The sequence below is a fragment of the Lytechinus pictus genome, chromosome 7 (genome assembly GCF_037042905.1).
Source record: "Lytechinus pictus isolate F3 Inbred chromosome 7, Lp3.0, whole genome shotgun sequence".
Classification (NCBI taxonomy): domain Eukaryota; kingdom Metazoa; phylum Echinodermata; class Echinoidea; order Temnopleuroida; family Toxopneustidae; genus Lytechinus; species Lytechinus pictus.
In genome coordinates, this window is record NC_087251.1 from 42,716,746 (window position 1) to 43,005,103 (window position 288,358).

Below are 288,358 nucleotides of genomic sequence, written 5' to 3' on the forward strand. Positions count from 1 at the left end.
GCTTGTCCTGTGTGTGAGAATGGCCTGAAGTGGTCGGATGAGCAAAGTGGATGCATTCTCGAATAAATTAAAAAAAAAACTGTTACTATGGAGATTAGATATTCATTTAAAGAGCTCAATTGCAAAAGGGGTTAGATCCATTTCAGCTTGTTTGTAAAAGGGGTCAGATCCACAAAGGGAAATTTTTTTTTTTTTTTTGGGGGGGGGGGGAATATTAAAAAAAATATGAAGATAGATTTTTTAAAATATGAAGGTAGATTTCTTTTATACCCAATTCTATGTTCACGTTGTAGGTTATCATGAAAATTTAGTTTCGCATAAGAATATTGCAATATGGGAGAATGAAAAAAAAAGATTTTCTTGTAGTGGATCTAACTCATTTTGCAAATAAACTCTTCTGAAGAGATCGTTTGTCAAAAGGGGTTAGATCAATTTTTCATAACATTTTATTGTTTTTTTGTTGTTTCAAAACCTATTTTTTGTCGCTCTGATGATACCAAAGAATATTTGAAATTCCCATTAAAACGTGAATAAAAGTGGCCAAGAAAATCACTTTCTTAATCAAAAGGGATTGGATCCATTTCAGTTTGCTTGCAAAAGGGGTTAGATCCACAATGGTAAGTTTTTGAAAAAAAATATTCAAAAAATTGAAGACAGGTAGATTTCATTTATACTCAATTTTATGTTCACACGGCAGGGTAGTGCATCATGACAATCTAGTTTCTCATAAGAACGTTGCAATATGAGAGAATTAAAAAACAAACATGATTTTTCTCGGAATGGTCCAATAAAGGTGGTTTTAACTACTTTTGCAACCAAACTCTTCATTTGATGAATAACAGATGATTGTAGGAAACTTGTTCAAATTAATTATAAATAAATCAAATGGAGATCGAGAGGATCTGATCGAACATTCTCTGTGACTTTAAAGTGAAAAATGTCCTGGAATGAAATTTAGTCCGCTTTAGAGCGTATTTTGAAGCAACATTTTTTCATTATACAAATAATGAATGTTTATGAGTGCAATGGACAGAATACTTTATGAGGTGAAAGATGAAAAGATCCATTTAACCCCAGCGAGGCGTATAGCCGAGTTGAATGGATCATTCATTTCATCTTTCACCGAATGAAGTATTCTGTCCATTGCACGAATGAAGGAACATTCATTATTTGGTTTATATGACATTTAAAACTAGATTATTTTTTCATAGGAAATTTATCAATTTCGATGCCTATTATGATCATGCAGTGCGAGCTCGGTCTGTTGATTGTCGCATATAATTAATAATCTTTTTTTTTTTATCAAATGCATATAGCATTTCCATTTATTTGAAAGCAGGATAAAAGAGCATTGTAGATTAAATGCCTTGCTCACGGGCATAGGTGCCGCGACCTGGGATCGAACCCCGACTTTCAATGTATAGCCAGGCGCCTTAGACCACTCGGCCACCGCCACGGCCATGGTCCAAATGAATTGATCGATATCAAATAACCAATCAAATGCCAAGGATCTATCTAGGTGTCATATAATGGAATATAATAGTGATAGCGGGATCATAATAATTTCCATTGAACGATGAACGGGTGTAGTCCTAAAAGCATCGTTGGATTAAAGCGAAGTAAAGTAAATTAATAACATAATGATTTATCGATAAATAAAGTGATTCAACACCCCAAATCTAATGTCTTTTTGGTAATCATTTTGACACATTTTTTTCAACAAGAGAGAGAGAGAGAGATGGGGGAGGAGAATGAAGGATAGATTCAAATTTGATTGTTTTTATTCAATATTATTGACAGTCTATTGCGTGCTTGTAGGTATATACTTTATTTCAATTAAACTTGTACTTTTAAGCACAATAGGTCACATGAAGCAAAATAATTGGAAAAAAATAAACTTTGCAAAACTATCTCCACTTTAATCCACTCAACTGAAGAGGCGAACTTATCATTCTTGGAAATGCCTCTTTCGCAGAAGTGCCGCGAGGACATGGATGAGATTGGAATCATGCTGCAGTCACATTTCCCCTAATACGGCGGCCGTACGGAGAGTCGAGAGCAGCCCGTTTAACATTTTTTTGTACCAGCTATAGGTGGTTTGAATAAAAACGAATAAAACGGCTGTTTTCGACTCGCTGCACGGCCACCGTGAGGGAAATGTGACTGCGCCATTATAGATGCATGTAACCATGGTAGACATGGTGTGGAACCACAATAATAATAAATGTGACGTGAGTAGGTATAGAGGACTATTCATGGCGCAGATGAAACTCCCTTGAGTCATTGAGTGAATGGTATCATTGTTATACCATGCGTAGGTGAAATGATTATCGTTATGCATATAGTTTTACAAACGGAGCATTATTAGAAGGGACGGGATCATGCGGTAACCTGTAAGATACGATAGCCTTTATAATAATAAAAATTATTATTAAAAAACAAAAAACAAAAACAAACAAAGAAAGGAGAGGAACGATTATAAAGGACACGTCAAAGAAAAGAAAGAAAATAATAGTTGACCAAACGAGTTGGCGGTAATAGTCAAATATGACTGGTCGCCATTAATTTCCAACAAACAACAACATTGAACCAGGCGATAGTTATCATGATTATGAGTAGAATATTAAATATTCAGTCATTTTCGCTATACAGTGTAACTTCTTAAAGGGCCGGTCGAGTATATAGTATAACCAATGAGTAATCCTTGATTTAGATCATTTATAAGTATAAGTTTGATGCTGTCAATATCATTTTATCCATCTCCCCGTCTTCTGGTCGACTATCATGAATAGAATAATAATAATGATAATTCAATATTCTATAAAGCGCCTAAATTTCTCTAAGCGCTTTCCATTCCAAAATCTAACTACTTAGCTTATTAACTAACCTCAATTATTTACCAGGGGCCGCGGGGTGCAGGGGGGGGGGGGGCTTCAGCCGCCATTTTTTTCCAAAACCGTTTACAAAACGTAAAAATGACATTATGATTGTGATTTTTTGCATGGTCAACCCCCCCCCCCCCCCCACTTTGAAAACCGTTCCGCTGCCCCTGCTAACCATTACAATTACTAATTATAAAACAAAATAACCTTTTTTTGTTAAAGGTAAAAGTTATGATAATATCAAAGTGGTCATCATGATGTAAAAATTAATAATTATTATTTTTTGGTCAATGTAGATTGACCAAACCTGTATAGCTGCATCATCGAACATCACATCATCGAAATTTGAAGTGTTATTTTCAGAGTAGTAAGCAGGGACATGACGTATGTAGGATGAAACAAAACAATTTAGAGAGCTCTTGTATTGTATCACAAAACTCCCCTCTCTTTATATCTCGCCCACACACACACACACTCTCTCTCTCTGTCTCTATAATTATTATGTGACCATTTGGTTATTTTCGTTGAAAGAAAATTTATGAACGTGAGGTTGGTCTATTGCATAAAGTCCTAAACAAGGTATTCGTAATGCTACCGTTCATACTATTAATACATTTACTTTTGTCTGTTCTTCTCACCTAAGTACAAATGCTTTATACGACAGGGTTTACTATGTGGACTGATCAAGTATTGTTTAAAACTTAAAAAACTTTAAAAAAAACTTTAAAAAACGACAACATTATGTTATATCATGTATATTAAATAACTTAGCGTATAGATAGGGAACTTGGGGCCACTCCAAATTTCCACTGCTAAGAAAGTAAACGAAAAAAAAAAAAACGGGAAAGAGAAAGAAAATGAAAGGAAAAGGAAGAAATATGACACTAAGTTATGCACGTTATGTCGAAATCTATCACAAACCTTCCATTTCAAGAAGGTAAAACATTTTCGCTCGCTCGCTCGCAACTTTTGGGGAATTTTGTCGCATATGCCGTGTTCCTTCAAATCAGTTGCTTATTTCCGAAATTATTGGTCCTCAGAGTAAAAAAAAAAAATAATAACCAGGCTATAGATCCTATTTATCATTTAATCTAAATTCTTGTCAGCTAATTTGCCACTGTTTGGAAAAGAGGGAAGAGAACGAATAAAGAGAGAACATAGAAAGAAGATCGGAAAAGAAGATGAATGAAAGTATAGGCAAAGGAGAAAGAGAAAGGAGATAAGAAGAAAGTGTACATAAAATCCATTTCCCCATCACCTCTCCTCTCCTTTTCTTTTTTTTCTCTTTCTTTATCCGTCCTATTTTTTCCCTCTTCTTCAACCCGACGGTGATTGTGATTTGTCTACATTCTTTTTTAGTAAGGTAGCCCCCTCCGTCCTTACCTTCCTCGCATACATTCGTAATTCCGAAGCTTCGTTATTCCGAAGGTTGGGATATTCCGATGGTTCGTATTTCCGAAGGTTCGTATTTCCGAAGGTTCGTTATTCCGAAGGTTCGTTAGTCCGAAAACGAAATGAGGTTCGTAATTCCGAAGGTTCGTTAGTCCGAAAACGAAGTGAGGTTCGTAATTCCGAAGGTTCGTTAATCCGAAAAAGAAATGAGGTTCGTAATTCCGAAGGTTCGTTAGTCCGAAAACTAAATGATTAACTAACCTTATTTCGTTTTCGGACTAACGAACCTTCGGAACAACGAACCTTATTTCGTTTTCGGATTAACGAACCTTCGGAACAACAAACCTTATTTCGTTTTCGGATTAACGAACCTTCGGAAAAACGAACCTTCGGAATAACGCCACAAATGTTCGGATTAACGAACCCTTTTACGTTTTCGGATTAACGAACATCGAGGTATCGGCAATTTACGTGTTTCGGAATTACGAACCTTCGGAATAGAGAACCTTCGGAATTACGAAGTGTAACCGTTTTTCTTGAGACATTATAGGAGAAACAATTCTCTGCCAATTTTTTACTTTTCTATTTTCGACATTCATATCCTTTGAAAATCGTTTTCATATACCCCGTGAAAACTAAACTTATTTCATTATTATTTTGACATGATGTCCCCTTCTGCATTCATGAAAGATGAGCAACAAAAACGAAATTGTTAAAAGGTTATTCTATAATAAAATATTGTAGACTGGTCATCTTTCGATTAGACATATTATATAATAGCCTATTAAAGAAAATAGAATTTTGAGCTAATTTCTACCACACAAAATGATAATACATGTAATCGCCATAATATGTCGTAATATATTATCTGCTCAGTATCTTTTTCATTATTTTATAAAATTTGCCTGTAATATTATCGAAATGTAGTTAGTTAACGTCAACCCCCCCCCCCCCAAAAAAAAGGGGGTGATATCTAATATGCTTTATTGACTTTCTTAATGATAACAGTTGTGCGAAACCCGACCCGATCAGAATCGCGTGACGTCACAATATGTTGACAACATTTCTTTGACCTCATTTCGAGAATTACTATCTGTATTACGTATGATATGACTCACGAGGTTTTCTTCTTCTATTTTAGGGAGGGTGGAAATGCCAGGCACCGCGAGTTCAAAAACCAATGTGTATACCAGGGAAAATTCCTTTCCACTTCCTGTCTGGGGGAAAACCCGCCGCACCGGTTTCGTTTCAAGACTAAACAATACAAAGTCTGTGCAAACGGTGCATTGATGATTGGCAAGGCGGAACATCAACATACATAACATGGTACGTATATAGATGGCTGATTTTTAACAAAAAGAACGGGCTTTTTCATATTTTTTTTTTTACACCTAATACATAACTCACCTACCCCTAAGAATTCAGATTTTCCTTTTACTTGAAACTCAATTCGCAATGGATTCGCATAAATGTCATGAAATCACGTTTACTATAGTATAGTCAGTTTTGTTTTCATATAAAGGATTAGGATTAGGATTAGTCTCAAGATGTGAGAGGCTCGAAAATAGGCGAAAATATTCGAATATCATGGCATTATACGTGGTAATGAGGGCTTCTCACATTCAAGTTCAGACTTGCACACATCAATTGCACATCTTGACACATTTCGATAATTTGCACATATTTCACCATTTAAAATATGGCAAAGAATTATGATGCATTTTGGTAATTTTGGTAATTTACCAATAAATGTGCAATTACTGAACGTTTTTGATAATTTGCATATTTTGGGGGCGAGTGGCAGTATACGGCACAAAATGTGCAAATTACCAAAAATGTTCCGTTATTGCACATTTATTGGTAAGTTACCAAGATTACAAAAAATGCATCATAATTACAAGGCAATGGGAACGATTTTTTGGATGGGGGTGCTGGAATTTGACAAGCAAGAAAAAAGGGTTTGACTTCAAATTGAAGGCCGTTTTTGGTCCCAACGAATTTGACAAGCAAGACCCCCCCCCCCCCCAAAAAAAAAAAAGTTTCAACACAAATGTTATTTTCCATACATTTCTCCAAATTTACACACCTATACCTTTATTCCAGGGGGTATTGCCTAGGGCCATGCATAATTATATCAGTGTTTGTGCGCGCGAAGCGAGTGAACCAAATTGCCATTAGCGGGGAGATTAAATGCTATGAGACACTGAAATTCCTCCAATTTGAATATATCATATTGCGAGCGAGCAAAGTGAACGAGCTTTCAAAAGTTGCTTTCAGTTGCTGGTTTGAAATAATGGAAACAATATTTATTTCAAAGGACAAGTCCACCCCAACAAAAAGTTGATTTGAATAAAAAAAGAAGAAAAATCCAACAAGCATAACACTGAAAATTTCGTCAAAATCAGTTGTACAATAAGAAAGTTGTGCCATTTCAAAGTTTTGCTTAATTTCACAAAACAGTTATATGCACATCCTGTTCGATATGCAAATGAGGGGACTGATGACATCATCCACTCACTGTTTCTTTTGTAATTTATTATATGAAATATAAAATATTCTATTTTTCCCTCATTATCAAGTGATACGATTAATTCCTCCCTGAACCTGTGAAATTAGCATTGTTTAATACTATATGGTTCAGTCAAGTTGGTCGTTATTGTCAAATATGTAAAAATGAAATATTGTATAAAACAAACGGAATGGTGAGTGAAGGACATCATCGACTGTCTCATTTGCATGTCACTGAGTTGTGCATATCACTGTTTTGTGAAAAATAAGCGAAACTTTAAAATGTCATTACTTTCTTATTTTACATCCGATTTTGATAAAACTTTCAGCGGTATGCTAGTTTGATTTTTCTCTATTTATTCAAATCAACATTTTTCTGGGGTGGACTTGAGCTTTTAAGATGAATTTAGAGGTCGCTTATCAATAACGATAAACAGTTGGTATATTATAATGAGCAAAATATGATGAAACATTCGATAAACATTTCGCATGGTCAGAGTTGGGATGAGAATAGAAGAAAGTAGATATCGGGTGGCTGGTTACACTTCGTAATTCCGAAGGTTCGTAATTCCGAAGGTTCTTTATTCCGAAGCTTCGTAATTCCGAAACACGTAAATCGCCTATACCTCGATGTTCGTTAATCCGAAAACGTAAAAGGGTTCGTTAATCCGAACATTTGTGGCGTTATTCCGAAGGTTCGTTTTTCCGAAGGTTCGATAATCTGAAAACGAAATAAGGTTCGATGTTCCGAAGGTTCGTTGATCCGAAAACTAAATAAGGTTCGTTGTTCCGAAGGTTCGTTTGTCCGAAAACGAAATAAGGATCGTTAATCATTTCGTTTTCTGACTAACGAACCTTCGGAATTATACGAACCTCATTTCGTTTTTGGATTAACGAACCTTCGGAATTATGAACCTCATTTCGTTTTCGGACTAACGAACCTTCGGAATTACGAACCTTATTTCGTTTTCGGATTAACGAACCTTCGGAATTACGAACCTTCGGAATTACGAACCTTCGGAAATACGAACCTTCGGAATAAGCGAACCTTCGAAATAACGAAGCTTCGGAATTACGAATGTATGCGCGGGTGATTTGAGAAAATTAATTTTAACGTATCAGAGTATGATATTATTTCGCAACAGATGAGAACAGATTAAGGAATGTTGAATGGGATATAGCGCCATTGAGGGGGATTGGTGATAGAAAAGTTCTATTAGTTTTTATGAGGATAAAATTGTATTGATTGCTTTCATGCAAATAAAAGAGAAAGTATAGATATTGTAAAAAAGAATAATCCTACAAAAAGTTTATAGAGTTGTTAACATTTTGTGACAAAAAGCATTAGAAATATATATTCCATAGGTTATTACAAGTTTTGAGTGAAACGGATTATTGGGCGATATGTTTATCCAAAATATTCCAATTGTATTGATTCGCTATAATTATCAGAAATTCATTATATACCATTTACATAAACATGATAAAGCATGGGTGTGGTTTATCGAACCGTGGACATCATATTTTCAATTGGTCTAATGCCAGTTCGTTCAATTACCAACTCGTCTACTATCATTTGGTCTACCATCAGTTCCTCTACTCTCCACGTGGTCTAATTGCTATTTCGCCCACTCACAATTTCGTCCAATAACCAGTTGGTCCAAGGATTTAGTCCATATACCATTTAGTCCAATTGAAAAAGATGGGTATTAGACCAACTGGTTATCAGACGAAATGATCGTAGACGAACTGGTGATTAGACGAAGTGATTATTGGACCAAATGGTTATTGGACAAAACAGTTGTTAGACGAAATGTTGAAGGACAGAATGGCTTTAGACTATGATGGTAGGTCATGTAATGAGTGGACGAGTTGGCAATAGACGAATTGGCAATTTACTGTTAAAACCATCGCGTCCTCCCCAAAGGTGTAGAACGGACTATCCCCCCCCCCCCCAACCACCACCACCACCATTACGCCATCGGGTGTGTAGATTATTACGATCAAAGATTTGTTTAATGTAAATTACTACAAAGAGTATTTAGACTGAAAATAATCCATTCAAAATCATCATTTAACCGAGAGGAGAGTCAACATCAGTTGCATAAATTTAGTATAATAGCATGAATAGGGGAATCAAGAGGGGGTAATACTTTACTATGAAAGGGGGGGGGGTGTTACACCCACAAATGTAATAATCGCCCACAAATGTAATAACGCCCACAAATGTAATAACACTTTACCCACAAATGTAATAACGCCCACAAATGTAATAACACTTTACCCACAAATGTAATAATTTCACCCACAAATGTAATAATGCACTTTACCCACAAATGTAATAATTTTTGATCGCCCACAAATGTAATAATGACTTTACCCACAAATGTAATAAATTTGAAGGGATTTTTGGCGAATCCGTTCTAAACTAAAATCCTATAGTAATACGTTCATATAGCACAAAAGTGCAAAGTCTTTTTTCCAGACCCGGTTAATTCCAAAATTATAATATAAGTCCAAAGTCTTTTTCCAGACCCGGTTGTTTCAAAAATTATAATAAAGTCCAAAGTCTTTTTTCCAGACCCGGTTGTTTCAAAAATTATAATAAAAGAAGTCCAAAGTCTTTTTACCAGACCCGGTTATTAAAAAAGTTATAATATAAGTCCAAACTAAGATACGATAATGATATTCCAGTGGAATAAAAATGAGAATCGAGCTTAGTCTTTTCTCCAGACCCAGTTAATTAAAACTGGTGGAATAAATGTCTTTGTTGTTATTTTAACTTATACTGCGCGTATTGTAAACATATGCGCTAAGAGTAAAGTGAAAATCAAGCATAGTCTTTTCTCCAGACCCGGTAGCTAGAAACTAAATCCCTATAGTAATGCGTTCATATAGCACAAAAGTGCAAAGTCTTTTTTTCAGACCCGGTTAATTCAAAAATTATAATATAAGTCCAAAGTCTTTTTTCCAGACCCGGTTGTTTAAAAATCATAATATAAGTCCAAAGTCTTATTTCCAGACCCGGTTGTTTCAAAAATTATAATATAAGTCCAAACTAAGATTCGATAATGATATTCCAGTGGAATAAAATTAAGAATCGAGCTTAGTCTTTTCTCCAGACCCAGTTAATTAAAACTGGTGGAATAAATGTCTTTGTATATATATATATATATATATATATGCGCTAAGAGTAAATTGAGAATCAAGCATAGTCTTTTCTCCAGACCCGGTTACTTAAAACTAAAAACTAAAACCCTTTACGCACAAATGTAATAATTTCACCCACAAATGTAATAATGCACTCTACCCACAAATGTAATAATTTTTGATCGCCCACAAATGTAATAATGACTTTACCCACAAATGTTATAAATTTGAAGGGATTTTTGGCGAATCTGTTTTAAACTGAAACCCTATAGTAATGCGTTCATATAGCGCAAAGTCAGTCTTTTTTCCCCAGACCTGGTTATATAAAACATTTAAACAATCTTCCAAATAAAGATCCCAAAATCAATTCTTCTTAATGTTGAATAACATAGAAGTTTAGCGTAGTCTTTCCTCCAGACCCAAATATTTCAAATAGCAAATAAAATAATAAAAAATAATAATTATTAAAAAAAACAAAGACCCCACGATCTTGTTAATGTTGAACAAAATGTAAATATAGCATAGTCTTTCCTCCACACCCAGTTATAAAATAATCATTCAAAAACAAAACAACAACAACCGAAAACAGACGCCGCAATCTTTTCAACATTGAATAGCATCGAAATATGGTGTAGTCTTTGTTCCAACCCCGGTTATTTCAAAATAGCAAATCATAGAACAATATTAACAAAGACCCCAAAATCTCATTGATGTTGAATAACTTTAAAATATAACCTAGTCTCTCTTCATGACCCAGTTATTTTTAAATAACAAATCATAAAAAGATATATAATAATAATAAAACAAAGGCCCCACAATTTTATTGATGTTGAATAACATGGAAATATAGCGTAGTCTTCCCTCCAGACCCACTTATTTCAAAATTACAAATCATTTTTAAAGAGTCAACAAGTAACAAAGACCCCCAATACCTTATGAATTTTAAATAACATGGAAATATAGCGTCGTCTTTCATCCAGACCCATATCTTTCAAATAACAAATGATGAATAATAATAATAGATTAATAATAATAAAAAAACAAACAAATTAGGCCCACGATCCTATTTATGTTGAATAACATGGAAATATAGCGTAGTCTTTCCTCCAGACCCAGCTATAAAATTCATTAAAAACACAACAACAAAACAAACACCCTGCAATCTTATCAACATTGAATAGCATGGAAATATGGTGTAGTCTTTGCTCCAGACCCAGTTATTTCAAAATAGGAAATTATAAGAAACAATAAAAACAAACAATATTAACAAAGACCTCACAATATCATTGATGTAGAATAACGTTGTGGTTGTTGTTGTTGTTGTTATCTTGGGTTTTAAGGCGCGTATCATTCAGATATGAATATTTACGCCTATGATTAATTTGTCTTTTTTGTGGTATGTGTTATCACAGGGTTTTTTTTATAGTTTGGAAGATGCTGGGGTCTAAGTTTTAAGATTAATATTTCGCTTAATTTGTATTTTTAAGAGAACTGGGTGTGGGGTAAAGACAACACTCTAAACCCAAGCATTTTAACTGGGTTTAATTTTGAAGATTGGTCTTAGCTTTGATTTTTTTTCAATATTTGTTTATCGTTTAAATAACCGGGTCTAGATGAAAGACTAAGCATAATACTCGTGTTATTCCACAAGAATAAGGATATGACAAAGTATTATGTTTTTAAGATTGTTTAAATTATTTTATAAATGACTGGTTCTGGAATAAAGACAACGCCCTAAACATGTCTTTTTCCACATGGTCTTAATTTGGAGGATTGTTGGTTCTTAGATTCGTTGTTGGGGGTTGGGTTTTATTGCTTTTTTATTCTTGAAATAAGTGTGTCTGGAGGAAAGTCTACAATCGATCTTCATGTTATTCAAACAGTTATTAGATTATTGGGTATTCGTTTTAGAATATTTGTAAAAACTATTTCATTTTTTCAAATAATAACCAAGTCTGGAGAAAGGATGTTTGCTTTACCCATGCATTATTATAATGTTTTGTAGGGGTCTTAGTATTATAAAGACATATTTTTTTACTGGGTTAACTTTTGAAGATTGGTCTTAGCTTTGAAGTTTTTTAATTTCATTTTTTAAATAACCGGGTCTGGAGGAAAGAGTACATTTTAAAACTTGTGTTATTTCACAAGAATAAGAATATGATAAGGTCTTACGTTAGAAGATTTGTTTTCGTAATTTTTTTAATGATTAGGTCTGGAATAAAGACAACGCTCGAAACCTCTTTTTAAAACAGGTTCTTAGGTTGAAGGATTGTTTGGTCTTAGATTTTGAGTTTTTTTAATTAATATTATTAGCGTTATTTTGAGAAAAAAAATTACTGGGTCTGGCTGAAAGACTACGCTAATGGGGTCTTTATACTGTTTTTGTTGTTGTATTGTTATATTTATAATTTTGGAATAACAGGGTTTGGAGAAAAGACTAAGCTCGATTTTCATTTTTATTCCACTGGAATATCATTATGGTATTTTATTTTGGACTAAATAACCGGGTCTTGAAAAAAGCTTTTTTAATTATATTATAATTTTCGAAATAAACAGGGTCTGGAAAAAAGTCTTTAGGCTTATATTATGATTTTTGAAACTACCGGGTCTGGAAAAAAGACTTTGGACTTATATTGTAATATTTGAATTAACCGGGTCTGGAAAAAAGACTTTGCACTTTTGTGCTATATGAATGCATTACTATAGGGTTTAAGTTTTATTTTTAAATATCTGGGTCTGGAGAAAAGACTACGCTTGATTCTCAATTTACTCTTAGCGCATATATTCTCAATTTGCGCCGTATAAGTTAAAACAACAACAAAGACATCAATTCCACCAGTTTTAATTAACCGGGTCTGGAGAAAAGACTAAACTCAATTTTCATTTTTATTCCACTGGAATATCATTATCGTATCTTAGTTTGGACTTATATTATAATTTTTGAAATAACCGGGTCTGGAAAAAAGACTTTGCACTTTTGTGCTATATGAATGCATTACTATAGGGTTTTAGTTTTTAGTTTTAAATAATAGGGGTCTGGAGAAAAGACTACACTTGATTCTCAATTTACTCTTAAAGCATATATTCTCAATACGCGCCGTATAAGTTAAAACAACAACAAAGACATCAATTCCAACAGTTTTAATTAACTGGGTCTGGAGAAAAGACTAAACTCGATTTTCATTTTTATTCCTCTGGAATATCATTATCGTACTTATATTATAATTTTTTTAATAACCGGGTCTGGAAAAAAAGACTTTGGACTTATATTGTAATTTTGGAAACAACCGGGTCTGGAAAAAAAGACTTTGGACTTATATTATAATTTTTGAAACAACAGGGTCTGGAAAAAAGACTTTGGACTTATATTACAATTTTGGAATTAACCGGGTCTGGAAAAAAGACTTTGCACTTATATTATGATTTTTGAAACAACCGGGTCTGGAAAAAAAGACTTTGGACTTAAATTATAATTTTTGAAACAACAGGGTCTGGAAAACAGACTTTGGACTTATATTACAATTTTGGAATTAACCGGGTCTGGAAAAAAGACTTTGCACTTTTGTGCTATATGAACGTATTTTATATTTTAGAACGTATTTTATAGGATTTTAGTTTAGAACGGATTCGCCAAAAATCCCTTCAAATTTATTACATTTGTGGGTAAAGTCATTATTACATTTGTGGGCGATCAAAAATTATTACATTTGTGGGTAAAGTGCATTATTACATTTGTGGGTGAAATTATTACATTTGTGGGTAAAGTGTTATTACATTTGTGGGCGTTATTACATTTGTGGGTAAAGTGTTATTACATTTGTGGGCGTTATTACATTTGTGGGTGCAACAGGGGGGGAATGCAAATCTTGGATGCCCTTTGTGCCACTGGACCCTCACCTGCATGGGGTAATCTATATATGTCCACACCAGAGAAGTGTTAAACAACACCATTTTCCTTTTGGTCTAACACCAGATAGGTGTTTATACTACACCAAATAGTATCGGTTTGATTCCAAACTGGTGTGGTTTCAATACTTCTCTGCTGGTGTGGACATATATAGATTCCGGGCTGGTGTTAAATCAACACCGGAGTTTTTGCAGTGTATCAGCTAATAAAAGCTGTTTATCAGCGAGGCCGTGAACAATGCAAAAGTATACAAAATGAATTTACAAAAATAAAAACGAAAACATAACACATAAAACATGAAAAAAATAATGAAAATTAATCAAATCAAAACTGAAATTAACAATAATGCAACAGTTAAGGAACGAAATAAATCACAAATTAAAGCTCAAATTAAAAAGAAAAAAGAAAAAAATGTGGGTATAAAAATAAATCAATCTATATACTGTGGTTGGTGGGAGGGGGGGGGGGGTATAATGTTGACTTTTATTATCGGGTGGATGTGGGAATGTTACCAAACCTTTGAGAAACTGAGTAATGAGGACTGTTTCTGAAATAATTTACCTCAACTATTAGACAGTGATGAAATCAAATTGTCTAAAAAAAATCACAGGCATTATTTTATACTCTGTATTGATATTTTCTCTGTTTCATTTTTTTCAAATTTGCTTTATTTATAAATAATTACAATAACATTTGCAAATGAAACTTATATAAACAATGTATGATATTTTTCATGAGTAAAACAAATTATACTATAAAAGAAAATTATCATTCTTATTGTAAAGATCAAAATTATAATTCACATTGGAAAGATTCATAGGTCCACCATGTCCACAGCGTGTCTACATGTACACGTGGAATTTAAGATGAATTTCATTTTATTTCTATCACAAAAAATAACTCAACTACAAATCAAATATAATTGCAAATCAAGCAGTCAGGTACAGATCAATTAATGAGAATTGTACAATAGCCTATTTTTTTATAACAAAAGCTAGTACAAACTAATTTCAAATGTGTATGGAAATGAGGGGGTCCACTAAACAGCACTGCTTATAGAGCGTGTATCCCCTGGTATATCAAAGATAATTATAAATTGACGAAATTTGAGGATTCATTCACAATCATGTTCAGATATAGGCCTACGACATAATAAAAATTCGGAATATAGAATATGAAAAAGTAGAATGAGAGGAGTAAAATTGCTTTGTAAACAAAGGATGGTTTTGTTTAATAATAGACCACTCTTGAGCTATCTTCATCGTTATCAAAGGGGGTTATCCCTAATTGCTGTATACGTAGGGTGAAAAGTGGGACGTTTTAGCGACTGCCCAAACGCTTTTCATCTTTATCTTACAGATTGAAATTTTTGAACGTGTGGCACTCGCGAAGAGAACTTGAGAGTGCTGATGGGGTAAGCCCACCGTGTCGACATTCAGGTGTTTTCTTTCAATTGTGAAATGTACTCCTAAAAACTATTGAAGTGTCATTGAGTGAAAAGGGAAGTATCTCAGATTCATGGATATTATGGTAATGTGTTTTGCAGTATGGATTATTGAAAATCAAGTATGCCTATGTTTAATATAAAGTGGTTCATTCTGCCAAGTAGACAAGTAGGGGACAATTTTTCTTCTAAAATTCTGTAACAAAAAAAAAAACCTCAACATATTGGGGAAAATGTCGTCACATTGTCCTATTGTATTTTCCACTGGATAACAGGGGTAAATCATGTAAATTCTGTTAACTGTATTTTGATTGGAATTAGATGTCTTTTGATTGATACTCACGTTATTATTCCTATCCTTTTTTACCTATGTTTTTTTTTTCGGGAGGGGGTATTCCTTTTTGTGCTTTTGGTTCATTCTTAATTTTTAGTTAATTTCTTGAAAATTTCCGGGTTTACAACATTTGGGATTTAATTATGTAAAATTTTGTAAAAATTGAACTCAATGTTGTGAGAATTTTCAAATTTATGTAAAGGTAAATGAATAAGATCTGAAATAGAAGTTGATATCTGATCTGAATTCGGAGAAATACATATTGGTTAGCCCCCAGAAATTTAGTTCCCGTGATTTCTATAACGCTTATTAAGTACTCTGGGCAAGAAAATCCCGGATTTCCTAAACCTATTAAGAGGTTTTTCTTTTTTCAATGTTTCAAGGATTATTGCATCGATTCCTGTCCCCCTAACATCAGATTTAAACCAAAAATAGTATTTTAAAAGAGAAATAGAAAGTTTTATAGAGTAACCTAAAACCATTGGATTGACATTACGAGTGCGCACTTTCACATTACCGCTGGTGTCATAGCAGTTGACGTGGTTCAGGGGAAACCACAATATACTTTTGCAACCGCGTAGTTTATGGGAAAAGGATAATAGGTTGCTTTAGAGTTCAAGTATATCGAATATGATTGCAAGGAGACTGATCAATGAGGAAAGTCGGGAGGTATAGGCGTATTACTGGTAGTGATCGATGATGATGATGATGATGATGATGATGATGATGATGATAATAATGATGATGATGACACCCGTGATGACAGTGGTGGTGATGGTGGTGAATGGTGATGGTGGCGTTGGTGTTGGTAATGATAATGATGATGATGATGGTGGTGGGGATCATAGTGATGGTGATGATGATTGAAGATGATGATGATGGTGATGATGATGATGATGATGATGACAGTGGTGACGGTGGTGGTGGTGGTGGTGAATGGAGATGGTGGCGTTGGTGTTGGTAATGATGATGATGATGATGATGATAGTGATGATGATGATGATTATGATGATGATGATGATAGTGATGATGATGATGATGACAGTGGTGACGGTGGTGGTGGTGGTGGTGGTGGTGAATGGTGATGGTGGCGTTGGTAGCGTTGTGGATGTGATGATGATGATGATGATGATAGGGATGATGATGATGATGATGAAGATGTTGAAGATGTTGATGATGATGATGATGATGATGATGATGATGATAATGATGATGATATTGATGATGATAATGATGATGATGATGGTGGTGGTGATGGTGATGATAGTGATGATGATGATGATAATGATGGTGATGATGATGATGATAATGGTGATGGTGATGGTAGTGGTGGTGGTAGTGGTGGTGGTAGTGGTGGTGATGGTGGTGTTTGTGTTGGTGGTGATGATGATGATGATGATGATGATATTAATGACGACAGTGGTGGTGGTGGTGGTGGTGGCGATGGTGGTGTTGTGATGATGATGATTATCGATGATGAAGATGATGATAATGGTGATGATAATGGTGATGACAGTGGTGGTGGTGGTGGTGGTGGTGATGATAGTGATGATGATGATGATAATGATGATGATGATGATGATGATGATGATGATGATAACGGTGATGGTGATGGTAGTGGTGGTGGTAGTGGTGGTGATGGTGGTGATTGTGTTGGTGATGATGATGATGATGATGATAATAATGACGACAGTGGTGGTGGTGATGGTGGCGATGGTGGTGTTGTGATGATGATGATTATCGATGATGATGATGATGATGATGATAATGATGATGACAGTGATTGTGGAGGTGATGGTGGTGGGGATGGTGTTAGTGATGATGATGATGTGGTGGTGGTTGTGATGGTGATGATGATGATAATGGTGGTGGTGGTGGTGATGATGGAGGTGATGGCGGTGGTGGTGATGATGATGATGATGATGAAGATGACGATGATGATGTTGGTGGTGGTGATGGTGGAGGTGGATTGGGAGGATGCAGTGATGATAATGATGGTTATAAAGTGAAAATAATGAAGATGATTAATATCGTTACTATTTTATATCAATAATCATAACAAGAGGACATTTTATTTCATGATAGAATAGCAAGAACTTGTTTATGTGCTTTGCAATTATGTAACAATTTACAATTGTATATTTTATGATAGTACTGAAAATCAGGCTACATATATTAAAGAGACACAAAACATTAAAAAACAATTTAATGCTTAGCGTAGCAAATTGGAAAGTTTTCAAATAAATGTTTGATTTTTAGTCATTTCAATTCAAGAATGCTACATGGGTGTGTACATATATGTATAAATAATTTTGATTACGTTGTTTTACGTTGATAAAACTTTATGAGTGGTTATTTCATTCATTATCCGATCATAACGAATTCATAAAAGAAATGAAAGCACCACAGATTATTACAATTAGACAATTATAGGCCTATAAAGAACCACCACTCAGGATGGTTAGAATACTATCGTATTCTCTGCTTCCAGGAAATTCACTGAACTAAATTAGTTTCATATCATAATCTTAATGAAGACGGAGGCGTGATACAGCACAGTCGACATAGAGCGGGGGTTTCGGATTCCGGTGACCCGGGTTCGATTCCCACTTCGCGCGCTCGTGCCCCTTGGTAAGACATTTATCCTCACTATCCCAGGCCCCTCGGAGAGGATATTAAGCCTTCGGTCCTCTGGTTGTTTGCTTACAAGTATTCATGCTTCCATAGTAATCAGGTAAAAAAAATACCGCTATGTTCTACCATTAAGAAGTATGATCATTCGATACCATAGAGAAAAATATTTTTAAAACTGACACCGAAACCTGACAAAAAGTTTAGCTTCAGGTCCACATATTTATTCGATGCACAAACAACCTCCTATTATGTCTTTTATACATGCAGTGGCGGCACCAGGATTTTTAAACTAGGGGGAGGGGCAATAGAATATTATGGGGGCAAATACAGACACGATTTTTTTTTCCTGTTTCACAAAATTGAGCTCGAAGCGCCAGCTATAATTTTGATATAGGCCCTACTGAGACTCGTGAAGATGATATCATATAAAATGAATAATGCGAGTGCGAAGCGCGAGATGAAAATTTTTAATATCCTGAGGTGATAACTGGACGTTATTTAAGCACTTTTTAACCATTAACAGGGTGGGTATATCTAATTAAACAAATGATGCGAGAGCTTAGCACGAGCTGAAAATTATTGATATTCAGCGTTTTTTTTTTTATTATGAGCATGCAGGATGCGTATCTCTCTAAAACAAATAATAAAAACTCGAATCACGACAAGAGTCATTTGTGCATATTGAAAGCTGGATTTTAAGCCCCATTTATCCTATTGAACATTTATCTCATTCAACAGCGACTGCGAACGCAAAGCGCGAGATAAATTTTGAATTCTATATTATGACATGAAAGATTTGTGTTAGTGACTACATGTAATATTGTTGGGACCTATAACAGTGGCTGGATGTTTTGAGAAAATCTTTAAAATCAATTTGAAGAGTGAAAAATGTTGTCTAGGAGCACTTAACAGCTTTAGTAATGATGTTCAAGATACCATTTACTAGATATTTTTTCAGTTTTCAAAATTTCGGGGGGGGGGGGGTGTGGGCGGCAACAATTCTGACTAGGGGAGCAAATGCCCCCGCCCCCCCCCCCTTGGTGCCGCCACTGCTTTTATATCTTAAATCATATCGATAATATCTTTCGAGATCTATTAATAGATATAGATGACATTTTCCTTACACCAATCGATACTCACATCGATACCAAACAGATCGATAATTTAATTGTTGTTAAATTGAAACACACTTTTGGCTCAATTTCATTTTTACGACTGCGTTTGCCTTTAGTATTAATGACATCTGATAATGCTTTTTAAAACAAGCATCCATTTAATGTTCCTAATTAGTGTCGACTTTAATCGTTAAGAGCCCAAAGGGAAAATGAAGGGAGAAGAGAAATGAAGTGAGGAGAAAATGAAATCATGTGAATGAGAAGAGGAGCGTGCAGTGGTTTTGTATGAATGTTACAGAACAGGGGCGGATCTATTTTTCCCCCAAGGAAGGCTTCACTACAAAATGAAGTTCATTTTGGTACCGAGAAATCTGACAAGCAAAAAAAAAAGAATTAAAAAAAAGGTTCTGCGATGATAATGATTGGACAAACGGGTGAATGTTCGAAACAAACACAATGTTAACGAGGATGTAACTGGAAAAAAATGAAATGCCATGATTAAGCAAATTCAAATAGGATGGTTATCACGGTTATGGAAAAGAAAGAAAAGAAAAGTGTTTTTGTTATTCCAGTTTATAGTTGAAACCACAAAATGCAAGAAATAATTACTCACATATACACAAATTTGTTTTTGTTTCCCATGTTATAAGTATACGCCTATACTAACAGGCCTATTGACATTTAGACATTAAACTTAGTAAAAATAAAGTAAAACTGAGAGTGATCTGATTAAAACATGTATAGCATCCTGTATCAGGGTTTAAATGATTATAAGCTCTGTGTCAGTACTATTCTAGAAAAGGACAAAAAACGAGAGCCACACCCAAATTTTCTGACCGGCCGGTGTCAAAGAAAAAGCGGAAGGGTGGATTTATCGTAATTCGGCCTGCAAAGTGTTTATAACTTTTATTGTCTTTGTTGGTTAAATCTTCTTACAGAGAGAATAGTATTGAGGTCATTACACTCTAAAAACACTGAGTAAAATTTTACCCAGTATTAGGTAGAAAAGAACGTGCATGTTTGTTGGGTATTTTTTTTTACCCCGCATTGGGCAAAATGCATGTTTAAAAAGGTAAATTTCAACGCAACATTGCGTAAAATTTACAAAATATTTGGTATTTTTTTACCCATCCAACATGCATGTTCCCACTGTACCCAATATTGGGTGAACCCTTTTTTAGAGTGTATGTTTGGCGAAGTCATTTTGATTCTACAAAATTATGTAATCACCAAGTTTGATTTTGTAATATTAAATGTTTGGAAAAGAATGAAATTATGTTATTTGATATTAAAACGTTATTCTTTGCATATATATTTTTGGGATGATTATTAAATAGCTCTTCGTCCTTCCTAAAAATACCTTCCGTTAACTCCTCCTCTCCTCTGTTTACTCATCCCTGTCCATGTATCACCCCTTCCCTCCTCCATTCTACACATCCATATCTCGAATATGTTTAAAGGTCAAGTTCACCCAAGAAAATTATTGATTTGAAACGATAGAGGAAATTTTGATTCGATTTGATTTATTTCCACATTCCAATAACAAAACTATATACAACTGTAATCATTTTTCCCAGTATAACATAGCAATAAGCAAATTACATAATTGATATTAAATGCATACATACATTCTAACAATCTAATTGAAATATATTTACACCTGATAAATTTATTTTTTTTAATTATTAAAACAAATAGCAGAAAAAAAATATATATACATACATATATCGACATAATACATTTTGAAATGTGGGAGACCTCCATCTTAAGCTTAGAGCTTGAAAGTGATAAAGGCCTCGAAAGGAAAGAGGAAGGAAAACCAGACAAACAGTGCAAAATCGAACAAGCATGACGCTGAAAATTTCATTAAAATTGGATGGAAAATAATAAAGTTATGACATTTTAAAATTTTGCTTATTTTTCACAAAACATTTGTATGCACAACTCATTGATATGCAAATGATAATAGAGTCAAGGATGTCCCTAACTCACTATTTCTTTTGTTTTTTTTATTATTTGAATAATACAATATTTCAATTTTTACAGATTTGACAATAAGCCAGGACCAACTTAACTCAATCATAAACTGTTAAATGATGGTAATTCCACATGGTCAGGGAGGAATAAAAATTTGTTTCACATGACAATAAGGAGAAAATCAGAATTTTCATATTTCCATATAATAAAGTACAAAAGAAATAGTGAGTGGGTGACGTCATCAGTCTGCTCATTTGCATACCGACCAGGATGTGCATATAACTGTTTGTAAAATTAAGCGAAACTTTAATATGTCATAACTTTCTTATTTTACATCCGAGTTTGATGAAATTTTCAGTGTTATGAATTTTTATTTTTTTCCCTTTTATTTAAAAAACCTTTTGATGGGGTGGACTTGCCCTTGATTTAAAAGTCACACTACCCATCATCATAGATCATCCGTTGTTTACGTTTTCATTCTGAGACGTTTTCACGTTTTCATTTCAGGGACAGGTCAATCTACTGACGATGTAAATCACAGAATTGAGATGAGAACGGGTATATACACTGACTCTCAAAACAAATCAATCAAAATGACTACTTAATCGGGTCAGCGGGTGCAATTAACTGTTATTCCAGTCATATTTGACTATTTTCTAGTCGTATTTTATCGAGAACAGAGTTATATCCTGACTAGAATATACCTCAGAAATGTGACTAGACATATCAGTTGCACCCAGCTGACTACTGAATTAGTCAATTTGACTGATTTGTTTTAAGAGTGTACGCGCATTTACCTAAACCAGCCCTCCACCCTCTCGTCATAAATCCGTCATCAGTAATAACTCACGCTATCAAATAACATAATATTGATCATTAATTATTAGGGCCTATTGTTTTGATAAAGAGTATAGAATAAATCTTATTCGTTTGTATTCTAATCCAGATTTTTTTCTTCCAGATCTTTCCAAATTTGAGAATGAGATGAGGGGCTTTCGTGAGGGGGCTTCTCTCATGTTTACCGGAAACTTTATAGGGAAAACACTTTTCACTGTCACTTCACTGTGTACTGATAGTTATTATAATAATAACACTCAGACTGATTCCGAACTAATTACTACCCAATAAGATGACGTATATTGACGATAAAAGATTGAAATATGTTTCACTTTATCAAAGGCATGTGTGTATTTGAACATGCGCTTTCAATTCGTTCCGTTTGCGGCGGTTGTTTTGAGAGGGCTCGGTGAACGAGCAAGGCACGTTGCGTAACTGATCGCTGTGCTGTGGGAAAAACCACTTCAAACGTGCAATGCAAAGGTGGACTTGCAGCTTGCTTGAGAACCATGAGAAAACTTCTTATCATACATTTCTATTTAGGTGCTTGGGGGACAATCATGGATGCTCATCAAATTGTATATATAGGCCCTAACATTGGCACGATGGATTCAATTGAAAATCGTTCCTTATTGAGAGTTGGATTATTTTTCCACATTTCATCGTTTATGTCAGGCAAATGCATTTTTATATTTCTACATCGAAGGAAAACGCTTATTATCCGAATAGAATTATTTCATTTAGTAACAGTTTGTGAGAAATATTTGCTGCTAAAACAACAAGTCTTCAACGAATTTAATGAAGATGGCATCTACACAGCAAAATTACTGCTATGTCGTGTTCGCGATCACAATTATCATGGGTGAGTTATTGAACGAAGTCTCTTTTTTGCCTCTGTAATTTTTATCTATTTATTTATTTTGCTTTTCAATACAATTTATTTCATGGAATGGAACTTGGGATAAACCCCACAAACTTTTCGCAAAAGTGAAAAAGGGGTTATATGGTAATATTTCTATTTATTAGAAATTAATCATGAATTAACAAAGTATTTACCATTTTCGCTCGCTTCGATTTCTCTTTGATTTTCTAAAAAGACTAATTACAAGCATACTTTACGGAAAAATACTTCAAGAAAATGACGTAATCGATTTAAATGTATCAGTTCATTATTCATTACTCCCCCAACCCCCCCCCCCCCTTTATGATTGTCAGAGTCCGCCTGCAATGCATCGTCTGCATATCAAAAAGCCATCACTTGAATATTTTAAAAATATTACTCTATTTTATTTCAGTATTCATTAAGTGAAACAAATTGTGTTGACATATTTTCTCCTAAGTTTAACTTTTGTATATTGGGAGTTGTTATATAATAGTTAAAAGAAAGTAATAATGTCCAAACCACCCGAATTCATCTTTATCACATAAAAGGTCGTCTCGATGTTTAGTTTTGTAAAATTCATTTTTTTTTTTAGTAAGCAATTTTTTTTTTTTTTTGGGGGGGGGGTGGGTGAAATATTTGTGTGACAAGCGAGATTTTAGTCCTTTGTTGGTCTATGCCATTCGTAAGTATTATTGTCCAATATGAATCACTAAGCAGTTAATACTAGACTGGCATTACAAGAATAGCATAGAGAAGACTAACCCAGGGAGCTTTGCGGGCCGGAGCTCCCTGGGTTAAGAGAAGACAAGACGTTAGCACTTAATTAGTAATGAATTTTCCATTCTCATTCTAAAATCGGAAGGACCTTGGGGTGATCACTTTTTTAAAAGAATCACATTTAAATCGTGGTGGAAAGGTAGATTCAGCCTTTTAAATATTGCAACTTTACCATCTGCAGATGGAAAATCCATAGCAAATCTACGCCTTTGTTATCATCATCATTTTTATTTTCAATATTTTTATCTGCCATTTTCGAAATGTTTTAAGGCATTAATATATGGTATTAATGAAAAATATATATTGATAAACCGCTCTGAAAAAGAAATCGTTTCTCATCGCGACCTCATACTTTTTACATTGAATATGTTAATGTAATTGTTAACACTGAAGTCGTGACAGATTTCTGCATAGCATACAAATATTGGTAACTCTGTTGATTACTGACCAATAGATCTCGTTCGTGCATTTCGTAATGACATGTATTTATTGGCACTTGTTAATCAACAATTGTACGCATTCTACTATACTGTGATGCTATATATAGCATTGGAGGTGAGGTGAACTCCCGTCAACAATGTTCTGGGAATACCAGAGAATTGTGAATGGACCTACTACTACTCTGAGATCGCCGGGTTGTTCTTGCGGCGATTTAACATAACACGTGTGTGTATTGATATGATCGAACGGAGACTCAGTGTGTGGGGGAATCCCCGAGTCCGGGAATTCCCCAATCACGACCTCCAAGGCTCCAACCTTTACGGTGCTAGTTTTCAAAGCTAGAAACATTTTAGTAACAGTGACGACTTCAAAGTCTCTTAGAATGATACTCAAGTGGCATGATTAAATCTATGGACACACATCTATCTAGCTTTAAATGAATCGGCTAAATTCTCGATAGAATTTGGATGAAAAATAAGATGTAATGTTTTTTAATTGAATCATGTTTCAGAGTAAAATTAGTAGAGTCTATTCTTAAAGACTATCGCTCGGCAGCCTCCATATCCAGGCACTTCTCATACACGAGTTGTGCGAACAAAGAATTAGCTACTGTGATCGCCGCCCGCCGTGTCAGTGGTCAACCTTAACTTGGATCATGTTTGGAAATAGTGATAGTATAATGAATTCAATTGAAATGGCATTTTAACTTTTCGTTCAGCCTCAGGTTTAAACGGAGGAGCAGCAATGCACCAGTGCGGTGATGAACAATACGATCCACGAACAGCAATATGCTGCGGTGGCCAAGTCGAGCGGCCGCAGTCAACCTCCTCTTCAATCCGAGCGTGCTGCGGAGGAACAGGTAAGTCTACTGGGGTGGTGGTGTTGGTGGTGGTGGTGGGTAAAATTGTTTCCACTTTAAAACTTTGGGGATTTGTTTTTAATGTCTATTATCATTGATGATTTTGTAGGGAAAGTTTTCCATAGATTGCCATATGAGCTCACTTTTGTCTGTTTATCAATTTATGGGGGGAAAAAGACACCAGTACGTGCCAGTGGTAATGTGTATGTGTACCCCCCCCTTCCATCGCACAGATTGTTAGTTTGTGATAACGGCAGTTTCATTCCAGGATGTTTTCCTCTTAATTTGTGTATACCCCTATGTTAATTCAACAGTACATGATGCTTAAATCAAAAGATGGTACTTGTGGATATTTCATTAAATATAGTCTGATAGATAATTGATAATGGGTTAAATTTCCAAATGATTTTTACTCATAAATAACAATTATTCTCATGTATAGATTTTTTTCCTCGACCCCCCCCCAATCTGTCAAGCGCCTTGAGCTTCTTTAAGATAGAAAGTGTGCTGTATAAATCTTATACATCACACTTTCTACAGTTAAAAATGAAAAGAATTGAATCGTCCTTGGGCAATATAGCTATACTGTCTAGTGTATACTTTCTCAATATCATTTGTGAATTACCCACTATTTCTCTTCATTTTATGGGTACAGAGACTGGAACGTTTTACTTCATTGGGCAACAGGTTTGCTGTGGCGGCAGTCTCAAAGCTATTACAGCAGATCTTAAGTGTTGCAGTGATCATCGGTTCTATAACGAAAGCACCCATACTTGCTGTGGAGCTGAAATTATCGCCAAATCCGAAGGTAAGTTACTGGAGCGATATTCATGGACAAGGTTGAAAGTAAGTTTCATCGAAGATTGAGTTAGTTTGGAAGTCATTTTAATCAAAGATTGACTTAGTTTGGAAGTTATTTCAGTCAAAGATTGACTTAGTTTGCAAGTTATTTTAATCAAAGAGTGACTTAGTTTAGATGTTATTTTGATCCGATATTAGCTTGAAGTTAGCATTAACATTTCTTTCTAATTCGGGTAGATCTCATTTTTAGATTTGGCTTTAAAAATTTGTTGGATTGCTGGAAGGGATTGTTTTCAACATCTATGATCTCAATCCAAGAATTAGACTCTCAGTTAGGACCTATTTGACAATTGTTCATATGATATCATGTTGAAATGTTTATGTTATTCACATCACTTTACATGAAATAAAGGAATAAATATAATATGTAATATAGACATTTTCAGCCTTTTAAAGTCCTTCAAACATTCATGAAACTCAGTGAGCACATATCATCAAAGTAACTTATCATCAATGATTACATTTCATTGATTAGATGAAATAATCTATTAAAGAAAGTTTTGTTCTTGCATTTTTTTATCAGGAAAAGTGTGTTGTCCTGGACCCAATAACAGATGGCAAGGATTCTCAGGGGACAGGGAAGGAAACCCGGAGTGTTGTGGAACCAGCGGTCCATACTGGCCAGAGACACAGCTCTGCTGTCAGGCCGGAACTTCTGCAATCAGAGAGCGACTGGGTGGGGAGCACGACGAGTGCTGCGGTCTGAACAGAATGGACGCTTCAACTCACATGTGCTGTGGAAGGGTAAGACTGAGTGAATGCTAAAAAGACTAGCAAAGGGAAAGTGGACTTTGATTTTAGAGTTTCCTATATCTTCAGACAGCACAACTATGTGACCCTTCGATCTTACGTTATTTTACAATACTTTTTGATAGTTATACAACAAAACTTGCGTAAGTAGACCTAGCTTCCCAAGTTGATTATTTGCCGAAATCAAAGCAGTTTCTTAGACCAGATTTTGCAAAGCATGTATACCTCTTGTAAAATCAAATTTCTCTGAAGTCCAACAGATTTCTGTGTACCCAAAATATGACTTCAGCAAATTTACCTGTATATAACCTGTTGACAATCCTGGATTGCACTACTTGCTCTACTTTCAAATATCAAATTGTAGATTTGTTCCTATTCAGTATTCAGCCCTTCATTCACAGTTTTGATGTTCTTTGGTCAACAGACTCCAAATGTGGCATGAAAGGTTGAGACGTGTAGAACTCATAGGTCTAGATCCCATTGACTAACTTTGGTTAAAGATATTCTTCACATTTTACTGCTGCCTGACGAACTTTGGCGAACTAAATATATATTTCAAAAGATTAAACCAAATATTATATATGCCTTTGCATTTTAAACAAATATCTCTGTCTTTAAACATATTCTAATAGTTCTCATGGTCCTTTTGAATCCTAGGAGCAAAGACTGAGGGAGCCATTCATGGAATGTTGTGGCCGTGATACCTACAACGTGATAACAGAAATTTGCTGTGGAGGTGTTATAGTCCCAAGAGGTCCAAATGGTGGATACGAGTGTTGTGGTCGTCTCTCTTACAATCCACAGAATGAAGTCTGCTGTTTCGGTCGGGTTCATCCAATCGGTAAGTATTTATCTGTGTTGTTCAGAGCTACTCCAGAATTTGCCCTGCTCACTACAAGATATGTTGGCCTTTTTACTGATTGTTTGAAAATATAATGTCATCGGAAATGTTAGGGTAAATGATATAATATTTGTATTCAGGATATATTTTTGTCAGATTTAAATGTGAATGGCCTAATTTTGTGTTTGTTAATTCATTTATTTATCATTAGTATTATCAGGGGCAGATCCAGGATTTTCCAAATAGGGGGGCACATTTTCCCGAGGAAAAATTTGACAAGCAAAAAAACAATGGTCTTCACTTTCAAAAGGGGGGGGGGGCACACTGACCCAAACTTCCAAATTGGGGGTTATGAGGGCAACATAACTATTTTTTAAAAGGCCTAATATTTCTCATAATTCTCATCTATAATAATTCATTCCTTACTGTTTATGTATAGGTAATGGGAAATGCTGCACGGGAGCAAGACAGTCCGTGAACCCCTATCAGCCAGGCGAGCAGTCTTGTTGTAACTCTCAGATCAGTTCTCTCCCCGAGATTCCTGGCATCAAGGAGTGTTGCAATGATGAAGCCTACCTCACTTCATCTAAAATGTGCTGTAATGGAAACCTTTTTGACAGAGAAGAAAACATGGAATGCTGTGGAAGTGGTAAGTCTAAATCAATCACAATCTTTGAAAACCTAAATTTATAAACCTAGAATCCCTCCTCACAGAATGTAATATGGTGAATAGACAAAATATGATGATTAACATTAAAAGAATGGAAAAGGGACTAATCCCCTATCAACATTGTGTCCTTTTGTATATGTACATGTAATTACAGTTCAGGCAGCAAGTAATTTGAAGAGATAAGGCAGCCATGTTTATTTGAACAAGACTCGGCTGTATCTGAAGCTAACATCGACATGTATGCATTGAGAGTTTAATGACGATACAAAGTCTGAAGTCTGAAGATCAAGACTATGGCAATGCATGCATCAATTACTGCGCTAGATTATACAAAAGTTCAACAGATTCCTTCATAAAGGGTCTTATATTTGACAGTTACCATAATAAAAGATAGACACTGGTCTGTGCTTCTCGGTCAATCCAAACCAAAGAAAGTTGTCAGAACCTTGCCAGATGAAAAATGTTTCTGAAAAGCTCACCAGCTAGGGCCCATTTCAGTTACAACTTAAACATTATGGCAACTACCATGGTAACAGGGCTCAGGAGCCAATCACAATCAAGGGTTCAGGACTTAGAAATTACAATAATATCAAAGTTACAATAGTTATCAGTCTTTCGGAAAACAGGCCCCTGAACTATGATCATCAATGATTAAATGAAATCCATCTCAAGTTTATCATAGGGCTCAAAGGTTGCTTGCATTTCAGTCAGATCTGACAACTTCCCAGATGTCAAATGTTTTTTTAATACTCTTTGTAAGTTTGTATCGATGGTATTCAAATCATTAAATGAAATCTATCTCAAGTTTCTAGGGCTCAAAGGTCTGTGCTTCAAAGTTTTTGTTTGCCGTCCTCTGTATCATTTACCAGATACCTATAACACCAACACCCATCTTTGCTGCAACGGAAGCATTCTCCCCAAGCTGTTACCCAATGACCAGTGTTGCGGATCCCAGAGGTTCGATCCCACTTTCCAAACGTGCTGCCTGAACCAAGTTAAAACGGGAGTTGGAAAATGCTGTCGATTGAGCATGGAGGAGGCCCAGGTATACGATGAACAGACCCAAACCTGCTGCGGGAGCATGGATTGGAATACTGATGATTATTCCGGTAAGCAGATAGGTTTCGTTATTGCTAAATTAATCTGCATGTTGCTGTTTCTTAGTGTATGGAGGCTATGAGCTAATATTGCATATTAGATTTGTTTACGTCACACATATGAAGCGGGATCCAAACCAACCAGTGGTATACCATTGCAAATAATATAATAGATTTGGTATGACTGGAGTTGTGTTATGTCAATGTGACTGGGGACTCAATCTTAAACTATGCATTCCAATGTTGTACGTTAAGCCTGGATGATCATTAGCAACTGAACTTTAGTATGATGGTCAGATACACCCCTTAATCGAATTTTAATTGAATTGATTATAATTCATGTCTAAAACTCTTTATGTTGAAATACAATGCCTTAACTTGAGAGTGGGAGTTTGCAAAATTCTTGACTTAAATTCCTCTTTTACTTTCAACTCCTGAACGAACAGGAAATATTTATGATGTGCCTCCATCACCCACTTCGTGCTGTGGAGCTCACCTCCTTGCAGTCAATCAACTCTGTGACAACGATAAGCCAATTGAGAAGGATGATTCTACTCACAATGAAATTTGTTGGTACTACAATAACAATGGTATTCTCACAAAGGTGACATTCAACAAAGAACAGAAGGTAAGACTAGATCGCTTGTGATATTGCTGTTTTTTCTATTTCTACGATAATAATAGTAATAATGATAATAATAATAAGAAGAAGAATAACAATTACAATAATAATAAAAACAATAATAATAATAACAACAGCATCATTAATGATAATAATGATAATAATAATCATCATCATTATCATCTTCATCACCATCTTCATCATCATCATCTTCATCATTTCATTATCATTGTCATCTTCATCATATCGAAACTTCTGAAATCTATAAGAGTGAAAAAAAAAAAATTGAACCCGGATAGTGGGCTATAAAAGCTACTCTTAAATTCAGGCACGATACCATGAAGACCCAAATGGATTTATGATCCTTATCGTCACAAGACTTTATGTTTCATAAATTGTATATATTACTTTCCACAATGAAATATGGATCATCGATCAAAGGAATTGCTTTAATTATCTTAATTTCTATTTCTATTTTTTTAATAAATTAATTATAGTACTGTGACATCTTTAATGGTTTGACTGCGATTCCTCCTGGTCACAAGCTCTGTGGAAGTGGTACTTATAATCCCGAGACACATCTGTGTTGCGATGACCACGTTCATTCGATCGACCCTCGTGCCAATGCCCGCACAGATTGCTGTGGTTTCTATGCCTATGACAAGACCTGGCAATCCTGTCTCCTTGGAAAGGTCTTCGATGGGATTCCTCAAGAATATGCAGGGTAGGTTTCCCTTTCTCTCTGTCTGTCTCTCTCTTGCGCTCTCTCCCCATCTTTCTTTATCATTTGTAAATAATTACATGCAGTCATATTAACAATTATTTGGGCCCTGTTGCATAAAAGTTACTATTATGGTAACTTTTACCATCCAATGGTAACTACCATGGTAACGCTGATCAACATCCAATCAGAATCAAGGATTCCATGCAAGTTACCATTGGATGGCAAAGATACCATGATAGTAAATTTTATGCAGTGGAGCCCTGATCCATTTTCTGATTGTCATTATCAATGGTAAGAAATATTTGTCATCTTAGTTTGTGGGCAAAGAGTTGATTGAAATATCCTGCCATCTTTCCAATTAAGATCAATATATACTTGCACCTTACTATCCAGGTATCATACCGGGTCATTTCACATGGAATTGGTTGCAGTTCATTGCTGTCACTTTAATAATTGGCTTAATTTTCTCCGTTTCCTCCAGATATTGCCGCGATAAGGTATTTGACAACCGAACCGACAAGTGCGACATCAATTTTGAGATCCGTCCTATTAGCGAGGTGATGGTGTATCCGGAGAGGTGCGGCACCGAACCTTACGATCCTGCCTATAAGGAATGCTGTAATGGGGTGCTGATAGCATCCGGCTTCACCTGCTGTGAGGGCCTACGAGCTTGGGAGACCCCAGGGACATTGCTAGGAGAAGGCCAATGTTGCTCCAATCCACGGGATGGCTCTTCTAAAGGCTACAACTCTCAAACACATGTCTGCTGCCTGGGAGAGGTTTACGACAGCAGAGGAAGAGGTAAAAACCAGGAATACCTGTGGCTTAAAGGAATTTTGGATTGTAATTCATGATCTGCATCCAATAACTGTAACAGCCAGTGTCCTGTTTCATTGTTATAATAACAATTGCACAATTTCTAAAAAAAAATATATACTATTATAGCCAATCAGATTGAAGGATTTCAGTAGCTTTCAACTGTTATTGCAAATTTGTTATTACAAGTTTTATGAGCCCCAGGGCCCATTTCATGCAAGTTGTCAACACAAACAAGTTGTAATTAATCAAACAACATTGACGACCTTGACTATCTGACTCTTGATACAGCAACTAAGATTAGAATACAAGTAGATATTCTTGGGAGGATTTTCCTCCATTCTACTTTAATTTCTCACTCCAGATTCATGAACAACTTTCCCTTGTCTCTTGAGAAAAAAACTTTGTTGGTTTCTATATAGATCACATGCTGTAAGATCACACAAGAGAACTGTTAAGGTGAATATTTTCTGATAATAACTGGGATGCCTACTTTATTTTAACAGATATCGAATGCTGTGGCTCAAATGCCTACGAACCTTCAGACTCTAGTTCTATGTGCTGCGGACAGCGCATCCATGACGTCGCCGACGGAAAGACGGAATGCACAGGGACCACGCCGCACCGGACTGACCAGGTTGTCTGCGATGGGGTCGTTCATCAAGCCGCCTCCAACAAAGTCTGCTGCGGGAAGAGTCTTATAGACCCAGAGAACCGTGTATGCTGCAATGATGTTCCGTAAGTACAAGCTAGTGTTACAATCAAGGCAGGGGACAAAAATAGATCGGGGCTTGGGTCGATTTTTACCCCAAAATGCTTGAAATAGCCCTGGAAAATAAAAAGAAAGAGCCCCAGGAAACCCCATTCACTGCAATGTTGTAGGCAGTAGACTGCGAAAAGTAGCCCTTTTTGCCTCGATCAAGGAAATGTGCCTGAGACCAATGTGAGGATTGGCTGTTGCTCTGATCATGATTTTCTAGATGTCTATTGCATCAAACTTGAATGATAATTGTGTCAACGATTGAAACAAACTTTGGTGACATCTTTTAAAAAGCAGAACTCAAAGTTAACGTTCAAGTTTGTCAATAATGGCATAGCACAATATCTGTTCATATGGAATCTAATAAAATGAATGTTTTGCCTCAGAAGACAGTCAGTCAGAGAAATATTGGTCTATCAGAAAGAATCAACGAGGTGGAAATATGCCAGTCCTAATAACCCGTATATGTTTGCTTTCAGATACGCGAAAGAAAGTCAAAACACCCAATGCTGTGGCAAGGTATCTTACGATTCATCAACCCAAACATGCTGCGAGTCTTCTGTCTACCAACGTCGATCCTCAGATCACGAATGCTGCGGCCATCTCTATTACGACACCCAGGAACAGGAATGCTATCAGACAGGGGGACATTCTTACGTTTTCAGCACTGACGCACTGGAGGATGAAGCCATGCTGTGCCTGACGGGAAGTTACGACTCCACTCGGCATACGTGTTGTGGGGGCATCCTCCACAAGCACATCGTCAACGGCGAGTGCTGCGGGCACCGGGTTGTGCGCAACCCCGATGAAGAGATATGCTGCGGCGGGAAGTTGAAGCGCAAGGAACGCGGATACACGGAGTGCTGCGGAGGGAATCTCTACAACCCCAAGGTGAACCAGTGCTGCGGAGGGAAGATCTTATCACGTTACTCCAACTTCCGTCAATGCTGCAATGATCGCATCATTCGTACGGGCGAAGAGTGTGTAAATAACTAGTCATTGTTGGCTAACGCAAGTTACACTGAAATATTCTTACCAAGAAAATCAGTTCTGAGTATCTTAAGTAAATGTACATGATCTGATATTTATTTGCGAAATTGATAGATGTGATACTCCTCACCTATTCATCATGCTTTTATTCAGTAAACTGTTGTTTCAGATTGAATTTCCATTCATGACCCTGCTGCCTTGTTACTTAAAAATTCACGGCATAATTATGACAAGCCATCAGTATTTTTAAAAAATTGTTTCATATAAGGAATATAGTTATTCAAGGAAAGAAAAATTACAGCACCTTGATATTTTTGTAATTAATATGCTATTTATTCATGGCCTTGATAAAGAAAGCAAGACTTGAAATTATTTTGTATACTTGTATTTCATATTTACATGTAGCCAATTGCATACAGTATGTATGACTGGCCCCTTATATGTGGGATCATTCCGAAATGATTTGTCTCTCTTTCTACTTCATATTAAATGTTGTCATGCTCTCTGATTATTGTTGCTTGAGAATTTCATGACATATAGATTAAGAATGGAGGATTATTGGCATCGGACATATAAAAACGTTGATTATTTCAAAGAATTGCCCATGTTTTGAAATTATATGTATTATTCATGAAGAAACGATATCTTACTACATTTTATGTTATCAATGTATTTATATATATATGTTGTTTGTTTTTCTTGTATACATGTACAAGTAAATAATATGTTCACAAAGCAGCCAGATTTAGAAGAGATATTATCTTGTATGTCAAATTGACACATATCAAATATGCTGAAAGTGAATTATACTTGGATATATACCAGTGTTTCACCACTACCATGTAGTGGCGAACTCGTGGGAGAAGAATAAATAACTCGCTATGTCACTAGCTTGTTCATATGTATCGGCCATTCATAGGCCACAACTAATGTGTAAGTAATTATCGGCATTTCTGCTAAATGATCTTCCATGTGGAAGCAAAGAAATTTTTTAGTTCATAAGAATAGATTGTATAGAACTTTGGTCACTTTTAGAGTTCTAGGATTTAAGTATTTATGGTTTACTTTTATTACAATGTTGCTTTATATTTGAATAGTTTAAATACCAATTATTTGCTTCCGTAATTGTGTTATGTTTAATAAGATTTGATGCCGTGGCCAATGTCAATATTCCATTTTTACAAATTTTGAAGGTGTTTTGAATTTTGTGTTCGATCGAATTGAATACACGCTAAATGAGAGAGAAATATTTCAAATTATGTATTTCCACATTACAACTACTGGAATTATTACAAATAAAGTTAATACATATTACATTCCTCTGGAATTCATCCAAATTATTATGATTGCAATGCATCTTCTTTTGCTGAGAAATCAGTTTAATTCATGAAATATATGTTTTCATCATTATGAAGATAAATGGAGACAAAATTATAATATGAATGTACAAGCATATCATTTTATAAGCATCTGCTTTACCTCAAAACCTGATGTCAATATTCTCTCTCAAGAAGAGGTAGAATGCAGCCTTTTAGAACATATTTCCACTTATATACTTTCTATTTTTGAACATTCAATGAACAGTTTCCTAAACCACATCTCTTTTGTAATTGTTAAGTAGTGAAAGTGATGTATAGAAACCACCTTGTCCCATTGAAACTTTAGATGTTTTGTTCAAAGCTACTTCATATTTTCTGAGGTCAGAGCATAATTTAAGGGTGATTTTATCTTGATGAGACCATTGCAGGATACCGGTATGCACTATGTGCATTTAAATTTGCTATATATATATATAATATGCGTGCAATGCTCTTGATCTAATGAATCTGTACTTTCACAATCACGGCAACAAGTCTTTCCAATTATGGTGATGTCAAGTCTTTCCAACCACGACATGATGTTAAAGGACAATCAAACCTTAGTAATCTAATGATTCGAGTGGAGTAGAGGATATTGAAAATATCATTTTTTTTTCTCAACACACTGAAAACTTTACCTCAAAGTTTTTTTGGCAATCAATTGCTGCCTCTATCGGTGATGTATCCCGAACTAGCTTTGCTGGCATAATGATGAAAATTTTGAGGAAAAAATCGAGATTTTCAGTATAATTTCGCTGGCAATCATCTAAACCTGATAGTAATAGGGTATACAGACGCGGATCCAGGCTGGGAGGGGGGGGGTGGTGCACAGTAAACTTTGAAAATATACTGATGTACCCTAAAATGGATGCACCCTGTAAAATGGAGTGATGACCTTTTTTTTTCTTGTCAAAATTTTTGGGAGACAAATAGGTCTTCATTTTGGACTGTTGATCCCATAAAATTCCGACCCTAGATCCGCGTCTGGTATGGTAAAGTCATGAAGCTTTGCCCCCCAAAATATGAGATTTAAGTTGTCGATGGGGCATAAATTTTGCATTTTTGAGGATAAGCAAATGTGGGAGCTAACTCTGTTTATTTGTAACTATTTGGCCAATTTGAAATCATGCATATGACTATTGAAAACCCATGATCTTCTCGTGTGTCAGATCTCCTTATCTGCTATTCATCTTCCAAGCAGACCCACTTAACATAAAAGTTTTTTTTCCCTGTAGGGGTCTTCAAGTGTATTCTACCTGAATTCATGAAATTAATAGATTTATATATGTAGGTCTGGATAATGAAAGTGTCATTGATTAGGGTTTTACTTCATGAAGTTGTAGTTGGTGAAAGTTTCAATAAATTGCATTTAGTTTGAAAGGATAGATATAGAACCCTGTTGTTTTTTTTTTTTTACATGACAATGACTTTGAAACATCAAGTGTGTGAGCAAGACAAGAGGAAATTGAATGTTATGGAAAGGTAGGGGAAACTAAAAGGCCAAATCCATTCCAACGATAAGTGGATTTGAAAGAATAAAGAAAATCTTACAATAAAATTTAATAAAAATTACATGTTTACTAGAAAAGAAATGTCATATGTTTTGCTTATTTTCACATACAATTAAGTGCACATCCTGACAAATGCACATCCTTACATGAATTTGGAGAGCCAATGATACCACACTATATCTTATACATTTTATTACATAAATTATCAAATACCCCCCCCCCCCTTTATTATATTCTGTATGGAACATACTCATGATGTCATGGAGATCATCACATATAAGATCTTTAAATAAAATGATTGTTTTCATATTTCATATAATAAAACATAAATGAAATAGCTACTGTGAGACTCCATCTGCTCCTTCATTTGCATATGATCGGGATGTGTATATAACCATTCTATGAAAATAAGGATAACCTACTTATTTTACATCCGATTTTGGTTAAAAATATCAAGTAGACTAATGCGTGTCATATTTTTCTATTATTATTTTGTTACAAATCAACTTGTTGGAGTGGACTTGACCTTTAACAAGTGATGAGAGAGACAGCGAGAAAGAAAATAATGAAAGATTAATAGATAGTGTAAGTATGTAAGTGAAAGAAAGAGAGAAGTAGGGGAGAGAAAAAGGAAAACGGTTGGAAAACAATCAGACAGTGCCCTACTTGAAAGTGAGGTCTCTTTGTTTCATCTTTCCTAATAATAATAATAATAATGCAGTTCTTGTATAGCGCATATCACATGTCATAACATCCCTATGCGCTTTAAAAGGACTTGGATATTATTACCCTGGCTTTTTCCTAGTTCTGCAAAGGGTATTGGAGTGCATGAACAGCGTGATGTACATATCAAGTAAGAAATAAGGGTCCGTTTTCTGAACTTGGGTTTAATTCAAACTGTGGTCTAAAGTTGTTTTTCTATGGATAGTAAATTGGGACAGGTGTCTGTAACAGGATAGGTTCACTTTATCAGCTCATTTGACTCTCAAATCATCCTTAACTGACTGGGAATGATTAGTGAAATACTTCTATTCATCATTAACTTGGGAGGGAGGAGCCAAGTAAAGATGTATAACACACTGGCCCGCATTCTGAAGTCGGGTTTAACTTAGACCATGGTCTAACTCTGTGCTAAGATTATGGGGAGCCAAAAACTCAAAAATTCTGTTTACATTGCATATTTTTTATGTTTACTATTTTGTTTCCATTTGCTTTCATAATGAAGAAAAAAATATTTCAGTTATCATTCCTAGCAGTTATGAATGATTTTAGTGTCATGTGAGTTAATAAATTGAACATGTACACATAGAGTTTTGTGCCCAGTCAGACGGCAGGTCCCAAGAAAGTGGCTTCTTTCATCCAAGTGATATTCATGACTCGAGATGTTTTGCATATTTAATGAGCTTGATGCGGACCAAAACGCCTCTTTTCATTCGGTCATTGCTGCTCTAATTGTGCATCGAATTTCATGATTTTGGTATCATTGTAAAGAATCATTCTTTCAGGTCATGTGTTTGAATTTATTCAAAAATTTTGTAATATAGGTTAAAATTTTGATCTAAAATATGCTACAAAATAATTATTTTCACCTGACAAAAGCTGCTATTTTCACACTTTATTTTTGTTTGAGCCCAAATGATTTTTAGATCATGATAAAGCTGGATATGTATGCTTTAAAATGGTATAGGTTTCAAAATAAGAATTGGTTTAATCGGGTCAAGATCACACTTTTCATTGGCCAAGTACATAAAGCAGCTTGAAAACAAGAATACTGCACTCTGATTGGTCAAAGAGACCACACACTGGCAAATTCCAACGGTTCTAGTGCCTGGGTTCATGGGAAGGTCCTATGCAGTGGCGTACCTAGGATTTTCCACAGGGGGGGCAAAATCGGCCGCCAAAAAATTTGACAAGCAAAAAAAAAAACAAAAAAAAAAAAAAAAAAAAAAGTCTTCAATACAAAAATTTAGGTTTTCGTACCAGAAAAAAATTTGACAAGCAAAAAAAAAAAAAAAAAAAGGCTTAAACCTCGTCAGGGGGGCAAAAAAGGTCTTTTAAGCTCGTCAGGGGGGGGGCAGGTATATGTCTTTTGTATGAGTAGTGGCTCGTCAGGGGGGGCACTCTGCCCCCCCGTAGGTACGCTAGTGGTCCTATGTGGTAATCTCCTCAAATTACCCGCGCCTGTTGTTCTGTGAACCTTATCCAGCCAATCAGAACTCTGGATTTCATGCAAGTACAAAATTTCAGAAATCTCGTCTTGTACCTTGGTGGGAAAAGTGTGATCTTGACCCGATTAAAAGGTGCCGCATATCAAGAGAGGCATTGTGAGAAAGTACAGAAGTTCAGCTTTATGCTTCAAGCACCTTTGTGCTTATAATAGCTGGCCCCTGTATTTTACCGAACTATATCACATGCTTAGGTATGGTTTAATTATCAGTCTTTTCTGTATTATTTACAATGTATCTCTTTAATTGTCACATTTAAATTGTATTCATTCAATTATGTGAACATGTTAATTTATTATTGATTTATGAATAAAATGCAGAAACTCCTGCAAATATATATCATTGAGGCTCAAAATAAAAAGTTTTGCACAATTTGCAAAAGGAAACAGAGGAAGAAAATTCCGTTTTGAGGCACATTTTCAGGCCAGAAATTTACTTATTCATCAAAATATTGTATACAAAATAAATGACCAATATGAAAGAGTAACATTTACTCTATCTGATGGTGCAATAATATTTCATTTAACTTGATGTTTTAACAGGTAAATTCTTAGAGAAAGAAAATTTGCAAGGAGGATTCAACCACGAGATGATTTGGATGAATCTGGCCTTTTTGCTCATTAGCATAGGGACCTGCGGTCTGACTTTGTCCCAACTGGCTATCCATAGTTAAACCACAACTTCAAACAAGGGTTCAATTTAAACCAGAGTTCAGAATACGGGCGTAAGTATGTAATTTTGAAGTATTTGGCTTCCCATAATTTTAGGACAGAGTTAGACCATGGCCTAAGTTAAACTGGTCTTCAGATAATGGCTCATAGGGTTTTACATTTATTTTATTTATGAAATAATAATAGGTTTTAAAGAGGTACAAAAACAATAGTCATACGCTCATGGACAAAATTCTGTGTCCGTTATGTTTATATCAAATGCCTACAAACTGAAAAAAGACTTATCACGAAAGGCCATGTGAATGTGGGCGCTCGTTCACACATTCACCTGGGTCTCGCCAACTCTCTTCGTTGTCAGTTAGTCTAGTTTCAGCCAATACTCAAAAGGAAATTTAGCCACGTCACAAGGCCTTGTCAAAGGCTAATCAAAATGGTTAAGAGTGCCTGTGACTGTGACCCCTCATCGAATCAGAATTAAAAAATTAATAAACATCTGAAAAAAAAGTTACATAGACTATCTTCACAAAGCCATGTGCCATTGGCAACAAAATATTGCTGACGAGTAACTGGAAAGTCCCATCTTGGATCCTCGGCTGGCAACCAAAGGGGGGAAAAAAGTAGAAGTGAGACACCCCCCAGTAATATAAAAATGTAGAAGGGTAATCAAGGCAGACAGGTCAAAATATCATAATTATATTAACCTGTGAACTATAAATACATTAAATTAATATAAAATGATAAAAGCAATATTTCAGGTTTTAATAATACCACATGGGGCTTTTAATGATGAAATTATAAATTGCATATGATGGAATACATCTATAAATTTTGATATTCATTCATTGTAAATATGAAATTTTGAAAATAGATATTTGAAACATAGTGTATACTTCCTCCACTACATGTACCAAGCAGACAGAATTGTTATACACGATGAATTATGAAATCTAATATTATATTACACATCCATAAAAGAAGAATGGTATTATAAAATAGATGTAAAGAGTGGAATACATGTAATAACATCAGTTTGTAACAGAATGGAATTCTGTCTTTATAGCACACAAGTAAACATCCAATTATTGCAGTGAATATGTATTTCTCAACTTACATTAAACATACCAGGCTTTAGTGTTTCCCCTTTATTTTCTCCTTGTCAATATCTAGATTCATTCTTTGACCTAAAATCCACAGAACAATTCCAAAAAGTCCAACCTTCACAGGGTTTAGATTACAGATAATTAGAACAGTCCGATGATGAACACGAACAATCAGAATGAAAACCCATATTATCTGTTTCTCCAATGCAAAACTTCATTGAGTGGTGTGTTCTATATAAAAAAATTATTTCCATACTTACTCCCCCCCCCCTAAAAAATATATTTGAGTTAGCTTTAGAGTTCTACATAAATTTTGTAGGTATGTTTTTTAATCAACTATCAATCTTACATATTTGAATGGATATATCAGTGAACTTTCAGGTAACTTTGAAGAATTAAACTATTATGAACCCTTTCTGAAATTTATTCCTCTATTCTTCACTAGTACTCCTCATTATAATACACCAGGGTAACACAAAGCTTAGCAATGATCGTAGAACATTTTTCTACGATTGATTTCATTGACTACAATGTACAATCAAATTGTGAAAATCAAGCGTAAAATTAAACGCTAACCTTTGTGTTATGGGACCCTGAACTGCCCAAAGTCAAAACATATTTCTGGTTCTTTTCATTATCATTATTTTGATATCACTAAATTATCATCAACTCTCCTTGAAAGAAAATATGTCCCCAAGAAGAGGAGGATCTTGGACACAGCTCAGAATTAGCATGCTAAAGTTATATATATCTATAATGATGTCCAGCATCAAGGATAGTCCAAGGAAACATCCCCCTCCCTCAAAATCAAATGATCATGGAAAAAAAATTAACAGAATGATTTATCTTATCTTTCCACTTCGAATAAAGACACTATTCTGAATTATCATCCACACAGCACCACATACTGGAAGATCGGACACATTTCAAGAGACTGGTGATATATTATCACTTGCCATTTTACCCTAAGGCTTAGTTAGAATTAAGTGACAAAGTACATGTCAAGTTACATTTTTACCCATCGGTGATGAGTATCAAACAAACCTCTAAGGTTGGTTCTACCTGTTTTTCATGACTAGTTTGCAGGCAAGGATTATTTGTCATATAAATAGCAATGTTAGCCATGCCCAAGCCAACTTGACTGGTACTTAGCTGCCAAGATCACAAAAGCCTATGTTCTCATCGTCCCTCTCCGGGCAAGATCATTTCCAAACTTAGCATCAAACAGTATTCATCTTGTGCTTCCCTGCAGATCCAGGTGACGTCCCTCATACCACAGGTGCGTTTCATGACGCATCTTGTCAGTAATTTCCACTGACAAATGGGCTCTGAGCCAATCAGATGCCAGCATTTCAGTAGATTATAACAATTAGTGCAAATCACTATTTGTCTAATGAAATGCTCCCCATATATCATGTGAGATGGACGGATCCTGGAGCCCGACTCAGTTCTAACGATATCCCGATGTCTTCCAGATGCCCAACCCATGACCATGTGTCATGAAGCATCTTGTCAGTGCTGTTTAGAGACAAATGCAAGGATTTGCAGTAGCTTATAACAAGTGCTCCCCATATATCATGTGAGATGGACAGATCGTAGAGCCTGACTCAATTCTAACGACATCCCGAAGTCTTCCAGATGCCCAACCTATGACCATGTGTCATGAAGCATCCTGTTAGTGCTTTGTAAAGACAAATTAGCTGTGAGCCAGTCGGATGCAAGGATTTGCAGTAGCTTATAACAAGTGCTCCCCATACATCATGTGAGATGGACGGATCCTAGAGCCTGACTCAGTTCTAACGTGTTCATGTCCTGGTGTCTCCCAGACGCCCAACCCATGACCTCCTCTCCCATCCATGCTCCGTTGAAGTTATCCAGCTTACAGATGCGACAGAAGATGGCCAGGAAATCATCGCCGCTGACATCCCCAGTCAGCGTCTTCCTGCCGTACCCGAACTCAGCAATCACATCGGAACTACCGGGGGCCCAGGCTCTGCAAGAACAGAACAATCGATTCTTTTAGAGAAATGTATCTCTGCTGAGGTGTTAAAGGACAATAAAAACCTTGCATCAAGTCAGCTTGTGCGAAAACAGGAAAATATAAGAATAAGATGAAAGTTTGAGAACAATAAGTTATGAGCATTTGAATGTCACAATCACTATGCTATGGAGATCCTCACATTGGCAATGCGACCAAGATTTGTGATGTCACAAGAGTACAACTCTTCCCTTTTACAGTGAAAACATACCCCCAAAATATCTAAATTTTGCTCATTCCAATGACGGTATCAACTCTCTGTATTTTGATATTTTTATGTCCTCCCATGAAAAAAGCACTTAATCTATTGATGTACTTGATAAAGTGGCAATTTAAGCAAACTCCGTAGTAAAGTAACTGGGTAGTTGTCCAACTGACATAACACATGTTGGTCGCACTGCCAATCAATACTGATGTCAAAATTCAAATGAACTTTCTTATTATTTGTTAGGCCTATATCTTTCTCAAACTTTCATTGATTTGTTTCTTCAATTTTCCTGCTTTCACACAGGCTAACTTGTTCTTAGGGCTTTATTCTCATTTAAAACCTTGGATCTCAAAATTTGAAATTCTCCAGAACAGCACAGAAAAAGCTTGATCTTAGAGTTTTTACACAAGTAGGAACCTTCTTTTGCCTAGGAGGAATTCTCTAAAGGAATTAGGAGACTGTTTTCAGACAATAAGAGGTTGCCATCATTGCCATACTTCTAAAATACAATTAAAAAAATAAGATACAAGGTTTAACATAGCAGTGATGGTGTGTGAATAAGATCATGAATATCTTATCACTTCTCTTTGACATCAAAGTTGCAATTGATAATTCAATTTCCCGGTCATAAAAGAAAAGGCACGCACAAGCACTATCTAAATGACAGCTTGAATGGTTGCTATGCAGGCTCTAGTGTTGTTTGAACACTTGCGATTGTTCGCAATGACACATAGTTATGGCAAGTTGCAGAGCATTGTGTATTGTTTTGCTTATTACTGCCTCCTGTGACATCACAAGAGGCAAAAAATGATAGAGTGGATTTTAATTTGGCGGGGCCCAGTATACTGCAGATAAATGCAAGAAAAAAGAAATAAAAATAATAAAATATGATGCACATCTAAACTCAAGGAGGTAATGATTTAGTGAAGTAGAGACTGCCTCCTGTGACATCACAAGAGGGAAAATAAGATATAGTGGATTTTAATTGGGCGGGGCTTAGTATACTGCAGATAAATGCAAGAAAAACGAAATAAAAATAATGAAATGATATGATGCACATCTAAACTCAAGGAGATAATGATTTAGTGAAGTAGAGACTGCCTCCTGTGACATCACAAGAGGGAAAATAAGATATAGTGGATTTTAATTGGGCGGGGCTTAGTATACTGCAGATAAATGCAAGAAGAACGAAATAAAAATAATGAAATGATATTAGGCACATCTAAACTGAAGGAGGTAATGATTTAGTGAAGTAGAACTTGTACACATAAATTGAAGATAACATGAATTTGCATGTCAGGGGACCTTTAAGAGAATGAGAAAGAAGCGTACTCAATGATTTTCTCCAGCTTCTCCTTGCGTCTTGCTAGGGCCTGCCTGACGAAGAAGACGAAGATGAATGCCTGCCATTGCTCCATCTGATGCCTGTTGAAGAGATCTCTCCTTGGTGTGATCTGAACCAGACACAGATCCTCAAACTTCTTCTCTACAGCCTCAGCAGCCTGTAAACAACAATTATAATGCCGTATTTACCCAGGGTAGCCACTTCGCTTCCGAAAACTGTTCTCCCAGCAGGCCCTCCTTAATATGGATAAATTTATTACAGAGTACCGAAGTATGACGTCATCAATTTTTCCTTTTTGCATGTCAGCGTTGATATTATATTTTGGTAGAGCTTGATAACCCCCCCCCCCCCCATCCAAATTTAGTGGGAATAGGTCCATGGGGCCCCAAGATATTACCTCATGAATACATAATTAGCCCCACTAAAGTCAATGTATTACTGGCCTGATTCCTAACATTTAGAGCCAGGCCAATAATACATTGACTTCAATGGGGCTAATTATGTATTCATGAGGTAATATCTAATAAAGGCCCCCATGGACCGATTCCCACCAAATTTTGGTAGTCGGGAGTTTTTCATCATGCTCTACCAAAATATGGTATCAAATATGCTGAAATGCAAAAGAAAAAAAAGTTTTTTGTAACATCATCACTTTGGTACTCTCTTACCACAGCCTTAGCTGGGCTGCCTTGACTCTCGAGCATCCAAGGAATTTCTTTCTACCGGGTACCCACTTATTACACCTGGATAGAGAGTGGCAAATATAGATACTAACACCTTGCCATAGGACGCGAGTTCTGCGGTGGGATACCAACCCTGGACCTCCATCACAACACCCTGTCACAGAGAAACACACATCATTACTCCTCTCTGCTCAGTCAGCCTATCTTTAGTTTTGGTAAATCCTCCGACCAAAATATGGTATCAAATGAGACAAAGCATTCCAAGTCATTACTAGATTATGTGTGTGCCCTAAAATGATTATGATGTCAAGGATAAAAAATATCAAGTGGAAGGCCTCTAGCACAAGCAGTCTCGCCTGCATTATTTGATTCAAGATAGAAGCAGTGCTGACTTGAAAACTGAGATGAATAATTGTTCACAAAAACACCATTCAGTTGAAAAAATACTTGATAGGGAGTTTGATGACCTCAAATGACCTTTGACCTCGATCATACAACCTGAAACCCATGCAAGAGATCAGTGATACTTTATTAACTTTATGTCCAAGTTTCATAAAATAGATGAACTTATTTTCACTTTTCATAGACTTATCCTCGGTAAAGATTTCAATGTTAGTACCACAACATGGTCAACATTCATTGACCCTTGACCTTTATCATGTAACCCATAACTCATGCCAGATGATCCCTGATACTTGATTAACCTTGTGTCCAAGTTTCATTATCAGGGTTCCCAGCTTTTCCAGAAAACAAAATTCCCTGATTTTTCCCTGATGAAGATTAAAAATTCCCTGATCATTATTTAAACCCATTCCCAGTTTCACATGTTTTCTAAGTTGTTGCAGTGAATTACATGTATTTTCAGTATAAAAAAATTAATAAATTAATAATTAGTAAAACTAATTAGTACCACCATAACCACTCATTCAATGGATGTTGTTTTGATAAGCAACAAAATATAACAGAGTCTGACTACCATGCTTTTGACTTTTGGGCTGATCAAAATTCCCTGATTTTTCCCTCATTTGAAGTATTTTCCCCCGATTTGAGGTATTTTTTTAAAATCGAATTCCCTGATTTTTGCCTGACTGGAAAAAATAAATTTCCCTGATTTCCCTCATGGGCTGGGAACCCTGATTATATAGTTCCAAATACTTTCTAATATTCTGATGACATTTCAAAAACTGAACCTTGGTTTAAACTTTCAATGTTGATACCCCCTACATGTCAAAGTTCACTGACCATAAAGGACCGTTCACCTTGGTCATGTGACCCAAAAATCTTGCTAGATGATCAGTGATACTTGAATATGTCCAAGTTTTATGAAATAGGTCCATAAACTTTTCAAGTTATGAAGACATTTCAAAAAGTTAAACTTGGTTAAGATTTCAATATTGACGACATCAACGCCGCTGTCTAAAAAGGGGCACCTACAGTCTCGCTCTGCTATGCTTGATCAATAAAAGAACTTCATTCTCCCCTTAAAGGTAAATGCTAGTTTTGGTAACGATATCAAAATGAGTTCGTACAGAATCCAATGAAATGACCACCAAAGTGTCTGTTTGTATAAATAAAACGCATGTGCCAAAGGATTCTGGAAGAAATTGTGTAATTGCTGAGAAATCAGCAAATAAGCACAGGATTCGGGTAGAGCGTCGGGCCCGACGCTCAAAGCAATAATTATACACTGTCCCACGTGCGCTTATCTGTGTTGGGGAAGTTCAGTCTGAACATTTTTCAGCATAGATTTCAAGATTTCACAAAGTTTAGTTTATGTAACTGTACCAGATCTAGATCCTCGATGATATACTGACAATTAAGCCTGGTTTTACAGACTTTCTCATGAAATCAGTGTTTATTGCAACTACTGGAATTTCTCTTTAACCCTTTCAACCCTGAATTAATTGGGGCGGTTGTGACCCTCACCCTGAATTATTTGCACATATCGGCCAAATGAACGAATACATGCCAGCAGCACCTTACTCCGCTGGTAACCGACCTGGCCCGGCTGATGTTATTGAGCATTCCGTACTAACGATAATATCAAATTCACTAATTTGACAGAAGAAAATTAAACAATTGCTTACGCATAGTCCGTATACGACTCGCCGTGTATTATCGACGAGCCTCCTAGGTAGGGTAGGATATTTTGGCCATTTTGTATGCTAAAAACTTATAAATGAATCGTCGATGAAATAATAAACTGAAGTTATCATAGTGCTGTAGCTCGTTTCCTTCAACTCGGTCCAACCCGGCTCGTAAATTTTTTTTTTCTTCAATGTCTCCTTTAATTGGGCCCCAAAATGGCCAAATTAAAATGTTTTACACCCAGCTGTGCTATTATTTTTGGATCACCGACTTTGTGGAATATGCCAACACTACAGGTTTTTTTTTTTTTGGGGGGGGGAGGGCTTTATGGTTAGCAGAAAAAATGATAATATGAAAGATAACTCAATACACTGAACAGATTATTTTACCAAAAAAAATGTTGTACATGTCATCACATGCAGTCATATCAAAGGAAAACTTCTTGATTTATGACCATGCCTAAATGACCGACTGGCCTTTACCTGTCAACAATTTGGACATTCTCACCCAATGAAACCATTACTCTCAGCTAATCACATGACCAGTCACATGATATCACATGGCAGCGCTGTACTGTGTGTGCACACACAATATTACACAAACTTAACAAGCTTAACATGCATCGTTTCGATCTCTCGCACACAAGGCCATGACTCGTGAGGTCCGATCATACACATTAATCAAAATCATCATGGGGAAAAAATGAAAATAAGGTAGGGATGCTTGGCCTTTGACCTGTCCCCTCGACCATCACACCAGGTTGATGGATTCGTTAAAAACAGTTTCACAACTTTTATTGCGGTGACTGATGACACCTCAAATCTTATCAAACCATCCGGGTTTATTTACCGGGTTCGAGGGATGCAAAGTGAAACCTGACCCATAATGTTCCAGGCCGGGCAATGTCAACTCGGCAGGATCCAGTCGCGTAAACAATCCGAGCTACAGGACTAGTTATTGACTGAGTATCTCTAAAATGACGTAATTTTTAAAGGTCACCTGATATCTAAAACCCTTGCTTTTCGATCACATGATTTGAAGCCGGTATTCCGGCTTTTCACGTATAGGTGCCTTCACAGTGAAGCCAATATTCTGGCTTTTCAAGTTTAAAGGAAAATGCTAGTTTTGGTAACGATATCAAAATGAGTTCGTACAGAATCCAATGAAATGACCACCAAAGTGTCTGTTTGTATAAATAAAACGCATGTGCCAAAGGATTCTGGAAGAAATTGTGTAATTGCTGAGAAATCAGCAAATAAGCACAGGATTCGGGTAGAGCGTCGGGCCCGACGCTCTAAGCAATAATTATACACAGTCCCACGTGCGCTTATCTGTGTTGGGGAAGTTCAGTCTGAACATTTTTCAGCGTAGATTTCAAGATTTCACAAAGTTCAGTTTATGTAACTGTACCAGATCTAGATCCTCGATGATGTACTGACAATTAAGCCTGGTTTTACAGACTTTCTCATGAAATCAGTGTTTACTGCAACTACTGGCATTTCTCTTTAAAAGGGTCAGAGCCACATAAGTTAATGGGGGGGGGGGAGGGGGCACTGAGCAATACAGTGTGTGGCCTATCATTGACAGTGTTATATTATAGCTAGTCTTGAAATTAAGCCCATTGAGCTATGCAGACAGAAATGTGTTTATTGCATTATAAATTTATGGATGTTACATCAAAAATTTACTTTGATTGGGTGAAAATCTCTCATCATAATAGATCTTAGTTATTACTTACGACTGACTTTGGACGGGTTTTAGGTGGTAGCTTGAAAGACACAATAGGTTCCTGTTAAGAGAAGATGAAAATATGTGAGAGAGAGAGACAGAGACAGAGACAAGAAAACCTTTTGAAATATTTTTCAAACATATACATGGGTCTTTCTATTGAACAGAGGAAATTTTATTTGTAATATTTCAATAATGTCTAAGTCTTCTCCGATTCATTATGAATTCATTATCAATCATTATAACAATGATTATCAATAAAACAAACATCTGGAAAATAGTGGAGGTTACCAGTAGCTATAATGCACAAGCTTGCATGTAAATTAGCAAACAGAGCATCAACTTGTGATGGGGCATCCGGACAAGTGCATGCTGAATACATACCTTCTAAACACCTACGCTGATATCCATCAATTTTTTTTTTTATGAATTCATTATCAATGATTACAAGATTTTTTTATGAAGAGCGATTGGAGAAGAGCAAATTGCATGTGAATTTTTGTTCACCACTGCCCATCTGTATCAGTGAAACGGCAGACACTATTGTAATTTGGAGAGTCACAATTTTAATGGAAATTTTTGGGCTGATGGAACTGTTATTGCAGAAATATTGATATTTCTTTGGGGGGAGGGGGTGTGCATGATTTGCAATCATTGAAATTTTTTGTAAAAGGTGAAATGAATTCAAATATAACAGAAAATTACAAATATTTGTGGCTATATTCTGGAATATTTTTTGAGATAGAAGGTTGGCCGCAAGACACGGTTTACAGAGTTTTAAAGATGAACCAAGGCTGGATAAACAAGATCAAACTGTAGATCATGACTTTAATATTAAGATACACATATTTTCTTTAAAAATGGAAAATATATTTGTCTAGAAAAAAAAAAAATCAAAATATTATTTGCTACATTTCACTCTTCTCTTGGTATATTGTGTATTATGATTAAATGAGGCACTGCTGCAAAGAGAAAAAATACATTCCTTTAAAACCGTATATCATGTTTTGGATAGAGATACAGTTTGTATTAGGAGGGGAAATTTGAGATTTGAGAGTGTGTAACTTAACATCTATTGCATTTCCACTCCCGTAATCTATCAAGCATTTGTAAAATAATACCAAAGTCAACGATTCTGCATAATGGCGTGCCCTCTATGTTTAAATATGAACTGAATGTTAAGAAAGTCAACACAGCACTTACAGTATGAAGGAGTTGAATATCTGATGATACTTGGTAGAGGGCTGAAAGTGCACGGTAGTTTTTCATGTTCCCAGGAGGATGAATCATTGTCTGTAGATATAAAGAATCATTATTTAGATGTAGGGTTTTAGAGGCGCAGATATTTTTTGAAGTCTTACGAGGTTGTTTCAGAGAGACAAAATATCAAAAATGATTTTTAACGTGCATGCCTATGAAAACCATCCAATATTGAAAATATTGGACGAAATGAATATTTCGCCCCACCCACGAGATTATCATTGGTTACTAGATGTTTGTGCGCATGAAGCTATAGTTATGTCACAATGAAATTGCATTGCGTATTAGTTGCCAGGAGGTGTGGTAAAGGAGCGTCAATAATTCAAATGCTTGCACTATACGCTAGCGCATCTTTACTTTATTACGTAGATTTCTTTTTTTTTAATGACAATACTCGGGCACCATGCTCATGATTTACAGGATTGTCATAAATGATGGTTACTAAAAACATTTTTTTTTGCTTCATTACTGTATGTTTAGCTTTGTGGGGGTATCTAAATATTAATAAGAATATTGGATGAGCAATTTTTGTGGGATGCATAGAAATATTGTTCCTCGCTGAAGAACAATATTGGATTCGTCTTCGACTTATCTAATATTGTTCTTCAACGCGTACAATATTTCTTCGCATCCCACTCAAGGCCATCCAATGTTCTCTAATTATTGACAAGAGGTTCCACAGTGAGTGGAGAGAAAATAAGGCAAAGACAAGCTGTGTTTATAGGGAAGCTTTAAAGTGCCATTGAGTTGTCAAAATGGCGAGATAACTTATCTTGCCAAGTCGATGTATAATGATAAAGTCAACATGGGGAAATACACGTATGTTATCTCGCGAAATCAACATACGATGTTGTATGCCAACATAACCAGATACGGTAATTGAGATATAAAAAGTGTACATATCAATGCGGTGAAATGCATTATGTCACCATGTTGACAAGAAAACATAAATGGCGATATTTAATTTTATATCCAGTGTACACACACCATATCCAGTTGGAAATGAATCCAGGATGCGGCATGGCTTGATTTTGCTACAGATCTATATCATTTTAAAGCATACATATTCAGCTTTATCATGATCTAAAAATCATTTGGGCTCAAACAAAAATAAAGTGTGAAAATAGCAGCTTTTGTCAGGTGAAAATAATTATTTTGTAGCATATTTTAGATCAAAATTTTAACCTATATTACAAAATCTTTGAATAAATTCAAACACATGACCTGAAAGAATGATTCTTCTTCTTTAAAATGATACCAAATTCATGAAATTCGATGCACAAGTAGAGCAGCAATGACCAAATGAAAGAGGTGTTTTGGTCCGCATCAAGCTCATTAAATATGCAAAACATCTCAAGTCATGAATATCACTTGGATGAAAGAAGCCACTTTCTTGGGACCTGCCGTCTGACTGCCTACTGGGTACCCATTTCCTACACCTCGGTGAAGAGTGGCAAATGCATAAAAAAACCTTGCCAAAGGCGTGCTGCAGTGGGATTTGAACCCAGACCTTGTGGTTCAAAGTCCAGAGACTTAACCTCTGAGCCACAACACCTCTATTTTCATTCATAATTTTGTTTTATGATCTTAAAATTGCTGTATTAACTGAATCACTATCCTATCATGCATTTCAAAAAATTCAAGCCATTTTTTTTCCCAAGGTGCTAGATACTGACACTTTTCAATGCAATGCGATCTTTTTTCTTTAAGGCCTGGTCCTACTAGCCGACGGATACAAAACGTATTCATAAAGGACACAGCGGACAAGCAAAATTTCCATCCGTATTCATCCACTCCAGAAATTTGCTAAACCATAACAGAAAATAACGGACGTGGGTAGTATGTAGCGCGGATGTTAAACGTTTGTTCATCGGAAACCTCACGGATGGAAACGGATGACAGCTCTGAAGGGGTTACCCGGGGTTTAGAATACTTTATTTACACGATGCATACACTTACATCATTTCTATTTCTGTGTTACTAGCGATGTATAGACGTTCCATGTACCTTATCTTTCCTCCCTCTTTCTGTTGTTCAGCTTCAGTGGATCTGAGTTGCGAGGATGCAGAGAGGGTACAGCGGACGTTTAACGGATGAAAACGGACATGGAACGTTTGTTGTTCGTACATGTCGCATATTTACATCGTACACGGCGGAAAGTTCATCCGTTCTGAAAGTTTCGTGCAGCTCAAACTTTTTTGCAGATGAAATCACAGTGGATGGATGCTTGAATGATAGAGTGTATGAAACATGTATGCAATGGGTACACAACGGATGCATAGCGTATTCCAACGGATGGAAAGATTTTTTCCGTTTTACATCCGCTTTGCATTCGCAAGTGCTGTGGGACCGGGCCTTAATGTAATGAAAACTAAAATGAGAACTAGACAAGTTATAGCTCTGATGTTACACTCTGGTGTCATTGACTTTAAAGACAAGTCCACCCCAACAAAAACTTGATTTGAATAAAAAGAGAAAAATCCCAAAAGCATAACACTGAAAATTTCATCAAAATCGGGTGTAAAGTTACAACATTTTAAAGTTTCGCTTAATTTCACAAAAACAGTTATATGCACAAGGGGACTGATGACGTCACCCACTCACTATTTATTTTGTATCTTATTATGTGAAATATGAAATAGTCTAATTTTCTCCTCGTTGTCATTTTAAAACAAGTTTCATTTCTCCCTGAACATGAGGTATTACCATTGTTTTAACATTTTATGGTTCAGTCAAGTTGGTCCTTATTGTCAAATCTGTAAATATTGAAATATTGTATGATTCAAAACAATAAAAAACAAAAGACATAGTGAGTGAGGGACATCATCGACTCGCCCATTGGCATGTCACTGAGTTGTGCATATAACTGTTTGAAGAAAAATAAGCAAAACTTCATCACTTTCTCATTTTACATCCAATTTTGATGAATCTTTCAGTGTTATGCTTGTTTGATTTTTCTCTATTGATTCAAATCAACATTTTTCTGGGGTGGACTTGACCTTTAACTGTCTGATGATATCAACTCACATTGTAACAATTCTTGCTCATAAAGAGGTTGAGTTGCACGCGGCCATAGCTGAACATAGACAGTCTCTCCAAGATTAGACTGGCCAGGACATAGGCATGCTTCCTCTCTCCATCTTGGGGCAATGCTCCAACCACCTTCAATCCAATATCTACCAACAAAAAAGAGGAAAGGTCAGTGGTGGGGACACATATTTTCCCTCCATTCCCCCCCCCCCCATTTTTTAAAAACTAAAATTGCTAAGATTCAAGATTCAAGATAATTTATTGTCATGTATAAAAATACACAAAATTCACTTTCGGGCATAGTTACAAACATGAATACGATAAACAATGACATAAATAATACATTAAACAAACAATCATAACTTTAAAAATATGTATTGCACAATTGTACGAGAAGAAAAGAGAGAGAAGGTAAGGGGGAGAATGAGATCATAGAGGATAGATGAGAAAAAATAGAAGATAATAAAAGAAGAGAAGTTAGAGAGAAATAGGACAATGCAATTGTGCAACCTACTTGCACAGTACCAGTCACACATCTCAACACCTGTGTACCCGTCCTACCAGAGAACGATAGATTATCTAATGCTCTCTGACCGAAACAGGCAAACAGGTGCCGAGGACGTACGACTGGCACTCTACCTCCACCCAGCAACCCCCACACCAGAGTACCCTTCTGTCGCGACCGCAATCACCATACAACAACTACCCAGTGTTCAAAAGAACCACGCACATTTCCTCACATTCTACACACGACCCCCCCCCCCCCCATGTACACTCCTCTACAAATGTGTCAATCATACGCTCAGACAGTACACCGTACATCCACTCAAACATAAGTCAATATGAAGGGCACCCTGATGTGAGGATGCTTAGATGGAGACATAGAGACAATAAATCATCCATTATATAGCAATAAAAACACCTATGTAATACTGTAGTAAAAAAGTTAAAAGCTGCGCGGCTGAGGTAGGAGAGCAAGGAAGTGAGAGAGAGAGAGGGGGTATTTATGACATTGTAACTTCCTATACTTTGTAATAAATAATAAATAACATATATGAATTGGTAAATCAATAAGTAATGTGCATGCATACAAATAGATTTACATAAAGTATATATAAAAAGTGGTAATGATCAAGTATGGTGGACCAAGCCATACGTACAATGCACTGTGCAATAATCTAAACCAGGGGGCAATACATTCCTCCGCGGTAAACGGCCCCGATGCGCCAGGTACGGAGACCAGAGCGCTAAGGCAAGCCCGGTCCGCAAAGTACCACGTCCAACAGCCCACCCCGACCACCGCCTCCACAAGACCAACACCGCACCCCCAGCCGACCGAAAAGAACCCCCAACAACGACACACTCCCGGACGGACCCCAGACCCCACCGACAACCGTAGGTAAGAGACCCTATAGATCTCTGGATGTCTTAAATCAAAGAGCAACATTTCTCTGCAACTCAGTATTTGGGGAATAAACCTAGCTTGGAGATATGACAAGGCTTCTAAAGCAAAAAGAAACCATGACCTTCATATATATTTATATATATATATATATATATATATATATATATATATATATATATATTAGTGCTGTAGCCGAACCGCCGAACCGAACGGTAGTTCGCCGAACATGGCACTTCTGAACCGAACAGAACCGAACCGAACACTAAGACTTGGTTCGGAAGTTCGGCCAAAAAAAAAAAAAACGGCTTTCAGCTAATCAATTTATAAGTTTACACCCTTTCTAATCATTATATTTGCGCATTCTCTATTTAATCTTCTTTGCAATTGTATGTTGGAAGTATGCGCTTATTTTGCGGTTACTAGATTTTGTTTTCATTTTCATGTTGACATTGTGGTTTTTACGGCCCTGATTAAGAAAGGAGATCCAATGAATGATGTTGCGCGAGCTTGCGCTATAATCATTTTACTGGCTTTCATCATCTCTCGCTCTGTGGCCGAATCGCCGAAGCATGGTAAAGAAAACCAAAACTGTATGAGTGTTCATTGGTTAAATCTAATTATCTAAAATATTGTTGTTTTTAGGTGGCGAACAAGATTCTTGTTTGAAAATCTTCAAAGTATTTTGAATGAACGAGCTCAATAAACTGAAAGTGAAAGATGAAGTACCATTAATATTACGAATTACGATACGATGTGATTAAGATCGTAACTCGTGTATTGTTGCGGCGGAGAATAAAGATCTGATTGAGGTGATTTGACATTATTATTGAGGTGTCGGCTCGCTACTGTCTAGTTTTCATGATTTTAGAGAGAAGTAAAGAGTTTTGAAAACGAGAGATCCAGTGAAAGTGGGAAATAAAGTGAGTGACTGTTAGAGATGGAAAGGAGAGACGCAAAACAAATAATATAGAAATGAGATGAGGTGAAGTTATCTTTTTTATTATTAACAACAAAAATAAATGTGAAAGTGTTAATGTAGAATTAACAGCTACGATCAGCAAATCCGATCTCTTCACAAGTAATCGTTTTGAGTTATTGAGTACTAGTGACACATCTAGTGATGCTTCATACCATCTGCAGACATCTACTCCAACCTCAGGTCATGCGCCGAGGCTTCCACCTCGGCTTAACTTTTCACCCTCTAAAAACCGCAGAAAGATCCTGAAGGGTATGATAATCAACTGCAACGGCCTCAAAAGCCCTGCCAAGTACACTCAGTTCCAAGCCACAATCAATCATCACAAACCAGATGTAATTCTTGGCTGCGAATCCAAGCTTGATGAAGCAACTTCTACATATAGTGTATTCCCATGTAACTACACAGTATTTAGAAAGGATCGAAATGAACATGGGGGTGGTGTTTTCATAGCAGTCCATGAGTCTCTCATATTATCCAGCTGCCCTGAATTTGACTCTCAAAGTGAAATCATTTGGTGTAATTTGCAGTTCACAAATGCAAAGCCTCTTTTCATCGCAAGTTTCTATCGTCCTCCAACAAATGGAAGGTGGGATCTTGAGGAACTCCAACTCTCTATATCTAAGGTGGTTTCCAAACACAGGAGAAGTCATCCTAATATCATCATTGGAGGAGACTTCAACCTTCCGGATATTGATTGGGAATCCTGCATATTGAGCAGTATGAGCCGTGCAAGCATCCACCAGCTCCTGCTCGACACCCTTTTGGAATTTTCACTGGTACAACTTGTTATGGATGTAACCCGCCCTGCATCGGGTAACACCCTGGATCTTCTCCTGACATCTAACCCAAGCCTTATTACAGATGTACAAGTACTTCCAGGCATATCTGACCACAATGTTGTATCTTTTGTCTTCTCGGGTAACCCTAAGACAGGCCGCACCCCTTCCAGGAAGATTTACCAATACCACAGAGCAGATGAGGAAGACATCAAAGATGCTGTTGCAAAGTTCTCTTCAGATTTCCTCCTTTCAAATCCAGAGCTTGAATCTGTTGATGGGAACTGGAAGAAGATAGCTGTCTTCCTCAAGAAATGCATGGAAGATATGATACCATCCAAGTTCAGCAAGTCCCGAAGACACCTTCCATGGATAACCACTGACCTGAAAAGGAAAATGAGGAAACGGGACAGGCTCTTCAAGAAAGCCCGTAGGGGCCCTAGTACGTTAAGATGGAAGGCCTACAGACAGCACCGAAATATGGTTGCTAAGCTTGTTCACCAGGCACACCACAACTATGTGAACAACATCATAGGAGACAGCCTACAAGAAAATCCTAAGATGTTCTGGTCCTACGTCAAATGCTGCAGGTCTGAAAACATCAGCATTCCATCTCTGAAATCTGACAGGGGTATCCACATGACTAGCAAAGACAAAGCGGAGTGCCTAAATGCTTACTTTCACTCTGTCTTCACAAACCAACAGGCTTGTCACACATCTGTGGAAGGTTCTATGCACTATCCTGACATTGGACATTTGCATGTTCATCGCACTGGTGTGGCTAAACAACTGTCAGGTCTCAACCCGTCCAAAGCCTGTGGACCGGATGAGATTCCTCCTAAGCTACTTAAACTTGTAGCCATTGAAATCTCGCCGGCTCTTGGGTTCCTGTTCCAACAGAGCTACAATACAGGTACTGTTCCAACAGAATGGAAGTCTGCCTTGGTGACCCCCATTCACAAGTCGGGTGATAAATGCGACCCAGGAAATTACAGGCCGATTTCCCTGACTTGCATCTGCAGTAAGTTAATGGAACACTTAGTACTTAGTCACATCTCAAAGCATGTAGCTGCAAACAACATCCTAGTAGATGAACAACATGGGTTTAGGCAGAAGTTGTCTACAACTACCCAACTCATCTCAGCCACTCATGACTGGGCACACACCCTACAACGCAGAGGCCAGACGGATGTCATATTTCTTGATTTCAAGAAAGCCTTTGACCGAGTACCTCACTGCCATCTGCAAACAAAGCTAGCATACTATGGCATCAAAGGAGACACTCAAAACTGGATCATGTCACTACTCACCAACCGACAACAAGCAGTTGTTGTTCAGGGATCACGGTCATCTTGGATGCCAGTGACATCTGGGGTGCCTCAAGGATCAGTGATCGGCCCTGCCCTTTTCTTGCTTTACATCAACGACATCACTGCAAATATCCAGTCCAAGATGCGCCTCTTTGCAGACGACAGTGTGATATACCGAGATATCAACACAGCACATGATGTCTCATCCTGCAGCAAGATCTTCAAACCCTATCAGATTGGTCAGCAAAGTGGCTTATGGCTTTTAATGTCAAGAAGTGTGCTTCCCTTACCATTACTAGGAAGCGAGCTCCCATACAACACAACTACAGGCTTTCCAATGAGGTAATAGCAAAGGTCGACCAATACAAATACCTCGGAGTCACCATCTCCAAAGACCTCCGATGGAATACGCACTGTCAACTTATTGCGAACAAGGCCAGCAAAACCCTTGGGTTGCTGAGAAGAACTCTCTCACCTTGTTCTGAAAAGGCCAAATCAAATGCGTATATGGCCTTGGTTCGACCGCAGCTTGAGTATGGTGCTGAAGCCTGGAATCCCCACACCACTACTACGGCTGCAAGCCTGGAAAGGGTACAGAAAACAGCTGCTCGCTTTGTGACCCGCGACTATAGAAAATCTACATCAGCCTCAGGACTTGTCTCAAATTTGGGATGGGACCAGCTGCACACACGTCGTATCCTTGCACAAAGCACCATGCTCTATCAGATATACCACCAGTTTGTGAATATCCAGCTTCCACACTTCATAACCCAGGCTCCATACATCAGTAGAAGAGATCATATGCTAAAACTCTCTGTACCACAAGCAACGATTGATGCATACAAATTTTCATATTATCCCCGTACCATTCGTATCTGGAACCATCTACCAGCTAAAGCAGTTACTGCCCCATCAGTTGCTGTCTTCCGGGGGGCTGCCCTTCCTGTCATCAGAGGGTTAAAGCCTCCTGTAGGTTCCAGGATGCTGTAAGCACTAGGAGCATGATTTTTACTTGCACTTCACCAATTTTATTGTAAATAGAATTCCAACAAAATTGTCTGCACCATCACCTTCTGTCACAGCACATCCCATCCCAGTTTAGCTTGGAAGAGCTGCTTAAGGGATTATTCCTTCAAGGTTCAAGATGAAAATAAAAATCAAACACTCATGAATGATTACGGTATAGCATATAGCAAGATCCCCTTCCCCTCGTTGACAAGTTAAATGAAGATAAAGCCATGCGGAAACATTCATCTCTTGGGGGAAAATGACCCCCAATCTTTACTTTTTTTTCCTTTCTTATCAACTTCTCAAATTAACCATAAACAATTCGATGATCACTCTACTCCCCCTGTCCCATTACAGTCGTAAAACTTTGCATCCCACTTGGTCTGTATGTTCATGGTCGAATGAAATCTGACCAATGAAATCATAGAAATCTCGGGAATTGCTCTTCAATCAGTGAGCTGAGTTTCGCGAGCAGACAAAGCACGTGGCTGTATGTACCGATGCGACAATCAGCGACATGCGATTGGTGGTTTAGTTCACCCATCGAGCCAATTAGCGAAAGGCGCATTACATAAGCACGCTTTCTTCGACACGCCCCTGGCCCTACTATGCCTACAGTTCAGTGCACTGGCGCTGGCCGCCTCGGCCAATCACGTTTGGCCGGACTGTATATATAGATATTCATGAGCTCAGAATCCCGCTACAAGGGGACTGCATGCGCTGGCCTAGCTGGTACGAGTACGAGTGCGAGCGTAGTTAATTTGGCAAGTATCCAAAGTGTGGTCCAGGTATGGACGACTAGGAAGAGTCGCCATTTTAGAACTGTGAGTTACCCAATAAATCTGTCATCAGATAATCAAATTCGAGATAACAGTTGATTCGTTGAGCGCTATAACTTTCATAGTTTCATGTCAACAAGATAGAGATAAAATGGTTTGATGTGACAGAGGTACACACGAGCACATGCAGTCAATCAAGTACAAATTGTCTACCGGTACGCTACGAATGAACTATAGCTTTATCAGTCTATCATTACCGAACCCCGAACCGAACCAATGTTCGGCAAATTTCTGCCGAACCTTGCCGAACCGAACCGAACCCGAACATGGCGCCTGACTTGCAGCACTAATATATATATATATATATATATATATATATATATATAAGGGAAATAAATTGGATATTTGTCTAGCTTTCAATCATCAATGATCTTCGTCAGGACTGCAAGCACAAAATACAGAATACAATATGAAAGCCTAAATTTAATTTATATATAGTTACTTAAAATTCTATTCATGTATAAAGGTATACATTCTTAACCCAGCTTGGTTTTGGAGCTTGGTACAGCGCCCTTGTTCACGCTAACACCACCGAGCTTGAAATCACCCACTGCATCTGTCTTTCTTGATTCCACCCACCTTCCTCCCATGCAGCCGAATCAATGTCTTGAAAGACATCTTCTATTCTTGCTACTGGAGGCCTGATGTCCCTGTCCCCCATGTACTGCATCTGGTAGATATCGGCATGCCGCCACTGGAAACGCTCAGATGCTTCTCTCCTGATGTCCTCTAGCGTAGGACAAAACTGTTGATGCCTGCAGAGGCTGAGCACTTTGGATGCTCCATTCTCTAACAACTCTCTCGACATGAATCCTGGACCTACATGTACATGAAATATATGGGAAAATATAGCAGATTGATCGGTGAAATCAATTGTATTATACTAATAATTAACAGTTGGTCTATCGGAGACAAGAAATCGCTCTGAATTTCTAATTTATATCTGTGTCAAGAAAGACAAAAGAGTGAAAGGGAGTATCATCCCAGGTGGGGGCACTCGGATTATATTTTGATGGGGTGTGCCTCACAATACCCTGAAATTGGGGTCTAAGAAATCGAATACAAGGGTAAAATACAGGGTATTGGGAACTACAAATATACCAGGCAGGCAGTGTGAAAAACAGGGTCTATGGGAACCTGTACTGTAGATTCTACTGTAGACTGATTGTACTGTAGCTACAGTAGCGCTGTGCAAGTGGGCACTATCTATGCATGGCCTAAGCTTCATACATATGCATGAAGAAGGGAACATGCATCTTTAAAAGTGATAGTAAAGAACCCTACAAATCAGTATCTGATATTAATAATCATATTCCACAATGTATGAAACCCTGATGTATACCTCCCAAATATTGAAATCATATTCTACCTTCATTAGCAGAGATAATAGTAGCAGTCTCTTCCCTCAGGGTATCACCAGGCCAGATGCATTCCCTGACAGTTCGTGCTAAGCTCTGGGTCAAAACAAATCTCTGCTTGGGACTTCTTAGAAGATTGGTGTGCTTCAGTAATTCTCCTTCTCTCTTTGGACGATTACCTTCAGACGCATTTTCGCTATTTATCCCTTCTTTCCAGGGTTTATCCAAGCATTGTGTACCAGTTGAAAAATACCTGGCAGGTTGTCTGCTTCCACTTGAAGGCAAGGATTTATGTTTCAAGCAGGACCCGTCCGGTTGGAGCTCCTTGTCACTGGATAGTCTTGGAGAGAACACACTGTTATTTGTAGTACAAAGAGAGGCAGCATGTAGACTTAGGAGATATCTTGGTCTAGTACTTGCAAGAACCACCAACCGTTGCATCCGCTGAAGCGAGTATGTCTTTCGGAGGAAACTGAAAGTGCAAAGTCTGTGGTGGGGTAGACCATGCACTGGGATGGTCTTCCGGAGACAAGACATCATTCTTGATTTTCAAATTTCAACCTGTGTCAAGAAAAACAAGAGTGAAAGGGAGGATATCTAACTTTTAAAAATTTCATCCATGATTGAAATAAATCACCTCTGTGATTAATTCCTTATGCAGGAATGGGGCTACACCATAGATGGGGACACTGCTTGCAAGTGTGGGGAGGATCAGACAATGCAACACCTTCTGCCCCGTATTATTATCAAACAATTCGATTTTTCTGTAAGTAGCACCAATCTATTCAAGGAATTAAAGTGGCAGCCTTTTGAAAACAGACGGGACTATTTTTTTAGTATATTAGCATATCAATGCATTTATGGGCTTGCACCTTCTAGATTGTGTAATGAAATCGAAATGTATTTTGAAAGACATGGTACATGTATCAATAATAGAAATTACAACTCATTAAACGCAGTCTTGCCAAAACCCAACAAGGAAATTTTTGAACTCTCATCCAAATATGCTGCTATAAAAGTCTGGAACTCTTTGCCAACATCAACGCAAAATATCCAATCCCTGTAATCTTTTAAATGTGTATATAAAGCTGCCTTTTTTAACTAATGTCATGTTTATTCTTTTATCAATTGTTACCTTACCTCCTGAATATTAATTTTGTCTCATTTCTACATATTTTTTTTAGAGAATTATTAACTTTGTTTTAACTTGTAATTCTTTTAGATTACTATATTATTTTTTGTAGCTTTATATCATGAATTCCCTAGTCATTTTGTTAAATTGAATTGTATTTGTTATTTTTAATCTATTTGATCATTTTTTTATATTCAATTTTGTAACCTGTTGTATCAGGACCATGATGTAAAACAGCTGTGCTGATCATGTTTTTATCCTGTATAAATAAATAAATTCAAATAAATAAATATATAAATAAGGATATAAAAATAGAAATGTCCTATTCCCAAAAGGCAAGTGAAAATTATTTGCTTGGCTTTTAATTGTATTCCAGTCAGAATAGACTTTTGCCACAGCTGTTAAAATATTTGTAATGGCTTCTTAATTTTTTCCCTTTCTCTTCCCCCTTTTCCCAATTTTAGTTTTCATTCTGTTTTATTAATTTTTCTTTCATGTTGTTTTGTTTCTTTTCTTTTTTCTAATTTGTTTATTTTCTTTTATTTCTCTTCTTTTTCTTTAATTATTTTTGTTTGTCTCCCACTTTTATGCATTGTTCTAATTTTGCAGCATATTTTTATATGATTTTCTCCTGCTATAATATGCGAAAGGGTCTTTCCAAGGACCGTCTTCCGTGTCGCCCATTTTGTTATGATGCGCCATGTGAAACGCATTTTGAATAAATTACCTGCAAACATATTTAATTCATCCGTTAAACTAAAGTAAACAAAATCTTTGTTTATGAAATGATGTGATATATCATGAAATTGTATACAATATGATTTAAATGCTAGCTAACAAATTTTATTTGTTTATCCTACATTTCAGAAATATACCGCATACAGCACATCATAAAAGATCTGATGCCTGATGGGCGACACGAATGACGGTCCTTGGAGACCCTTTCGTGCAATCGGCCCCAGAATTTCCCAACACTAGACTACACTTAAGTTTAGGAAGTGTACGTACCATGATTATGAATGACAATTGACATACACAACTCAAAACAAGTCACACAAAAAAACAAAACAGGAACAGCATAATACATGGTTCCCCCACACATCATGAGGCCATTACTATTAAAGGCGTATGCAAGTCTTATACACGCACGTTCGACGGGTATCAACACAGTTACGTGATATTGTCGATCAAATTGTACAGGAAATACTTAACAGGTAGAATTAAGCTGTGGTACATCCGCTTTCCGATGCTTGTCACTTGCCATTATTCAATTTAGCTGGTTTCCCAAGCTGCAGCAAAAACCATTGACAAAACGATAGAAATAGAAAGCAAAATATTAATCATTTAGTTTTTTTTCTTTTTCTTACCACTGGCACTGGCAGTCTCGCGGAGATTGAAATTTTGGTTGGTTTAATATTTTGATCTTTTCCAGGCCGAGCATGGACACAGGTACCATCATATTATGAGGCGCCGAATGTACCAATATTATATAGAACAATTATTTGTTATATAATCATCATTTATTAAATGATAACTATTATTTATATATAATTTACATTTTATTTGTAAATAACTACTATTATATAAAATAACATTTCTAATTATTTATATATAATTCCAAGTAATACTTCATTATTTGTAAATAACAATAGTTCGACATTCCATTATTTATAAATATAATGATTATTTGTTTTTCATTATTTATAAATAATGATTATTTGTTTTTCATTATTTATAAATAATGATTATTTGTTTTTCATTATTTATAAATAATGATTATTTGTTTTTCATTATTTATAAATAAATTGGACAAAAAATATAGCATACCCTATAGGCTTAATTGAGTCAAGTTATTAAAAGTGTACGATGGGTATATGGGTATTGACCTATCAATGCCGTCAGTAGCAATTAAGTTCAGAGCGCTATTCTGCAATCTTTTCATTTGCATCATATGCTATATTTCCACAATTTTTTTTAAAAGTTCATATTGATGGCCTAAAATATATCATTTCATTAAGCACGGCCCTTATCCTGACCCCCGTCGTTGTTTTATTTTCATGAGATCTGTCCTCATGGAATCCAGGAAATTCCAGGATCGCGAATTATAGTTTTCCAGGGTCATTCCAGGAAGTTATCATTTTCGGGAATGATACTATTTCCTGAATATTATGTCAAAATCTATCACAAAATTTGATCTTTTTAATTAAAATGTCATTTTTTTTTGCTCGTTCGCTTCGCTCGCTCGTAACTCTGTATAACATTTGCCTGTTAAAGTGTTATATGTTTCGCCCCCTCAAAAGTTTTGGCTCAATTGCGGCTCTAGCTGGGCCCTATATTCATTTTTTTGTGTGAGGGTGTGTGTGTGTGTGTGTATAGAAGAGAATTATAACTTATGGAAGACTGGAGAACATTCGGAAAATTCCAGGAACTTTCAGAGTAAATTCCAATCCGGGAAGTCCCGTTTTGAAAAGTGGAATCACATGCATGCCACACTGCACTGTGCTCTTATATCTCTAACATCAGATCACAGCGCAGCCGGTGTCATAGACGAATTGAAACGGGCAGCCGATCGGGGCAGGAGGAACTAATCGGCGGCTCTTTTATCCGCTGATTAGTTCCGAATTTTGTTGTGTGATGCGATCGTCATAGCCGATTTGTTCCGACCAGGCGATTTGTTCCTATACGCCATTCATGCAACTTTGACACCCCTACAGCAAAAATGTGAAATTCCAGTGGTCCTTTTCAACCAATTGGTTCCTCCAAATCAACCACACCCACAATTGCCGATTTTAGAATCTTATTTTGGGACAAAGAGAAGTATATATGTTTTGGGAATACAATTTATGCATTATTTTAGCACACTTCCAATTATTGATTACAGCTGTGTGGGGCCACGAAGCCATATTCACACTGAGTGCTCCCTTTGTACGCCTGTGCTCATTCGGGGTGTGAATTTCGATTTTGTATAGATCTATATGTCTTCATTACTCAAGTAAGAAACCGGGGCAAGAAATAGGATGGGATGGCGACTGGCTGCTGAGGGTGGGTGGGGGTAAACACTGCTGCGTGCTCACCAAAACCCCGAAAGTAAGTAGAAAATGAAAAATAATACATGTAATATATAAATAATAGAACTAAAAGCTTAAAGGTCAAGTCCACCCCAGAAAAAATGTTGATTTGAATAAATAGAGAAAAATCAAACAAGTATAACGCTGAAAATTTCATCAAAATCGGATGTAAAATAAGAAAATTATGGAATTTTAAAGTTTTGCTTATTTTTCACAAAACTGTGATATGCACAATTAAGTGAGTCAGTCGATGATGTCCATCACTCACTATTTCTTTGTTTTTTATTGTTTGAATTATACAATTGTTAATTTTTTACAGATTTGACAATAAGGACCGATTTGACTGAACCATATAGTATAAAACAATGCTATCTACACACAGTGGCGTACCGTGGGTCACGGCATTGGGGGGGGGGCACCAGCAAAAATGTTGAGTCACTCAGTGAGCGCGCGAAGCGCGCTCAGTTGCAACGTATACTGACCTAATATACATTTTAAGGACAAAGCCATAAAACGGATATGTATCTCACTGATCAAATAATGCGAGCGCGAAGCGCGAGCTTATCCTTTTTTTATATTCAGACCTAAAAGAGGACATATTAAGCAATTTTTTGTTATGATACATACCTGTCTCGATAAACAAACAACGCGAGCGCGAAGCGCGAGCTGAAATTTTGCATATATTGACCCCAAACAGGCATATTTTAATGACTATTTTTTAAGGACTCCATTAAGATTATATATCTCACCATTTAGTCATCTAATCGAGTGCCAAACGCTTGCTGATATTGTTAGAATTACATCTAAACACATGAATTACTTGTTGAAGTCATTGTAATCATGATTATCATACGCATCTTACAAATCAAATACTGCGAGTGCGAAGCGCGAGCTGAAAATTTAGGAAATTCAGACCTGAAGAGGGACATTTTAAGGCTTGTTTGTAGGAATTCACTAAGACCATACGTATTTCACTAACCAAATTATGCGAGCACGAAGCGCGAGCTGAAAATTTTTGATATTCAGACCAGAAAAAAAGGGACATTTTAAGGACTGATTTTAAGAATTCATGAAGATCAGTCATACATGTATCTCACCAATCCACTATTGCGAACGTGAGCACGGACAGGAAATGTTTTACATGAAGGCCTTAGAATATGGGGCAATCGCTTTAAGTTGTCATAAAAAAGAAGCATATGTCACTACATAAAACAATAACTCGAAGTGCGAGGAAATATATATGGTGTATATTGACTTGAAAACGGAAGGTTTTAGCACAACAGGATTATATATCTCGTTAAACAGACAATACGAGCACCAGGAACAATGAAGACATAGGCCATGAGCAAATTATGTTTCATAAAGATATGAAAATAAAAATGTTTCTTATGTAATATAACATAACATAGTTATTATAAAATATAAAATTATAATGAACAATAATGTCTTCTTTCCCACTACGTTTCTCTTCCTTTCTCCCTCTTTTTCTCCTTTTCCCCGTTTTTTTTTTTTTTTTTTTTTTGGCCAGCCGATTGGGGGGGGGGGGAGGGGGCACGTGCCCCCCTATGCCCTCCCGTAGTTACGCCACTGTCTACACAGTCATGTTCAGGGAGGAATTAATCATTGTTTCACTTGACAATGAGGAGACAGTTAGAATATTGATCATTATGTTCGACCTTTGGGCGGCTATTCATGGGGGGGGGGGGGACAAATTGACATTACTTATAGGGGGCATCGGAAAAAAGGGGGCATTGGAAAAAAAGTGGGGGGCTGAAGCCCCCCCCCCCCCCAGCCCCCCCCCCCCCGCTTCCGCGGCCCCTGACACACACACACACATGTGTATATTTTATGACGACTCAAAATTACTGGTCGTAGCTTCTTACGATCATCAGAGATTGGCGCAAAAAGAGAGATACTAAGCAGCTATACAAGTTTTGTATTGCCATTTTTTTTCCACTGATTATTGAAGTATATATGGCACCGACGCACAGTGGGCCAGAATGAACCCAAAGTGCGCCAAAACCCATTATTCACACATTTGTATGATTAAATTTGGTAGATATGGGTAATTTCACCCGTAGAATTCAATAAAAGTATTTTCAAATATTGATGACGTCGTTAAAATACTGTTTTCTGATTGGCTGTTAATATTTGAGCAGAAATTACATGTTTCTAATTCTACAATAAGTTTCAAATTTTCAGAAACTAGTTTTAGATACATTTCAGCAATAATTAAGCATATCAGCAAACAGCAAACACACAAACAGGCAACCAAACCAGAAAAGTCTGTGCTCGGGGTACAAATAATTCAATTGGTGACCTGAGTATCGCTTAAAGAGGGCGTCCTACCATGAATCCGGAATTGTAAAATTCAAAGTGAAATTGTAAAAAAAAAAATGAAAAGGAGTATTTTTATTCCCTGTGTACAATGATTAACCACACCTACATGCATTAAAATGGATTGATACCAGAAGTGGACAGTGAAATCTTTAAAATAATGATTCCAGTGATTAGAGGCCGGGTCCTCTGCAGGTTAATCAGTACAAGGCCCTACAAGCTAGGCCTACCAAGAACGGCGTATACAAAGTTATTCCGAATCAGAGTCTCTCTCTACTATCTCAACAACTATTATGTCTTTGGTGAGAAGATCTTTTTAGCATACAACATCAGGGGGAAGAGGCTGTGATTGTTGTACTCTTAAAAACTTGCTCCTAATCACAATGTCACCTGTTACCATTAGCATGTGGAATACATATAAAGTCAATGAGAATCATAAACCAAACAATCATTGAAATGATAATATACACTTCCTTCTTGATCGATACCAACAATTATAGCAAATTTAGAATGAGCCAAGAGATAAACGAATTCATACGTGTATGTGAAGTTACAAACCCTTTTGGGGGATAAATACTAATAATGATAATGCAATTTATACATGTAATAGAGCCCACGTATATCCCATATGTGTCCTATACACATTTTCATATTTTGTCAGAAAACTGCGAGAGACCTATCACATCCCTAGTCATGTGTTATAGCGATATACAGTAGCCTCTACTTGGTTTATGAACAACAAACCAAATATATAATCTTACCCGGGAATCTTATACCTTAAGAATTAATCTTCTCAGTATGACAGCATATCAGATATGGAACACGGGATGGAACAGTTTGGCATCAAAATGAAGTTGCGTTACATGTATTATTATATAGTTAGTGGAATTGGAAATGAAAGCTTGCCTTTACGTATGTTTAACGAAAATATTTTAAAGGCAGACACCAGTCACAAGAGCCACACACTTGAGCCAGTTAGACACCCCCCCCCCCTCTCTCTCTCTCTCTCTCTCTCTCTCCCAGAACGCGACGGGGAGTTTGATGTTTAATGTCACCCGCAACGTTCGGCATGCACGCGCATATAATGGGTCAGTAACTTGGACCGATTTTTGTGATAAATACGGCGAACATGTGGTTGAAAAATTTGTTATATCTCCAGAAAATGCACGTATATGCAGCTAAATTTGGTATCAGTGTAAAGCATGAACTATAACAAAGACCGCCATGGTATTTACAGCGCAGCAATCGGCAGCAATTTGTAAAAGAAATGCTCATGAAAAAAAAAATGCTAAAACACCCCCATTGTCAAATGGTTTCGTCCAAAATTGCCTCTGAAGGGATTATCATTTTATCTTGAAAATCTTTGATCACTTAAAACAATTATTCATCAAAGAGCACCGTGAATTAGAAATAAATTAAGCAATCCGTTTTGTCAAAACAGTGAAATATCAAAAACGTGTCATTTACACATGCGGTAGCCGTAAAGAGTAATTTTCCGGTAACATTGAATAAAAATGGGCAACTAATATTCAATTTAATGGAGAAATATTGTACGGAGGCATTCTACAGGTTCTTATCTTTGCTTAGAACATGAAAAAAACAAAATTTGTTTCATGACCAAAAACCAGTTTTGGCGCACTTTTGCTCTCTCCTGGCCCACTGTGCGACGTTCTGTCCGGGGGTCAATTCTCACGCTATATATTTCACCAAATGTATACATATGAAGAAAAAGGCGAATAATATAATCAGGGGTGGCGGAGCAAATTTAAAAGTGGGAGGGGCACGGAGAAAATGGGGGTACTTCCTCTTTTGAAAAGTAACAATTTAAAAAGAAAATAGTCTACTATCTACCCCAGTGGCATAATGAGGCAAAAGTTTTGAGGGGAGCAGACTTGGTGTACGAATTTTTCTAAGCTGCGAGCAAGCAAATGTTGGCATAATTGTACTTGATGCCCCCAGGGGACATCAACGTTTTTACCTTTTGGTACTCCTTGATTTCCCGATGATTCTTCGTTACCAAAATGTAAACATTTCTTTTCTCACTATAAAAAAAAATAGAAAGTAGTTCTGGTTTGCGCTAGCGCACCCCATATGAGATGCGAGTACAAATGCGCAAACAGGTGCATCTAGATGAGCGCGCATCCTTGCCTCCTCATCTATCCTCTTATATTACTTGCACTTGATGCCCCCAAAATTGATGAAAGCAGTGATCCGGCGAGTAATCCTAGAAGTGTTGACAAAATTAACCTTGATAGCTAGATAATAAACTCTCTATTATTACTTGTACTTGATGCCCCCAAATTTTCTTTTTCTATTTTCTAGCCGCGCAAGCCTTCATAACATCGTCGAAACGAATTAACCTTGTTGGCTAAATTAACCTTGATAGCTAGAGAATAATCTCTCTATTATTTGCACTTGATGCCCCCAAAAATTTCAACAAAATTAACATTGTAGCCAAAATTAACCTTGTTGGCAAAATTAACCTTGAGAGCTAATGTAACCTTGAGAGCTATAGCTCGTCTCTCTTATATTACTTGCACTTGATGCCCCCCAAAATTTCAACAAAATTAACCTTGTAGCCAAAATTAACCTTGTTGGCAAAATTAACCTTGATAGCTAATGTAACCTTGAGTCGAGAGCTAAAGCTCGTCTCTCTTATATTACTTGTACTTGATGCCCCCAAAAATTTCAACAAAATTAACCTTGTAGCCAAAATTAACCTTGTTGGCAAAATTAACCTTGATAGCTAATGTAACCTTGAGAGCTAAAGCTCGTCTCTCTTATATTACTTGCACTTGATGCCCCCAAAAATTTCAACAAAATTAACCTTGTAGCCAAAATTAACCTTGTTGGCAAAATTAACCTTGATAGCTAATGTAACCTTGAGAACTATAGCTCGTCTCTCTTATATTACTTGCACTTGATGCCCCCAAAAATTTCAACAAAATTAACCTTGTAGCCAAAATTAACCTTGTTGGCAAAATTAACCTTGATAGCTAATGTAACCTTGAGTCGAGAGCTAAAGCTCGTCTCTCTTATATTACTTGTACTTGATGCCCCCAAAAATTTCAACAAAATTAACCTTGTAGCCAAAATTAACCTTGTTGGCAAAATTAACCTTGATAGCTAATGTAACCTTGAGAGCTATAGCTCGTCTCTCTTATATTACTTGCACTTGATGCCCCCAATTACTTTATTTGTTGCGCGATCAACCAAACCACGCGCGGATGGATATCAACTCGCCGATGATAAACAGGGTCGGGTACGTCGTCGGTCGAGGATCCACGAATCAAGGTAAAAAAGTTGATGTCCCCTGGGGGCATCAAGTATGGCAGTGTGTCCAAACTTCGCGCGTGTCCATACTTCGCGGACGGTCCTTATCTCAAAAACTAGCCAATATCCTTAAAATCTGACATCATCAACGTGAAAAGCGACCTACAATTACCGTTTAATGAAAATTTCTTTAGGATGAGTTCAGTATTCATGAAAATATTGGCAAAAGATCGGCAAATTTGCCACCGCTAGCGCCCGTTTTGAAGAAATCACAAGCATCACGATATCACCATTTTGCAAGCAGAAGTCATCAAAAATGTGAGTTAAATGTGGTACTAACCGATTCCATAGCATTTTGCCATCAATCTGATTTAATTTTTCACTTTTTGAACTTGAGTTTTTGTTTAAATCTCCACAAAAGCTTTGGTGCGCGAAGTTAGGTCACACTTTTCAGAACGGTTTTCCAGCACAGCCCGCATTCGCCGATCGGAATAGAATTTTGAGATCGCGATACCGGCGAAACCCCTTGACCTACTTTACATTTTCGTCCATGATTTTATAGTTTACGATCTTGCCGTCAATGTGGTAACTATTTCTTTAATTGGTTTTGTATAAATTATGAATATTTTGTGAACAAAATTAAGCCTGATGAATATTTTTGAAAAGTGCGCGAAGTTTGGACACCCCATCATACAATTATGCCCAAATGTTGACATATTTTAATAAAAAATATTATTTGTGATATAAAGATTTTGACACAATTTTCAGAGAATAATATATGTCAAAAGGGGATTGTGTGCAAACAGATAACCCCCATGCCTAAGGTAGTGCAAGATGTTCTCGCATTAGATAAAAAAAAATCACGGTCCATGTTTACAATCAAAAAGTAAAATGTTGTTTAAATGTGGAACCAAACGGCGGCTCTCCTATTGTTTCGGCAAAAATTTGAACCAGTCACTTGGATCTGGCGGGCCCTATCGACTAGCCCTTTTGTACTGGCGGTACTAATCAGCTAGCCGTTTTGGACCGCCGGTACCCGGGCCAATTCTGCTATGACACCGGCCTAGTCTGCTGCTCTGAGCTGCATGTGCAAACTGAATGGCTCGTGATATGATATCGAGGTGGTATCTCCGCTGCTTGTCACTGGCACTGAAATCTTCAAATTCAAAATGCTTGAAGCGGGAGGATCTGAGATTGAGATGGATATTGTCATGCCTGCCATTGATGCGGAGCGACCAAATGGAGTGAAAAAGGTGTGAGATCCAGAAAAAATATTTTTGTATTATTTTTACAAGTTGGTGATGCCTGGGCTTGGCCTTGCTGGCCTGGGCTTGGGCATCGCCATCGGATTTGCCGTGAGTCTGCGGCAGCTGGCAGCCGCACTTTTTCAGTTTGGCGGGGTCCCCAGCCGGCCGGGCTTTGGTGCGTAGCGTCGCCGTGGGACTGAGCTGAGCTGAGCCTGGCTCTGCCTGGGGCACTGCACTGGGTAGTAAGGGTAGGCCTAACCCAGGGAGCTCCCGCCCGCTGTGCGGGCGGGAGCCCAGGGGCCAGGGCTTACCGTGTATTTTACCATACTCACGGGACTAGGGTGATTTATGGTCTAAATATTTCTCCAAATGAATTGTGAAAACAGAAATTATGCACTTACCACAATTATATGGATGAAGGTCTATCGAGTGGTAGAATCCTGGGAGTACCTTTAGAATCCAATGTCATGAATCGATTACAAAAGAGCAATTACCTACTAATTGCTGCTGCCGGTGTGGTGCGATATCAGTTTTGTCGCCCTCTACGTTCGTGAGTGAATTAAGAGTCCCCGGCGACAAGCAGGAATCGGATCGGGAGATGGATAAAGGATGGGGGGAGGGGGCAGATGGGGGAGGGGGGATGGCCCCGTAGAGGGAGTACACGACTTGTCCAATGTGGTGGATGTAGTAGGAGAGAGTGAAGTAATGGCAGGTGATATAATAATCAGAGGACTTAAAAAGGGATGATATATATGAAGGGATCAAAGAGGGGGCGCGTGATCGAGGACACGTGCAATGGTATATAATTATGTTGATGATGTTGTTTAAGGAATGATATACGTTGATATCTATATATGGATACAGAATACTTGGATACTATTATATTAAAACATGTATGGATATGAATACATGGATACGTGGATACTTGGATACTATTGGATACTTGGATACTTGGATACGTGGATACGCGGATACGTGGATACTTGGATACTATTGGAGACTTGGATACGTGGATACGGGGATACTTGGATACTGTTGGATACTTGGATACGTGGATACGCGGATACGTGGATACGTGGATACTTGGATACTATTGGATACTTGGATACGTGGATACGCGGATACGTGGATACGTGGATACGCGGATACTATTGGATACTTGGATACGCGGATACGTGGATACGCGGATACGTGGATACGTGGATACTTGGATACTATTGGAGACTTGGATACTTGGATACTTGGATACGTGGATACGTGGATACGCGGATACGCGGATACGTGGATACGTGGATACTTGGATACTGTTGGATACTTGGATACTTGGATACGTGGATACGCGGATACGTGGATACTTAGATACTATTGGATACTTGGATACGTGGATACGTGGATACGTGGATACGCGGATACGTGGATACGTGGATACTTTGATACTATTGGATACTTGGATACTTGGATACGTGGATACGTGGATACGTGGATACTTGGATACTATTGGAGACTTGGATACTTGGATACGTGGATACGCGGATACGTGGATACGGGGATCTTATATACCTTTGGTTACATGGATACTTGGATACGCGGCTACGGGCACATGCCTACATGAAAACTTAGATACATAGATACTTGGATAAGAACATCAAGGAGTTTTTGATACTCTGGAACATGGAAAACACATGAAGAAGTGCATGATACTAAGTGTACTTTTAGAACGAAGCATCACTCAGACCCTAATTACCTTATTTTCAGATAATTGACATCGTCACTTTTAATCTGTATTTTTCTTGAGAGAAAAGATAGAAAAGGCTACTTTCATCAGTGAATCGTTAAAAATTGGCTGCTCTCTTTATAATTATAACGAGACATATATCAATTCCCTAAGCCCATATGATTACAATTTGACCAATTAATCTTAATCCTTTTTAGGATTGATTTTATTTAATTAAGTTGATATCAGTAAACAAAATATAAATAAACTATTTGGATTATTATAGATTTTTCAGTCAACATAAAAGAAGGCTAATATAATAACATGTACGAATATGCAGCTTAAAGGTCAAGTCTACCCAAAAAGTTATTGATTTGAATCAATAGAGAAATAAGAAACAAGCCAATTTCATAAAAAAACGTATGTAAAATAAGAAAGTTATGACATTTGGAAGTTTTTCGCTTATATTTCGCAAAACAATTACAATCATGTACAACTCAGTGATAAGTAATAAGACACGAGCAACAGAGAACAACAAAATAGTTAAGTAAGGGGATAATAAGAACGATATACGTTTTGGTTATATTAAAATGACCAATCAATTTCAAAACATTGGTTACAATTCGACAATTAATTTCACTCACTCCTGTTGGTAATTGCAACGAGACACATCATAGGGCCAATATCACAATCCTTTTTTTAAACAAATTAATTTCATTCCTATGTCTTGTTATGTGAATGTCTCGTTCTGATTATAAATTATCTCATATGACTCGTTCTATTTATAATTATTGGCATATAATTTACTTCTTTTCAAAAATTATAGAAAGAGTGAACTTGATGAAGAGAAATAGAAGAGGAATTACAGAAGGGGGAAAATAGGATAAAAGGAGAAGACGGAGGAGGAGAATGAAGAAAAATAGGAATATGAAGTAAGGGAGTGCAATACAAAGTTTTGTGAATGATATATTGCATTATTGGCATATAATTTACTTCTTTTCAAAAATTATCTTCCTACTTATACATCCAGAAGACTATCAAGAGAGCATGGAGAACTGCAATTGTAACAGAACATCGGCATGCAATGACGCCTATGATATAATATCTCGTTTTAAGCATAAATTGGATTAAACTTTAATTGGTGGGTTGTAATGTGAATGTCTCGTTCTGATTATAAATACGGATAAGTATTAGTCCTATATGATTCGTTCTATATCTTAATTTTTATCAAAAATGATTTTTTTTTAAATAAATATTTTATGAATTTAGACCTAGTTAAAAATTGAATAAGTTGACCGGTTTATGAAAAGACATGACTTTCTTAGCGTTTTTTGAAATGGTGAACAGGAATGTTATATCTGACTAAACAATATTACTGATTCGAGTGCGAAGCGCGATTTAAAATATGTTATAGGGCCTATTGCGATCGGAAACTTCATATTTTAAGTACGTTTTGTACATAAATTTAGACCTAAAAACGGACATTCCTTGCTTTTTTTTTTTGGGGGGGGGGTCTTGTTGTATGCATTAAAAATTCTTTAGTAATTTACGTTAAATAATGTGTTTAATTGCCAATATTTATTATCATCTACGATTATGCTGTAACGAAAAATGCATACACGACATACCTACAGTTACAACATCACCTTATTAATAAACTGGTAATTAGATACTGTCTTGCTCGAATGCAGTATACTGAAAATTTATCAAAATCGAATATAAAATAAGAAAGTTATGACATTTAAAGATACGCTTATTTTCAACAATTGGAAATTTTGAAATATGACGTGCTTGCACAACACATGTAATTCGATTTAATTATGTTAAAAAATGTCACTTCAGAATTCCTTCAGTTCATTGATAAAGAACCACCTGTGAATGCCTTTGAGACTATAGGGATACCGTGTAAGATTAATACCCCAAATTCTTGAAAGGAGGGATTAAGATTTAATAGTGATTACGTAATCTATTGAAGTTAATGACCGGCATGAACGTGAGACCGGCATGAGACGAGGAAAGAAAGATGAAATAAAAAAAAAATGTGAAAAAGGAATATAAGAAAAAACATAAATTCAAGTTTATATTCCTAATGCATTTTAAGCACTTTGTTTGATCGTGAATGATATTTTATTAATAAGAAATAATAATAAATGATAGCATGTTCATAAATATCGCTTTTCTCAGAACGGCTCAAAACGATTTACAGCATATTATTGTCCCATGATTCATTTCAATCCCGCATGAAAAGTGCACAATTTCCACATCTTGGGAAGCATTCCTTGCATTCATCGCAGCCTCGAAATGGCGCTTGCAAATTCAAGCATACAATAACTTTCGCATCCAACCGGGTACCCATTTAGCACCTGGGTCGAGAGTGGCAAGGTGTGCCGGCAATACGTCTTACCAAAGGACGGTATATAGACCGCGGTGAGAATCGAACACACGACTCTCCGTTTACAAGGCGGGAGTCAGAACCACTATACGCCACGACTCTTAAAAAAAAGGCCTTCCTGAAAAAGTCGTGCACAGAACATGTTTCTCATAAACATAAAATATGAGCGCGAACTTCTTTCAAACATCAAGGACGAAAAGACCTAAGTATTTTTCGTAAAAATGAATAGCGTGCACAATCTTCTTAATTAAAGTATTAAAAGCATGAAGAGCGAAATGAACCAATAATTTTAACAAATTGACCTAGCTGAAACACTGATATCTTCCCGTCTGTAAATTTCTTCACTCTTTTTCTTCTTTTCCACTCTTCTTTGCATTTATTCCATTTTTCCTTCTTACGCAGCCAATAGGGCGTAGAGATCGCATTCGGCCTCCTGGAATTGCCCATTTACATTTTCTTTTTTAGTCTATATTTTAATTGGTACAAGAGGAGGCAAAGGCGATTAGACACTGGATTCACAAGTTCGTCCAAAAATTAAAACTGATATTTCTAATCTTACACATTCACAATCTTGGCCAATTATTTTCTGTTCATTATCGCGATTTTTTTTCCTACTTGATTCTATTTCACCTCATTTCATTCATCTCCTTTATTTATCCAGGGGCCGCGGAACGGTTTTCAAAGTGGGGGGGGGGGGGCTGAAGCCCCCCAGCCCCCCCCCCCCCCCCCCCCCCGGTTCCGCGGCCCCTGTAATTCCTATTTCTTTTGTGCTGTTTGTATATCTCTTTAATACTGGGAGGGATAAGCCAGCAGCAGGGAGAGGAGGGCCGTATTAGCACGACATTCCCCCTTTGTTTTTCTTTTCCACCATATCATTTTTTAAGTTTCCCTTTCCATTTTACTTATATTTCTTCTGTTTGTACTTTTTTTAAAGGGGTAAGCAAGACCACCTCGCCCCTTGGTCTGCATGTGCCTGTCGAATGCAATTTGCATCCTAACTTCCCGTTTTCTTCCTCTTTTGTAATATATGTATTAATTTGTGGAAAAAAACTATTAGAAAGTAATGTTATAAAGGGAGCCTCGACTTTGCTATTAACATATGCAGTCTTTTAAAAGTTACCTTAGATCCGAGATAATTTATTGTCATGTATAAAATGCACAAAATCTGCTTTCAAAAAGTGAATACTATTACACCGACAAACACAATTGTTTTTAGCCTACATATTTCAACAATCAAATAATGTGAGCGCAAAGCGCGAGCTGAATATTTCTTACATTCCCAGCTATATACAGGGCATTCTAAGCACCTTTTAAAATCACGAACAGGATAGGGGTATGACTATACACTTGATGTGATCGCGAAGCGCGAGCCGAAACGAAATTCGACATCTCACGTTTTGTAAATCATGAAAAGGATGGATAAGTGGATAAATGGATAACATTCCTACATTAATAATTTGATAATCTGATCTGAAACTGGAACAAGATTCGTATCTAAATAAATATGCGTGCGTGTGTTTAGATTCAAACCTAGAATCTGGACATTCTAATTACATTCTTTATCATAATATCAATAATAAGAGCGCGATCCGCGAGCTAAAGATATTTGATTTTCCGATCCCAAAAAAAAAGTTAATTTAAGCGCAATTACGAATTGGATATGGATCGTGCTTAATAAATGATGCGAGTCAAAGCGCAAGTTGATATTTTTATCAATACATATATTTCCAGTTGCGACCGGGAAATTTTAAGGACATTTTTGTTTTTGTCGAGAGATGAAACTTGTCGATATTCCGTTCTGAAAAAAAAAACCGGACAATGATTATTAGGAAATAATGAAAATATTATTATCTTACTTATTAATCTAATAAGCCCAATGAGGTCGCGAAATTAATATCAAGGTAAAAAAACTGGATATTTTGTAATCATGAAAAGGATGCATGGGTTAATATACTTTAAAGAATACTTTAAAAATAATGCGAGCGCAAATTGCAAGCCGAAAATTTTGATAAACTGTCAAGAAAGAGGAATTTAAAATAATTTGTTACAATTGATATAGGTATACATTACTCCCCAATGAAAATGCAAGTGCGCAGCTTTAGCTGATACTATTCAGAATCAGATAAGCCTAAAAAGGGATATTTTTCAAAAAAATATGGAATACACGAAGAGAATAGTTACTTGACGAATTAAATAATGCTAGTGCGCAGCGCGAGCGGAAAATGTCGATATTTAGACCATAAAATATAGTCATTTTACAGAAAACTATAAAATATATTTGTAAATCAAACAAATTGAAAACTCAGTGTCCGAGAAATATTTCATATATTTACTTCAAAACTTGATATTTTAAGCTCAATATAAGCCTATTGAGCAAGTTATGTATATCATAGATTAGGCAATGTGAGCACAAAGCGAGCGAAAATTTAAAATAGTGACATGAAATCCCCCCCCCCCCCTCATCTTATTTTATTCACTCGTCTTACTCCTCTTATTTTCCCTCTTCATTTTCTATTCTCTTTTCTCTTCTTTTTCCTCTCTTTCCATTTTTTCCTGTTTGCTCGTTCCAAAAAGTGGGGGGGGGGGGGCATTTGATATCAAATTCCAAAAAGTGAGGGGAAGCGTCTCCCTGTCCCCCAGGGATTTCCACCAATGTATGCAATTTGATTTGAAATAAAAGAAAACCCTACATCGTCTTTGTAGTCGATTTTTTTTTTAATAGCGTACTTTCATGACGAATTACTTCATTCTCGCCTGCTCCTAAATCGGATTTAATAAGAAAATCAATGTTTCTTTAAAAAAAAACCGCACCCCAAACCCCAAATAACACCCCTAAATTCATTTAAAAAAAATATATGAACGATAATTTTCTTGGAGTATTCGCAATTTGTCCGAAAATTATTCTTATTGTCCTCGTCCTTAAATTTACCACTCGTGACGTTGTCCTAAATGTCTCCGGTTCTGTCCTAATACGATCTGCATGCTGTCCGCGCCGAACGCCGACAAATTGATTTAGATAATCTTGTCCCAGGACAGTTCCAGGAATGTCCTACGACAATACGCAGACAGTCCTGGTCGTGTCCTAGGACAAGATCATTTGCATAATCTTTTACGGAATTTGGTTGCGGACAGCATGCCGAAATGACAAAAGTAGCTTCCGCAACCCTTCCTGGTCTTGTCCGCGCCCAAGTGGAAAACCGCCTTAAAAAAACAAGCTGTGTGTTTCAAACAATTAAATGTGAGCGCGAAGCACGAGCTTAATTTTTTGTATATTGACATGATAAAGGAGCATTTTGACAAATTTTGGAAAGAATATCCAAAGAGGATAGGTATCTCACAAATCAAACAATGCGAGTGCGCAGCGCGAGCTGGAAACTTTTATATAACAATTTGTGTAAATCAAACAAAATAATGAAAGCTTGAGGTGCGAGCTAAAACATTGTGTGCAAATTGATTTCAGAACTGGATATATGAAATGTCATTTAATTCTCTTGAATGGGAATCATTACAAAGGCAATGCGAGCGCGAAGCGCGTGCCACTTCCATTCAAGAGTGGATACCATGCGCGACCATGGGGTCTCGAAAAGCACCCTAAACACGTAATTTCCATATTCTGAAAATGCGCCCCTTAACAAGTATTGGCGCGTGAAACCCTACCCTTAACAAGAATTGGTAACAAAACGATACTCTTGGCAAATGTTCCCTGAAATGAACCCCTAAACAAGTACAGGAATGTTTTATTGTTACGGGTCCTTCGGTCGTCGGCTTTACCTTATTTGGTTTAGTACGACCCCACCTTCTACACCTCGCGCAAATCGTGACTCTAAATACGAAGTGTTGGGGCAAAAAGGACATCCTTTATAAAACATTTTAATTTTGTTTTATCATCCCCGCGAATTCGACCCTAAACACGTAATTTTCCTAGCGAAATAGATACCCTTTTTTCATTATTTTTGTGTTTTTGACACCCTTATCACGTTACGTACATAACGTGCCCTATCGTGAAAAAGACATCCTTTTTACGTGTTTTTTTTTTTTGTCGCGCATGGTATCCACTCGTCAATGTAAGTGCCCCCCCCCCCCGCGGGGTTCAAACAAGGACAGAAAATGAGCTATGCCTATATTATACGAATCGCTTCATATTTATCCTCCTAAACATTCAGAATCCATGTCATATTCATCATAATCTCTAGATTTATAGAGAAAAAAACAGCAAAAATATTGCTCTACAATTCTAAAAAGAAGGGTATATACATGTATATATTATTTTAATTATACGAACCAAAAGTCCAGTTTTCTGTCTTATAATTTACTGTGAAAATCACAAGAATTTGATTTAAAAAAAAATAGGTAGGCCTGTACAATTTTTCTTTTAATTAAAAAAGAAACAAAAATAGAATGGACAAGAAAGGAAGAATATAAAAGAGAAAAGAAAAATATATTTTAAAAAAAAGAAGAAAAGAAAGGAGAAAAACAACGTAAAGGAAAAGGAAAAGTGTTTAAACAAGGACAAAAAAATGAGCTATATGCCTGTATTGTCTTGAAAATGATTTTTTTTAAATAAGATGACTGAGACACGTACTGCACTGGGCCATGTTAAACCAAGAAAAGAATATAAACCAACAAAATTCTACTTTTAGTTAACGACAGATCGACCGACTGAAATGTGGATGAAAATATTTTCTGATTCTCCCTTCTTTTCCCCCTTTTCGCGAAAGGTGCATGGATCCTCCCCTGTATAACATACCCCCACGACTCTCCCTCCTTCCACCCCCCCCCCTTTGGCGAAAGCTGGATACTCCCCTGTACCCCCTCTCCCGTATCCACAAACATTATCCCAGCTGCCCGTATCCTCGTATCCACGCATGGTATCCACGTATCCGCGTATCTTCGTATCCATGTATCCAGTTATCAGTACGGTAGTAGTATCCACGTATCCGCGTATCCACGTATCCTCGTATCCATGTATCCAGTTATCAGTACGGTAGTAGTATCCACGTATCCACGTATCTTCGTATCCATGTATCCATTTATCAGTACGGTAGTAGTATCCACGTATCCCAGTATCCACGTATCCTCGTATCCATGTGTATCCACGTATCTTAGTATCCATGTATCCGCTTTTATCTCAAAAACGTAATTTCTAAAAAAGTTAACAAGTACCGGTACGTCGTATCCGTTGTTTTCTCGTTTTAAAATCTAGAGATTTTTGTAATCGATTCATGACATTGGATTCTAAAGGTAAGCCAAATCCTGACATCGAGGCACAGACTGGAACCTCAAAAAAACGAAAAGTTCTCTCCTTCTAACCCAGTCGCGATCAGCCATTTTGTTATGATTCATAACAAAAATGGCCGATTGCGACTGGGGTCGAAGGAGAGAACTTTTTGTTTTTTGAGGTTCCAGTCTGTGCCTCGATGTCAGGATTCTACCACTCGATAGACCTTCATCCATATAATCGTGGTAAGTGCATAATTTCTGTTTTCACAATTTATCTTGCTAGATATTTTGACCATAATCTACCCTTGTCCCGTGAGTATGGGTAAATACATTGTTTTCAGCCTGGAGTACCCCTTGAACTTTTCATTAGAAATGTTATGTACTTCCTAAAATTTTCTCAATGTTTTTTTTTCTTTCCCAGTAAATGTAAGAAATTTGCCCACTCTCTCACATATAGCCTCAATTTTGCAATGATAATGATATATGGTTCTCTTGTCTGCTTCCTTTCTAGGTGAAGACGTACGCCTGTCCAACATGTGGAAAAACATTTTCATTTTCATGCAATCTGTTCCGACATGAAAAAAACATTCACAAGAAGTTTGTGAACTGCCAGGTTCCTGGTTGCCTTTTCAAGTGCAGCAGCAAACGAAAGTTGATTGGGCACATGGAATTATTGCATTTTAAAACTCTGGAAAAGGAGACATTGACATTTGCAAATCTGGAGGAGTTCTATAAGTGGAAACTTAGGGAAGAAGTCCAGAACTTTGTGTGCTTCACCAAGAAAAGAGGCGACATTAAAATGGCACGTTCTACCCATAGACACTATGTCTGTGCTCTCTCAAGAAGACTTGGATTTCAGAAAAATACAGACGGTAAGAAGGAGGTGTACTGCCCAGCTCGATTACTTTTGAAAGAGTCTCATGGTAATGGAACTGTAGAGGTCACTTATTATAAATCGCATTCCCATCCTTTATCCTACTCTGGGTCAAAGAATCTTCCCATGCCAGAGACCCTCCGTCACGAAATCAAAGAGAGGTTGAAAGCTGGTATGAACCCTGATAACATTATCTCCGAACTCCGGAAGATGCACAAATCCGAGCTTGCAGTAGCAATTGGGATATACAATCGTCTGCAGTCTGTAACAGCATCTCACATATCCAAAATACAGCGTATGATGATCAAGAAGGGCATGTTGGAAGAGGCAATCCCCCAAAACAAGCCTGGAGAGATGGGAGTACTGAGGATGATGGCAGAGGCAGACAAGGAAGGTGCAAGTCTCGTCGACGACATCAAACAAATGAATGATGGATTTGTTGTCTTTGATTGCGTGGTACAGGAGCAGATGGATGTTGTAAATCTTCCTGAAGAATCAACTACTATTCCTGGTGCAAACATCCTCATTCCTGATCCTGTGCTCCCAAAACCTAAAACGAAGCGGAAAAAGGTCAGACGGGGGAAGAATCCACCAGATGTAATAACTCCGTTCATTGTGAATCCAGAAGGTACTCAAAAGGGTGAATTGGACAGTGTACATGATTCACTCGATAAGGTCAAACTCTTACTCTCCAGTGGGCAAGTAAGAGAAACAGATCTAACAGGTATTCAGGAAAATCTACAAGGTATAATGAAAATCATAAACGGCAAACATAGGATTATGTAATAAATGATAATGCGATTTCTTTCCTTTCTTGGTTTCTGTGAAACGTTTCTTTGTTTCTAAAACTTCATAAATTTTCCTGTGAAATCTATTGGACTTTTGCGTTGAACGTCAAAATTTATTACAAACATTTTAAATTTTATCAAGGTTTGCATTTAAAGATAACGACCATTATTCAGTCGACTTTGATGTGCTGTCATAAATGAAGTAGCAAAAGTTAGTACTTTGGGTCTTTCAACATTTTTGTCTCACCTGGAAGCGAGATGTGCATGTATGTGCAACTTTTTCGGAAGTGGCATTGTCAGCACCGCATAACTATCAAAGAAAGCATCTGAAACGTACTCATATCTCCAAACTTAAAATTACAAGGACCTACCACATCAAACTTGGATGACATGTAAGGGTGATCAAGTATTGGAAAATAGGTGTACCGTACATGAAATTTCAGGTCACTGCGTCTAAGTCAAAGGTCATTTGGGGGTTACTAAACTGATATTACCTTAAAAAACCTAACCCAAGGCTATGATTCTTAATTTTTAAGATAATGTTGAAATGATATTAATCTAGGCTGGTCAAGCAAAGTACATGTATATCAGAAAATATACACTTTTCAATCTTAATTCCATAATTATTTCACAATTAAGTGTACAGTTTATATTTACAGTTTGATGGTCTGATATCAATCTTGATATACACGTACATGTATCATTGACTCAAGTTTTTATCTTTGTTTAGGGGCAAATAAATGCTCATGCTTATTGTCGTAAAATCATAATTGGCTCATATCATTCACATTATCAAGCCACATTTCAATTTGAGCATTTAGCCTGACTCCCAACTCAAATATCTAATTGTTTTTCAATATCTGACTATTAATTTGTTTTCGATACTTGGGGAAAGTAATCATGCAAGTAGGCCAACATATATCATGTGACTTCAAATTAATGCAGTGTCAGATAAATACAATTGTAGCTGTGTATGATTTAAAGTCAGTTTAAGCATAACATGTTTATACAGTATGTAGCACAGCTGCAGGCCTGCAGCTGTCCTGTTCAGAGCTATAAAACAATTTTCACAACTGAATATTAATTAAAAAATATTTGTATACATCGTAGAACCATAAATGAATACATGTGGGCATGTTGATTTATTAAATTATGAAAGGTTTTGAAAATTTTGGAAGTGAAGTGTTGAAAATAATTTGAGAAATGACAAAATTGCAGATGCATGAAATATTCCCAGTTTAGATTGAGAATCCATAGTTCTTTTTATTGCTTTGACAAAGTGAACAAAGGAGAATGTATCTAACTTCGAATTGACTTGATTAAGAGTAACATAATATGTACCGTAAAATAAGAAAGTTATGTCATTTTTGTCTCGCCTGCATAGTAGTGGGAGACTATAGGTGTCGCTTTTCCGACGGCGGCATCGTCAACATTGAAATCTTAACCAAGGTTAAGTTTTTGAAATGTCCTCATAACCTAGAAATTATATGGAACTAATTCATGAAACTTGGACATAAGGGTAATCAAGTATTACTAAATATCCTGCCTGAGTTTCAGGTCACATGACTAAGGTCAACGGTCATTTAGGGTCAATGAACTTGGACCATGTTGGGGGAATCAATATCGAAGTCTTAACCAAGGTTAAGTTTTTAAAATGTTGTCATAACTTGGAAAGTATATGAACCTAGTTCATGAAACTTAGACATAAGGGTAATAGTGTATCACTTAACATCCTACCCGTGTTTCAGGTCACATTACCAAGGTCAAAGGTCACTTAGGGTCAACAAACTTTGACCATTTTGGGGGTATTTGTGGAATTGTCATAACTTTTAAAATATATGGATCTAGTTCATGAAACTTAGACATGAGAGCAATTAAGTATTCCTGAAAATCCTTTGCAAATTTCAGGTCACATGATCAAGGTCAAAGGTCATTCAGGGTCAACAAACTTTGATAATGCTGGGGGTAATTGTGGAATTGCCATCATAACTTTAAAAGTTATAGAGCTACTTCATGAAACTTGGACATAAATAGTATGCATCCCTGAATATCATGTGCGCGTTTCAGGTCACATGACCGAGATCAAAGGTCATTTAAGGTCAATGAACTGTGGCCGTTTTGGGGGTATTTGTTGAATTGACATTATAATTTAGAAAGTTTATGGATCTACACATGTAGTTCATGAAACATAAGGGTAATCAAGTACCCGGTATGTTTTGCACATGTCTTAGGTCACATGATCATGGTCAAAGGTCATGTTGGGTCAATGGATATAGTATTTTATTATCATATTAGTGTTTTCTTTTGTGAATAATTATTCAATAGCTGTTTTCAAAGTCGGCATTGCTGCTATATCGAATCGCGTAATGCAGGCGAGACTGCCAGAGGCGTTCCACTTGTTAATTTTATAATTATTTTCTTCATTCTTAAATGAACTATATATGCATTGTGCTAAATGATTTTAATATAGATGAAAAAGCTTATTTTGTTACACTGTCACAGTCACTATTCTTGTTCTCGTAGAATATGCAGTGTTGTAAATTGATTATTTGGACAGTGAAGAAGATCCCCAGTAATAAATCACAATCATAGATTGAAATGTATTTGAAACAATGAAACAGACACTGACATTGACTCATTCATTTTCATATAGACTCTGCATTTACTTGTGTATCACTGTTGTATAAATTTCTTAGGGGCCATGGGGGGGGGGGGGGGGACTCCAGCCCCCACTTATTTTTCCAAAACCGTGTACAAAAAACAAACTGATTGTGATTTTTGTCTCTCCTGCATAGCAGTGCGAGACCATAGGGGCCGCTTTCCTGACGGAGGCGGCAGCATCAACATTGAAATCTTAACCTAAGGCTTAGATAAAGTTTTTTAGTCATCATAACTTAGAAAGTATAGGAACCTAGTTCATAAAACTTGGACATAAGAGTAGTCAAGTATCACTTAACATCCCGTGCGAGTTTCAGGTCACATGATCAATAGTCATTTAAGGTCAATGAACTTTGGCCATGTTGGGGGTAATTGTTGAATTGCCATCATAACTTTGAAAGTTTGCGGATATAGTTCATGAAAGATGGACATACATGTAACATTACATACATGTAGGGGTATTCAGGTATTACTGATAAACTTGCACAATATTTAGGTCACATGATCAAGGTCAAATGTCATTTAGGGTCAATGAACGTAGTATTCAATGTTATTTGTGTGTGAATAATTGGTTTATAATAGTTTCCAAAGTCAGCACTGCTGCTATATTGAATTGCTTATAATGCAGGCGAGACTGCCAGAGGCACTTCACTTGTTTGCATGGTCACCCCCCCACTTTCAAACGGTTCTGTGGCCCCCGTCTATAATAATTTACTTTTTTTTGGGGGGGGGTGCTTGTTTGCTGTTTTTTATATATCATTTTGAGGTTCTCATTTCAATAAAGTGGATTCCAAAAGAAACTGATCAAACTTTACAAGGGCACTGTACAAATTCCACTCTGTCAAAATGAACAATCATTTTACACAAGCTAGCTTCAATAATCTTTACTCAGCACATTTTGCTATTTTGCGATTTTGGATTCTAAAACCAATAGATGTGAGGGGCTATAGCCTCTCTGTGATTGAACCAATCTGTTATTTATTCCCATGTGCTTAGTAAAGATTATTGAAGCGAGCTTGTGTAAAATAATTGTTCCTTTTTGACCAAGTGGAATTTGTGCAGTGACCTTGTCAAGTTTGGTCAGTTTCTTTTGGAACCCAGTTTAGATCAAAAAAGAAAACAGCCTGCCTTCAAGGAAGTCCACTATGTTCCATAGAAGAAATGAATTGACAACTGCAGGTTAACACGCGTAATGAAACCTTCCATTCCGTAAGTAAAATATTTGCGTATAAATCAGAGCAAATTGTGCAATACACTGTACATGTGAAACATCCAGTGTACCCCTTCTTAGCTAGATTTCTCTTAAGTCAAAGAAATTTATTTTGACCCAATAAATTTAATTTGGAAAAGTTACCTGTATTCACAAAATGTTTTTAGTATATATATAGTCAAACATTTATTTTTTCTAAAACAAAATATTGATTTATAGTCTCAAATCTGCATCTGTCTTTTTAACTACTATTTACTATACTATTTTTTTTTCTTTTTAAAGGGCAAGTTCACCCTGAATAAAAGTTTGTTGTGAAAATAGCAGAAAAATAATAACATATATTGAAGGTTTGAGGAAAATCCATTAAAGATTAAGAAAGTTATTAGAATTTTAAGTTTTGGATTTGTGACATCATAAACGAGCAGCTGCCCCATATGTTATGTGATATAAAATGCATATGTTTCAATTTTCAACTGTTCGCGATAACTTATTTTCGTTTTATTTTTCGTGAAATGATTTGTCTATTAATATACTGAAGGTACAGAAAAAAACCATTTTCAATTTTCTGAGAAAATTACATTTTATTGATTTTGTTACCATACGATATGTAGGAAAGTTGCTCGCATATGACGTCACAAATCAAATAATTCAAATTCTACTAATACTACTTTAATGGATTTTGTCAAACCCATGGCAACATTTTTTCCATTTATTCTTCCATTTTTACAACAAACTTTTTGTCATTGTGAACTTCCCCTTTAATTACTATTGATGAGGAATATATAACAAAGGATATGTCCACTCCAACAAAATGTTGATAATAAAAAGATAAAAATTCAAAGAGCATAACACTGAAAACAAAATCGGATGTAATATAAAAAAGTTGTTATATGAAATATTCTAATTTTTTCATCATTGTGCTGTGAACCAAAGCTTTATTCCTCCCTGAAAATGTGTTATTACCATTGTTATAACATTTTGGTCCAGTCAAGTTGGCCCTCATTGTCAAATCTAAAAAAAAATGTATCATTCAAACAATAAAAAAAACAAAAGAAATAGTGAGTGAGGGACATCATCAACTGTCTCATTTGCATGTCACTGAGTCATGTATATCACTGTTTTGTGAAAAATAACTGAAACCTTAAAATGTTGTATATAAACTTTCCTATTTTACATCTGAAATTGTCTGATTTTGATGACATTTTCACCGTTGTGCTAGTTTGATTTTTCTCTATCTATTCAAATTAACATTTTTCTGGGGTGGACTTAACCTTTTAAAGTATAGGCCTACGGTATAACGAGGGCAACACTAAACAAAGTCAACAGGACGAAACTAATAAAAACAGTGATCACAAAGTAAAAGGACTGAGGGGGGGGCTGTGCAGGTGAGTGAGATTGAGATAGAGAGGGAAGGGGGCGATTAGGGAGACAGATTTGAGAGAAGAGAGAGGGGTAGGGGGATGAAAATGAAGAAAAGAAGTCCCCTTTTACCACTGGTCAATGGAAAACCGCCCTGTGGTACCCTTCAAAGCCGCGGATCCAGGATTGACTTTGTGCCTTTATTTAAAAATCGACAGATTGAGAAGAAAAAAGAAAAAAAAATCACTCCTAAATGGGCTCCCAAATAAATTAAAGTGATTTTCCAGACTGGGAATATTTATATCTCAATAATAGAGTAAAATTCACAGAGCAAGATGCTGAAAATTTGATCAAAATCAGATAAAAACTTAAGTTATTGAAGTTTAAAGGGGAATCCAGCCTTGGCCATAGAATGTTGTGTTGGGAAGGAGAAAAATCAATTAAAAAGTGGTGAAAGTTTGAAAGAAATCAGACAAGCAATAAGAAAGGTATAGCTGCTTTAAAAGTGAGATCACTAATAGTACGTAGATTTCAAATTGGCAACTGGGTAAGTAAATTATGACAAGGGGCAAGGACAACTTTCCTATAGGCCATGTACTTTATTATCAGGGATTTGTGGTTTTCTCCTAAGTACCCATTCCCCTGGGGCAGTATCTAAATATAACCCAGGTAGTATATTATTTAATGTCCTCATGAAAGAAAAATATAATTTGAAATAAAACTTTTGGGAAAAATGACATTTTTAGCCGTATTGGAGTACATGGAAGAGTAGTCCTTGCCTTACATCACTATGACATCCCATATGCGGCCAATTTGATGTCTCTTTGAGTATAGTGATTACCAATATTTACAATTTAAAAAATTCACAACTTTCTTGTTGTTTGTCCAATATTGTTCAAACTTTCACCTATCAACTTGTCTGATTTTTCGTTTTCTTATAAAAACAAGTTTTTATTAGGGTTGGATTCCCCTTTAAAGATTTGCATTATTCCGGTGAAACAGTTCTAGGTATGTCTTTATGAATATTCATTAGGTGGGCTGATAATGTCATATCCACACTTGTTCTTTTATATTTTATTATATGAAACTACGTTTATTCAAAAAATTTCTACCAAGAACAATTGGATTGACGACTGATGAAGTGCATTAGTTATTTAATGCCGCAACTTATTTCATCATGATGGAGACACATCACTTACACGTGTATGAAAAAAATGAAACATGATTTCATGTATAACAAGAAAAAGGAAAGTGGGGATGTGACATCAGCCCACCTAATGAATATTCATGATAATGTGCATATAACTTTTTTTTTTTTTTTTTTGGGGGGGGGTGGGTATAATTTTACGGTGGGACCGTGGGAGTCCACACCTCCTCCTCCCCCCCCCCTAGCCATGCATTCTTTGTTTTTATATATATTTTTTTTTCATTGGAATACTTCCATCGTTTGATTCTATAGATATAAAACGAAAAGTGGGAAGATCAGTAGTTGATTCTCTTTAACAATAATGATGGCGCTCTTCAATTTAATTTCGCTGAACTGTAATTTGTGTGATACAAACGGTAGGCACTTATGATCCAAGTTTGAAAGGAGACTCGTAAAATGACGTCACTCTCGCCGATGAATATTCATTAGATCGTGGTCGTGCGTGTTCAATACACACTGCGTGCAGGCATGCAGATAGTTATATGCGAGGAACTTTGGCTCCAGAGACAAGTTGTCAAATAACGTGTGTGTGTGTGCGTGTGTGTATCATCGGCTGGTAGTATTCCATGCTGTCTAAGACTTCAAACGCGTCGGAGAGAGTGCATGGCAATTCGGTAAAACGAAGTTTCCCATATAAAGAGATAATAAAATAACACTATGTACAGTACGTTGAGACGCATTAAATGTCAGATCAGGGGAGGCAGGAGTACAATCAGGTTTTTTTTTAAAGGGAAGAATAGTGTAGAATAAAAGGTATTATATATATAGCCAAATGATCTATAGGTGAGGGAAGTGAACAATGATGTTTTTAAAAAAAGAATGAATATACCTTACCTGAATATTATGGTGAAGCCAATTTAAAAGGAGGTGAGACAAGTTTCAATGGAGGTTTTAAAAAATAATAAACTGTATTATGGTGAAGCCAATTTAAAAGGAGGTGAGGCAAGATTCAATGGAGGTTTAAAAAAAAAAAAAAAAACTATACTAAGAATTATGGTGAAGCCAATTTAAAAGGAGGTGAGGCAAGTTTCAATGGAGGTTTTTAAGAAGAATAAACTGTACTACAAATTATGGTGAAGCCAATTTAAAAGGAGGTGAGGCAAGTTTCAATTGAGGTTTTTAAAAAGAATAAACTGTACTACAAATTTAAAAGGAGGCGAGGCAAGTTTCAATGGAGGTTTTTAAAAAAGAATAAACTGTACTACAAATTATGGTGAAGCCAATTCAAAAGGAGGTGAGGCAAGTTTCAATGGAGGTTTTTAAAAAGAATAAACTGTACTACAAATTATGGTGAAGCCAATTTAAAAGCCCAGGACCAAAATCCAGTTAAAAGCAATTAGGGCAAAACCAATTGAAAGCAGTTGGCCAACTGGTTTCAATAGGGAAATTGGAACAACTGGTTCCAATTGAAAACCAGTTGCCAATTGGTTCCAGTTAAAACCAATTGGTTCCAATTGAAAACCAGTTGCCAATTGGTTCCAGTTAAAACCAATTGGGCAACTGGAACCAGTTGGCAATTTGTGTCAATTGGTTCCAGTTGTTCCAATTTCCCTATTAAAACCAGTTGAATCCAATTGGAGGCAACTGGTTTCAATTGGTTCCAGTTGAAACCAATTGAAGGCAACTGGTTTCAACTGGAACCAGTTGAAACCAATTGGTTTCCAACTGGATCCAATTGGAACTTCCAGTTGGAATGAACTTAATTAGTTACAAATTAATTAGCATTTGCACTAACTATTGCTCATGCCAACATAGAAGCAGTGTTATATGTCTATTAAAACCAATGTAAAGGGCATTGATAGAATACAGACTTTCATATATATATAATTTATATGGAAGATCTTCAGATATATGTATTTTTATTTGATGCAATTTGGTAACAGTTAGTGGTGAACTAATTATCCTTTAATCTGTTTTAATTATAATCTATAACATTTATGAACATGGTTTTCACTGCAAAGTATTTTAAATACTTATCTTTAAAAAGTGTGGTACTTGAAATTGAAAAGAGAAAAATAGATACATTGTTAATGATGATGAATCTCATAAAACATTAATCTGTGCACACTGGTAGATGATATGCAAATTAACTGGTTTCAATTGGATCCAGTTGGGTAACTGGAAAATTTCCAATTGGAAACCAATTGGAAATCATTTCCAGTTGCCCAACTGGTTCCAGTTTTATTTCCAGTTACCCAACTGGTTCCAATTAGAATTCATTTCCAGTTACCCATCTTTCCAGTCAGAAGTCATCTCCAGTTACCCAATTGGTACCAGTTAGGATTTCCAGTTACACAACTACATGGTTCAAGTTAAGATTTCCAGTTACCCAACTGGTTCCAGTTAGAAATTATTTCCAGTTGGAAGTCATTTCCAGTTACCCAACTGGTTCCAGTTAGGATTTCCAGTTACCCAACTGGTTCCAGTTAGGATTTCCAGTTGCCCAACTGGTTCCAGTTGGGATTTCCAGTTACTCAACTGGTTCCAGTTAGAAATCATTTCCAATTGGAAGTCATTTCCAGTTACCCAACTGGTTCCAGTTAGGATTTCCAGTTGCCCAACTGGTTCCAGTTGGGATTTCCAGTTACTCAACTGGTTCCAGTTAGAAATCATTTCCAATTGGAAGTCATTTCCAGTTACCCAACTGGTTCCAGTTAGGATTTCCAGTTGCCCAACTGGTTCCAGTTGGGATTTCCAGTTACTCAACTGGTTCCAGTTAGAAATCATTTCCAATTGGAAGTCATTTCCAGTTACCCAACTGGTTCCAGTTAGGATTTCCAGTTACCCAACTGGTTCCAGTTAGGATTTCCAGTTGCCCAACTGGTTCCAGTTAGGATTTCCAGTTGCCCAACTGGTTCCAGTTGGGATTTCCAGTTACTCAACTGGTTCCAGTTAGAAATCATTTCCAATTGGAAGTCATTCCCAGTTACCCAACTGGTTGTAGTTAGGATTTCCGGTTGCCCAACTGGTTTCAATTGGTTTCAAATGGAAATTGTTAAATTCAAGTTAAAACCAATTGAAACCAGTTAAAACCAATTGAAACCAATTGAAACCAGTTGGAAATCCAACTGGTTTCAATTGGATTTTGGTCCTGGGAGGAGGTGAGGCAAGTTTCAATTGAGGTTTTTAAAAAGAATAAACTGTACTACAAATTTAAAAGGAGGCGAGGCAAGTTTCAATGGAGGTTTTTTAAAAAGAATAAACTGTACTACAAATTATGGTGAAGCCAATTCAAAAGGATGTGAGGCAAGTTTCAATGGAGGTTTTTAAAAAAGAATAAACTGTACTACAAATTATGGTGAAGCCAATTTAAAAGGAGGTGAGGCAAGTTTCAATGGAAGTTTTTAAAAAAGAATAAACTGTACTACAAATTTAAAAGAAGGCGACGCAAGTGTCAATGGAGGTTTTTAAAAAGAATAAACTGTACTACAAATTTAAAAGGAGGCGAGGCAAGTTTCAATGGAGGTTTTTAAAAAGAAAAAACTGTACTACAAATTATGAAGCCAATTTAAAAGGAGGTGAGACAAGTTTCAATGGAGGTTTTTAAAAAGAATAAACTGTATTATGGTGAAGCCAATTTAAAAGGAGGCGACGCAAGTTTCAATAGAGGTTTTAAAAAAGAATAAACTGTACTACAAATTTAAAAGGAGGCGAGGCAAGTTTCAATGGAGGTTTTTAAAAAGAATAAACTGTATTATGGTGAAGCCAGTTTAAAAGGAGGTGAGGCAAGTTTCAATGGAAGTTTTTAAAAAGAATAAACTGTATTATGGTGAAGCCAATTTAAAAGGAGGTGAGGCAAGATTCAATGGAGGTTTAAAAAAAAAAAAAAAACTATACTAAGAATTATGGTGAAGCCAATTTAAAAGGAGGTGAGGCAAGTTTCAATTGAGGTTTTTAAAAAGAATAAACTGTACTACAAATTTAAAAGGAGGCGAGGCAAGTTTCAATGGAGGTTTTTAAAAAAGAATAAACTGTACTACAAATTATGGTGAAGCCAATTCAAAAGGAGGTGAGGCAAGTTTCAATGGAGGTTTTTAAAAAAGAATAAACTGTACTACAAATTATGGTGAAGCCAATTCAAAAGGAGGTGAGGCAAGTTTCAATGGAGGTTGAAAAAAAAAACCGTATTATGGTGAAGCCAATTTAAAAGGAGGTGAGGCAAGTTTCAATGGAGGTTTTTAAAAAGAATAAACTGTACTACAAATTTAAAAGGAGGCGACGCAAGTTTCAATAGAGGTTTTTAAAAAGAATAAACTGTACTACAACTTATGGTGAAGCCAATTTAAAAGGAGGTGAGGCAAGTTTTAATGGAGGTTTTTAAAAAGAATAAACTGTACTAAGAATTGTGGTGAAGCCAATTTAAAAGGAGGTGAGGCAAGTTTCAATGGAGGTTTTTAAAAAGAATAAACTGTATATGGTGAAGCCAATTTAAAAGGAGGTGAGGCAAGTTTCAATGGAGGTTTTTAAAAAGAATAAACTGTACTACAAATTATGGTGAAGCCAATTTAAAAGGAGGTGAGGCAAGTTTCAATGGAAGTTTTTAAAAAAGAATAAACTGTACTACAAATTTAAAAGGAGGCGACGCAAGTGTCAATGGAGGTTTTTAAAAAGAATAAACTGTACTACAAATTTAAAAGGAGGCGAGGCAAGTTTCAATGGAGGTTTTTAAAAAGAAAAAACTGTACTACAAATTATGAAGCCAATTTAAAAGGAGGTGAGACAAGTTTCAATGGAGGTTTTTAAAAAGAATAAACTGTATTATGGTGAAGCCAATTTAAAAGGAGGCGACGCAAGTTTCAATAGAGGTTTTAAAAAAGAATAAACTGTACTACAAATTTAAAAGGAGGCGAGGCAAGTTTCAATGGAGGTTTTTAAAAAGAAAAAACTGTACTACAAATTATGAAGCCAATTTAAAAGGAGGTGAGGCAAGTTTCAATGGAGGTTTTTAAAAAGAATAAACTGTATTATGGTGAAGCCAATTTAAAAGGAGGTGAGGCAAGTTTCAATGGAGGTTTTTAAAAAGAATAAACTGTATTATGGTGAAGCCAGTTTAAAAGGAGGTGAGGCAAGTTTCAATGGAAGTTTTTAAAAAAGAATAAACTGTACTACAAATTTAAAAGGAGGCGACGCAAGTGACAATGGAGGTTTTTAAAAAGAAGAAACCGTACTACAAATTTAAAAGGAGGCGAGGCAAGTTTCAATGGAGGTTCTTAAAAAGAATAAACTGTACTACAAATTATGGTGAAGCCAATTTAAAAGGAGGTGAGGCAAGTTTCAATGGAGGTTTTTAAAAAGAATAAACTGTATTACAAATTATGGTGAAGCCAATTTAAAAGGAGGTGAGGCAATTAGTTAATGGAGGTTTTTTAAAAGAATAAACTGTATTACAAGTTATGGTGAAGGCAATTTGAGAGGAGGTGAGGCATGTCTACAATGATTTTTTTTAAAGAATGATAAGTGTAGAATATAATTCAAATGATGAAGCAAGTTATGACATTTTAAAGTTTTGCTTAATTAAAAAAAACAGTTATATGCACATCCTGGTCTGTATGCACCTGAGGAGACTGATGACGTCATCCTCTCACTATTTCTTTTGTATTTTATTATAGGAAATAAGAAATATTCTAAGTTTCTCCTTAATGTCAAGTGATACAACGATTAATTCCTCCCTGAACATGTGGAATTAGCTTTGTTTAATACTATATGGTTCAGTCAAGTAGTGGGATGATAATGATGATGAGGAACAGGGCGGGTATTCAATGCTACTCTTAAAGCCACAATTTCAAGTATATTTTACTCAGTATTTTGCAAAAGTAAAATACTTATCCATCTTTGGTATTCAATTGCATTTTTTTTTGGCTAAATATTTTGCTTAAATGTAAGTCAGCCATCTACTAGACTTAAGTCTACATATACAAAAATGATACGCACAGAAATACATTCACACATTTGGCACTATTTGGCTCAAAATTTATAACATCACAATGGGTATTAGTATTTAGTTCAATTTGGATAAGGTAAATTCTGAGATCTGATCTGCATACAAGTTTAAGCATTTTGATAAGCCAGCCAAATTGCTAAGTAAAATACTTACAAAATCAAAACTTAGAATTTAATAGGCGGCCGAGGTATTATTTTCTTCCAGAGGACATGTACAGATTTCTTGTTGACAAAGGATGACATGATGATTATTTTGCAAAACATGGCTTATTAAAAAATATATTATGTATATTCCATTTCAGTGACAATTGCATTTTTGGGGAGGGGATATTACGTATTTGGGAATGGAAAAGTTCAAAATTAATGCAAACTTAACCTATTTACGCAGGGGGGGGGGGGGGGGGCTCTGAGCTCTGCGATTTAAAAAAAAAAGTCTTTTGCATGTTTTGAGACCAGTTTTGCGAAGCCCGGGTACTGGGTTCTGAAAATTACCAAACAATTTGTAAGTGCATATCAGACAAAAATGGCTCAAAATTGTGATATTTGTGTACCACGTCAATGGAATATGCGTTTTCAACCAAAATTCATGAATGCCTAATTGTTTTTAGTTTTGTTGAACTAAACTGATTTATTTTATGCTGTTACGAGAGTCCGAGCATCGTTGAAAAAAAACAATGCAATACAAAGGTAAAAACACAAGAAATACACTATCGAAGAACACCACAAAGAGTTTCTAAACCAAAAATTAGAACATTTGGAGCTTTATTTAGGGAGTTAGAGGAATAGGTATAGTATACTAATTATGCACAAATGAGCATAATCAATTAATAGCAATTTGCATGAAATAAATAACTACACAATTTTGTGGATTATTAAAAGCAATTGCGATCTTTTTCTTCACTATTCATTGTTTTTAGAAACCTCATTGTAGACTTGCCTCATGCACCTCTCAAGATGGCTTCATCATTTGAATTATATTCTACACTTATCATTCTTTAAAAAAAAATCATTGTAGACATGCCTCACCTCCTCTCAAATTGCCTTCACCATAACTTGTAATACAGTTTATTCTTTTTAAAAACCTCCATTAACTAATTGCCTCACCTCCTTTTAAATTGGCTTCACCATAATTTGTAATACAGTTTATTCTTTTTAAAAACCTCCATTGAAACTTGCCTCACCTCCTTTTAAATTGGCTTCACCATAATTTGTAGTACAGTTTATTCTTTTTAAAAACCTCCATTGAAACTTGCCTCGCCTCCTTTTAAATTTGTAGTACAGTTTATTCTTTTTAAAACCCTCCATTGACACTTGCGTCGCCTCCTTTTAAATTTGTAGTACAGTTTATTCTTTTTTAAAAACTTCCATTGAAACTTGCCTCACCTCCTTTTAAACTGGCTTCACCATAATACAGTTTATTCTTTTTAAAAACCTCCATTGAAACTTGCCTCACCTCCTTTTAAATTGGCTTCACCATAATACAGTTTATTCTTTTTAAAAACCTGCATTGAAACTTGCCTCACCTCCTTTTAAATTGGCTTCACCATAATTTGTAGTACAGTTTATTCTTTTTAAAAACCTCCATTGAAACATGCCTCACCTCCTTTTAAATTGGCTTCACCATATACAGTTTATTCTTTTTAAAAACCTCCATTGAAACTTGCCTCACCTCCTTTTAAATTGGCTTCACCACAATTCTTAGTACAGTTTATTCTTTTTAAAAACCTCCATTAAAACTAATTGCCTCACCTCCTTTTAAATTGGCTTCACCATAATTTGTAGTACAGTTTATTAATTCTTTTTAAAAACCTCTATTGAAACTTGCGTCGCCTCCTTTTAAATTTGTAGTACAGTTTATTCTTTTTAAAAACCTCCATTGAAACTTGCCTCACCTCCTTTTAAACTGGCTTCACCATAATACAGTTTATTCTTTTTAAAAACCTCAATTGAAACTTGCCTCACCTCCTTTTAAATTGGCTTCACCATAATACAGTTTATTTTTTTAAACCTCCATTGAAACTTGCCTCACCTCCTTTTGAATTGGCTTCACCATAATTTGTAGTACAGTTTATTCTTTTTTAAAAACCTCCATTGAAACTTGCCTCACCTCCTTTTAAATTGGCTTCACCATAATTTGTAGTACAGTTTATTCTTTTTAAAAACCTCTATTGAAACTTGCGTCGCCTCCTTTTAAATTTGTAGTACAGTTTATTCTTTTTAAAAACCTCCATTGAAACTTGCCTCACCTCCTTTTAAACTGGCTTCACCATAATAGTTTATTCTTTTTAAAAACCTCAATTGAAACTTGCCTCACCTCCTTTTAAATTGGCTTCACCATAATACAGTTCATTTTTTTAAACCTCCATTGAAACTTGCCTCACCTCCTTTTGAATTGGCTTCACCATAATTTGTACTTATTCTTTTTTAAAAACCTCCATTGAAACTTGCCTCACCTCCTTTTGAATTGGCTTCACCATAATTTGTAGTACAGTTTATTCTTTTTTAAAAACCTCCATTGAAACTTGCCTCGCCTCCTTTTAAATTTGTAGTACAGTTTATTCTTTTTAAAAACCTCAATTGAAACTTGCCTCACCTCCTTTTAAATTGGCTTCACCATAATTTGTAGTACATGTATTCTTTTTAAAAACCTCCATTGAAACTTGCCTCACCTCCTTTTAAATTGGCTTCACCATAATTCTTAGTATAGTTTTTTTTTTTTTTTTAAACCTCAATTGAAACTTGCCTCACCTCCTTTTAAATTGGCTTCACCATAATACAGTTTATTATTTTTTTAAACCTCCATTGAAACTTGTCTCACCTCCTTTTAAATTGGCTTCACCATAATATTCAGGTAAGGTATATTCATTCTTTTTTTAAAAACATAATTGTTCACTTCCCTCATCTAGATCATTTGGCTATATATATATAATACCTTTTATTCTACATTATTCTTCCCTTTAAAAAAAAACCTGATTGTACTCCTGCCTCCCCTGATCTGACATTTAATGCGTCTCAACGTACTGTACATAGTGTTATTTTATTATCTCTTTATATCGGAAACTTCGTTTTACCGAATTGCCATGCACTATCTCCGACGCGTTTGAAGTCTTAGACAGCATGGAATACTACCAGCCGATGGTACACACACGCACACACACACACGTTATTTGACAACTTGTCTCTGGAGCTGGAGCCAAAGTTCCTCGCATATAACCAACTATCTGCATGCCTGCACGCAGTGTGTATTGAACACGCACGACCACGATCTAATGAATATTCATCGGCGAGAGTGACGTCATTTTACGAGTCTCCTTTCAAACTTGGATCATAAGTGCCTATACCGATACAAACGCGTTGTATATCGCAGCGAAGACCCCATGCTTTCATGTCAGTCGTAACTGCACTACGTGTACGAGTACGCGTGTGTGATATGCATACAGCATGCAGGGAAGTGTTACAGATAGGTACAGATAATAATGCGGCGCGTTTGCGTGATCGAGTTTCAATGCAATGCAAGCCAATGCCATGGGATAGAGACGTGTCGTGGTTGGGAGATGACCTAGGCCCTAATTGGGTTTTTTATTAGCAGTTTCGAGCCTCAAGAGATTAGAAAGAGACCTTGCCAATCCAAGAGACAGAGGGCCCGTCAGGATTTAACGTTAACTTAAATTAAAGTTAATTTTAGCTTTGAACTGAATGAAGGCGAACTGCCGCTGCTGCGCTACTGAGGTCTGAGCCTCATTTCACTTCTTCTCATGCATTTTTTGTGATCAGTGACCAGTCGTCATGTTTAACAACTGGGAAAGGCCTCGGGGACCCGGCTTTGGTGGGCCTGGCGGTGGAGGCCCCGGCGGGCCAGGGAATATGCGGATGCAACACCAACGGATGCCGAACCGCCCTCCATTTCATGGACCAAGATCAGGACCCGGACCAATGTTTATGCGAGGGCCGTCTGGAAATGGGCCAGGCCCGCGCCCACATTCCATGGGAATGAGAATGCAAATGGACAACATGGGACCTCAAGGACAAGGACTGATGCCGGGGCCACGGAATTGGCACGGACCACCAGGTCCAGAACCTGGCATGCGCATGAGGATGAGGGGACCAGGACCAAGGCCACCTGGACCAAGAGGACCACCAATGATGTCTGGCCCACATCATGGTCAAGGGCAAGGGCCTACAATTCCAGGACCAAGTCCCACAAGGCCAACACATATGTTGCCGGAGCCTGTTCAGGTGTTGGTCAAGCAAGCTGAAGCTGCTGAAGCCGCAGTTGGTATGCCGCAGACAACAGAGGTCAGTTCTTTGTTTTCCCCACTCACATTTTAATTTCCTAAGAACTCAGATAAATTAAGAGAAGATGTTATATATTTTTCAGTTCAGGGGTGGGGGAATAATAAGCATGAGTAGAATGGGGGGTCGGGTGTCCGGACACTTTATATTTTTGAAGCCTTATTTTTTGTCTTTGGATTACACTAAAAATATGAATTCAATACTTGTAATCATCTTCTATTTTGTTCTTTATAATATTTCCTAACATTTTGTACTAAAAATTGATGAAACTTCGCTTGTAATTTTTTCCAAATGACTTTCTAAAATTGATCGTCCGGACACAACCTGTCCGGACACACAACAACTGGGTATACATGTACTATTAGTACTGTAACTTGTGTGTCGAGATCGTAAGCCATGCCAGTAGACCCTGGGCTGAGAGAATAGAGGTAGATCCCACTACAGAGTAAGTCAGGGTGACCATATTTCACAAAATGAAATACTGGACAATCGACAAAGCACGCTGCATGAGCAGATCGACCGAGCCAGGTCTTAAAAGCTAGCCAAAGAAGGCTAGCTACACAATGTTAGACAAGAAAAGGAAGGGAGGGTGAATGAAAGAATGAAGGAAGGAAAGAAAGGAGATTAATTGAGAGGAAAGAAAGAAAAAATGAAGTAAAGAAAATTAATGGAAAAAAATAAAAGAAAGTTCGAATAAATAAAAAAGGTTTTCGTCATTCTTTGAAATGAATACGGAGAGAAAGAAAAAGAAAGGAAGGGAAGAGGAATAATTGTGTGAAAGAGAGAATAAAGGAGAGAAAGGAAAAAAGAGAAAGAGGGAAAAAAGAAAGAATGAAGGAAAATAAAAATGTTCCTTCATTCTTTGAAAGAAAGAAACGAAAGAAAACAGGAAGGAAGGAAGGGAAAGAAAGAATAAGGTAAAGAATTAGAAGGAAAAAAAAAGAATGAAAGAAAGAGAGGGAGGAAAGAATGAAGGAAGAATGAAAAAAAAGAAAATAATGGAAGGAGAGAAAGAACGAAAAAAAAAAGAGATGAAGGGAGCAGGAAGCAAAGAAAAGCTTAAGGAAAGAAAGAATGAAGGAAATAAAAAATGAAAATTTTTAAAAGAAGGAAAGTAAGAGAAAGAAGGAAAGAAAGAAAAATTAACGAGAGAGAGAGAAATGATCAGGAAAGAAAGCTAGGAAAGATTGGAAATAAAGATGAAACAACAAAAAAAGCAAGCAGGAAGGATAGAAGGATGAAGAAAAAAGGATTGAAAAAAAAAGAAAGAGGAAAAAAGTTCAAACTTCAAGCAAACAAACAAAAATCCAATCATCTAACAAAAATCTTAATGATATTTGGTTTTTTTTTAATATATTGAAAAAAAAAAAAAAAACTAAACTGTTTAGCACCACACACAGGCAATGGCATCTCTCATCCCATGACAAGTTCGCACCGATCACAACAAGACTCAAAACGGAAGCTGAAACATCTACAGTAGATCTAGTTTAATATGAAAACTCAATAATAGGCTTGCTCCTCCAATTACATCACCAAATCAGTAATCTGAGAATCCATAATAAAACATAAAAATTTCCCTCCGATTTTGTGATTATTTTGATGGAAAAACTGTTGAGATTGTTTGCACCATTGAGAATCTGCTCCGATCCTACCACACACATGCAGGAGGCCAGTGCAGGCCACGTGCATGCTGCAGCATGTTGCAGCAATAAATAATGCACTAAATCACTTGTCAATCCAAGGTTTCTAGTTCTTGGAGGAACAAAATTGAATAAACCCAATTTCATATAATAAAATACAAACGAACAAGTGGGGGTGTGACATCATCAGCCCACCTAATGAATATTCATGATTTTTTCACAAAATATTGCTAAACTTAAAAATTCAATAACTTTGTTGTTTGTTATCCAATTTTGATGAAATTTTGGCATTTTGCTCAGTGAATTCTACTCTATTTATTAAGCTATAAATACTTTCAGCCCGGACCATCCCTTTAACTCCTCAAAACAGACAGCTGCCAGCTGTCTAAGCTCTGTAATGTACACATCATGTAAATTGTGATTGCTGCTTCTGTACATTTATTTTAATGGAGCTATTTTAGAATCTCTTTGTTATGGATTGGGTATTCCCATGCTGGCGGCATCTCTCCCATCAGCAAAATTATATGAATTTTAGATTGTGTTCAAATTCGATTTTCAAATTTAAACAGCAACATAAAACGTGATTCAAAACTAAGAAATTTCATCAATAGGTAGAACAATTACACGGTCAGTGGTGCACTTTTCACGGTCAGAAAATGAAAGCCGAGTAATACTAGTAAAAGTTGTCTTTGAAATTCCCCATGCTCTTCAGTGCAGCTTACTGCGCACTTTCTGTTTGACCCATCACAAGAAAGATCAACTCGGCAGTGCGCATTTCAAAGTGTAAGCTCCCACTGCAATAAAGCACATTTAAAGACATTTGAAACCTCAAGTGTGTTCAACGTCACCTTTCGTTTCCGTGAAATTGTGAGTGCTTGGGGCAATTTCGGAAGAGTGCATTGTAAAATAGTAAATATTAATTATACTGGTACTAAATATTATGATGATGCACATTTTTTCGTTTATACATTTTTTTCCAAATACTCTCTTAAAGACATTGACTCTTTCAGTTTCAAGTAGGAATGGGGGACATTGCAAACACCCTTTGTTTCTGTGCATTTTGAATCATGATTAATCTTGACGTAAATTGCTTCAGCTCAGTGTTCCTGAATGAAACATGTCAGACAGCACTGAAGCGCAAGTTCATGTAGCATTCAATTGACAGCCATGACTCTGCTTAAATTGTCTCCCCTACATAGCAAAAGCAAGACATATGTACAGTGTACATGTATGTTTGTAGTAGTGCTGTTATCGTTAAGAAAATTCTCTGTCGATATATCGCTAAAAATATTTTACCGATAACTATCAGCAAAAGAACATAATCAATACTCATTTTTGTCTCACCTGCGTAGCAGAGTGAGACTATAGGCGCTGCTTTTCCGACGGCGGCAGCGCGTCAACACCAAATCTTAACCGAAGGTTAAGTTGTTTTAATGACAGCGTAACTTAGAAAGTATATGGACCTAGTTCATGAGTCTTGGACTGTGGACATAAGGTTAATCAAGTATTACTGAACATCCTGCCTGAGTTTCAGGTCACATGACCAAGGTCATTTATGGTCAATGAACTTTGGCCAAGTTGGAGGTATTTGTTGAATTACCATCATAACTTTGAAAGTTTTGGATCGTATTTATGAAACTTGGACCTAAGAGTAATCATGTACATGTATTACTGAACATCCTGTGCGAGTTTCAGGTCACATGATCAAGGTCAAATGTCATTTAAGGTCAATGAACTTTGGCCAAGTTGGGGATAATTGTTGAATTACCATCATAACTTTGATAGTTATTTGGTCTAGTCAAAAAAACTTAGACATGTATCACTGAACATCCTGTGCAAGTTACAGGTCACATGACCAAGGTCAAAGGTCAAAGAACTTTGGCCATTTTGGGGTATCTGTTGAATTACCATCATAACTTTGAAAGTTTATGGATCTGATTCATGAAACTTAGTCATTAGAGTAATCAAGTATCACTGCAAATCCTGTGTGAGTTTCAGGTCACATGACCAAGGTCAAAGGTCATTATGGTCAATGAACTTTGGCCCTGTTGGGGGTATTTGGTCAATTCCAGCGTAACGGACATGACAGGACTTCAGACAAATTTTTGTAATTCAACGTTTCATACAGTAGAATTGGCAGTCTTTGAATCATTGTTAGTGAGCTTATCAGACACATTCAAGTATCAGTTACATACACATGAAATTTCAAATCGTTTTGTTGAACAGTTGTGGAGAAAATGCGATCTTTGTGAGCGTAACGGACATGACACGGAATGGACGAAGCATTTTTACCTCCTACATGTATTGTTTATCAAAATTCCTGTGAATTCTTAGACTGCATGCACCTGATAATGGTTTTAATTACTCCTTAAAATCATGTTCTATTCATAAAATGAAGTTCAACAATCAGTTTTTCAGTGCATTCTGTATTCGTAGCTAAAAATGTAGCATAATGGACATGACACACGTAGCGTAACGGACATGACAGTTTTGTCCACTTTTTGTAAGCGAATATGTAGGGGAAGGCGGGGTAAGTTGTGACACTTTTTGCATTTTGCATGTTAGAATTGATATGACTAATAATATTGAAGAAATAAGTACCTGGGGCGGTATTCTGAGGTCATTTTATCTTTAAAATATTTTATTTTATGATCTCTTAAAATGAAATTGGTATTCTGAGATGACATTTTAAAATTTAAAATTTTTCTTGCATAAAAATGTTATCTTCTGTATCTATAGATTATACGCAACAGAGCAGTGCCTGCGTAGACATACCAATTGTGTATCTGGCCATTGCAACGCAGCTGATGTGCTTGCGCCTTGAAGTCTTGAAGAAAAAATAAAATAAACTTAAAAGAGGGTAGGGGCTATGTTGATTTCAGCATTATTTCTTGGTGAATTAAATACAAATGTTGACATGAAAATGAAGAAAAATTATATATTTATTGAGAATAACACCATAACGTTATTCCTGTACAATCAGGAAGTATTTAATAAGACCTTTCTTGACTAATATTGTCTTTGAAATGATGCTTGAAAAGATGCGATATAAACTTCGAAAAAAGATTAGAGTATTTTCATTTTTTTTAAAGAAATATCTGTAAAGACGCTCAAGCGTATTTGAAGTCAATAAAAGTCAATACCTGGATTAACAATATTGTTCTTATTTCTTTATTATATTTAAAGACGTGTGCAGGTAAGAAGCACTTATCTATTTCACACCCCTTTTTACTTTTTTGGCTGAAATTTGTATTTTCCCTCTAATAAAATACTTTTTGTTTCAAAGTTGAAAACAATGTGGTGGGATTAAGGGTTATGTAATGGGTCATCAATACATGACACCACCACAATGTCTGACTCATTCATTATTGGTCTGAGGGTGGTGGCTCAACTTGCCCCTATGCTCAACTTACCCCGCCTTCCCCTACATGTAATTCTTCATTACAAGATATGGTAGAAGTCTAATTGTTTACATATTAAGGTTAGAAGTTAGAGACACATATCATAACTGGTATTATATCTCTTATAATTTTGTAATTTCAGAGGGGGCTTTTCTTTTACACCAAGTAATATAACAATTAATTTTTTCCAGTTACTACAGTACCACCCACCACATCTAATCAAACAAAAATAAGTTGATAATAAAGGTTATTTTATTCATGGCTTTAGTATTACACTAGCATAACTGACATGACACCCTTAATATGAAGCACTGTAGTCTAATGGACAAACCCTTCACCCGACTTAAGGGTCTGAATGTGCAGCCTACTCATGCCTTGTGTACTGAAGGCCCAATTGAAACAGCAAGTTTTGTATGTGCTAGTCTTTGGTGGAGGCACACTTGCTGATCAAAGTTTCAATCAGGGTCTGTGCCTGCAGACTATATGAAGTGAACGACATTGGCACTTCTTAGTTTCAAAATGAAAGAAATATGAATGATGAATGTAACAGCAAAGTGCTAACATTCTTAAGAAAAACATGCAGATCTTATCGGCAGGTTTTATAGCTACGGGGGAATGTGATATTTTATATAAACTCCTCAAAAAAAGTCTGGAAATCTGCCTTTGATCGATAATTTCTCCTCGGTTTTAGTGAATATTAATGTGTAATTGATACCAATTAATCTATCATTTAATTCTCTTTAAAATTATGCCCTACATGATATGATTATGGTTCACATGGAGGTGCAGTGCCTTCAAATATGGGGCAATGTCAAAATTCAAAAGTTGCAAAATGATACAATATTGAAAGTCACTGTTCTTTTTTTCTGTGGTGATGAGTGAGTTTCTCAATGGTTTTTGTTTTCATGCACCTTAAAGATAAATGCCAGTTGTGGTAACGATATCAAAATGAGTTCATACAGAATCTGATGAAATGACCACTAAAGTGTCTGTTTGTATAAATAAAAAATATGTGCCAAAGGATACAGGGGCCCATTTCTCAACACCAGGGGCCCGTTGCAGAAAGAGTTGCAATCAATCGCAACTCTAAAAATCATGCGCAACTTGATTTTCAACCAATCAACAGCGCGCAATTGGGACTTGCGATTGATTTTTTAACTTGCGTTTAAACGCAACTCTTTCTGCAACGGACCCCTGGACAAGTTTAATAGTCATACCTTTATCCACCAACCACGGAGTTAGTTCCAATCTTACTAAACCCGTTTCACGAAAGGCTTCCTAAGTAGCATCCCTTGATATCGATACTATCGGAAAAAACAACAGACGGGACGTAGCCTTAGTCACAAAATAGCATAATTTTCAAAAAGAAAAATTATGATAAAATTGCAATTATCGTGATGAATTGGGAAATACATCATTTCAAAATAATATCAGATGCAAAATATGGACCATGCATACATGAACTCAAACCATGAAGACTGGAGCATTCAATTTCTGAGAAAATGAAATTATGAATAATTCATTTAATGACTAAAAAATCACATGTGGACATTGAGATGGGTATCCCCGGGATAGTAAATTTTGATAGTTTACGGAAGTAAACCACAATGGTTTTCTTTGTAGAATAATGATAATTATACGTTTATTTATGATTCCAAACATCAAAATATAGCTTAACATAAATATTTTCAATCTTTTGATACCGAAACTCACGGTTTGACAAATTCTTGGCATAAATTAAAGATAGAATTTATCAACATGTTGATAAGAAGGGTCTGATAACAACGAATACGAGTCAAGTTATGGATGACCTGACGTGGTAGAATCTTTATCGATTCAATTATTTTACTATTTCAAAATAAATGGTTTTGTTGCGTTTTATCAACAGTTTTTATAGTTTCTGTGCATTACAATTATTATTGAATGTTTCTATCACACCTGTTTTGCAATGTAATTTCCACCTATATATGATTGATTACATAAGATTACATGTATAATAGTCAAATTTCAAGGCACGTTTGCTTGTCATAGAGTACCCACGTGATGCCACTACGTCATTGCGAAAGAAGTTATGACAGGTTCGGAGGTGTCATAAATATTTAGTCAGGTTGTTGTCCCCGATCTTGGCAAAGAGGGCTTCATGAAACGGTTAGCTGACAAGTAGCTCACTATCTCCGATTTAGTCAAGAAGTTAGACTTATGACGGTGTTGAGAAACAGGCCCCGGGAAGAAATGTGTAATTGCTGAGAAATTAGCAAATAAGCACGGGATTCGGGTCAAGCGCCAACATTCAAAGCAATAATAATACACTGTCCCACGTGCGCGTATCTGTGTTGGTGATCTTCAGTGGGAACATTTTACAGCGTAGATTTCAAGATTTCACAAAGTTCAGTTTATGTAACTGTACCAGATCTAGATCCTCGATGATATACTGACAATTAAACCTGATTTAACAGACTTTCTCGTGAAATCAGTGTTTACAGCAACTACTTTCAAATAACATCAAAATTAACATGGAATCAAACACACCTCTGCACAAGCAAACACATAACAAACAAACATGCATGGGTATTTCAAACCACGCCTCAAACCATGTTATCTCACAGAACCATCACTACATAAACCACAACAAAACATAAAAAATGAAGAAGCAGGGGCTTGATTTGAATGGATTTTCATCTCTATTGACACAGACAAAAGAATCATGTTCTGTATTGATCCTTTATGACTATTTGTGCTCGTTTTGCAGCTTTTCAATACAGACCTCATCCAACACTTTTGAAACCTGCTCTTTTTGTGATGGCCTGATCATATTCCAAGCATGGTATCATTTTAAAGAAAATTAAATGATCTTTTGAATGATATCAAATATGCATTGTGTAAAATTGGGAGTTGGGAGAAATTAATGGCCAAACTCAGATTTCCAAACTTTTTTTGAGGGGTTTAGAATACAATGCTTATAAGTACCACTATGGCACACTGAGATTGAGAAGACCGAATCTCGTTTTTAGTGAAGAAAACAAAATGTACAAAACATGAACACTGTATAAATCCATGTTGAACACATACAATCATATATTTTATGATAAAGAATATACTAGTATGTCAGTTGAGTTTTTTTTTAATTCAATAATGATATTAAAATGCACTTTAAAGTTTAAAAGGCAGTACCTGGAAACCAGTCTTTCATTAGAGTTGAAAGGAATTTGGAATGTTTGTAAATCACTTCTGAAAATTTCTTTTAAGAATTATATCATCCTGACTAGCAGCCCTATCAGAAACCAATACACATGTATCTATTTTTTCCCTTACAAATTAGTCTTATGATCATAATGACAATAGACCATGGTCCAAATGGTGATTTTTGATTAATGGATTCATTGATTGCATTGGAGATAATCACAATCATGAGAATCGAGAACAGGCTTCTACTCCTTCTAGTAGGCCAACCTAAATTGTCATATTTATTTTGTGTGTGTCTTGCGTGCATTGCGACTCAGCTAAGTGATATATTGGCACCTTGAAAAATTAGTATGTTGGTCTGAAAAATTTGTCATTAATAAGTCAAAACCATCCCAGCAAAAAGTACAGTACGGTATGTTTGAATAAACTGAAAATTCAGTCAAGCATTTTATTAAACAAATTTCTTTAAAATTTGATGTATTATCATAACAGATTATGACAAAAACTTTGCTTATTTTCACAAAAAAATTATACAGTGTATGCACAACACTGGTAACTTGCAACAACAAAAAAACTAGACCATGGAAATCGATTTCGTTTTTTTTTAATGAATTGTAGAAAATTGCAATTTTTCAGATTTAAGCTGCACAAAGAATTTTGCAATGTTGCACATTAAAACACGAAAGAATTCTATTTCAGATTTGATATAAGAAATATGTGTAGAAATTCAAAAATAGTGAGTAGTTGATTATGTGTTCTCTCATTTGTATGCTGACCAGAATGTTCAACTTTTTGTGAAATTGACAAGAATTTTAAAATGTTAATTACTTACATATTTTACATCGGGTTTTGATGAAGATTTCAAAATAAACTTGTATCCTTTCATGTATTTGATCTTTCTCTTTTTATTTAATTTCTTTGTTGGGAGTGGACTTTACTTAGCCTTTATGTCATTATTGTAGTCACACAGTCACAGTTTGAGACATGTCTCAAACCATTTACATGTAGTGGTGCTTTTCTGTTTGGAATTACCCGTGATTTTAAAAGGTGTTTTTTCCCCTCCTTACAGCATGCAAAGTTAGAGTTTATCGCAGTCCTAGCCTCTAACATCCTGTACATACATGTAGATAAATTATTGCATTTAATGCATTAAGATCAGCTTTAAAATGATACCAATTTCATGATAATATCTCTCTGTTCAACTGAGATATCACATGTAAAACCGAATGAAAATTGAAAAAGCCAAACAACACCACTTTTTTTTCAAGACGCATGGCTTTATTGCAGTTATGCAGTAACTGTAATGTTAGTCTGTTTAGTCGCATACATGTACATAATTTTAGCAATTTACATGTACATGTCAAAAGACTGTTGTTTGGGCCAACATTAGCATACAACATTACGAATTAGTTGTTAACCCAATTTTACGAGGAAAATGATATTTGTAAGTTCTCCACTACATGTAATTTTTGGTGATGTGCTGCAAGCCTTGCAATACTAATGAAAAGGATTGATGATGGTTTGTGTTTTATTCCCCTTTTCATTTTCAATATAACAGAACGAAGAGGTGAAACTGAGAGGTCTTCAGGATCAGGCATTACAGTGGCAAGCAACGGCTCCCATAAGAAAACAGGTGGAAAATGTACAGCACCAGGCAGCTGCTCAAGACCAGTGGCAGAATTACCAGAGTCAGATGCAAGCATATCAACAACAGTACCAACAGTGGTACCAAAGTCAAGAAGCTGCCTTGGTTAACGTTAAATTGGTATGTTCTCGCTTCCAAGCACCAGTAGGCTCAATGATTTTCTGTTTGCCGGTGAATCCAAACTGAATTTTTTAATTTTTCATGAGAAAAATCATTGAATTTACCTTTGTAAAAGAGAATTTAGATGTTTGATGCACAAAGTACATTTTACTATGACAAAATGGAATTTTCATTTAAGATCAACTTTGAAACTGGGTTACAGGTTCCCAGAAATGCCAGGAACTGTTAAATGAAACAGAAAATTACTGTCCCTACACGAAATAGATGCTCATAATTTATTCTGGAATTATGAACCATATGAAAACTACTCTCAGGCATGTTGAAATAGGACAAAGTAAAAAAATGTAAATTCAAATGAAAAAAAGCATAAACATTCTCCTATTTTGTAAACCGTCGGGCTAAGGAAAGAAGAAATAGCTGCTGAAATTCGAAATTTCACGTCTTTACATCCATTAGGCCACTGGCGGATCCAGGGGGGGTGTTGGGCAAAGCCAGCTTGTGCCCCCCCCCCCCTTTGAGAGGCAAAATTAAGATTTGCTATGTAAAAATGCAGTTAAAAGACAAGTGTGCCTCCCCCCCCTTTTAAAAGTTTTTTTTTTTGGTGGACATACTTAATTTTTGGTTGAAAATCTTTTTGGGGGGGGCTTGTCAAATTTTTCCTCGGGGAAATATGCCCCCCCCCCCTTTGGCAAATCCTGGATCCGCCCCTGCATTAGGCCATCTATTTTCCTTAATGCCATTATTGTCAATTATTGCCAATAGTCCAACATCTAGAATTACATGTTGTTTGATTGAGTGTGAGCTCAACTGAAAACGATCTTTCAGAGCCAAGAAAGAATGGAATTCATTTTCTTGGTAGTTTCCTACTAAATCAAATCAATTTCAAGTAAACGTAGGAAAAAGATGGTTGTTTCGTGTATTTAAAGATGTGAAATGTGAAATTTCGGCAACTTTTGGTGATTTTTTTTTGGGGGGGTTTGTATTAAACCCCTGCCAGATAAACCTAACCGTTATTTATTAATTGCTTTTAAACACTTTTCAAATATACTTGTACGTAATGACTCAGGCCTAATTTGAAATTATAGATATTGAACCATCAGAACTAGGACCAAGTCATTAACATTTCTATTTTTCTACTGGTGTCTGCCAGGGATTTTCATTAAAAGACAAGTCCTCAGGTGAAATAAAGATATTAAAAAAAATCACAAAAGACTGTAAAATTACCAATTTAAGAAATTAATTTCTCTTTTCTTAATTTTCACATGATATTAGATTTCAAACCTATAATCAACTAATTGGAACTATAGAAAATGTACAAATGGGCTATTAAACCAAGCAGGATTCATGATTTGATTTATTGGCTCATAGATTCTGTGGATTGCAAAATCCTTAAAAAAAAGTGTTTGCAGACTTGTTGTGGGTATTTTTTGGATATGTCATCATACAGTGTACATGTAGCTCTAAGAGTTTATGGATCTAGATCATGAAACAAAGACCTAAGGGTAATCAATCACTGATTGTCTTGCAAGAGTTACTGGTCACATGATCAAAGTCAAAGGTCATTTAGATTCATTGAACGTAGTATTTTATTATTATATGAATGGTGTTTTTTGTGAATAATCGATTATTCATCTTACACTGTAGTTCTTTTTAGTGTCAGCACTGCGTCTCCTTTGAATCAAGTAATGCAGGCGAGACCGCCAGAATCGTTTTATTTATTATTACTCTAACCTATTAGATTATCAATTCACTCAAAATCATTTTAATGCCTACATTATGAGAATGACTATTTTACTGTTTACTTTTTCAGTCCCATATGAACAGTATCATCAACTGACATTACAGAATTAGATCTTTCAGAGTCGAGAAAGAAGAGATTATTCCTCATTTTCTTGTTAGTCCCCAACTATTAAGCAAAGTGCTTTGAAGGAAATATTACAGAATTTAGATACAGGATTTCTTTTGGGAAAGGTACCCCCCCCCCCCCACCACCACCTGTCCCTAACTGCCCATTTACAAAAGCAGGAAAACCATACCACTTGTCATAAATTACTTACCCAGTTGCCAATTTGAATTTAGTCTTAGGGATCTTAATTTTAATACAGCCATAACTTTCTGATCGCTTGTCCAATTACTTTCAAACTATCACCATTCTGTTTTTCTTATTATCTTTCTCATACAAATTTTTATGACCAAAGTTTGATTTTCCTTTAATAATACACATAGCTTTATCAACCAAGATGTGGAAAGAGATGATAAAAACAGTAAAATTTAATTGTTTATTCCTTTGTTTACTTATTTCAGGAAACCTTACAAGAAAAGAAGGCTACGTGCGTAAAACAGCTCACAGACTGGAAAACTCAGTTCGATCAGTGGGTAGAACAGCACAAGAAACATCCAAACAAGGACCAGTTTGATCAATATCAAAATCAATGGAAAACATGGCAGACACAGATGGAGGGTATGGTGAATTCATTGGATATGCAGATTAAAATAAAAGAGGCATCACTTCAAAAAAATTCTCAAGCACCTGTTTCTGTGAGTGGTGTAGGACCAGTTACCACACAGAATGCAAATGTGGCATTACCAACAAGCGGACATGGAATGGTTCCATCTAGTGGTCCTGGAATGGGACAAATACTGCCAACTAGTTCTGTTCCAAGCAGTCAGGCTGTAGTCAAAGTCTCAAGTAGTTCTGGGACTGGAACAGGTCCAGGGAGTGGAGCGGGTCCAGGAATTGAAGTGGGACCGAAGCCAACTGAGAGTGGAATGGGAACAGGGCCTGGAATAAGTCATGGAACAACTCCTGCATTGCCTAAAACAACTGATCAAGGATCAAGAATGGAAAGTGGAAACAAGTCCAATTCTGGACCAGGTCTCCCAGGCCCCAAAAGTAAGGTACCCGGCAAAGACAGTTTTCCGTTTCCATTTCCTGATGATCTTCCATTTCCAGGAGATATTGATAATTTCCCCTTTCCTGATATGAAAAAATTAGATGCAATGTTTTCAGGTGATATGAAATCAGATGAATTTCCATTTCCTTTCCCTGATTTTCCAATGCCAGGTGGCATGATGGGGCCAGACTTTCCATTACCTGAAGGACTGAAGCCAGATGACATGAAGAAAGATATGGAAGAATTCATGAAGCAAATGGAATCAGAACTAGGTCGTGTCGCATCTTCAAACTTTCCATCTACCCAGAGGGGAAGCAACATCCTTGATAAGGAAAATCAACGCGGTTTGGATGCTGGGAGGGTGAGAGGACCAAACGTTGATTCTACCTTGAGAGAGAGACACATGATGGGTACAGGGGGTGGAGTGTCAGTACAACGAATGGAAAGAGGTCCACCACCAGCAGTTGATTCTAGAATGGAGATGGGAATGGATCAAGGTCCAAAAGGTATGATGAGACATTCCCAAGATAGAGAGCCATCAGTAATGGACAGAGGCCCAAGAGAAATGGATGCCGGCCCACACGGAAGGCATAGGATCTCACCAGGAATAGAAAGAAGACAACCAGGAATGGATAGAACTCCTCTTGAAATGGATAGAGGTCCTTATATAATGGACAGAGGTCCTTCTAGAATGGATAGGAACATTCCTGGAATGGACAGAGGTCCATCTGGAATGGATAGGAACCTTCCTGTAATGGACAGAGGTCCATCTGGAATGGATAGGAACCTTCCTGAAATGGACAGAGGTCCATCTCGAATGGATAGGAACATTCCTGGAATGGACAGAGGTCCATCTGGAATGGATAGGAACATTCCTGGAATGGACAGAGGTCCATCTCGAATGGATAGGAACATTCCTGGAATGGACAGAGGTCCATCTGGAATGGATAGGAACCTTCCTGGAATGGATAGAGGCTCTTCTGGCATGGATAGAAGTCCTATGGGCGTGGATAGAGGACATCCAGGCATGGATAGAGGGCAACCAGGCATGGATAGATCGCACTCAGGCATGGATAACAGACAACTAGGAATTGACCGAGGTCATGCAGGAATGGATAGAGGCCCACCAGGCATTGATAGAGGCCATCCTGGAATGGATAGAGGTACTCCTGGAATGGATAGAGGCTCTTCTGGAATGGATAGAGGCACTCCTAGAATGGATAGAGAATACGCTTCTGCAATGGATAGAGGCTATCCCGGTGTTGATAGAGGACCAACTGGAATTGATAGAGGACAATCAGGCATGGAAAAAGGCCCTCTCGGAATGGAAAAAGGACCACCAGGAAATTACAGAGGTCTTCCTGACATGGATAGACGCCAATCAGAAATGAATAGCGGCCCACCAGGTTTAGAAAAAGACCAGTCAGGAAAAGATAGAAGTCAACAAGGAAAGGATAAACCACGGATGTCGGCTAGAGACTCAAGTTCATCCCGTAGGAACAGTGATCAAGGAAAGATTGACAGTGGGCCACCAAGACAAGGTAGTGATGCACCAGTATCTGATAGAAGTAAACTGGGTGTAGCAAGCCTTCTCGCCGGATTGAAAGGAGATTCATCCAGCATGGACATTCACCAATCAAGAATTGATAGTGGCCCACCTGGCATCGATAGTGGCCCTCCAGGAATAGAGAAAGTTATAGCAGGTACCAATAAACGGCAACTAGGTGTAGGGGACATACTTGCTGGACTTAAGTCTGGTCCACCTGGAATGGATGCTGGACCTCCTGGAGTAGATGCGGGTCCACCTGGTGTAGATGCGGGTCCACCTGGTGTAGATGCGGGTCCACCTGGTGTAGATATGGGACCTAGCTTTGTGGAAAAGGAAGCTCCAGGAATAGACATAGCACCTCCAGTTATGGTTCCTCCAGGTGTTGGCAGAGGACTGCGAGGAAGTGACATGAGACCTCCAGGAATAGAAAACACATATCCAATGAGGGGATCATTACCCATAAGTTTGACCAGGGGGCCTCCTGGTCCTCCTGGTCCTATTGGTTTTCCTGGTCTTCGTCCTCCTGGAGTTGATGTAGGACCACCTGGTGTAGATTTTGATGCAAATAGTATGTATAACCAACCTCTGGGAATTAGGAAACCTCCCCCACCATTTGAACAAAGGCCGGTAGAAGTTGGTCCACCCGGAGAAGATACCTTTCCAACAGGACTTCCTCCGAACCCTCCTGGTTCTGAAATAGTTCCACCTGGATTTGAAGAGCCAGTGCCTCCAGGAATGGAGCCAATCAGTAAACCAATGTCTTCTTTCAAAGATCCTGCACCTCCTGGAATGGAGGAGACATATCCACCAGGGATGGAACCCGAACCTGAAACTCAGCCAAGCACTGAAAATAAAGAGCAGCAACCACCTGTAGACAACCAAAGTGAATTTGAAAATCGTCAAAACCAGCCTCTATTCCCCCCACCATCAAAGGGTTTGACACGGCATTCATATCAAATTGGACAACCTATACCAATTACAGGTATGGTGAAAGACGCTGGTGGTGCTAGTTCATTTGTATCGGCTAAGCAGACATTAACTCCCAGCCCACTTGCTGGATATGACTCGTTAGTATCTGTTAAGGCAAAGAAGGAAGACAAGAAGAAAGAAGAATCAAAGTCGGAGGAAAAAAAGAAAGGAAAGGGGAAAAAGGGTAACATGAATATGCCTGCAACCATCAAATTTGACAGTGCAAAAGTTGATGAATCAATCAAAAAAGAGCCTAACAAAGTGGAAAAGGAAGAGTCAAAGTCAACTGAAAATGGGGCAAGGGAGGATGCAAAAAAGGCTAAAGAGAGTTTACCTCCTCAGGAGATTTCACAAAGGGCAGTTGTAAGAAGCACCCTACCATTACTGACTGACTCTGAATCTAAGATGGTCACACCTTCATCTATTGGTGAGCTATTCAAAAAGAACTCTTCCACACCTTCATCTTTCAGTAAAGACGGAAAGAGCTCACTAAGGAGTTACAGGAAAGCAGCAGAAGAAGATGATGAAGAAGAAGCTCCTAGATCTAAGAAGGTAATGAAAGTTGTTTTTCTTTGATGAAATTTTATTACCTGCAGAAATAAAAACAATAATATTTGTGATAATGCATTTGATTAGCTTTAGAATATGGATGAATTAAGTTTTGTGATTCTATGGACATAGGTTTTCAGGTTCATTTTTTTTCCTTTTTTTAAATCTCCAATTTTAAGCTCAGTGCACACTATGCGATGCGATGCAACACAATTTTTTAATAAATCGCAATTTGCATTAAATGTGAAAGTTCCAAGAATTTTGGCATGTTTTTAGGAATAGTAAAATCATAATTTGCTTTGCAGCAAGCCCTGTGGTCGGAGTAATGTCGAGTCGCAGGCGATGATGACATCATTACTATTTGGATTTTAAGATTTTATTGGCTGGAATGTTAATATCACATGTCACAATTTCTTTGAAATTTGGAACGCAACACATTACATAGCGTGCACTGGGCTTTAGCCATGAATTTAGTGATAAAAATCACTTTTTTTCTTCATAACTATTATTTTTTGCTCATAGGAAAGTAAGAAGGATGCAAGCAGAAAAGATGATAGGGGACGGGATGATTCTCTCCGCAACAAGGCCCAATCGCCCCCGCGGTCATATCGGTCACCAGATCGTAGGTCCAAGAGATCTCATTCACCAGACAGAAGGAAGCGCCGGTCTCGCTCTAGATCACGCTCACCAGATCGCAGAAAAAGAAAGCGGGAGTCTCCGTCTCGCAGGAGAACTTCGTATTCACCGCCCAAAAGAAGGTCACCACAAAAAAGTAAGAATTCGCGCTCCCCAAGCAGAGACAAAGGCAATAGGTCTCCAGATCGTAGAGATCGTAGAGACCAGAGGGACCAAAGAGATCGGAAAGATGACCGATATCGAGAAAGGGATAGGAAGGACAGGTTTCCAGACAAAGACTATGATAAAGAATCTGATAGGAGAGGTGGTAAGCCAAGTACCGAGGCATTTGACAAGCTTCGAGAGCTGCTCTATGATACTTTGGTGCGTCAGCCTGATGACAGGCCAAGAGACTCTCCACATGGTGATAGGCGGCACCCTGACAATAGAGACCGCATGGAGCGATCCAAGTCACCCTACAGCAAAGAAAGGCCTCGATCTCCTATACGTTCCCGAAGAGAGAACTATTACCCAGAAGCTGAGAGACCAAGAATGAGATACCCTCCCCCAAGAAGGGACTATGAAAGAGATCCTTTAAGGGATCAATTAAGAAGCCTTCCAAGAGAGGTACCTAGGGACCTGCCAGTGCCAGCTCAAAGGGAACCTCCTCGGGACTTTGCCAGAGACTCTTCTCAAGACAGGTGTGATGAAAAATCAATATTTCAGACAAATCACAAAATATATGTTTAGTCTTCATGAATATTAATCCCCCCCAAAAAAATCACACATTAAATTATGTGTAATACCATTTTTACTCCATTCAGTTATTTAGGAGAGGAAAGTGCAATCTTTCTCTTGTAGATGCTGTAGTTTGTATTGAATGTTTAAATTTCACATGGTTGCAGCTGTGGGGAAGGCCATTGCATATTTTTACTTCATTATTGCAGAAATGTCAACATTCAAGTTCATGTCATGATTAAAAGTTTAATGATGTATTATTGATTCATCTCTATAGACCTGTTGAGAGGGCGCGTTCTCCACCAGTGTCAGATATGTCTGCACCTATCGTCTTTGACTATGAGCATTCCGAGAACGCCAGGCCAGCTTATGACATAGGGACGAGAGGTAAGTACCCATGTTTAGAATGATTCATGTTGGATTTTGATAAATGTATATTGTTATGTTTATTTTAACTGTATCAGTTTTGTATGAATAACTTGATGTTGGGGGTAGACTTGGCCTTTTAATAAAGCTAAAGGATAGAAGTAGCAGGCAGCAAACAAGGATTTCATGAGAAAACTAAAATCAAGCTTAATAGTCACAATATCAGGTAAATGTAGATATGGGCCCCGTCTTACAAAGAGTTACGATTGATCCAATCAATCCTAACTCTGGAAATCCATCAGTGTCATAATTTTTTCTACAGGAAATTTGCAAAATGTCCTCTGTAAACAAAGGAGAACACACAAAATTGTCAAGAAATCAATGAATGCATGGATATACATTCATATCTAGAAATTTTGTTGAACAAACATGCATTTTACATGTTGACTTTGCTGGCTTTCCATAGTTGCGATTGATCAGATCAATTGTAACTCTTTGTAAGATGGGGCCCTGGTTTTTATCGACAATCGTGATATCTAAGGAGAAAACTGACAGCACTGAAGATCACCAATAACAGATAAGCATGTGGGACAGTGTATGATGATTACCAGATGGGTGTCTCATAAAGCTGTTCGTAGAGTTACGCACGACTTTATGCAGGATTTTAACATGTTCTTAGGTGCAAAGTCAGCTACACAGGGATATGTCATCTAGCCCAAGAAAGGATCACCAGTCCTGTGTAAAGTCATAAGTAACTTACAAACAGATTTATGAAACACCCACCAGACCTCCGGCTGAAATGCCATGCTTGTGTTGTCGATTTCTAGGCAATTACACATTTCAGGCATGATATTCTCCCAATTAAAATCAGAATTCCTACTTTTTTTTTTCAGATTTAAATTTTTTATTTATATATTTATTTATTTTATATATTTTTTTAAATCCTTAGCCCAAGAACATTCTCATGCTGTTTTTTACTGCTTTTTAAAGTCAAATTATAAAACTATAATGCAGACTCGCCTTGGAAAATCACTTTCGTTTTTTTTTTTACTATACAAGAGCTTGTAACTCTGACAGGGTCGCCTCGGACTTCAGCAGTGACTTAGCGACCTTTGGCTGTTTTTCAGGTTTTTTTCAGAGGGGAATATCATGCCTGACATTTATACCAGAATCATTTGGCACATATTAGCTATATAGTCATAGAAACATTCTGGGTGTCATTATATTTGTTTTCTGTCCATTCTCATTGTCGAATTGTTACCACAACTGGTGTTTATATTCAACAGACTTTCCATTCATATAGAAATCAACTGTTAATTGATTGTTGTTTTTATTTTTACTGTCATATTGTAGAGCCAATAGGGAGTCTACTGAGCAATGCAGTTGTTGTAGATGTCGTTGATTACAGTCATGGTCAGATGACGGTTCCAACTGCTAAAGTCATTACTGGATCAGAACTTCTTCGAGAACGGGAGTCCACGTTTCCTTCAGAGATTCAAACATCTAAAGAGAATATTCATGGTGATAAAGGTTTGTTATTAATAATGCAGTTTTTCTTCCAAATGTTGTTATCTTGTTGTAGAGCGTTGTGGCCCAGTGGATTAGTCTTCTGACTTTGAAACAGAGGTTCGTGGGTTCGAATCCCAGCCATGATGTAATATCCTTCAGCAAGAAATGTATCAATATTGTGCTGCACTCAACCCAGGTGAGGTGAATGGTTACCCGGCAGGATGAATTCCTTGAATGCATGAGCACTGAAAGGCAGCTCAAGCTAAAGCCAGGGTAATAATAATAACAACGCGCCTCGGAATAGAATAATTCTAGATAGATGGTGCTATGTCAATGCCTATTATTATTATTATCTTTCAGTGAATATATGAGTTATTCATTTAGCTTGATACCTTAGTGATATTTTTATGCATCTCCACTCAATGAAAATAGTGTCCAGGTGGGTGTTTCATAAAGCTGTTCGTAAGTTAAGAGCGACTTTAAGAACGACTGGTGAACCTTTCTTACGCGCGTAACAATCGCCAATGAATATACCATTTACCACAATAAAGGATCACCAGTCGTTCTTAAAGTCGCTCTTAACTTACGAACAGCTTTATGAAACGGCCCCCGGAGGTGTTAGATATTTCTCCCCCCCCCCCCTCTCTCTCTATCTCTGTTCATCATTTGTGACGAGCCACCCAAAATCCAGTAACAGGGGACCGTTTCATGAAAGTTGTCAGCATGATAAGTTGTCTTTCTCCGACAGTTACCATAGTAACAGTCAGAGACCAGTGTCTCTCAGCCAATCAAAACCAAGGATTTCACTAAAATAGTCAGCGCTGACTATTTAGTCAGTGCTGACAACTTTCATGAAACACCCACCAGGTCACCCAGAATGAATTTTCAGATTTATATTGAGTTTGAGAAAGCACATCCTAAGCATGAAATGATATATAGCTTGTCAAAATTGATCAGTAATAACCCACACAAGCACTCAATTCAATGCAGAAGAAACTAAGCTAGAGCTTTGAAAAATATGGAGAAAAGAACATTTCAAGTTCTGGGTTTACTCAAGCATGAGATAAATGTATGCAGACTGCTATCTTGGTGAAACTTCCAAACAGTCCACAAAAAATCATGTAAAGGAAACTGTTGTATTTTGTTTCCTATTCATCTTTACAACTTAAACTTTTGATAGTATAAAGTAGAATTGTTCATTCTGGTAATTAAAATCCAACAAATCAACTTCAAAGGTAGCTCTGTTTGCTTACAATGGTTGGGTCGCTTTGTAATCAAACTTCTAACTGCAGGTGGGTGTTTCATAAAGCTGTTGGTAAGTTCAGAGCGACTGGTGATCCTTTCGTACGCACTTAATGATCACCAATGAATATTTAATGGTGAATATCATTTACCATGAGAAAGGATCACCAGTCATTCATAAAGTCACTCTTAACTTACGAACAGGTTTGTGAAACGGCCCCTGGATGGGGAAGAGGATTTGGGACGTGAGGCATGCCTAAGAAAGCACTGGCACCTTGACACACCCGTAGTTGCTGAACAGCAACCTTCATGAAGTTCATGAACTCTACTCAGTTGGCAAAGCAGGATGGATGTGGTTTCATAACATTATGAAACCACATCCATCCTGCTTTGCCAACTGAGTACAGAGTTCAGGAACTTCATGAAGGTCAAAGTGACGTAAAGTAATGACTTTGAGATATCAAGGTCAGGCCTGCACAAAAAGAAATGTAACTTATTGTAACAAATGTTTAATTCCTGTTGATACTGCTCTGTCAAATGAGCTATGATCTGATTATTTTGGGTAATCTTGGTCAGTGGTCATTAAGTTCATGTATGGTACATAAAACTGGCTAAAACAAATTGGTACTTTGAAGGAAGGGGATGTGGTTACATTTTGTTGTGTAAACTTTGCTATTAACTCGATTTTAAATGATTTTTATATGAAGATGATGTGCGTATACAACAAGCGCCACCTCAACCACAACGTGAACAACATCGTGAACAACATCGTGAACCACAGCGTGAACCTTCACCGCAGCCCCCACCTCAGCCCCCGCCTCAACCTTCACCACCAAAGCAGCCGATGCTTCCCCAGCAAACTCCGCAACAAGAAATGCCGTACACAGAACAGCCATACACAGAACAGCGTGAGCAGTTCTCTCAACACTACCACTCCGGGGACCAAACACAGTTTGATCCTTACAGCATGCAACAACAGATGGATTATTACCAGCAGCAGGACATGCATATGTCATTCCAGCAACAACAACAACAACGGCCATTCCAGGAAATGGGCCAGCTTCACCCGCAAGATCAATACAGCACCCAGCAACAGCAGCAACATTATGCAGAACACTTTCAGGAGGAGCAGCAGCCACCGCCACCTCCACCGCCCGAAGAACCTCGGTCGGGTGGCTACCGCAAGTCTCCACCTCCCCCACCACCACCACCTCCTGCTCCATCAAAGGAGGATTCCTTCAAGCAGTCCTGGGCAGCCACGCCTCCCCCACCTCCATCTGATTCCTACAGTAACACCAGACAATCAGGAAGCCAGGATCTTCAGAGATCCAGGGATAGGGATGACAGACAACGTGGTAGGGGTGACAAGTAAGTATCTTGTTATCAAACAACAGATCATCTTATCTTGTTTATTTATTATAATGTTATATTTATTTTCCAAGGAATGACCTCTTGGGCAGTATTCCTTAATCCATTTTATATTCAGGGGGGGGTCTTTAAGATGGAATAGGTATTTTGAGATCACCTTTTAACTTTCAGAAAAAAAAATCATTTTTGTCTCGCCTGCATAGCAGAGCGAGACTATAGGCGCCACTTTTCCGACAGCGGCTTCGTCAACATTGAAATCTTTAATAATCAATGTTAAGTTTTTGTCTCACCTGCATAGCAGAGTGAGACTATAGGCGCCGCTTTTCCGACAGCGGCGGCGGCGTCAACACCAAATCTTAACCTGAGGTTAAGTTTTTGAAATGACAGCATAACTTAGAAAGTATATGGACCTAGTTCATGAAACTTGGCCATAAGGTTAATCAAGTATTACTGAACATCCTGCCTGAGTTTCATGTCACATGACCAAGGTCAAAGGTCATTTAGGGTCAATGAACTTAGACCATGTTGGGGGAATCAACATCAAAATCTTAACCTAAGGTTAAGTTTTTGAAATGTCATCATAACTTAGAAAATATATGGACCTAGTTCATGAAACTTATACATAAGGTTAATCAAGTATCACTGAACATCCTGCATGAGTTTCACGTCACATGACCAAGGTCAAAGGTCATTTAGGGTCAATGAACTTTGGCCGAATTGGGGGTATCTGTTGAATTACCATCATAACTTTGAAAGTTTATGGATCTGATTCATGAAACTTGGACATAATAGTAATCAAGTATTACTGAACATCCTGTGCAAGTTTCAGGTCACATGATCAAGGTCAAAGGTCATTTAGGGTCAATGAACTTTGGCCAAATTGGGGTATTTGTTGAATTACAGCCATAAATTTGAAAGTGTGTTGGTCTAGTTCATAAAACTTGGACATAATAGTAATCAAGTATCACTGAACATCCTGTGCGAGTTTCAGGTCACATGATCAAGGTCAAAGGTCATGTAAGGTCAAAGAACTTTGGCCACGTTGGGGGTATTTGTTGAATTGCCATCATATCTCTATAAGTGTATTGGTCTAGTTCATAAAACGTGGAAATAAGAGTAACCAAGTATCACTGAACATCTTGTGCGAGTTATAGTAGTTTTCAAAATCAGCACTGCTGCTATATTGAATCGCGTGATGCAGGTGAGACGGCCAGAGGCATTCCACTTGTTTTAAATGTCATCATAACTTAGAAAGTATATGGGCCTAGTTCATGAAACTTGGACATAAGAGTAATCAAGTAGTACTGAACATCTTGCCTGAGTTTCAGGTCACATGACCAAGGTCAAAGGTCATTTAGGGTCAATGAACTAAGACCATGTTGGGGGACTCGATATCGGAATCTTAACCAAGGTTTAGTTTTTGAAATGCCATCATAACTTAGAAAGTGTATGGACCTAGTTCATAAAACTTAGACATAAGGGTAATAGTGTATCACTGAAGATTCTGCCTTAGTTTCAAGTCACATGATTAAGGTTAAAGGTCAGTTATGGTCAACGAACTTTGGCCATGTTGGGGTTATTTGAGGAATCATCATCATAACTTTTAAAAGTTTATGGATCTAGTTCATGAAACTTGGACATAAGGCAACCATGTATCCCTGAATATCATGTGCGAGTTTCAGGTCGCATGACCAAGGTCAAAGGTCACTTAGGGTCAATGAACTTTGGCCATGTTGGGGATATTTGAGGAATTGTCATCATAAATTTAAAAGTTTATGGATCTAGTTCATGAAACTTGGACATAAAAGCAACAATGTATCCCTGAATACCCTGTGCGCATTTCAGGAACATGGCCAAGATCAAAGGTCATTTAAAGGTCAATGATCCCTGGCCGTGTTGGGAGTATGTGTTGAATTGGCATCATAACTTAGAAAGTTTATGGATCTAGCTCATGGAGCATCGACATAAGAGTAATCAAGTATAAATATGTCACATTGTCATGGTCAAAGGTCATTTTGGGTCAATAGACATAATATTTTATTATCATATTAGTGTTTTCTTCTGTGAATAATTATTCATTAGCTGTTTTTCAAAGGCAGCACTGCTGCTATATCGAAATGCAGGCGAGACTGCCAGAGGCATTCCACTTGTTTTATATTGCAGATGATATGCCGCAGAGCAGTGCCTGCATAGACATGTCCAATTAAAAATATGGTGAAGGCTGTTTTATTCATTTGTGAATTTCAGCAATACCGGTATATCTAGGTGAATTTGCTCGAAATTGTGAAATGAACAAAGGTTATATAATCATTGACTGTAATAGTCGAATGATTAAACATTTCAAAAGACTTTGTTGACTAATACTGTCTTTAATAAAATGATGCATGATGTGATGTGATATTGAAAAGAAATGATAAATGTATGGTATATTTTTTTCAAAATGAATTTTGTAGAACTGTTCCCCTTGGAAATTTCAGATACTGCTTGCCAAACAAATTTTTTATATGCTTTCTTCATAGTATTTTTACTGGCTCATACATGAAATTATAATATCTTGAGCTGCAGAAAATGAAGGAGGAGGGCCCAAACCTATCATTTGATAATTATAAATCAAGACTATGATCATTATCCTGATTATTAGTCATACTATTATGTTAGGTTTGACGTGATATGTTTTATTGTCGCAAGTTTGGTTTTTAAATTTTTATTACACAGTTAAAACTATGTTAAAATTATCTACAAATGCTGTTCACTATATGAACCTTACAGTAGTTATTTAGTAATCATGTTTAATTTCTTGAAAATCAAATTAAAGTTTGTTGTTTCAGATTTTAAACTTTGTTCATATAGTAAGCAGCATTGTATAAAAGTTTTAAGCGTTTTTAATGTGTAAATCAGAACACTAACCATTTTATTGATCTATATTGACTGTAATACCAGACATTTTATGGAGGTCATTTTACTTATTTTTGTGTGCAAATATTCTTCATCGCCCGTTAATAATTGTATTAGATAATCTTTATTTTGTTAACTATTACAACTGTAGTATTTTCCGAACTCGAATTTTGGGTCATGATGGTATCAAATCTAAAAAATGCTTTATATGCTTAGCTTACAAAGATTTTGTTTTAAAATGGCAATATATTATATTTCATAATGGTGGATAATATGCGTGATTTCCCCTTTTATCATCTGAATAATGATGATTTCTTATTACTAAATCATCAAGATAAAAGCAATGTTATCTCAAATCATCATACTCCATTTGATAGATTTTCTACTGATATTCTTACAAATAGTTTTGATGAACTTCAAGTTGAATTCGATATTCATGATAAAGCATACAATCTTTCCTCTTCTCCATATTATACAGAAAATTCATTCAAAGACTATGCTAAATTGATTGGAGAAGATGATGTTTTTATTTTGCATTTGAATATAAGAAGCGCTAACCAAAACTTCGAGAAATTACGATTATTATTAGAAAATACACAGTTTGCCAATCCCCCAATTATTGCTCTTACTGAAACTTGGTTCACGGAAACCCCGAATTCCTTATGCACCCTCCCGAATTATGATATTGTTATAAACAATAGGAAAAATAAAATTGGAGGTGGACTAGCATTATATATTCCGTCTTCATTTGATTATGCAATTAGACATGAATTTGAATATATGAATGAAATCATCGAATCCTTATTTGTAGAAGTAAAAATTCAAAAAGATAAGAAAACTATAATAGGTGTCATCTACAGACCTCCTCAAACTTCTTGTATAGAAGATTTTTTACTTGCTACTAATGAACTTTTGCAAAACGGAGAATTGATAAATAACAATTGTATCATCACTGGTGATTTCAATATTAATCTCTTGACCAGTAATCACTCTTTAACAAATGATTTCCTTGAATTAATGTTATCTTCTACTTTTTTGCCTATTATTTCTAGACCAACCCGTATTACTGATCATTCTGCTACGCTTATAGATAATATATTCTGTAACTCTCTTTTTGGCAGGTTCATAGTTAAAGAGTGGAAGGACATATTTTTCTTTGCTTGTTTTTCCACCCATTCTGATACCTCTATGTGTGGGGGACTGTGCCACACACTAGGTAAAGATCATCTTCTCTTTTGGTAGCGGACAGTCGGAAATTGCTCTGCAAGCAGCATTCAGGATTGGGTTAAACTTGAAGCATACAGCAGAGCTTTTGAACGGATGGTTTGGCATCTGTTCCCCATATCGTGTTAGCAAGCCTCTTTTTGATGTTGTTCCTTTCTTCAGCTTTTGCCTTTGTCTCGGCAATATGTTCTTTGTACGCAATAGTGACGTCAAGGTAGGCAGACTTGCTGGCATGTTTCATTCACTTTCAAGTTTCAACACCATCTGACCAGCAGTTTCCGGTCTGCATCTCTATTGTTAAGGTGGAAGACGCTAAGTTGGGTTTTCTCTGGATAGTAAAGAGTCAGATATGCCAGAGCATCACTGAATGTTTTTTCCACCTCTTCTGCTTTTATGAGGCACTGCACAGTTCATCAGCATAGGTAGCTCTTGGTGTTTGGGTGGATTAGTTGGTCGTTTGTGTATTTGGACAAGGACACTTCTTTGTGGGGGACCATTTTTCTGCCTCCACCATTTGCTGCTGGAACCACTGAGATTCACAAACAACCGGTTTGGGGGCATGTTCTGAATTAGCCTTGTCAACTTGACGTCCTTTGTCATCACAATGACTTTCCTCGTAAGTAGGCCTACCCTATGATTAACTGGTTCATAAGCTGCAGAGAAGTCAACAAAGGCTGATCCAGTTTTCAGACCTTCCTCAAACCATCTGATGTACTGAGTCAGATTCAGTACTTGATAAGTAAAGGACTTTCCTGGCCTGAATCTTGCCTACTTGAATGAGGAACTCAGTCACAAAAGGGAGCAATGCGGTTAAGCAGGAGCCTTTCAAAGGGATTGTGTGTGTAACAGAGTAGAGAGATAGTTCTGTAACTCCTTGGGCTGATTGGGTCTTTGCCTAGCTCGAGTTAGGCAACTACCCTCAATTTCCTCTTGCCATATTTTTTTCATGCAAACAGTCGATTAATATGTCAGCAGCCATTGGGCTGCAACAGGTCCAAGAAGTGTGATCTGCTCACAGAGGACATCTAATCCAGGTTCCTTGTTGCTCTTCATTATAATAGCATAGCACAAGCAGACAAGATTGTCTTGTGTTTTCAAATGACTCTTCAGTTGGGACGCTGTCTCTGCTCTTTTAGGGAGGTTGGCCCTTCGCGGGCAATAAATAGGGTGACCATGACTGTACACAAGAGGATAGTGGGTCACTTGGTCGGTGGTCACTAGGGGTATAGTTTGAGACTTGCATAGTCGTTTTCAACGATCCAAATTGTTTTCCTGGCTTTTCTGCTGTAGTGAGTCATATCCATTGATTTGTTAAATCACTGTCACTTTCTTTTGTTACTATCCATAATGGCAGTTGTCTATTTCCCCCCACATTCAAGTGTATCGGCACCAAAGGGGTAATTCTCAAAGCTCCTGAAAATTTTATTGTACAGCAGCTTCGTCATCCGTCAAGCCAGGAGAATAGTTTGTACGGCCTCCTCGTGGAATATTTTTATGTGATGATTTCTTCAACAGCTTTCCAAATGTGTCGTAATGAGTACGGAGTGCTGGAAGATCCTGTGGGTAGGTATTCGGATCTATGACAAACTGCTCCCAGATTGCTTTCTTCAGGGTGAAACGTCTGTGAAAGGGAACTGTGCGTGGAGTGATGTCTGCATTCACCTTCAGCCCAATCGGTCGATGTTGAGTGTGCGGGAGAGGGTCAAGCACAACCTTCTCACATTTTGTTCGGTGATGCAATCTGATTTGCATCTGACCAGTTCTCCTCAAGTTTTCCATTTCGTTGGTTTATCCATACCCCCAGATAATGCTGTGACTGTTTAAATCCCCAATAATTGCATTTCCTCGATCGGAGGTGGCTTTTCGGGGAAGGGAGGAAGATTGGTTAGGAGGTTTATAGAAAGAACTTAAAGAAATACTCATAAGTTCAATGGTTAGGACTTTGCCCGTTAGCTTGATGAGAGGCCTACTCCTAATTAATTCTACTTAAACAGATATTTGACCTGCTAATTAACTGCTGAAATCAGTAATGCCCATAAAGAATGTATAGGGACTAACCGGTTTTAGTGAGCAACAGGCTCAGATTAGAGTAATTTTTGTTGTCTACTTGATAGATTTACGACATACTGAAGATCTCTTGATCTGTGTTTAAATCAGGGCAGGTGATCATTGGAAAGCTTTTTTCACCAGGTTGTGCAGATAAACCAGCAATACAGCTTGAAGGTCTGCAAGTAGTCTATTGTGTTAACTGTCCCATTGCCCATGCATTGGTATGGTAAAAAAAAGGGGGGGGGACCTTGCAACACAGGAAAATTGCCAGAATTGCAGATAAAAACTTTGATAGAGCATTGTGATTTACACATTTTAGTAGGTACCCCCAAAAGTAATTAGCTTTTGAGTTCACAATCACTACAGTTTAGTAATTATATTTGCCATACTGATAAATAATTTTGTTTTCCCATTGCAGACACTTTAAGACTTATTGAATGGTCTTGGATATGTATTTCCCTTCCTAACATGTACGATAAAAAGTTCCAAATAACAAACTACCCATTTCCTCTCTCATTGCCGTATGCTGTGAAAAGTTACATTTTGAAACTGAAAATTTTCACAAAATTCACAAAAATTGTGCAAGATATCCTTCAATTTACTATGAAAAAGCGCCCCTTGCCAAACTCAGTAGCTTCGCTCCCTCGCTTTGTTTCTTGGAATTTTTTTAAATCGTTTTGCCACCCCAAGGAAAAAATGTCTGCATACAGCCATGCCCTCTCTAAATATGCCGACTGCCTGACCAGATGGGTGAAACTAATTGTCATAAATGCTTAGAATAATATAAGATGCATTTTGAGGACCAAAAAGGGAATTTTTTGGGAGGTTACAGGCTTGAAATATCACCAAAAAGTGATGGTTGCTAGGGAAAATGCTGTTGCTAGGCAACACAATGGTTTCCATAGGTAACGGAAAAATCTATGAAGTACTCTATTATTTAGATTAGAACAGATAACATGATACAGCAGGGTATCTAAGAATGATTTATAACAATATCATAAAATCCATAAAATGATGCCGATATAGTCGTAAATACACACAAACATATTAGTGATATCCGTCACATGCAGGGGTTAATCAAACATGGCAATAATGTAATTTTTCATGATCATTAATGCATTATACATCCTAGTCTTCCTCTTTTATCCCTTTTTCATCAAAATTCACCTTCTTCATTAGTTTTTACAAATAAAAAACTAAAAAAAATGATAAAATGAATTAATCTGGTCAAAAAATAAGAGAATATTGAAAAATGATTATGGTTGCTAGGGAAAAAATGTTGCTAGGCAACAGTTTTGAAATAAAATGTAGATGAAATATATATCTGGTTGCTAGCCGTTATCATATCATTCAATCTGTAGTGATTTTATCCTCGTAAAGTCTATATTCATATATAAATTAGTGTAATTAATTAACAAATATAAATGATAAGTTACTGCTTTGCATTTATCACAAAAATGGGCGTGGCCTATTCAAGGCTGGTTTCCATGGTGAAGCTACATTGTGCGACACTTTTAATTCTCAGTTCTAAAAAATTCAGAAAATTTCCTTCAAAATGATGCATGTTTTTGCTTTGATCCAGTCGGGGGGATTAAAGTCCCAAATTTTGGCCTCTCGCTGCTCGCCTACATCCTCTTCCGAAAGCTGGCATTGTAACGACAGACATATCCGATCATTTTCTTATTTTTACCCATATCCAAACAATACAATCACTCGCAAAAATGGAAAAGAAATATAGGATCTGTCGCAACTTTAGTGATAAAAATATTGAACGCCTTCAAGAAGATTTAAGCTCTGTTGATTGGTCTGACGTTTATAACTCGAATGTGAATGTCGATGACTCATTTGACATATTTTTGAAATCTTTCAATGACTGCTTAGATTCTTGTGTTCCTTTAAAGAAATACCGAAATTACGATTATAAACGTGTTCCAAAGCTCCCATGGGTTTCAAAATTGATATTAAGGTCTATAAATCGGAAAAATAATCTGTATGTTTCTTATATATCAAATCCAAATGATATTTCAAGGAATAGATACACGTCTTATAAAAATACCTTAACAACTACTCTCCGAATAGCAAAAAAGAGGTTTTATTCAGAAAAATTAAATTCATATAAAAACGACCTTAAAAATACATGGAAAACAATAAATGGGGCCCTAAACAAAATTAACAAATCTAGTGCTGTTCATAAATTATGTGTAGATGGAAATATGGTTGAAGATACTCATTCTATAGCAAATGAATTTAATACATATTTCTCTCAAATTGGACCAAAGTTAGCTGGAAATATTATGCCTGTAGAAAATTCGTTTAAGGACTTTATGGATAAACAAAATGAAAGTTCAATATTTCTTACTCCAGTTCATAAAGAAGAATTACTTGAGATTGTATTTAATTTGAAAGCAGAAAAGACTCCCGGTTATGATTTCAAATAGAGTTGTGAAAAACATTATACATTCTCTTGCTGATCCTCTGCTTCATATATTTAATTTATCGTTGCAGCTTGGCCAGGTCCCAAAGAAGATGAAAATAGCTAAAGTTATACCCATTTTCAAGAAGGGAGACCAATTAATTACTAGTAATTACCGCCCAATATCTTTGTTAACTTCGTTCTCAAAAATTCTTGAAAGGATAATTTATAAAAGGATAGTTGCTTTCCTTAAGAAATATAGTATTATATGTGATAATCAATTCGGTTTTAGAGAAAAACATAATACAACTCATGCTATATTGACATTAATAAATAAAATATCTACTTCTTTTGACGATTCTGATCACACCGTAGGGTTATTCCTCGACTTCTCAAAAGCGTTTGATACAATAGATCATGAAATACTATTATGTAAGCTATCAAATTACGGTATCAGAGGGACAGCTTTACAATGGTTTAGGAGTTATCTTACTGATAGAATTCAGTTTGTTACAGTAAATGAATCAGAATCTCCAACAAGGCCAGTTTCCTGTGGAATTCCACAAGGTAGTATTCTTGGCCCTTTGCTATTTGTACTTTATGTTAATGATATGAAAAATTCATCTCATGTTCTCTCATTTATTCTCTTTGCTGATGATTCCAATATTTTCTTTACACATCATGATCCACATGTACTTGTGAGCACTATGAATGCAGAATTTAAAAAAGTAACAAACTGGATTAAAGCCAACAAACTGTCATTGAATCTGCAAAAAACTAATTATATGCTTTTTAGTCATTCATTGAAACATCTACCGCATCAAATACTTTTAGATAATACTGAAATCAAAGAAGTGCAAACAACAAAATTCTTAGGTCTTACTATTGATCACAAGCTTACGTGGAATGCTCATATCAACAATATTTGCAAAACTGTGGCAAGAAATATTGGAGTCATCAATAAGCTTAAAAACGCTCTTCCAGCACAGGCGCTATCCATGTTGTATTGTGCATTAATTCTACCATATCTTAATTATGGAATTCTGGCATGGGGTAATGCCTCTCAAACGAGACTCAATAAAGTCTTGCTACTTCAGAAAAAAGTACTGAGAATAATATGCAATATGTCCTTTAGAGCTCATACAGATGAATTGTTTCGTCATAAACGTATCCTTAAAGTCAATGACCTGTACCGCTTGCAACTATTCCAATTCATGTATCAGCTAGATAGAAATAGTGTACCTAATGTCCTACAAAAGAAATTTATGAAAAACAATACTTTACATTCATATAATACGAGACATTCAAATGACTATCACTTACCCAAAAGTAGAACAGTATTTTCTAGCAAAACTGTATTTTTCACAGGACCAAAACTCTGGAATTCTCTGGACAGAGTAATAAAAGAGGCAGATAATCTAAACCGATTTAAATTACTCATCAAAAAATTTATTCTGAATTCTTATTGATTCAATCAAATATTTTGTGAACCTCATACTTACCCACGGTAGTATTGATTATTTTAAAGTCAATATTTAATTTTGTATATAGTGTAAATACATTTGTGTTACAGTGTTTATATATAATTTTATAGAATTTTGCTGATTATTTTACTCTACTTATATCATATTACCCTTGTATAAAATGTTGATAGGGGGTCTACATTTTACAAGCTTTGCTTTTTAGTAGGCCCCTCCACTTTTTTCATTTCATTGCTACGTTTCAATCCTGTGTGTTATGCATTTTTTTCAGTGTTAAAATGATTTATTATAAATGTACTTTGATGATTGTGGAATATGAATATATCAATAAATAAATAAATAAATAAATATTGTTTGAACAGATACCAGACTGGTCCTTCCAGACTGGTGGAGGATTACAGGGACTCTCCGGGACAGAAGGACGTGTTCACCAACTCACCCCAGCAAACACCGCCTCCTGCCAAACCCAAGAAGAGAGAAGTAGTGGCTATTACAGACCTCCTAGACCAGCCCAACAGGGAGAAACGTCCGGCCAAGATATGTGTGATCCTGCGTGGTCCTCCGGGGAGTGGCAAAAGTTACATTGCTAAACTCATCAAGGCAAGTGGATTTTGGATTAGATAATTGAAATGTCTGTATAAAATGTCCTATAGATATAGTTATTTTCATCATCATCATCATCTTCATCATCAACATCATCATCGTCACCATCACCATCACAATCATCACCATCATCGTTTCCATCACCATCATCATCATAACCATTACCATCATCATCACCATCATCATCATCACCACCACCATCACCATCATCATAACCGTTACCATCATCATCACCATCATCATCATCATCACCATCATCATCATCATAACCGTTACCATCATCACCATCACCACCACCATTATCATCATCACCGCCTCCTGCCAAACCTATCATCATCATCATAACCGTCACCATCATCATTATAGTGACGATGGGAATGATTTAAGTATATTACAGAAAGGAGTGATGTTTCTAAAGATTTTTCAGTATTGTTTTTTTTTCTTCTTTTTCCCCCCATTTTTAGTTTTGATGTTGACGTAATCATCCATCGTCCTCCTGATCACTCTCTTCTCTCTAGAGCCATACCAGATTTTTATGGTGCATTGCCAATTTCCTTTTATTTTATATTTGACAACTGTCTCCTTTTGACTTGCAGGACAGAGAAATCCACAACCGGGGTCCTAGTCCTCGCATGCTGTGTCTTGATGACTATTTCATGAGTGAGAAGGAGAAGACGGAAAAGGATCCTGAAACTGGCAAGATTGTGAAGAAACGGGTAAGTCCTGTGCAATATGTCTGCCTTGTCGTGGTGTAGAAGAACATTAGAGTTCTGAAATGTGACATCGTCACTTTTCTGTTTGTGCATTTCATCATTTTCATGACCATATTTCAGTAGAGCATGATGAAAAACCTCTTAACTCCAAATTTGACATTTGATTAATTCACGATGGCTCAAGACATGGCCATTGAAGTCGGTTTTAATCGGCATGGTTGGATTCAGTCCAGTCAGCACTGATTTCATGTAACCACATCTTGGACCCCATTGACCGATATCCACCAAATTTGAGTTATGGATGTTCTTCATCATGCTCCCCCGTGATTCAGTATAAAAAAATGCTGAAATGCAAAAAGGTTGTTTGTGACGTTGTCGCTTAAGTACCCTATGGTGTTGCATCACTGTGTAGTGTAGGAGTTATACTATTATATTTGCTAAAAATTTGCCATTTCCAGCCATCATTTTAAATCTATTATTATTCATTGTCATAGTTAACATTTGAAAACTAAAGAAAAATAAATATAGGCAACCCATGTTTTAAATGTTTGCTATCACATGTTGTGTCTTCCTTTTATGTTTTTTCACAATTTTTGATAATCCATGCCTTTCACAGTTTCCCCATTTAGTATCTATTTTAATCATTAATTGCCATTCATGTAAATGTACCTCAAAGTGATTGGAAAAAGAAGCAAAATTATGTAAAATTTTTGTATTATGAGGTTGGTAAAAAATGAAATTTTTCATAAAGTAATTGTTTTATAAACACTAAAAAAATATATGGAACCGAGTGTAAATGAATAAATATTCAGATAAAAACTTTTTCAGATAGTTGGTCAATCTACATGTAGTATGAGGGCACTCAAACAGCAATCCTTTGTATATTAAATGACATGAAAAGAATGAAAAATTTGTCATATTGTTTTCAACTTCCCCATAAGTTTATTCTGTCATCAGCCTTAAAGGGGAAGTTCATGCTGACAAAATGTTTATTGTAAAAATAGCAGAAAAAATGATAAAAAAATATTGCCGAAGGTTTGAGAAAAATCCATAGAATAATTAAAAAGTTATGAGAATTTTAATTATGTGATTTGTGACGTCATATGCTAGGAGCATTTCGACATATTGTATGGTAAAAAATCAATGAAATGTCATTTTCTCAGAAAATTGAAGATGATTTTTATTGTGCCATCAGTATATCAATTCACAAATTGTTTCACAACCGATCATGAAGAGAAACAAAAATAAGTCATCAGGAACCATTTTAAAAATAAAATTCATGCATTTCATATTACAAAAAATATTGGGCAGCTGCTTGTTAATGACATCACAAATCCAAAACTTGAAATTCTAATAACTCTCTTAACCCTAATTCTCCCGGGGGGGGGGGGGGGGCATTATGGCCCCCCCCCTCAACAATTTTCGCGATATATTTGCTGCGCAAAATTTTTTGACCTCGCCGCTCACTGACTTTTTACTTTCAAGTCTCGCGCAAATTTTGAGACCAAATTTGTGACGCCCAGGTACGCGGTTACGACATTACGCAACATTATGTAAGTGCATGTCAGACCCAAAATTGCTCATAAACGTGATTTCATGTACAAATCCAATGCAAATTGTGTATTTGGCAAAAATTCATAAATGTATCATTATTTCTACTTTTACTGATTAAACTTAATCAATTTTGCCTTGTTTATGATCAGAATTAAGTCTGGAACGATTTCCATCGAAAAAACAATAAAAAACAAAAAGTAAAAAAACAAGGAAATACATAAGAAATTTAAAAAACAATAAAATACATAAGAAATCGGTCTTGGTACCAGAATTTTTTTCATTCACAATTGTTAGGAACGCTGTAAAGAATATTTTTACAAAAAAATAGCATTCTAGGAGCTTTATTTAGTGAATCAGAGCAAAAAGTATGATTTCATGAATAAATTAGCATAATTAATTCATATAAAATAAAAATATATGAATTCAGTGAAATTTACCTATGCAACTGCATAGATTACGTCATTCTCTACCATCATGCAAATTTTCGTTGTGATCGCGCAATCCACGGCTGAGATCTTAAGGGGGGGCCATAATGGCCCCCCCCCCCCCCCCCCCCCCGGGAATGACAAGAATCAAAATACCCCGGGAGATTGAGGGTTAATCTTTAGTGGATTTTCCTCAAACCTTTTCCAATATTTTTCATAATTTTTTATAACAAATTTTTCTTCAGGGTGAACTTCCCCTTTAAAGTAGCTAAAGATATGTAGTTGTGACAAACAATAACTTTTTGAGTCAGTATTTAAAAATCAAGGTTTACTGTCACCATATCATTGTATATCTAGATCTTGTACAGTTACACAAATCTTACCTTGTGGAATCATGAAATGTAAGCCGAAACATAATCACACTGAAGATCACCGACACAGAAAGGCACAGATGGGACCATGAATTATTGTTGCTTGTGAAGTGACCCAATTTCTGGCTGGAATGCCTTGCTTGCTTTGCTTATTTCTTGGCAATCGCACATTTTGTACCAGAATCATTTCGCCAATATTTTTAACTCATACATCTAAACATTTGGGTGGTCATTTTATTGGATTCTGCTTTAACTCATTTCAAGTTAGTTACCACAACTGGCATTTGTATTTAACAGCCTTTGTATAAACTGACAAATTTAGTTTCAGGAATATGAGTATGAGGACAGCATGGAGGGTATTTACCAGAATAGCCTACTCAAGACGTTCAAGAAGACCATCGAAGACGGATTCTTTGACTTCATCATCGTGGATGCCGTCAATGATAAAAACTCAAAGATTGAACCATTCTGGAGCTACGCAAAGACAAAAGGATTTGAGGTAATTGTCTTCTTTTCAGAATGTCAACTTGTATTATTGTCATTGTTATGTTACATCTGATAATTGTTTTAATTGACAACTTAATTGGAGTCATAGATTGAAAGACTTGTAAAAATGAACATATATGTTTTTTTGCATTGCATTTTTATTATGCATCTTTGCGTGGAAGTCAATCGGTTATTCATTGGTGTTTAATCTGGTTTAGTCCTCGACTATAGGGGTGGTGGGATTCACCTAGCACTCACAACTTTGATTTCATGATAAAGCCAGTATATCTTTTGTATGATAGGGATGTAAATAAAAAAATACGGCACATTATTTTCTTGATAAACTAGTTTTATCATTTTTTGTAGGAATGTAAATAAGAGGCTGCACATTATTTCATGACATATCAGTACATCTTTTTTTTTTTGGGGGGGGGAACTTATAGTGCCCATTTGCTTTGCACCTTTCCTTTAAGATAGAGTATTTTGTAATTTATCACGAGTGGTATATCCCTCTTACTTTTCTTGCCTATACAGGTGTATGTGGCTGAATTACTTGTTGAGTTGGGCCTGTGCATACAGCGAGATATCCACAACAGAGGTGAAGCATCAATCAGGAGGGTAAGTGTAATATTGAGTCTTGATATCTCGATCAATCGGTTCCACGACATTTGCTCCAGCGACGATCGCTCCACTGTAAATTCCACACACTAAACGAATGACTCACTTCAATCCTGGAATCAACAATCTACCCTAAACCTAACAAAGTTCTATTGTAACCCTACCCCAAACCTACATCTTAGATGAAATACAGCCCGGAGCAATTGTCTCAGGAGCAAATGTCGCGTCAATGACCAGTCACCCATGTTGTTGCAGGATGTTCCTGCAGCTAAATGCTGATTTTTTTTCTACGTCTTCTTCATCTACTTTCCATTTAGTCTCACCCAACATGGTCTAATCCTAGTTTGTTTTCAACCAGATTTCAACTGACCATTTGGTCTTATTACATTCACCCAATTCAAAATTTTCATCTTATCGCCAGTTAGGCGGTACCCATTTTGTCTCGTGTCCATTTGGTCTAATGACAGATCTTGAGGGCAACGCTTGGAAAGATGTCCCTAAAGCATATAATTTGTGAATTTTTAGGGGTGATTTTCACTACAATGAGGGTAAAAACATGGGATACCCTCATATATTTACTCTGCTGGGGTATATGGATGGCTTCCTGATGGACAGATGCTGCAAGGATGTTTATAAATTGATTGTTTCTATTATTCTTTTATTAGAATGCCTTTATCTTTCATGACAATGATTGGATGTAGAAGGCTGACATAGTATCACCCATTGTCTTATCATTACAGATCATAGAGCACTGGGAGTTTGCCCCAAGGAAATACATCAAATTGGATGTCGTCGCCCTGTTGCAAGATGCTGCCATTCCAGAGGTAAGATACCTTTTTTGATGATAGGTCTTGGTCACCAAAAGAGGGGGTTGCAAGAATAAAATGGCACACAATAACGGTGTTGGTATAATACCCAAACACTCACTTTTCACAAGTGCTTTCCTGGCACATTCGTCTGTAAAAGAAATGTGCTAGCGGAAATTGAGCCTTGGTATGTCATTATTGATGTACCTTATTTGCACACTCTCGTTTTGATGGTCATATGGAAGGAATAAGTGAGTCAGCAGTCTATATAAATTGTTTGACTTGTTTGACGGTATGGGACTCTGATAGTAATGTACTGTGGAAAAGGATCATTGATGATGTTTATGATGATGGTGATGATGATGATGGTGATGATGATGATGATGGCGATGATGATGATGACAATGGCGATGATGATGATGGCGGCGATGCTGTTGGTGATGATGGTGATTGTGGTGATGATGGAGGTGATGGTGGTGGTGGTGGTGGTGGTGATGATGCTGATGATGATGATGATGATGATGCTGATGATGATAATGATGATGACGATGGCGATGATGATGATGATGGCGGCGATGCTGTTGGTGATGATGGTGATTGTGGTGATGATGGAGGTGATGGTGGTGGTTTTGGTGGTGGTGGTGGTGGTGATTATGATGATGATGCTGATGATGATGCTGATGATGATGATGATGATGATGATGATGATGGTGGTGATGGTGATGATGAAGGTGATGGTGGTGGTGGTGGTGATGATGATGATTATGATGATGGCGATGCTGTTGGTGATGATGGTGATGATGGAGGTGATGGTGTTGGTGGTGATTATGATGATGATGATAATGATGGTTATGATGATGATGATGATTATGACGGCAACAACGATGGTGGTGTGGTGATGTGTATGATGATGATGGCAATCTGGTGTTGGTGGTTATGGTGATGATTCTGATGATGATGATGATGATGACCACAATGATGATAATAGTAGTGATGGTGATCTAATCTAACTATAAACACTCCACTGTTTTTTGCAGGTTGAGATGGAAGAGGAGGAAGAGCAGGACACCGGGCTTTCCATGGAGGAACTGATGAATCAACAGCATGAAGCAATGGAAGAATTTGAGGACCAGGAAGAGGTAAGTCGATGTGACAATATCAAGCATGCATACCAATCAACAATCACAAAATCTGCCATATTGCATGTAAATGTCCTGTTATTGTTTCAAATCCCATCACTTGAGACTGTTTTATATTGCAATGTCATATTACCGTTGACTATATACTTTTATTATTATCATTGTTATTTTAAGTATCCTATTGACTTCATTCCATTTTATTGCAATAGTCATCACTTCTTCTTTTCTATCAGGAATATTTTGTAAATGTCTTGATATGTAGAAATGCTTTTAAAATGCAATGTTAGATCTAGTAATAAATTTGTATTTCTCCAAACTATAGATATACATAATATAATTAGATTAAAATATAGCTGGAGTAATTATGATTGTCTTGAGTACATCACGGGATGTATTCATTTTGTGTTCACTACCTGTAATAATACTATGGTAAATATGCTGGATGTGGAGCCTTGATTGCATTCTAAGGATGCCCATCAAATGAATGATTACATTTCGTTGAGCTAGTCCTGAAATTTGCTGCCAAAGCTTAAATTCCACAATGATTGGTGTGAATTTCTTTCTAATTGATAGAGGTGGTGTGGTGAGCATGATAGTCCCATGTGTATTGTTTTGTGTTCAGTTTCCCTTCATTGTTTATATGTATCCTACATTGACTACATATGCTCGAGGTGGACCTTTCCACAGCTCTACAAGGTTTGTACGCTCATGAAAATCGTGTTTTGTATAACTTATTAATGATGGCAGCTTCCTCGAGTTTGGTTGAAATGTTGAGACAAAACTGTCATTCAATGCAAATCTAACCTTATCAAAATATTTAGTCTAGAGGCTAGTCCTGAGTGGGCAAAACAGGTCTTTTTTCAAGATTTATCATTGGAATTAGACTACTGGTCTAGAAATACAATATATATATCGGGTTGGGAAGGGGGTGTTTACATTTTGCAGAGGTATGTATAGTTTTAACAAATGACTTGAATGCAGAGAGTTGAATACCATTATCACTTTTTTTTAATTGAATATTCAGATACAGGTGTCCATCAAGTGATATAATTTTTTTTTAAAGAGATTATTGGAAATACATTCAAACTATAAAAAAATGCATCCCATGAAGCAATTAGGATATTTGCATAATTTATAAAATCATGATTAACATAATGCATGGCCTTGGTGCTCTCTGATATTATGAATTTTTCACAAGATTATGTTTTGTTATATTGGTCCAATGCACATGAAATTATGTCCAGCATAGTGAATGGTCAAGCTTAGAGAACATATTAGATATGAACTGCTATGAAAAACATAGTTGCTTCTACAGGCTAAAGTGGACTGCAATGTGTCCCTGCATGACTATGTTCAGGTTCGTTGGTGACATTCAGTCGGAAAAACAACTTTGTTTCAACTGTCATAGCAGTCCATAATGCTTGTATGCCAAATTTGCCAAACACTACACCTAGTCTAGACCTATGATAAACCAATTCTTGCCTAGATCTACTCACTCTATTCTTATTTTTTAATCATATTGAACTTAGCCCCTCCTATAGGCTCATGTGTGCCTGGTGTCTGCAAAGGCCATCTAGCCCATCGTGTGATCATTATCAAATTCATAGGAGATTTAGATCTAGGAAGGTACGCTTCAGCCATCGCTACCCTATTTTTATTCCTTTGGAACAAAATCTTATAAAATGTCAACGGTACATCTTGGTCCTGGTATAAGTAGAATGTAGAGATCGATACCAATATCAATGGATTGTCTGCGATAGATGCGCGTAGTACATGTAGGTGCACTGAACATGCGTATATGCAATATTTTTCTAAAATATACATGTAGCTATCGAATCGCACTGAAATTGTGGTATCCCCTCTCGGAACAAAAAGCAACTGGTTGCTTGTACAGCAAAAGAACAGATTTTAGCAAGTCAACTTTGCCCGTTGCCATGGTAATGGGGGCATGACTCCATCCGATTGCAGGATTGATCAACAGGTATTTTGATTCATTAGCTCACTTTATTGATATGTTAATTATACAGAGAACTTAGATCTATAGATCAGATGTAATTTCTTGAAAGTCAGTTATATCAGTATCAAATGACTGATGATAGAAATGGATTGATTTAAAGTCACTAATTAGTTATCGGAAGAATTGGAAGTCTATGGCTGGATGTAGCCACTTTAGCCTATTTCTTTGTCAAGTATTTTGAACGTGTGCAGCTGCATCAGTGGTAAGCAACCATTACATAAAATTATTTTTAATTGAGCAGCTTTGCCAATTTGGATAAATTTTGATGTAGTGCGTGTAAGTCTTTAGATGGGCCACATGACCTATGCTTCTACGACATTTGCTCCTGTCTTGATATCTTGGAGGGCATAGGGTAAGAGTTGCAATTTTAATTAATCGTTTGGTGCAGAATATTGTTAAGATTAAGATTTGGGCTTATTTTGTCTTGGAGGTTAGGTTTTATGTTTTACTTCACGCACAGATTTTCATTCAGAGCAATTGTCACTGGAGTAAATGCCATGGAACCCATTATGAGCCAATAGGTCATTAAGTTAATATTTGCAAACAGCATCCTGAAGGCTTTGCTCCAATCTGGATTGGGTGCACCAACGGAAAATGAATCAAAATGAATTGTGAATTCATTGGCCTTTAACGTTGCTTATACCTCAGTCACATTTCCCCTACCGTTTTATTCATTTCTATTCAAACCACATATATATAGCTGGTAAAAAAAATTTAAAACGTCTGTTTTTGACTCGCCGTATGGCCGCCGTAGGGGAAATGTGACTGAGGTATTCACACTGTCAAGGGGTAGGGGGAAAAGTTCTTAACAAATATGGCGGCCTACATCAAGCCGAACTATATTGTAACCGAAACACCAGACAACGACGATATAATTCAAGCAAGAAAGTCAAGAAATCTTGCTCACAAATAGTCTTTCTATACTTTCATTTTGTTCATTTCAAGGTTTAGAATCTAATAAATTTAGAAATGAATACTGAAATATATTACATCTAAACCGGTTTACATGTGCACTGGTTCCGACAAAATCAAACTGGGCCCAAACAGTAACAATCAAGAACTTGTGTGTTCGACTTGGATCATACCTGCTCTGCACTATTGCCTGATGACATATTCTGTAAGATCTTACTCTTTCCTGATCGAAATGCTATGTATTTCTGTAGGTCATTGACTGCTGTATAAATAATGATCACTTTGCTTTGTTTTCATGTAGATCTAATGGCAAAGCTACATGTATCTAATGTATTGAATGAAATAGTGATTTTATGAAATGACAAATTGCAAGATGCTAGAATTTACTAGACAGTAGACATTAGGCTCATATTCAGACAGGTGAACTAAGTTAGAACATTGTTTAAATCTGTCGATATGCAACACTACTCTTTCACAGATGTTTGGTATAAATAAATCAATAAAAACAATCCAATAATTGGTTCATTAAACAATATAATTTATTGGGTGTGGACAAAAATATCAAGTTAGTGCCCCCATGGACAAACCAGGGATTAGAATTGTGGTTTAACTTTGTACATCTTTTAAAGAAAAGTCATAGTCCCACACACAACCTTTTGATTGTTTAAATGATACAAACAACACTCAGCTTATGCTATAAAGAACTGTGCTGTTCATCATAGAATGATATTTAGTGTAAGCAGTTTAGAATAGTAGCACTCTTGATAGATATGTGCTGCCCTCTTGTGTCCGGATGAGCTTTTCTACCCCTTTCCCATCTTCTTTGATGAAGGGTCATGTGAGTATCCAGCCCTGTTTAGCTAAAAGCTGGATGTTTCTTTATTATTTAGATATTTTTAAATTTCATTCTTGATTTCGGAGAAACAGATTTTGAATTAAAGAGATTTGATTACACTTTTCATTTTGGTGCAGCAGTGTTCAAATGCAAGTATTAGTTCTAAGATAATATATACAAATTTGTATGGTCAACAGCGATTCTGTTTCATCAACACTACATGTATGGAAACTTTGCCACTATAGCAGTTACCATGGTAACATGACTTGGCAACCAATCACAATCAAAGTTTCCATGTTAGTGACAATTATGGCAAAGTAACCATAGTTGTAAGTCTTCATGAAATGAGCGCCAGAAGTGGAAAGCATCAACGATGTCCAAAGGATGTTGGTTGCATTGGCATCATGAGGTCACCCAAAACTAACCAAACCCCAGACCCCCTCCTTTTGCTATAAATATTTGGTTTGCATGAATATTCTTTTTCTATGGTATAGGAATAGACTTTAGACTCCTATGTAGCATCATGTAGTGATTACGAAACCTCAATTAAGCAATTTTTTTACATATATTTCCGTGTGCATAAAATGGTCTATATGCTTGTGATGTTATCATACAATACATCACACATTATATGACACCAAGATAGATTCTTGTCAGTTGATTGGTTGGTCGATATCGATCAGCCCATTTTACAATGACGTCATCAACCGTGCATCAACCGTGCAATTTTAGATCCATTCATCGTGCAATTTTGGATTCATACGATTTTGCCCATTGCACGCGCGCACCCAGACTACAGACACCACTCGTGTTTGCAGCGCGCACTGCATGAGCATATTTTGCCTCGAAATTCACAAATTTCATATGAAAAAAAAATCTAATTTTAGGTGTCATATAAACCAAATAATGAATGTTCTTTTCATTCGTGCAATAGACAGAATACTTCATTCGGTGAAAGAAGAAATGAATGATCCATTCAATGAGGCGTAGCAGAGATGAATGGATCATTTCATCTTTTACCACATGAAGTATTCTGTCCATTGCACTCATAATCCTTCATTATTGGTATACCATATCATAGTATCATTGAAAACTAGGGTTGACATACTTCTCTGTGGTTGTGATGTCTATGGAAAGTCTGCAGCAGGAAGATATTTCATATTGCTTGAATACAAATGGGATATATCACTTATGTAGATTCTATTCAAAGTGTTAATTATTCATCACCATTTCATGCTTAGTTTCTATTTAGCTCATAGATTATTTTGAATTATATTTCTTGCTGTGGCATAATGAGAGCCAAACTATCAAATGGATTACATACAGAAACATTACAATTGACCAGTTTATACCATGACTAAGATTGATTCCTCGTTAGACAGTATTAAATCTAGGGCCCATATCTCAAAAAGTTTTTGGATATCATGTGGAAATGTGGGATTTACAAGAAGGTTGACTTGGAAGAAGTATGGGGCATTGCAAGAAATCTGCAATCAGTTGCAAATCTGTTGTAGGTCCCAAAGTTAATTCTAAGTCCGGTGATTGGTCGCTACTTATTTTATGTTTTTTTGAAATTATTATTATACCACATTCCTACTACGCTCCCATACAGTGTGGTCCAATCCTTACTTCCCAAGCTGTACATCTTGGGATTGAATTCAGAAAATCATCACAATAGATCTAGACACTTGGGCGGGAGTTTAGTCTTAAAGTTTGCAGAGCCCCTGCAAACTTTCTTAGCCCTTATATATCTAATTGGCCATTTTGTCATCGGATTCATATGTGTGTATCGAAGAAAGAAACGTGAAGTTCAAATAGACCAAAATTTGGGTTAGTTCCAGCGGATACACAATATATCTAATTCATGCTAATTGTCATGCAAAATTGAATGCACGGTGTGGTGCATAACGATACGTGTTAACACACCAACCATTTGCTAGCTAGTATGAGTATATCTCAAATGAATAAAGAAAAGGCAAAAGTCAACGATTGCCGTAGCGCTTTACATGGTTTTGGTGTAAACGAAGGAACACTTTGACGCTGTTTTGAACGTGAAATGTACCATGAAAGGTAACCAAGAGTGTTATGTATCTTTATTCATTATTTTTCCTAGTTATTACTCATATTCTTGTTTTTATTAGTGCTATTATCTTGGTAGGTAAATATGCTTTTACTTATTTCCTGGTTTTGAATTGTGTAAAATCCATGCAAGTACAAAACTAGATCTTTGTAAAATGTCTGATTGTTTTAAAGAAACTCTCATGATGCACCAAGTAATTATTGTTTTTCGACTAGTGCATAATTTTGATGGTTTATAAAAAAATATATAGATTTTGATTATTGTTTAAAAAATGAAAATAATACCTTTAAATTGAATGGAAAGTTAGGCTACTGGAAGCTTTTCTGAAACCATCTCGGTTTAGATTGTATCATTATCTTGTAGCTGGCTTTCACAAGTTGGCCATGAGATGGCGGTATGCAGATTTAGCAGTTATTTGATGTTTGCAATTTAAACAATTGTCATCTGTGTAATGTTGTAGTCGCACCAACAAAATGTACTCCTGGCCCCCGTATAACACAAAGGTTAATGATTAATTGTACGCTTGATTTACATGATTATTGGTACATTGCAGTTAATGCAATCAATTTTTTAAAAATCTGCTACAATGATTGCTAAGCTTTGTGTTATTGGCCATAGGTTGAGAGTAGCGTTTGCATTGTATTTCATAGATGCCATTGGTCTGTGAGGAGTCAGTGTTATGTGACTGCGCCAATTACCTGAAGCATAATGTAACACATTTTACTGGGGGTGGGGTAGGGGACTGTCACATTGTAAGCTTAGTTTCTTTGGATGCCAACATTAGCTTCTAAACTAAAAAAAGAAAAAAAATGAAAATTTTGTCTAAATTTTTGACAAAATTTGAAGTGATCTTGAATATTAAAGGCTTACTGGGGAAGCGGAAACATAAAGCTAAAGGATTTTTCGTTGTTGCAAATCTGCAATCTTCTAAAAAGTAGAAGTTGAAGTAAAACAATTGAATTTTTTGGTAAACTCATAAAGTAAAGAATGAAAATGATTTTTTTTATCAGGCTTCTAATAAGATTTGTTTCTAAATTATATTCAGTCATGTCAATTTGCTGTTATATTGTCAGAATTATTTTAGATGTATTTAATTCTCTGTGGAAATCATTTTACAATTCAAGACATTTGCTAAGCCTTCAGGAAATAACAATATGTACTCTGTATGATTAAAAAATATTTTTAATTATTATTTTGAATTATAATACACTTTCTTTTCTTTTCTTTCTCTTTTCTAGGCCTTGGCTTTGACAAAGAGTAAATGGGATTCTGCCACAGAAGAGAAACTAGGTGAGTTGATAGAAGTTAATGAACACAGTGATTTTATTTAAAAACATGTTTTGATGGTCAAAGAACTGAAAATCATTTGGCCTTATTGAGTGATTACCGGTTTTGAAACCATTTTAATTAAAGGCCCATCATTTTAAAATTGAGTTGATTTAATAAGAAAAAAATCAAACAAAAATAAAATTGAGATTGTCATAAATTGTCATTAAAAATGTAATCAAAATATAAATTGAAACAAAAGAAATTCTAATAGAAATGTTGCAAGAAACTTACATTCAATTGGAAATCAATCGTAAATCCCCAAATCAAGTGTGATAGCAGGCATTGCAAGAAAGTTGATTTTCAATTGTACACAAATCAACTACAAATTTGTGGTTAATCAAGCCTTCCCATTGATTTTTGGATGTATGATTAATTTTGAATTGACCTTAAATTTCTTGCGATGCCCTGCTTTTTTTTTTTTGTTTTGTTCATCCAATAGTGATATAATTAAGAAGTTCAGAATGTACTGCCTCTATCCCGTGAATGGCTGTCTATTATAACATTCTTTAGACAGGCGATCACCAAAGATATAAAATTGATTTCTTTCATTTCTAAATATCTAAGCGTCTTGTGTGGTAACTCCAGTGTGCATATATCAACATTTTTGCCTTTGTATAAAGTCTCTGATTCTTATCATGATAGTTTGGATGCAGGGAATGCTTGGTGAAAGGAGTATTCAGTTGCATTAGGTGGTTTCAAACCGCTTCGATCACAAGAATCCCTGTTAAATTACGAGAACATTTTTAGGCTAAAAAATACCCATTAATTATTCCTGCATTCAGACCGCCCCGAAACATACACTTCGGGATAAATTCCTGAAGTTAGGAGCATGCGCAGTATGGTCTAATAAGCAGGCAAGGCGCGAGATTCAAAACTACTAGCCCAGCAGCCACCCACGGCGCCGCACCCAACGACACGCTGGGCTGAAAGTTCCCGTAATTTGCTTTCACATCGCCAAAATACCTGCGACCTTGGAAAAATCCCCGCGAAAGTTCTCGTAATTTCGCCAAGTACCTACTATTTATCGGGTATTTTCTTTCGGGGATATTACGCGTAGTTTGCTTTCACACCGCCAAAATACCTGGTATTTTCTGATCGGGGTAAATTTCCCGATCAGAGAATACCTGGAACTGGCGAACTTCGAGGCGGTCTAAAACCACCTATTGTGGAATTCTGATACCCAGTGTAATAGCCCTAGGGGAGTATGTGCAGCCCTGTGGGATGACAATCAAATGCCTTGTTTGACCTTTAAACCAAGGTGTTATTCTGACAAGGTTGTCACCGTTTGTTTTGTATTCAAATAATCATCAAATATGGGGAGAAAAATGCTTTGTTCATGACTGTAACGTCTGGAAGTGTAGTTGAAATTTATGGGTGGGTTAATTTCAAAGTCACAGTTAGAAAGGATGTTGGAAAGGATGTATACTTTTGATGAGGAACATGAGATCAGTCTCAAATTTTTATTTTAATGAAATAGTGGTAGCAGAAAGTGTCAGATTGCATCATTAGATGGAATTAATTAATTCAAACAAATCAATTAGGTGTAGGTATTTATTCACAAGTGATAATAACAAAGAATAGGTAGATTTAAAGCCGAAAAGTGAAAACTAAAGTTAATTTCTGGTTGAACTGGCTGGTTGGTGAGACTATCATCTAATCCTTCTCATGGCCCATTCTTGATATACCTGTGCCGATGACTGGGGGGGGGGGGGGGTACTCATGAAATAAGGCAATGAGTCAAAAACACAGTACGTAAATACAGCAGGAAACATGCCTTATGTGTTACATCCGTTCCAGTGAATTCGCCAGGCAGTTCAAGTCATTTTGGAACCGCGGAATCGTTCCTGGGAATTGTTATTATTTCGAGGCTGATAAGGATTTGGATGAAACTCCCTAATAATGGGTACCTTTTTAGCCAAAATGACCCTTAAATATGGGTATGGGTTTTGAGCCTTCAGCTGCACACACCCCCGTCCAAACCAAATCTAAGTACCCCCCCCCCCCTTGGGGCTGATTAGTAGCACTGCTTTAGGCTTCATCTGGGGTCTACATGTGATTGCTTATCCATGCTTACCACAGCACGAATTTTGAAAGCTAGAGAAATTATTCATGCCATGTAGCACATATTATTCTTGTACCAATCTAATCCAAGTAATTCCTGTATAATATATCGTTGATGTTCATTCAAACCGTTGTATCAGTCAATTTGGTTTTTTTTTTTTTAATTGATTTTGAGATTTTTGCAGAAAATGAAAGTACAAGTCGTATTCTATATTTAACTAAATTTCTAGGCAGCAATTTATTTTAGTTTCTGAGATATGAGGGGATTTTCACGGCGATGCTATACAAATTGTTGATAAAATGCACAAATCCCATTGGAAACGTATACTGTAGCAAAGCAAACAACAGCTGCGCGCACTTAACATGCAAACCGTCGTATCGGCACTGCATTGACTTTGCACATGAAAAAGTGATACAACGTTTTGACTGATAGCGCGCATTGAAATTGCGGTCAGAGTTGTTGTATCCCCTATGGCATTTTTTGTATAGGGGAAATCTAAACCGCTCAAACTGAAAGTACAAGCATGTAGCTCTTTTGCGATATTTTCTCTGATCCTTGGTTTTGTAAAATTAATGATACCGATGTCAAGCAGTTGTCTTGGTCTTTCCAACCATGTATTTATCTAGTAGGCTGGGGAACTAAGTGTGAAAATTATAGTAATCTTGAAAGTCGATTTTCTCTGAAATGGGTTTGCACCGTCTTATGTGTGTTGCGACGGTTCGGATGACGGCTGACGATATATCCCCCATGACTTCCTATAACTTGGCTGTCACCCTCATTACCAAACTCTTTGTTGGTTTCTCCTCTACCACAGATGCACTTGATGGTATCAAGAAGTATAAGAAGAAGGATAGTTACCAGTCTATGGAGGACTACCTGTCGGGAGGAGATGAGTTTGACACCGTCTCCAGACCGACACTCCCAGGACAGAAGAGAGTAAGTTCATTATTCAATCTTCAGGAAAATCCTTTTTTTCGGGGGGGGGGGGGGGGGGCATGGATTCGTTTTTGTTGTTGGTGTTCATGCATACAACTTTGTTGGTCTCACAGTGCAAGTGTTGTCTGCTTTACAAACCCTTCACTCGAGTCAATTGGTCCGTGCAGACGGCTCTGGGCTAGTCTTGTGTGAAGACCCACTTGTTGATCAAAGTTTGTTGTTGCAAACCTGATCAGATTTGGAGAAATATACAGGCATTTTCCATAATATGTGATGATTAGGACTACAGTACATATTAAACCTGCAAACTAAAAGCTGATGAGACTACAAGAATATGCACCCATTTCTTCATGGATGGGTACAGCGTATATTAATGTATCATGTCTTTTTCCTGAAATATATCTTAAGTTCTTCTTAACCGCATTTTGCTTCTTAATCGGATAATTGATTTTGCACTAACATTTTGGGTAAGTACCATATGCCAGCCTTCAGAAATCGGAATATATATGAATATGACATGACCCGTGTGTCATTCAGTATGTGGATCTCCAAAATAAAGTTAGTTCCCTCCCACAGACCATGTCGGTAGGAGGGAACTAAAGTGGTAGTGATTCCATTATTGTGACCTGTGAATGAAAGACACGTCTCTTTCATAAAATATATCACCTAAACCACATTTTTCTCATTAATTGACTCATTGATATTGAAGTCAAACTCCAGGTAAGTGTGTTAGCCTATTACCTTTCAAAATTTCCGTAGACATAACATGAACAGGGTTGTAGTTTGGTTTTTGGAGCTCCAAACTAAGATGGTTTCCTACCTTAGAAAATGTTTGTGGGAGGAAATTCATTTGGTGCTCCATAAGTAAACACGACCGAGATGAAGTGGTATGTGCAAAAATTATATGTACAAATATGTCACTCCTTGTAATTTTCAAGAATTCTGCTCTTGAAAGAAAAAAATGTATCATATAATTAATCAAGGAAATGAACACGGTCACATGATCTTTATTCCAAATATCTACCCACAGAGGTATGAAGGTTTACATTTATTTGTATATCTAGATTGCGCATTAATAAGCATCTGAAAAGCACAGTCCATGTACAATGTGGACATGGTGATGTCTACATCATTACATCATTGTAGCATGTATCATCTTTGCATCATGCAAATTGCCAGTTCACGGTTTGCTCATGATAAAACTATTCTCAAGTGCCCTTTGCGCAGTCTACAAACTGTGAACAGGCTTATACGCTGATCGGAGATTAGTTGAAGAAATAAGGATAAGAATTCCTTTTGGCTATCCTTGGCCACTGGTCCGCGGTACATGTACTTTCCATATCCCTTGTATTCGTATTCTATTCATTTAATTTTGCCTGAAATCAAATGAATAGAATAGAAAGAATAGATACCATTATCAGTAATAACACAGGTCTCATTGATAGTACAAAGAAAAGATGTATCATGAACGGGGTAAAAAGTGTAAACTTTGGCTTTCCTTGATTAGGAAGCCGTTCTAGAGCCATGCTTCAATGACCACAAAGAAATAGCCTCTGAATAGATCAGAGTTCACACTGAAATTGCCCGCAGCGATGCAGGGCAAATTTTTCGGCCGCGGCGGCTAAAAAGCGGATATTTCGGAAGTATGACGAGAATGGAAAGCTGCATATGGAGTCGTCGTCTTGCCCAAAGGAGGAGGGTAGAATCAACGTAATGATGGTAATAGTTAACAACATTCCAAGATATTATGAGTGATAACTATGTTATGTGGGGCTGATTAAGGATTGACCAAATATTCACTTGGTTATGCTCGGGGTTGCAAGAATTACCTGCAATTAGGTAATTCTCCTTGAGATGTTAATAAAATTCTTTTTTTTTTGTAAGAAGACAACTATGCACTTGTTCAGAATAGCATCTCAGGTTGTTGATGGTTTTTAATACTTGCATATAGTCTACCCCGTCTTATGATGAGATGGTTATTGATACGAAATTAATTTATATGTATAAAGTGCCATGTTGTATTCTATACTACAAAAGTTGGGAAATGAATAATCTATACTTCACAGATGTATTCAGATTTTATGAGATGCCTCTTTTTTACCACTGCCTCCAAAGTTTCGAATTTATCTTGTTTTGTCAATTTGCATGAAGCTAGACTGACTTTTGGCCAGATGATGCAAAAGACAATTTTTATTGCAGTGGCAGTCATATGATTTGAATACATTTGTGGAGTAATCTATATAATTGCACTCCCCAATTATGTACTGTTATACAGCTCAATCCAAGATCATGATCGAATGATTAACTTTGATTGGAAGTGCTGATTGGAAGTGCGCAGTCACATATTCTTGAGCCCATCACATTTTTTTTCTTTTTCTGAAAAGTGTTCATTGTAGTCCTATTCAACATTCCCTCTTTTCTATCAATCTCTCTCCCTCTTTATCTATCTCTATCTATCTATCTACTCTATCTGTCTGTCTACTCTGTCTGTCTATCTATATACTCTATCTATCTATATATATATCTAGCTATCTATCTATCTACTCTATATATCTATCTACTGGATCTATCTATCTACTGTATCTATCTATCCATCTATATATCTAGCTATCTATATAGATCTAGCTATCTACTGTATCTATCTAGCTATCTACTGGATCTATCTATCTACTGTATCTATACGTCTATCTATCTATCCATCCATCCATCCAACTATCTCTTGCCTTTATACTCACTATCTCTTTCTCTGTACCTCTCTATCTACCCCTCTCTTTAAGGTTGTGTCTGTGCTATATTTGTGTTATGCTTTATTATACCAAGTACAATGTGCGCATACATGTACAGTAAACACATCAAATTAGTCCAATTGGGAGTAAATGAATCCACTGGGTATGGCTGCTTAGTAGTTAACATTAGAGAAAAGGAGCTGTGGGACATTAACATTTGCTATCTTATCAAATAATAAGATCTAGGAGTATTGTTGCATAAAACAAATAATGCATGCCTTCGTTAGTTCATTATATGATTCATCAGCTCTCGTTGAGGCTGTGTTCAATCTATTTCACTTGGCCTAACGTCTTTGTGCAATAGTGTGAACAGAGCCCCAATTAAGGTTTTAATAAATGGTATAATGTACTCATGTTCATGCATCATTTGTATGATATTGAAAAATTATTGGAGTTGATTGATAGAATGTCGATACTCGTTTACACAACAACAGGTGAGGGTAACAAGATCATCAAAACAAATGTGATAGTTTTAAAATTTGATTTATGAGAAAATCATTTATATTCATGATTTGAAACATTTCACAAGGCCAAATACACACAAGATTTTGCTAATTGGTTGCCCTAACAATGGTACTAATCATATAGCTTGGTACTTTTATTTGTTTCTTTTGAGGCTCTGTGAATTTAGTTCAGAACAAAATAAGCAGAAAAGAGTTCCAGTAGAGTTGTAAAAAAAGTATTTCCATGTTGAAATGTTTGCAGTTTGGAACCAACTGTTTCCAAGAAACAACAATCTCTAAAAATGAGTCCTTGAGAAATATTATTTCCCGTGATTTTGACACGTGTATTTGGGGCTTGAATTGATCAAGTCTTAATATTGTTTCTTCAAAATAGCCTTAATAGATAATTATGATTGTTTGTTTATCAAAATTTTGCAACATTGTTTGAAATTTTGGAAATACTTTGATCTACAACAAAATTCCACCCTTGACATCATAAGTAAGGCAAACTTGTGTGTAATGAATGTGACTGAGTTCTAACAGTCTGGGTCTTTTGATAAATACACTGTGCGAGTATGGTATAAAGTTAAATAACTCGTCAGAAGTATATTTGAAATGGATAGCAATATAAACCGCTCCTAACCTTGTTCCTTTCCTTCCTCTTTCTTTCCAACACCAGGTACGTTGGGCTGACATTGAGGAACGCCGTGATCAGGAACGTATGCGTGCTGTAGGTTTCGTTATCGGGCAGACGGCTACCGATTGGGCCAAGATCACCGACGACAGTTACGCAGACAAGGCTCTCAACCGCACCAAGTACATCTAACACGAAAAAATTGTAAAGTAATTTCTATGGAACAGGTGAGCATATTTTGGTCGTTAATATTTTTAAAAATATATATATATTTTGCACAAGTTTCTGGTGAGAAAACTTGTTTTTTATTTCTGATTTTAAGTGTTTCTAGAATTCTAGTTCCATAACACTATAAATCATTTTTAAGACATTGTGATATGACTGGCATATGTTTATAACTCAGTTCTATTATTTACTTCATTGATTATTGTTCATTGATTTGATATTTTTATAAGTTTAAGGCCATGCTTTCAATTCATGTTTTAGTTTAAATGTTGGAGGCTATTTTTATTTGACAGAACATACTGATGTTACATGGTATTGGCATTTAGTATGGGTAACATCTGCAGATTGGCAAAGATTCTAGTTTGCAATGCAAAAAAATATTTTTTCACTAATATAGTTATCATACAAATTACTTAAAAAGAATATCGAACCTTTCCATCACAGACATTTTTAGACATTTTTAGAAACAGTTATAATGAAGGATAAATAATAATAATTTGTGTCAGTTCAGTACATTTGGCAATTTGAGTATCTCCACTGCAGATAGCTTTTAAGTTTGTACACAGATTTATAATTTAAGTCTTAGTTTGTTAACAAAAGTCCTAAAACTGAAATCTGCATTAGGGATTTAATCAATCTATGGCACAGATATATGTTTATTTAAAGCATGCTCTTGTAAATTGTATTGTTGATAAAGGAGGATACTAAATCTAGCTATTTTTATATACCAGTGTGATCTATAGAAATTATCAACTTTTCCAAAAAGGAGTCACACCTGAAATCTAATCGCACATGTCTGCAGTACACGGGGATGTGACATGCCTGTTGTCCGACTTGAGTCGAAACTCTTACTTTTCTGTAAAAAATAAATCCCAAACAGTTGTCCAAGAATGACACTAATATGACACCTTGGTTACTTGTGTGTAAAGTGTTGATTGGGTAGTTAGATATATATTAAAAAGAAAAAAAATCCTGCACTGATGTGACCTGGTGGCATATGAATGTACTGAAAGTTATTGGGTGGTTTATCAAGGAAAATATACAAAAAATACGATGGAAATTCTTTCCATCATCATTACCAATGGGATACTGGAGAGGATTGCTCTTGTAAAACTCTCATGATACAAACTACCGATGGTATGGGAGCCAACTATTTCTATGTAGTCCCATACATGCCTTTTTGTGGGCAGTGCATGTGACCCACAATCATGGGCCTGTTTCATGAAACTTGTTATAGTAACAAATTTGCAATAATGGTTAAAAGCTACTGAAATCATTCAGTCTGATTGGTTGATGGTAAACTTTATTTAGAAACTGTGCATTTGTTGTCATAACAAGTCTTAATGAAACTGGACCCATGGTTGGCTGTCTTGTGATTGCCCACCTCCAAACGAAATGTTTGCCTCATTTTGCCACTGATTACACTATTACACAAAGGGAAATTGTGCTTCAAAACTAGCACATAACTTTGATAAAACATCACTTTTTGAAACATCCCAGTTTATTAATGTGTATATATTCAGAATGATGGAATAAATTGAGTAAAATTAATACAGTTTATTGGTTTTCTTGTAAATTTTAATCCTTAGACTGTCCTACCCAAGGTCAATGGAAAATCTCATCAGCCTGAAAGGAGAGGAGTTCTGCCAAGGATATATCTGTAAATAGCTTCTTGCACCGTTTTTAATTTCATTCATAATTTTGAGAAAATCCTCTTTACCCTGCTCAAGTGGTAATGACTGTATCTAATTATTAAAGCAGCCTGGTACTGCGTCCCAGAGCCCTTGACATCTCGAAGACCTCTGATACTGCCGCTTCGACCCCTACCAGCAAGATGGTCTTTGCCTTCAAGTGGGTATCCTCTACCGACGTACTGGTGTCAGCAGAATACTCACCTAGAGGTCGTAGAATGCAGCTATAGTGACTGACATTGTAACCTGCTCAACTCAGGGGCTCCCCATTTCATAAAGAGTTGCAACTATTGTACCTTCGCTATTATGGCAACTACCATGGTAACATCGGCCAATCACAATCAAGCATTCCGTGGAATATTTCAATAATTGCAAATTTACGATAGTTGTAACACTTTATGAACCGGGCCATAACAATGAATTTGCCTGGATGCAGTAAGTGATAGGTACGTTTACAACTGTGGACTTGTCTCTAATTCTCCAAAGAATAGGTGTCTACTCTTGGCACTCCCAGAATTCAAAGTAAAGGCTTGTCCATATATGGCAGGATAATAGATAAAACGTTTGAAATGCAATTTGCAATAGCTAGAAACAGAAAAAGATGAAATGTAAAAAGCGTTAAGTCAAAACAGTCTAAGTTGAAAATGATTGACTGCATTATTTTCAAATCGGGCTAAACAATAGATAATAGTTGGTTAAAGTTTTTGTTTGCACATAAAACTTCTCATTGCAGTTACTTATTACATTCTGTGGTATAGAAACATCTTAATCCAAGCTTGGTTCATAATTCATAGCATTCATTTTTGGTTTGTTTGGCTATATCACCCCCCCCCCCCACCCCTTCAACAATACACATGTAGATATAGTAATCATGATTGGGTTAGCAGAATGTATCAAATTTGGACTTTTCTGGTCACAGATATCACAAAAAATATAGACAGTCAAGAAACTTTGGTCTAACAAAATTCTGCAGGACCTCTGCATAAAACCCTCAATCAATATAAACATGCTCTGATTCTTTGACAAATCTTTGCTGCCAGTCAGTCAAATGACATTTCATTGGGCTATAACTGTGGCTTGAAACTTAACATTGATAATAAGCTTTATTCATGAAACAGGAATCTGGCTTGGGATTTCAGTAGCTTTTAACTGCAGCTTGGAACTTACCATCAATAAAATGCTTTATTTATGAAAAAGGACTCTGGTCAAGGAGCAGTTACACAAATTTGCAATTATTTGTTTTAAGCTACTGAAATCATTTGATTTGATCGGCCGATAGAAAACTTGTTATAGAAATTGCACATTTGTTTTTTATAACAACCCTTTGTGAAACGGGGCCCTACCTTTCATTATTCTAGTCATATGTGAACAAGCCTTTCAATGAGTCAGTAATCAGGGCCCCATCTAACAAACAGTTACGATCGATCCGATCGACCTCACCAGTGTGGAAATCCATTAATATCATAGTTTTTTTTCTGCAGAAAATTTGCACAATGTCCTTTGTTAACAAAGAAAAGGACACTGAATTTTTAAAGAAAAAAATTAATGTATGAATATACATCATATCTAGAAAATATTTTGAACAATCGATATGTTTGCATTACTGACTTTCCATAGTTGTGGTTGATCGGATCAGTCACAACTCTTCGTAAGAAAGGGCCCAGATGTATGTAAATGATGCAGTGATTAGTTGAAAACACAAATCCCCTGTGGAGATGGCAGTATAGGATTGTCAGAGTACGATCACACATTGTATACCAATTTGAATCCATTTTGCATGTTGGCCTTGAGGGAAAATACAAAATTTGCTAGAGGTTTTCTGGACAAAGCAACCATTAGTGTAAAGCTGAGAATTATCAGTCTTATCTAACTTTTCTTAAAAAGTATTCATAAATGACACATCTCTGTAGAGATTAGGCCTCCTTATTTTATTTGATACAAGTTCTAGTTTGTATACTCCAAGCATTAAAAAATAAATGGAAAGAGCATACCACATTCACTTTGGCGGACAGTATCTGAATTTAAAGGAAAAAATCCTATATCTAGATACTTTCCTGTGACGATATAAGTTAATAAAAATACTTGAGTTTTGTTTGTTTGGAGTCAAACTTGAATTTTTATAATTTCATAAAACAAAAACTTTTTTCAGTGGATGTCTGCTGAAGCAACCAATGTATCTGACAAAAGATTGAATGTTTGGCTGATCTTCAACCGAGCTGAATAGTGAGGGAAACTTAACTCGGCCATTACAGCATTGATAAACATCTTCATTTAAAAAAATAATTGCAATTGAAGCATTAATGTAATCAAATAGTGCTTTGTCCTTGATTTAAGTGTCATATTTCAAAAAAAATTATTGTGAAATATTCCTTAAAATATTCAAATAGCACCAGCATAATAAATTTTCGGTACATTCTCTTCATTGTCATTTGTCATTCACATGTGCATATTATAGAGTGCCTCAAATGTTAGAGGAGAACCTAAGCTTTGGCAGAGATATGTCATTCATGAATTATTCTTAAGCTTAAGTTATGATAAATCATTAATAATTCTCAAGTTTGTTCCCACTGGGATGCACTGCATACACTTGCAATTTTTCATGAGTTCCCCAGGAAAATAAACATCTATAGATTAGATGTTTAATGTAGACCTTTCTCGTTTTTCCACCTGACTGTACCATCAATCTATTGTGTTCACAAATGTTTTGAATATGAGCAGTGTTTAATGTTTATTCTCTGATATATTTTAATCAGCCAATCATTTCTGGAGATCTTAAATTTGAAGTGTGTCGTGTTATATTGTTTCAGAGGAAGTTGTAGTTGTCATTAACGATGGTTGCCTGGCAAACCGGCACGTCACACTGGCTTGTATTGGGGACGCGACGGTTTTAACGTGCCGTTCAAGTTTGGAAAAAATTGCCTTTTAACCAAATCTGTACTTAATTAAATATTCTTTGCTTCATTTTAATGTAGAATTATTGAAAAATGCATTACTTTTCATGTGATGCTTTGGGACATCGACCTGCGAAAGGTTTTGCTTGAAGAATAAATGGATATTTGATGTGTAATGGTTTGCTAGGTAACCAATTAGTGAAATAATGAGATTTAGATACTTTTAACTAACAGGAGTCTCTTATGGGAACCTTGTGACTTAGAAGAAATTCAAATCAGATATGAATATGGTTCTAGGGCTTTGCTTTGTAAATATGTTTTTTACTCTTTTCAAGTTGTGAAATGTGAAATGCCAAAATTGAATGAAGCAGAAATTTTTATTCATTTATGATAAGATCGTGGCTCAATGCGGAGGATGACATATAGCAATGACATTCATATATTATTTCCAGCTAGTTTAAGATGTGTAAATAATGATGTCAATCTTTGTGTTAAACACTTCTTTCGATGGCATGTTCAAGAGTCTAGACAATTGTTTTTACTTTTCATTTTGCCCCAGCCCCCCCCCCCAAAAAAAAAAAAGATTTGCACGATGTCAAATTTGCGTAATAATTTGATGAGTGTTGTAAATAATTATTGTTTGTTTACCATCCTTGAAACATCATTAATTCAAGAGGTTTAGTTTGATTTAATGACATGCAACTTGTTGTAGTGCATTAAATGAGTTGTAGTATCTTCAAGTGATATTGCCTTCTCAGTCTGCTGACCTAGTAGTGAAACCCTTTCCCCTATTAAAGCCACATTACACCGGCAAATCCAATTCCTGGACCCCGTCTTACAAAGAGTTATGATTGATCCGATCAATCTCAAGTTTATGGAAATCCATCAATGACATAATTTTTTAAAAGGAAATTTGCTCATTGTACTTGAAAACAAAGAGAAGCATACTGAATTGTCAACAATACAGTGAATATATGAATATGGTCATTCATAAAAAAATATTTTGAAAAAACATGTATTTTAGATGTTGATGTTGCTGGCTTTCCATAGTTGCAATTGATCAATAGTAACTCGTCGTAAGACGGGCCCCAGACCGACAAATGTGCAGTGACAAACTATCAATTAGTTTAGGGTTGGTTTCGTTGATGTGACTATATGCATTTCTCAACACCTTAGAACGTGACCCAACTCACAACATAATGAAACCCTGAAATTTCAATATTTGATTGAGATTGCATTGAGGAACTGAACTGCCCAGAGCATTAGCAACTGATGGTGTGATGCAGCTCGTGAAGTTCTTGCAAATCATTATAATCCTCGCTCTATCAAATTAATTTTCAAAAGAAAAAAAAAATGTTGTGTTTCAAGTTGTTGCTCTTCAGATAGAGAGATTCACCATGACATATACAAATGCAAGATTTTGTCTATTTTGTGTGGTACCTGAGAACAAAAGTTATTATGAATCTTCACTTATTAACAATGTGTTAGTATAATGCTATTATTTTTAATGGCCCTTACAACAAAGTTGGATAGTTTCTCCAAGTTTTTTGTGTGTGAGGTTTACATGAGCAGGAATGTAATTTTCCAATGATAATTTACTTCTGCTGTGTATTTCTAATTTTCCTGTCCAATTGAATATGAATTTACTTATATTTTTAGTACATGAGCTTGAATTGAGTTTTGAAATATTATATTTTCTAAAAGCAACCTTACAAGTAAGATAGATTTTGAGATATGTATATTGATAATTGGCAGTGAAGTTTGTATGGCTGCAAGAATTCAGTTATTGTTCATGATGGAAAGTTGACTCTAAAAGCTTCCCTTAGATACTTTGGAGGAAATTGTGGTATTTGAATGCAAAAGGTAATTTGATTGTCATACCTCAAAATGAGCATATATAAACCTTGATATTGCAAGCTTTTAACAATATTGTCTTAGAAAAGACAACATTTGCGATAACAAGATTTGGGCATTTGTGGACCTCTATGCAAAAGTGGTTTTATAAGGTTCATTGTTTTATGACTCTTTTCAAAGTTTTAGTCAACCCTTTGACTAAAAAGTGGGAACCTCTCTGCCTATAGGCCTGAACCGATATCAGTAACGCAATTTGCAACAAAAGTGAATGTGCCACCTTTTGGAAGCAAGCTTTTCATAATCTTGTAGAAAGCATAGAATTGTAATTTTTGTAATTTATAAAGCAGTGATTGAAAAGCTCATTGATGTTCATGAATATCATTGATAAAGCCATATTGCAGCTTCTTTCAAAACACAACTTCAGGTAACTTCAGTAACGGAATGAACTTCTTGTTTTGTTCTCAAATGTTTACTAGTACATTGATATATGCCATTGTGTAATCGAAGCGTGGTTGCAGTATTTTGATGAAAATAGTTCACTTCACTGAAATGATTCATTTTTTTTTATTTGTGGAAGGGAAGTGGTAAATATAGAAGTGGTAAATATGCAATGATAACTGAAAGTGGTTGTCGTAATCACTCAATATATCATTTCAAATCTGTATTACCATCATATTGGGTTGGTTCAGGTTATGATTTTCCCTGGAATTATTCTTTCGATTAAAAAAAATTGAAACTGCAATTTACTCCTTTATAAACAAAATAGTTTGTACATAATTACAGAAATTCATAGATGCATGTGTGGTTTCTTTGAACTAATTTCCTCTTAATTCACTTTTGATAAAAAACTATTTAGATTTTTTTTTTTAGATACAGCAAGTTTCTCTCCAGGTATGTCATTTTGAATATAAACTGGTTTCAGTTTCTTTTTATCCCATTGTACTTATCATGACGATTCCATAAATTCTATTCACTCAATATCGTGTTTACCATGTGTACCAAGCCCATAGTGAAAATTAGTTGAGTGCTGTTGTAATTTTTTTGTAAAAAATCAGTTGTTTCATAAACACCTGATTGAATCCGTATTGAATTATCATTTATAGTAATGCAGAATTCCTGCGGATTTAGCTTAAGAACTATGATACTTAGGCTCATTTTATGGTATCTGTTTATATTTGCACTATTCAAGTCATGTTTCACTTGCTTGCATGTAAATGGCTTTCGTGTCAATGTGGTTTTCTTGAAATAAATACCCAATGGGAACCACTGTCTTTGTGTGATCTTTTTTTATATATTGATTTAAAAAAAATTCATACATTATATTACCAAATTGAAACAAAATAGCTGATGTAATATGTGGCATTACATTGTTTATAGTGTCCTATGCCTGGATTTGGTTTATAGAACAGGTAAGTGGACATGAATATGTAGATGATCATAATCATGAACAAAAATGATATATCTGAAGAATAATATAGTATGTAACATGTATGTATGGCGCTTCATGCAATGTTTCTAAGCATTACGTACTATAACCCGGCTTAAGCTCGGCTACCCTGATCAGGTGCTTGAGCATGCAAGGGATTCCCGCTTACCGGGTACCAATTTACCACACCTGGGTGGAGAGTGGCAAATGTTGATAAACGCCTTGCCAAATGACGCAAGTTTTATGATGATTTTATAACTTTGTAGGGGTCTGTCTTTGTTTTAAAAAGAAGTGGAATTTTGTATTTTGCTGATTAATTCGGAACATTTCACTCGTGCTAAGTTATGAATGAGCCAATTATGTAACTGATATCCAATTTCACCATTACCTGGTGAGGATGAACATGATAGTAGTCTGCAAAAAATGGTTTGAATGCACATTTGTTAGAGAAGATGATTGACATTTTAGTTTCCCAATGTCACGCCTGCCAACTGTTCTTATTTATATAATAATAGAGACAGCCCATACTTCCGAGGACCCTCATTACATTCTCTTGTCCCACTTTGTTCCTGAATCTGTAGCGTAAGAAAATTAAGGGGCCAAACAGGCCAACAATTCCAATACATTTGTGAGCAAGCTACCTTTTTTTAATTAGAAAAGCCAATTTTGTGATAGATTTTTTTTTTTTTTTTTGGGGGGGGTTCTGTATGCCAGTGCCTTGAATACTTGTCACTCCTTATCATAGCTCAATTATGCCCATCTCTGAAAAAAATAAACAGGATATTATGCCAGCTATACCAGCATATTTTGTAAAATCATCAGCTTATGGAATATATGATGCCATTATGAAAGAAAATATCAGTCGGGAAATTTACTTGAAAGTAACACAATACTAAAAAAAGTGCATAAGGTGGTCTCGTTGGCTATTTTAGTGGTAGAAGTCGTAGTAATATTAGCAGTAGGAGTGACATAATGAGCCAACAATTTTGAGGAGGGTAGGTATGGCAGATGGAGCGAATGTTCTAAAAATAGCATCAATTTTGACCTTGGGGGGGGGATGTAGATTTGACATATTCAGAAAATGTAACTTCTCTCTTTTGTAATGTAATTTCACTCTTTCCCTTTCATTTTCCCTCCGTTTTTCTTGGTCATGACCCGAAGCCCCACCCCCGCCCCCCCGAAGGCAGTGAATAGTAGTATCAGTTATAGTAGAAGAAGTGGTATGATTGATGTTAAGAGTTACATGTCCAGAGACCTCTCTTTGTCTTTTTGATATACTTATTATCTTTTATAATTTATCTGTTCCTCTGATATATTTCTTTTCGTCTTTTTTAAAATTCATTTATTCCTCCCTTTCTCTTGTTTTTCTCTATTGAAAAATCACAGTGATGGTCGCCCCCGTCAGTGCTCCGTTAATAATAGTGTAGTAAGTTTTGCCAAGTATGAAATGGCCTTAATCATAGAGTGACGGTGCTGTGTAAAAAAAATAACTAAAACGTTGTTGAATATGTGTCTACCCCCCCCCCCCCCGCCAAAAAAAAAGAGAGAAAAGAATCAATATCAAGGCAATGAATAGTTAAGTTATAGCCAAAATTTGGTGGCTGAGAGGTTATTCATCAACATTTGTTATTTTACTGATCTCTTCTGTATGTCCATACACCCACCGCCAGACTTTCTCTCTTCTGTCTTTGTACACATGTGGCGTTATTCGAAGTGCATTGTTTCTTCCACAAATTTTTCATACCAAAATCAAGGGAAATAATACGGGGTGGGGCTCATTATAGCGGGGAAAGTGCATTGTGTCGATACGAGTCCCATCACAAGACATGTTTGACATTATTTTGTGTCATTCACGGGTGTCTGATGTGTTTTACTATAGGGAGGTTACGCATCGCGACGCAAAACGATGTCATTAAATAGAAAATGTATTGCCAAATGCCCTTCATGACAATGAGCAACCAAAAAGTCTTTGTCGAAAATTGGTGAATCAAAACGGCACTTTCGTCCTGGACTATGGTGAATCGACGTGCAGTGTATACGCAATTTTTCGTCAGTCAGCTCTGAAACTTGGGACTAAATGCTGTTCTGGGCCCCGTCTTACAAAGAGTTGCGATTGATCCGATCAATCACAACTATGGACGGCCAGCAACGTCAACATCTAAAATGAAGATTTGTTCAAAATATTTTCTAGATGTGTATATTCATACATTTATCGTTCTCTTGAAGATTCATTGTGATTACGTTTGTTTACTAAGGAGATCGACATAATTTCCTGTAGAAAAAATTATGGTATGGATGGATTTCCATCCAGTTGGGATTGATTGGATCAATCGTAGCTCTTTGTAAGACGGGGCCCTGGTTTACCAATTTTCGATGTTCATTGTCATTTGAGGGGGCGTTTTCAATACATTTATTGTGTTCTAGAATTTGCTATGCGCGCATGGTGGTGCGAAAAATCGTAATGGAATACGTGTATCATTTATTAACATAACTTTTATTATCCCGAAGTTATTTCCTTAAATTAAAAAAAAATGTATATATCAGAGCCCCCAAGCTCCTGTTTGAATAAAGGACAAGTCGAATCCAACGACAAAAAGTGGATTTGAATAAAAAGAGAAAAATCCAACAAGCAGAACCGACACTAAAAATTTCATCAAATTTTGATGCAAATTAAGAAATTTATGACATCCATTTTCTCTTAATTTCACAAAACAATTATATGCGCATCTGTGCCCCGTTACATGAAATTTACCATTATGGTAACTCTGCCATGCAATTTTAACTGGCATGGAATCCTTGGTTTTGATTGGCTGTTGATCATCGTTACCATGGTAGGCAAAGTTACCATAATAGTAACTTTTATGCAACGGGGCCCTGGTCGGTACGCAAATGAGGGGACTGATGACACCATTCACTCTATTCTTTTTGTATTATTGTTTGAAATATTTTAATTTTCTCATTGTGTAAAACAAAGTTTTATTACTCCCTGAACATGTGGAGTTAGCATTGTTTCAACATTTTGTGGTTCATTCAAGTTGGTCACTATTGTGTAATTCCATAAAATATGTACGTCCGTCGCCCTATTATGTGGGACCTTCATGAAATTTTCTGTCTCTGATTTCTTGTTCTTTTGACAGTGTAATGCTCTCAAATGTGGACTTGGTCAGTTTATGAAGTGAAGTAAAACTTGAGAAAATTCGTATCGGACGTACAAAAATGTTGATTATTTTATGGAGAAATCAAATGGGGAAATGAGGCACGTTTTGATAGGAAAATAAAATCAGAATTACGAAGAATCTACCCATGAAGAATATGAAAAGGGGTACTTGGATGAACATAATAAAGGGGGGAGGGGTCGAAAGAGCGGCGTAGAGATATTTCATGGGGGTGTACGATGACCTAAACGTGACGTATTTTTGTATCATTTTAATACAAAAAGTAGTTCAATGTTGCGCGACTCTTGTTGATACTTTAATTTGTTAATTCCTTTACTTTCTTCATTTTCCCTCTATAAGAAGTTTTAACTTCATGAACAATATGGGGGGGGGGGGGGGGCTGACGCCACCTGCCCTCTATGGAGCCCGTGGTAAAGGCCCCTTTACCAGACAGAGAGCACTGAGCTGTTAAAACGGATAACATGTCAGACTAGAGAGAGGCACGCGGGCATTTGCTCCAGCTTTCAAATTTGGCTTTTTTCAAAATGGAAAATGATAGAAAAGGAAGAGGCTTCACCAAGTAGATTGATAATGGGGATTAATTATGATAAAAATGGACGAATTCATCTTGATTCTGAAAGCTATCATTCCTGTACTGTAGCTGCCTGTGCGAACCCCAGCTAGTCTCCCCCTCCCTCTATTTACTCGTTAATAGACTACGATATGAAGATGATATGTCATTGAATGAGGGAGCGGGCATGCATGCTTCCTTTATCTCCTTATTCATATAGCGTTAATGAATTAATGTAAAAACTAAATTCTATTTTTTGGACTATTTCGCTTTTTTGAAGAGCGCTACCTTATGAAAGTTCATGGGCTTTAGCACTCAGTCGAATCTCCTTGCCACATCTTTACATAATTATGATGACTGACCTACCCAGGAGCCCGGCAAATATATTGTTTTCGCTGCTTGAAGATTTCATTAGCAATTTCGATGTTTTTTTTATACCCCTCAAAATATTGGCTTTTATGTTCAGTCACCTTATAAAGAAAATGTTAAGGATTTTTTAAAAAGAAAATCCGGTGAAAACCAATAAAATACATTGAAACAAACTATGTTTTATGTCCGGGGAAAATTTGTATTGTATTGATCGTGTCAATATTCTCGTCTATTGTCAGTTTGTAACTTCACACGGCACGCCTTGACAGCGTCATAAAACCTCATAATTCAATATCACATGACCCGCAGGCGATGGCTGGAGAGTGAGACACAAATATTTAAAGAATCAATTATAGTTGACTTGATGATCTTTTCCCGCCCTGGGGCAAGAACTCTCCGCGCTGATTGGTCTGATTTTAGGTTACAAACTCCACGTCAACTTGAATTTGCCTGCGTCCTGTCGGCGCACGTCTCCGCCCGCGCGTCCTGAATAGCAGTTTGTCGGGTTTGATTTATTCAACACTTGGAGAAAATCATTTCATAGCTTTTAAATTGGGGAGATGACGAGGATATGACAATTGATCCTTCATATCATAATTGTGTTCATTCCCACACGGTCTTTTCAAAGACGTTCTCGCAGAGAGTAACATGATAAATTTAGATCACTATTTAGAAGGCGTGACCTTTAGGTTGAGGCATATTACAACTATTTATAGCGAAGTATTCTTCGCCTGTCATTGTATTATTGTAAAGCTTTCTACTGTGTGATTAAACTTGTCAATAATCACAATAGAGAAGTATAATGGTACAACCAATTGGATTAGATACCAGTTGCAGCTTTTGAACAATTTTTAGGGACCCTATAGGGGTTTGGTCCATACTTCAAAAGGGAAATGCGGAGCATCCCATGCGTTAAACGTGGATGTATTTTATTTGTCCCCATAAGTAATCCGAGTGAGCATGGCGAGCGTAGCGATTTAGAAATTAAATTTTCTTTTTGATGGCACAACTATTATTTCTTTTTTAAAGAAAATAAAAGTATATGCTCACATTAAAAAGATGTATATTCAGTCAAATAACGGACTGTTGGTTTTTTTTTTGGTGGTTATGATAATAACAACCATCGAGTGGAAATCCCAAATAAATGGTTGAATTGGTGATTTCAATGAGCTAATAGCACTAATTTATCAACTTTTTCTACAAAATTTGGACCAGACGTCCTTACAAAAAAACAATATTACAGCAAAAGTGCACCTTTTTTTGTGAATTTGAGCAGTCCATGTTTTGGTATTTATGTGCAGATTGAAATAATTTATTGTTTTAAATTGCGAAGGAACTACAGTTGCCCCCGCATTCTATGCGTATTTCCAGTTCACAGCCTTTCTCATACGCCTATAAAATTGTTTTATCATGGTAGTATATAGATCATTATTACTTGGGGAGTTTTTACGATGGACCTCTTTGTTAACAAGGGCCCAAAATGTATCAACTCTTTATTCCTTATTTGTCCTTTTCAGTGTAAATCACTTCCATTTTGCGAGTGCATGAGTATTTGAAATAAATTGCTGTAAACATGAAAACAATTAATTTGGGAGTGTTTTAACCCTATATTGCAATTATAATTGCACTTCCAAATACATCTATCGCCCTTTTTTCAGCAGATCTAGCTCGTCCAAGAATCGGTTGGTCAATGATCAATTCCGAACCATTCACTAACACACTCTGCATTTGTTTATTCATGAAACTCCCTGGTTATTTCTCATCGAAGTTGGGCAATTCCAAGCAAAATATGACATTTTCCAAAAATTCATATTGGCTCCATTTCAAATCTGGATCAAATCTTTTGTTCAAAACTCGTATGGAATTTCATAAATACAAAAGGGGAACATAATTAGCCACAGTTTTTTTTTCTTGCCCATCTCGTAATTATAGGAGAATCCAAACCATATATAGAAGAAATTCTATACACATGGGACTACATATATTGTTTTTTACTTAATTTCAATTTAACAGAAAACTATTGTTTGGTAAAATTTTCTTTTGGATAATCTGAAGGTCATCATTTTACATCATATCAAACGAAAATTTTAAAATATAAGTTCATTTTACGTTGCCTGTGTGTGGATATGTCTGATGTCACTCTGTAACCGTCACTCCATAACCAGGTATGGGTTTACGTTTTAAGTCGTAATTAATGAAATAATACACCATTTTTTAGATGTAATGCAGAAGCTAGAACAGCATAGAATCCAATCAATAAATCAAAATTGTGATAGCAATTTCAAGTTCACAGAGTTTGAGCAATATGTTTTCTCAAATATGCATGTCCATTTTGCGTCACTCCGTAACCATGTATATGACTATTCATATCTCATTAATTCAGTAGATCAAAATAAATGTTATTTTGAAAAGTGGGTTTCAGCAACTACCGTTAGGTACCATTTCTTTGCAAATAACCATTCAAATATGGGTGATATCTTTGTTTGAATGCAAAAAAAATTGTTTTTAAATGTCACTCCGTTTACCTTCGAACTGCCCAGTTCTCGTCAAAGCTATAATATATCGATCAATACTTCATGACTTTTCGCTTGGCTACCCAATTCATGCACCTATACAAAGTTGTTCATATTAATTTGTGTGCTATCTATACTCCTTTGCCATAATTTCACTTTGCATAGATTTTTGGAATTTGACGCCTTTCAAAACATATCACTTTTAACGAACAGAACACTGGTGACATTGTAGGCTATATTAATGGGTTGGTGAAGCACATGACTTTTATTCGAACCATATAGATATATCTCTATGATTCGAACTTACAAACCTCTATTCCGAGAGAGTATCTTGAGTTTTCTCTTTCGTATCCATTTCATCAAAGTGAATTCCTGATCTGATTTCAATCTTGTAAAAGATAGGTACATGTAATAATGTATATATAGATGCCGGTATCATTAAAAGTTACTTGTTTGTTGGCCCTGCTAACACACTGATCGGATTACCATCATTCTTTCTGTTGTCAAGGACGTTAGTGAAATTGAATATTATTACGATCTTGTCTATCAAATTATCATCGGTTTCTTAGAATAATTATTGCCATCCTTAAAATTATATAGACTTCTATATTAGACTATATAATAGTATCTATCAAATTGATCATAAACTGGTGTGAATATTGGTCGCAGTCAATACAGTATCTGTGATATTAATGATTAGCGTTGCTATTCCATTCTTTAAAAAATTAATACGCTTTTTTTACAGCATCTGATCACCCCCCCGCCATGTTAAATTAATGCACAAATGAATTTCGCCCTTGTCTTTTTTTTTACTGGCGTTTGTGTGTGCCGGTGGAAGAGGACTACTGGCCCTGAAATGTCAAATAATTCACGTTGTAAAAGAGCCCCTCCCGCAATTTGATACTACCGTGTGAGTAAAAAAAAAATGACACCTCACAAATCCCCATTTTAAGGAAAAAAATATGTTATGAACACATATATGGCTGGAAAGAGTATCTTCTCCCAATGAATTTGATACCCTATTTATGTGGTATGTGTAAATGTTTGGATAATAAGGAGGTATTCTTTGCAGTGATGTAAATTTTGACTTGCGCCAAAGTAAGGCATGACTGCAATGAATGTATCCAGATGCCAGTGATATCATCCTACATGTAAACATATTTGTAAATCCCCTTTCTATGAAATTAACTTGAGAATTGATACTAAAAAAAGTATTTATGAAACAATTATAATGTGAATTATTAAAAAGTGTTTTGAAATGTTAATGCAACCTCTGTAGGATTATGACGTCATTGAAGTCTGGATTCATTCATTGAAGTCATGCCTTACTTTGGCGCAAATCAAAATTTGCATCACTGCAAAGAATACCTCCTGATTATCCAAGCGTTAAAACCTACCACATAAACATGGTATCAAATTATTTGGGAGAGCATACTCTTTCAGGCTATTATGTGTTCATGACATAATTTTTCCTTCAATTTGGGATTTGTGAGATGTATTTTTTTTCTTTACTCACACGGTATATTCGTGATACAAATGAAAATAGCAAAAAAAAAATCCCCTCTTGTTCATAATATACTTGAGGAGAGAGAGGGAGGGGGTTCTTATATCCTTTGTAATTCAGCCCGCATACTAAATAAAAGATACAGGTATTGTGCCGCCTTTTAAAGATTTAATGACATTCTTTTTAATATATATTTTATACGTGCCCCTTAAATGTGTTTGTCACGTCGTAAAATTAATCTTTGTCATTGAATCGTTGCCGTATTATGATTTTCATTTCTTTGCACATTATGTCACAGTAAAACGATCCCGAACAAGGTCAAGTAAACTTTATTGGCGTGTTTTGATAACTCGATACTTGGCATGGCTTTACATGTTAATTATTTGCGTCAATTATTATGCAAGGATTGTGCGTTATATATCGAGTAAAGTGGTAAAACGCGGGCATTATTTGGTAATGGATGAATCAAATAAAATTTGTCGGAATTACTATTCAGGTGTAATCTACATTTTTTTTTTTTTGGGGGGGGGGGCTTCTTACATCTTACAGAACATAATTATCGTCATGTCTGTTTTGCGAGTACCCCCCCCCCCCCCTTCTCTCAAATGATACGCTTTGCTTGAGTAATTCATAATGCCGTGCACTGTGTGAAAACAAGTAATTGGCAAGTTTTGTTTCATTCTGTGCTTGCCCCTTTACGGATTTTTTTTTTTTGGGGGGGGGGTTAAGGCCACATCCAGGGGCGGCCCCTGGGTTTTTTTATGGGGGAGAGGGGCAAGACGAGTTACACGACCAAGACCTCCTTTTTCAAACTATTCTGTCTTCCTCCTTTTTTTTATCCTATTAATTTTCACTTCTTTAAAATCCTTCCTTGTTCACTATAGCTAGCACCGCCCATGTGTACATCAATATTAGTTGTAGAAGAAAGAGGAAATTTCATGAATAACTTTTGATTTCGCATGTATTTTACGACTCATAAAAAGGTTTAGAGAGGATCGAATTTGTTTACTACAGGCGTCGTGGTCTTTATTACGAACCAGATCTGTTCCCGAAAGTATCTCATTTGTCACGCGTTTAGCACGTAAATTTGGTTATTTATTGGAGTAGGTCAAATAGATGAATGTAGTTTCCTGCTCTTCAAATCATAAACATTCGTAAACATTATACCGCTGGAGGTTTAATATTTCTTGTAATCCACACGGGAGGGTTCACATCACTTGTGACAGTTCCATGTCGAGGATCCCCCCTTCCTTGATGCACAAAGCGCTTGCAAATGCAACTCGAGAATATAGTATTACAGTTCGGAATAGATTACATTTATTCACAATTTAAAGACGGCGCCAAGTTTATAAATACTTATCCTCAAAAAGCATCTTCATAATTACTAACACCATCAGCATTAAGTATTAAAACTAGTATCTCAAATTATAACGGATTATCTAAAATATCATTTAAAAAATGTCATCATCACGACCATCATCATCATCGTCTCAAAGTATGACCTCATCAAAATTATATATTGTTTTTTTTTTCTTTAATTAAGAGAGGGGAAAATCCCCACTCCCACTGTCGCAAAATATTGCCCCCTTCAATTTCATGCCAAATATGTTGTGTTTAAAAAAATGATCTTGTATTGACATTTATTTCTTCTGCATGTTCAAAAACATGAGAAATACGATCTTGGTGCAAGGAAGCCCCCCCCCCCCCCCCCCCGCCTTGATAGAGAAGAACAAGGTTTTCGTAATATTATTTCCGGTCCTTATGTTGAAGCGACAGTCGCATCCTCGGTCGCACGGATGTTCTCACTTCTTTAGACCCCACACACATTCACTTACTGCGTAACATAAACAACATGAACCTGTAAACTCGAATTCAAATACTTTCCTCTTTTATTAGATGGATATCTGATATCTCACATCATTTCTAGTCTCACCTTGTGCGAAATAAAGTGGCGTGCAATAGTGCTTGCAGTTCAAATAGATCACTTTTATAAGTTCAGAGAGGTAAATCATTTTCTCAAAAGTGCTAGTCAGAAATCGATCTTATAATGGCCCAACCTCAGGTTAAATTTCATTAGTTTGTGTGTGTTTTTTAAATGTCGTTTGAAATAATCCCTCATTTATTTCCTTTTTTCAGACCACCATTGTATTTTTCTAGTACATGATTGGTTTTGTTCTTTATCCCACGGAACCGTTTCCACGGTAAATTGTATTAAATGCCTTAAAAATGATACTAGGTCACGGTAAAAAAAAAAAAGAAGAAAGAATTAATGTATTCTCTTTTAAAGATTAACCATAGAGCTACTAACTGGGCGTTGTGGCGTGCGCCTGTAATCCTTTGTAATAATCCCGGGTAATAACAACTTGGCACTATTGAAACCTTTCAAATCGTTCAAGTAGTAATGGTCAAGTGATAATAACAAAGGTCATAATTTGTTGCTTCTGAATTATGTTTGCAGTAACCATGAACGCAGCTCAACAAAATGAATGGAAATCATATTCGATAAGGAGGGTTCCTTAATTTGTGTAAAACGTCGTATTTTAAGGCGTTTCTCTATACCCACCGAGTAAAACAAGGTGTAAACAAAAGTAATGTTCCATTCTTTTTCAGTGTGATGTACTACAAAGTTAAAAGTACCGCATTATCATGATCATGCGAGTGTTTTAAAATAGTTTGTTATTACGTAGATGTTACATGATGGATGTATTTTTTTTTTATTAAAACGAATCTTTGGAAAATGATGCCTTCACAGAAATATAAATTTCAATAATTGTTTGTCTGGTATTACGTATTCAAGGTGATATATACATATTTTCTGCCCATTGTATGTATTTCCACCTATAGAAATTGGACGGAGCATATAATTCAGATGGCAATTGTGGAAGAAAAGAGCAACTTTTGAGCGTATATGAGGTAGACAAATTAAAGATCAAGATAAATCCTAGTCTTTTTGGATATTTAGTTTCAATAATCATGACTATTGACCCTTTAAACTTCCATTTTATGTTATTTGTTAAATTATGCGTTTCAATTTTTTATAGTTTCATCATTGAATCTAATTCAATCAAAGATAATGTAATTCCTTCGATATGTACTTTCATTCTTAACGCATATTCTATTAGACACAATGCTCAATAATTTTATGTATAAGATCGTAAAGATAATTTATGTTCATATTTTTCGTCAAGTGTTAAATTGAGAAATGGCTTCTGTAAATTGCCTATATACAGACTACCAAATTCTGTAATTCCCAAAGACTTTGTACAAGGATCGCCCAGTTACAGAATAGGCAAGTGATTAAAGGCAGACACTAGGTAAATTTTGTCTAGGATTTAATATTCAAAATCGAAGTTGTTCTGTATAAACAGAAATTAAAATAATGACTTTGGTGAAATGATATATAGGGTTTGGGTTAGAAATTTTCGACCCATGAAATTCACTGTCCTTCTTTTCAAAGCCATTAGGATCCCTGAGATGAAATCTGGATAACGATGGATATACTAATTTAGGGTCACGAGAAAGAACATACATGCGATATGTTCGAGATAGGATGGAGCAAAAAAAATATGTCTTGTTGATAACAAATTGGAATTAAGTGACATTTCTTACATTCCTGACATGAAGGATAAGAATGGGTGATACAAAAAATTTGCCAATCAGGTTCAGAGATAATGTCAAGATATAAGTAACAGATTCATTATTCGATTTATAGTCGAAATGACTGTGTGCAAGCAATTAACTTGCGCTTCAGGCTATAAGCGTCTGTTCTAAGCTGTTGGTGCCAGTTGGTGCCAAACCCCCCCCCCCTTTTTTTTTTTTGAGCGATAATGCGATCACATCTACTGTATATAGACAATCAACTTGAAGTTCATAAAAGTCTGTTTCATTTACAAATAAATTACATTAATCCCTGTCTGAACGTGATTTCTGTACAATAATGGAATTGTATCCTTTAGTTTTGTTTGTACACTTCATTGTCTCCCACGACTCCTGTAATGTTGAGACAAACGACATGGCTTGTTTCCTGGTTACAAAATACAATAGTCAAGCTTTCGTCCATTTCGACAGATCCAAAAGTCATTAAAAAGATGCCAGGACAGGACCGTTGCTTTGGCAATTTTTTCACTGTTCACTGTCGTATTTCTTCATCACTGCCATTGCAATCAGCAAATGTGCTTTCCCCGAATTCCGTTCTCAGTCGCATGCAGTTCTCGGTCTGGTTCTCATTGTTGTTTGAATCACCACTTTCCTTATCCATATGACTGTCCATGTCTAGTTGTTGTTGTTTAGCTTGTACGTCTTCTGTTTGTCCTTCTGGTATGCCATGTGGCCGGTTGAATTGCTGAGTGTGCCGCCACTTCATACGCCGATTTTGAAACCAGACTTTTACCTGAAAAAAAAGGAAAAAGATTTTTTTTAAATAATAGTAATGATAATAATAATGATAATAACAATATTTATTTTGCGTACTTCCCATCTTAATTGCATGATCAAGGTGCTTCAGATAAAATTACAGGAAGAAAAATATCAAAGTTTAACAATGAAAACATATATAAATGAATATCTGGCGAATGCATTCTTGTGCAGCTTCATCTTCCAGGTTTTTTTTTAACAAGATGAGGTACAAGCAAGATTAGTTGATTGATTTTGAGTTTTGACTGAGTGTTTGCAATAAGAGGATTGAAAGAAAATGCATGATGCTTACTTGAGCATCCGAGAGGCCCAGGGCAGACGCAAGTTGCCTTCTCTCTGGTTTGTTCACGTACTTCTGGATCTCAAAGCGTTTCTCAAGGCCCTTTCTCTGCAGGCTTGTAAATACAGCCCTTGACCAAGACCGCTTGCGTTTGTGGTTCCCTGATATACCTGTGTTGATCCCACCGCTGCCACCGATATTCGCCTTGATGTCCTGCCCGATCTCCTGCACCAGGTTCGATCGCATTACCGAAGCTGCCGCAGCAGCCTGGTGGAAGGACCGGGGTAGGGTGGGATGCGAAGGTGGTAGAGTGGGTTGGAGTTGGTAGCAGTGCTGAATGGTGGGGTCCAAGGTTCGGGTCCATGGGTAGGGACTGTGACGTGATTGGAAGTTCTCTGGTGTCGAAAGAATGTAATAAGAAGAAAAAGCCAAACAGTGATAATCAGATGCATGGATATCAAATTATTACTTCCATATAAAAGTATTAACCATCAAATTCCTTCTCATGACACAATAATTTGCATAATATGGCACATTGGTTTCTTGTATCCTGGTCGCATGCACAGCCCCCCCCCCCCGAAAACGGTATTCTATTTACTGAACTAAACCTAAGACGTTGGGTATATTTTGTTTGTGGTAATGCAGAATATGCTTTCCGTAATCGAACCTTTTTAAGATCATTTTAATAGGGGGTATGAAAAGTTCAGAACACTTTACAAGGAAAAAGGGTCACGTGTTCAGAAACCAGAAGAAAATTCAACGGAAATGTGGTAGCTCCTGACTTTTGGAAACTTCTATCAGGTTTATTTTTGGTAACTAGGCTCATAATTACCAATTGACGCGTATTATCTTGATAAAGATTACTGTTTTCGATCTATAATGATTTATGGCAATATGAATATGATAAATATGCGGAAAAGTTTTCTTCAAAATTAACTACTGTTTGGTTGACCGGAAATAATGCATTTTCTCCCCGGTGCCTAGCTCACGTTGCAAAGGTTTTGATTTTTACCGTACTCAGATTCGCTTTCGGTAAGTTTACCTTTGTAAATCACTTCTGAAACCATCTGGATTTTTTATCTGTCTCCGAGTTTCTCTGTCTCTCCCTCTGATTCTGATCATGCTCCAAATACTTTTCTTCATGAACAAACTAGATTTACAACATGTTTAAATCTCCTTGGAACAAACAACAAAATAACTTAAAATGCTGAAGAAGAATGGACTCATGCCAAAGTATATATATATATATATATGTCGTTACTAATCTTGACACCTGCTTCATTAGGCCTTTATCACCAATCTCACTGATGAATTATGGGTGTGATTTTCTATTGGAGATATTGATTAAGCCTTTATTAGATCAAAATTTAATCGTACGAAACAAAGTGATAACTCGCAACAATTCGTCGTGTAATTATTGATCCAAAGCACTGATGGTTATTCTGTTTTTCTGCATTTGTCCATTTAGTAGCTCCCCTACCCACTATCCTTTCATCGTATCCTTAATTAACTGATGGGTACAGATTACTGACTGATTAATTGATCGATAAATTCGTTGATTTATGTTTGTGTTAATATCATGACTGATTGATGGTTGTTTTTATTCCTGCACGTTTCGATCAACGCTGGGATCGCTTCGGCCCGGCACGCTGACAGTTTTGCAATAGGCTCTTGCCTATTAAACCATCGCTAAACGTCATATCACGAACAGAAATCAGCCGTGATGTCTCGCTATCTCAGTGACACTCAATGCGGCTTCTTGGTTCCAAATCTCAAGACGTGAAATAGATACCTCTCGGGTCATGTAATGGGTTGTCATTTGAAACATGAAGACGCGTGAAATCTATCAGTGCGAGCGGCCCATAGTCCGGACCCCTACCCCGCTGGCTGGAGCCTCATCTCGTCCCAGTGGGAGTATCAAACATCGCATGTTTAGACCGACCCATCTAATTAAACGTCTCGAAGTATTTAAACAATCAGGTTATAACAGAAACAATACATCAGTGTCAGATAAAATGAATACTCAACGAATTATTTTGATTCCTATATCGGTCGTCTTGCGAAACGATTAGACGAGCATTGCGATCGGAAATTTCTCCAAAATGAGAGACGACGACGGCATCGGATAATAAACTTTAATTGTCGTCAATAATGTATTTCTATTATTAAGGCTTTAAGCTAAATATTTTTGGCTAGTGAATATTTGATATTCATGGCTTCATAGAAGTATTTTGCTTATTTTAGTTGTGTGCCGCCCCCCCCCCCCTTCCCTCTCGTCAATGGACGATTGTGCATAATGAATTTTGTAGTCGTTTTTCTAGTTTCCGCGCCCTTTGTTTTTAAAGCGGAAATTTCGTAAGCGAAAATTCTTGGAAAAATGTTGTCCACATTAGGAATGAGTAGGAATCGAAATCATGCATGTTGACTGTTTTATGATTCTGCAAAACTATAAATGAAATTATACCATCGATTATGTTATCAATAATAGAAAAAGGCGTCATTCAATTCGTGGCTATACTTATGCTTTCTAAATTGTTCGTTCAGTGAAAAGTTATGTTTTCCAGATTTTACTGCTGTCAATCACATTTTATGATTAGTACATAATCAGATTGGCTACATTTATGTAGCGTTTCTGTCGGGAGAGACATTGAGCCTCGACCGGGTCAAAAACATCTACATACCACGCGTCTCAGTCATGTGGCGAACCCCCTTCCCTCATATTGATATAAATATTTACGAGTGCATATTCGACCTTCGCATATTGATCATTATTTTAGACCCCTGCACAGCCCCCACCGTCCATAAGTGTACACCCTCCTGCGTTCGCGTATCGATGGGGGTTGGGGGCCACTGGGCATCCCCCCCCCAAAAAAAAAAAAAAAAAAAATACGAGATAAATTTTTAAAAATTCCACGACCATGAAGATAAAGAAAAAAGAATGGGGAAAAGGGTAAAATCTAAACATTACGTCGAAATCTTAATGTTTTTAGAAAGATATCAATTTTCGCTTGCGGCGTTTTTTTTTTATTTTTTATTTCGCCCCATACTTTACCCCTCTCAAAGTTTTGGCTCATATCACCCCTGCCCTCCAGCATAATAGAAGCCGTGTATGTTTTTGCTTGCTATTGAGTTTAGTAATCAAGATGGGCTTGGCTCCTGTAGTCCGAGCTGGACATCGACTTATACCATGCCCAATAAACGGCATACCGTCTGACCAACTTACGGGGCCTGATTCGAGGGGGAGGGGGGGGGGCATTTTTCGAACCCAATATCGACATTGCATACAAAGATAGAAACATTGCTGGATTTAAGAACGTTGTCGTGATTAAGAACACCATTTCATGTCTAAGGAGAGGGGTGAAAGTGATGCCGAGAAACGGACCCACTGCTCTCAAGAAACCAAACCTTGGCTAATTTTTCAAGTTAATGACTGCGACATTGTCAATGAATGTACGCTTGAAAATATTTCCATTTGAAGAGTCGAGTTGTCCAGTTGCTCTTTATGTGATGACATGAGAAGAGCTATTGACCTTTTTGGTACCGGTTTCTCACCCCCAATATTTTTTTAAATTAACCTCCCAAATACATGAACCTCCATTAAACTTGTATACCCTTCCCTGAAATACCTTGATTGGTCGCTCGATCTGCCCGCTAACTCATAAGGTATATTCGAATATAAATAAATTCGGCGTTTGTGCTCTTTTCATGCTAACTTTTAACGAGGGCGGGCTTCACGTATATCTTTCAAAGGGAGAATGTATACACTGACTAATGGCATAACACAAAGTTTTGGGGGGTTTTGTCCGTCTTTTAAAGCAACCCTCACCCGCCATCACCGCCAAAAGTTACAGAATCGAGTTTGATCGCAATTCTTTCTGCAACATGCCACTGCCACCGCGCCGCTCATATCCCTTGGAATGCCTGTATGTCATCATGTAACGGCCATTAGGAGTCGACTAAGGGTGACGGATACACTAACTTAGGTATGGTGATAAATGGGTGATGATGTGAGAGGGCAAACAGCAGCAATGCAAGACCATTATGATCGGAATTATACTTCAATGACGTTTCGTAACATTTTCCTTTGTTTATCAAGCGTTCAGAGTTTTACCACGCATGGTTTGATGGCTATATAGCATAGGCGTATTCAGGGGGAGCCGAATGCCCCCCCCCCCCCCTTGACAGCGCAAAAAAAAAAAAGAATAAAAAAAAAAGGAGGGAAAGACATAGAAGAGGAAAGTAAATGAAATAAGCCAACTGGAGGGAAATGATTCGAAATGGAAAAAATGTAAGGTCATACATAAAAAATGGAAATTTTAAATTTCAGTATTTAATGAAGACTACCCCTCAACCCCCCCCCGAAAATCAGCTTTTAGCTGCCGATCGAGGACAATGTGAATAAATATGTGTTTTCCGCCCCACTCCCCACCCCCCCCCCCCCTCTATTAGCGAAAGTTGGATCCGCCCCTGGATATAATGAATAAGATGTAAACGACCATTTTTTCAACCCATAACATGATTTTCTAAATATGATCACGGAGGACCTCGAGAAAATAACTATTCTTTGTTTGATGCTTATCTGATATATTGAAGGGGTGATGAGATGTACTGGGTAATTGCACGAAACAAAATATGTTTGAACGAGAGGCTGTCGTGACCCTTTGCTCTTGCCTATGTAACGATCTTGGAGTAATGAATTCAGTGAAGGAAGGGGCGGCAGTCATTCTTTCAAAAATTTAAATGACTGCCTTCTTTAACCACCCCGAAACACATAAACCGAATCGGTACTTCCATCTTATCCAAGTTAATGAAGCGACTAATTGTCTTTTTTTTTTCTTTTTTAATCGTTATAACAAAGCTTACTCTAATTATTGCGAGAACGATGCTCTAAAAAAACACACCTTGACCGTATTAATAATCGCTATATTATGCACTAAGACGTCTTACCTATAGAAAAAGTCGCTTGTTTTTCATCTCAACTTTTCTTTAAAAAAACCCCACTTTTTGGCGTCGCGTACAAGCACAGGTAATCTTTGACAAATAGTTGTAAATAAATAGAGACAAAGGCCTTACGTAGGCCCTATATTCAATTAAATTTAAATTAATGCTCTACCAAACATGATGATACCCTGATCAAGGAGATATCACTCTATCTCCTTGCCCTGATTAACCCTGCATGCATCACATAATTTGACCGAGGTGTTATTTCTGAAATTTCGGATAGTACGTGTATGGCGACACGGGCGGACAAAAAGTTTCTCTTGAAATAAAAAAATAAGGAACTTTTTACTCGCAGTCACAAAATGTAGTAAGAAGAGCCTCCACACTGAGATCCCCAGCATTGGTAGAACTGTCGAACATTATACAAAATGTACGTGGGAATGTACGAATGTTGCCGGTCAAATGTCATCGTCATCAGAATTCAATGTTCTACCGTGATTGTGGTATAAATGACATCTTGATTTCAAAGTCAACATTCGAGTCACGTTTTGTCATGCTCCTGCAGTGATAATTCAAAACGTGCGTATAGGCGTTGGGAGGGGGGGTCGAGGATTTTTTTTGTGTGTGTGTGTGTGTGTGTGTGTGTTTGTTGTTTCGCGGTCGAGACCCTGAGGAACGGGCCACGAGATGGACCCATCCGCGAACATGCATGACGAATACAAAAATGGGTAAAAATTTGTAGCTTTTCAGTATTAGGCTGATGGGTTGGGACATGTCGTGTATTATGATCGGCGTCAATCACTGTTTGTGGTATTTAAATAAAATATGACGGCTGGGTGCGGCAGGCCAGTTATCCGCTTTGGGTATTCCCCCAAAGCAATCAAGTTTCATTTCAGAAAGGGATGCCCCCCTCCCCCTCCATTCTTGCTTCATCTGGAACCGTCATTACATTAACTGAAAACCAGACATGCCAGAGGTAGATTGGAATTCGCGGGAGAAGTAATGTTCGAACACCACCATTTTTATTTCAGCATCATACTGTAAAAAAGCATGCAGGTACAAAGAGGTATTTTAGACGGTTGCCCATCTGAGGTTTAACCGATGGTTGGCATTATACCTTCGATATATTATTCTTGGTATGTTCCAAGGTGAGAAGATAATGAAATCGAGCCGTTGATAAGATGAAAGGAGAGAAACGGGAGGCATGGTGGAGCGTGTGCCTGCCCACGATCACCAAAATGAATGAGATTTCAAACATATTTCTCATCCATTCCGTGATCAAAATCTTCTCAATGGTGTCCTGTTCATACCGTGTGAACACGCCGACAGAAAAGAAAACATCGCGTTGCATTAAGCGCTCTTAATAACAAAAAGTGCTTCCATGAAATGAGAGAATCACTGATGTGCTTTGTATGGTATTCATTAATCAACCAATATTAATTGATCGTGTTTGGATTTAAAAAAACTTTTTTTTGCTATTGGTATTCGGAAAAAGACGCTACCCCCACGAGATGGGCGACCCCATCAAATACATTTTATATCATGTCATATTGGTTTCTTTCCTTTCGCTTTTTGGGGGCTTATTTTTGTAGTGAAATATATTATTTAGGGCTCATAACACAGGCCATCCCTCCACCCAAAACTATTTGCTTTACCCCCCCCCCCCCAATGAACTCCCGTGATAACGTATCAAATGCCTTTCTCAGCGTTCCGCTTCACAGTCCTGTTTATGTCTAATAATATTATTCATTGTCTTTCTCTCATAGTTAATCTTGTCAACCAAATTCCGCATGATGAAAATATTTGTGCAATATTATTAGACCGTTCTGTTACGCCTCTCTTAATGAATACTGACGGTACTTTGGCGCATAGCAAAGAAGTCATCCCCTCTCTCCCAACCGTGCATGTGACATTGTATCATCTTCAGTTATGTGACACAATTTAAATAGAATCACTGACAGTGAAACGTGGGATGGGGATTGGATTGGAAACACACTTCAACTTCAAACTTGATTGTATGCGAACCATACCATACCTAACCAGCATATTCATATTGTTTATGGTTACACCTCCCCCCCCCCCCCCCCCCCGAAAAAAACTTACTCAATGGTTCTAGTTGATCATGTTGATCATTATTCTACGAGTCATATGCCCGTATTCTGCAGTCGGTTTTAATTCAAACTCTGGTTTAAAGTTGTAGTTTAACTATGGATAGCCAATTGTCACATAAATCTCAAACAGTAGATGTTCCATGTATCAGCCAATTTTATTTGACCCGCAAATCATTCTTAACAAACTGTCTTGGAAAGATGAATGTTATAATTATTGTCTTCACCGAGGAAGAACTCAGGAAGAGCACAGTAAACATTAGTAACATGCAGTGTAAACAAATTCTGGGAATTTCTGGCTCCCCATGATTTTAGCACAATGTTAGACCATGGTCTAAACCTGACTTCAGAATACGGGCCTTATATAGATTGCCACATACATGACATAACGGTGACTTTCATCGTGTTTATGTACAATCAGGTAACAATAGATACTGATGTATGGCTGTATGAACGTGAGTTGTGGAAACCCACACGTTTACTTGAAACACGATCCATGAATAAATACAATCGATACAAACATCATTCTAAACATTTACTAAACATTTTAAAGACAAACTATTCATCTAATAATCTGTCACTCATGGTTTGAAAGCAGTAATTTCGTTGCTAAATAACACCGATCTTATAGATTGATTTATAACGTAAGAGTGGGGTGCACGACATTAAAATTGAAATCACCATTAACAATATATATACCAGGGGAAGCGGAACGTATTTTCGTTTGGGGGCAAAACAAATAAAAGGGAGCTTATAATATGTCAAAATGGGCATTTTGGTGCAAACGGATATTTTTCACCATGAGGTTGTCATCTGCGTGATGTAGTTATGTGTTTTGTAGTAATTAAGTTAAGCAAAGCCTTTTTGGAGTGATTTCTGATTGATGAAATATATATTTAGGCTTTTTCTTTCCGCGAGTGAGCGGTTTGGAAAAATTTTCAAATCTGAAAGGGCATCCTTATGAGATGTTGCGAGTGCGAATCGCGAGCTCAAAAATTTTGGACACTTCATGTAATTAAGACGTGAAAATTAAACATTTCGAGCAGTTTTTGTAATCATGAAAAAGTGCCCCCCCCCCCCCCCCCCCGGTTCCTTCGCCCCTGATATATACATACAGTATATATTGATATACTAACCTTGGTGTTCTGGATAGTGATCTCTTGTAACCCAGCCAACTCTTCCCGCTTCAGCAATACCAGGGAAACACTCCCATCTGCCTGCCGGGTGACCAAGTGGGCGTGGCGAGTTGTTATTCCAGGGTGATCTTGGGCTGGGGTTGACCACCGCTGCGTGCTTGCTGCCCGGGGATTTGGGCGTAGCGTGGCCGTACTGTATGCTGTTTGCTGCGGATGGCACTGATCGACCGAGGATGCGCTGTGTGTATTCTGTGGTGAAAATTAATAAGTCAATGATTTTTCTCTCTGAAATACAATATTCACGATTGGTTTCATACTGCCGATTTTTTAGTCTGAGTGAGCTTCAATAATGATGATAATGATAAACAGAAATTTTAATGTTCTTTGTTTTAATTTATTTCCATTTTCAACAATTACAAAAGTCTCTGTCGTACATCTTGACATAATGTATACAATGAACATATTGACAAAAAATATCATACAAGATAATTACGCAACAGGTTGGAGAAAATTATATGATCAACGGCTATTTGGGGGCGGGTCTACAGGGGTAGGAGCGGGGCCCATATGATTCTTTTAAAAAAGAGTTGGAACGAGGAATGAAAAAGAAGGGAGAATAAAGGGAACAAAGAAAGGGAGGTCTGCGTCGTGATTGTAACTCTTCAAAATACCCCCATTAAAAAAAAACGCCGCTTCAAAGACCGCCCCCCCTAAAGACCTTGGTGCTGCCCCTGAACCTGTATAGTACTGTTGTTCAAATACACCAGACCTATACATCGTGCACACTTTTCTTTCACCATATTTACGAAACATATTTCTTATTGCATCCATTTTTTCTTAATTTACTGAAAGTATTATAGAATTGGATATGTTTCATAAAATAATAATGATAAAAACAGACATATCAAATCACACTTCCTCTTAGATGTCTTGTGACATTTAAGATAGGAGAAGAGTTGCCTGACCTTTTTACAACTGCCAGTACATATAACTTAAGAAATGGGGAAAAACACATCGTTTTGATGTGAAATCGATCCCCTGTTTCGTGTAAAAACTTTGGTATTCGAGCATATTTAGTGCTTCCCGTTTTATTTGTGATTTGATATTCTATTGATGGATTTTTTATATCATTTTCCTAGTATCAGTCATGGCCGTGATAGATATCGATAAAAAGAACACCGTCTCGACACGCAATTTTCAAACTATTTATTTTGCTGGTATATAATAAGCAACACCTAACATGGATTATAGGTTGGTTTTTTTCTTTCTTTCTTGGCATAGATGGTTTACTCGTATTGTCATGAAAGAATATTTTTTATAATGTTCCTGATATTCTTGATTCTTCATAGATTTACAGTGTATTTTGATTTTTGATTGCACATCACTTATAAGTATCTTATTTTGGTCACAGTCGTAATAGATTCATGGAGTAGTTAATTTATAAGTAAATTAAATCGGGAATCAACATTTATAAGGAACATTTCCCCGAAAGGACCTCATGGGCCTATATGACAAATCAATGACAATTAGAAATGATTTAATGGCAAGTGGTTTGCAATGTGTAATTGACTATAGTATTAACTGTTCCCTTAAACATGTTTAAAAAAAACCAATTTGAGTATCGAGCTAAATGATGCTGCAATCTCGCTTTACCCTCATTTATTACAAACTTATGAAGATCTCTGAATAGCCAGAGCGAAGTTTATTGCAATGCGATCTATAATTATGTCAGTATATATATAGCATTTGGTGATAAGGAAAAAAACACACTTCGTTTGAACAACAACAAAAAAGGACAAAACAAAAATCCGGACCAGATTGATAACATCACTTATCATGAAGAATTTAGAAAGCATTCTAGCTAGATATACACTCGTAAAACAAATCAGTCAAATTGACGAGACCAGTCCTGTGGTCACCTGGGTGCAACTGATATGACAATCACCGATAATCACATTTCTGACATTATATTCTTGTCAGAAAAAAACTTTGTTCTAGTCAAATACGACTAGAAAATAGTCAAATATGACTAGAATAACAGTTGCACCCAGTTGACCCTATTAACTAGTCATTTTTGACTGATTTGTTTTTAGAGTGTATTATAGGCTGCCCCTCTTCTCTTTCTCTCTCCCTCTTTTCCATTATAAAAGCAGATTATTGATTTTATCATTGTTATATTCTCTATACTCTTCCTTTTCATTTCATGTTTCAGTGTAGCATCTTAGTGATCATGTTAACAAAAAAAGAATAAGGGGCCAGAAAGAAACCCTTCATGGAAAGGTGTGCCCAATAGATTGGTTTACCCAATACCCTAATGAAATTGACTGCATTAGGTCATTAATTGTTGACTTGTCATAAAATTTGTGTCTCCCCCTTTCTCTCTCTCTCGCTCTCGCTGTTTCTCCCCTCTTTCACAGTAACTATTTAAAATCTTATTGTTTCCCATTATACCTGATAAATTGACCATTTTCTTTTCAGGTGGCTTGCTTCCGATGGACAGTATTGCTTCGATGCCAAACTTGAGCGGCTTGGTACACGGTGGTGACGCCCTCGATTCGTTCAAGCAGTCTCTTCTCTCCTGTCCGACATCCACCGTGACACCATCACCATCTTCTGCCGAATTCTTGGATGCCTGCTGAGCCGCCATCAGCGTCTCCTTGCCCAACCGATCCACAGCGCTTCGGTCATCTTTGGAGCGAACGTCCGGCTTGTCTCTCGGCGGCGGCGTCGAGCCCGAGGTATCGTTCACTTTCATTCCAAGGGTAGTATCCCGTGATTTTAAGTCGTCTCCATTTTGCAAACGGCTACTCCGGCGATTAGCCTCAGAGTCTGCTGGCAAATATGAAAAGGGATGTAAGGAGTAAGGGAATCCTGCGACCGCTAAGTTGGAGCTTCGCAAGAGCATCCGTTGTCTTTTAGCTTCCAGGTAAGGGGTGTCGTCACCACTACCACCGTCCTGTCTCCACGTCCCTCCTCGTTTTGCAGTTGGAACGTAAAAAGTCTGCAGCATAGTGTCCGCTAAAGACATTGTCATTATCACTTTAAAATATGGTACCACTTACCCAAAATAATGCCTTTTTCGAGAAGAAGAAGAAACAAATGTTAAAATCTTTCGTTTCGAGTATCATCTGACAATATTCGTGCGCATAGAATCTTCCACGTCTTCAGGACTTCTGCTCCTCTCAGCTATGCATCTCGATGTCCTGTAGTTGAAATTTCAAAATTATTTCGTCCATGGCGATCTGAGCAAGAATCACTTCTTAAATGTCCTCTAAGAATTAACATCTAAATAAAAGACGCAAATTTCCTCATTCATACATCCAGTATTTAAATCAATCGATTATTTTCTATAACCTCAAAGTTTTACCATGTTTTACCAACATCCTTCATTGTGTCTCGTAGGTACGTTTGTTTCCACTGCAATGCAATGGTAATAATATTTTCTGAAGCGGATTGGATTAAACAAGGCAGGGTACTTTTTAAAATATAACTCAGTTGAAGTGTGGTTCTCGCAAAAGTTCCCATTCGAGTGTGACTTGGGAGCCGTCTTCAGCGGGATGGACGCAACCATCGAATGACTGGTTTAGTGAAAGTAACACCACCGGTGCGGACACCGTTTGGTTTGGTTATTCTTGTTTACCTAATACATTCAATACTATCCCATCTCCCTTCCATCAACCCGCACACCGGTTTCCAGAGAAGAGAGAGAGAGGGAGGGAGGGAGAGAGCGCACAATGCACCCGACACCAGCCACGAATAGAAACTCTTTGAAGACTCCTCCTAATGCTGATTGAGTGCGTATAATCTTACTTTTATGATACAGGTATAATATATATTTTCATGACGGCAACATGGTCTGCAACCCAATACCTCGATGACTCTTACGGCGGATTAGATATACATCATAAAACGGCTAAAAGTGCCGGAGTTGTGATCGACATCCCAAGAATAAAAAGAAAAGCATTTTGCGCGGCGAGAAAACTACGTTTTTAAGCGGGTATAGATATGGTGATAAAGTAAATTGATATCGTCATTATGGACGAAGCTCTGATAACTAGATTGGAGCTGGCGATCTCTATTTTTCTACTGGTTTTTTATTTGTCAAGAGAAAGATAGTTGGGATGTTGATGACATTTTGATTTATATCTCTGTTATTGGAGCTAAGTTCCAAATGTGTTTCAAGTGAGCATTTAAGTGTTTTTCATGCAATTCTATATCCGACTTTACCTGCAAATAGATAATGCATTATCAGCCTACATGAGAATAAAAAGACAAGGTAGAAAAATATTCATTGTTATGTCGATGCCACTGTCCAAGTTTCAAAAGGGAGGTACAGAAAATCCAGCTCCGTTAACTTTCTACGGATGTCTTTTTAGCTGCACACTCTTAGAGTTTATTTTAGACCCCTCATTTGAGACACTGTACATACATTGCACCTGCACAACAGTTCGACAATACGCCAGACGGTGGCCTGTACTTATAGAGAAGAAGAAGTCTCCAAAAACATTAATAGTGTTTGTTTCTGACGGGACTCTTTAATAATTGGGTTTTTATTTAGTGGAACATTGATTTAATAGCAAATCAGTATGTAGTAGCAGGAATAGAAGTGGAAGTAGTATAGTAGCAGTAATAGTAAAAGTAGTAGTAGTAGTAGTAGTAGTAGTATAGTAGTAGTAGTAGTAGTAGTAGTAGTAGTAGTAGTAGTAGTAGTAGTAGTAGTAGTGGTAGTAGTAGTAATAGTAGTGGTAGTAATAGTAGTAGTATTAGTAGTAGAAAAAGTAGTAGTAGTAGTAGTAGTAGTAGTAGTAGTAGTAGTAGTAGTAGTAGTAGTAGAAGTAGTAGTAATAGTAGAATTAGTAGTAGGAGGAGTAGTAGTAGTAGTAGTAGTAAGTAGTAGTAGTAGTAGTAGTAGTAGTAGTAGTAGTAGTAGTAGTAGTAGTAGTAGAAGCAGAAGGAGCAGGAGCAGTATTAGTAGTGGATTAGTGGAAGTGTTATTATTTTATTAGTACGTTGTAAATATTTGATAGTATTGATTTTATTACTATTACTATTATCATGATGATGATGATTATTATTATTATTGTTGTCGTTGTTGATGTTGGTGTTATTCTAATCATCATCATCACTACAACCTTTATCATTAATATATACTACTACTAATAATAAATGATATATATAATTTCTTTGTCCTTTTCCTTCCATATTATTTATTTCAGTTCTATAACAAGTTTTGTTTCCTCCTACGAACATGGCAATTTCTATACCGTGCATGTTATATGGCGAAGTTCATCTCATTCTAGGGTGAACTTGATTTTTTTTTCCTGTTTTTGGTTTCCTTATATGCTTTTCATGAATAGATTAATTAAAAACTGAGATGTTATTGATATTTCTTTTCTCAAGGTCTGATGATCACTGAGTGGGTCCTTATCCAGATTGTACGCAGTTGAGAATCCATATAGGGTAAGTAAATCTTCGAATTGAGCCAGTTCATAGGTAGAACCTAAGCATAACTATAAAGGTTATTGCAAACAAAATCTAAATCTCATTTATATACTTAAATATAACAAATGCATTTGAACACATTTTTTTTTGAAGTCGTTAATAATTAGAAACAAGCGAAAAAGACCCCCAAAAAAGTCAGTAAATAAGATTCTAAGCACTGTGGTTTATACTTCAAAAGCATATATTAAAGTCCTTTTACCACAGCCCTCAGATAATTATTAAATAATTCAGGGCATAAAATCTCGTGTTAAACTGTTCATTTCATGAGATATCTCTTTGAATTTATTTAGGTATACACAACCTTTCCTTGTTTTCAAATTATATCTGCATATTCGAGATCATTTTATGTTTTTGTTACAAAAATAAGTTAACCGTGAATTGGCTTAATTCTTTCACGTCTCTGAATATTTTCTCTGGCTTTAAACCAAATGATTTCGTCCAGCCGGGCAAAGTGCAGAAACGAAATAAATTTAAACATAGGAACGATGTATTTTCTAGCTTTTAACCAGTATACTCGTTTGCGTACTCGATCTTGAGCCATATAAAACATGACCTATAAATATAGTTACTTTTCACGGAGCCTTTAAAGTGCCATCGACTTGACGACTTGGCGAGATACTTTATCTCGCCAAGTCGACTTATAAAAGGTTATATGTCGACATGGCGAGATACGTTATCTTGCCAAGTTGACTTATAAAAAGTTATATGTCAACATGGCGAGATATTTGGACTCTCGTCGGGCCTTAGACACTTCATATCTTGCCATGTCGACATATAATGTTTTATAAGTCGACTTGGCAAGATAAAATATCTCGCTATGTTGACATATAACTTTTTATAAGTCAACTTGGCAAGATAACGTATCTCGCCATGTCGTCAAGTCGATGGCACTTTAAAGGCTCCGTAACTTTTCGACAAGCTGCCTAATAGTTGCACTTATTCAATTCAAGCTCGTTCAAACTCGGTTTTCCAGATCTGTTTCCATTATGTTTAAAGATCGAGTATGCAATTATTATTTACTTGGTACAAGCAACGAATATAACGAATTCAAATTATTTCAAATATTTAAGATTGATTTTTTTTTGTGTGATTATAGAGCTGCACCCGGCTGCTGATGACGCTGTAGCTCTCACAAATATTGTCAAAATTTGAAATAGTTCATAATCTTTTATATCACTTTCAAAGAAGAAACAGAATTATACACTACTTTCTTTTGAAATTCTGATTCCTTTTGAAATAATATGTTATTTTTCAATGAAAGACGTCATAGGATTAAAATGATATTTTATATTTTGTTTAAAATGTTTATGATAAATCCTAGAATGTGCCATTATCCCTCCAATGTGAGTATAAAAGATAATATATAATATAAACCAAGCAATGTGAGACATTTTTACAGTATATATTGTATCGATTGGTTTGTTCGTCTGTTCTTTTTATTGTTGACTGACTTCTGAATGGTTGATTGATCGATATGCATAGATTTGGTTGAAAATTAAATAAGAATTCACAAAGGCATATTTTTTCTGTAATTATTCATTATATTCAGGGAATTTAGACTAAAATAGTAATTTCCAGATCACATTGTCCAATGAAAAAGTAATTTAAGGAAGGAAGTGAAAAGCAAAAAAGAACGAAAGGAAGGGAAAAGGAGAGAAAGAGAGAGGAAGGGAGGAAGAAAAAAAGATCATTAGATTTGAAAGTTGGATTGATTGATTCATAGATCACTGATTAACAAGGCTTAATTGGTTGACTGATTTTGGATTGAAGAAGTTGTTTGAATGCTATATGAAACACTCTCAGAAGTGATTGGTCAAAACATGTACCTATTAAATAACCTAGTAGGTAAATATGACTGTCTCCAACCAAAAATAATGGACAAAATCAACCCAAATTTGAGTAGATTTTGAAGCCAATGATTGAGGGGCGATTCCTCTACAGTGCGTCCCAAAAAAAACTATACACTTTTGAATTGGCTGCCAAATAAAAAATGTAACACTTTGGGGAAAAAGACTTACATATATGGAAAGCCAACAAAGTCAACCTTCAGATGACACCAAAAAGTTGGAAAACTATTCATGCTTGAGCGAGCACTACCCACTGAAACAAAGGGTATGAAAATTAGGGTGGGCTGGAATTAGCCTTCCAATTTATGTCAGTTTTTGAGAGGCAAATCCTTTCGAACTTGCGAAGTTAAGGGCGTTGTGATAAACTAATGATCAACCGTGATCACTTTTGGTTGCTTAAGGGCGTTCCACAGTTGAAATGAAGTCCATGTCATTTTCACCAAACTTTGCAGAGAGTTACTTTGGTATCTATGAATTATGAAAATGCAAAAAATAATATAGGTTCAAGTGCTTATTTTTTTTCTACGGGTCTTCAAAGTCGCCGTATTTGAATGATATGCAATCTTGCGCAATCAAGAGAATTTTGCCTCTCTTAGACCTCACGAATTCACCAAATGAGTTTAAATCATCTTTACTCAGTGGATATCGCATCAAACTTCATCAAATTTTCAAGATATATAACAAAGTGTATACCAAAGTAAGAGAAAGCCTTTTAATTGGTAAAACTATATCTATTTGGAGTCAGCAGCGCCCTCATTTGGCAAGAATGGTGCAAAAACACGGAAAAAGCAAATCTTCAAAGACGTGAATCTACTCAAAAAATTTAAAAAGTATTTTGTAAGCTGCACTTTTTTCAACATCCATGTCATTTTCATCAAATTCTGCTAATTTGTAAAGGAATGCATATCGAAGGTGTAGGGAAGTTAAAAATATGGGGTCCATGTGCTCGTTTTTTAACTATGAGTGTCCAAAGTGATGCGAGTTGGCATGGAAATCGCCGAAAATGCGCCCAAAACGTGCAAAAGTTTAATAATATCGTCTAAAATGCGAATGGTTCCGTATTTTTGCCCCCGAACATTCAAAATCCATGTCATTTTCATCATACTCTCTAGATTTGTAGAAGAATATATTCTGAAGACATTAAAATGTTAAAAATATGGGGTCCATGTGCTCGTTTTTAAACAATCGGTGTCCCAAATGTTGCAAGTTGGCTTGAAAATATTGAAATGCGCCTAAAATGCGCCGAAAACGTGTAAAAGTCTATATACCCTCTAAAATGCAAATCATGGTTAAGTAGTTTTGCTCCCTAACATTCAAAATCTATGTCATTTTCATCATACTCTTTAGATTTGTAGAGGAATATATTCTAAAGACATTAGAATATTAAAAATATGGGGTCCATGTGCTCGTTTTTAGACTATCAGTGTCTAAACTGTTGCGAGTTGGCTTGAAACAGCCCATAATGCGCCGAAAACAAGTAAAAGTCAGATAATACCATCCACAATGTCTGAATGTCTAAAATACGAATGGTTCCGTAGTTCTGCTCCTAAACATTCGAAATCCATGTCATTTTCATCATACTCTCTAGATTTGTAGAGGAATATATTCTGAAGAAGTTAAAATATTAAAAGTATGGGCTCCATGTGCTCGTTATCAGACTATCAGTGTCTTAATTGTTGCGAGTTGGCTTGAAACAGTCTATAATGCGCCTAAACCGTTCGGGCAAAAGTCTAATACCGTCCAAAATGTCTAAAATACGAATGGTTCCTTAGTCCTGATCCCAAACATTCAAAATCCATGTCATTTTCATCATACTCTCTAGATTTGTAGAGGAATATATTCTGAAGAAGTTAAGATATTTAAATTATGGGGTCCATGTGCTCATTTTCAAATTATCAGTGTCCAGAGCATTGCGGGTTGGCTTGAAACAGCCCAAAATGCGCCGAAAACAAGCAAAAGTCTGTTAATACCGTCTAAAATGCGAATGGTTCCGTAGTCTTGCTCCCAAACATTGAAAATCCATGTAATTTTCATCATACTTTGCACATAGATACTTTAGCACCTGAATATTTCAAATATACAAAAATTCACATGGGTCCATGTGCTTGATTTTTTGCTATAGAGCTTCAAAGTTAACCCAAAATGGATGATGTTCTTAAGAATTGCGCATCCAAAAGAATTTGGCATTTTTAGACCTCACGAGATCACAACAATGAGTTTAAAACTCTATTAATCAGTCAAAATCTATAAAGATTTCATCAAATTTTGCAATATGATTAATAATTGTATCCGTAAGATGGATAATTGATTTATATTGCTGTCAATTGTTTGCTCATTGAAGTCTAACAACACTCTCAGTTCTTAGAAATTGCGGGAAAGATACTCAACCTCAAAAATTTCAAATTTCAATAACAAACTTGAGAAGTAAAAGAAATGCTGCACTTTAGTCAAAACCCGTGTCATTTTCACCAAACTTTGCAGAGTTGTATAGGAAGGTATACCTAAGAGGTGCAAACATAACAAATATGGGTTCATGTGCTTGTTTTCAAACTATCAGCACTCTTATTAGAGCAAATTTGCTTCTTAAAACACCCGAAAACGCGCCAAAAGCTTTGTATCTATGTGAGGAAAAATTACGAACCACTTTTCCATTTATTCAAACTCGGGGTCATATTCATCATACTTTGCGGCACTACAGAGAAACTATTTTGAAATTGTAGAGGAATAAAAAAATGGTCCACGGAATAATTCCAGTTTATTAGCTTCATAAATAACACATCGGATCTGCAGTTAGTGCAGATAAGGAAAATAATCAGCTCACATTACCTACAGCTGATTAATCACCAGTTCATCCATTGTGACGTCAGCGCGCAGAGTGTAAAATATGCGCAGATCATGATGCGCACAAACATAACTGTGGAACGTCCTTAAGCAAATTTTATAAATTATTAAATTGAACTTTAATGCATGAGTGAACACAAATTACACTTTTAGGGCAGCATTTCAACTTTATCATTTTGATCTCTTTTTGGGCAGCATTTCAACTTTATCATGTGGATCTCAGCAATGTGTTCATGGGAGTCGGGAGAATAGGGGGTGAGATATGACTTAAGTGGGAGAAGTAGGTTGATGGAATAAGAGTCAACAGAACATTCAGCCCCCGCCCCCTCCCTCTTTCCTGCCCTCCCCTCCTGTTGAGAGACTGATGGCTATTGTCATGTACGCATGAAGTCCAGAGCAGAATGTTGATTTCATGATTAATTTTGAATTGGGGCATCAACTTTTTCCTATCAATCATTTAATCAACAATTTATCAGTAAATCAACTCATTCAATGTGCAATGTGATCGATCAAACATTCAGTTTTTTCAATAAGTTATATCATTAATTATCATAATCCTTAAATTTTTTTGGCAACCATTCAATAAAAAAAACTGACCATCAGCCACCGGTCACTTGGCAGTTAAGTTTTGAATATGCTACAATCCAGGAAGTGAGACAGAGAGAGAGAGAGGGGGGGGGCTGAGGAATGGAGGTGGAGAAGGGAGGGTACATGTGACTTTTAATTTGTAAAAGGACAAAAGGAAAAGGAATGCCCTTTTAAACAAGTCTTAGCATATCTCGCCCTCTTGCTTGTAACAGGTACCATCACATTACTCTGACTCTCACGAACACACTTCTGAGGTCCACAAGATGAATATGCTACACCAAAATTACAATTCCTGTTCACGCATGCTTTAAATTTCAATTTAGTAACTTATGAAATTTGCCTAAGAAACCAAAACTTATCTCACTCATTAATTTAGCTTAGCAAGTTCCAAAGGACTAACCACTCAAAAGCCCAGCTTAGCCGATCTTAGTCTCTGAGGAGGAGAGAAGCGGGGGGGGGGGTAGAGATGGAGGGAGGGGTTGCTAAATGTTCTGTTGACCTTTATCCCATCAACGTACTTCACCTACCTAAGTCACATTACCCCTCTTCTCCTGACTGTCATGAACACATTGTTGAGATCCACATGATAAAGACAAAATGCTGCACTAAAACTTGCAATTCATGATCACTCATGCATTAAATTTCGATTTAATAACGCATTAAATTTTCACAAACAACAAACTGATCACAACTGATCTTTAATTCACCAAATAACCTTCAACTTTGCAAGTACCAAACAAAATAACCTGAAAGAAATTGGAAAGCTAATTCCGGCCAACCCTAATTTTCATACCCTTTGTTTCAGTGGACAGTGCTCGCTCAAGCATGACTAGTTTTCCAACTTTTTGGTGTCATTTGAAAGTTGACTTTATTAGCTTTCCATATCTATAAGTCTTTTCCCCTAAAGTGCTACATTTTTTATTTGGCAGCCATTTCAAAAGTGTATAGTTTTTTTTGGGACGCACTGTATAGGGGACCACCTCGGTCCACCTCTGTGATTTTTCAAGTTGTGATTTAGTTGGTTAGACTATACATAAAGAGGAATAGTTAAAGAAGAAGATGAGGAAAAGAAATACAATGTCATGGAAGAATGGGGTATGAAGAGTATAAAATGAGAGACCTAATTAAGACAGGTAGATGTTATTATCTCATCATTCAATTGAAGACAAAAATGACGTTCTTTCAAGATAGGCTAGATGCATTGGCGGCACACACAAAAAATAATAAGAAAAGAAAAGGGAAAGAAAATATTTTTAAAAAAACAGAGGGAAAAGAGGAAAAGAAAAAAAATTAAAGCAGAACAGAAAAAAAATGAAGGAGAAAGAAGCTATTAATTCTTTCAAAGAAAAAAGGCTCCCAAAAGCATCGGCAAAAATAGTAATTTTTTGACCGGTTGCCAGCCAAACCAAACAAGTAGAATAAAAAGCTATGCAAGGGGCATGTCGCCCCCCCCCCCCCCGCACACACACACATGCACTTTAAAAACCAAATATAGATGCCACAATATTGACGTGATGTGGGGCACTTCATAGACCTGCAAACAATTGGGATCTTGATGGTGATTTCGCGGGATAAGACCGCCTTCCTGATTGTTGATTGCTTATCAGTTTGAATGTGAACAAAATAATAAAATTTAAAATCATATCGAAAAACCGTATACCTTCGCTGCGACATTGCGTGCAAAACTTTTCTGAAACATTGGGGGAAAATCTTGATTACTTTCGAAATGTTACCTTTTTGCTGTTCAATCTAGTTTTATTGGTTGTTGTTTGTTTCACATCTCACAAGAATCTATTTTACATTTTTTATTGGAAAGATTTCTAATTCAATTCGGTTCGTTATTATTTATGATAAAGCACTGTTCTCTCGGAAATGAAGTTGACTGGTTTCTGCCTATCCCATGAGCGACATTTTCAGGGGCGGCGTTGGGGCGACTGCCCCTGTAATTTTTCAATTAGTGGGGGGAGAGGAAAATAAGAGAAAATGAAAGATCACAAGAGAGAGAGAGAGATTAGTCGTGTAGCTATATTACCGTGACTTCTATAATTCAATATAGAAAAAAAAATCGGTCGTCCATCCCCCTCCCCCTCAAATTACCATAGTGCCGCCCCTGTCTTGATGTGAAGGATGGGTAAAAGAGTATCGTGTATAATCTGAGAATGCAACTAATTTAGTTTGAAAGCATCTGCTCAGCGGATATTTCAATGGTGACCCGGTTTCCCCCCCAATTTCCCCTACCCTTATTTTATTTCACTTTTGTCCCCCCTCTCATGTTTCTTCTAATTTTTCTTCTCTTCTCCCCCTACCTCTTCTCATCTCTTCTACCCTTTTTTGCACAACCAAAATGGAGGAGGGTGGATGGGGATAACCGTCTAATTGGCCAGCGTCGCCTCCGCCTATATTATTATGGGCGATGTGACAAATGCAAATCCCTTTGTCAGTTTTGGACGCGTGCACTTGTTAGGGGCATCAAAAACACGGATTTTCAAAATAGGGGTAGTTTTGAAAAACGGGTCAATGGTCAATCGCAGGGTCAAACGTATTTAGGGTATGTTTTTTTTCCAAAGCTTTTTTTTTTCAAGACTAGCTAAACGTGTTTAGGGTAAGTTTTCTTCCAAGCTTTTTCCCTGGGGTCATATTCTGGCGACAACTCGAAAAGGTAGGCCTACCATTAAAGACTGCTTGCAGTTAGCCATGAAGACGTTACATATTTCAACAATCAAATAATGCGAGCGCGAAGCGCGAGCTGAAAATTCTACATAAAGAATGGAAAATTTTAATCAATTTTTGTAATCGTGAACAGGATAGCTATATAACTAAACAATTGATGCAAGCGGAAAAATTCTAGATTTATATTTAGAACGGGACACTCTATTCATGTTTTGTAAATCATGAAAAGGATGAGTAAGATGAGCAAAAAATGTTTGTATACGTTTTGAATTGATCGAAAAGTGCCTTTTAAGGACTGCTTGCACTTAGCCATGAAGACTTTACATATTTCAACAATCAAATAATGCGAGCGCGAAGCGCTAGCTAAAAAAAATTGACATTTCTACATAATAAAGAATGGAAAATTTAATCAATTTTTGTAATCGTGAACAGGATAGCTATATAACTAAACATTTGATGCGAGTGCGAAGCGCGAGCGGAAAATTTCGAGATTTAGAGGGGATCTTCCTACATTAATAATTCGAGCACAAAGGGCGAGCAGAAAATTTTTGATATTGTGATCTGAAACTGGATAACTGAATGAACATGCGCGCGCGTGTTTCAGATTTAGACCTAGAATCTAGGCATTCTAAATACATCTTTTATCATGAAAATAAAAGCTTAAAATATTTAATATTCCGATCTGAAAAAGGGTTCAATTTCAGCTTTATATTTCAAGCACTTTGTAGGAAAATTGTAAGGTGGATATAAATCGCACTTAATAAAGAGCTGATGTTTTTTCATCATTATTACTTTGAGATATTATTATGACCGGAACATCCTTAGGATATTTTATCATATGAATATGATGACTATCTTCCTAATCCTCTTGCTAAGCGCGAGATTAAACAAAAGGGACAATTCAATTATTAAATTGATATCCTATTTATTAATGGATAATGAGGGCGCGGAATCTTATGAAATTTTGGCCTGAACACTGTACCTTTCAAGCACTTTTATTTATATAAATAGGATGCATCAGTGATCAGTTGATATATTTTAACCATTAATGCGAGCGCAAATCGCGAGCTGAAATTTTTGATAAACTGTCATAATCAATATTGAGACATACATAACCCGCCAATCAAAAAGCAAGCATGGCAGCGCTGGCTGATACGTTTTGACAATCAGACCTGAAAAGCGGAATATTTTGAAAACTCTATGGAATACATGAAAATAATAGGTACCTGATAAATCAAAATTCGCGAGCGCGCAGCGCGAGCAGAACATGTTAATAATAAGACCATAAAACTGACATTTTTACAGAGCACTTTAAAAAAATCAACGTGTAAATCACACAAAATAATGAAAGTTCAATTTCTGAGGAGAAATATGTTTTGTATATTGAACATTGACTTTCAAACTTGATATTTAAGCTCCATGTTGAACAAGATATGTGTATCACCTAACAGGCAATGCGAGCGAAAATTTTATATATCATGAAAGATTCTTTTTTTTCCCAGTCTTCCTCTCATCTTATTTTATTTACTCATCTTCCTCCTCTTCTTTTTCTCCTTTCTTTTCCTTCCTTTTTCTTTCTTTCTTTCCTTTTTTTTCTTTATTTGCTCCGCCAATAGGGGGGGGGGGGGCGGGCCCCTCGGTCCCCCCTGGATCCGCCTATGAAAATGTGTAAATAAAGCCCGCGAAAAACTTATTTAGGGGATTATTTTGCACACAGAGAAAAACTCGTTGTTATAGGGGATGTTTGGAAATAATTTGGCCACGCGTGTGTACAGCAATACAGTTTACTGGCCCCCTCGTGGTTTTGAAAGACTGGTCAATGGTCGATCGCGGGGTCAACCGTATTAAGGGCATTTTTTTTCTAAAGCTTTACGTGTTTAGGGTATATTTTTCCCCAAGTTTTTTTCCCGGGGCTTTTTCCTCCTCGTTTCTGAAAGTTTGGGTTCTTCCCGGCCGATTGTACAAAACTTGTTTAGGGGTCACTTCTGGCGACAACTTGTTTAGGGGCCAAAATGTGTAAATGAAGCCCGCGAAGAGATAAGAGATCGAGAGTTTGGAGATAATTTGGTCACGCATGTGTACCGCAATACATTGGCTGCCCCCCCCCCGCCCCTGGGCTTTGCATTACTGCACAAACTGCATGATGGTGAACACCTCGGGGCTCCGTAGCCATCCAAAATCAAGGTTACCAATGTGATCGAGTTACCATGAGGGGGTTTGAAATAAATTTGTTTTGCTTTTTTTATATATATATAATCTCCGCCGTTATGAACAGTCAATTATTTCAACCCGGGGGGGGGGGGGGGGGCACTTCCATTGACGAGTGGGTACCATGCGCGACCAAGGGGTCTCGAAAAGCTCCCTAAACACGTATTTTCCATATTCTGAAAATGCACCCCTTAACAAGTATTGGCGTCTGAAACCCTACCCTTAACAAGTATTGGAAACAAAACGATACTCTTGGCAAGTATTCCCTGAAATGAACCCGTAAACAAGTACAGCGATATTTTATTGTTATGTCACGGGTCCGTCGGTCGTCGGTTTTTCCTTTACAGACACAACATTTGGTTTAGTACGGCCCCAGCTTCCACACCTCGCGCAAATCGGACTCTAAACGGGGCAATAAAAAGGACATCCTTTATAAAACATTTTAATTTTGTTTTATCATCCCCGCAAATTTGACCCTAAACACGTAGCTTTCCTAATTAATTTTTGAAATATTTAGGTTCTAAAGTAACTCTGTACAAAATTTTGGTGAAAATGACATGGATTTGGTCCTTTTATGAACTTCTGATATATTGGAATAGGGAGGAATAGGGCCTATTACAGTGATATGTATGTCTTTCAAATCAAAATTAGGATCTTCAACATGTTCAGCATGGTAGTTGTATGGCAGTAGCAGTTGCTTGTCAAGCGATTGCTATTTCTCATGTACTCGGCACTTTACTTTTGCAGCAAATTATTAGAAATCTGCACTGTCGCGGGCATTTTGTGCAAAAAAAGAAAGACTTGATCTTGAATGCTCGGGAAGCGACCAAAGAGGGCGACGTAGCCCATAATTGATCATTTTTTTACCGACAGACAACAAAATGACGCGTCGCGTGCTGTCACAAGAGGCCCAAAATATCACTTTTGAGACGAGTGAAGAGGTGGACGTAACCCCAACATTTGACTCACTTTCTCTCAGAGAAGACCTCATTAGAGGAATTTATGCATATGGTGAGTTTTCCATTTAGAAATAGCCCTTCGACTTGCTTGAAACTAGCGAGTAGTGAGTAGTTTATGTGAGACTTTCCTTGAGTGTAGCTTTTGCATGCGCATGTGTTTCAATGGAGTGTTGCTCGCGGGGTATTACCGGTCACAGCTCCCGCCTCACTGGCCGCTTCGCTTGCTTGCCAACCAAGGGGGGGGGGGGGGAGGGACTAAGTATATAATGCGTGGTGGGGACCCCCATTTTACACCCAAATTTCCATTCCAAGGCATAGCATTTTTATCTTATTGTCTTATTGAGAGAAAGCCCGGGGGGGGGGGGGGTACTCGACCAAAAAAGTGGTAGGTATGGGCCGTGGGCGGGACAAAGACCGGGGGCCTTGGAGCGGGCTTATTGTAAAAAGGAGGGTCCTCGGAACGGGCTTCGGAACTACAAATGTTTGTGAAAACGGGGGTCCTTGAAACGGGTCGCCTGCGGCTGCGTGTGCATCCCTATGGAACGGGCATACGTCACTTTTTTACGTGTATTCAGCTAGCCCAGAGGCACGGGCGCCGGGTGCGCTCGCGCAGTGGCGATGGTCGGACAGCGCTCTGCGGCCGCTTTTCACCAAATTTGCAGCTCATTGTGGCGGATCAATGCTTCGGAGCGGCTTTCTTATAAATCTTAGTTCTTTTTCTCAATAAGATGAAAATGCTATGCCCTGGAACGGAAATTTGAGTGTAAAAATGGGGGTCCCCTCTACGGCACATACCCACTATGCATTATATACTGAGTGCCCCCCCCCCCTCCCCTGGGAGAAAAAGAACAAAGAAAGCCGCTCCAAACATGCCAAAGCATAACGTTAGCATTTTCTTATCAACAGTAGAGGCGCCGGTCCGAAAACTGGGATTGTCTCAGAAAACAAGGATATCCTCATAAACCAAGACAAATCATGTCTTGATAAATTGAGATTGTCCTTGTTTATGGGGACAGTTTCTCTTCACTTACCCCTGCGGGACATGGACGGCAATTACGGGATTGAGAGTGCTAAAAATAGATTCAGTGACCTCAATTCCCCCCAGTTCACCGTCTATTTTTCACGACTTGCCGTCTTCCAATAATCTTGTTATGAAACCTGATATGTTTACATTGACTAGCGCACTCGATTGATGTTGGCACTTGACAGGTGAATGGACTTTCCTAGATTTCTTGCGTGGAGAAATCTTTGAAAACTGAGACAGTCCCTGTAAACTGGGACGATCCCAATTTTCTGACCAGCACATCTACTGATCGAGAAGAAAGAAATCCATTCCAAAGCTTCGCATATTTTTCGTTACGCCATTCTGGTCGCATTGATCTGCTACGGTGAGCTGCAATTATGGTGAAAAGCAGCCTCAGCGCTGTCCGACCATCGCCTCTGCGCAAGGCCCCCGTTTTTTGTCTCGCCCGTGGCACATACCTACCACTTTTTTGGTCGAGTACTTTTCTCAGAAAACTGAAAATAGTAGACCCAATCAATATCAATAAATCATTTCACACCCGTTTCTATAAAGAAAACAAGAATAAGTCATCACGAATCATTAAAAATTGACGTTTCTGCATTTTATATTGCATAACATATGGGACAGCTGCTCATTTATGATGTCACAAATCCAAATCTTAACATTCTAATAACTTTCAAAATCTTTAATGGATTTTCTCAAACCTTCACCAATATTTTTTGTTATAATAAAAAATATTGGTGAAGGTTTGAGAATAATTCATTTTTTCTATTATATTTAAAACAAAGTTTTCTTCATCTTGAACTTCCCTTTAAGTTAGTAGAGGGGTCTATTGAATAACATGTGTTTTGAAGGGGGGCATGTCTGTGCACCTAAAATTTTTAGTTAAGATTAAACATGAATTTATTTTTATTTCACAAAAAAATCGTCCTATATTCTAAGGAATAAGTGAGCCAAAAATCTCATAAAAATTTGAAAGAAATGTTGTTTTCTTGTAAAAATTCTCGGCCAGTCATTTTCATATTGAACAAAAAAATGGTGCCCCATGTCTGCACACTAGTACTGCACACCTCTTGAGTTTGCACACGACTCAGAGATTTTGATGAGAAAAGGCTGTATTTTGAGGCCATCACATGAAATGCCTGAAATTCAGTATTTTTCCTCCATTCTGAGTCAGATTTTTTAATGAATAGAAAATATTTGTCTATGTATTGCAGGTGTAAAAGTTTGTGGTTGTCGCATATCATTTATTCAAATCTTGCCGATACATGTGTGCGCAGACAAGGGGGACTGTGCAGAAGGCCAGTCACTGTTTCGCCAAAACATCCCAATTCAAGAGAAACTTCTTCTTTTTTCCCAAATATATTAAAAACATAGATTTTTTTTTTACAATGAAGAGGCAGTCGAACCTAACTTAGATTATTTGTAAATTTTCAATCTTTTTTGTTTTAGATATGCCATTATTCCTTCATTCCTGGGAGGTGTGTGTTTGATTAGTTGTCGCAAAAAATGAGAGGATTTCTAGTTTTCTATTGTTATTGCAAGTGGTTATTAAGATTGTTCCACAGGATGACATATGTCATTCAAATTAAACCTGTACTTTTGACAAAAACCTCTTTGTAAAAAAAAAATCAAATATTTACTAATTTCTAATTTCTGAAGATGATTTTTTTTTTACCATTTCCTCCAGGATTCGAAAAACCATCTGCAATCCAGCAAAGAGCCATCAAACCAGTTGTAAAAGGCAGGGATGTAATTGCACAGTAAGTCTGATAAACACAAATCAACATTTTTTTAAAAACTATCACCTACATGTATCTGCTTCAATATTTCTTTTTTCTTTTTAAAAATAGCTCTGAATGAAGATTACCTTCCTCTCTAAGATATTTTTTTTCTTCTCATTTTTGTTCTTATATGTTTATGATTGTCTATGTTCCATAATTCAATTTTAATGAAGTGAAATTATATTTTTGTCAAATACTCCTTTTTATGGCAGAGTGCTGTTGCATAATGTACCCTTTTCAGTTTTATAATAAACTGCCCCACAAGATATATGCTAGGGTTAGAAAAACTACACTGTAACTGTAAGTTATGCCAAGGGATGGATGCATGGCAATCACTTATCCCCCCCCCTAATCTTCTTACGAGTATTCATGCTGCATTAAGTTTAACTTAGACAGAACATCTGGTTCAAACAATCACAGTTTGACACTGTATTTATATCTGTATGACAGTGTCTTCAAATTAATAATGAAAAGAAGATGATTCAGTCTAATTTATTACTCTGTTCTCACTCTCATTTCTTTGCAGGGCTCAATCTGGTACAGGAAAGACTGCCACCTTTTCTATTTCCATTCTACAATGTCTAGACACACAGGTTAGATCATTATGAAAATTTCCATTTATTTAAAATAACTCAACCTGATCTCCCCAAGAATGCTGTGTGTTTGAAATCATATGTAGTTTGCCAGTGACATGCTTCACATCTCTTTCCTCACCATAGAGGTCCAATAGCACAATACGTGCAGAATACGCATAGGGACAGTGATTTTCCGTTTTACGGGTAAAAGAAACAGAAAATCCGTTTGGTTCTTACACTTTTCATGCAGAAAATCATGGAATTCAGGTTTTTGCCGTGTACATTTTCAGTGACACAACAGAATTTCCATTTTTAGATCAAGTTGAAACGGAATTACAGATTTTCAGAAACGGAAAAGACCATTTTTTGAAACGGAAAATCACTGTCTCTATACACAAATATTTTGGCCGAAGGTCGAAGTTTTCGAGACGATTTCCAAAATCAAGAGGTTATTGGGAGGGCAAGGCAGGTTTTTTTTTTAAATCACAATAGAACCACAGTTGAGGCCAGCAAGACAGATGAGGTGAGCACCTATAAGCAATTGTCTTGTTGGCTAATACAAGGGCTGGTTAGGTTGATACAAATGAAATTCGTAATAATGCTGCTTCTACATTGATTAGATATGCAAGTGATATTTTCAAAGATGGCACAATGTAAAAGAGCTACCAATGTAATTTATCTCAAATTATCAAGTACAGAACATATGGTATCACTGAGTTATGCTCTTGTTCCCTTCAGCTCAGAGAAACACAAGCATTGGTGCTGTCTCCAACAAGAGAATTGGCCACACAAATTCAAAAGGTGAGTCTGTAATGAGTTTATGATGAATTGAAGCAATAAAACTTCCATCCCATTCATATGGAGATTTGACATATTCAAAGAATTCCCCCATACGCTTTTGCATGTGGACCCGTCATGGTCTAGTGGTTCTGAATATTGCCTGTCAAACAGGGTCCTGGGTTCGAATCCTAGCCATTTTCCTTCAGAAGAAATTGATCTACACTGTACTGCACTCCACCCAAGTGAGGCGATGGGTACCTGGCAGGATTTAATTCCTTGAATGCAGTGAGCGCCGTTGACAAAGTGGTAGGTCGAGCTAAAGCCAGGGTAATAGTAGCAGCGCTTTGTATTCTGCAAAAGTGCTTTATAAATCCAGCTATTGTTTACTCTGTCATGTTGTATTAAAAAGATTATTCTCTTTTATCCATATTTTATTTCTACAGGTTATCCTAGCCTTGGGTGACTATATGAGTGTCCAGTGTCATTCCTGCATTGGTGGGACTAATGTTGGAGAGGATATTAGAAAACTTGACTTTGGTCAACACGTAGTCTCGGGGACACCTGGCAGAGTGTTTGGTAAGACATTTTTCATCAATCTCCTGGAGGTTGGTGGGGGGGGGGGGGAGGCAGGGCAATGTCTTTAGAAGGTGGATGCCATACTTGTAACATGGGGTTGAAAAGGGAAGGTTGGCACTCTCATGATAATTATTAGGAGGCTGCACTCTACAAGCTCCGCTTTTCAGCAGCCTCCTACATTTCCAGCCTGTTTGAATGGTTATCTTGATTATTGTAATATAAATGGTCCTTGTTCTATTGATTATGTATTAAGATGTATGGAACAAAACATATTGTAAATGTTGGAAATGTAAACAAATGAAATGAAATGAAATAATATGAATGCTATGTACATGCAAGGGCTTCAAATGGACCTAGAATGAGAAATCCCCCTTCCAACTCCTAACCCTAAATAATGCAACTTCAATGAGATGAATTGCATGTGTGTTCCCTTTTCATGTATCCAAGGTTTGAAAATGATAACCCTTTCTTTCTTGATTTTTGCAATTTTACTGTACGTGTGTGCATCACTCGGCCCTGTAAAACCCTTTTTACATGTACACTGCAAAAACTGGTGGTAATTACCCACCAGCCCAGAATGTATATATGTCCACACCAGAGAAGTATTGAAGCAACACCTATTTTGAATCAAACCAATGCTGTTTTAACACCAATTGGTGTGAGGCCAAAACCAAACTGGTGTTGTTTAACTCTTCTCTGGAGTGGATATAGATAAATTCCCAGCTTGTGGTAAATCCACACCGGATATTTTTACTGTGTATATGGTTGTTGTGTATGTGCATGGTGTCCAGCTTGTAATGGCAGTGCCCCCCCCCCCCCCTCCAACCCTGGGATCAATCCAAGATAGAGCTAGAGCAAACCTACGGGTATATGTAGAACAAGCCCTCCTCACCCAATGTTTTGCGGGTTATGATTGTAATTGAAAGAATAGTTTTGCCCCATGTTTTAGGAAAGTAGCACATAACTATTAAAATGTCAACAAGGTAATAGAAAATAGAGTGGAAGAAAGGTAGACCAACAACCCATTTGCGGAAAAATATAAATGATGGCCTGCAGTGCAGTTTGCCCTTTTGATGTGTTGTTGGCGGTTTGCATATCTATTTTGATTATATTTTTATTATTTGTATTTCCTTGTGCATTTTTTAATTGTAATCAATGAAAACTAGATGAAGGTCAGTGTTTCCTAATGATATTTTATGAGTATTGGTTCAGATTTTATCAAAAGATATTTGAAAATACTGAGTTTAATCTGAAAAAAATAGAAGTGTGTTTAAATGTTAATTCTTGATATGTTTATCATTCAGACATGATCAGGAGAAGAAATTTGAGGACGAGAGCCATCAAAATGCTGGTCCTGGACGAAGCAGATGAAATGTTGAACAAAGGTAACATGATAATAATTACGTTTTTAATAAGAAACTTTCTATGAATGTTATAATTTACATAGGTCTCTCTATTCATCATGTTTTGATCTTGTTTGATATGTGAAAGAAAAGATGCTGAACAAAGGTAAAAAATAATCGAGTCTTTCATGAGCTTTATAATTCATGTTTAAGTCTTTAAGTGTGGAAAATGCTGAAGATATCCATATTTTAGTATCTTAATACTGAATAGTTATGAGTATTATTAATATTACCATCATTGCAGGAGCTGGTACAGGGTACTGTTTAGACCAACATGTTAACCTCCTCTAGAAATCAATTTGAATGGATATAGAGTACCAAAGTGTGACGTCATCAATTTTCACTTTTTGCATTTCAGCACTTCTTATACCATAATGAAAACCCCCCACTACCAGAATTTGGTGAGAATCGGTCCATGAGGCCCCAAGATATGACCATGAATACATAATTAGCCCCATTGAAGTCGATGTATTATTGGCCTGGTTCTAAAAGTTTGGAACCAGGTCAATAATACATTGACTTCAATCGGGCTAATTATGGATTCATGAGGTCATATCTCAGGCCCCCATGTACCGATTCTCACCAAACTTTGGTAGTGGGGTTTTTTCATCATACTCTACCAAATGCTGAAATGCTAAACAAGTTTTTTGTGACGTCATCACTTTGGTACTCTATACCACACTTATCTCCCATACAAGTCATATTTGTAATGAACAAGATGGATTAGAATATACATCAAGGCATATAAAAAAAAATTCAGAGCAGTGACTTCCACGCAGGGAATCTTCGAATGGCTTATCTCATTTCTCACATGTCACCATAGACAAAACAATGGGAATCGAATGCGGGAAAAGCCGCTGTGAAAAGATGCATAGGGTTTATACAGCGCGCGACACTGGCACTGGTCCGACGGTCCCAGACCAGTAAAAAAAAATGCTGTCGGGCGAGTAACTTTTCAGAAAAAGCCAGACTTGCTGGTCCGACATGACCAGTAAGTTTAAATCTATCTGATACAAAATATATTTTCTTCTCTTTTGTAAATTATAAAAATGGCTCTGGCGTCTCAAAAAATGGCTCTCATGAATTATGTTGTGTGTGTGTATTTTTTTTTTTTGGGGGGGGGGTAACAATAAGCAATAAAAGAAAGCAAAGTAAACTCAAGTCTTTTTATATTTTTCTTTATTTCTTGGGACCAGTCAATTTTAGGTTCGGTCAAGTAAAAAATGGAAAACTGGGTATGTACTGGTCCGACATGATCAGGTCGGGCCAGTAGAAAAAAAGGGTTAGTGTGGAGCCCTGGTTTATAGCAGGATTCCTGTGAAGAGAAACAATACAGAGTTTTGACAAGATGCCTAAAGGTGCACCGTTGCTATTGCTATGACAAATTGGGTAACTTTTGTAGCTGAGGTTCACTTTACCCAGAGTGTTGTTGCCTAGTACATGAGTCTTTGAACTTTGAAACAGGTTTGTGGGTTCAAATCCCGGCCATGGCGTAATTTCCTTCAGCAAGACGTTGATTCACAATGTGCTGCATTCAACCCAGGTGTGTTAGATGGTACCGGCAGGAGGGAAGTTCTCAAAAAGCGCCGGAATCGTTAGCCAACCTTAGCCAGGGTAGTATAGAAGCGCCTTGCGCGCCTCTCAAAGGGGATAAGTGTGCTATATAAATACCTTATTTGTACACAATTTCTGGTTTTCACCCACTAAATAATATCTGACATGATCTTATTAAATGGGTGAAAGCCAGAAATTGCATTCATGTATTGAAACTTCCCCAGCAAGCCTTCAACATCATTATTATTGTTGTTGTCATTGTCTTCTCTTATGATCTCATATTGTATTTGACAGGCTTCAAGGAACAGATCTATGATGTGTACAGGTACCTTCCTCCTGCAACCCAAGTAGTACTCTTCAGTGCCACATTACCGCACGAGATCTTGGAAATGACCAGCAAATTCATGACAGATCCAATCAGAATCCTGGTCAAACGGTAAGTATGGCCAGGGCCCTGTCTTACAAAGAATTATGATTGATCTGATCAACCGAAACTATGGCAAGCCAGCAACACCATAAATGCATGTTTGCTCAAAATGTTTTCTAGATATATTGTATATTCATACATTCATTGTTGTCTTGACAATTCAGTGTGCTCATTGTTTATAAATGTACATTTTGCTAATTTCTTGTAGGAAAAATTATGATATTGATGGGTTCATGTATATATAAATCCTGACTGTCAGTCCTGAACAAGGTACTTGATCTAGATCCAGACTATGGGCTCATTTCATAAAGACTTTTCCATTATTGTAACTACCATGGTAACAGCATTCAACAACCAATCACAATAAAGGATTCTATGGAAGTCACAATAGTTGTAAGTATTTATGAAACAGGCCTCATATTTTTAAGGAAATTATAGGTCCAGAATAACGACAGGCATGTTGTAGAAGTGAAAGTGGATTTTGAATTTTTCATGGTTTATTAAATAATTTCATATATTGCATTGCCAATGTTTCTCACAGTGATGAATTGACCTTGGAGGGTATCAAGCAGTTCTTTGTTGCCGTGGAGAGGGAAGAATGGAAGTTTGACACGTTGTGTGACCTCTACGATACACTCACCATCACACAGGCTGTCATCTTCTGCAACACAAAGAGGAAGGTAAGAGATTTCACTCAAAAGAATATCTCAAAAATAACCCTTTTATTACCAAGTTATTCTTTTGTTTGGTGAATTTTATTGAATTTGATTCAATTGAAAATAAACGTTTGCGGGACTAGGAAACATTTAATGGAACAATAGTACTCTCAAAGAGATTAGGGTACATATTTTAGAAGCATTTTTATTATCCACCTTTCCTGGGTTCAGTGTCGGGGCTTTAGTTAATATAAGATATAGGGTTAGGGTTTCTATATGGTTTTATTTTAGGGTTAGATTTAGGATAGGGTATAGTGTTAAATCCAGGGTTGCAGTTTGTCATTGTGGAATTTACAGTGGAGCAATTGTCACTAGATCAAATTTCATGGAACCTCCTTTTTAGATTAATTCCACACTGTACACCCGTTTTCTGCCTTCTATCAAAGAGAGCTTCCAATAAATAAGTCACTTCTGTTGGAAAGAAATATGTAGAGATAATAGGCTTCCCTTATTTCCTATAATTATGTCTTAATCAAACATGTTTTGCTTATCTTGTTGATCTTTGTTTCCTGTTTATTGGTTATTTATTGTATTGCGTATGCATAGTTGAGTATATCCATTTAGAAATTGTGCAATATTAATTGACAATTATCATTTATCATTATTCTATTGTGAATTGAAAAGCCCTGTATTGATGATACCAATGCAATCAGAATATCATTTCATTTTCCTTTGTTTCATTAGGTTGACTGGTTGACTGAAAAGATGCGGGAAGCGAACTTCACGGTGTCGTCCATGCATGGCGACATGCCACAGAAAGAGAGAGAAGCCATCATGAAGGAATTTAGATCAGGGGCTAGGTGAGACAACCAGGAGCCCCTTTTCAGACTTACAACTATTGTAGCACTATTATTATTGTATATACCATGAAAATCCTGTTTTGTGATTGGCTGCTGAGCCCTGTTACCGTGGCAGTTGCCACAATGACAACGTTAAAATAGTCGACTTCTTCATGAGATGAGACCCAGGACTATAAGTATTTTGGCTTGGATAAACTTGTCTTCATTTGTTCTAAATTCTAAACAGATTATTCATTTAATGATGCTTAAGTTCTGTTGTTAAAAGAAATAAGAATACTAGTCGACATCTTCCTCTCGATTTTGATTTGCCGCTCTTCTGAGATAAGGGATTAAATCGTGGTCGGTAATGTAGTTCAGTTGATTACGTATTGGGATGAAATCTAGGTTGTTGATTTGCAGGTGATGGGCATGGACATCATTATTTACTGTGTGAAACGATCGATGTCCAAACTGTAATTGTATGGCATGTTTGTCTCCTAGTTCCTGGAATATGAGGCAACAAATACATTGATGTATTTTCCCTTGTTAACTACATGCCTGCTCGGTCAAAAGGCTCATGACGATCTAGTTCAATTAAAACAGTATACCTACCGTACTTTCATGATATGAATATAGAATTTCCAAAAATTAAAAATAGTACAGTACAGTCACGAAATGCAGAGCTCAGCCATCTAACTCAGAAAATCAAGATTATCTTTTACAGTTCTCTGACAATGCATATCCTCTAGCTGTGTTGAATATAACAATGCTTTCTTCTCTACTTCAATGCAGTCGTGTCCTTATCACTACCGATGTATGGGCCAGAGGTCTAGATGTTCAGCAAGTGTCCTTGGTTATCAACTATGATCTGCCAAACAACCGTGAACTCTACATCCACAGGTAATGTCACATGACACTCCTTGCGTTTTATAAAACGTGTATACTTGTACATGCAAACTTCGCCTTTATTTTGACGTAATTCATTCTTGTTTATCCCAAGATATTGGTTGATCACAGTGTACCAAAGGTTGTTTCTATTTTCAATTTATTTACAAACATACTTTAAACACTTCATTTTCCTGGGACCTCATTTTAAGATCGGGATTTATCATTCAGTTGGATTTATCTTTACTTTTTCAATGCTTTTCAAGTATTAGCACCAGTGAGAGTTCATTATGGAATGTCAAGCTAGGATTGACTTGCGTTTTCCATTTTCAATCAAACATGCAATGAATAGTGAGATTTTTTGTGGGGAGAAAACGAGCGTGAAATATATTGGGGTGTCGGGTTGTCATATTCTTTGTAGCACTTTGTGGGTTAGTACTGTCGAGGTGGGCATTTGAAGTTAGCTGATTGTGTTTTCATAAAAACCACGTTTATTTCAAGATTGGTCGTTCGGGTCGTTACGGACGTAAAGGTGTTGCTATCAACTTTGTGAAGAGTGATGACATCAGGATTCTGCGTGACATAGAGAAAACGAGCATGAAATATATTGGGGTGTCAGGTTGTCATATTCTTTGTAGCACTTTGTGGGTTAGTACTGTAGAGGTGGGCATTTGAAGGTAGCTAATTGTGTTTTCATAAAAACCACGTTTATTTCAGGATTGGTCGTTCGGGTCGTTACGGACGTAAAGGTGTTGCTATTAACTTTGTGAAGAGTGATGACATCAGGATTCTGCGTGACATAGAGCAGTATTACAGCACACAGATTGATGAAATGCCCATGAATGGTAAGAAAAATCTGACAAAGACATTTCATCCCCCCAAAAAAGAGAAGAAATTTGATTATTTTTAATAAGGTTAAAGGTGACAGTCTAACTTCAGTGGTAAAATGATACAGAATTCCTTATTTATTAAAAACATGGTGCAATAATTTTCACATGCTACCACTGCAATAATTTTCTTTTTTTTAAAGGTATGACGAGGGGAGGGGGCATGTCAAATTTGTAAAATGTGGCTCAGTTCTTTGATGAATGTTCTCTTAAGAGATGCAAGAATTGTTTTGATAATGCATCTATTAGCATTGCTGCATTTAGTTTCTTTAATGATATACCAGTATGGTTCCCATTAAAAAAAAACATATTATGCAACTTTAGGAATTTTTGTTTACTGTTCTTATGTCAATGTTATGCTGATCAATCCAAGTTTCTTGTAATTTCATTTATGTTCCCCCTTTCTGACACAATCTCTGAAAGATAAGGTTAAGCGTTGAAATTATTTCAATTTAAGGGCATGTATGAAGTGTTAATGTTGTATGTTATATCAATAATATAAATGTTCTTTTATTTGCAGTTGCTGATCTCATCTAGACTGGAAAGGTGCTACAGAGATGATTTACCTTCGTGATCCATTGCGTCATCAGTAGTCCATGCGCCCATTCCATGAATCTTTCTATTGTATTCACCGTGCTATCGGTGGTAACTACTATGGTAACGGGGCTCAGCAGCCAATCAGAAGCAAGGTTGCCATGGTGACAGGGCTCAGCAGCCAATCACAATCAAGGTTGCCATGGTAACAGGGCTCAGCAGCCAATCAGAATCAAGGTTGCCGGGGTAGTCACCATGATAGCACAGTTAAATATAAGAGTAAGTTTTCATGCAACAGGACCCAGGCTAGTTCCACACAGGTGGTGCCCACTGCAAAATTGATCATTGAATCAAAGGAATTGTCCTCTTTGATTGTCCCATAATTCAATTACATTCAATTCATTCTGTTCTTGTCTCCTCCGATACTGTTTCTGTCATTATTATTGGTACAGTCCTACCAGTGAAACCGGCACCAAACAGACGGACCGATGATGGGTCATCGAAAGTAATGTTATCGCTTTGGTCAGGCTGGGGTTTGTTTTTGCCGGTCTATCTGTGGCGTAAGGTTAGCATTATTCTGTCATAACTCTTGAGTTCTTTGTTCAACTATAACCTATATCAGTGCTCTTGCTGTATGTGGCATTCTGTCACATTTAGATCATATTCAATAATTTTTAGTATTCCACACATAAAAATGAGATATTGATATATTTCATCTGCTCAAGGCCAGCAATATTGGGAATAATGTTGCTCGGCAGACAGCATTTTAGGAAAATAAAGGAAGAGATACAAAGTTAAAGGTCTATTCAATTTCTATTTCAATCCGTCATTGGTAGATTTGCATGTGATGGAGGATAGGACGATTAAATATTCAGTGCATTTAAGTCACAGAACTAGCATTTTGCTCTGTATACCATGTAGGTCAATTAATAGATAAAAACTGTACAGTGTTGTATATATATTTTTACTATTTTATCTGTGGTTGAAGATGTAATAAGTTATCTTGTTTCAAGAAGTTTGTCATTGAAAGGTAACATATATCCCAGGTAAATCTAAACTATCAAACATTTCAGAAAATTATCTTTGTCAACTTTTTTTTATTTTGTGTGACCCTACAAACTTTTCTGATTCAGAAACATTTTCAGAAACAAGAAAGTCAGTGAAAAAAAAGTTATATATATGCTATTTGTATATATTTTAAAGCATAGAAATTATGATTTGTTTATCTTTAGCAATGAATGGGTGTTTTGCTGACAGTATACAAGCTCATTACAAGGTTAAGTTAATATACCACTTCTAATTTTACAGAAAGGAAAACCACATCTAAAACAATCTTAGAGAGATGTTTCTGTGCTATTTTCAAATTGCATAGCAGGAGGGGGGGGGGATAAAAGTTACCCCCCCCCCTTTTTTTTCCCGGACCTTTGTCTGACTCACAGGCCTGACTCACTCTGAAGTCGGTTTTAACTTAAACTCAGGTTTTAAAGTTGTGGTTTAAGTATGGACAGCCAATTGTTACATAATCACTAACAGTAGAGATATCATACTTTCAGCTCATTCGGCTCTCAAATCATTCATAATTGTGTAGGAAGTATAAATAGATGATTGTCTTCACCATCGATGAATCAGGACAGGGCACAGTAAATATAAGAAACATACAACTTAATAAAAATTTTGATACTTTTGGCTTTCCATACTTAAACCACAACTTTAAACCTGAGTTTAAGTTAAACCCGACTTCAGAATACGGGGCCAAGGTGTCTAAAATATTACAATGGAGATTACAGACTACATCCTCAAATGTCTTATTGTTCCTGATCTGTTTGAATCTTAACCTTTTTATTAGACCCAGAAAAAGAGATATTTGTAATACACATCTAAGCATTGTGTCAATCGGAAAGTGTAGGATGGGATGTATTCAGTTTACATAGATGTTTTTACAAATATTGTTAAAATAGTTATGTAACATTCATTATATTGCTGCCGTTGCAATGAAAGGTTTCATGAGATTATGGATTTGATCAATATTTTGAATACCCCCTGTCAGTAGAATTTTGTTTTCTTTTGTACAATAAAATGATTTAAAAGTATTTAACGAATGGTTTTCAGTGTCTCAGAATGTTTTGAGTGTTATAGATGAAGTCGTGCAGATTGAAGTGAGATGATTCTAAGTGAATGTGGTCCGCACCTGTGTTGTGGAATGGCATTTGATTACAGCTCATATGGTTCATCTATGAATAGTTCTCGAGACACCTTTTCTTATGAATACAGGTATATTGCCTGTTTTCAGGCTCTGACAATTTTCCATTTCATGCACTTACAGGCTTTATTTTGTACAGTACACACAGGCCTTAACATGTTTTGGCTTTCCTTTTTTTCAGGCCCAATGGGTAAAACCGACTGTCATTTTGGATAGTTCATATAATAACCAGTTGCTCTAAAATATTCCCATTTTATATTTCATGTTTACCTGGGGCCGTTTTGTAATATGTATGTCTGGTTACATGTTCTTGTGCTTGATATATCGCTTTGTAGGTGGTTTGAACCTGAGAACATATTCCAGTCATGCTTAATTTTATGAACAACTTTATGACTCGCGATTTAGATGTAGGAACAATAAGACTGATTCATTGATCTAGTAAGATCAAATGATGTTTCAAGGTTTGCATGGTGTTATGAACAATCGCGGAAGTGGTTTACGGTACACCATGTGTAAAGTCCTGGAAGGACTGAGATAAAAGTGGATAGAGGTTGAAGTGGAGTGGAGGTTGGGAAGTAGAGTATTCTTTTCAGAATGAGTGTAGTCCTTAATAGGACTGTAAACCAGGAGTGAAAAGCTGAGTAGTAGGCAAGGGTGAGAGGCTTGAGTAGGAGGCTGGTTGGGTAGCAGAGGTGAGAGAGGCTTGAGTCGGCGAATGTAGATGTAGAGCAGGATCAGCAGGAGAGGAGACTCAACGTTTCGGCAGGTTGGAGACGGACAGGCAGAAGACAGACTGTCAACTCAAGACGGACAGTCAACTCCTGAAGACAGACTGTCAACTTCTGAAGACAGACAGTCAACTCCTGAAGACGGATAGGCTGAAGACAGACTGTCAACTCCTGAAGACGGACAGTCAACTCCTGAAGACAGACTGTCAACTCCTGAAGACGGACAGTCAACTCCTGAAGACAGACTGTCAACTCCTGAAGACAGACTGTCAACTCCTGAAGACGGACAGTCAACTCCTAAAGACGGACAGGCTGAAGACAGACTGTCAACTCCTGAAGACAGACTGTCAACTCCTGAAGACAGACTGTCAACTCCTGAAGACGGACAGTCAACTCCTAAAGACGAACATGCTGAAGACAGACTGTCAACTCCTGAAGACGGACAGGCTGAAGGCAGACTGTCAACTCCTGAAGACGGATAGACTGAAGACAGACTGTCAACTCCTGAAGACGGACAATCAACTCTTGAAGACTGACAGTCAACTCTTGAAGACTGACAGTCAACTCCTGAAGACGGACAGTTAACTCCTAAAGACGGACAGGCTTATCCTGGGGCGGTATTCTGAACATTGTCTTTTCTCCATATTTTATCTTTTCTCAGAGATATGACAGAATCGGTATTCTGGTGGATGTCATAACTTTTGTCACAAAAATTGTCATAAATTTCGTCTCTTCTCTTTAGCGCGCACCAAAAATACGCGGCTTTAAATGCGCATAATCCTTTTATACAAGCAAAAGATATGACAGGGGGGTAGCAGTCATAAATTTTGTCATATCTTTTAGTACCAAATATCCTGCCGACTGAATGTCAAGCATCAATATTCGCGTAGTTGCGCGATGCCAGCAACTGTATCGGGGATACGCCCTACCTATCACAGGGCTTTCCTATTGGCTAGAAGGGCTCCCACCGGGAACTAACGATGAATTTGATTGGTTTGCTTCCGAAAAAGATGGGCGGAAACTTTGAGAGATATGACAGGGAAAAGACAATGTTCAGAATACCGATTTGTGACAATCATAGCAGTGTCACATCTCGGAGAGAAATGACAAAATTTATGACAGTGTTCCAGAATACCACCCCTGATTACAGCTCCATTCGCCGACTCAAGCCTCTCTCACCTCTCTCATCCAATCAGCCTTCTACTAGAGTCTCACTCTGGTTTACAGTCCTTTTATGGACTGCGCTCATTCCGAATTCTCTAATTCCCATCCCCATTTGTTCGCATTCCATTTCACTTCTATCTCTATCCACTTTTATCTCAGTCCCTCCAAGACTGTACACATGGTGTGCCGTAAACTACTTCCGCGATTAGTAAGATCAAGCCATTGACTGAAGGGGGGAGGATCAAAGTGGCAATTACACTAAAGTTGACCATTAGACAAGGTATATTGTAAGCCCAGGAAGGCATGAGAACAATTTGTAGCAGGGACCAAACTGATACCAGGAAGTAATTTCAAAAACTTTTCTTAACCTTCACTCAATATTGACTGGTGATTCTTTCTTGTGCTAAATGAGAAACCAAAGAAAAATTCCCAGTTTTAACAAAAATGGGAGTAAACTTTCTGTATTTCCAATCAAATCTAATCCATCAAATTTCCTCCCTCTGGGCAACGTTATTGGAAATCTCGTCACAAAAAGGTCACCAGTCGTACATACATTACAAATTCATGGTGTGTCATTACATATGTATACATGTAAATAGATGTGTTATTTCATTTATATTCTCAGTGTAAACAATTCATTTTTTCTCAAATACTAACCAAAATGCATCCATTAACTGAGAAAATTTGCATTTAAGAAAAATATGATTTGAAAAAGTCAAAATATAATCCTATTGAAAAATGTTTGGTGCCTTTTATTATAGAAAATGACATACATGAAATTATGCTTGTTACAAATTAAAGGATTATGTTAAATTGGGGACAGCCTCTCCCCCCCTCCCTCCCCCGCTTGCAAGTCTCCTGTCTCAAATTTACTTGCCTCTCTCTTTCACTCTCTTCTCTCCCCCCCCCCCCACCCCCCTTTCTCAGACTTTACCTCTTCTCTGTAACTATACTGTTCATGTGACGAGGTCCGAGACAAAATCTATTTTCATAGGTGAAAGTGTTTATTGTTGAACTGCATACTTGCAAACAAGATACACTGCTGCTAACAGGTTATAACACGGAATGTACATTGTATAACCTGAACAAAGATATATGAAAAACATGAACCAAATGTACAACTTCTTACAAAAGTACTTATAAAATGAAATCATCACTTTTATGTGGACGTCCATACTCAAACTTGATAAATTCTGGTGTGATAAAAATAAGTTACATATTTACAACGATCAAGTCACAAGAAAGTTATTGGTATATTTACAGAAGGAACAGCATTAGCTTTACGTTAGATTGCTTGTGTGGTGTGCTTTCATAATTTGTGCTACCTGTAATGCTAAACGGATCAATACTTTGGAATTTATCATACAATTCGACGGGACAAATGTTGAACTCTTAGGAGACAATATGATAACCCTGTATCTGGTTGGGTTGAGTTGGCTGGAGTTTGCCGTCTTTTCTGCTTTCGATTTTCATTATTGCCCCATGAGACGAAATGGGATTACATTGAGATTCTGACCGTCAAACTTCTCATGCCAACAGGGTGAGTTGGCATGAGAAAGACTCATACATGTAGGATGGCTTTTTGATTGATATTCCACTACCTGCAGTTCACTGTACAAAGCCTGAATTGGAGAAAAGCTTAATTGGAAGATATGCGGCCCAAAGTACTGTAATGAATGCTAGGTAATGTAGCATGTTGGTTGCATAGCAGGTAGCACAAATTTAGAACCCATATTGTGAATCTATGCATGATTCTGAATATTCAGTTGGATTAAGCATCATAAAGATATAATACAGAAGTTACCTTCTTAAAGACACAACTTGATCACAAAAAAATGATATATTGGAGAAACCCCTTCCCCGAAATACTCGATGACAGCTCTTTAAGAACCTTTAAACGGTGTGAGGTTGACCACAGTGCTAGAACATCATATATAACAAGCAGTTCAGATCGTATTGTGTAGTATAACCACACCGTTTTCCCCTCCACTTGAAGGGTATCCCATTAAGTATGTAAAACCTGAAATGTTGGGGTATTTGTTCAACTTACATATGAAAAATTGAAGTGCTTCCAAATTATAATGGCTTGGGCAGATCACACAGAGAAGTAAGAATGGAGAAAACGGGATCGGACATACCAAATGGTCGATCATTTGATGGAAATGACATTGACATGCTGTTATGTCAGGAATTTACCTAAAAGTGACTGGAAACTTATCCTTCGTTTTGGTTTTCAATATCAGTTTTTCTAATATTTCTGGGATTTTGTGAGCTTCAAGCATCAACAATCAAGGTAACTTTTTTTTTTACAAATCCTCCCCGATGCTGCAATCCTATCACCCCTCTGTTCCGAAACCCTTCAATAAAACTAATGAACACATCCTTCCTAATCATCTTCGCCATCCTCCTCCTCCTCATCCTCCATCTCCTCTGCTGCTTCCATGGCTTCCTGCTGGGCCGCTCTGAGGGCTGCTTCCTCCTCCGGGGTGGGGTCCTCTGCCTCTGTGATCTCCGGTCCACTGGGGAATTCCTCCTGGACGGGGGGCGGTGGGGGTGGGCTGTAGTTGTCCGGAGAGTACTTGTGGCCCCAGCCGATGTACACATTCTCAAATTTCCTTGATAGGGGGAGAAAAAGTGGGAAAGATGATCAGATATGGAATAAAAATTAAATGAACATTTAAATCATGATTCACGAATATAATTTCTTCAAAAGTTAACTACAGGATTAAAACAATTCATACTTGGTACATGAACTGACAACTAGCACTCCATAAATGTGTGGTCTCAATTAACACTGCGATAACTGCAATATGAGAATACCACCCATTGACTACCAGAATTTGGGTTACAAAATCTAATCAATCCATACATACGGCATTGTCGCTTGGTTGCTAAAACCTTGTGTCTCATAATTAACGATTTTGAGAATATCTCAGAATTTTTTAGAATTATGAATTAAGTAGCAACCTTCTTTTGCCTGGAAAGTTCTCTTCAGGAATTATGAGACTGTTTTCAGACATTTTCTTCTAAAATGTTCACATAAAAGACTGAACACCCTAGCAACAACATACAACAACTATAAAGACCCTTTTAGGGAAAGGAAAACCAATTTGAGAAAGAGAAGTGGTGAATAACATGAGTCTATAGAAATGTGTATGAAATCCAAGCATTCTTACTTCTCTGTTCCGAAGGCATAGGCACCAGGCCATAGGTTTGACTGGATGATGGCAATAGCATACTGAGGCACCAAAGTGGAAGATAAGCGAGCGCTCCACGCCGGCACGGTGTCAATTTCTGTCAAAGCACAAACACGATTTAAAAAAATCATTAATGTAAGTAATTATCGAAGAACCGTGTTTATTTGTAGAATTGTCAAACCAAAGACTAGTATTGTTCATACAGTTAAAAAAAAAAACAATATCTCTCAAACAGCATATTCAATAAGGGCAGATTAGAAATTAAAGGTCTAGCATTTAGCTGCCGAATGATCATGGACATCACTATTTCACAAGTGATCTAAACAATCCCTTAGCACTCCTGTGACAAGAAAGAATACACAATAAAACAATGACAATGGAAGTATGTTCTTACAGGTTCAAGCAAGTAATAATTCACGTTGGCTGAGAAAAATCACATTCAGGATTGAAATGCAACAGGTTTCAACCTGTTTTTGTTGTTGTTGCCATGGCAATTAACATAAAAACAGACACATTTCAAAATATCTTTATCTCGATATATTATCTTGCACACAGATATTTAAGCACTATTTTCAGCTTGAATATTATAGCTCTAACATCATGCACGTTCAGTGAAAGATACAAGAGAAAAATAACAGAAAACGTAAAAGAATTATCAGAATACAGATTTTATTGTAACTCTGAAGATACACCAATATTTGTGTTTAGACGATTTTCAGAATACGGCCCCAGAACTCACCAACGTCCTCAGAGAGGGGCGTGAGAAGAGGAGGTCCAACCTCTGGTTCCGGTTCATCGGGTTCTTCTCTCTCCTCTTCCTCATCTTCATCTTCAAAGTCATCCTCCTGTTGCTGCACTGGATTGAACCACGAGCATCGACCCTGGAGAATGGAATAGAAGACGTTAATAATAATAATAATAGGCATTCATATAGCGCCATATATCTAGAAATATTCTATTCCAAGGCGCGATGTTATTATTATTATTACCCCGGCTTTAGCTTGAGCTGCCTTTCAGCGCTCATGCATTCAAGGGATTAATCCTGCCGGGTACCCATTCACCTCACCTGGGTTGAGTGCAGCACAATGTGGATGAATTTCTTGCTGAAGGAAATTATGCCAGGGCTGGGATTCGAACCCACGACCCTCTGTTTAAAAGTCAGAAGACTAATCCTATGGGCCACAGCAACGCTCCAATGTTGAAATTGGTTTAATGTATATTGGAATTTTTTTCTCTTTGTAAGTCATTCTAATACATCAATTTACTGGTAAAGGGTAGTTTTCTACATAGCAAGAAAATATTAGACACCCTTTCCAATAGCAATGTCATATTTTCAACAGAGATACATGTACAATAATAAACATAATATCATCACCAAGGCTCTAATATATGGGGGGATGTAAAAATTAAACTAATAATTTATCGAAGACTTAAATGAAACTTCTACTAATGATAAATAGTAATAACGAAAGATACTCTGCTGTCAACTGACAAAAGGAATCAACTCTTGATTTTTTTCTCCAAAATTTACTTTAATTTCTTGATTCTAGATATTTTTTGTATGCTCTACATGGAATTGGAGTCACATAGCCCCAAATTTCTGAAATATAGAAGTTTCAAAAGCAGTTATCTCTATATATTTCCACATAAACAATGTCACATTTTCCTCCCTTACTAAGAAACTCATTCAACAAAGTTGCTTTTGTCAGTGGACAGCAGTAGTCACAAATATACACCTTTAGGTCTCTTCAGTGATTCAAACAATACCCCCACCCAAGATGTCAAAATGTATTGTACGTGTCACAGGCCCGTAATCTGAAGTCGGGTTTAACTTCAACTCAGGTTCAAAGTTGTGGTTTAAGTATGGATAACCAACTGTTACATAAATCACTAACAGTAGAGATATCAAATTTCAGCTCATTTGGCTCTCAAATCATTCATAATTGTCTAGGAAGTATAAATAGATGATTGTCTTCCCCATCGATGAATCAAGAAAGAGCCCAGTAAACATAAGAAACATACAACTTAATAACCATTTTGACACTGTTGGCTTCCCATAATTTTAGCACAGAGTTAGACCGTGGCCCAAATACGGGCCACAGAGTCGAAGTTAGAAAGGGGCATGATTGACTCCATACCTGAGGCAGAATGTGTTGTACATGATGTACCCAGTTAGCCATAGATGGGTCTACAAGATCCTTCACTGGGATGCCTTCAAAGTCGGGACTCTCGATGAAGCTATCACGGTCTAAAAGAAATCGAGAAAAGTTTCATGACGAAAACCTCCATTTGAGAACACTATACCCGTTTCCCTCTTCATCAATTCTCTTCTCCAAGTACGACAAACCCTAACTGCCCCCAAGCAAGCAATTTAAGTATCAAAACACCTGTTTCTTGACCTCGGTCCGAAGATAACACATCAGCCCGGCATATACAGTCACAGCAGGGGGCCACACACGATGGGATGCATGCGCAGCGCTGAGCGCGGTCCCTGCAAAGCATGCCGTCATTTTTATTCGCTTACTCTCCTTATTTCGAGGTCGATTTTCTTCGTTCAAAATTGAAAATGGACTAAAATTGGATTTCTGAATACAATATGCCTTTGAAAACGTGATTAAATATCGAATACAATAATTTCATTCCGAAGGTCCTACTACAGGCAGAGAAGTCTTACGTAAGAGCACAGCTGTTGTTTATCATTTCGTCCTTGGCTCAACGCTCATATACTGGCCTGTGGAGGTGAAATTGAGACAGCGGGGATTACCTGGCCAAGCAGGGTTGATCAGGGCTTGGAAATGATTTTTGGGATTTCCAAACGTAAAATGGGGTATAAAACCGCAGTTTGCAATCTGAACTGCGGTCTTTCTCCAAACGGGGGTTTGACGTAATGTAATGGCTTTATGAAGCTATCACAGTCTAAAAGAAATACAGAAAAATTTTAATGGCTTTATGAAGCTATCACGGTCTAAAAGAAATAGAGAAAAGTTTTAATGACTTTATAAAACAGTCAATCAAATAGTAGCAGATGAAATGCTGTGCTAATTTTTGCTAATTTCTCAGCAATTGCACATTTTCTAAGCACTTCGAGACATGTTTTGTGATAAGCGCTATACAAATAATGTTAACTATCATTAATTATTTTCTTCCAGAGTCATTTGGCACATATCTTTAAATCATATATACAAATACTTGGGTGATCATTATTTTGGGACCATTACCACAACAGCAGTGGCGTACCTAGGATTTTCCACAGGGGGGGCAAAACCGTCCGCCAAAAAATTTGACAAGCAAAAAAAAAAAAAAAAAAAAAAAAAAAAAAAGTCTTCGATCACAAATAAAGGATTTCGTTCCAGAAAAAATTTGACAAGCAAAAAAAAAAAAAAAAAGAAAAACAAAAAAAACAAAAAAAAACGTCTTCAAGCTCGTCAGGGCATTCAAGGTCTTAAAGCTCGTCAGGGGGGGGGGGGGCAAAACAGGTTTTTCAAGCCCGTCAGGGGGGGCAAAGATACGTTTTTGCATGGGTTGTGACTCGTCAGGGGGGGCAGAGTGCCCCCCCTGCCCCCCCCCCGTAGGTACGCTAGTGCACAACAGGCATTTATCTTTAATGAGAAGAATTGTCAACTTACTTCCGTCCTCTTCCTCTTCTTCCTCCTCCTCATCAAACTGATAGAAACCAAGAGGGCTGATGTGGGTGCCTGCCGAGACTCTGGCTATCTGAGCCCTCAGGTAGTTCGACTCTGTACCATTGAATGGTGGATAACTAATAATCTAAAAAAAAGTCAATCATCAACAACACAAAAAAAATGTTAGATGCTAAAAAATAATAAATTGTATCATTTGATAGTAGATGGAGAAATATAGTATTGCTGTTGATTTATCATTTTGATTACATTGTATCAAAATCCTATATTTGATTATTATTGTTTACGTCATGTATAGAAAAAGAGTATTTTCTGTCATGTTACGTTGTGTTGTATTTTATGTTCAAAAGATATTATAAAATAAATATGATTTGATATAGAAAAAAAAACATCATAAAAAATAAATAACTCTGCCCAAGTCAACCTTTTAATAAGGACAACAGAAAGAGGTATATAACACATTTTGAATAGTTATGTGTAAGACATTGCTTCGACTTATTTATTCTTATAATATTTAAAATATTTGACTTTTCGAAAGTTGACTTTAAAAGATTTCCATAAACGGATCATGATAGGATGTAGATTGGAGTTCAGAGTACCAAAGTGTGACATCAGTTGCCATGGTGTCATGGCGGGCTGCCATGACACCATGGCAAATGACGTCATCACTTCGGTACTCTATAATAGCTTAGCTAAAAACCTACATTAAGCGAACACAAAAGAATACTTTTCTATCTTACAGTGTGTACATTGGACAGTTCTTAAGCGACTACTTAAGTCAATGAAAGGGGATTTTTAAGACACTATTCACAGAACATAGAAGGCAGGTTTGGAGGTCGATGTTCATCATAGGAATGGGGCAAACTTTCCATCCCCCCCCCCCCCCTTTACAGTCAGATGCTGGAAGATGCTCAACTCCTAGCATTTGCCCTGGGTACTGAGGTTTTGATCTGATTCATTTGTACTAGTGAGAATGGGGTAGGGGGGGGGGAGATGGAACAATAACCGAGGAACCTTGACGGAGTAATACCTGTTGAGCGTCGTGGCCCAGTGGATTAGTCTCCGGACATTGAAACAGAGGGTCGTGGGTTCAAATCCCAGCCATTGCATAATTTCCTTCAGCAAAGAATTCATCCACAGTGTGCTGCACTTGACCCAGGTGAGGTAAATGGGTACCGGCTGGAAGTAATTCCTCAAAAAGCTGTGTGCACCTGAATAGGTAGCCTAGCTTAGCCGGGTAATCATAATAGCAGGGCCCGCTGGGAGAACATTTTTCGGAACTGAAGTGGCTACCCTGGGTAAATATACTGTTATTATTATTATTATTACCTGTTGGTCTAGACGCCCGGTGAAGAATTTCTTGATCTGCCTGGCCACACTGATCTGGAGAGGAGTGATGGGAGGTAGCTTGACCCACGGCTGACCAGCTGGACGGGTGCAATAAATACAAAAGATCTTCCTAATTCTCGTAATAAATACAAAAGATCTTCTTAATTCCCGTAATAAATACAAAAGATTTTCATAATGCTCGCAAGAAATACAAAAGACCTTCGTAATTCTCATAATACAAAGTTTTGCTTTATAAAGCACCTTGTCAAAAAGTCTGAATCGCACCTTTAAGCATGTGTTCCACTATAGCGGAGCTATACATCTATTCATATAGCCCCTTTAATGCATTTCCCATTGTTATGAATTTCGACAATGTGCCTTATTGAAGATTTTATTTTGGAATTAACTATATTTTAGGAGATTTAGCCCAAATGTAAAATAGATACTCCTCAGTAATTTTAAAGAAAGATATTTCATTGATAACCAGTTGACTTTTCCTTATTACATGTAATCTTTCAGAAAAGCAACATCACACCTATACCAATTCAGGAATTAATATTCCTGGTATCGTATTGCAATTTGGTCCAAATTACTTAAAGACTGCTACACAAAAAATGTCTTTTACGTAGGACTCCACAAAACTTAATTAAAAAGCTTTTCTCTTTTGACCCAAAGTGCTAATCAAATTAGCAAAATGATTACCTGAAATTCAAATTTTAACGCCTCTGTATTTTGTGCCAAAAGTTGTTCAATTTCATGCAGAAACGACACGGCAGTCGGATGCTGGGTATTCATGGAATTTTTTTGTACATAGCGTACCAATATTAGCATCTCCTTTCAGCCGTTATATACTTACGTTCATTGCAGACGAAGAATGTCTTCTTGTTGATTCCTGTCCTGTTCTCCTCACGTGGGATGACTGGAGGTGGTTTGAAGTCGGGTTTGGGAAGAATATCCTCTTCTTGCTCCTCTGCAGACAATGACAGATAGGCACACATTATTTATTGTAGGAAGAAGTATATTGAATCACCAAACATGTAAGTTTACATCATGTAGATATTGTGCCACAAAAAGCAGTAAATGTTTTGCACCATCACCCCCCCCCAAAAAAAAAAAAAAGAACCAAAAAAAAAAAAAAATATTGTGATTTCACAAATAATTAATTAATATTTACATGCAGTGTTACTGACACACATCTTAATTCTTTCCTTTGTTTAATAATCCATAAATATATATGTTACTTTGTAAAGCACATAGAGAGATTCTCTATATATTATGCACTTAATAAATTAATTGTTATAACTATTATCATTATCAACACAAAAGTAAATACTGTACATTTCCCCTCTACTCTTCTTGAAAACACGAGATAGTTGCAATAAATAATAACAATAACACTTATTGTTCTTGATTGATGAATGCTTATCATTATTACTGATCATTCAATGTATAATTTCTGCAATTCAAGATTGATTTTTCATCAATGAAATCATATCTTCTTTTATCTTAAAAATGTCTCGGTCACTGCAACTTACAATCAAAATCAAAGTTATTCTACATGACCCAAGTAGTCACCTCTTATGCCCAGCACACACTACATGATCTGTTTTGATTTTTTTAAACAAATCACAGTTTGTATTAAAAGTGAATATTCCAAGAAGGAAAATTATTTTATTTGAAGTACGGCATTGCTGCTGGCCAGCAGAAAGATATTTCCTTGATAACCAATTGACTGCTCCAAGTTGCAGGCAATGGTGACATCACGACAATTTGGCATCGAATTTGCTTTTATTCTTCAAGGGGAGGCTCAAAGTCTACTGGAATTTCATTTCAAGTATTCATACCATTATTCAGATTTCTGCATGATCATTAAGATTTTATAGGTGAGAATGTTCTTGTCAAATGCAATTAAAATTTTTTTGTTTGAAAATCAATGAAACCTGAACACATTCTTGTATAAGAGTGCTTCTTGACAGACATCAACTATATGTTTTCATTGTTGACGATTGAACATGTATTATATGTAAGTTTCATTTCTCTTTTTCCCTTTCTCTAATGCTCTGAAGCGCCATGAGGATCTAATTAAGATGGAAAGTGCGCTATAAAAGTCTTATACTCTTATGTATTATTATTTAAATCGGATTGTAACAGATTGTTTAGTGTGTACCAGGCTTTAGGAAATCAAACTTTATAATAGTAGATTTCAAAATATTTTGAATACCTCCTTCTTCCTCATCATCCTTCTCTGTGTCAGGCTCCTCTGCTGGCTCATGCTCCTAGTAAAAAAAATATATATATATATATAATAAAAAATGTTTTGTAAATTCCTCACTACTACATAAACCTTCATGTGGTACGTTGCGGCCCAGTGGATTAGTCTTCTGACTTTGAAACAGAGGGTTGTGGGTTCAAATCCCAGCCATGGCGTAGTTTCCTTCAGCAAGAAATGTATCCACACTGTGCTGCACTCAACCCAGGTGAGGTGAATGGGTACCCGGTAGGAAGAAATTCCTTGAATGCTTTGAGCGCCTAGGCAGCCCAGCTAAATCGGGGTAATAATAATTAATAGCAGGGCCCGCTGGGAGAACAGTTTTCAGAACTGAAGGGGCTTCACTGGGTAAATATACTTATATTTATTATTATCATAAATACTGTAATGAGAAGCATGTAATCTATTCATTTATTGATTTCATACGGGTATTAAATAATAATCTGACAATGAAAAAATAAATTGAATTCTGCAACATTCTTTATAAAGAATAATTTGATAAGGAAAAGCATTATCTTCTTTTATCTTAATGATTTCATACAGGGACTAAACATATAATACTCTTGACAATGACAATTACTGCATCACCTTCTATGAAAATCTCAATTTTATCATACAAATTCATTAAATTCAATAACCAGTGTTCATAATTGAATAAAACATTAACAATAATAATTTCCAGTTAATCATATCATATCCCATCATCACAAACTGTTAATCCCCATAGGATAATATCCCAATGTGAATTCTATTACTGCTTCTTCCTTAATTTTTTTAAAATTTTGAACAGTTGTTGTATTCATGCTAACCTCTTCTTCTTCCTCTTCTTCCTCCTCCCCTTCCCTATATTCCACCTCAGCTACGATATAGTTCTTCTCGGTACCGAAGATCTTTCCCCAGAATCGGCAAGACTGGAGAGGGTAGTTGTCGACCAGCTGTTTGAGGGCTAGGTAGATCCTCATCATCTCCTCTCGGCTAACACCAACCTGCATTCAAAAGATATCAAGGTCAAAGGTTAACATTGTCATGCTATTGCTATAAAAATCATTCATGACTGAAATGTCACACAATTCAATATGTCACACCACAAATATACTGTATATTTATGTTACACTACTGCTACTTGACAAGGGGATCCAAGATATTGTCAAGTATCTTCATACCAAATCTGCTATAGAATTATCATGTTAAAAAGATCATGCAATACAGAGAATGTATAGAGGGGTCCTTTTTCACATGACCAAGGGGGGAAAAAGAGATGTATTTAGCTTAAGCAATACATAAAAGTAGAATATTATTATGTTTGGGCAAAGTTTTCCACGAAGATACAAATCAGATGCAAAACATATTTTTGGGGCAAAGTTAATTACCTAGGATTGCATTTTATTCTATTAGCATAATAAATAAGTTCTTAACTTTTGCCACTAGTATTCTATTAAATCTTATGACATCACCCCATCAGGGTAAAAAAAAAAAGAGGGAACATGACTCACTCCTGCTTGTTCAAAGTGATACATAAGCTCTGGGAGATTTGGCAATGGGGTCTCAACTTCGTCTTCGCCTCCATCATGTTCAGCTTCTTCTTGATTTCTCTGTTTAGAGCAAAATAACAAATAAAAAAGGATAAACAGATCTACATACAGTAGTAGTAGCAACAAAAATAACAACAACAATATTATTAACTGGATCGTGCTTTTTGCCAGAGGAAACTAAATGTAAGCGAAACAGCGAAGCAGCTTTAATTTACCTCACATGCATTGAGTGACAATAACAATGATAGTTATAATGGAATGAGGACTTAGGTCAATAGAATTAGAAATTTCATATAATAATGCGATTTTTAGTGAATACAAATGCCTCTGAAAACAAATATCAGACAGTAAGAGAAAGAATTCCTAATTAGCAGTTCATACTCTACTTCCCATACTTCTACTGAGTCACTCTATCATAAATTACTTGTACTTTACAGGGGTTTTTTATACATATTTTTCAATAATTTCAAACACAATACTGTAAATTAGTTTAAAGTTTATTCATAAATATGTGTTTTGTCCTTGTATAATTATATCCATTCTTCCAATTTTTGTTGGTAAACTGAAAATTTTCTGGCTGAGAGTTGCATGTTTGAATTTTTTTTTTTAATACACCAATTCTATTCTATAGAGAGTCAAGAAAAGTTTAGTTCTTACCTCAAAGAGAATCCTCTGTGTTTCCCCTAGTTGTACTTCTGCGGTTTTGTCTACCTTATCTAGGATTGTGTCGGATGTGGATGTGAACTTTGATTTCTTCACATTCTTACTGATGTCCTCAAATACATCTGAAAGACACAATGATATATTTCAAACTGACTTACATGTGTTTCAAATTTCTATCAAATCAAGCTTGACTGAATATCATACTGTATTACACAATAGTACACAGAATAGAAGAAAGACTAGGCTCACAATCATAGAAATTTATGAGACAAGGCACCATATTATATATTAATACTGGTATTTGTTTTTACCGACTTCTGGACTTTGGTCCATGCTGAAATAGTCTGCACAAAGGAGTCAAATGTGTTTCCAATAATTCAGAGCAGATCCCACTTCTTTAGCAAGGTGCCTGATGAAAATGGTGCTCAGTTTTAAAAATGTGCAGATTATTTTGACACGGCTCTTCAGTTATACATTTAATTTTTTCATTATTGGCATGGACCATGATTTTCGAAAGGGGTGGTAATGCACAGCAAATGATTAGTTGACAATTTAACATTCTATAAATACGGGCTCAGGTTAAGATGAATTCAATATATTGGCATATTAACCGTCCAAACATAACAAAGTACAGTGAACATTACCATTTTTTCATAAGTTAATTTGTTGATTTTTTTTTAATGTTTATTCTAACATGTGAGGATTATTACAATGTAGCATTTTCTCTTGGAGATATTTTTTATCTTCCTTTTAAAATGAATATCAGAAAGCTACAAAGATTATATCCTGAGAGTTTTAGCCCATATAGTTGGGATCAAATTTCAACCCCCTAAGAAAACAAGTGGAACGCCTCTGGCAGTCTCGCCTGCATTACGCGATTTAATATAGTAGCAGTGCTAACTTTGAAAACTACTATAAAATAATCATTCACAAAAACACCATTCATATAATGACATAATACCACGTTCATTGACCATAAATGACATTTGAACGGTGACTTAAGACTTGTCAACTACACCCATGTCCACATTTCATTCACTCTATCAATAAACTTTCAAAGTTATGATGGCAATTCAACAATTACCCCAACATTGATTAAGTTTATTGACCTTAACTGACCTTTGACCTTGGTTTTGTGACCTGAAACTCACAGGGGATGTTCAGTGACACTTGATTACTCTTATATCCCAAGTTTTATGAACTAGATCCATAAACTTTCAGAGTTAGGTTGGTAATTCAACAAATACCCCCAACACGGCCAAAGTTCATTGACCTTTCATGACCTTTGACCATGGTCATGTGACCTGAAACTCGTACAGGATGTTCAGTGATACTTGATTACTCTTATGTCCAAGTTTTATGAACCAGATCCATAAACTTTCAGAGTTAGGATGGAAATTTAACAAATACCCCCAACACGGCCAAAGTTCATTGACCTTAAATGACCATTGACCATGGTCATGTGACCTGAAACTCGCACAGGATATTCAGTGGTACTTGATTAAACTAATGTCCAAGTTTCATGAACTAGATCCATAAATTTTCAAAGTTATGATGGTAATTCAAAAAATACCCCCAACTTGGCCAAAGTTCATTGACCCTAAATGACCTTTGACCTTGGTCATGTGACCTGAAACTCAGGCAGGATGTTTACTCATACTTGATTAACCTTATGTCTAAGTTTCTTGAACTAGATCCATAAATTTTCAAAGTTATGATAGTAATTCAACAAATACCCCCAACTTGACCAAAGTTCATTGACCCTAAATGACCTTTGACCTTTGTCACGTGACCTGAAACTCAAGCAGGATGTTCACTAATACTTGATTAACCTTATGTTCAAGTTTCATGAACTAGGTCCATATACTTTCTAAGTTATGATGTCATTTCAAAAACTTAACCTTAGGTTAAGATTTGATGTTGACGCCGCCGCCGCCGCCGTCGGAAAAGCGGCGCCTATAGTCTCGCTCTGCTATGCAGGCGAGACAAAAATGCAATCATTTTGATTTTGGTTGAAGTATTCCGAATCTGACCCAAATAAGTTTTCTTACAAATCAGAAAATACATCTAATAAAATATGTTTTTACTTCAAATCTTTATAAAAGAGGTTTAATATTTCTTACTACTCACCTACTACATTTTCTGGTCTCTCATCTAGAACCTTTGTCAGTATTCTGCTGAGGTGATCATATCTGATTGAAAAAAAGAAAGAAAAAAAACTTGCAGCATAAATCATTTGTACAGCTTTCCAGCTACTAATTTCATGTTTCACAATACGGCACAAAATTTCGCGTTAGATTAAAATTGTGAAGACCTGTGTAGACTGTATGTGCAGCCTGTAGCCAAAGGGCACCATTCCAAAAATGTACTAATTTAGTAATTAATTGATTCATATGAATTATGTGCATTGACTGTCGAGAAAACTCAGACTCAAGAGTATGGGGGGAGCTAAACCTACACTTTGTTTACAAACAATGAAGACTACATGTATGACAAATTTGAACAGATTGTCTTTCTCTTATTTGTAGTAAATATTTTAATTTAACCAAGAAAAAAAGACTCACTAAAATGAAAATCCTGCCATGTTTTCAAAACAACTTGTTTTACTTATTTCACTGTCCAATGTGCAAGGGGTCCTAAAGTCACAATTTTATTTATCATGCAGAGAAATTGTAATTCCTGTGCCTCAATTTTCTTAATCATGTTCATAGGAAAACATAAAATTAAAGTGAATATAAATCTCAAACTTGAAACAGTTGCAGATTTTTTCTGCATTTTGTCAATTATGAAACCTTGAGAAAATTAGGAATTATTTGTCACACTGCAGTAACGCATTTTGCCATTGAAATTGATGTGCAATGAGTCCGTAGCTTAAGTTTTTATCTGCTCAAAGTACAGACCTTACCAAAGATAAGAAAGTAAAAAAGGGGCACATAACTTGCTTTACGTCTCAATACCCAAGTAAATAAAAGGACAAGTAGGCCTACCTTAACTTAAGTTTTTGTCAAATTAAAATTTATTTGGGACATCGCCATCAGTCAACCTCTCAATCATACTTACAAATTGAGATTTGATTTGTTGCTTGCTTTCAGTAAGTAGGCCTTTGCATTCACCAATGCCTCTTCTTTGGGAGTCAAATTCACAGCCATGTTTGGTGGAGTTGCAACTGCTGTTCCTGTTGGAGTCTGTGGTTTGGGGGTTCCCGTTTTGGGAGTTCCTTCATTATTTTGAGTTTGAGTTTCATCCATTATTAACTTCAATCAAGTATTTTTTGTATGAACTGCACAACTTCAACTGATCTGACTTCTGTACTTAGTCCTAGCTAGATTCACAATCAGGGATTCCAGCTATCCAGTCACCGACACTGCTCACAGTCACACTCACAGGCAGGGTACGGTAACACCGGCCAAGATCTACGGCAACGCCTCGGCAGTCCACTCCTTCACTTCGCTCACACCAAATTAATCGTGCTTCGTCCTCGATTTCCAGGCTCTAGAACAAAATGAACAAGTTGAAATTCAATAAAAGTGGATGGAAATATTAAATCAGGTAATTGAAAACAGGGCAAGAATCACTTCACATACAAAAATCAATCATAGCAAAATTCTAAGAGAATTTACCAACAATATCCGTACAATTTGTCCAGCTGACTTGTCCGCGGCCTGTTGCTATGGGGGTCGTATTTATTATCATATCGGCGATATCAACGAACGTAGAGGGCGTCAACACTTAAGGATGTATGTGTAGGCACTGAACTAGAAATACGTATTTCTAGTTCAGTGTGTGTAGGAAGCATGAGTAGACAAAATTCAAATTCAGGACTGTGAATAAAAATGTCGGTTCAGGGTGCTTTTTTTTGGGGGGGTGGGGGCTCGAGGGGTAGATCCAGCTTATACCAATGGGGGTGGGTCGGATCGGCAATGGCGTACAGATGGGGGCTTGGGGAAGGCGCGTGCCCCCCTTTTGAGAAGCAAAATTAAAATTCATAATGTAAAAATGCCATTGAAAGCGAGGTTTGCCCCCTTTTTCGAAATTGAAGGCCTTTTTTTTTTGCTTGTCAATTTTTTCGCGTAACGAAATATCTTTTATTTGTGGGTGAAAACCTTTTTTTTCTTTTTTTTTTCTTTTTAATTTTTTATTTGGTACAAAATATCCTTCATTTGTGGTTGAAAACCTTTTTTTGGGGGGGGGCTTGTCAAAATTTTCCTCCGAATTTTTTTGGAAAATCCTAGATCCGCCCCTGGCTCAGGGCCATGGACCCCCAAAAAAATTAAATAAATACTTAACTAAATAAATCAATAACTAAATACATAAATATATAAATACATAAATAAATGAAATAAATAAATAAGTAAATAAATAAAAAATTAATCAATCAAGAAAAAAAGGAGAAAATGAAAGAGAGATGGGGAAAATGTTATGTCAAAATCTATCAAATAGCTCACTTCGCCCACTCGCATTCATTTCTTCTTCTTTTTTAATTTTGTCAGATATACAATGTCTGTCCCCCTCAAAGTTTGTAGGCTCATTATACGCCACAGCTGGGAGTCCCTGAGTCCCTTTACCCCTCCCGCTTTTAATTGCATAATTGATTTATGTGATGGGCTCAAATATCGCAGCTATCTTCAAAATGTGTTTACTTTCAAATAAATAAACGTATCATTTTAATAGTATAATATAGGTTTTCTCGTCCAATTTCATCAAAATTTCAACCGATTTAATGATGTAATAGTTCAATTTACAACTAATTTGAATGACCTGTGAGATCAACATTTGAATAACCAAATACTTAATTCAATTTAATTCTATTGGCACGCGATTTCACGGTTATCTCATTCAAACAAGTATAAAGAACGATCAAATTAAAAAAGCTGAAGAAGTGTTTTCAAATTCGCACCGGTACCCTCCTTGCGAACGTGTATAGGAATTCAAATTCATTAATATGCAATCACTTATAGGATATGGATAGTGTTTTTCGTTGTTGTTTTTTATACTCCTTTTGAATAATTATGAAAATGGGTTTTACTGCTAAATTGGATGTTTACAATTTTAATGAAATGTATCATCCTTCTGACAAACTATCATCGGAACAACAACTCGTTTTTGTTCCACTTTCATGACTGTAGACTGTGGTCTGGTCAATACCATGTTTCTCATCCCTTCCCCAAAACGATATCATATACAATAATGTAAAATAAAAAAGAACAAAGATAATGAAGAAAAAATACCTACCATTGGCATAGGTCATCCACCCACTCACTGGCGGATCCAGGGGGGGGGGCACAGTCGGCTCGTGCCCCCCCCCTTGAGAGGCACAATATTAATTGTTTTTTTCGCTGACGAAATTAATACCCTTATTCTCTGGTTAAAAACCCTTTTTTGCTAGTCAAATTGCGCCCCCCCCCCCTTTGGGAACTCCTGAATCCGCCCCTGCACTCACTCATCAAATACCGTTTACAACCATATCCTATATGTTACATGAATTACGTCTTTATCAAACACAATGAGATAAAATAATTTTGATACCCGATCATATTAAGCAATTACAGGCACAGCGTAGAAAAAATTATCTTTTGACAGAATATCAGTAGGCCTATAATTACAAAAGGGACCTTAAAGGGAAAGTTGACCCTGACAAAAAGTTTATTTTAAAAATAGCAGAAAAAAAATAATGAAAAATATTGCCAAAGGTTTGAGAAAAATCTATCAAAGAAAAAAAAATATTAGAATTTGAATTATTTGATTTGTGACGTCATATAATTATATGCGAGCAGCTTTTCTACATAGCCCTATCGTATGGTAAAAAAAATCAAATAAATGTCATTTTCTTAGAAAATTGAAAATGTTTTTTTACTGTACCTAGATAAATGAATTGAAAAATAAAACTATCTTCCTAATTATCGAAAAAAAAAATCTTTGTCAACAACTATGAAACAAGACAGAGGTGACGGAACCCGTCATTTTGAAAATATGTATATAACGGAGGGGCTGAAAATGCATAAAATCACAATGATTGTCTTTTTCATGTTTCTTTATGTGACTACTGAAACTGAAAATAAGGGGGCTGAAACCCACAACCCTGGGGGCCGTTTCATAAAGCTGTTCGTAAGTTAAGAGCAACTTTAAGAGGGACTGGTGAACCTTTCTTATGCGCTTAACCATGTTAACCATCGCCAATGAATATACCCTTTACTACAAGAAAGGAGTCGTTCTTAAAGTCGCTCTTAACTTACGAAGACAGACAAATTTATATCCTATTACTAATATCTTCATGTTTTTTTTACCCTCGTTGCAATTTCGGGATAATGTGGACCCCCTCTCTCTTTCGTTCTCTCACACATGGCCTTTGTTCTTTATTGTCTGATTTGTATGCTGAAAATTGATAAATAAATTAAATATAAGCAACCAATAACTTCAAAAATTAAAAATGAAATTTCTCTCTTAATCCCTTGCCTTCTGCTCTTTTTTCTCCCAGCCCTATATAATTAAGAATTGACAAAATCGTACGTCATAAAAGAAATAATTATGTAACAGATTAATTAGATAAAGAAGAAGGCGTGATTCCCTAAAAGCAAAAGCTTATGGCGCGATTATTTTAAATATATTCTTTTATTTTTCAGATCTTCTTCCATTATTCAGTTTGAACTGGGTCAACCGCGGATTTCATTTTGGAGGGGGCGGAAAATAAATGCATGCGAAGCGTGCCAACCAACACTTACAGAGCGCGTAAAGGCGACCGCACACCTTACAATTGGTCTGCATGCGACCCGATTTCAGAATAAAATGTAGTAGAATTCGATGCTAATATTGAGACTTGGAATATCTTACTGTGTAATGTTCTAAATCGTTGTACGAATACCTATGTTCAAATATGTGACTATGCTATCATCCTTCTTAGAATAAAAGCGAATTTAATATCTAGTCGTAATGACGTCATAGCAGTCGTACGATTGGCTATACGATTTGAAACTAATTTGGCCTTTACTCCAAAATAAAGGCTTGCAATCTTTCAAAATGTTTATATTAGTATTCTTTCAATTAATTCTAACCTCAAATAAAATGATATGTTCCATTCACATTTTTAGAAAATGAGCAAAATGCGATTTGTTCCAAAATCGGATCGTGAACAGTCGTAAGGTGTGCGGTGGCCTTAAAGCGCTTTACCTATATAGGGGGTGAGCGAAGCGCGAATTAAGCTTTCGGTGTTTCATAAATTAAAATGAAAAGGAGCCGTCTCTCTTGTCTCTAGTACCTATATCAGTTCCAATTCAGTTGACTATATTGTGATTTTGAACCTTGTTTTCAAAAGTGATTGTGAACGCCATTGGCGGCGCAAGCCAAACAATTTAGGACCACCAAAATTTCTTGATAGGCAAAAAAAAAAAAAAAAGTTATATATCAACCAAATTTTAGGGGGGACCGACAAAAAATTTTGACAAGCAAAAAAAAAAGAAAAAAAAAAGGGTCATCAACGAAAAATTTAGGGGGGGGACCGTCCCCCCCCACCTCAAATTTAGGGGGGACACGTCCCCCTGTCCCCCCCCCCCGCTTCCGCCGCCTATGGTGAACGCACAAAAAGGGATAAAATGGAGGAAATTAAAATAATAATTACCCCGCATGAAGCGAGGAAGCTAATACCTTGGTCACATTTGTTCTACGGCGGCCGTACGGCGAGTCGAAAACAGTCGTTTTATTCATTTTTATTCAAACCACCTATATGTAGCTGGTACAAAAAAAATGTTAAAACGGCTGTTTTCGACTCGCCGTACGGCCGCCGTAGAACAAATGTGACCAAGGTATAAAGCGTTCAATTTTGTTGCAAAGAAAAGGGTTAGAAAGTCAAAAAGGGGCCTAAGCTTTCGATCCTAGCAGAATCTTCGTCGGAAGGGTTCGGAGAAAAGGGTTCGGAGAAAAGGGTATTCTCTAAGTTAAATTGAATGCTTCCCTTGGAAAGATCAGATATGATTACAAACTATTTAGCGACACGGACAGTGCATATCTTTAACTCGCAAACCAGAGGAGAAGAAGGGTATATGCCGGGAGGAAGATATTCCTCCCCGCGCAGAGCAATGAAACTCTGAAATTTCAAAGGGCGGACGTCATCAAATGCAGATGTCTCTACCACATCGGCTCTAATTCAATTGATTTTCTAAGATTATTGAACTTCATTACAAGGAAAATAGTGCGCAAAAAGTTGAAACTTCTGTGATTTATTGAAATTATATAAAAAAGAGGATGATGTATAATTTCTTTGACTTATCCTGAAGCGTTTCATTTTGAATGATAAAGAAACTTAAGTGTCATTCAAAATTTCAAACTGACGGCGCAAAACAGGACAGGAGATGAATGTGCAGGGAAATGACATGAAGTTTAATTGAATTTGATAAAAAAAATATTGTACTTTTTTAAATTTAATACGACACAAATTTTATACTTTCCTCGTTTTAAACTTAGGAACCTGTTTGCCCCCAAATTATAGTTGTTTTGTAATGAGCTGAAAAGCAGGAGAAGTTGGCAAATGGAGGTGACGGCGGAAATTGATATAAAGATTTTATCCGCCCGGAGATGACCCGACCAGAAGTTGAGCGATCAATTTGAAAAATATATATATATACTTCGGCATAACCTTACTCTAATTCCATGCCCTAATGTATACATTTGAACTTTAACTGGCAAGAAACAGGGTTAGAGAAAAGGTGAGGGAAACAAAAGAGAACTGCAATATTGTCATTTAACCGCGCGGAAGCAAAATTCATATATATAAATTTAGAGCAAGAATGAAGGAGTTTCTCTTTTGAGAAAAAAAAAGAAATACACACAAAGCTACCTTTCTTCCCTTCCCTCCCCTCCCTTCGCTTTTCCTTTTTTCCTCTCTTTTTTTCCTTTGGGGGACGTTTGGGGGGGGGGGGTCGACCGCCCCCACCGCCCCCCCCCCTGGCTACGCGCCTGAGCTGGGTGATTGGGCAGAATTAAAGTATTTATATAGCCAAAAACATCACTAGTCTCTACACACAGACATTGGTTTTCTATTTGGAATGGGGGGGGGGGGGGGGACTTAATTGAACTTAAATATGTATTCCGTTACTGATTTACTCTCTTAAAAAATATACTTTTTCCCGGGCCGGGACGTTTTCTTTATTGTGTCATAATATACTTTTCAAAAGTTTTTTTTACGGGTATAGTCACTCTAAGGGGGTGTTGCAAGAAAATTTCTGCGATCAATTGCAAATATTCTGTTGCAATTTTACAACTGATAGATCAACGTTAGCTGTAGCAAATCAGATTAAACTTCTTGTTTCAAGGAGCAAATTAGCAATCAATCACTAATTTGAAATTAACTGCAAGAGATATGATTGATTTAGGATCGACCATGCAGAAATTGACTTGCAATTGATCGCAAGTTTCTTGCAACACCCCATTAGTGTTATTGCAAATAATTAATGCCATCCCCCCCCCCCCAAACCCAGGGTTACCCTCTCATGAATATTTGTAGTGGTCAAAATCAGGGGAGTATTTCATGAAAAACAAAATAATAGGCCTAAAATTATCTACAATTTGCATAAAATTTGTTTCATGCCTTGTTCTCAATCCACAGAGATACAGAGATACGAACTCATATCCGTCCACCAACTGCCGCAGTGTTGACGCCCTCTACGTTTGTGTTGACGATCCGCAAGCGAAATATCGAGAGCGCTGACTGGAGGTGGTTTTACGAATTGTGGACCAAAAAACGGAATTACTAACCATTTTCTTTGTGTTTGCGTGAGTATTGATATAAAGTCTCTTTGTAATACATTGTATGAGTATGCATTAGCTATTGTATTTACTTGTTTGTGAAATTTAGTAGTCAGTGAGTAGGCCTAAATTGGATCATGTTTTGTTTTCTTAATCTTATTCCATCGTCTAATCGGAACTCGATACCGGCACGCCCCTAGCTACGCCACGGCAGCCGGGCGCGGCCGGCAGTGCAGTGCCAGTGGAAGAGCTAGAGCTCCTGGCCCGGAGGTCGCAGTCCCGGAGTCCAGCCCAGGACTCGTCCGTGTAAACTAATATTAATTACAGTAGGCAGAGCCAGAGCACTCCACTCCTAGTATGGTAGGGGGTCCTAAAGCTGCGCAGGTCCTAAAGCTACGCACCACTCATTGCGCATGCAGTTTTTATGGCAAATGCGCACTCTGACTGTGTGTGGAACTGTGACTGCAGATGAGTGACGAACGATTCCTATTCAATTTTATTTACAGAGGCTGCAGTAAATCTCTAAATGCAGAGAAAACCAACAAATGTTTGGAATTTTGGAGTTATATTCGCTTTAATTTCATTTATCTTATATCAATAATTTGAATATATTTTAGAAATTGAGGCACAGGCAATACTGTTTTTTGCATGATAAATCGAGTGCGTAGCTTTACTTAGGACCCCTTCTACATCGGGCGGCGAAATCAAGAGGTGTTCGGAAAACACGGCGGGATTTTCGTATTAGTGAGTTTTGCGATATTTTCTTCTTGGTTAACGATCTTTAGAATGTTTGCCAAAAATTAGTGAAAGATGATTTGTTGAAATATTAGAATTGGGATAGTTTTCATTGTTTGAAAACAAAGTGCGTAGCTTTAGGTCCCCCCATCTTACCAATGAGGTCCAAACATTAACATGTATGGACCTCATAGACCTTATCGCAAATAGATTCACACAACAGTAGAGGCGCACGGCCAATATTGGAGACTCGACTGTCTCCAATGTGGGAGATTATCTCCAAAAGAGTCCAATATCAGAGGCTTTTGTAAAGAATTTGGGTATCCAATTTCAGATTCAGAGACAGTCTCCAGTTTTGGAGATCAATTTCCTTTGTTTACATTTGCTGCAAAAGGATTACCTTGGCAGCAAATAGAAATGTGGTAAGCAGATTCCTCATAAAAAATTACTCCTTTTCACCATCTACTTTAAAAATTCACCGTCTACTTTTGTTTTGATAAGGATTTTTGTTGTCAATCACACACAAAACAAATGGGCTTCTGACCTCGGTGAGACAAAATTTTGGGTGGAAAAAAAATCATGTTTTTGTTGGTGTTGTTTCTTTTGTCCTTTTGCAAAGCAAGTCTCCAATGTGAGAGATTGTCTCCCCTATTGGAGAGAGTCTCCCATATTGGCCGTGCGCCTCTACTGCACAAAGGATCATGGGATCGAACAGGAGCAATAGCGCCGCTATTGTCTGGATGCGACCTAGCCTGGAGGCGTCTGGGGAGTAAAAGTCATCTACTCTACGTAGGCTTACTCCCCACTGACGCCTGGTTTGCTTACGCATTGGTCTATACACACCGTAGGTTTTCCCATGGTGAAAGTAGACCTAAATTATAAGTTTTGGTTAGGATTTTGACCCCAAACTAACGTACATGGGCCAAAACTAAGTTTTCCCCCCAAATTTGATATGTTTGTATATTCCTTCAATAAATATTAGTTAATATGAAAAATAATTAAGAGCACGAGCGTTGACTTACCAAGTCTGTTTTGGTCGCCATCTTGATGTCTTTGTTATCGATACCTAGAGATACCACACGTGTGTATAGCTGCCAATTTAAATTTAAAAAATACTTGCATCGGCAGATAAATATCATGAATCGTAAAATACTTGCATCGGTTGATAAATATCATAAATTTTGCTTTATTGCATGACCCGCAATCACCATGCTCACTTTTCCTTCAAAATCTTCCAAAATTTAGCCGCAGAAAACTATGAAAATATTGTGAGCATTGAGTTCATACTTTCACTGTGCAATCATGATACAAAAAATGTTCTATTAAACCACATTCAAGTATCCAAAATAATGACTAATGTCAATACGAAGAAATCAGACTTTTGAAAAAGCATGGATTTTGAGTGACACTACACATGGCATTGTATGGCTTCCCGAAAGCCGATTCCGCGTTGTGGTGACATACGCCCTCTCGCGACGAACGCTATTTGCGATAAGGTCTATAGGCGACAATGGCTTGAAAACTGGTTAGGCCTAGTGTTTCCTGCACCCAAGTATTTAATGATATAACTCACTAAATACGAGTTGTATGCTGGTCTGTTTATGATTGATTAAAATATTGCCCATGACATGTAATCCTAGGCTAGTCCTACTTTCAATGTAATAAAATAAAGGGAAACTTACATTTGAGTCCTATTTCCAGCTTTTCTTGGCAGTCGATCCGGTTACCATCAAGTGCAATCGAGGCGGTACGAAGTTGATTTTCAGATCACGTGATACGCATAATTTATATTTTCCCCTTTTATTTGGGGTGCTATTGCGACCCCATTCTACCCCATTTTGGAGAGTACCCAAGTCTGCCTAGTACTAGTATTACACAGACAAGCCCTGGGCTCCCTGGGTTACCATGGCGCATGCGCAAAATAGACTCGGCCAAAATAAATTCGCGCATGCGCCCTCAGTAGATTAGTCTAGAAAAGTCTATAGATTCTATATCGATTTGGCCAGTTTTGTTTGCAATTTTTGAAAGCAAGGTTTTGATTCTTGGAAATATGAAAATAAATAAAAAAGATTGCTTACCTCAGTTTGGTCAACTGGTGTTTTTTTATAATGGCGCTAACAAATTCACAATCTTAATTCAGCCCATCGGCGATTTATAAACTTTGTCCAAATTTATCATATGCACAAATCCTCTTTTTATTTGATAAAATAATGGTGCAAATAAAACTAATACCTTCAGAAAAGTCATTGCAGTTCATTATCAATGATTAGCAGAAACGAATAAAAGGAGAAATAGATCAATATAAAAAACCAACACTTCATGAAAATACCGTAACCAGCAGCACATGCTTCGTTCATAAACAAACGGTATACCTAAATGTATACAGTTTCTGAATCAAAGACTCTACAATAAAAAGATAGGACACTGAACCGATTTTGTGTAACGCTTTACATCGATTAGCGTGTAAGATAGATGAAGTGTCTAGTCTTTCCCCTTGTAGTGTCTTTGATATCATGCGCCCTCAATATCTGACTATACTAAAGATCTACTGCTAGTAAAATGTGGCAGAAGGTTGAGGAGGAGCTGGCCTTGATAAGGTCAAGAATTGTGGATGTAACCATTGTAACACTAACTCGGCTAAGAGTTGGAACAATATCAAATAGGAAGAACAAATAATTTTTTCAAAGACTTTGTTGCAAAAGAGTTTGTCGTGTACGCAATTTAACAACTGAACTTTTTTGCTAAATCTCACGGTTGATTAACTCGTGCAAGAATTAAATTTTTACACATTTCTATCGGTAAATTTATTGAATATGATATTTATTTTGGGGAACAGTATCTTCAACAATATTCATCATTTCATTGTTCAATGAACATTTAGATGAAAACATTTTCAAATGTCCTTTACAAGTATTGTTTCATTTTGAGCACTGAAATTATCATGTTCATGACCAATTCATGCTTCAATGAACATGTGGAATGTGAAAAGCTTTTTTTTAAACATTTTTGGAAAGAAATGCTAACTGCATTCTCTTGTACTAAATTTGTCTTTTATGAAATCCCAATGTCTAAATAATGCTTCTGTGAGCACACAATATTTGAACATATAAATGCGATTAGAAGAAAGCTCAAGGCCTTCGCCCCACTTTTTGCCGTGTCAAATACTTTATTTGGTGTGCGCACATTTTGAATAGTGTCTCTCTGAAGCCATGTGTGTATTTTCATGAAAAAACTCTTGGCAGTTAACAAAAATCGTCCATGAAGCAAAACCTCATTTCACAAAAGTGGTAAAATTTTTATACCTCTCTCATAGACATTGTATGCAATATTGGTGCCTTTGTTTAAGAGTAAGTAACCCCTTATGGTAGAACTTTAAAAGTTGTCTTTAGCAATTTCATTGGGCAGTGAATGTTTTGGTGGAATTCTGAGCAAAAATGAAAATGATTTTTTTAAATTCATGTATATAAAATGAGCACACATCAAATGTGAAAAATGTCATTTTCAAAGTCATCAGGCTCATTTTGAGGGGTTGTAAATTACGTAAAATGAAAATTGGGGGAAATTCTCTTTCAACTGTAACTTAATTGCTGTTCATTTTTTATCACCCATCATTTTATTACCACGCACACTCCAAAGGTTTTACACTTTCATGGTTGAGCGAGCCGAGTACACTTGGAAACTTGAGAATGAATAATGTTCATACTCCAAAATTGCATTCTATGCTAACAATTTCTCAGGATCAATTGAATTTATAAATTTACAAATCAGAGGTGTATCCAGAATTTGGAAATAGGTGTGGGGGGGGGGGGGGGTTCTGAGAAATGGATACGGGGTGCCATTAACATTTTGAAAGTCCGGATTGAGGATTCAATCCCCGGCCACAAACACCAATGCCCGTGTCACGGCGTGAGCAAGGTGTTTAATGAATCGACAGTGCTCTTTTATCCTTCATTCAAATAAACGGAAATACTAATTATGCATTCTTGGTAGTGCCTACTTAAAAAAAGTCTTTTGTCTTGCCTGCATAGCAGAGCGAGACTACAGGTGCCGCTTTTCCGATGGCGGCGACGGGCAGCACTCCTTCCAACGGCACCGTTTCTGACACACCACTTCTGGCACCACCCCTGGTGCTCTGTCTTTGAGGATGTGTAACTGAAGGTCTATAGACCCTCCAGCCATGAAACTTTCTAGATTCTTAGCCAATCATCCTAATGAATTCAGCTTTAAAATGACACCAAATTTGTTGGAATAGCCCCCTTGGTTTGGAAAAATGATTGAGAGTAAAATCATGAATAGGCCTAAACAAAATACAATGTATGTAATGTAACAGCGCCACCCTTATCGGTGGGTGACCTCATGACACATGAAATAATGTGTGACTGTGAGTGAGAAACATAAAGTATTAAGTGCTGTTAATGTTATTCATGAGGAAAATCATAACACACATGTTGGTTGAAAATGTGATCTGCATGTATTGCTTTAATAGCTGTTCATAATTGTGTTCTGAACTTCCTGATAATTTGTTTACCGTAATTTTCATTTTTGGGTCAAAACTTCTCAAGCATGGAATGTGATTAAAATATTCTGGATTTAGTCGTTTTTTTTATAGCTTATAACAATAACTGATTCCAAGTGTTTAAATGATTAGAAAAATTATAACATGGCCAAGAGAGCTAGGTGGTATTGTTTATGTGATTTAAACGAGAGCAAAAGCATTGAAACCAGTGGATTGTGTAAATCAGAAAGAATAATTAAAAAAAGCAAATCAATGAAAGTTTGGGAAAAATGAAATGATGAGAAAGATACTGACATGTATTAGCATTGATATAAATTTTATAGAGATCCTCTGATTAGCAATGCGGCCAAGATGTGTGATGTCAAAGGGTTTTTCTCAATTAACAATGAAATTAGAAATTTTACAATGAATCAATCATTATGGTTTACTTATTGAAAAATGAATCAACAAGCACATTATATGTACATGCACATTTTTTTTTTAATTGAAGGAGCCAATTTTGTTACACACTCATGAGTCATTGTTGATCATTCATTATGCAACTCATCATTTTCTTGAAATCATTTAAACATAGGGCCTACATGGATTGACTCATAGAATAATGAAATATTTGATATTTCATGTGTGAAATTCATTTGTCAAATTCATTACCGGTACTACTTGATGAAACAAACAATACATGTGCAGTAGGTCTACATGTGCAGTACATGTACATGTACATGTAGTTGAATGATTCAAATGCCCACTTTATGCCACTTTTTTCTGCATTTTACACATGTGCATGTAATACAGTAATTGGATTCATAATTATTACTTATTTTTTGAGTCACTGAGATGTGTCATGTTTTGTGATCTTTCTCAATCAATGGGAATTGTTTATATTACTCTTTCGGTCATGAATCCGGGATACTGTTTCATTCTGAATAGGGTATGAAAATGCATGCACACACTCATCAATAAGCCCTTTATGTACCTCCCAGTTAATAGACATTCCAACCATTCCGGTGTATTGAGCCAAACTTCTTTTAATGAGCGTTGTCTCTTGTCAGAGCTCAGATGCTTTCAGTGTACAATGTATCATGAATACGGTCAGGGACTCGTGGGTTGTGTTGTCCAAGTGCCATTAAAGAAAGATACTGTAGGGACACAAGTTATGTGGAATTTGTGTCCGGTAGTGTCAATTTGATTGATCATGGTGATCTTCATCCTGCATGTAAATTTAAAGAAGCTATTAGCTTAAACAGGTAATTTTCTATTGGTGGAACTTTTTTTTTTTAGGGAGAAGCAACCACCATTGGTGGTGGCCAGAGCCCAGAGGAAAGTTATGTTATCTGGTTGTCTGTCTTTTGCTGTGCAAACCCTACACTCAAGTGAAGCCTTGTTGAAACAGCAAATTTTCAATGTGGCTAGTCTTTGTGTGGAGACACACTTGTTGAGTAATCTTTTAATCAGGGTCTGTGTCTGCAGACCATTGACTGACTGTCTGTCTGTTCTGTGTTTTTTCTTGTGATAAATAAAGAATAGACCAGTTCGGAGTTTACCTCATGGGCAATCTTAGTTAAATGACCCTTCATTTCTTTCACTATGATAGGCCGATTTTAAAGCAAGATATTATACATGGAAGCATTCCTTACCTAGCAGGATACAGACATTGCAGAGACCAGGTGACTAGAATAGCACATTAATGAACACTCTATGAAGATATTACTTCTACTTTGAATGCATTAGCATGTCTTATTACAATGTACTTGGCCAACTTTTAAATTGCAGTCGTGAATGGGCGCATTGTTGTTTTTAGTGGATCTAACAAAAAACACAATTCGAGAGAATATTATATATGAATAATCAGGACATCAAATTTGGTGCTTATCTCATTAAATATTAAACCATCATTTTACTTAGATAGTACTAAATGACCTTCTTCTGGTCATGTGCAGAATGGAACTCCGAACTGGCTTATTGTTTAATGACAGACCAACTATAATCTTTAGGAGCGACAAAAGTTTACCCTAACTGTTTTTTTTTTTATACATTGAAATATCTATCTTGTTTTAACATTAACTTACCTTTTGACCCAGGTATCAACTTGAAACGTGGTGTAATAATGTCATGTCTTATTTGACTAGCTTCCTCATGTCATGTAATATTATTTCCATGATAATAAACAAGGCCTGAGTCATGTCAGAATTTTTTTGTTACGGAATCCGCCGGTGTTGCGCTGGTCAGAATCCGGTTTCCCGATATATTATGAATTCACGAACGGGGAAGTACAAAGAAGTCGCAGATTATACAATATTGATTTCATTTTTAAACAAACAGTCATAAAAAAAACCAAGAAAAATATTCTGAGAAGATGGGGAAAAACTTGCCGATGTTTACATGGCCATCTTGTACTCTTCATTAAAAAAAAAAAAATATTATGAGAAGACAGGTAAAAACTTGCCGATGTTTACGTAGCCATCTTGTTAGTAGCTAAGTCTACGAGATGCTTATAGAGTCTGCCGCCCTCTATAAATGCATATCGTAGCTTAGCTACTAACAAAGAGAACAAGATGGCCACATAAAAACATCAGCAAGTTTTTTCCCATCTTCTCATATTTTTCTCGGTGCTCACCTGAAATGTAACCAAGAAACCTGGGTTATGATTGGTAAGACTGAATAAAACATACTTGATGGGCCTAACTATGTCAAGATATTTAGAAGAAGAAAATTTTAAAACTATTTTTTATGTATTACATTGTTTTATCGGAATACCGTAACAGAAAAAACAAAACCGGAACCCGCACACATCGGACGGATTCCGGTATTCCGTCCGTTCCGACCCAGGCCTATTATAAACTGGGTTCCAAAAGAAACTGATCAAACTTTACAAGGGCACTGAGCAAATTCCAGTCAGTCAAAATAAACAATATTTTTACACAGGTGCATGAGCTTTAATAATCCTTACTAAGCACGTGTCAATAATTAAGAGATCGGTTCACTCACAGAGTCTATATAGCCCTTCACAACAATTGGTTTCAGAATCCAAAGTCACAAAAGGTGGTTTCAGACCGCCTCGAAGTTCGTCAGTTCCAGGTATTCTCTGATCGGGAAATTTACCCCGATCAGAAAATACCAGGTATTTTGGTAATGTGAAAGTAAACTACGCGTAATTTCCCCGAAAGAAAATACCCGCTAAATTAAAATAGTAGGTACTTGGCGAAATTACGAGAACTTTCGCGGGGATTTTTCCAAGGTCGCAGGTATTTTGGCAATGTGAAAGCAATTTACGGGAACTTTTAGCCCAGCGTGTCGTTGGGCGCGGGTGCCGTGGGTGGCTGCTGGGCTAGTGGTTTTGAATCTCGCGCCTTGCCTGCTTATTAGACCATACTGCGCATGCTCCTAACTTCAGGAATTTATCCCGAAGGGTATGTTTCGGGGCGGTGTGAATGCAGGAATAATTAATGGGTATTTTTTAGCCTAAAAATGTTCTCGTAATTTAACGGGGATTCTTGTGATCGAGGCGGTTTGAAACCACCTAATGTGGCAAAAGGAAGACCATTGAAAATGAGCTGGGATTAAGCAAACTTCGCAGTTCATGTCCTACAAGGCCATTTTTAGTGATTCGCTCATTTCACAAAGAAGCTACAGGAAATTAACTTTTAAATGACTGGAACAATCACATGCTTTTCACACTGCATTTCCTTAACCCCGGACTATCCTTAAACCCATACTATCTTTTTTTCGATTCACACTGTCTTTCTTAACCCCATACTATCTGCTCAGCCGGGGTTAATGCCGTAACCTCTCAGCTCATGAATATTGATGATTATACCATACAGAGCGTATTTAACGTGCAATTCGACTTCTGTGATTGGCTAATGCTTAGCCCCACTTTCCTTAGCCCTGTTTCGTTTTCACTCTGCATCTCTTAGCACCTCAATTGTGGTGCTAGCACCACAATAAGCCAGCTAACCCTGCTTTTTTGCAGGGCCAGATAGTACCGTACTATTTACCGTGCTAGCCCACTTTGCTAAAACGTAGTGTGAAAACGAAGTGGGCTAAGCTTAACCCCGGGAAATTGGTGGGGCTAAGACCCCCCTTAGCCCCACCAATTTCCCGGGGTTAAGGAAAAAAAGTGCAGTGTGAAAAGCATATCACACAGCCACACACAAACCCTTCTGGTCCATGTAAGTGGTGATAATCTAAACACAGTAATATGCTTTTCACACTACTTTTTTTCCTTAACCCCCGGAAATTGGTGGGGCTAAGGGGGGGGGGGGGGGGGCCTTAGCCCCACTAATTTCCCGGGGGTTAAGCTTAGCCCACTTCGTTTTCACACTACGTTTCAGCAAAGTGGGCTTGCACGTTAAATAGTACGGTACTATCTGGCCCTGCAAAAAAGCAGGGTTAGTCGGCTTATTGTGGTGCTAAGAGATGCAGTGTGAAACGAAACTAGGCTAAGGAAAAGTGGGGCTAAGCAATAGCCAATCACAGAAGTCGAAATTGCACGTTAATCATGCTCTGTATGGTAATATCATCAATATTCATGAGCTGTGGGATAGTCCGGGGTTAAGAAAGACAGTGTGAATCCAAAAAAAGATAGTATGGGGTTAAGGATAGTCCAGGGTTAAGGATAGTATGGGGTTAAGGAAATGCAATGTGAAAAGCATATAAGTGTCTGTGTGTATCTCAATTAGTCACAGAGAGAAATCACCGTGTTCACATTATCCCCCGCTTACCGGGACATCCCCGGGGGATCTGTGTGTGGGTGTGGAATTGTTTCAGACATTTAAAATTTGGATTTCAAATTCCTGTAGCTTCTTTGTGATCAAGGCTATCATTTTAACATGCCTGCAAAGGACGTGCGATAAACTGGGAAGTTCGTTTAATCCAATCTCATTTGGTCTTTTGCCATGTTGTGACTTTGGGTTCTGAAACCAATTGATGTGAAGGGCTATAGCCTCTCTGTGATTGAACCGATCTCTTAATTATCGACACGTGCTTAGTAAAGATTATTGAACCATCAAAGATTACAGTGCACCTGTGTATTCTTATTTCCATCTTTGGAAATGGGGAGCTGCACGAATAGGTTTGATGTCCATTGTGATTCCAGTGTTCTTCTCTATAACTTCTTGATTTTACAGATGTTCCAGATGTAGAACATGCTTCTGAGGAAGAAAGATTCATCCAAACCATTACCTCCTGAAGGCATCGCTGGCAAGTATACCAAGAAAGAGACATCACCATGGTTACAGGGTAAGCATCTTCTGTTGTTTCTGACTTCTGCGTTTGACTATAGGATCTATCAACGTTGGGGCTGATTGTTGGAACATGTAAACATCGGAGAACATTTCTATCTAGTATATCGAATCTAGTATACACTATATAATTCACATTTTACACATGTGCCATTTATCTAATAAAGGCTTGCACAAATATTAAATAGGGTCTGTTCTTTATATCATTGAGATGAAATTTTACGCTTATCATTTTATTTATTCATTCTTTAAAATATAATACCTAATGTAAATCAGGATGATGCATACATTCAATCAAACATATGTATGTAAGCTAAAACAAGATATCACAGAAGCTTGTAATCTTAATTTAACAGAACTCATTTGTTGTTGATATCCAGGCTACATGAGTCCCGTTCAACGCAATGGCCCAGCCTTGAAGAGACCATCTCAGATACCATCAGGAGGACAGCCGGGGAACACAAACCCAGCAGTACCCCAGTGGGAACCAATAGGGGCACCTGTCGGACGACGGCCTGGTCTAGCGCAACTGGGTCTACCAGACTTTACCAAAGATAATGGACAGCCACCAACAGGTACCGGTAATTCTTGTAATATATGCAGTTTAAACCTTTATCCTACTAAGTTCCAATATGGTATGGTCTGATAATCATTTCCTACTTTATTCAATATACCTTCATCACCATCATTGGGCAGTATAATCATCATCTTCATCATCATCATCATCATTACCATCACCATTATTATTACCATCATCACCATCATTATCATCATCATTATCATCATCACCATCATCACCATTATCATCACCACCATCATCACCATCATCATCATCACCATCATCCTCCTCCTCATCATCATCATCTCCACCATCACCATCATCATCACCATCACCATTATCATCATAATCATCATCATCATCACCATCATCACCATCACTATCAGCATCACAATCATCATCACAATCACCATCATCATCACAATCACCATCATCATTATCACCATCACCATTATCATCATAATCATCATCACCATCACTATCATCATCATCACAATCACCATCACCAGCAACATCATAATCATCACCAACATCACCATTATCATCATCAACATCACCATCATCATTGTCATCACCATTATCACCATCAACATCACCATCATCATTATCACCATTATCATCATCACCATCATCACTATCATCATCACCATAATCATCATCATCACCATCAAATTCATCATCATCATTATCACCATTATCATTATCATCACCATCACCATCACTATCATCATCACCATCATCATGTCACCATCACCAGCAGCATCATAATCATCATCATCACCATCACCAACATCACCATCGTCATCACCATTATCATCATCATCATCAACATCATCATTATCACCATCAACATCATTATCATCATTATCACCATTATCATCATTATCATCATCACCATCATCACCATCAACACCATCACCATCACTATCATCATCACCATCATTATCATCATCATCACCATCATCATTATCACCATTATCATCATAATCATCACCATCACTATCATCATCACCATCATCATCATGTCACCATCACCAGCAGCATCATAATCATCACCAACATCACCATCGTCATCATCATTATCACCGTTATCATCATCATCACCATCAGCATCATCATTATCATCACCATCAACATCATCATCATCATCTTCTTCTCCATCTCCATCCCCCTCCTCCTCATCACCAGCATCATCTCCATCTCCACATTTCCATCCCCTCCCCCCCCCCACCTCCAGCTTATGGAGTATTCCTTACTACTCATAAAGGTACCAATACCATTCATTGAGGTAAACAGTGATAGTCATTCTCTGTCCAAACTATCTTCACAGTGACTTATTTCTTTGTTTGTTTATTTGTTTTTGCCCCAAGAACACCATAGTGGATATGGTGACCGTGGTTTGCCCAGTCAACGAGGGGGGTCTCCCCATCTCCCCGCTAATGCCTTTAGACAAGACAAGCCACCTCATGTTGGTAAGTAAAATACCAAAGTCTTACAAAGGGTTACGATTGATCCAATCGACTACAACTATGGAAAGCCAGCAATGTCACCATTTAAACTACACTTGTTCAGACTGTTTTCTAGATATACATGTAAGGTATATTTATACATTCATTGTTTTCTTTAAAATTCTGCGTGCTTTTCTTTGTTGACAACAGACATTGTGCAAATGTCCTGTAGAATAAAATTGTGACAGAGATGGATAGCTTAGGTTGATCGAATCATCGTAACCCTTTGTAAGATGGGGCCCAGGGTCCTGTTTCACAAAGAGTTAAAATTGATCCAATCGACCACAAAGTATGCAAAGCCAGCAAGTCAACATTAAAAATGCATATTTTTCAAATTTGTTTTTTAGATTGATAATAAATGTTGTCTTGACAATTCAGTTTGCTCCTCCTTGTTTCCAAAAGACATAGAACAATTTTCTGTATGAAAAATGATGACTTCGATGGATTTCTATATATCGGATCAATCATAACTCTTTGTAAGACTGGACTCTGTCGAGCCTGTATTGTTCAGGAACAACCATAACCATGACAATTGCTTTCTGAAAATTCACGCATCTATATCTCACTTTCAACTTGAAATTATTTTGATATGTCTCCCTGTCGGTGCATTTACATGCAATCCTTTGTACAGCAAAAAATAAAAATAAAAGAATTGCAGCTACATGTATATTTGAGTGCATTTTTAACATATGCCCTTATAAATAGGTCTGATATTTCAATTTCTTTGTCAATTTTACAGGAAATTGATTTTTGTTATCTTTTAAATTTGATCCAAGTTAAAGGCAACAAATGCATTCACCCAAGAGTCAAATCAATATTTTAATTATTTTACTTCCTAAACGAATAATTAAATGATTTTCAGATACAATACAATGTGTCCTTGGATCCAAATCAGTCCTAGCCTAGAATTTAATATGAATATTGTTTTTTTTTTGGTATTTTACATTTTGTTATTAAGAGATGTGGATATAAATGGATTTGAATAGAATGTTTATTTGTAAATTTCAGGTAATGTACCAGATATGCCTCTTCCTCCGGGCTGGACAGTAGATAGGACGATGAGGGGGAGGAAGTTTTATATTGAGTAAGTCAAAACCCTTTTTTTCCTCCCAGTAATCCTATTATTGCTTGAACATTCTCACCGGACAAAGTTTTGAGAGATAAAACATAAAACCATTGGTATAGTGGTTCCAACTCTCGCCTTGTAATCGGGGATCATGTGTTCAAATCCCACCAAGGCCTAGCGTCCTTTGGCAAGGCATCAATCCACACTTTGCCACTCTCTACCCAGGCGTTGAATATGTACCTGGTAGGATGTGAAAGCCTACTGAGGTCCTTTTTCCAAGCAGTGATAATAATACACTGTCCCACAAGTTCTAATCCATGTTGGAAATCTTCCGTGGGATCTATGTTCCATTTAGATTCCATAATTCCACAAAATCAGGTTCAGGTTAATGTACCAGATCTAGATGGGGGCATCGTGGTCTGGTGGTTACGACTCTCGTCTTTCAATCAGAGGGACGTGGGTTCGAATCCCAGCCAGGGCATGGTTTCCTTCAGCAAGAAATTTACCCACATTGTGCTGCAATCAACCCAGGTGAGGTGAATTAATTTGTGGAATGCGCTGAGCGCTAAAGCCGGGATAATAATAACAATGCGCCTCGGAATAGATTATTCTAGATAGATAGCGCTATATAAATGTGTATTATAATAATGATAATAATAATTATTATTATTATTATTATTATCATTATTATCATTACTATGTAAGATGATGGAGTGACAAATGTGATTTTGAAGACTTTTGAAGAAAATGAAATCATTGTTTGCTGGGAACTACATTAGTTTATAAACTTTGAGTTGTATGTTCTCACCAATCAAGCACTCTAAAGAAAATATTTTTAAATATTGTGTTTGTCTCCCTCTCTCTCTCTCTCTATGCAGTCATAACACCCAGACAACTCATTGGAGCCATCCACTGGAAAAGGAGGGCTTGCCTCCTGGTTGGGAGAAAGTTGAATCTAGAGAGCACGGAACATACTATGTCAAGTATGTAATAATAAGAATAATACATCACTTATATAGCACATAATGAACAGGAAGTTTCTCTATGCGCTTTACAATAGACAAAATTACACATCATAATATAACAAAGAATATGCATATATAACAGTATTACTTAATATTTGAACATGCAAAGAACTCCATGAATTGGTAACCACAAAATAATTATCAATACTACATTACACCTAATTATGAATTATGTTTTGAGGTAATTTGTTCCAAAGGGTTGGTCCAGCTACAGCAAATGGATCTACTACCAAAGTAGCATGTGTGGGTTTTGGGAATTTGAAGTGCTTGTACTCGATCTGTTGGCTCAAACTTTATTCAACTTGTGCGTTTTTTTTTGTTTGTAAAACAAAAAGTAAAGTAGTATCAAACATATTCAGAGGCACATTTCACTTTGAAATACGCATCTGCATATTTGTGAAAGAAAAAAAAATACAAGTTGAATATTATCTGTAAGATATCATTAAAATTGATTATTTTCAATTCAATTTCATTTATTTCATTCATTATAATAAAAACATTTAGAACAAACATAGAACATTAACACAATAAAAGATAACAATGAAAATAACACATGCAAAGTATACATGCAAAAATATATGAAAATGAGGAATCAGTAAGAAAGAACTATTGCGTCTTATTTGGTACTGATCCCCATTGAAAATTTGTTTATTACTTACAAAATAGTTAGTAAGAACAATTTACGCAATAACTATGAAAAGTTCGCTAAAAATTTGTTTCCTTCTCTTTATTTTTTTCACATATTTCATTTTAGTTCATCCACTTATACTTTATATTAACAAATTAAAGTAAAATGGATGGGACTAAGGAAATTAAATAGCTATTTATCCGTTTTTATCACTATTTGCCAGTCACGTCACAAAGACCGCGCAGTACAGACATCCAAACGCACCCAAGATTCCACGATACGAACCTACCCCGCCCATCCCAAAGAGTCTGCCCATCCCACCCCAGTCATCAAACATCAACCCAGCGACCCGTTCACAAGGTCAAGCCGGCCAGGCAAACAACTTCTGGGTACCACCGAACCCTTATCTTTACACAGGTGAGATTACCAGGGTCCCTTAACACAGAGGTTAGCGATTGATCGTATGATTATTTGTACATTATGGTCAATAAAATCAATTGCAAAGATGTTCTTCCATGATGATGGCTAAGCTCTGTTTAATGGGCCCGGAAGACTTTAGTAGCATTCTCTCAATGCAGATTGACTGATATTGTTACGATATGTAATCACCACAACAAATAACATGTAAATTTGATGAGGTTATTTTCCCTTTTATTATAAGGAGTAAAGCGAAGTAGATAAAATAACAAATTATCTTACCTATCCATCAGCGGGTAACTTGAAGAGATCAATTCTGTTATTATTTTCTATCCAAATGGGCTGGCAAAGAGTCGTTAAGTTAAAGACCACACTGCTGGCGATGATGAAATGGATGTTGAAAAGCGATGGGCGATCACAGTCACTGTACTGAGCTAAAATAAAATATCCTTGAAGACAAAGTCAATTTTGATAAACGGTTGATTTCAGCATTCCATGGGTTGAACAGGTTGATGATCTCGAGGAGAACTGAGAATTCCTCTTTTAAACTAGTCGCTAATAGTTTGTTGATAAATGAGAATATCAAAGGGGAAGTAGTTTGGTACCTGGAAGGATTAAGTCTTTCAATGAACTGAACAGTACAATCGATACAATTTTTTGCCATTTAATGATTGCAGATCCCATAAAGTTAAATAATGTAAAATGCAATTATTAAAAAAAACATGGATATTACAAGTGGTACAATAAATGGGACTTTCCTCCTTTGAAATGAAATGGCTTTACATGAGGGGATAAGGAGCTCATATTTGAACATTGCATTGCTCGACTATTTATGCAGAGATGAATAAGTGTAAATATTCAAATAATATCTTTACAAATACTTTGGATTTAATATTCATAATTTCACTGAAAAATATAGTTTTTGTTAAATGTGTTTGCAGAAATACCAAACTGGTTGGATGTGTATTACAAGGCTTCTCCCGAGCACGATCATAAGCTGAAGTGGGACCTGTTCAGACTGCCGGAGTTAGATGCATTTCAAGCCATGTTAACAAGGTTATATAAAGAAGATTTAAGAACAGTGGTAATGGACTATGAAGCTTACAGGCAATCATTACTCAGGGAGATTGAAAGGAGACATGTCAGGCAATTACATATACAGGTAGAGTGTTCAAGTCACGTTGATTCACAGTTACTATTTAGGGCCCGGTTGCACAAAACTTAGGGATTAATCATGGGACTGATTTGTATTATTGACTGCATTGATTATAGTGTATGATCAATTTTAAAAATGAGCTCCAAATTCAATCGCTAAGCTTTATGTAACAGGGCCCTGTAGTTTTTTTTTTTATTATTATTAAATCTGTTTCATTATATGCATCTGCTCATTTAATTTCAATTTGCTGTTATACTGTTATTGCATTTTGAAACATAATGTATGGTTTTTTTTTCTTCTTTGGTCACTGCATGTTATATATTTGTTTTCTCTGTTATGTGTTTTTGTTTGTAAACTCACATTTTTAATCTTCGGACTTTTTGATGAGTATTTTTGAGGAAAAAACCGAAATGAATTTGAATTTTTATTTCAAAGCTCCAAGTTAAGTTTATGATAACTTTATATCACAAGGGCTTGAATACAAGACAAAACGAAAGTGTGATTCTTCATTTTGAAAATCGAGTTGAATTTTGATTTAATTTATTAAACTCTTTTAAACAAGCGATTATTTAGATGTTTTGAATTTTAGATAACAAACTTCAAATCATAAATCAGTAATATGACGATAGAGTCTTTAAAAGAACAAATTCAGATGACATTATCGGCATAGAGATTTGAATGAAGACTTAAAGGAGAATGAAATCTTTGGAACAAGATAGCTTGTGTGAAAACAGAAAAATCAAAGAAACAGATCAACGAAAGTTTGAGAAAAATCGGACAAAAATGAGAGTTATAAGCATTTGAATATTGTGATCACTAATGCTATGGAGATCCTCACATCGGCAATGCGACAAAGATGTGTGATGTCACTTGTGAACAACTCTCCCCATTACTTTAGTATATATTTCACTTAAACTGCCTCTTTTTTGTCTCGCCTGCATAGCAGAGCGAGACTATAGGCGCCGCTTTTACGACGGCGGCGGCGGCGGCGTCAACATCAAATCTTAACCTAAGGTTAAGTTTTTGAAATTACATAATAACTTAGAAAGTATATGGACCTAGTTCATGAAACTTGGACATAAGCTTAATCAAGTATTACTAAATATCCTGCCTGAGTTTCAGGTCACATGACCAAGGTCAAAGGTCATTTAGGGTCAATGAACTTAGACCATGTTGGGAGAATTATTTTCAAAATCTTAACCGAAGGTTAAGTTTTTGAAATGACATCATAACTTAGAAAGTATATGGACCTAGTTCATGAAACTTGGGCATAAGGTTAATCAAGTATTACTGAACATCCTGCTTGAGTTTCAGGTCACGCGACCAAGGTCAAAGGTCATTTAGGGTCAATGAACTTTGGTCAAGTTGGGGGTATTTGTTGAATTACTATCATAACTTTGAAAATTTATGGATCAATTTCATGAAACTTGGACATAAAGTTAATCAAGTATTAGTGAACATCCTGCCTGAGTTTCAGGTCACATGACCAAGGTCAAAGGTCATTTAGGGTCAATGAACTTTGGCCAAGTTGGGGGTATTTGTTGAATTACAATCATAACTTTGAAAATTTATGGATCTAGTTCATAAAACTTGGACATAAGAGTAATCAAGTATCACTGAGCATCCTGTACGAGTTTCAGGTCACATGACCATTGTCAATGGTCATTTAAGGTCAATGAACTTTGGCCGTGTTGGGGGTATTTGTTAAATTACCATCCTAACTCTGAAAGTTTATGGATCTAGTTCATACAACTTGGGATATAAGAGTAATCAAGTATCACTGAACATCCCCTGTGAGTTTCAGGTCACAAAACCAAGGTCAAAGGTCAGTTAAGGTCAATAAACGTAGGCCATGTTGGGGTAATTGTTGAATTGCCATCATAACTTTGAAAGTTTATGGATAGAGTGAATGAAATGTGGACATGGGTGTAGTTGACAAGTCTTAAGTCACCGTTCAAATGTCATTTATGGTCAATGAACGTGGTATTATATCATTATATGAATGGTGTTTTTGTGAATGATTATTTTATAGTAGTTTTCAAAGTTAGCACTGCTGCTATATTAAATCGCGTAATGCAGGCGAGACTGCCAGAGGCGTTCCACTTGTTTAATCTATCAGTAGAGCAAATATTCTTTCTATAGGAGGGCATGTAATACAGATTTTTAAAGAATACATCATGGATAAAGAGTTTGTATCACCATAAGAAAAAGTAAAAAGAGACATTTTGGGGGTATTTTATAGTCCATCAAAGGGAAAGTTGTTCACATGTGACATCACACATCCTTGTTGCATTGCCAATTGGAGGATCTCCATAGCATTAGTGATTGTAATATTCAAATGCTCATAACTTTCTCATTATTTGTCCGATTTTTCTCAAACTTTCTTTGTTCTTGTTCTTTGATTTTTCTGTTTCGGCACAAGCCTACTTGTTCCAAAGGTTTCATTCCCCTTTAATTATTCATGTCACTGATTCATGATTTAAATGAAAAACTCTGAAATATCTAGTAATTTTTCCGATCAAGATCCATGCTGATTAATGGAATCGAAACATGAATTCGGGAGGACTTTGAGCATTATTTTGCATAAATTGTGTCTTGCTTTCCTTTTGAATGCAGATTATGCTCTTGACTGGTAGATAGGGATCGTATGTTGTTTCTTTAACCTATGAGCTGAAAATTAAGCTATAGAATGACCTTTTTTTACAGCAACAACAGATAGCATACCAGCAACATGGCTACCCACAACCTGCTCAGGCTCATGGCCACCACCCACAACAACAACAGCAGCAACAACAACAAGAGCAACAACAAAGACCAGTTGGCCAACTCAATCAGCTCCAACAACATCCTGGTCTCAGGCAGCAACATGAACAGCCGCAACAGGCATTATCCCACCAGCAACAACTTGCCATATTATACCAACAGTTGTTAAAGCAGCAGCAGCAACAGCAACAAAAACTCCATCAACAGACACATGGTGCTAAAGATAGTAGGGAAACAAGGATATGAAGAGGTCAGTCTTGATTAAATCCGTTGATGGCTTTAGTTGTATGGGACAACTGAAGTCAACATGCAGGTTGATACAATAAGAATTGATAGCATCATTAATATCCTTATTACTTCACCCAGGTAAGACGAGAGACCTGCACATGCAGTACATACGTTGATGTAATCAACTTGCAATTTGCAACTTGGATATATGTAAGTGGTGTTGATGGTGGTAACTTTTTACCTAAATGCTAAAAGAGAGCATGAAGGCTTGTAAGCAAGCAACTAGATGACCGAAGGCTTAAGATCCTCTCCAGGGGACCTGGGGAGCGTTTCATCAACATTTCTGTCAGAAAATTTGTCAGGTCTGACAACTTCTCTTGATTTTGATTGGCTGAAAAGCACTGTTCCTACGGTAACTTGTATAAAACAGGACTTGTCAGATAAAACGTCCGACAATTCCTTTGATGTAACGCTCCCCTGGTAATAATTGCCTTACCAAAGGGAACTATCGCACCAAGTGGTGATTGGAGCCAGGTCACCGAAATCTGAAACCCCCGCTCTACCAACTGAGCTATTGCACGTCCACTGACTGAGCTATGAGGCCTCCAGTAATTGACAGGAATAAATCAAATCAATCCACTGCTTTTCTCCCATTTCGCTGTTATTGATTTTTCCTTGACTTCCCATTTATACCTTGTTCTTGTCTTAATTCTTCTACTGCGTATGTATGTAATAATATTTTTTCTTTTTCCATGTTGGCTAATGCAGTCTTTCTATTATCCAAAGATAATTGTTCGTATTTTTTTTCTTACCCCGGTAAGTCTACCCACTGGAGGAAAGTAAGAAACATGTTACTTTTTAACGAGAGGCTTTATGAATTTGGTTGTTTTTCTGTCACAGAACCTTCTTTTAGAGAAATTGAAAAATAAAGACTATTAACATTATTTGTCAGGGACTTATTACTAGTTGACATAAATAAATATTTGATATAGTGAAATTGTTTCAGTTTTGATAATGTAATTTGAATCTCAAGATCGTCCTGTATTCATCAGTATTGAAATTTGACTAAATTATTTAGTTTTGTTTTTTTAAGTATGACAACAATAATTTGAAGTATCTTGATGTTGAAAATCTACTGAACAGATATTGGGTCTTCAGTGCATTTTTTCTCATATTATTGTAAATACATGGAGGTTTTAATATGTATCAAAGAAAAAATGAGATCTCACCAAGGGTCCGTTTCTGAAAAGGACTTACAATTGTGGTAACTTTGTCATTCTGGTAACTTCTTTAGTGACATAGCTGTATAGCAACCAATCAAAATCAACGTCTCTAGGGTAGTCCATGTCAGATGGGCATGGCTTTCATGGGGAGTGGTTTATTTGCTGACCCCAGACTATGTGAAAAGCATTGGAGTGCCTTGCAACCGAGACATCTTTGGAGGACAGCAAACTCGGTGTACCACTGGGAAGTTCTTCAATGAAGCCTGATTGGCATTGTACAATTGTCGGGCCAGGGAAAAGAGAGATGATGACTTTACCATACAGGCACAGAGATGCCAACCGTTACGGATTCGCCGTATTTGTTCTTATTTTATTCCTCCAATTACGGTGTTACGGCAACAATAAAAAGGTTACGGAAAAAACAACTACAATACATGTGTATTGTGTATTGCTTTGCTGTGCATGTGTATATATGCGTGTATTGTGCATGTATATGCGGGTATTGTGTATACATGTATCGTGCATGCAGCGTGTGTGTGGCCAACGGTAAACCAACGGGAGTTTCTCTACTGAGATTTCTATTGCAAGCGCCTCCGCGCGCTGCTGCTGAATACACAGCGAAGTGCGGAGTGCAAGCCGCGGTTCATGCATGCACAATGTCAATGGCGATTGGGTGGTTGAGCATATAAACGATGCTACTTCGCGGGATGTTCCTGAGAAACTCCCATTTGTTCCTGACAAATATGGTAAATATTCCTGACAACCATCCCTTTAGGTTGGCATCTCTGCAGGCAATATCCAATGGCATTACACAACGTTTGCTGGTCATAAATCTTGTTGTAGTTTTGGTGATTTATATACAAATGGCTTCAAATTTTTCATGAAAATGCACGATAATCTGCCTTTGAAATAATGGCAAAGTTATCAGAATTTTAAATCCCTATGGAATGAGGCCCGAAACCTTAATAAGGAAATGTCTTGAAAATATAAACCCTTACTTTCTCCTGCATGCTAGCTTTACATTTTTGTAGCTGGAAAAAAAATATATTAGCATTATTTGAATTCATGGTTGTTGACGCTAAATTTTCTTATCTGTATGAAAATAATTGTAAATACTTAATGAAAGATTTATAATTGTCATCTTGTGCCAAAGGTGTATATATTCTTCCATATTTATAAGCTCTAAGTCACCTTGTATGGTCATAAATCTATAATATTTGTTGTAATGTGAGTCTTAAGTGTGATAGTATCTTTGAATTATGTTTTATATTTTTATAGACCTATGTATATTATGATGAATTCTAACCATAATAAAATACAAGAGGATTTTAAAGACCTGAGTAGTAGCAGAACAGTGGCACATATAATGTGAACCACAATGTATTTTACTGGTTCACTGCCCCCCCCCCCCCCACAGAATGTGTACCGGTATTTCATGTGGGGAAATCATCGAGTAGAGGAATTATCCTGGAAAGATGATGTTGTTTTGATAAATTTTGTTCTGATGATGCAAAAGCCAGGTTAATAAATACCCAGAAAGCAAGTTTGAATTATGAATTCTTTGCTCTGTTTTCTCCAAATCAGATGAATACCGGTAAGCACTCTTTTAATGTTGTAAAATAATGCGAAACCCTTACTTTAATTTCTGCCATAAGTACCTTCGAATCAAAAGAAAACAGACAACAAGTATGTGTAGATATATGTCTTAATATGTTGTTCTCTTGTACAATTAGCCAGTACTGATTCTCTATTTTCTTAATGAACTGTTACCAACTCAAAAATGCACCTACGTGTTCATGTATTGGAGTAATTCAACATTTTAGCATGATTATGTGTATGAATGTATATGGGATATATTATTTGAGATATTGAAATACGTATTCAAGTTTCAACTTTTAAGGAAAGGTGTTTTAATTTAGATGAGATCTGTCAAATTTTATATTTAAATTCATTTGTACTTTCTGTCCTGTCTTTATAAAAATATAGTAATTATTCCATGAAATTATTAATTTTTCTAATATATTATTATCTCATTATTGCTTGTTATCATATAAGTTGTAAAATAATAATATAGAGCATTTCATTGTTTAAAATATCTACATTTGACTTCATGTACATGTAAGTTGTACCGGCAATGGTTCCTTTTGTGTATACTTCTCATGATCTTGTATGACTATGAATTGTACCAATGATGATGATTAATTTGCCTTTTCCACATTGTGTACCCATTGTATTGAATAAGTTGAATTTCCTATTGTCTACCAATGATGACAAGGGCTTTCATCTAAAGTGCTTTCCCCTCCTATGCTGTTGTTTGTCATTTTTAATAGCAGTAGAAAATGTAATAAAGATGTAATATGACTTGAACTGTTTAGCCTCGGAAATCTTAGTTAACAAAATCCCAACAAATTAAAAGTTTAACCAAAAGCATGATGCTGCGTTTTGAGTATTTTTTTGCAGAGGCCAAAAAAAAAACCACCTGTAACTAACAGACCTTATGCGTTGATGTCTTTTTGCTGTCATCTTCGAGGTTTATTAAGCCGTTGGCCTTGCATGTGCGGTGATTTGCAGCTGGCGCATCTCTGACAACTCTGTTTGTGCATATTTTCTATATCCTCTGAGGGAGGGCGCTATGAGATTATGACATCATATGCATAAAGGTCTATGGTTTTTTTTTTCATTTTTGATGGATCTGACAGTAAGAAATAAGAAGGCAGTAGAATTAGTTGATGAGAGAAAAACAAGAAAGACTTCAAAGCCTCATAAGAGGTTCCTGATAGGAATGTTGCAAAAGAGAACTAAAATAACAAAAGTGAAATAGGAGGATATTGCAATCAAGGAAAGACTCGGATAGGGGTGATTCTAGAGTAAATGTACCCAAATGTTAATTTTACCTGAAAGTTCAATATCTTTTTATATTAGTTCCATAGGTGAAATGGTTGTTTTATATCTTTTGAATATATGTGAATTTATCGTATGTACCCAACAAAATGGTAATTTATGTGGCTCATGTTAAATTCTAGTGTGTACATTTAACTGAAATAATATATTTTCCATCCTAAACCTTTACCCAGTGTATGTGACTTTCAGAAGAGAGAAACATACCCACCGAATTTGTACGATTTAGAAATTTCCTTATTATGATTGTTTAGAAATTTAAGAATATAATTATCATAAATGGCCTTACTGATATTTGTACGAAAAATATGTTAATGCCTTTCTGTCCTTTTTCTTCTTCCTGTCCAATTTCTTTTTTTTTAATTCTAAATTTGATGTACTTGTAATATACAAATATGTATCAACTGGATGTTATGTATGTCTGATGATCTAAGTGCAATTGGTTGTATTCTTTTTTTTTTCTCTCTCTGTAATTGAATTCATTAATGGACCGTAGAACCTGCAGCCAAACAAGGGCTGTATTCAACTTGATCCTGTCATAGATATGCCTGAAGTTTGTATACAAATAATAAAGCGGCCAGCCATTGCCAAATCATTGGGAAATTGAATCAATACGAAATTTGCAAAAGGCCAAATGACTTGCATAATATAATCCGACCGTCATGAGAGCCCGTCCAACTAATGCGATAAAAGTTCGGACAGCGCAAATTTGACCGAACTCGTGATCGTTATTTACTTCGGGTTGTCGCAGTTCTAGTTTCCAACAATCCCAATTCCTAGACTCTTAGCAGGTCTCTTGATTGCTAAACCAAAATAAATATCCTGTGTGAAGTTACGTGTTTCAAAGTGAAAACACGCAGTTTACTTCTGGTTGGATAGTCTACTAACTATTGCTCTCCTATATTAGACCTCCCAGACATGCCATGGTCTATTACATAACATCCCCCAGGCATACAGCCGAGTGAAAGACTTTTATCCCTTCTCTGTTCTGAGATTGGCCTTGATTTCCCCATGATTTGTCGATGGAAGGTCGCTTTAAGCACTGGTTTGAAGCAGGGTGACTTTAAAATAGGCCAGTCTTTACCTTTGCCACTGTATAGCTACATGGATTCTGAAACACTGTCAATCAAAGATTCTGTTGCATCAATTGACTCTAAACCTATGTAGGGGCAGGGTGACTTTAAAGATAGGCCAGTCTTTACCTTTGCCACTATGTATTAATGTAGCTTCATGGATTCTGATATACTAGATTTGTAGTTTTTTTGGGCGAAACCAAAACACTGTCAATAAAAGAGTCTGTTGCATCAATTGACTCTAAACCTGTGTAGGGGCTATCTTTGAAGGAGATTGAAACCGTTGGAACTAGTTAGCTTGTGTGAAAACAAAAAAAAAATCATGTACCGGTAAGTGGAATCAAGTACACACATTTTATCTATTATATTTTTAAAAACTTAGTAAAATACTACTTTTTATTTAATGGTAAGTAAGTAATACAACAGATTTGTATATTTTATTGCAAGTTGAATGATACACTTCTAATAAGGTTATTTCTGATATCCCAAAATCTGTTAAATTCTTGTAAATTGAACTTAAGAAAGACTAGTACCAGTACTTATGTTATGGTAGCAGTGAGGAAATGGATGATAACTTATTTGTACAAAGTATTACCTCATATATGAGCATGTATTTCAAGGCTCTCCCTTAACTTTTTTTCTATGGTTGCCAGCTGGGCAACCTATAATAGGTAAATTGCCAATTCGTCTATTGCCAACTCGTCCACTCATCAAATGACCTACCTTCATTTAGTCTAATACTATTACTAGTCCATCATCATTTCAACAACCACTTGTTCCAATAACCATTTGGTCAAATCATCATTCCGTCTAATCACCAGTTCATCTATGACCATTTCGTCTCGTAACCAGTTGGTCTAATATCCATTTTTATTTTCATTCATTTCGCCCAATTATTAACACTTAGTCCAATAAGACAAAATGGTGTATGGACTAAATGGCTATTGGACCAACTGGTTATTAGACGAAATGGCGAGTGGACAAAATGGCAATTAGACCATGTGGATAGTGGACGAACTGACGGTAGACCAAATGATAGTAGACGAGTTGGTAATTGGACAAATTGGCATTGGACCAATTGAAAATAAACCCTATAATATACTCGTAGTATACTATAGATTGCCTGGCTGGCTTTTTTGTATGCAAATACATGGAAATGAACACTAGCTAACACATGATTAACTAAAAGTAGTGTTTCAAGTATGCAAATATTGAGTTATGCTTTTAGTAGCGAATCAGATTTTCTACAATTATTGAAGGTTTAACATGTCCACTGAAACAAATTTTACCAACTTTAGACTGTAACTACAGTACCTGAGATGCTGTCCATTGTCAAATCCATAGTCTGCAATAAATTTCAAATGTTAATTAGAATCTTCTTTGCATACAATTATATTTTGATGAGTGGAGGTGACTTTATACATCAGTTCCAACAATCCGTTGGTCAATCGGCCTTCTATTTGTGATTCTGTTTCTGAAGTATCGTCAAGACCCTTTAAGCTCACGTACAGAGATTTCACCAGTATGACATTTTTTTTTCATATGTTAAGGCCTAAACAATGAGGGGACATTACAGAAATGGCGGTTAATATAGAAGGATCAAACTCAATGGGATCCATTATTCAGCTCTTTTACTATTAAAGCAAACATTGAATTACATTTACTGTGAGAAATTCTGGGAATCCTAATGCTGTTCATTTCTGTCAAGTATATTTTCAACAACTACTCTGTTGATTGTTTGAAAAATGAACTTTGTTCATGTATATATTTTTTTAGAAACATATATTGAATCAAATGTTCTTCAAAACAGTTGAAATTTCCTTATTAAATATTATTTATCTATGGACCCAACTTTTTATTGAGTACTGTTTTAAGAATATGGTCATCATTCTTAAAATTTAATAACTGTTAGGCAATCGCTGACTGTACGACAAAGAAGTAATTGGCGCTAATTGTTCACCAGAACAAATAACTACAAAAAATAGCTTGGGCTCTTGTTGATTTTCTTGTTTTTGTATTTTTCCTAACGTATTGGTATTTGGTTATCACTTATCAATGTATCTAGTACTCATTTTAATCCAAAGATGTTTTCTACCATGTACAATATATTTGTGATATTTATATGGAGGATCTATGGGATGAAACGTGTTGGCAATAAAGCATTATTATCATCATTGTTATCGTCATGTATTAAAAACACATTAAAGGAAGTAAAAGCAGATGAATAGCATAGAATGTGTCTTGTGTCAGTATAATTTTTCATCAATTTGTATGATATATTCATAATTGCGACTAATTGACTGTTTTCCACCCTTGTAAAAAGTTTGCTTGCGAAAGACAGTTCTAAATAGGGCTAGCATACAAAATTGAACAATGTGAATAATAAATAAGTGTTTGGTACCACAAAATCGTAAAATAGCCTTAAAAACGGACATACTGAAGCTTTTCGACTCGCACTCGTCGGAGTAAAATTGCATGAATGACTAGAATGCTAGAGCGAAACAATATAGAACTGAAAGTGACAATGGACGCTAAACAGCTCACCGTTCAGCGTCCATTGTCTCTCACGGTTCTATTGTATTGCTCCACTCAATCTTTTCGTATACAATGATAGTTCAATTTACATAAATAATTTATAAATCAGTGCAATTCACAGCAAATCGTTTTAAATTGTAATAATACTGCCGCTAAATAAGACTCCTAAAAGCTTATTATATTGTCAAGTCTTAGAGTTTTTTTGTTTTTCATTTTGATAGGATATTGTGTCCTGTAAGTTGCCTGTTGTAAAAAAAAAAAAAGTACTCTTATTGTCACCTAAAAAAAAAACATCCATGAAGGGTGTATTCCAGGGGGGGGGGGGGGTCTGGCGAATCGGACTAGGAAAGGGTTGGGGTGTTGCCCCTATATCTGATAACTCTTACTGAAGTTGCAATGAAACGAGGGGCTTAAAGGACTAGACAACATTTTGCAAATTGGAGTGCTTGGGAACTGAATTTAACATGAAATGGGGGTCTGAATGACCACACATAGCTGCCCTCCCCCCTCTCCCGGAGCAATGTATTAAGAATGCATGCATGAAAAACACAACTTTTGGTCCCATCAACGGATTTGGATCTAACAAGGTGGTACTTAAGCAACACTTAATTCCTCAAATAATTTTTTAGGAGGTGGGGTATGAGAGAAATTGCATATTGCACGGATGATTTTATTTCTTGAAATACCAAAAAAAAAATCCACTCATTGCATACAAATATCGCAATGATCTACAATTCATGCAACATTAATCATAACTTGTGGAATAACTCTGGTGTCTCATTCTTAGCCATCCCGGCAATATATATATATATATGTAATATAACACTAGATTGGTGTAATAATGATATACCAGCCTGTTGGAAAATGACCATGAATGATCACAAAAATTAGAAGATTTTAAACTTGTTCAAAAGCATGTCGTCTTAGTTGAAAGAGAATTTCTTTTCATACATTAGATTTGGCAATAATGGTTGCCTGACATAGCAACAAAAACTAAATTATTGCAGAAAATATAAAAATTCAGTTCCAAGTAGGAAAACATAATTGAGGGGGTCGGTGCAATATAGCGTTAAACCACACTTTTGTGGAAAATGAGTTACATGCATTTACACTATCCTAAATCACTTCTCTACAATCCCTAAAAATGCCGTCATCTTAAAATTCATCCAATAATTGGGTCTATTAATGCAGGCATGCTTTTCCCACGAAAAAAATCACATCTTTTAAGCAGGAATAGTGCTAAGCCACTCTTTTCAAGATGGCGGCCACCGTAGTAGCAGACAGCAAGGTGTTTGAAACAAAATTAATTGAGGAGAGTTAGCAGACTGTTTCATCAAAGAAATTAGTGATTCTGAATTCTGATTCATCATATAACTTCTGAAAAAAAGGAGATGATTTAAGCATTGCGAAAATTAAAGCATTTGATTGGTAATTTTTGCTACTTTTTTTTTACTTTTGGGGTTAATTAGCACTATTTTCATGCTAAACCTATTAATAATGACATTTTTTACTAGTTTGAGTCCTGTTTCTTGAACTTAAATAACATAATCATAGGAGCATTTTAGCATTGTGTCTTAAGATAAAACAAGAAAATTAGCCAACATGCATTTATATATGCTGACTTTCACTACATTCTTTTTACAGGAGGTATTGAATACCACTCGGGAGGAAGAACTGAACCCTCTTAAACTACAAAAAAGGGGAAAAGATTAAGAAATGTTGATCAGTGGAAGCCAGCAAAGACAAAACGCCGATATGCAGGAAAGCGATATACAAAGGGAACAAAATTATTGGGAGAACCATACGCTTGATGTCCAATAAATTGATGGAGCAGCTATAGGCACGGATCCATGGGGGCCAAGGGGCACATGACATTAAAGACTGATAAAGAAAACTAGGAGGGCCTATATCTTCTTTAGAGTTCTAATTTCATGTTGCAAAGCAGATAAATTTAAATGTAACATTTATTCCACATTTTGAGCGAGGATGCATTTTGTGGTGGATTTATTGTGACGGATTTGGCTCAAGTGGTAATAATTATAATCCACCAATTATAAAATGTGATTAAAAATATCCTCTTGAAATCAACCAAAATCATAGGCCTACTTGATTTGTAAATTTCTTCAACAGACTATTTAATCTTGAGTATTTAGAGATAACTATATCGCGAGAGGGCTAGCTCGGGAGACTATACTAGTACTAGTACTAGACTCGCGTCATATCTCCCTGCTGAAGGAGGAGGAGTCAAGTGGGTGATTTGAAGTTACGGTGTCAATCTGTAGCTGTATTCTGAGGTGGTACTCATCTGGTGAGCAATTATTCATATCTATTCTGCTTATGAATATTCTTTCGTTGATAATATGCTCTCTTATTGTAATTTTCACGTATGACAGGGAGCACTTGGTCTGTCATTTCCCATTACATGCTTTTCCGAGTTAAAAGTTGTAACTTGTTTGCCCTACCTTATTATACCTACTTCTCTCTCAGGAGGCAAATCCAGCGTGTACAATTATAGTGCGCACATATTTAATGGGGATATCACATTTCCGTGATACAGACATTGAAATAGCATTGGAGCTTAATTTCTGTTCATTGCGTGAGGTTGGTCCCCAAGTCTGCGCACCTAACAACTTGAGCTGAGTTCGGATTTAATATGAATTTCTTTTTATTTCACAAAATCTATGAGATAATAATGTTCCTCATTATAATATGAGTAAGTGTACCAAATATCTCATAAAAATTTGAAAGAAATATTTTCTTGGAAAATCCTCGGGCAGGTATTTCAGATAAAAAAAAAATGGTCTGGTTAGTTCCCCCAAGTCTGCGCAGTCCCCCTTGTCTGTGTATCTGCACGATTCTAGTAAAATAAGATACGCAACAAACACAGACTTTACACATGCAATACATTTGATTTACTTACTTGGATTTACTTGGAAGGATGTTGAGACGTTATACAAATAATGCATGCAGCCGAGTGCGTTAGTGGAAATGCAGAGCACGCGAGGTTTCTTTAGATAGGTGCCGCACTGTGCACGAGCCGCTGGCGGCAAGTGCCCAGCGTGCACCATCTGAAGAAACCGAGCTTTCTCTGCATTTACTTTTACGCACGACAGAGCAAGTGCATTATTTGTTTTATAAAATAGCAACACAGAAACAAATTCTTGAAAAGTTACAGTAGGATGGGGGATCGGGTGTCCGGACACTTTATTATATTTTTGAAGCCTTCTTTTTTGTCTTAAGATTACACTAAAAATATGAATTCAATAGTTGTAATCATCTTCTATTTTGTTCTCTATTAATGTTGTAAATCGGATCAAAAATCAGATCGAAAATCGGATCGGCAGTTAAGCTTCTAAAATCGAAATCGAATCGAAAATCGAATCGGCGATGTTTAAAAACAAAGGAATACATCAAAATGTTGTTCGCGGTCGCGCGCATCTTCCTGACAAAGTCACAAAGACGAATGCATTGGAATGGAAGTCGCCAACATGCGCGATCGTTTGGAACATGTTTTAAAGCCAGTGGTTTTGAGGTGTTATTGCTTTAAAATAAACCGAGTGATTTTTATTAGAAAGATAAACGAAAGACGCATCTTCCAAGCAAAGGCGCAAAGGAAAATAAAATGAAAATATTTCTCATAGATCACAGGTTAATGAACGATCGGCGGGACATCTTTTAGAAGTATTTTTAGGTGCTAGCGATTTAGAATTATTGGAATGATCTCTTACGACGCATCATCTTAAAGTCGCAAGTGCAATTAAAATGAAGTAGACGACGCAAGCACACACGATGATTTGAAATATGTTATTAAAATGTTTTGGGTAGCTAGCGTTTTCAAATCAATTTGAAGTTCACGGCGGGGTCCGCTATCACCACGAGGTTGAAGAGAAGATGTCTATCATCATAAAGGGGGTAAGAGAGTAGCGCAGTGAGCTCCGTCAGTAGCACGATCTTTAAAAGTTCACGGCGGGGTCCGCTATCACCACGAGGTTGAAAATAAAATGTAAATCATCATAAACGATGTAAGAGAGTAACGCAATGAGCTCCGTCAATAGTACGACCTTTCAAAGTTCACGGCGGCATCCGCTATCACCACGAGGTTGAAAATAAAATGTATATCATCATAAACGATGTAAGAGAGTAACGCAATAAGCTCCGTCAATAGTACAGTCTTTAAAAGTTTCTGGCGGGGTCCGCTATCACCACGAGGTTGAAGAGAAGATTTATATCATTATAAACGATGTAAGAGATTAGCGCAGTGAGCTCCGTCGGTAATACGACCTTTCAAAGTTCACGGCGGCTTCCGCTATCACCACGAGGTTGAAAATAAAATGAATATCATCATAAACGATGTAAGAGAGTAACGCAATGAGCTCCGTCAATAGTACGACCTTTCAAAGTTCACGGCGGCATCCGCTATCACCACGAGGTTGAAAATAAAATGTATATCATCATAAACGATGTAAGAGAGTAACGCAATAAGCTCCGTCAATAGTACAGTCTTTAAAAGTTTCTGGCGGGGTCCGCTATCACCACGAGGTTGAAGAGAAGATTTATATCATTATAAACGATGTAAGAGAGTAGCGCAGTGAGCTCCGTCGGTAATACGACCTTTCAAAGTTCACGGCGGCTTCCGCTATCACCACGAGGTTGAAAATAAAATGAATATCATCATAAACGATGTAAGAGAGTAACGCAATAAGCTCCGTCAGTAGCACGATCTTTAAAAGTTCACGGCGGGGTCCGCTATCACCACGAGGTTGAAAATAAAATGTATATCATTATGAACGATGTAAGAGAGTAACGCAATAAGCTCCGTCAGTAGCACGATCTTTAAAAGTTCACGGCGGGGTCCGCTATCACCACGAGGTTGAAAATAAAATGTAAATCATCATAAACGATGTAAGAGAGTAACGCAATGAGCTCCGTCAATAGTACGACCTTTCAAAGTTCACGGCGGCATCCGCTATCACCACGAGGTTGAAAATAAAATGTATATCATTATAAACGATGTAAGAGAGTAACGCAATAAGCTCCGTCAGTAGCACGATCTTTAAAAGTTCACGGCGGGGTCCGCTATCACCACGAGGTTGAAAATAAAATGTAAATCATCATAAACGATGTAAGAGAGTAACGCAATGAGCTCCGTCAATAGTACGACCTTTCAAAGTTCACGGCGGCATCCGCTATCACCACGAGGTTGAAAATAAAATGTATATCATTATGAACGATGTAAGAGAGTAACGCAATAAGCTCCGTCAGTAGCACGATCTTTAAAAGTTCACGGCGGGGTCCGCTATCACCACGAGGTTGAAAATAAAATGAAAAATCATCATAAACGATGTAAGAGAGTAACGCAATGAGCTCCGTCAATAGTACGACCTTTCAAAGTTCACGGCGGCATCCGCTATCACCACGAGGTTGAAAATAAAATGTATATCATTATAAACGATGTAAGAGAGTAACGCAATAAGCTCCGTCAGTAGCACGATCTTTAAAAGTTCACGGCGGGGTCCGCTATCACCACGAGGTTGAAAATAAAATGTAAATCATCATAAACGATGTAAGAGAGTAACGCAATGAGCTCCGTCAATAGTACGACCTTTCAAAGTTCACGGCGGCATCCGCTATCACCACGAGGTTGAAAATAAAATGTATATCATTATAAACGATGTAAGAGAGTAACGCAATAAGCTCCGTCAGTAGCACGATCTTTAAAAGTTCACGGCGGGGTCCGCTATCACCACGAGGTTGAAAATAAAATGAAAAATCATCATAAACGATGTAAGAGAGTAACGCAATGAGCTCCGTCAATAGTACGACCTTTCAAAGTTCACGGCGGCATCCGCTATCACCACGAGGTTGAAAATAAAATGTATATCATCATAAACGATGTAAGAGAGTAACGCAATAAGCTCCGTCAATAGTACAGTCTTTAAAATTTTCTGGCGGGGTCCGCTATCACCACGAGGTTGAAGAGAAGATTTATATCATTATAAACGATGTAAGAGAGTAGCGCAGTGAGCTCCGTCGGTAATACGACCTTTCAAAGATCACGGCGGCTTCCGCTATCACCACGAGGTTGAAAATAAAATGAATATCATCATAAATGATGTAAGAGAGTAACGCAATAAGCTCCGTCAATAGTACAGTTTTTAAAATTTTCTGGCGGGGTCCGCTATCACCACGAGGTTGAAGAGAAGATTTATATAATCATAAACGATGTAAGAGAGTAACGCAGTGAGCTCCGTCGGTAATACGACCTTTCAAAGTTCACGGCGGCATCCGCTATCACCATGAGTTGGAAGAGAAGATATCTATCCCCTTAAACATTGCCATAGATAATACCGCGACTTTCTCCCTGAATAATGCGACCTCTAAATAGCTAGCACCTCAAAAACAATCTTGAAATATGTTCTGAGCGATCACGCACTGTAACCAGATCTACGCCGATTTTATATTTTCGATTTTTTCCTTCAAGGGGCATGATCGAAGATCGGCAAGTGATTGCCGATTGTGGTGAAATCGAATGGAATCGGTTGCCGATTGCAAAATCGGTTACAAGCTTATTCTCTATAATATTTTCTAAAATTTTGTACTAAAATTTGATGGAACTTCGATTGTAATTTTTTCCAAATGACTTTCTAAAATTGATCGTCCGGACACACAACCTGTCCGGACACACAACATCTGGGTATACAGTTTTGTTGGACTTCTCCCGGAACTTCTACCGCACTGGTTTGCTTGAGCGTGCAATGTCAATTTTCGTTGCGCACCTTTTGTACCAAAAAAGTTGGGTGTCATGTGATGCGTATTGGCCAATCGCGATGCTTGAAATAATACACCTATTTTATCAAAAGCAATAATATGCTTATGACTATGTGCCCCTCGTTGAGTAGACCAAACGCTTCAGTCTCTGTATTTTGGTTGTTCCGCTGAACTACGTTGGCTCCACTTATGGTGAAATGTCAGAATTGTTAAGGAAATCCCCAGAAACGACGGTTATTCCTGTCTACTCGTTGAGTTTCTTATCTTTGGTAAGGTCTGTAGTTCAGAGGATGGTTGTGCCAACATTTTTCAAGTCTGGATTTGAACTGATTTAGACTAGTTGCACTAACAACTGACTCAGGCAGGGAATTCCAATTATTGCAGCTCCTCAATGAGAATGAATTTTGGCGAACGGCAGATCTGTATCTCTGCTTCCTTAGTTTCATGCCATGTCCTCTTGTACGAGAGCCATGGATTCGTTCAAAGAACAGATCAGCATCAACATTGTCTATCCCTCTCATAATCTTGAAGATCTGGATAACTTCTGCCCTTTGTCTTCTGTATGCCAGGGTTTGTAGTCCAAGGGCTTTCAACATGTCGGGATATTCCAGATTTCAAAGATGGGAAAGTTGCCTTGTTGCCCTTTGCTGAACTTTCTCAAGTAGGTCTTCATCCTTCTTACATTTGGGAAACCAGACTGAGTTACAGTACTCTAATGTGGGTCTGACAATAGTTTTATAGAGCTTGAGCCAACACCTCTCATTCAGACTTGAAAAAGACCTCTTAATGATTCCAAGTTTGATATTGGCTCTCTTGACGACGTCAGCTACATGGTCAGCAAAAGATAGAGATGAGTCAAATACTATTCCCAAGTCCTTTTCATTTTTCTGTGAGGGGATTATATTCTCTCCATCCTCGCTAGAAATGGTGTAGCTAAACTCTGTCTTCTGTCTACCATAATACATTGTATGCACTTATTCACATTGAATTGAAGTTGCCATTTCGTTGCCCAGTCTGAGATTTCATGTAGATCATTTTGGAGATAGCTGGCATCACTTGAATTATCCACGATTCTGTAAACCTTTGTGTCATCAGCAAACAGCTTAACTCTTGATGCGACAGAATCGGGCAAGTTATTAATGAAACACACAAAAAGAATTGGTCCGAGGACACTGCCCTGAGGAATCCCACTAGTTACTGGTTGTGACATTGATTTCCGTGAATTAACAATAACTCTCTGACATCTTCCAGACAGGTATGCCTCTATCCATCTATGGACATTTCCTGTTACTCCATATGCTGCTAACTTGCTGAGGAGGCGTTCATGTGGGACTGTATCAAAAGCTTTACGATAGTCTTAAGTAAATACAGTCTATACTATGGCCATTATCAATAGCACAAGACCAGTCCTCTAAAACTTCTAGGAGTTGTGTTGCACATGACCTTGCAGATCTGAAACCGTGCTGATCATTTGATAATAATTCATTTTCTTCCAGGTGTTGAATCAATTCCTTCCGCACTAGCTTCTCCATGATCTTGCAAACCACAGAGGTAAGGCTTACGGGTCTATAGTTCGCAGGGTCACTACGCTTTCCTTTCTTGAAGATAGGTATGACAAATGCCTCTTTCCATACTTTTGGTAAAGCACCCTCCTCCATGAGCTTAGTAAAAATTATCTGAAGTGGCTTGGCTAACTCATTATGCAGTTCCCTTAATACTCTTGAATGAATCCCATCCGGACCTGCAGATTTATTAATGTCAATGCTTGAAAGCAGATTGGAAATATCCTCTGTATCAAACTCAATATTGGTCAGCAATTTATCAGTTTTACTTGTCACATCCGGTATGTTTGTCATATTTTCGTTGGTGAAAACACTGCCAAAAAAGGTATTTAGAGTGTCAGCTTTCTCCTGATCAGTCTTTGCCCACGTACCATTCTCCCTTAACAGATCTGAAATACCTCCTCTAGCTTTAGTATGGCTCTTGACATATCTCCCAAAACTCTTAACATTAGTTTTGATTTCATCTGCAATTTTAAATCTGACTTAGCTCTTTTAACTTCTGCAGTTGCTTTGTTCCTGAGGTCAACATATACATCCCAGTCTTCCTTAGACCTACTCTTCTGGTACCTGTTCCATGATCGATGCTTACGAACTATTGCCTCCTTAGTATGGTGATTAAACCAGTCAGGTTGTTTCTTTACTTGTTTCCTTTTCAAAGGAACATACATATCTATACACTTATCCAAAACTTCTTTGAACAAATCCCAAGCCTCCTCTCCTGAAACATCAGTCAGATCTTCTTCCCAATCAATCTCTTGAAGAATTGATCTCATCTTGTCAAAGTCTGCATTGTAATAGCTTCTCATAAATGTTCTCTCCTCTTCATCCTCTCTACCAATTGATAAAAATAGTTTTATACAAACATGATCACTCTTCCCAATTGGTGAGTCGTAAGCTATGTGTGAGAGTAACTCTTCCTCGTTTGTAAGCACTAGATCAAGCACACTGGGTATGGCTCCCTCTCTAAATCGTGTCGGTTGTTGAATATGTTGAAACAGATGCAAGTCGTTAATACAATCCAAAAATCTTGAGATGTCTTCATTGCTCGTAGTTGCACAATTTGAAATTGCATAATTGAAATCACCAACAACTAGCAAATAATCATGAGGTATTAAGCATGCCTTTTCCATGAGGTTACACAGTTTACAATTGTTCTCACTGTTACTACATAGAGAGATATTCATTAAATATAAAAAAAATCTGACTCAAAATCATGAAAATGTTGGAAAAATAATGAATTTAGGGCATTTCATGTGACGGCCTCAAAATACAGGTTAGTATACTAATACTAACCTCGCAATACGTGTGAGTGGCCTTTCTCATCAAAATCCCTGAATCGTGTGCACAGACGGTTTACTGACGGTTAGTCTAACATCACTTGGTCTAATCATCAGATGGGCTAACAACATTCGGGCTAAACCTAGCCTTGAAGACTCCATGATGATATTTTTAAATATTTTAACATATACTTCTTCATCATGGAGCCTTGAACCGCTTCCTTTATATGTATAAGAGTATCAAAACAAAAATGAATTTCCCTAGGAAATCCATCTTTGTAGATAGAAATCATGTAAATGTTTGTAATTTTATTTATTTTTACACCTTCATACGCCTAATGCGTATGAAGGTTAAACAAAATTGGTTGATAAAAAGGTGAAAAATTGAAGGTTTCTTCCCAGACCGATCTCGTGTAGATCCCTCGATCCGTTTGTCAACAAATCAAATACAATAGGTCTGACCCTTGAACCGCTTCGTTATGACGTACCTTCGATTAGCGATGTTACAAAATGCCGTTTTGAAGAACAAGTTATAAATAAAAATTATTATTCAACAAATACAAAAATTTAATACTATTATTATTACTAATATTATTATTATAATAATTATTCATAATCACATATTAAATTTTAGTATAATAATTATTCATAATCATTTTAGTATTGTTGAATGATAATGTCATGTTATATGCCGACCACTTGTGGCCAACATTATGTTATTCATGTATATTTAGTTGTGGTCTGGGCTTGGGGTACCATTTTTTTGTTCAATCTTGAAATGACTGACCGAGGTGTTTTCTAAGAAAATCATATTTCTTTCAAGTTTTTATGAGGTTTTTGGCACACTTGTAAGAATATAAAGAATATTATCAACTGAAAATTAGGTGCGCAGACATGCCCCCCCCTCCACACTACAAATATAATAATGTTGTAACCCGCAAGTGAAAACCCGAACCGTACCGTCCCGTATAATCCAATAATTTGCAAGCGGGACCCGCTGACCCGTCGGGTTTTAACCCGCAAGTCAATTTATCTTTGAAAAATGAAAATTATTTCTGCAATCCCCACACTATACAGGCTCAAATCAGGAAAATATATGCCAACTACTAACATAGCCTAGAGTGAATTTACTTACAATTTGAAAATTCGCCTTTTATTCCGGAGAGAAAATGTTTTTTTGGGGTGACTTTGTACCACGAAATGGGTCCGCTCTGATCTCGAAATTGAAAGCATTGCGCAATTAACTCCTCAGATCGGAGCCGCAGCTCAGCGCGCGCTAGCTAGCCCAGGCTGCCCAGCAAAGATCGGCAATGTTGTTTTTCAGTCCAGGACAGTCGACACGGCGACTCACAACAATAATAATTACAATATTCAATTCTATGGGACCTCGCTTATAAAGTAATCAAAATTGAAATAAATACCTTGATAATGATACAGTCAATTTTTTCTTCTCGTATATCTCGTTATTATTTCCTTCTGCTTTTGCATTTTATTCGATATGGCCGCTGAAATTCGATATTCAGTTTCCCGTCGCCCGCCCGCGTTATGAAATTTGGACTGCGTTTAAAAATAAAATTCTGAAAATAATTCATTATTTTACTATTTTGACATAGATCTAGATTCAGAACTGATATAAAACAATAATACAAGCTTTTCAGTCACAATTACTTGTATATCATGTAAATACCTGTAAATCTTTTCTTGTTTTTTCTTGTGAATGGAATGACACTGCATGCTCAACCATACCTCGAGCGATGTTCGTGCAGGCTCCACTCAACTTCACTTCTGCTAGTGCTCCACCACGCTGATACCGGATGTAGCGGTAGTGAAGTGGAGTGGAGCCTGCACGAACATCGTTCGAGGTTTGGTTGAGCTACCTCAATAAATCCCATAGTCTAGTAACCTCGCATTGGTGAGTTGTCATACGGCATAGTAACATCCAAAAATACTTATCTTATTTGCTAATTATAACTTAAAAATCATTTTTTTATTTTTGCAGGGGATGAGGTAAATATCAGACAAAAAAATCATCAAACAAAGCTCAACCTGTTTTACAAGGCCGACGGGAGGCTCATGCACGTACGCATTGGCGCTTGTACTAGCTAGCCAGTCTGAGCTCTGTCTCTCTGCCAGAGCTCTGGGGGACAATTCGCTTTGTAAAGGCCTCAATGATGGTGATTTTATGTTTCAGACAGAGTTTATATTTCGGGAATATTATTCAAAACTGCCAATAAAGTTAGATGATTTCTTCATTGTCATGTATATTTAAGTTATTAATGAGTTCATTCTCACCAAATTTAAATCCCCCATAGAGAAATGCGATTTTCGTGGAGATCTGCGTTTTCAAAGAACATCAGGAAAAGTTAGGGTATGTGGGCCTTTATTACATGGCCAAGTACTGGAATTAGATGGAGTAGAAATTAGATATTGAATTCATTTATATCCAAGTTCAACTCATAGTCACACCCATACAAACACACCCACATCCAAGATTCTAAGCATGAAAAAATAATTTAAAAATCATACAATATTAAACAATAAGTAATAATTTAATAAGTGAACAGGTATTCCTCAAAATACAAAAACGTAGCATTTGAAAAGAGCCCCCGAAATGCAAAAAGTAGCCTCCAAAAGGTAGAAATGGAGCCCCTGAAATATTACAAAAAATTGAAAATGGAGCCCCGAAAAAAAATGATTGATTTGTTCCCTGGCTTCAAGACAGTTCCACAGAATAAAAGTGCGTTCAAAGGTTACAAAAGGTCAAACTTTCATCTTCTGGAAAATAATGAATAATGAAATCCTTATTATGAGCTGGAAAAAATGGGACGGGAAACTCAACATCGAGTTTCATTGGCCTATGCGTTTGCTTTTGACTCGACTAGACTGCGCTGCGCTGCACTGGCGCTCCTTAACTCGAAAGAGCAACTCGATGTACCGGTATTTATGTCGAACTGTCTCACTCTCAGTCCTGTTCACTGTTCACAAGACAAAAATACGCCGGCATTTTTTTAAAAGGAAATATCTACGTCTCTAAAAGAATCCGCCACGTAAGAAGCACATGATCCTAACTCAATTTTCATTGTTAATGTTTTTATTATGCGTCGTTACTTCTCCCTTTTTTTCGCATGACGGTCTGCGGGTTTGAGAATGAACTCGGCCCGGCCCGCAACCCGCGATCGGGGGCATACCGGCAGGTTAACCCGTACCGCAACGGGTGCGGGTTACAACATTAAAATATAATATGATTCAAAATTTCAGATCTATGTTGTGCAACTAAAGGCCACCGCACTCCTTACGATTGGTCTGCGACCCGATTTTGGATTAAAATGTAATAAAATTTTGATATGAATATTGAGACATTGAACATCCTACTGACTCAGTAGGCCTACAAAACATGTATTAAATTATAGTTCTAAATCGTCATATGAATACTTTTGTTTAAATTTGTGACTATGCTACTGTAGGGCTGTTATTTTGACATTTGGATTCTGTTTATATTATAGTTCATTTATTTACAGTTCCAGCTTTGGAATTTAATTCAGCTTTGTTTACATTATTTTTTATGCTTCTGTTGTCATCCATTTCCATTTGACTTTCAACCTGGGGCCCATTTCTCGACACCAGGTCTCAGTAACACAAAGGTTTGCAATCAATCGCTAAAGACCAATGACCAATCAAGGTCATTGTTGCATGCGCACTGAGCCGCACTCTCTGACCGGGAACCAATCAGTGCACTTTTTTCATATTTGCAATTCATTGCAAACCTTTGTGTTACAGAGCCCTTGTAGTCACATATATGTTTATCCACCAACCAAAGAGTTAGCTCCAATCTTACTTAACCCAATTAACCAACAGATTTCGATACTATTGGCAGAAAGAGCAGACGAAACATAGCCTTAGTCACAAAAAAGCATAATTTTCAAAAAGCAAACTTTGATAAAACTGCAATTATTGTGATGAATTTGGGAATACATCTAATGATTCTGATTTGCAATGGGTAGACTCTTCTCGCTACATTTTCTCTATCCATCTGTAATTCCTTTTCATCAGAAAATAATAATTTGAGGTTAAAGTTAACTCAAAACTTTTATGATATCCATCTATTAAACTGAATGTACTTTCTTTACCCATCACAGATTGGAAAGCGTAGTGTCACCAAGATACCGTGAATCATGCCTGAGCTTACAAACAGCAGCCTTGTTCTTGGCGGTCTGGCAGCGTGTGCTGTGGGTGTGTTGGGCATCTCATATATCTACTTACGGAGAGAAAAGCGCAAGTTCACTCAGGTTGGAGTGGTGTCTAAGCTCTTTATCCATCCTATCAAGTCATGCAGAGGATTGGAGGTTTCCCAGGCTGAGTGTGTTGCTCTTGGGATCAAAAGTAATGGAGTTATGGATAGGTGAGATGAATTTACAAAAGTACCTTTTGTTTTTATTAATGTTTTTCTCCTGGGGCATGTTGCATAAAAGTTACTGTTATAGTAACTTGTTGAGCATTGTTACCATGGTAGTTTACCATTGCAAAGTTACTACAGTAACTTTATGCAATGGGGCCCAGTAATTTACATGTAATTGATGCTGTCCCTTTTCCTTCCCTTGTCTGGCATTAAAATTCCTTCTTGGTCTATACCCACAGTGTCTACTTTCCCTTCATAGTCTCATTCCATGTGGTCTAATTCTTGTTTGTCTGCATTCGGTTTGTCTACTCACCATTTGTTCTTATTGGCATTTGAATTTAAGGTCTGTAGCACCCCCCCCCCCTTTCCAGAAAGGAGAAAAACAAATAATATAATAAATAAAAAAATAAATAAATTAATTAATTAACTAATTTATTTATTTGTTTATTTATTTATTACTTTATTTATTTATTTATTTATTTATGGATGGATGGATGGATGCATAGATGGATGCATAGATGGATGGATGGATGGATGGATGAATGAATGAATAAGTAAAATATACCTTGGAATGATGTATTTGAAATACTTGCTCTCAGAGAACAGAGCCATGCTATTAATTTATTCACATTGTTGAAATCAATTTAGGTCGTTTGTCATCATTTGTCCTGAAGGAAGATTTGTAACCCAAAGACAGCAACCATCTATAGCTTTGATAGCTCCATCTCTCTCAAATGACAAGGAAAGTTTGTTGATAAATGCTCCGGGTATGCCGACTCTCACAGTGCCTCTGAAAGATCAGAATGGACCCGTCCATAATATCAGGTAAAGTCCTGTACACAAAACTGCAACCACAAGCAGGTGCCACCGTCACACATTACAGTTTTAACAGGGAATAATTTTGCTTCTCAAATTTGATTAGCATTTCTCGTTGTAAGAAAATAGCTCTCAACCATTTTCTGTACAGTCCTAAGTAAAAAAATTGCTACACATAAGAAATGTCCTGTAGTAGTCATAAAAAATGTGGAGCAAATCGCTAGTACAATGCGATTCCCAGGAAAATTATCCCTTTGCAATAATATTACTCATGTTAATGGGGGAAGGAGTAGGTGGAGGGGAAATAGGTGAAAGTGAGGTAAGCATTTCATAAAAAATAGGCCTTGTTTCATTATATGTTATTGTTTGCATTCTAATTTTCTATAGCAGATATTACAACAACAGAGATCACAATGTTTTTAGTAATTTGTGGTCAAGACACAATATCGGTATAAATGCCTGGTTTGTGTCCATTACTGACCCCCTTTCTCTCAATTCCTTTCTCTCCCCCCCCCCTTCTCCCCTCTCTTTTTACCTCCCCCTTCTCTCCCCCCTTTCCTCTCAACGTCTCTCCTTCCTCTTCCCCTCTCTCCATCTCCCCTATCTCTTCAACCTCTCCCTGTCTCTTCCCTCTTTCACTTTCTCTCCCCCCCTCTCTCTACCCCTCTCCCCGTCTTTCCATTCTCTCGTTTTCCCTTCTCAGAATATTCAAGTTACCTGTAGATGGTGAAGACTGTGGTCATGAAGCCAGCGAGTGGCTCAGCCAATACCTCGGGAAACCTGGCTATAAATTGATCCGTCATTCAAAGAGATTCAAGGGAAAGATATTAACAGATGATCCTACGTGGGGAAGCAAAGCAAAGAGAGGAGAACAGGTGTGTTTCATTATGCTCTATCATGCCCCCCCCCCTGAAAAAATAAATAAATCAGGGATTGCTTTTTTTCACAACCTACTGTTTCAATAATCAACATTGGATAAGCTTCAACATTACAATGAATTACAAAATCATTCCTATGGACTTATGCAAATAGACAAGCCAAGAGTAAGTTCTTCAATCAGTGATTTTGAACTCCTTTTTCTCAACTCGGAAAGAAAAAACAAGACTGTATGGATTGGTAGGTCATTATGGGTAAACAAAAGGCTCATTGACTTGCCTTATGACTCCATGTTGATTATTTCCTTAACTTGAGAAAAGGAGGCCAAACACATATAGGTTCAATATCGATGATTTGATTATTTATTTGCATAATTTTTTAGGTGCATAAGGATGATTTTGTAATTTGCTTGGCAATAATTTTGCATTTTTGTCCCAAATGTAGACATTGATGTTTAGATCTCGTGTGACATCAACTGAAAACTATCTTTCAGTGTCAAGAAAGAAGAGAATATTCTTCATTTCCTTGAAAGTTTCAAGGAAATCAAAATGATTGTATAGAAATAAAAGAAATAGATGTCATAGATGTTAAGATGTGAAATGTGAAATTTGAGCAACTTTTTTTCTCCATACCAAGAAACGGTTTCAAAAAAGGAAAACTTTTATGCTCTTTATGGTCATTTAAAATGTGCTTTAACGTTTTTACTCAGCCCTATGTTGTATGGAAAATGAACTTCAAGCATGGACTTTGTAGTGGACATAATGTTACAGACTTTCATCCTTTTAATATGATGTCCAAAGTCCAGAAAATAAGTGTAAATATGGCATTACGTATGTTTATTTAGACCAATAGGTATTTACACAAGTGGGTGGTTCAAAGTTCACTTTATGTTTCCACATAAGAATGGAGGAGAGAGAGGGGGAATTAGTAGTAAAGTAAAAAATAAAATGTGTGATGTTTAGGTCAGAAGTATGTGTTCATTGTATATATCTATTATGTATTGGATGGCATGCATGCACACGTAATGAACATTAAAAGAAAACAGAATCAAATGATGTTTATTTGTATGCCATTGGGAAGTTTTCAAAATCACTGCGTGGACGCTTTGTGCAATGCACCAATTCCTTTGAAAATGCAAGTCAAAGCACAATGGAGAGCTGAAAAGTTTTTATCTGAAGTTGTTGGACCAGGACAGCAGATTGTCCTAAGCTTCGGACCGGACAAGAAATTGCAAATATGTCGTTTGCCCAGAGTCCAGGACGACACTGCTGTTTTGATTCACTGATTTTCCCCAAAGACTGCTTTGTCATGGAAGGGCTTTTGACAAAAGATTCTTGATGTCCCAGGAAGTGTCTGGGTAGTTATTGCAAAAACCCCCTATTAATCATTCAACAACAAATCAAGTTAAGGTATTAATGAAGTCTATGTTTACTTGGTTAAGTTAAAAGTATCACTGCCTTTACTATACAATAGACAATTTCTATAGAATCTATCTTTGTGTACACTGAGTCAAGTAGCGATCCATCATGGTGTTATACTAATTAATGCTAATTTTCAATGTTAATTTAACAATCGCAGAAGTAATCTTTTCCCATGATTTCTTTGTATAGGCTACTTATCAAGACCTTGCCCAGGTGAACATTTTGAGTGCTGCTTCTCTTGAGAGCTTGAATTCAAAGTTAGACAAACCAGTTCAGCTCAGGAACTTCAGACCCAATATTGTGGTGGAAGGAACAACTGCATTCTGTGAGGTGAGTACTATGCATCAGCCAGGATATTCACTTTAAGATATTTTCAATATCTTGAAGAATGGAAATGAAATCATTAAGCAGGTGCAGGTGACAGTTTTTGTCTCACCTGCATAGCAGAGTGAGACTATAGGCGCCGCTTTTCCGACGGCGGCGGCGGCGGCGTCAACACCAAATCTTAACCTGAGGTTAAGTTTTTGAAATGACAGCATAACTTAGAAAGTATATGGACCTAGTTCATGAAACTTGGCCATAAGGTTAATCAAGTATTACTGAACATCCTGCCTGAGTTTCATGTCACATGACCAAGGTCAAAGGTCATTTAGGGTCAATGAACTTAGACCATGTTGGGGGAATCAACATCAAAATCTTAACCTAAGGTTAAGTTTTTGAAATGTCATCATAACTTAGAAAATATATGGACCTAGTTCATGAAACTTATACATAAGGTTAATCAAGTATCACTGAACATCCTGCGTGAGTTTCACATCACATGACCAAGGTCAAAGGTCATTTAGGGTCAATGAACTTTGGCCGAATTGGGGGTATCTGTTGAATTACCATCATAACTTTGAAAGTTTATGGATCTGATTCATGAAACTTGGACATAATAGTAATCAAGTATTACTGAACATCCTGTGCAAGTTTCAGGTCACATGATCAAGGTCAAAGGTCATTTAGGGTCAATGAACTTTGGCCAAATTGGGGTATTTGTTGAATTACAGCCATAAATTTGAAAGTGTGTTGGTCTAGTTCATAAAACTTGGACATAATAGTAATCAAGTATCACTGAACATCCTGTGCGAGTTTCAGGTCACATGATCAAGGTCAAAGGTCATGTAAGGTCAAAGAACTTTGGCCACGTTGGGGGTATTTGTTGAATTGCCATCATATCTCTATAAGTGTATTGGTCTAGTTCATAAAACGTGGAAATAAGAGTAACCAAGTATCACTGAACATCTTGTGCGAGTTATAGTAGTTTTCAAAATCAGCACTGCTGCTATATTGAATCGCGTGATGCAGGTGAGACGGCCAGAGGCATTCCACTTGTTTTATTTTGCTTTCATTCATGTTCAAAAAAAGATATTTTGGTCAAATTTCACAAGAAAATTAATGACCGCAGAAACTTACATACAGGATTAGACTGAAATAGTATTGTGATGTCAATAATTATGCATGCTATTTTGACCCACACATCATGCCAGCTAATGTGAGGCTACCCATCTTACACTGCACACTATTACACACTGGACACCATGCATCATTCCTCAAACCTTCACCAATATTTTGTCCAGTTTTTGTGCAATTCTTACATGAAACTTTTCATTACGTCAAACCCTTAGAGGACGACCGCTTCTCAGATTTTGAACTGCAGTGTTGTACCCCTGATTCGCAAAATCTTGTTAGACAGTCGAAGATATTTAGTTCTAAGCACTATCAACCCTGGTAATCCCCCTTCTGTAACTTTTCACCTCCGCAGGCAATGTAAAAGGAGATAGAGAGAGGGGGAGTGATAGAAAGAGAGAGAATTATTAGGTGTAGAAAAGAGGGAAGAGAAAAAATGAGGAAAGAAATTTAAAAAAGAAAGAAAAATGGAAAAGAAGACGTAGGTAGAAAGAGACACGCATCCAGCTTTGTATACATGTGTGGCCCCCTGCTGTGATTATGGCTTAGATCTTTTCGGACTGATCGAGGTCAAGAAACACATGTTTAGATACTTAAATAGCTGGCCTGGGGTGATTTAGATTTTTCACACTTTGAAACTGGGGTGTATCTCCTCTAACGATCATTTTGTGTCATGTTATCAGGGTGAAGTTACCCTTTAAAGTTAAAAGCGGTTTTACTGTCCAGTATAATGCACTTTGAATTCATGGTGGAACAATGTTTTTAATTTTGTGAGTGCAAATTTGATAATTATGGCAAAGTATGCTTGTGAATATTCGTCAAGGGATACCGTAACAATTATCTAATATATTTATTAAATAGGACAAGTGGAAATATGTGTGTATTGGAACAGATGCTCTCCTGAGAACCACTCATCTATGTGACAGGTAAATCAAGTGAATTGACAGACTGAAAACAAATCAACATGCAGTTGAAGTAGGAGCGAACTAGCCAACACTGTGTTTGAGTCTCAAAGAGCTAGTCTCAAGATATACCATTTTGAAATAACTATTAATGAAGTAGCTATATTACCTTACGGCTGTTCCTCCTCTTTAAAGAGGTTGGATGTCGTGGTTTTCCTTCTCTCTCCATCTAGTACAATCTCACCGCATTCGTTAAATCTTTCTGCCCGTCATCTCCTCATTATTTCCAAGCCGGCTTTTCCATTTTTGACCTCTTCCTCTCCTGCCTTCAATTTTTCCCTCGAAGATTGTCTTCTGCAAAGATTCGTGTTTTCTGGTATGCCCATAATATGATAGTTTGCATTTCCATGATTTTATTTTGTATGGAGAAACTAATATGTTTTTCTTGTTTAGCTACTTGGTAACGTATTGCAGTAGGAAGATGTATTGAGTAGCGAATTGGTGTGTTTTCATTCAAATGGGTCTGTATTATAAGACTACATTGCTTAGAATGCTACATTATGACGAGTTATGAACTTGGCGAGATATGAGTAGTTAAGGACTCGAGGTGGTGCTAAACAAGAGTGCTGGTTCGTTTTGTTTGTAATGTAACTACTTGTTAAAGCCTGTTTGGTAAATAAGGTTCAATAATGTGAACTATTATCAAATATCATTGAACATTCTAATCTTATAAATGTGTAGTGGCCATTGAATCCTTTTCCATTTGTTGATTCTTGGTGAAAATTTGAATCTTGTATTTATGAATATCCAGTGCCCTCTCTTGGTTTTGTTTTGCTTTAAGGTTGCCTTGTCAAATCTATATAAGAAATGAGCACTTGGGAAATTACAAATTGTTCAGTCGCATGCTAGCATCAGCTACATTTTTCATATTCTGTATCCACATTTTTGTTACCTGCTGGGGTTATACTAACTCGTATTTGGAGGTCGACTTTCACCTAGTCACTAATTGATTGCCAAATTCATTGATTGAAAGATCATCCGATATCTGGCGTTATTATGCCCCTGCAGAGAACATTTAGTAATGCACATGCTAGTATTTCTCAAATCTACAACATTTTGATGGGAGCATCTGTATTCTTGAGGTGGTAGAATAGGTCTGCGTCAGGTTTTGGAGACTTCTGTCTGGCCCCAGATGGGGAAATTCAAAAACATTTGGTCGATATGTAATGATCTCTACCACCTGAAGAAGATGAATGTTCCCATCAAAACATTGTGGATTGTAAAGTTCCGATTCATAATTTTTCATTTGCTTAAAGGAGAATGAAACTCTTGGAGCAAGTTAGTTTTTGTGAAAGCAGAAAAATCAAAGAATAAGATCAACAAAAGTTTGAGTAAAATAGGACTAGCAATAGAAGAGTTATGAGCATTTGAATGTCGAGATCACTAATGCTATGGAGATCCTCCCATTGGCAATGCGACCAAGATCTATGATGTCACAGATGAACAACTCTCCCCTTTTGGACACTGAAAATATACCCCAAAACATCTCTTTTTGCTCATTCTAATCATATGAAAAACGATTCATCAATGATATAATGTTGTGAAACCTCTGTACTTGTCCCCTCATAAAGAGAACACCTCACCTTGTGATAGACTCTATAAAAGTGAGAATATAAGTGAAATAAGTACTAAAGTAATGAGGGAGTTGTACGTGTGTGACATCACAGATCTTGGTCGCATTGCCAATGGGAGGATCTACATGGCATTAGTGATATCAATATTCAAATGCTCATAACTTTCTTATTATTCATTCAATCTTCCTCAAACTTTCAACAATATGTTTCTTTGATTTTTCTCTTTGATATGGATTCAGCTGGTTTCAAGGGTTTCATTCTCCTTTAACTCAGACCAAACGAATAACAATATTATTGCTTTACCATCACCTTTCCTTTCACGCCATGTAGGTGTCGTCAAACTACTGTTGATCCGGATACAGGAACTTTCTATGAAACTGGAGAACCACTCAAGACACTCAAGACGTAAGCATCTTATTCTAGAGATTGCGAAAGATAAAATCAGTCAGTGCAAGTGAACAATACAGTGCATATTCTCTGAGGAATATTTTCTGCAATAGGAATCAGAATCAAGAAATTTATCTACATTGGCTGCACTCGATCCAGTCAGACTGCAGGTCCCTATGCTAATGAGCAAAAAGGCCAGATTCATCCAAATCATCTCGTGGCTGAATCCTCCTCCTTGCAAAATCTCGTGATTCGTGAGATTTTCTTTCCTGTTTTAACCTCAAGTTAAATGAAATATTATTGCACCATTAGATAGAGTAAATGTTACTCTTTCATATTGGTCATTTATTTTGTATACAATATTTTGTTAAATAAGAAAATTTCTGGCCTGAAAATGTGCCTCAAAACTGAATTTTCTTCCTCTGTTTTCTTTTGCAAATTGTGCAAAACTTTTTATTTTGAGCCTCAATGATATCTATATCACCATAAAGCTGAACTTCTGTACTTTCTCACAATGCCACTCTTGATATGCGGCACCTTTTAATCGGGTCAAGATCACACTTTTCCCAAGGTACAAGACGAGATTTCTGAAATTTTGTACTTGCATGAAATCCAGAGTTCTGATTGGCTGGATAATGTTCACAGAACAACAGGCGTGGGGTATTTGAGGAGATTACCACATGGGAAGTGTGACCTTCCCATGAACCCAGGCACTGGAACCGTTGGAATTTGCCAGTGTGTGGTCTCTTTGACCAATCAGAGTGCAGTATTCTTGTTTTCAAGCTGCTTTATGTACTTGGCAAATGAAAAGTGTGATCTTGACCCGATTAAACCAATTCTTATTTTGAAATCTATATCATTTTAAAGCATACATATTCAGCTTTATCATGATTTAAAAATCATTTGGGCTCAAACAAAAATAAAGTGTGAAAATAGCAGCTTTTGTCAGGTGAAAATAATTATTTTGTAGCATATTTTAGATCAAAATTTTAACCTATATTACAAAATTTTTGAATAAATTCAAACACATGACCTGAAAGAATGATTCTTCTTCTTTACAATGATATCAAATTCATGAAATTCGATGCACAAGTAGAGCAGCAATGACCGAATGAAAAGAGGTGTTTTGGTCCGCATCAAGCTCATTAAATATGCAAAACATCTCAAGTCATGAATATCGCTTGGATGAAAGAAGCCACTTTGTTGGGACCTGCCGTCTGACTGCGATCCAGGGGACTGTTTCGTGAAAGTTGAGTTTCTCTGACAGTTACCATAGTAACAGAGGTCAGAGCTTCTGAGCCAATTAAAACCAAGAATTTCACTGAAATTGTCAGTGCTGACGACTTTCATGAAATGCCCTTCAGGTGGAGTGAATGAGTACCCGGTAGGATTTATTCCTTGAATGCTTTAGCGCTTATATGGCGGCTTAACGACAGCTGGGTTGATAAAAATGATACCAAGTATTAAGAGCAGTAGTGTATATGCATATAAGTAGCTGTGATATGTAAATGGACCAATTATCATTATTATAAAACTTTCATCTTTGAGATTGAGCGTTGTCCATATTTATTGAAATGGTAACTATGATGAAAAAAAGTGATTATGCCCCATCAATTGAATTGTTCCCAAGCACGTCACATAATGGTTTAAGAAGCTTTTCACAAGAATCACTTAATATGAAAGTGTGATTAAGTCACAAGATGTTGGTGCCTGAGAGAAAGATGTCAATAGTGTTTAGATATGCAAGTGAATTTTTTGATGACCTATGACCCCAGGAGGTGAAAACGGGGAGTCACTGTCATTACATTGTTACAAGGTCGACACCATACATACTCGTAGATGGACTTTCCAAATAAACCCCAATAACCAAGTACTATCCTTCAATCTCAGGGTACCTTAAACCTGTATTTTGCATGATTACCCCACCCTAAATTATGCCTAAAATATTCTATTTTCATGAAATATAAAAACGTTTTCATGTATTCATATTTGAAAAGTATACTCTTTTTCATGATTTTAGCAAGTTCAATACCTGTTCCTCTGTATGGACGTGCATTGCGCGGCCATGAATAAAAAACTTGTTTTTGTGCTTCTGTAAACGAGCTTGTTGTCCAGCTTGTGATGTCACCTTGTTTCTGTTCTTTCTATCATTTATATGGCCGAGTGGTCAATAAGGCGCCTGGCCAAGGCTTTACATGGAAAGTCCGGGGTTCGGTCCCCGGTCGTGGCACCTATGCCCCTGAGCGAGTCATTTAATCGACAATGCTCTTTTATCCTGCATTCAAATAAATGAAAATGCTATACGCATTATTGGTAACCAGGTGTGAACTTGTTATGTTTTGTTTTTTTAATTATACTTCTTTTGTTCAATATTGATCATTACAGATATCGCATGGCGCCCTCCGGCTTTCCTGATCAGAAACGTCATGGCTCGTCTCCTCTGTTTGGTACCCAGCTCGCTGTCGAATCTCAAGGGACCATCAAGCTGGGAGATCCGGTCTTTGCCTCCATGGAATGATTTCAGTATACATCTCTTTTATTTTCATATTGACAATCTATACTTCCTGAAATATAAATTTGATCTTGAAGGACAAGTCCACCCAACAAAAAGTTGATTTTAATAAAAAGACAAAAATCCAACTAGCATAACACTGAAAATTTCATCAGAATCGGATGTAAAATAAGAAAGTTATGACATTTTAAAGTTTCACTTAATTTCACAAAACAGTTATATTCACATCCTGGTCGGTATGCAAATGAGGGGACTGATGACATCACTCACTCACTATTTCTTTTGTATTTTATTATATGAAATATGAAATATTCCAAATTTCTCCCCCTTGTCATGTGAAATTGAGTTTTATTCCTCCCTGAATATGTGGAATTAACATTGTTTAACATGTGGTTCAGTCAATTTTTACATTATTGTCAATACTGTAAAAATTAAAATATTGTATAATTCAAACAATAGAAAACAAAAGAAATAGTGAGTGATTGACATCATTGACTCTCGCATTTGCATATCACTGAGTTGTGCATATAAATGTTTTGAGAAAAATAAGCAAAACTTAAAAAGTCATAACTTTCTTATTTTACAACCGATTTAGATGAAATTTTCAACGTTATGCTCGTTAGATTTTTCTCTATTGATTCAAATCAACATTTTTCTGGGGTGGACTTGACCTTTAATATGAGTAACTATACGTAGACACCATGCTTGTTGCACAGACTTTAAAAATGGGCCCTAAACAAATAATTATACTGCAATCTTAGAGTAATCTCAACAACAAGTATTTTTTTTCATCCCCTCCAACCTTTTAGAGTAAACATGAAAAAAATTGAAATCCTCCTGAGGAAAATGGTGTAACTTTTTGACGAAAGTTTTTTTAGCGTTGAATTGGAAGAGGTGGTTTTTTTACGCACTACATTGATTATCACTTTAGTGTAATAATGAAATGAAGTGAAGATATATGGGATTAGAATTGCAGTCAGCTTCCTGCCAGAGAAGAAATCTGGGGGCCATTTCATAAAGCTGTTCGTAAATTAAGAGCGACTTTAAGAACGACTGGTGATTCGTTATTACCCGCTTAACCATCGTCAATGAATATACCATTTTCCACAAGAAAGGATCACCAGTCTTTCTTAAAGTCTTAATTACGCGCTCAACCATCGTCAATGAATATACCATTTTCCACAAGAAAGGATCACCAGTCTTTCTTAA

At 36.8% G+C, this 288,358-nt stretch overlaps 10 protein-coding genes across 16 annotated transcripts in view; 7 read left to right on the forward strand and 3 right to left on the reverse strand.

The window, feature by feature from the left end:
• Positions 1-24,858: 24,858 nt before the first annotated feature.
• LOC129264197 (uncharacterized) lies at positions 24,859-36,045 on the forward strand. The gene is made up of 11 exons (XM_064101455.1): positions 24,859-25,140; positions 25,796-25,948; positions 26,525-26,745; positions 27,409-27,592; positions 28,032-28,241; positions 29,132-29,371; positions 29,806-29,987; positions 30,479-30,705; positions 31,187-31,506; positions 32,028-32,259; positions 32,761-36,045. Exons 1-11 carry the CDS (start codon positions 25,026-25,028, stop codon positions 33,275-33,277), a joined length of 2,601 nt encoding a protein of 866 aa, XP_063957525.1. The 5' UTR covers positions 24,859-25,025; the 3' UTR covers positions 33,278-36,045.
• A 3,740-nt stretch (positions 36,046-39,785) lies between these two features.
• LOC129264385 (dimethyladenosine transferase 2, mitochondrial-like) lies at positions 39,786-62,802 on the reverse strand. Its single transcript, XM_064102744.1, has 8 exons — positions 62,691-62,802; positions 60,203-60,752; positions 59,413-59,652; positions 52,514-52,662; positions 49,430-49,519; positions 48,237-48,287; positions 43,715-43,884; positions 39,786-42,129 (listed from the first exon to the last, which is right to left on the reverse strand). The coding sequence occupies exons 2-8, from the start codon at positions 60,729-60,731 to the stop codon at positions 41,895-41,897; spliced, it is 1,464 nt and encodes a 487-aa protein (XP_063958814.1). The 5' UTR covers positions 60,732-60,752; positions 62,691-62,802; the 3' UTR covers positions 39,786-41,894.
• A 7,210-nt stretch (positions 62,803-70,012) lies between these two features.
• On the forward strand, positions 70,013-84,854 carry LOC129264384 (uncharacterized). Its single transcript, XM_054902254.2, has 2 exons — positions 70,013-71,254; positions 81,086-84,854. The coding sequence occupies exons 1-2, from the start codon at positions 71,171-71,173 to the stop codon at positions 82,232-82,234; spliced, it is 1,233 nt and encodes a 410-aa protein (XP_054758229.2). The 5' UTR covers positions 70,013-71,170; the 3' UTR covers positions 82,235-84,854.
• Positions 84,855-97,955: 13,101 nt separating this feature from the next.
• LOC135154791 (YLP motif-containing protein 1-like) lies at positions 97,956-120,860 on the forward strand. 2 transcript variants are annotated; one of them, XM_064102746.1, is made up of 8 exons: positions 97,967-98,906; positions 108,686-108,892; positions 111,197-112,508; positions 112,551-114,856; positions 115,376-116,169; positions 116,484-116,593; positions 117,926-118,102; positions 120,031-120,860. In XM_064102746.1, the coding sequence occupies exons 1-8, from the start codon at positions 98,397-98,399 to the stop codon at positions 120,693-120,695; spliced, it is 6,081 nt and encodes a 2,026-aa protein (XP_063958816.1). In that variant the 5' UTR covers positions 97,967-98,396; the 3' UTR covers positions 120,696-120,860. The 2 variants fall into 2 exon arrangements, with proteins under 2 accessions (XP_063958815.1, XP_063958816.1); XM_064102745.1 differs by having other exon boundaries at positions 97,956-98,906; positions 111,197-114,856.
• A 9,460-nt stretch (positions 120,861-130,320) lies between these two features.
• LOC129264196 (YLP motif-containing protein 1-like) lies at positions 130,321-157,648 on the forward strand. Its single transcript, XM_064101515.1, has 11 exons — positions 130,321-130,325; positions 131,116-131,353; positions 131,953-132,072; positions 134,742-134,918; positions 135,440-135,523; positions 136,264-136,347; positions 137,367-137,468; positions 144,551-144,602; positions 147,518-147,639; positions 151,548-151,729; positions 153,317-157,648. Exons 1-10 carry the CDS (start codon positions 130,321-130,323, stop codon positions 151,692-151,694), a joined length of 1,131 nt encoding a protein of 376 aa, XP_063957585.1. The 3' UTR covers positions 151,695-151,729; positions 153,317-157,648.
• Positions 157,649-169,567: 11,919 nt separating this feature from the next.
• On the reverse strand, positions 169,568-185,118 carry LOC129264383 (uncharacterized). Its single transcript, XM_054902253.2, has 4 exons — positions 183,031-185,118; positions 180,580-180,828; positions 172,407-172,789; positions 169,568-172,091 (listed from the first exon to the last, which is right to left on the reverse strand). The coding sequence occupies exons 1-4, from the start codon at positions 183,611-183,613 to the stop codon at positions 171,831-171,833; spliced, it is 1,476 nt and encodes a 491-aa protein (XP_054758228.2). The 5' UTR covers positions 183,614-185,118; the 3' UTR covers positions 169,568-171,830.
• An 11,958-nt stretch (positions 185,119-197,076) lies between these two features.
• LOC129264382 (eukaryotic initiation factor 4A-III) lies at positions 197,077-211,213 on the forward strand. 3 transcript variants are annotated; one of them, XR_010294231.1, is made up of 13 exons: positions 197,077-197,246; positions 199,909-199,981; positions 200,529-200,595; positions 201,316-201,378; positions 201,801-201,933; positions 203,238-203,318; positions 205,185-205,326; positions 205,859-205,997; positions 206,718-206,833; positions 207,605-207,712; positions 208,415-208,542; positions 209,105-210,439; positions 210,825-211,213. XR_010294231.1 is itself a non-coding variant. In XM_054902252.2 (12 exons), exons 1-12 carry the CDS (start codon positions 197,117-197,119, stop codon positions 209,119-209,121), a joined length of 1,197 nt encoding a protein of 398 aa, XP_054758227.2. In that variant the 5' UTR covers positions 197,077-197,116; the 3' UTR covers positions 209,122-211,213. The 3 variants fall into 3 exon arrangements, 2 of the variants coding, with proteins under 2 accessions (XP_054758227.2, XP_063958817.1); XM_054902252.2 differs by having other exon boundaries at positions 209,105-211,213; XM_064102747.1 differs by lacking the exons at positions 208,415-208,542; positions 209,105-210,439; positions 210,825-211,213 and adding an exon at positions 208,198-208,390.
• A 2,980-nt stretch (positions 211,214-214,193) lies between these two features.
• On the reverse strand, positions 214,194-229,567 carry LOC129264381 (radial spoke head protein 4 homolog A-like). Of its 2 annotated transcripts, none has more exons than XM_064102749.1 (14): positions 229,477-229,567; positions 228,902-229,333; positions 227,972-228,033; positions 225,836-225,963; positions 225,140-225,238; positions 224,456-224,632; positions 223,599-223,653; positions 222,234-222,347; positions 221,378-221,475; positions 220,034-220,175; positions 218,546-218,655; positions 217,147-217,288; positions 216,387-216,504; positions 214,194-215,825 (listed from the first exon to the last, which is right to left on the reverse strand). In XM_064102749.1, exons 2-14 carry the CDS (start codon positions 229,087-229,089, stop codon positions 215,597-215,599), a joined length of 1,662 nt encoding a protein of 553 aa, XP_063958819.1. In that variant the 5' UTR covers positions 229,090-229,333; positions 229,477-229,567; the 3' UTR covers positions 214,194-215,596. The 2 variants fall into 2 exon arrangements, with proteins under 2 accessions (XP_063958819.1, XP_063958818.1); XM_064102748.1 differs by having other exon boundaries at positions 229,462-229,549.
• Positions 229,568-235,494: 5,927 nt separating this feature from the next.
• LOC129264380 (protein salvador homolog 1-like) lies at positions 235,495-259,582 on the forward strand. Of its 2 annotated transcripts, none has more exons than XM_064102750.1 (9): positions 235,495-235,603; positions 245,954-246,065; positions 246,448-246,642; positions 247,997-248,098; positions 249,143-249,218; positions 250,079-250,183; positions 251,077-251,270; positions 252,212-252,432; positions 255,133-259,582. In XM_064102750.1, the coding sequence occupies exons 2-9, from the start codon at positions 245,972-245,974 to the stop codon at positions 255,433-255,435; spliced, it is 1,290 nt and encodes a 429-aa protein (XP_063958820.1). In that variant the 5' UTR covers positions 235,495-235,603; positions 245,954-245,971; the 3' UTR covers positions 255,436-259,582. The 2 variants fall into 2 exon arrangements, with proteins under 2 accessions (XP_063958820.1, XP_063958821.1); XM_064102751.1 differs by lacking the exon at positions 235,495-235,603 and adding an exon at positions 241,891-242,071.
• Positions 259,583-276,892: 17,310 nt separating this feature from the next.
• The window catches only part of LOC129264195 (mitochondrial amidoxime reducing component 2-like), a 14,626-nt gene continuing 3,160 nt past the window's right edge, over positions 276,893-288,358 (forward strand). Inside the window, exons 1-7 of one of the 2 annotated variants that reach the window (XM_064102754.1) lie at positions 276,893-277,152; positions 277,798-277,974; positions 278,669-278,840; positions 280,452-280,592; positions 282,576-282,640; positions 284,581-284,655; positions 287,023-287,160. In XM_064102754.1, the coding sequence (XP_063958824.1) occupies positions 276,926-277,152; positions 277,798-277,974; positions 278,669-278,840; positions 280,452-280,592; positions 282,576-282,640; positions 284,581-284,655; positions 287,023-287,155 (990 nt within the window). In that variant the 5' untranslated portion in view covers positions 276,893-276,925 and the 3' untranslated portion in view covers positions 287,156-287,160. Of the gene's footprint in view, positions 277,153-277,797; positions 277,975-278,668; positions 278,841-280,451; positions 280,593-282,575; positions 282,641-284,580; positions 284,656-287,022 lie in introns of both variants that reach the window. The other variant, XM_064102753.1, reaches the window with a different exon arrangement.

Coding starts and splice junctions, on each gene's coding strand:
- LOC129264197 (XM_064101455.1), top strand. CDS start 25,026: ATGCACCAGTGCGGTGATGAACAATACGATCCACGAACAGCAATATGC. Junction 29,988..30,478: donor CATTCAACAAAGAACAGAAG/GTAAGACTAGAT, acceptor AATTAATTATAG/TACTGTGACATCTTTAATGG. Junction 31,507..32,027: donor TTACGACAGCAGAGGAAGAG/GTAAAAACCAGG, acceptor TTATTTTAACAG/ATATCGAATGCTGTGGCTCA.
- LOC129264385 (XM_064102744.1), bottom strand. CDS start 60,731: ATGATGTCTTGTCTCCGGAAGACCATCCCAGTGCATGGTCTACCCCAC. Junction 59,653..60,202: donor TATTATCTCTGCTAATGAAG/GTAGAATATGAT, acceptor ATGTACATGTAG/GTCCAGGATTCATGTCGAGA. Junction 49,520..52,513: donor TGAGCAAGAATTGTTACAAT/GTGAGTTGATAT, acceptor TTATATCTACAG/ACAATGATTCATCCTCCTGG.
- LOC129264384 (XM_054902254.2), top strand. CDS start 71,171: ATGCTTGAAGCGGGAGGATCTGAGATTGAGATGGATATTGTCATGCCT. Junction 71,255..81,085: donor GACCAAATGGAGTGAAAAAG/GTGTGAGATCCA, acceptor CTTCCTTTCTAG/GTGAAGACGTACGCCTGTCC.
- LOC135154791 (XM_064102745.1), top strand. CDS start 98,397: ATGTTTAACAACTGGGAAAGGCCTCGGGGACCCGGCTTTGGTGGGCCT. Junction 114,857..115,375: donor AAGCTCCTAGATCTAAGAAG/GTAATGAAAGTT, acceptor TTTTGCTCATAG/GAAAGTAAGAAGGATGCAAG. Junction 116,170..116,483: donor AGAGACTCTTCTCAAGACAG/GTGTGATGAAAA, acceptor TCATCTCTATAG/ACCTGTTGAGAGGGCGCGTT.
- LOC129264196 (XM_064101515.1), top strand. Junction 136,348..137,366: donor AAGATGCTGCCATTCCAGAG/GTAAGATACCTT, acceptor TGTTTTTTGCAG/GTTGAGATGGAAGAGGAGGA. Junction 147,640..151,547: donor CACTCCCAGGACAGAAGAGA/GTAAGTTCATTA, acceptor TTCCAACACCAG/GTACGTTGGGCTGACATTGA.
- LOC129264383 (XM_054902253.2), bottom strand. CDS start 183,613: ATGACAATGTCTTTAGCGGACACTATGCTGCAGACTTTTTACGTTCCA. Junction 180,829..183,030: donor GAAAATGGTCAATTTATCAG/GTATAATGGGAA, acceptor TTTTCACCACAG/AATACACACAGCGCATCCTC. Junction 172,092..172,406: donor TGGGCCTCTCGGATGCTCAA/GTAAGCATCATG, acceptor CTTTTTTTTCAG/GTAAAAGTCTGGTTTCAAAA.
- LOC129264382 (XM_064102747.1), top strand. CDS start 197,117: ATGACGCGTCGCGTGCTGTCACAAGAGGCCCAAAATATCACTTTTGAG. Junction 199,982..200,528: donor GGCAGGGATGTAATTGCACA/GTAAGTCTGATA, acceptor ATTTCTTTGCAG/GGCTCAATCTGGTACAGGAA. Junction 203,319..205,184: donor AGATGAAATGTTGAACAAAG/GTAACATGATAA, acceptor TGTATTTGACAG/GCTTCAAGGAACAGATCTAT.
- LOC129264381 (XM_064102749.1), bottom strand. CDS start 229,089: ATGGATGAAACTCAAACTCAAAATAATGAAGGAACTCCCAAAACGGGA. Junction 225,239..225,835: donor CACAGAGGATTCTCTTTGAG/GTAAGAACTAAA, acceptor TGCTCTAAACAG/AGAAATCAAGAAGAAGCTGA. Junction 220,176..221,377: donor CCGGGCGTCTAGACCAACAG/GTAATAATAATA, acceptor ACTTTTTTTTAG/ATTATTAGTTATCCACCATT.
- LOC129264380 (XM_064102750.1), top strand. CDS start 245,972: ATGCTTCTGAGGAAGAAAGATTCATCCAAACCATTACCTCCTGAAGGC. Junction 248,099..249,142: donor AGACAAGCCACCTCATGTTG/GTAAGTAAAATA, acceptor TGTAAATTTCAG/GTAATGTACCAGATATGCCT. Junction 252,433..255,132: donor TCAGGCAATTACATATACAG/GTAGAGTGTTCA, acceptor CTTTTTTTACAG/CAACAACAGATAGCATACCA.